Below are 288,358 nucleotides of genomic sequence, written 5' to 3'. Positions count from 1 at the left end.
CTGCAGGCAGTCATACTCGCTTAACCAAAACAAAACTGAGTAGAGAAAACACGGCTCTTTTGCAATTTTCTTGCTGTGTCTTCAAAAGTATCACGCAGCTAGGCTTTTGGAAAAATGCACCGCAAAGCACCGATTCTTGACTTAAAATCAAGAATTAAGCTCCTCTGTGAGGCCGTGCTCGGGCTAATTCAAAGTCTATCTGCTACTACTAGACTTGACCCCAATCAATATGCAGTATGGAAGAAACAAACATTTAACTATCTTGTTTACTCTTATATCCAAGATTAAGTCTCCATGTACGTGAGGCTGTAGGTAACTCGACCCCACACGCTTATGACAGCATGCTTATGATTGTTTAAATTTTCTGCATAAGGGAGTCAGAACCAAGCCTCGTACTATATGCAACGGCTTCACAAAAGCAAGGCTATTAGCTGAATAAGCCTACTGAGACAGGCAACAGCCTGTTAAGAGTCCAGTCCAGTGTGGTGGTGAACAGCCAGGAGGGAGGAAGCAAGGGGTCCCCTTCTTTGTCTCTACCACTTCCTACTGATGTGACCTTGAACATGAGGGTAAAACGAATGAATATACGTGAAGCCCTTAAGGATATCAGGATTACACAGGTGATTCACAAATCTCCCACCTTCAGCCACTTATTTTACCTATGATCTTTCCACCTGCCAGAGAAACAGCTGTCATTGCTGACTACAGATGCTGGTGGGCCCGGGGAGCCTGAAGGACCCTCCACCTTGAGGGCTGTGAGACGGAGACACACCTGACTCAGCAGCCCACATACACTATAAGACAGCTGTGCGGGATCATTTAATTTCAAAGTCACACCGAGTCAAGGCATGAAGACAGGAAGACTGCAATTCCAATAACTCCCATCTCTGATACAAAAGAGATTTAGGAGGCATCATGCCTAGCAGGCGGCATCCCTCATCCCTGTCCGCAATACAGATGTGGATGTCACATATGAGCCCCTGGCCAAAAAAAAAAAATGTGTCTGTGACAAAAGCCACACCACTGGTGAGCATTCATGGCAATGTTATTCTTTATATTAGGAAGTGTGAGGTGAAAAACTCTCATCGTGAACAGCCCACTAAGAGCAATTTAATTTTATTTATTTATTTTAATTTTTTTAAATATTTTTATTTATTTCTAGACGAGAGAGAGAGACAGTGTGAGCAGGGGAGGGTCAGAGAGAGAGGGAGTCACAGACTGAAACAGGCTCCAGGCTCTGAGCTGGCAGTCAGCACAGAGCCCGACGCGGGGCTCGAACCCATGAACCGCGAGATCATGACCTAAGTGAAAGTTGGACGCTTAACCGACTAAGCCACCCAGGCGCCCCAAGAGCAATTTAATTTTAAATCCCAGATAGATCTAAGAGCATTTAAGGCAGGATCCATGGATTGATTTCTAATTATATTCAACCTCAGCACTACAAAGAAATGAGCTATGGAGCCCCCAAAAGACATGGAGGAAACTTAAATGCATATTACTAAGGCAAAGAAGCTGATCTGAAAAGGCTGCATACTGAAATATTTCAACTACGTGACATTCTGGAAAAGGCAAAGCTATGGAGTCACTGAAAAGGTCTGTGGTTGCCATGGGTTGCTGGGGTCAGGGGAGAGGGGAAGAATAGAGCACAGGATTTCTAGGCAGCAACGTTATTCTGTATGATACAGTGATGGATATATGTCACTATACGTTAGTCCAAGTCCAGAGAATGCAACACCAAGAGTGAACCTTGCCTAATATTAACAGCAGACATTAGATGATTACGATGTGTCCGTGTAGATTCATCAGCTGTAACAAATGTACTACTCTGTTGCAGGATGTTGATAACTGGAGGAGAGGAGGCAAGAAGTATATAGGAAATCTCTACCTTGCTCTTAATTTTGCTGTGAAGAGCTCTTAAATTTTATATTTGAAAAAAATTTTTAGCTAAGCCAAAACAAACAAACACCTAACTACCGTGCATGTCTGTGCACCCTCCCTATAACGCCTGCCACCATCCTAGAGCAAAACTGGCTACAGGCAAGCCTGAGACTGATTCATGCTTGCAGATTGCTAAAATAAGGTTGTAATCCTGCTACAAAGTCCTTGAGGAGAGCTGCCACATCTGGATCATTTTTATTGCCCTCACACTACTTAACAGCATTCTCTTTGCATTTACTGGTTACACGGTTGAAAACAAGCAGATCTTGTCCCCATTAGGCTAACTCACATCGTGGACCTAATGAACACCACTGTGGTGGAATTATGGAGAATTAAATGCTCTCCTCGAAAGTATAAAGGACACTGATTATTTTTGGAAGATACTCAGAGATTCAAAACAACCAGAAAGTCCAAGTCAACTGACAGGTGAAGAAAATGTCTTTAGTCTAAATGAGAGTCCAAGATATGAACAAGAGGCATTAAGGTTAGCGGACCATCCTCCTAACATAATGCTGAGAATTGTAAAAGAGCAACAGTAGTACTGAATTAGCAACTGAGTTCTGCCCTTTAAAAGGCATGAAGAAAGAGGAGGAAATCTGTTCATCTGTTACGCATACTAAACTCATAATCTCAGTTACCAATCCAGTCTTTGAAGGGGCCAGACCAATCTCAAATAGAAAAACAAAATTTTCTACAGCTGCACTCTGTGCCCATCACCTCTTGAGGCCACCACTGGGTTTGTTGATGCTGTCCCCGAGGCCACCCACCAGAGACTGATTCCAGAACACTTTCCTTGTGTATTTTATGGGGAGAAGGGAGCTAAGGTTGCTGAGCATCTGTCCATTACACATGGTTCTCAACACTGTGTTTATTCACTCAGTCCTCACCGCAACGTGAGGTAGAACTGATCAGCCCCATTTCCAGATCAGTAACCTGCCCCAAGACTAAGGAAATGTAGAGCTAGGCTTAAGACCTAGCACTAGATCTTTTTTGGTATATTCCTTTAACCCCACATCTAACCCTACAACTAGGATGATCTTTAGAAAATAAATTTTCTGGGGGACCTGGTTGGCTAGGTCGGTTAAGCATCTGACTCCTGACTTCGATTCAGGTCATGATCTCATGGTTTGTGAGTTCGAGTCCTGCATCAGGCTCTGTGCTGATAGTGTGGAGCCTGCTTGGGCTTCTCTTTCCCTCTCTCTCTCTCTGCCCCTCCCCTGCTCATGTTCTCTGAAAGAAAGAAAGAAAGAGGAAAGAAAGAAGGGAAGAAAGAAAACAAATTTCCTACCATTCTCCTGGTTTAACATGCTATGATAACTCCCTATTGTACTTGGAAGAAATGACAAATTCCTTTATGTCATCTGTAGGACACAACCTTTATTCACCTCATGCAGCTTCCTCTTCCCTCTTCCTGCCCATTGAGAACTCAAAAAACCTCTCTCCTGCCTCAGGGCCATCACACAAGCCGCTCTCTGTGCAAGGAATGTTCTTTCTCACACATGGCACAAATGTCACCTCCTCAGGGATGCCTGGGTGACTCAGTGGGTTAAGCATCCAACTCTTGATTTCGGCTCAGGTCATGATCTCACAGTTCCTGGGTTTGAGCCCACGTTGGGCTCTGCACTGAGTGTGGAGGCTGCCTGGGATTCTCTCTCTGTGTGTGGAGGCTGCCTGGGATTCTCTCTCTGTCTCAAAATAAATAAACATTAAAAATTTTTTAAAAAGTCATCTCCCCAGAGAGGCTGTCCCTGACACCCCATCTCAAAGTCCCCTGCAGCTCGGTACCCATTCTCCTTAGGTACCTGTCGCACTGTATCCACGTCATGGACTATTGCCCATCTTTTCCACTACAGTGGGGCTGTACCCGGGTCTCACTACCATTTCCTCCATGCCTGCCCCATAGTGAGCTTCTGGTCTGGTCAGAGACACCCATTTCCTGCCCACCTGACGTGCCCCCAGGCAGAGGCTGGGTCACATTCTCCAGGCTCCTTCCTATCTGGTCTGCACAGTGCTTGATATGCAAGAAACAACATATGTTTACTGAAGAAACAAGCACATGCATAAAAAATAACCCCAGGACAATCTACCAAGAAAGAATGTAGATGCCCACAAGGCTACTTATGACGGCCATACTTGAAGCGAAGCCTATTTTTATATAAACAACTGGTATGTTTATTTTACTAGTGTGGAAAAGGGATTGTTTGTGTTGGCAAACCACTCATCTGAATGTCCTCTTAATAAGGGTGTGTTTACTGGCTTCATTATTGGGTTACTCAGTAGTTCTTCAAATAGCAGGTACTGAGTAGAAGAGCTAATTCCCCTTTCTGGGGCTCACGGGGCACATGCATCAGATGTGACCAGACTACATGTTCTCTGGAGTCGCTTTCCGAAAGGGGAGAGAAGAAAGCATTGGCAGCTCCCTGGCCTCACTCCCCTCTCAGGGAGCCGCCCTCCTCAATCCCTCACCACCTCCGCTGACCCTGTCACTCTGTCTACACTCTGCTGTACCTTCACAGCCCATCTTAAACCATCTCATTTATTTACTTTCTGACCTACCTGCAGATCTGCTCCCCTATCTACTAGTTACAAGATCCATGTCCATCTTCTTCCCGGTTAAGCTCCCAGCACCTAGAACACGCTCAGGCACAAAACCAATTAATACCAATCTGTTAAGAAAATAGGTGAGTGAATATGTGAGGTCCCTGCTCACGTCACCAGGTTACATGTGGGGCAGTGATGATGCTTCCCTAAATGACTCCACTCTTTGGCATTTAAATGCCGATGAGATATATACGCAGTGTTGTGTTTTCACAAATGCTCCATTGGGGAAATTTATAAACACACACAAAGGGAGAGTGAACAGAATCACACAGCATCACATAGCATCACACGTCATATAACAACATAACACAACGAGCCAGTCCAGAGTAACGGCTATTAGGGAAGAGTTATTTATGGCTACTTCAAAAGTTATATTAATGTCTGAGCCAAGGTGGATTCATATTCAGTCCGGGAAACACACAAACCAGTAGATTTTCAATTTCCAAAGGGCTTACTACGTTTTACACAATACTGAGAATTGGAAGCTCTCCCTTTCCCAAGGGCCTTGACCATCCTGTATCCAAAAGAAATTCAATGAGCACCAAAAACAGATGTTCAACACACCCAAGGGGCATCTCCACTCCCGGTCCTTTCATTCTGTGGCTGGGTTTACTCACTCTGATGTCACCTCCACTAGCTAGCATCCCAGCGCACAGCACACAGGACCGCCAGCACACGAGGCTATGAAGGGAGGCATCAGCAATACAGGGTCTCCTGACACCCTGACACCCTGACAAGAGACAGACAGGAAGCTGGGAGCAGCCCAAGTGCCTTTCATCACCTGGAAAATGATGGATGTTCCCGATCACACCCAGCAGCCTCTGGCCTCTGCTTAAGACAGACGGGAAGGGCTGCCTGGGGGGCTCAGTCAGTAAAGTGTCCAACCCTTGATTTCAGCTCCAGTCATGATCTCACAGTTTGTAAGTTCGAGCCCCACATCAAGCTCTGCACTGGCAGTGTGGAGCCTGCCTGGGATTCTCTCTTTCTCTCTCTCTCTGTCTCTCTCTCCGTCTGTCTCTCTGTCTCTGTCTCTCTCTCCCTTCCTCTCTCTACCTCTCTCTCCCTCTCTCTTCCCCTCCCCAGCTCTTCCTCTCTTTCAAATTAAATAAACTTAAAAGAATAAATAAATAAAACATTTTAAAAAAAGACAGAAGGGAAAATGGGGCAAAGCAGTTAAGCTCTGATGTTTGAAAGAAAAAGCTCCTGGTATCTGAAAAATTAACTTACATTAAAATTAAAACTCATGGATGGGAAAATACCACCAGCAGATAGAACTGGAAAAAGAAAATGTTTGTTGGGTTAAGATTCTAGCCAATTTTCAGTTGTTTGGGATTGAGTCTCTCCAGTTTTTTGTTTCAGTATTTTGGCAGCAAAGGTGTAATTACACGGAGTTGTCCTCTAGTCTCAATCTCTATTATATGTTCCAGGCCCAGAGAGCACAGCCCGGTGACCAACAGAAGACAACATACGCTCTACAAGGCACAGAATGAGATGTATCATCAGCAGGCCTCACATCTGTTCTAAAAGAGCTCTTAAAAAAAAAAAAAAAACCGAACCAGTGTTCTTCACACCTTCCTCTTTGCTTCTGTGCAGTTACCAGAAAGGAGGGGAGGGACAGAGAAGGAAGGAAGAATATTTGCTTGTTCTATGATCACTGAGAAGAACAATCATTTTCATTAGTATTTTTATACACACAATCTTTCTCAGCCTGAAAGTATTCACAAAAATATAACCTGGGTCTGCACCCTTTCTGTGCCCTTTTTGTTATTCCCCTTCTGTGGAATATTGTCCCATGGCCAGTGAATATTCTCTAAAACCTGAGACTTTATTCCCCCCGTCAATTTACAAAAACGACTTCACCCCACTCTCATTTGCACACACACTAAACTGTTTGGCCTAGATATTCTAAATCGAAAGGCACCCTTGGGGCACCTGGGTGGCTCAGTCAGTTAAGTGTCTAACTTTGGCGCAAGTCATGATCTCAAGGTTTGTGAGTTCAAGCTGCGCATCAGGCTCTCAGCTGTCAATGCAGAGCCTGCTTCAGATCCTCTGTTCCCCTCTCTCTGCCCCTCCCAACCCACCCCAAACAAACAAACGAACAAACTTAAAAAAATAAGTTTATCCTTAAAGGTTCACATCCTCGGGGTGCCTGGGTGGTTCAGTCAGTTAAGCTTCCAACTTCAGCTCAGGTCATGATCTCACGGTTCATGAGTTTGAGCCTCGCGTCGGGCTCTATGCTCATAGCTCAGAGCCTGGAGCCTGCTTCAGATTCTGTGTCTGCCTCTCCCCTGCTCTCTCCCTCCCTCTCTCTCTCTCAAAAATAAACATTATAGAATTTTAAAAAAGGTTCACATTGTCACTCAAGATTAACAGACATCTTCCACCAGGAGAAAATCCCACAGCAAAAGAGCCTAAGTGTCCATCAACTGACGAATGGATCAAGAAGATATGGTTTATCTATACGATGGAATACTCCATGGCAATGAGAAACAATGAAATCTGGCCACGTGTAGCAACGTGGATGGACCTTGAGGGTGTTATGCTGAGCGAAATAAGCCAGGCAGAGAAGGACAGATACCATATGTTTGCACATATAGGTGGATTATATAACTGAGGACCATGGGGGAGGAGAAGGGGAAAAATAGTTGGGGAGAGGGAGGGAGGCAAACCATGAGAGACTCTTGAATACTGAGAACAAACTGAGGACTGACGGGTGTGGGGGGGAGGAGGGAGACGGGCACGGAGGAGGGCACTTGTGGGGATGAGCACTGGGTGTTACATGCAAACCAACGTGACAATAAACTATTTAAGAAAAAAAAAATCCCACAGCAATGCTGAGATTCTAGGTAGATGGAGTCAGGGTAAACAGTAGAGAGTGTACTGCAGACGGCTTTCCCAAAGAGTTTTCAGAAAAAGATTATCACTGCAAGATCCACAAGGGAAAGGGAGGAATTCTACAATCGAACATGGTTTTGAACTCCGGCCTCTGCTAGCCCCCCATTTAAATATCCACAAAGCAGGACAGCGAATCAAAGGCTCTAAGAAGTCCTGCAGCAAAGAAACGGATGTCATGCTATTTTACTGCAGAATCACCTTTCCCCATGTGGCAACCCCGAACATCAGCTGAGGGGAACACACTTCAAGGAAAGCTGAAGCAGTCTCAGGGTGCAACAACCAGCTAACATAGAAAAATAGTCATGCTCCGTACTTTGTAGAGGAAAAATGTACTTGGAGACCTACTTTCCAAGTGTCACAGGACTACAACAATGACACCAGTAACCCCTCAGAGCGATCTTTCCAGAAAACTTTTCTAAACTTGAAAATAAATGCACCCGGCTGAGCTTTTTATTAGAGATTTGGTCATTTCCACGGGGGTGTTTTCAAACGAAACAATGGGAGTGCCCCTCGTGACTCCCTGGGTAGGAGGCACGATGGGGCAGGACATCTGCCAATAACGGATGAGAAACAAGGTAGGGAGGGAGAGGAAGGGAGAAGAATGCCCTTGGGACAGCCAAGTGCAGGAAGGGCAAAAATTCTCAGCGTCTTCCTGTGTTCTAAACACGAGCCTGGTTCTAGTGTAAGCATCTGGGTTCCTAACGAGTCCAGATCTACCTAAGAGCTCAAAAACAAAAACAAAACAAACAACAACAACAACCAGATTAGCCCTAAAAGGAATGTGGTAACCACAGAGAAGGCTCATACACAAGATCCTAGTCTTCAATTCCAGATCTGGGAGAAATGGGTCAAGAGTTAACACCCCCCAGAGAAGTCAGACAAAACAAGCCCATTCTCTAGAAGGACTCCAGAATGAGGACACCCAGTATTCCCACTCATGAAAGCAAACCACATACAAATTCCCAACCCTGACTCAGGAGATTTGCCCAGAAAGGGGTCAGTCCTTGAAACTCTAAATGGCAGGTTGATTTGTTGAATTTGGGGTTCATAATGTTCTCCAAACACCCGTGAAGAAACGACTTAGAGAAGAGAAAAAGATACCATGACAATCCACACAATACAGTCCCTCACGGCATGGCATAAACTACAGCTGTGCACACTACAGAATCTCAGAAACATGATGGTAAGAGAAAGAAGTCCTGGGGGAGGGGGGCGCGCCTGGGGGGCTCAGTAGATTGAGCGTCCAACTTCAGCTCAGGTCAATATCTCATGGTTCGTGGGTTCGAGCCCTGTGTCAGGCTCTGTGCTAATAGCTCGGAGCCTGGAGCTGCTTCAGATTCTGTGTCTCCCTCTCTCTCTGTCTCTGTCTCTCCCCTACTCATGCTCTGTCTCTCAAAAATAATAAATGTAAAAAAGGAGAAACAAAAGGAAGAAGTCCTGAATAATACATGCAGTAGGACTCCATTTATATAAAGTTCCCCAATAAGGGCAACACTAAACAACAGACTTTTGTGGGGGTACATCTAAATGTACAACTGTTAAAACCAAAAAAAAAAGCCAAGGAATGATGACCACAGAAGTCAGGAAAGTGAGATTATTTTTAAGGCAATGTCCTTTTTCTGTCTGTTGTTAAGTACAGGTAACCTCCTTCAGCTGCATGGAGGGCGTGCAAACATTCATTATTAGTAGTAGTCTTTAATTGTACAGGTTTTATGCACTTTTGTATATATGATATATTTCACAATTAAAAAAATAACCAGCGATTCTCCTCAAATCCTTAAAAAAACAAATTTTAAAAATAGAGCAAATGAGATGTGGAATATAAGATACAAAACAGATGAACATAAGGGAAGGGAGGCAAAAATAATATACAAACATAATAACATACAGAATACAAACAAAATAATATACAAAAATAATAAAAGAAGGGGACAAAATATAAAAGACTTTTTTAAATTTTTTTTTAATGTTTATTTCATTTTGAGAGAGAGAGAGACAGAATGTGAATGACGGAGGGGCAGAGAGAGAGGGAGACACAGAATCCAAAGTAGGCTCCAGGCTCTGAGCTGTCAGCACAGAGCCTGACGCGGGACTCAGACTCACAGACTGTGAGATCATGACCCGAGTCGAAGTCAGTTGCCTAATGGACTGAGCGCCCCAGGTGCTCCAAGAGACTCTTAAGTATAGAGAACAAACAGAGGGTTGCTGGAGGGGCTGTGGGTGGGGGGTGGGCTAGATGGGCAAGGGGCATTAAGGGGGACACTTGTTGGGACAGCACTGGGTATTATATATAGGGAATGAATCACTGGTTTGTACTCCTGAAATCAGTGTTGCACTATATGCTAACTAACTTGGATGTAAATTTAAAAGATAATAATAATAAAATTTAAAAAATAAATACAGCAGATGAGTCAGAAGACTTCAATTAGCAGAGATTCCTCAACCACGGTCAAGTCAAGAATGCCCCTGGATTTCAAATCTTTGCAATTAAAACAAGAAATTCCGTGACATCTTCCCTGTTCTGGAGACCTGGAGGCTGCCAGACATGAGTCCCTCCCTGGTGGGGTTTTTTTTGGTGGTTGGTAGTCTAGATTTTTTCATGTTTGTGAAGACAACCTAACAGTACTTAGGAGTGACCCTTCCTCACAATTGCTGAGTGAAGGAACACAAGTTTCAAATAAGCTACTCAGACAAATGACAAGGGACAGAGAGAAGGCAGCACACCAGACCTTTCTCCAGCTGCACCTGGAGAATCACATAGAAGGCCCTGAACCCTGTCCTACTCCCTACAAATTCTCCAGTCACCATTTTACCACTGTCTGAGCTGGGAATGTGTTAGCAGTCTTCAATTCTGATCTCAGATGTCAGGGTGGGCACAACTCTCAAAACTCTTTCTCCCAAGGGGCACCTGGGTGGCTCAGTCAGTTAAACATGAGACTTTTGATTGTGGCTCAGGTCATGATCTCATAGTTTATGGGACTGAGCCCAGCATCAGGCTCTGCACTGACAACATGGGAGCTCGCTAGGGAGTCTCTCTCTTCCTCTCTCTGTGCCCTCCCTAGCACACATGTGCGCTCTCTCTCTCTCTCTCTCAAAATAAATAAATAAGCTTAAAAACCAAACCTCTTTCTCTAAGATTCATCCACTTGGGAGTCTCAGGAAGGTAATGACAGTATACACATGGTAAGGTCTTTGGGGTTGGCCATGTCTCAATCCGGTAGTTATCTTTTGCACTGGGACTCAACAACTAAATATATGGAACTATTCAAAAATTTTTAAATTTTTGAATTTTAAAACATGATTCTAGAATTTTAAAATAATTTTTATTTAAAACCTTTGGAAAAAATCTCAGGATCACTGAATAAATGAAAGATACTATCATGAGCAAAGATTATATTTCTAATTACATATTTGAGATGCCATTTATCAACATGCTTAGAAAAGTCACACACACAGGTCCCAGCAAGAGCCATACTTGATTTGGAATGCTTTCCTGCCACTAATTACAGCACTCGTTACAGCTGCTTACAACGGACATTTTTGGGATTTTCTATCCAACTTCTAGTCTTGGACTGAAATAAGTTACACTGTGGGCCCATATGATGCTCTCAATGCTGTTAATTTAAAGCTCAGTGTATCGGTGTGCTTTGTTCTCTTTTTTCCTGATTTACAAGTTTAAGTTTCTTCTTGGATTAATCAATGAAGGTTCTTTTATAAACAAACTCTGCAGATTTTTCAGTGACTCAAGTAATAAGACTTGACAGGTAAAATGAAAAGTCTATAAGCAATAAGCAAAACTTCTACTAAGGACAGCCTCTCTTAAATAAAGCTCGTGCTTATGTTGGACTAAATATCTTTCTTTGCCCAAAGAAAAAACTGGTCTCTTACAAACACAAGAGAACCAGGGCAAGGAGTTATAGAAAGGACAGCAGGATGATCTGAGGAGAGGGGGATCTGAAGGTTCAAGATAAGACAAAAAGGAAACAAAAAAAAGGCTGATAAGAAGCACAGCTCCCATACGTAGATGGTAGTATATACAGCATAATTATTATTATATTCCACGCACAATTTTTTCTCTTATTGCTGGTTGTAATGAACACTTGGCTGGTTCAGAAGTGACAGCAACAAGTTCCTACAAGACTCAGTTACCTGATTTCCCCTATAGCTTCTGATGTACAATATCTGAGGAGACAGGAGATAGATGGATAGAATGTTAAATTCATTATCTTGACACATGATCTCCATATTTGAATCAAATTAAATCCACCCCTCCCTCTGAACATGCTTTCCAAAAGAAAAGAAATCAGCAAATGCTTCAAATCCATCCATCAGATACCTGAGAGAAGGATAATGAAGGCAGAGGGCCCGGCACACGGAGTCAAGTGCATGCTCAGGGCTGGAGAGGTGAACAAGCAGTCCTACGCAGGACGTAATGTGGAGTCAGCGCTGAGGGGTGAGCTCGTGAACTGATGTGAGGTGTCGGGGGAAGAGAACAATCAATGAAAAAACCAACATTTCACACCTGACCAAAAGGAAGACCAGGGCTGCCTTTTACCAAAATGGAAAGACTATATACGAAGAGCTAGCTTGGTGGGGGAAATCAGGAGTTTGTTTTACACACGCTAACTTGGAATACCAAATACCTAATTAGAGAAGGCAAGTGGGCAGTCTAAATATACAAGAGGCCAGAATAAAGACGACACTTAAAGGAACGGACCTGGATGAGATTATATTGTGTCTTGTGTAGAGCAGACCTGTCTACTAGTAGACAGCATGAAGTAAGTAATCAGTTTCTCCATCACTTTGAAGACATCGTCTCTCAGGAGTTTCACAAGAGAGAGTAGACTATTCCCTGTGCACTTAGGAGACAGCATAAACAACACATTCCTATGGGCGGGGGCAGCTGATTGACAGGGTGTGCCTGTGTATAGTGCATTTAAACAAAGGGCATCATCTCAATGCTTAATTAAGGAGTATGTTTGGTGGTGCCTGGGTGGCTCAGCTGGTTAAGTGTCTGACTCAATTTCAGGTCATGATCTCTTGGTTTGTAAGATTGAGCCCCATGTGGGGCTCCATGCTGACAGCACCTGCCTGCTTGGGATTCTCTCTCAGCCCCTCTCCTGCTCACACTCACACTCTCTTTCTCTGTCTCTCACTCTCTCAAAAATAGGTACAAAATTTATTTACTTTTATTTATTCTTTATGAAACTAAGGAATATGTTTAACTGCAGTCACTGAGAACAGGCCACCAGAAGAATGACAAAGGCAAACACTGTTATCTCTTTGAAGAGTTTATCAAAGGAGTAAAGACACTCATGTGATTTTGCTCTGGAAATTACTAATGAAGAGGACACATGGTGAGGAGAGAGGAGAGAGGCAAATCAGAAGGAAAATCTATTTCTGGTAGTACAAATAGTGACATTTATTAAAGATGTCAGTTATTTCTACCTTCCCTGAACCAAACTCTCAGGCTCTGCTGTGCCCAGGGCACTGGAAAAGGCAGCCAGCCACCTTTATGGCATCCTTATGTAAACTGTTCATCTTATGATGAAGATGTCAGAATTAAATGTGTAACTGAAGTGGTCATTATGTCCAAGTTCCTATTAATTCTGAGAAGAAATGCAATCTTTATCTTTTGATAAAATATAAGATTGCCAAGAAATTCAGTTCTATAAAGTTCTATGAGTTCCTAAGTTTATCTATTTCCTGGTGCATTTCTTAGAATACATGTACATGGTTTTTCTGGTATTCAAAACAAAGTTTCACTAGCTGCTTCTTGGCTAGAAGGCATCACTACCATTACAGACTCACTGGGAAAGCAGACGATCAATAACAGGACAAACTTTCTTTGGGGCACCTCGGTGGCTCAGTCGGTTAAGCATCCAACTCTTGATTTCAGCTCAAGTCATGATCTCTCGGCTTGTGGGTTCAAGCCCGGTATCAGGCTCTGCACTGAGAGTATAGAGTCTGCCTAGGATTCTCTCTCTCCCTCTCTCTCAAAATAAACTTAAAAAAAAAAAAAAAAGACAAACTTTCTTAGATGCAAAAATTACTTATAATTTAAGTGTAATAATTGGGAGAATCCATAAGTAAACTAGGATATGTCCAGATAGAGAACACCTTACAGTCAGATCTGAAAGTGGTGCTTTAAAACGTAATCCAAATCCTGGGGTGTCTGGGTGGCTCAGTCAGTTGAACGTCCAACTTCAGCTCAGGTCATGATCTCACAGTTCGTGGCTTCAAGCCCCATGTTGGGCTCTGTGCTGACAGCTCAGAGCCTGGAGCCTGCTTCGGATTCTGTGTCTCCCTCTCTCTTTGCCCCTCCCTCGCTCTCACTCTTGCTCTCTCTCTCTCAAAAGTAAATAAAACATTAAAAAAAAATGTAATCCAAACCCAGCAATCCCACTTCTAGGTATACCAAAAAGAACCGAAAGCAGGGACTCAGATATTTGTACATTCATGTGCATTATTGACAACAGCCAAAACATGAAAGTAATCACCCAAATGTCCATGGACAGATTAGGCGATAAACAAAATGTGTTATATCCACACAACAAAATATGACTTAGCCTTAAAGAGAAAATTCTGGCACGTGCTATAATACCTTGAACCTTGAAGACACCATGCTATGTGAAAGAAGCCAGACACAAAAGGACAAATACTGTGTGATTCCACATATAAGAGGCACTAAGAGTCATCAAATTTAGAGACAGAAGGTAGAAGTTCGAATAGAATACAGGGTCCAGGAGAGGGGGTGAGGGAAGTTACTATTAATGACTATGGAGTGGAGCTTCTGCTTGGGATGATGAAAATGGTCTGAGAATGGAGAAGTGATGACGGCCCAGCAGTGGGGACGCAACACCACAGAACTGGACACTTAAAAATGCTTAATATGGTCGATTTAACATGACGTTATGTTTCGCACAATAAACAATCCAATCAGCACACAGGCAGGTCCCTATTTCCATAATCGCTGGGTATGGAGACAGAGCAAGGGAGCAAGATTTCTCCTTTCTCTGAGGGCACAGGGGAGGCTGGCCCAGGCAAGAAGAGTCTTGGTAGAAACAAGCAGCAGAAGCCCCTGCAGCTCGAAAGCCCCAGCCCCAAACACCCCAGAGGCAGACGCTGGCAAGCAGTGACAACATTTCGACTACCCGTGATCATCAGCCAGGAGCTAAGGCAAAGACAGACTCAGGAGGAAGGCAGCTGGGAACCTACCAAGGCTAATGTGCAAAAGTACAGACTGCGAGTTAATGCAGTATAAAAAAGCTGTAAACTGCCTGCAGAAGTTCAGGTTTGTACCTCCCAGGCTGGTTTAAACCAAGGTCAGGGAGCTAATAAGCTGGCCAGCTCATCTCATCTCCATCAGGCTTTGTATAGTAGGGTTTGATGGACCAAAATGAACAACACTCGTGTATGCATGTGCTTCTCGATAGTTTTTTGTGTGAACATGCTCTTGGAGTTTCTTATTCCCCCAAATGTTTGAAGTACCCCAAAGCAGTCTTGGATGAAGTTCAAAGAAACCTTTTCACACCGATCAGAGTAGATAACAGGAGAAAATCAGAATACTCCTATGAGGGCTGAGGTGGGGGTGAGGGCAAGTCCAGGCAGCTAAAAACCTGGGGATTTGGTAAAATAACTAGTACTTGGCAATACCAGTTTGCTCGCTACATCAGAGCACCCCACCGAAGGGCACTTGGGACACAGAAGCCACAAATTAGCTCTACTTCACTAACCAAACTGGTCCTTAGGGAGCAAGAGAAAAGAAAATTCAGGGTTCCTTTTATTCTGTTATATATATTATGCTACAAAGAGACTGTAAAACAGTGAAAGGCCTCACTATAAATACCTTCTCTTTGCTGCTCTGTATCATGCTGTCCAAGATGTCTTAACATTAGGACAGTACACAGTGAGAAATTATACTTCCCCGCTGGGCGCAAGGTCATGAGCGTTCATGGGTAGCAGTTCATACCACCTCTTTGGCATGAGGATTACTATGAGAAACAGCAAGTGCAGGAGAAACTTAAAAACAGAGATGTTACCCCTTTTTAAGGGACATTTACATTTATAAAGGAAATACCATTTGTAGGAGTCTCCTCTCTATGTACCAGGAAGGGAAGGATGACTCTAAATCACAAGACACTCTCAATTGGGATGGCAGGGTCTTAAAGCTGCTTAACAAACCTACTCTTGTCTATACCTGTGCTTTTCCTGATGACCTCCCATAACCGCCCAGCCCCCCCCAACACACATGTGTGTGTGTGCGCGCACACACACACATCTGGTAACCTCCCATAACCACCCAGCCCCCCCCGCCCCCAAACACAGGCTTGCACACATATGCACCCCCTCCTTTTGTTTTTAGCTGGAGACAGCATTTAAGGTGGTGGCTTAGGCCACCTCTGGGGACTATTCATTATTCTCCCTGGGTATTATCCATCTACACATGTTAACAAACTTGTTGGCTTTTCTCTTGTTAATTTCTCTTTTCTCATAGCAGTCTCAGCAAAGAACTCAAAAAAAAAATAGAGAGAAAATTATTTCCCCCCCCACACACACACAATGTTATATGTTATCCTAAGATACCCACCCAAAATTTATAATGTTAAAGGAGACAGTCACAAAAACACATTAATAGAGGTCACATCAAATCTTAAACTTCAACTTCAGAATAATCTGGGTCATACGAATATTTTAATGGTGAACTCAGAAAGACCAGATTACAATGGAAATGTTGAGGATGGATGTAGTATAAAATCACAGATACTATAAATAACATAAACCCCAACTACAAGATTACAAACAATTTGATGGGGTGAGCATTCCAGAACGAGCTCGTGACACAAACAGTAACTCAAAAGAAAAGAATTTCTCCAACAACCAAAGCTGCCCTTCAAGGAAAAGGCACAAGACTCTGATAATTAATTTTCTGAATCATTAACTGCTTTGCAAAGATTAGAATGAAGTACAGCTTGGGCTAAAAACTGTATCCTGGTCAGCGGGTGTTACCTTTCTGAGCTCCATCTCCAGCAGAAAGGATGCACTGCATCCTCAAAGTTCCTTAGACAAAGTTCAGGACAGCACTAACCCCACAGCCATGGACAGACAGGCACAGGCACTAACAAGTAGGGGCACTGTTATATGAGACTCAGTAAACCTTAAGTCAAAGAAAAGGAGCTAAAAATGGGTTAGTCTCCCTGCAATACTTAAAAAGATGATACCATTCACAAAACGTCTTACTCCTTTGCTCTTTGAAAGAAAGAAGGAATTAGCAGGTGGCCAAATCTTGGACAGGTGCTACAGGAACTAGAAAGCAGAGCAACCTTATCCCTTTCCTGGAAAAAGTCACACTTTACTTGGAAACTCTCATCAATATACATCAAAACATTATGGAGCATGTACTTAGTATGTTGATGAATTAAGTGTTGGCTGAGCTAGAATTGTGAAGTTTTTTTTTTTTTTTAATGTTTTGTTTATTTTTGAGAGAGAGAGACAGAGAGAGGGAGGGAGGGAGAGGGAGAGAAAGACAAAGCAAGAGCGGGGGAGAAGCAGAGAGAGAGGAAGACAGAGCAGGTTCCAGGCTCTGAGCTGTCAGCACAGATCCTGATGCAGGGCTTGAACCCATGAACCGTGAGATCATGACCTGAGCTGAAGTTAGATGCTTAACCGACGGCACCACCCAGGCACCTGGGAACCATGAAGTTCTTAAGAACCACCGAGGGAGAACTCACAAAGACCTAATTCCTGAGCTTCCTAACAGAGGCAGTAAAAACAATGAAGTGACAAATTCTTCAGGTGAGAGATCATTTTTTTATCTAACACATTCATGGATTTCCATAGAGTCTGTAACTACTTTAATTTCCTGGAGACACCACACTTTGAAAGGAATGAGTGGTGTTACCAGGAGAAACACTGTCTAGAAACTATCGTGCTTTTCCTAAAGTTGTCTGACCTCAGAGTTCCTATAGCGGCGTTACTGCCGACTGGGTGTGCTGATGGAAGGCGGACAAGAACCCGGATCAGCCAAACTCTGCCATAACCTCTAATGCGGAAGGGCCAGTAGTTGTGTAAACATCCACAGAAGCACAAGGAGTTATGTAAATGTCCACAGTGGACCACAGGGCGGGGCAAAAGAAAGGGATGGCAACGATTCCACTGTTCAGATCATAACACTGCCTTAGAGTCTTAATAGGGTTTATTTTAATAGGAGTCCAACTTGCTTTCTGGTGACTTGGCTCACTTGATCCCTATAACACTCAAGGCCTTACAGGGATGATGCTCCTTTTTACACCCCAGAGCTTACTCCAAGGGGCTAAGTAACTTGCCTGAAGAATCAGAGCTAGAAACTAGTTCTTTAGATTCTAAGTCCTGTATTTTCTCCACTAGCCAACATCTGAAGTCATTATTTTGTTAAGGTTTTATTTTTGAAGAATCTCTACATGCAACATGCAGCTCGAATTTACAATCTTGAGATCGACAGTCGCATGTTCTGCCGACTGACCCAGTCAGGCACTGCTGAAATTTTTCACTTTTTAATATATATATTTAAATAATACATATTATTCATTTATATATTATTTATTTATTTGGGAGAGAGACAGAGACAGAGAGAATCCCAAGCAGGCTGTATGGAGCCTGACACAGGGCTCTATCCTATGACCCTGGGACCATGACCTGAGCTGAAATCAAGACTTGGATGCAGAACCCACTGAGCCACCCAGGCACCCCCTGAATTTATTTTCAATGAAGAGAGGTCCTTCTTTTTTTTTATGTGAAAAAAAAATTTTTAATTTTTCTTTTACAGTTTATTGTCAAGTTGGTTTCCATATAACACCCAGTGCTCATCCCCACAAGTGCCCTCCTCCATGCCCATCTCTCCCCTTCCCCTCTCCCCCACCCCCATCAGCCTTCAGTTTGTTCTCGGTATTCAAGAGTCTCTCATGGTTTGCCTCCCTCCCTCTCCCCAACTATTTTTCCCCCTTCTGCTCCCCCAATGGTCTTCTGTTAAGAGAGGTCCTTCTTAAAATATCAATGCAACTCACACACATGCATGATACTCTCACTATTCTTTCATGGGAAAAGCACTGCATTCTTGAGGCTTTGTTATTCATGTCTGGTGTTATACACATATTATTCCTAAAACTAGAAGGGCCAAACTATGTAGAGCTTATTACATGATAAAGTGCCAAGTGGTTTTTTTTGTTTCTTTGTTTGTTTGTTTATTTTGGTTGGTGGGTGGTTGATTTATTCTGAGATCACGTGAGCTTTAGACTCTCATTTGGCCCTGATGTATTTTGTTGCCATAGACAAATTCTTTACTCTTCTTTCAGATTCTGAGGAGACCCTTCTCTTCCAAAAGGATACCAATTACAACTAGTACTAACGAAGTAGGCTCTCCTGGGGTCTTACGTGATATCCCATGAAAGACTCGGATATTATAGCTAACTGCGCTGTTGAGGACCCACTGAACACCTACCAGGTGTTCAGGATGGAAATAACTCCGCAGAAAGCTTGCCTTATGGAAAGACAAAATAAAAACAACACAAAGCACTGAATTTGTGACGCTTTGTTTTTATTTATTTATTTATTTAAATATTGTATTTTTTTAAATGTTTATCTACTTTTGAGAGACAGCATGAGCGGGGTAGGGGCAGAGAAAGAGGCAGACAGGATCCAAAGCAGTTTTTTTTTGTTTTAGGGGTTTTTTGTTTTTTTAGTTTTTTTGTTTTTATAATGGTAGTTGTATAATACTAGGCAATCAAGGACAATAGAAGCTGTAAGTGGGGGGCACCTGGCTGGCTTGGTCAAGAGAGCATGTAGCTCTTGATGCTGGGGTCATGAGTTCAAGTCTCATGTTGGGAATGGAGTCTACTTAAAAAAAAAAAAAAAAAAAAAGAGGAGCACCTGGTTGGCTGAGGTGGTTGGGCATCTGATTTTGGCTCAGGTCATGATCTCACGGTTTGCCTCATGGGTTCGGGCCCCACATTGGGCTCTGTGCTGACAGCTCAGAGCCTGGAGCCTGCCTCAGATTCTGTATCTCCCTCTCCCTCTGCCCCTCCCCCACTCACATACTGTCTCTATACAAATACATTTTTTAAAATTTTTTAAAGGAAAAAAAACCTACATGTGTTCATGAGAACTACTGGAAACTAAAAAGCAACTTTAAATGCTGTTTCTTCTGATAATAGTAATACTCATTGGTTTTGAAAAAAACAAACCCTGGGCCACCTGGGTGGCTCAGTCAGTTAAGCCTCCGACTTCAGCTCAGGTCATGACGTCTTGCCTCATGGGTTCGGGCCCCACATTGGGCTCTGTGCTGACAGCTCAGAGCCTGGAGCCTGCCTCAGATTCTGTATCTCCCTCTCTCTCTGACCCTCCCCTGCTCATGCTGTCTCTCTCTCGCTCTCTTTCTCAGAAATAAATAAAACATTTAAAAATAAATAAATAAATAAATAAATAAATAAATAAAATGAAGAGCCCCTGTAATCCCATTAACCAGGGGTGAGATAACTGCTATTAACATTACTGAATTATCCCCAAAGATGTTTTACTATGCTTCCCTTCCCCAGAACATGGTTCTCAAAATGTGGCCCCCAGACTAATATCATCAGTATCTGATAACCTGTTAAAAAGGCAAATTCTCAGACCCCAACCCAGACCTACTGAATAAGAAATTCTACGGGGGGAACCAGCATTCTATATTTTAACAAGTCTTCAAGATGATTCACATATGTGCCAAAGTCTGAGAACCACTAACATATGCTATATATACACACACACACACATACCTTCCCTCTTTCCAAAAATGGGGTCATGGTGTACATATTGTATAGAATTTTAAATTCATATTTGGCACCATGTTACATTTTGGAAATTACCCAAATATTGCATAAATACTCTACAGTGTGCCTGAATGTCCTCAGCATGGTGAAGAATATCACAAAATGGTTAGTATAACAAGTGCAATTAAACACCACAGCCAGCCAGACTAAAAACATTGATGGCTGGATAAACAAGTCATTTAGCAATGTGGGGACCTAACAAAATCCGTTTCTAGAAATCTCTGAGTGGTTATATAAGGTTTTTAGATCGCTAAAAAAGCAAGGAACGTCTGTACTAGCTTCTCTCTCTTGTCTATGAATCTATTTTGGGGGCGTTACTTAGACACCTGCTTTTGCTCTCCAACAAACTAGTGAGCCAGCAAACCATTTCCTGACCCGCCGAGCCGCACATGCTGGACAGTCACCCAAATACTCTGGCATGTGTCACCCTCACCCCACCTCAACGGACCACTTCTGCACAACTTTGAGAAAAACAATGCAAGGTCTCGAAGCCTGCATACAGGCCAGGGGCCTTGACTCAGATAAAGGAGGGGGGTGGAAGCGAGGAGGAGGTTTGTGAGGACAGAAAAAGAAAACTGGAGTGAGTAGCATCAACATCCCATGAAGAGTTTGCTTAACTTTGACAAACGATTTCTCCAGCTCTGCAATACATACCTTTTGAAAATCACTGTCAGCCCCAGGGAAACCACAATAGAGTAAAGCAGAGGGAAAACTCAAGCTTTTATTCTGCTCAAGGTTATCCAAAAACTTAACTGGGGGAAAAAAAAATCCATGGTAAAATAACAATATCTGAAATTTAGCATCGTTCCTTTATACAACAGAAAAGCTCTGTGACCTTCGGCATACTGTTGAACTTTTCTGGGTCTTGGTTTCCTCTTCTGTGAGTGACACAATTGGAAATGATGGCTTTAAAGTTGTCGCATGATGACAGCCAAGGAAACCCCAGCAAGTATACATATAATAAGACGTTACAGCATCTGTAAAGGATTTATTAAATAGCGATCTCTCCTCTCAACAACAAAGGAAAGAGTACACTCCAACTGCATTCTTCTTTGTTAGAAGCTTCATGAGTAGAGCTAGACACGACAGAGCAGGCACAGGATGAAAGGTGTGGGGGGCAGGGGTTGATGGGGAGGGAAGAGTTCACGTGCAGACGGGGGCCTGAGTGTCCGGCAGAGTGCCGTGGGTCTCACCACTCACCAGCTGGGTGACTTGGGCAAATTACCTAACTTCACGGAGCCTCAGCTGCCTCATTCAGAAAATGGAATGAATAGGGTTTTGTGATGATTATGCCAAGCTCATAAAACAATTTCTTTTTTGTTGTTGTTTCTTTTTGAAAGAGACAGAATGTACATGTGTGGGGAGGGCCAGACACAGAGGGAGAGGGAGAGAATCCCAAGTGGATCTGCACCATCAGTGGAGAGCCCAGTGTGGGGCTCAATCTCACAAACTGTGAGATCATGACCTGAACTGAAGTCAGACGCTTAACCAACTGAGCCACCCAGGCGCTGCAGAACAATTTCTATCTATGTGTTTTAGCTATTGATAATGATAGCAGTAGTAACAGTGGATGCTCTACTTAAAAGGTAGAGCATAAGAGGTGGCTATGGCCCAGACACATCATTAAAAGGTAACATATGTGCTAGAAAACATGAAATATGTACTTAGATAGCCTAGGGCCCTCAAAAGGCAGACGATGGCTTGAGTCAGCTAAGTGAGCAGGCTAGTCCTACATCTTAGCAGAAACTACCGAGCTCGCTGCTTATGACAGCAGTAGCTTTCAAGGGGTAACTTTTCAACCTACGACTAGAAATCAAAGGCAAAGTAGCTCCGAGGAAAGACTCAAGGCTACGGGTCAGAATAGGATCAAGTTGCAGCATTCTCCCTTCTGAGCTGTGTGGCTTCTAACAAATTACTCAGGCTGAGATTTATGGTCCTCATGTCATGAAATGATAGAGTTCACCTACCCTACAACCTGTTGTAAGCCCAGTAGAGGAAGTAGTCACATAACAAGTGGTCAGTAAAAGTCAGGAATAATGATTAGGTTTTAAAAAGGAGGAATGCTTCAAATAAAAGCTCCAGTTAAGGCACAATGTTGGCTGAAGGAAGACAATCTGAGCATCCAACATTTTTCGATTCTGATGCAAGAAGGGGAGTGTGTAGGTCAGTGGGCCCCAGGAGCAGGAAAGCAGCCTGAATTAGGGACAGATGACCCAGGGGATGGGCCAAGGTGCTCACCTGACTCAGGCCAAACCACAGAGTTCACTGCTTTGCTCAGAGACTGCCCTCCTTGAACAAAAGCCGTGCATTGAAGTAGTTTTTTTTTGTGTATGGGTATGAAAACTGCTTTGTTTTGTCTCAAGGTTTTTTGCTTTGCTTTGCTTTAATGGCAGACTTTATTTCCTTAGAAAGCATCCACTACAGGGGCGCCTGGATGGCCCAGTGGGTTAAGCATCTGACTTCGACTCAGGTCATAGTCTCATGGTTTGTGGGATCAAGCCCCGCATCGGGCTCTATGCTGACAACTCAGAGCCTGGAGCCTGCCTAGGATTCTGTGCCTCTTTCTCTCTCTGTCCCTCCCCAACCCATGTTCTGTCTTTCTCTCTCACTCAAAAAATAAACATTACAAATTTTTTTAAAAAAAGAGAGAGAAAGAAAGCAACCATTTCACCTGTATTAATTAATAGTAACAGCAATTTCATAATATCAGATCCACAGGCTGGGACCAAAACTAAGGACAGCATCACGTCCCCTAACAAGTAACTAGGGAAAGTACCACAGAACATATAGAAAGCACGTTTATGAATGTTTTCCCCATCCATAACTTGACTGCTCTTCCTGCCGTGAGGTGGAGCGACATCATTAAGAGTTTCACTCACAGAAAGCTATTTTATGTGATTCGTCAATAAGATCTTACTTTTGTGTTGTTTTTCCTGCTGTAGACTAATGTTACAGACAACTCAAGGAAGTGGGGATCCTGAAAACAGCCTCCGGAGCAACCCTTGATGACACAAGCCCGACGCGAGGGGGAGACATAATGAGGTTGCCCCACAGGGAGAACGGCTTTAAAAGAATGACAGAAAGCTGAAGGAAGGAAAGGACCAATTATTACTAGGCTGTTGCTCTGAAAATAAAACCATGTTTATAATACATTTTTTGTGAAAAAGATGAAGTGTTCTACTTTTGACTCAGAGCAGATACTTCCTGGAACTAATCATGGGGTGGGGGGGAAGGAAGAAGAGAAATTGTATACTTTTCTTAAGACTGTAATTCACTCAGGTTTTCCAACCTGATGCTTCAACCTTAGACATTTTATTTTATTAATGTGCCCTTTTAACATGATGATATGGATAATAAATGGCATCCTCCACCAGGTTAGGAGGAAATGGGTGGGCTTTTTTGAACCAGAACAGAAAATACCTTCAGGTTTCTTGTGATTTAGATTGCTATTTTCCTACAAAGCAGATTTGTAAAGGAAATGACAGTGAGATCAACAGCTTCCCAAACGGTAAAATCCCACCAAAGCAGACTCAAATTCTGCTTCAAGTCCAAAGCCATATTCAGTGGTGCTTACATTCTCAGATATCACTCAGAAGAACGCAGCAGGATAAACCATGATACAGCCAAACAGGTGAGAGTCTTTTTGAGGGGGAGGGGCAGAGAGAGGGAGAGAGAGAATCCCAAGCGGGCACTGCGCTGTCGGTGCAGAGCCCGATGTGGGGCTCAATCCCATGAACCCTGAGATCATGACCTGAGCCTAAATCAAGAGCCAGACACTTAACCGACTGAGCCACCCAGGAGCCCCAAACAGGAGAGATCCTACTGCAGCTTTAGGTCCATCCCCAGAAAGAAGCCTAAGCTAATCTATAAGCTTTATTAAGAGCCATGCAAACACTCCTCTGTGACCAACTCAAAGAGCCGCATATGCTCTGATCCGCTGAGAAGGAATTAAAGATAATATAGAAGAGGTTGATATCCAGCCTGTAACGACTCAACACAGAGACTGTTAATCACTACTTGAAAATTTTCTACCAAATCTTCATTCTACCCTTTTTCCAGTTCATACTAAATTAAGAAAACAAAATATGAAATTACCTGGACAGCTTCATGCTGCCTAGATTCACCATTAAAACAACAATAACTTTTCAAACAAAAAGTGTTATTGCTGGATTTTTTGTTACCATGTACCAGTTCCTCACTGTAGTTCACTGCAAGTAATCCAACCACAAAAGCACGTTAAATAAGTGATGTTCATTTTTTTCAAAAATTAGCGTAGTATAAATAAGTAGAGTAAAAGAAAAAGAAAATTTGGGCCAAGTGAAATACACACTTAACCTGAACTCTCCAGGATTCTTAGAAAATAATGAAATGAATGGAAGCAAAAAAAGGAGTAGAAATCAGAATGGTGAATCTAGGGGGCGCCTGGGTGGCTTAGTCGGTTAAGCATCTGACTTTCGCTTAGGTCATGATCTCGTGGTTCGTGGGTTCGAGCCCCGCGTCGGGCTCTGTGCTGACTGCCAGCTCGGAGCCTGGAGCTTGTTTCAGTCTGTGACTCCCTCTCTCTCTGACCCTCCCCTGCTCACGCTGTCTCTCTCTCCTAGAAATAAATAAAACATTAAAAAAAAAAAAAAAAAAGAATGGTGAATCTAGCAATTTAGGTTTTAACGTTTCCTGATTTCCCGCATGGGGGCGGGGTGTGGAATACTGTGCACATTTCCAAAGGGAATGACTTTCGCAAATTATGTTTTTTAGGTACTGGTGAAATATAAATTCTCAACACAGAAAAGCAACAGTTTCCTTGATCCAATTTTACCTTCAACACAAAGCATTAAAAATGCCTTTCTTCATCCAATAGGAATTTTCAGCCAGCTCAACCTGCCTGCCCAGCTCCTGACTGAGAAGACCTGGCACAGTATCTTTATAACCGCATTTCTCAGTCAGCGCCTGGAAAGCTTTCAGATCTATCCTTTCCTTGGACTTTTATCTTATTACAATGCAATGTAACTATGGAAACATAGGATTTAGAGTTATACTTTCCCTTATAAACAAAGAGAAGGGCTTTTTATAACTCAAGTCCATGTAAATTGTGTCACTGAGGGTCGATTTTATTTTTTTGTTCAGCATTTAAGTGGAAAAGAATAAAAAGAGGAAAAACATTTCTATAAAATCTGGGGCAGTTTTTCTTTGTAACTACAAAGGAGGCCGTATTTTGGTCACCACTGCCTGATAGCCAGTGGAAGCTGCGTTTAAGCATTTATCCGAATCCTGAAGCGACCCTGGTGGGGTCAGAGCAGACAACCCAGGCTTGCAGGCCTCACTCTCTTGGTCACGGGAGAAATCTCAGCCAGCTGCTTTCCAGAGATGAGAGAGGCCAATACTGCCTCATTCCCAAGTTGGGAATCTGAAACACTCTCTACACCACACGCTTCCACAGCTAGAAAGTCAAATGAAATATTCCAGCAGGTATATTCTAATATCATAAACAAAGACTCTCCAGTAATGTCATAATAAAAAGACAACATCTAAAAATAATACTTTTTTTTTTTAAGTTAACTCTGTCCCCAACTTGAGGTTCAAACTCATGACCCTGAGATCAAGAGCCACATGCTCTACTGACTGAGCCAGCCAGGTGCCCCTAAAAATAATACTCTTGGGGCACCTGGGTGGCTCAGGCGATTAAGCGTTCAACTCCTGATTTCAGCTCAGGTCATGATCTCATGGTTCATGAGTTGGAGCCCTATATCGGGCTCTGCGGAACCTGCTTCAGAATCTCTTTCTCTCTCTGCCTCTCTCTCTCACTCTCTCAAAAATAAACAAACGTTAAAATAATAATAATAATACTCTTGTGCTAACTGCATGTCAGAAATATGGCCACTGTCCAGTGTAGAATGTGACCCAATTTTGTTTTAAGCAATACACAAAGATAAACACACTGGTCTCAAAGGGATGAGCATCCCTCACCTTGCAATCAGGTAGATGCTAAACTGGTTTATTAGCCACAGCACCTGAAGCACCATGAACTTCAGGCTTCTTATTACTCTAAGGGCAACAGTAACTTGACTGTTTTGTTATTTTCATCACATACCTGACCGGAGATAGGCAGGCATGACAAGGCCCACATGGTGGCTCTCTCTCTTGGAAATGAGACTGTAGATATTTTTCCTTTTCTACATATTATTGAAATATATATGTATTTTTTCTTGTCTGTGCTTTTCTATAGTTCTCAAATTTTCTACAATGAACCTTTTAATGCCTCAGTAATCCTGTCTTTTAAGCTGGTCACTCTCCTGAATAAACATCGCAGATACGAAAGAACCATTTATTCTCTTGAGAAAATCGTGGTTTCTGCATAACCTCCTCTCGTACTTGGCAAATAAACCCCTGGAAGGGCAGCCAGTTTGAGGCCTGAGGCAGTAGGAGGCAGAGAAGCCTTGAGCCCCCAGGGGCTCAGTGAGGAAAATTCAGTGCCCCCTACACCTGGCTCAGCTCCAGCTCTGCTGGGGGCATGGAGGGGCCAGAGAAACCTGGGCAGCCCATCCTTCAGGCGGCTGGGTCCTCACTGCAGCCCCACGGAAAGAAACACCCCTAGTGTTCTGTCTGCACCAAGCGATCAGAAGCTCCGAACTGTGGGGTTGGGCCTGTACAGAGTTGTTGTTTTTTAAGTGCCCATGTGATTTTAACACATAGCTGGTGTTAAGAATTACTACTCTAGCAAGTTAATGAACTTCTACATAGCAATCCCCAAAGGGAGAGAGAATTTCAATTCTCTCAAAATCTGAGGCTCTTCCCCTCATCTGTAAATGACGGGGAAGGGAAGGGAGAAGAGGCAGAAGACCACCCTTGACAGTTTTGGGTGGTTTGTTTGTTTGTTTTTAATTTATTTATTTTGAGACAGACAGACAGAGAAAGGGAGAGGGAATGAGTGAGTAGGGGAGGGGCGGAGAGAGAGAGAGAATCCCAAACAGGCTCCACACTGTCAATGCAGAGCCCGATGTAGGGCTTGAACTCATGAACCGCGAGACCACGACCTGAGCCAAAACAAAGAGTCAGAAGCTCAACCGACTGAGCCACCCAGGCGCCCCTTACCCCTGACAGTTTTAGAAGACTGAACCTTGTAAACGAAAATTTGTATCTTCTTAGATTTATACAGGTGTGTAACTTCAAAATTCAAAAGCCGATTTACACTACAACGATTAGTATACGTGAGGTTTTAAAAAAAGCTGTATTACTCATTTCAAACATGACCCTGAACTTTCAGTAAAGTACTAAGTCCTCTCTCTCTCTCTCTCTCTCTCTCCCCTCCCTCAATTCCCCCATGCCCCAGGCGCCTCATACGTCTGCAAGGCATGCATGTGTGCACCGGCCCAGGCAGAGCTGTAAGAAGGAAAAGGAAGGAGAAGGAGTTGGAAGTACCATGTGCCATGCCGGTGCTGAGTATTCTACACATACTGTCTCACAGTAGTCCTGTCTTGTGGCTACTACTACCCTCATTCAGAGTTAAGGCTCAGGGAAGTGAAGAAACACACCTCCAAAGTCAGCAATGCAACAATCCCAACTGTCTGCATCACAAGTAAAATTAATAGTATTAACACATTATTTTAAAAAGTGTAGGGGCTCCTGGGTGGCTCAGTCAGTTAAGCATCCAACTTCAGCTCAGGTCATGATCTCGCGGTTCATTAGTTCGAGCCCTGCGTCGGGCTCTGTGCTGACAGCATGGAGCCTGGAGCCTGCTTCTGATTCTGTGTCTCCCTCTCTCTCTGCCCCTCCCCTGCTCATACTTTGTCTCTCTCTCTCTTTCAAAGATAAATAAACATCAAAAAAAAATTTTAATAAAAAAATCTTTTTAAAAACATAGCATTTATTTTGACAAAAGCATAATGGGATTTCTAGAAAGCAGATTTATTCATGTGTTTATGTGTTTGCATCCCCCCTAAAAACAAATGGGTAGCAGCAACTAAAAAGTTCTAAGCTTCTAGAGGAAAAGGGAGTCTGAATTCAGAATTGGCCACCAACAGCTCACAGTGGAGAAGAGCCACTGGGAGTCTCTGGGAATTCCAAGAGCTACTATTACCAGCTGGTCCTACATCCAAGATAAAGCATACCCTCCATATGGATTGCATTGTGACCGTAGGGGTGTTAGCAGCTATTTCCCTCCTTCATCCCTGTAGATGTTTCTTCTTGTAACTGCTGAGCATAACTCGCAGGAGCACGTGCCACAGCCCTGAAGACACACTTCGGTCAACTGTGCTCTCTGGAAAAAGTGACAGAAGATCTCTTCTTAAGTTGCGGGAAGCAAAGATGCCTTTTAAATGGGCAGCAGGGGTGACTTGGTCAGGCTTCTGATAAGTGAAATTACAAAATTCTAGAGATGGGCACCAGCACCTCAAGCATTGATATTCATTGGACTATTGGCCGTCCGGGGTATGAATGGACAATCTGCTTTTAAACAGATTACAATCCAATTAGAGATTAAAGCACAGTACCTGACACATAGTAGGTGTTCAATAAAGGCATGTTGAATGGAAGGAAGGGAGGGAGGGAGGGTAGTGAAACCAGCTTACAAAAATGGAAAAATAATATAAAATGTGATCAGTGCAGTCAGAAAGGTCCGAAGCGCTCCTGGAGTTTGGAGGGTGAAGGCATTGCTCCCAGAAGAAGAAATCACAAAGGTCTTTATGAAGATGGAATATATACAATGGTCCTGAAAGATGAGGAAATTTGTCCATCTACCCTTTCAGCTAATGAAAAAAAGCACTTCTACTATGGCAGCCTTAAAACATATGCTTGTGACTTGATCTAAAACAAACTTCACGCAAAGCATAAAGAATCATTAGCTTTTAAATATCCTTTTCCCCTGGAAATCTGGCAATGAAATCTCACTGAAATGTCAGAAACTAGTATCTCAGTTTTCTGAGCTATAATGGATTCAATATGGTACTTTAAGGAAAAAAAAATCCCCTTTACTCCATCCTTTTCCATATGTAGATTTTCCTTGAATCATCATCATGAAAGTTAAAGTCCTTAGAACTAAATCCTTTGGAGGCTACGGCTTACCCAGCAAAGAAAGGGTAGTGTTTTTATACATGGGGGTACTCAGCTAATTTTTATTTACCCGTCCTGTAAAACCAGTTCAATTTAGTTGATAACTCTCATGAAATTTTCATAGCCTAACAAGTCAAAACCCCCATGATGATAAAGACAAGGGCCATTTAACTCTATTATACATGCATTTGTTAGCAAGCAGGCTGGCACAAATTCCTTCTTCTTAAAGATCTCCATTATTTGTGCCAACAGAATAAATATTCAAAGAGAAGCCAATTTAAATCTTGGAAAAACTCTAAGGTGCTCCAGGATGCTTTCACCACCCTCTCCCTTGCACCCCTTTCCGGGCATCTGCTACGTATTAACAACACTAAAACAACAGAAGACATCTATAAACAATATTTCCTGCAAGGAAGACATAAGACATTCTGGTGCATATCTTAGCAACAGATGTTTTAGTATATATCTGAAATCCAATATCCAGCAAAGCAGTGATGATATACTTTAGTGTAACCTAACAAAGTAATGTTACATTATATCTGATTTGTTTTTATTTAGAATAGCTCCTCAAGGCCATTCCAGAGCAAGCTTATTTTTCAACCCTCTTGCCGTCACTGAATGCAATCTTCTTTAGATGCTGAGAGTTTAAGCATTTGAAATGGAAATGAAGTCTCACAGAGGCTATACTGGAATGCTACATGCACTCACAAGATCACAGATTACCAGCAATGATCCAGCCCAATCTTATTTCACATATATGTAATTTGTCAAGGTCAGCATGGAAAGCCAATGGCAGATAGTACCAGAGCCTGGGTCTCTGGATTTCTGGCTTTAACACACACACACACACACACACACACACACACACACACCCCAGCCAGAGCTTTCCTGCTGAGGACACAATGATTTCTGTTAAACAAAGACCTCCTGACTAAAATACGGGGAGCTTGAGTTTCTCCTTCAGTTTCTTTGTGGCAAGGGAAAAAATGGAAGCTCATGGGCACTTTTTCTCCTCTAAGCTTTTAAATATTTTGTTACAGTCCTGTGATTGTTTCAAAGAGGGACTTAAAAGCTCTGGTCAAATAAATAAATAAATAAAGTTCAGGTAAACTGGGGCACCTGGCTGGCTCAATCGATAAAGCGTGCGCCCCTGATCTCAGAGTCATGAGCTCAAGCCCCACGATGAGGGTGGAGACTACTTTTAAAAAATAAGTAGAAGTTCAAGTAAATTGTCTGGTGGGTTGGTATGACATCTGTACTTACGGTGAGAACTGTTCATCATATAGTAATGGCAACATTTAATACTAGTACTGCTTCCTCCGTAGGCGTTCCCCTACACTAAGTGACCGCAGTTTGGCTTGGCTGCGGTAGTAGCAGCAGTGACGGTGGTGGTGATAATTAGTAAGGACAGTAAGAACAGCAAAAGTCCACCTGACTGAGCTCAGTGTGCCCAGCACTGTTCTAAGAATACTACCTAGTTCACTCCTTCAATCTGTCTGCTCTAGGTCTTATATCCTCTTTGGAAAGGAGGAGATTGAAGAAGTTATGCAGCTGGTAAACGACGAGCTAGAGAGAGGTCTTCAGCGTGCTGCCTAGACCAACTAGGGTGAACACAGGAGCGAAACACAGACAGGAAGTGCACTGTTGCATGTTTCTTAATAAAAAGTTCAGTTAAAGTCCTGCCCCTACCAACATCTGCAGCAGTGCTTCTGACGCTTGAATGTGTATGGAGATTACGCGGGAACCTTGTTAAAATACAGATTCCAATCCACTAAATCTTGGCTGGGGACTGGGATTCTGCATTTCTAACAAGCTCCCAGAAAATGCTGATGCTGGTGGTCCACAAGCCACATGGAGTAACAGGAGATGAGCATGCAAATTATTCATTACGGATAAAGAGTTACTGTTTAAGTGACTTTACATATGAGAAGGCAAATACTGCTAGTGAACTTACAGATTCAGCCTAACTAGGCGTCAAAAATCAACCCTACAAAGTGCATGCACTGTTTCTCTCCTCTTTCAAGACGCACTAGCAGAATTAAGCATGCAATTCCATAGCCCCTTACCAGACACAACTAACTGATGGGTTTTCAGGAGCAGATCTCACAGGAGGGGCACATGGAAAATACAGCTGAAAGCAGGGAGTGATGGCTGCATAATTAACCGATGTAAAAACAGGATTATTTGCATTTCAAGTCCTACAAGTTTCTCTCCCTATCACAAGAATTCCTGAAGTTAGCAGTTTTTTATGACAAACTTTTTAATTGGCTAGGATTAACATATGTGATTCTAAATCATCAAAGAAGGTTTAATTGGTCTGTGAAGGATGGAATCTATTCTGCTACTCAAATATATTACTCTCTGAAAACCCATTAAGAAGCTGGTTTGCTCTCACTTGGATTTCAAACAGCCTCGGTTCCATGAACTTTGGTCTAATTATATTAAAGAAAGAGAAGTCAAGGACATTCAAATCTCAAATCAAACATCTTGACCTTCTGGAGGAACTAATTACCTAGAAACATCTTAGCTGTTTATTAAAGGCTAAACTGTGCCTCACCACCACCACTAAATTCACATATTAAAGTCCCCACCACCCTGTACCTCAGAACATGACCAGATTTGGAGATGTGGTCTTTAAAGAGGCTTTTTACATTTTCATTATACATTAAAAATGAAGCCATTAGCGTGGACCCTAATCCAATCTGGCCAGCGTCCTTCTAACAAAGAGAGATCAGAACACAGATACACACAGAAGGATGACCATCTACAGACATGGAGAGAAGACAGGCATCTCCGAGCTAGAGAGGGACCTCAGAGGAAACCACAGACTTCCAGCCTCTAGGATTGTAAGAAAATAAGTTCCGTTATTTAAACCACACAGTCTAGGTGCTTCATTATGGCACTCCTAGCAAACTAACACATTTGCTTTTTGCTTTGATTCTCAATACAAAGTGAAATACAGCAGAAACTTGCAATACATAGAATTCAGAAAAAGAGGGGTTGTACATACTATGATGGACATCGTTGCTGGCGCAACGCTGGGGCATAGGGAAGCCCACGGTCAGAACGAGGAAGACTCATCATAGATCCCAAATTACTTGTTCTCTTTATACTCAATGATGCAAAGTATTCTACAACAACATACATATTTCTGACCTGCAGCAAACCTAGGTTTAAATTCCGGTGCTGCCATTTAACTACCTCTACAATCTTCAAATTTGATGCCCATGCCATCTCTAAAATGGGTACCCATCTCCTAAAAGTTGTTGTAAGGACTAAATGAGATATTTCAGACCAGACACTGACTGACCAGCACATCCTGGATACCTGCCAGTCCCAGTTCTTAAGTCAGTCAAGCACAATCAAAGCCCTCCTCTGTTATGGATGGGCTTTGGCACCTGGACAGTAAGTGGAAGAAGCAGAGTAAAGCAGGGAACTGTAAATGGCCGACATTTGTATTTTTAAACATTTTAATGTTCACTTAAATCATACATAAGTTCACTCACTCAACCAATCCGTAGATCTGGAGGCAAAGGACATTTCTTTGAGAATGGTCTGCTGCATGGAGTTCTTCATAAGCCACACCATGATGCAGTGTTAACTTTTGGTTTCTGTTTCTTTAAAGAGCATCAGGAACTAAAAGATCTTTGACAAACTGAGTGCAGAGGCTTCCTGTACTTTTTTCATCCCCTCCTTCCTGTACTTCATTCAAACACAGTATTTGTTAGCACAGTGGTTCTCCATGTTAACACGATTCGGAAGCACCAGCAGGGCTTGGTAAAAACCACAGATTTGTAGAGCTTTCCTCTGAGGTTCCTGATTCATTAGGTGCTGCCCAGGAATCTGCATTTTTAACAAGTCCCTAGAGGGTACTGCTGTTGCTGGTCTGGAAGCCACATTTTAAGAACGCACCTTCACTGATTTCTTTCATAGAAAGTGCATCTTCCTGCATTCATATTTCATCAATTTACACAATACATAATTAAATTCCATAAATTAGAAACAAATACTGCTGATGCCTGGTGGCTTACAACTCCACTGAGCAGGATGGAAGTGTGTGGGCATCTTACAGGGATGTCCTGGACATTCACCCCACCACGGATGCCACGTTATAGAAGGCAGAGAACACCAGTTAACATGGGGAGTTTCGTCAAATGGACATGGGTTAAGAGATCATCAACTGTGTTCTGTTTATCACTTTCCCGCATCCATTCTCAACAGAGAGGAAAAAAGAATCATGAGCTGGACAGATATGCTTTTTGAATCATCACGTCCTTATTAAGGATTTTTCTCACTACCCGGTATCCCAGGCTATAATGACATTTGTACACAGGGTCATTGATCCAGCTTTAATTTGTAGGTTTAAAAAAAAAAAATCCCCTGACTTCACAGGTGAGACTTACTGCCTCTATCGCCGTCATCTTCTAAGAAATCGCCTGATCTGTGATTCAAGACTTTTTGTGACTTTTTCTCATAAAGCCTCAGCCTGTTTTCTAGGAAGTTTCAACTGATGCATCTATACTAGAGCCCTCCAGGTGTGGACCAAAAGAGCGGAAGAAACTTTTGCTTTCTTAGGTTCAGTATACCCCAACCTATTTTCACTCAATTAATTTTTTTAAATTTTCTTTTATGTTTATTTATTTTTGAGAGCAAGAGAGACAGAGCATGAGCAGGAAAGGGCGGAGAGAGAGGGAGACACAGAATCTGAAGCAGGCTCCAGGCTCTGAGCTGTCAGCACAGAGCCCGATGCAGGGCTCGAACCCACAGACCGCGAGATCATGACCCGAGCTGATGTCAGACACTTAACTGACTGAACCACCCAGATGCCCCTATATTCACTCAATTAAAAAACAAACATATATGCTAGAATAAATTACCACCCTCCTACATCACTTGGATATCCAAGTGAACTGATAAACCAAGAAGAGATTAAGCAATTGTGACAGCTCATCAAGACCACACAAAAAGAGATTCACACTCAAGAATTGGAGGTCAAGGACACAGAAGCTGGCATCCATGGTCTTACTCCTCCCAAACCTCACAGGCACTGGAAGGCAGCAAAACCCAGGAGCTATAAAAAGGACACCAGAAATTCCAGCTCAATTTCACTTCCAAAATCTAAACAAAACCTATCTAACTTATTCATAAAATATATATCCCAAGATTTTTACATCTGACTTGTTTCATGCTGGTTTCTTATCTCAACCCAAAGAAATGAAAGCTGTAAGAACCAGGAGGGGCACCTGGGTGGCTCTATCAGGTAAGCATCCGATTCAGCTCTGGTCACGATCTCACGGTTCATGGGTTCGAGCCCCGCATTGGGCTCTGTGCCGACAGCTCAGAGGCTGGAGTCTGCTTCAGATTCTGTGTCTCTCCCTCTCTCTGTCCCTCCCTTGCTTGTGGTCTGTCTCTCTCAAAAATAAACATTAAAAAAAATTTTTTTAAAGAATCAGGGAAAAATAAAACCAGAATATCAATATCAACAAACTATAAAGAAAGCCCAAAACAATCTGCAAAGAGATACTAGAATTAATGAGAAGCTAACTGCCAATAAAACTCAGTATATACTGGGACACCTGGGTGGCTTAGTCAGTTAAGGGTCCGACTTTCGCTTAGGTCATGACCTCGCCGTTCGTGGGTTCGAGCCCCGCGTCGGGCTCTGTGCTGACTGCCAGCTCAGAGCCTGGAGCCTATTTCAGAGTCTGTATCTCCCTCTCTCTCTGACCCCCCCCCCCACGCTGTCTCTCTCTCTCCTAGAAATAAATAAAAAATATTAAAAAAAAAAAAAAACCTCAGTATATACTAAAGCCAACAGAATTTCTAAGCTACCACAAAAAAGACTCAGAAAATGCATCTTGGAGGTGCCTGGGTGGCTCAGTCAATTAAGCTTCCGACTTCAGCTCATATCATGATTTCATGGTTCACGAGTTCAAGCCCTCCATCAGACTCCCTACGGTCAGCGCAGAGCCCGCTTCATATCCTCTGTACCCACCCACCCCCCTCAAAAATACATAAACATCATAAAAATTTTTAAAAAGTAAATGCAACTTAAAATGGCTCCCTGTGGTATATTCACAGAACTGGTTACTACACAGCAATGAGAATAAACACTCCACCACAACAAATCAGATTTCACAAAAGCATCACTGAGTCAACAAAGTCAGATACAAAAGAAAGCATATGCTGTAGTTCACTGTCCCCCTTAGGACAGTGCTGGACCCTGGAGAAAGGCAGTAATACAAAAGGAACCTAAGGAAGGCTTCTAGGAAGCAGCTAATGTTCGGGGTTTTTTTGTTTGTTTTGTTTTTTTATTTCTAGGAGAGAGAGAGAGAGAGACAGTGTGAGCAGGGGAGGGTCAGAGAGAGAGGGAGATACAGACTCTGAAATAGGCTCCAGGCTCTGAGCTGGCAGTCAGCACAGAGCCCGACGCGGGGCTCGAACCCACGAACCGCGAGATCATGACCTAAGCGAAAGTCGGACGCTTAACCAACTAAGCCACCCAGGCGCCCCGCTAATGTTCTGGTTTTTGATCTAGGTTCCCGTGTTTAGTTTTCAAATTCAGTAAACTGGGGGTGCCTCGGTGGCTCAGTTGGTTAAGCGTCCGACTTCGGCTCAGGTCAGGATGTCACAGTTTGTGAGTTCGAGCCCGGCGTCGGGCTCTGTGCTGACAGCTCAGAGCCTGGAGCCTGTTTCAGATTCTGGGTCTCCCTCTTTCTCTCTGCCCCTCTCCCGCTCCACTTTCTCTCTCTTTCAGAAATAAATGAAACATAAAAACAAAAACAAAACAAAATTCAGTAAACTGTACATTTATACAAACAGATACATGTATCATATTCCCTCTCTCCCCCCCATATATTACTTGAATATAAAGTTTGTTTTTTTTTTACAAGATAATTATAACAAAAAAAATTTTAAGGACCTAAGTACAAATCTAACAAAAGCTGTATAAAAACTTTATGAAGACTTTTTAAATTTAAAATTTCTATTATTAAAAAAAATTAATGAGGGAGATACCATAGTCTTGGGTTAGGAAATTCAGTACTGTGAAGACCATTCCTTCCACATTGAGTTATGTGCCCAATGCAATCATAAGATGGTTTCTAAATGGAAATCTATACTAAGGACCAAGCTGCCCGGGAAACAGAACAAGGTGGGGAAGCTGGTCCCACATGATCAGCAATGTAGAGAAAGAGGCACTGCCCCAGGGACAGACAACCCGAACACTGAAACAGAATCAAGAGCTCAGAAGGTGATCCTCAGTTATCTGGAAAACCGATACGACAGAGCTCCTATCACAGATCGGCAGAAAGGCTGTGCTATCAGTAAACAGTGCTGGGGCCACAGGTTATCTATATGGACGGAACATGAATCCCTACTTCATACCGTATTTTTAAAAATCCATTTCAAGGATTTAAAGGTGAACTGCAAAACTTTAAAATTTGTAGAAGAAAACACAAGAGAGTACTTTCAGAACTTTTGGATAGTAAAAAAAAACTTTTTAAAACAAGACACAAGACATTATTAACCTTAAATAAAGGTAAAGGGTAGGTTTGAGTATTTAAGTTTATATATATGTATATATTTTTTAGTAATCTCAACACCCAATGTCGGGCTCAAAGTCATGATCTCGAGAGATCATGAGTTACATATTTTTCTGACTGAACCAAACAGGCACCCTAGATTTGAAAAGTTTAAAAAATTTTTTTAACATTTATTTATTTTTGAGAGAGGGAGAGACAGACATACAGATATACAGCATCAGTGGGGTGGGTCAGAGAGAGACACACAGAATCCAAAGCAGGCTCCAGGTGCTTAGCTGTCAATGCAGAGCCTGACATGGGGCTCAAACTCACAAACTGTTAAGATCATGACCTGAGCTGAAGACAGACACTCAACCGACTGAGCCACCTAAGTGCCCCTAGATTTGAGTATTTTTTAAACTAGAACTTGTGATAACCAAAAGAAATGAAAACCAAGTGAAAAGAGAAACCACAGCTGGGAAAAGACATCTGCATATGACAAAAGAATGTCTACAGTACGTAAATAATTCCTACGAATCAATTAGAGAAAGGCAAAAAGTGAGAAAAACGGGCAGAAAATGATCAAGTACTTTTAAAAAGATGCAAAGTAATCGCCAGCCAATAAATACATAAAAATATGTTCAATTCTTGTTAGTTATAAAAGAAATGCAAATTAAAATCACAACTTGAGATAGAGTCTTATACGCTCCAAATTGATAAAAATTTTAAAGTCTGGTAATATTAAGTAGTATCACTACCCTAAGTAGCACCATTACCATATTACCTCTGGTAGGGAAGTAACCATCTTGGAAAATAATGTTACATATATATAGTAACGTTTACCATGCACCTATCCTATCCTCCAGCAACCCAATGTTAACAGTAGCATTGCTCATAAAAGCCCAAACCTGGAAACTGCCTAAACAATGAAAGGATAAACTGTAGTGGAGTCATACAATGGAATGCCATACAGCAGCAAAAGTGAATGAACTACAGCTACATGAATCAACACAGACGAATGACTCTCAAAAACAAAATTAACTGTGGAGTTGGTTGCGCAATGGCATACATTTACCAAATCCCACCCAACTGTACACTTAAATTGTAAATTGTGTTTTATGTAAATTGTACCTTAATAAAGCTGTCTGCCCAAAAGTTGAGCAAATAAAGTGGGGGGAAAGTGCAAAGGGTACTATTCCACTTACAAAAAAAAAAAAAAAAAAAAAGATTAAAACCAGGCAAACATAAAATTAAATGCAGTGAAATTACAAAGGAAACTAAAGGAAAGAAATGTACAAAATTCAGAATCATAATTTCCTTCAGAGGCAATGAAAGGAATGGTGTTGAGAACGTCAGAGGAGACCCTTCAAAAGTACAAACTGGGTGCTGATACAAGGTGCCTAAGTTGTTTCATAACTGCTGAAACCAAACAGAAATGATACAATCCTTTATTACATAAACAATGTTTCAAAAAAAGTTAAAGGGGATTTAAAAAGTTCTATTTAGAGAGATCAAATGAAAGAGAACAAATTTATCTTAGTAAAATGTTAAATAATAATCAGGGCTGGCTTCTTTGTTTTGCTTTCAGGCTCTTCCTTTAACCTCAAAATTTCAAAATTTTGTTAAGTCTTCTAAAGTTTGTTATATGCGTAGAAAATACGCCCTTCAGTATTAAAGGCTAAAGGGCTATGATGTATGCAACCTACTCTCAAGGTGTTCAAAAATAAATTATGTGTGTGTATATATATGTTCTGAATAATAAAGCAAATCAGCGAAAAAAGATTTAAAATGTGGAATTCTGCTATTCTTGCAACTTCACATTTTTCAAAAGTAAAAAAAAAAATTTAAACGGTTGACTACAGAAAGATTAAAAACAACACAGAAAACACCATTTGATACTTAGAATATACTTTTTATGGCTTTATCCTAGTCTCTTTAAGATTTGGGGCTTTTTTTTGTTTTTTGTTTTTTGTTTTTGTGTTTTAGTGTTTATTTTTGAAAGAGAGAGAGACAGACAGAGCATGAGCAGGGAAGAGGCAGAGAGAAATGAAGACAGAATCCAAAGCAGGCTCCAGGCTCTGAGCTGTCAGCACAGAACCCGACGCCAGGGCTCAAACTCACGGACGGTGCGGTCATGACCTGAGCCAAAGCTGGATGCTCAACCAATGGAGCCACCGAGAGGCCCCTGCCCTTACCCTATTCTAATCATTTTTTAACATTATAAAGAATCACATAACTGAATTACCTGCTCCCTACCAGTCTCAGACCAAGAGGTGTTGGAATGACCACACCGAGGATCCAGAGCAGGCTTGACTTCATTATTTAAGTGTCGTGGCTAAAATGAATTGTCATTGAGTAGTGAAGTGGTTTCCCATGATACCAGAAGTGGTGGCACTTTGAGAGAGGACGCAGTCGATGCACACATTTCTATCTAAAAAGAATATTGTTTTCATTGGGGGAAGAAATACAAAGAGCCAAATGTCACCCAGCATCAGTAAACAATGGCAGAAATTGATTCACTCCCGCAACATCGTAGATTTTCTAAAGCAAAAATAAGTTATGCTGAAGAAACATTCAAGGGAAAGGTTTTTGTTCCCAAACTTGACACCTATTGGATAATATCTTTTACAGTATAGAAGGGCTGTCCGAGAGAGGGCAAAGATCAGCTCTTTTAAAGCATAATCCACACTGATAGATCCTTTCAACTAATGATAAACAGCCTCTTGCTCTACAATAACACATTCGATATGAATACACAAGTCAAATGTAACAATATACAAAATGATCTAAGGAAAAACAAGAGCAGATGACATGAGAGTATGTGTCATCTCAAAGGAGATGCGGAAACTCACCTACCACCTTACATCACAGCTCATTAGAAATTTACATTAGCCTCCTCTGGGTCAAAATGGCACTTTGTATAGGAAAATTTATCGTGCCCTCGTTTGCCATTGTATAAATCTTTTACAAAAAAGTCACCACAGTGTACCATAGCTCATTGATAAGTTAATTACTAGTGAGACAAAGCATGTGACCAAAGCATGGCTTTGGGGAGGGTTCTGCTTAATATTTATTAAAGTAACCACAAAAGCCTTCTTGCTATGAATTAAAGCCACCCACAACATTTTAATTCTGGCTACTGAGTGATTAGAGAAATAATGGGCAGCTGCTAATACATTTCACCACTTTAGTATGAACAAGTGTGACAGTCTGGAGACCTCGGCCATATGCACATCCCTAAATACACCTTGTTGTGAATGCAGGTCTCCTAAGGAGGGGAAACCGGCGTGGGTACAAAAAGAAAAACATGCTTCTAAATACAACCGTAAAATATACCTAACACCAGCGTTCTTAATTTTCTAGGGTTGTGCAGATCTGTGAAATTTTGAACAAAGATACGAACTCTCGCCCTTGGAAACTGCACATGTGTCCACAATCACATCATTTTAGATTTAACTTCAGGGGGTTCAGTGACCCCAGTTTAAAATACTCTGCACTACAGACTGTTATTATGCTGCATATAAGATTTTCTCAAAAGTGCCAACTCAAGCTTTTATGCCTAAAGAATGACAAACTAAGAGTCCAAAACTAAACACAGTTAAGAGATGACAAATCTGGGGCGCCTGGGTGGCTCAGTCGGTTAAGTGTCCGACTTAGGATCAGGTCATGATTTCGCAGTTCGTGGGTTCGAGCTCCGTGCTGGGCTCTGTGCTGACTGCCAGCTCAGAGCCTGGAGCCTGCTTCTAATTCTGTGTCTCCCTCTCTCTCTGACCCTCCCCTGCTCACACTGTCTCTTTCTCTCTCTCTCTCAAAAACAAATAAAACATTTAAAAATTTTAAAAAAAGAGATGACGAATATACTAGTGGTGAACTTTAAAAGTAATAATTATAATGGGTTTTATATTGATAAAATTCACTGATTACCTAACATGATACATTTCTACAAAATGCAGTCACAAACTTAACATTAGTAGCTCCCTTCTTCCTAAACAAAGACTTGCACTCAGACAATTATTAATTACAACCAATTTACTGGACAGTCACAATACAAGAGTCTGTTGAAAACAAAAGCTATTGACCCAAATAGTTTTCCTAGGATATAGTCTGTAGCATACTGCTCTAATTGTTTAACTTAATCCTTGTTCTTTTGTAAATCCCTGTTCAAATGTAAATTGCATCTGGCAGAGTCTGAGTGTGGGGTATGTGATTTTTTTTCTGTTGATCTCTGTAAATACAAAATTACAAATCTCTGCTTCCTAACACAGAAGGATAAAAGAACTGAGAGCAATCTCTTTCTATTCTAAGAAACCAGAGGGGATTTGAACAAATCTGAGTGCAAATTTTATTTCTGATTAGGAAAACAAAGGATTAAAAATATAATTATCCAAATACATGTGTTGTTATAAAATGACTTGTTAATGGATTACCCAATGAAGCACTATAATTATGGATTTCACTGGTCAAATTTACCTTCTTACACTCTTCAGGACCAACAGATAATGGAACATGTGTCCACAAACACAAATTCCTTTCTTATACCCTATTTTCTGGATGAGTGCCCCATGGAATTTTAACAAAAGCATTATTTACTCATCAGTTGAGCATCTGAACAAATTACAAAGCAACAACTACCTCTCAATCTTAGAAATCTACCTTTGTTTGTCTAATAATCCTCAAATACACTTGTAATCATGCCTAAACAAATCTAAATGAAATATCTGAAAAATACTTAAAAGATTAGAAATATCCCTTAACCAACTTAAAAAAAACCCTCCAATGACTGAAGGACTTATAAAAGTTTCTTAATTTTAAATTTATTAAAAGAATTCCTTAAAAGAACACACTATTGGCTGCGAACAAAACATGTGGGAAATCACAAACCCACTCCTAAGGAAGTGGCAACCATCCCTTTCACATGTCTGCTCTGATGCAATTCACCCTGCTCCATTTTTTTTTAAATAATACTTTTATGGAAACAGAATCCATACACCAGATAATTCCTCCCATTCATAACATGTACAATTTGATGGTTTCTTAGTATATTCACAGAGTTGTGCAGTCATCAGCCCGATTAATTGTAAAACATTGTCAACACCCCCCAAAAAAGCCCCACACCCATCTGCAGTCAGTCTCCATTTTCCCACAAACCCCCCCAGACCCAGGCAAACACCTGCTTTCTTTCTCTGTGGATGTATCTGCTCTAACAGTTCTCATGAATGGAATCACACAATTTGCAATCTTTGATGACTGGCTTCTTCCACTTAGCAAAATGTTTTAAAGGTTCCTCCATGTGGTACCATGCTTTGGGACTTCACTCCTTTAATTGCCAAATAACGTTCCATCGGACAGATATGCCACACTTTATTTATGCCGTCGTTAGTTGTTGTTTAGACACTGGGGGTTTCATTTCCATCAAATCTTTTTTCTCTCAAAAAAAATTTTTAGACATTCAAAAATATGCTTCTGTACAACTTTTCTAGAAACAATTTGGCAATTTGTATCTAAAAGTTCTGGGGCACTGGGGCACCTGGGTGGCTCAGGCAGTTAAGCATCCAGCTCTTCATCTCAGCTCAGGATTGCTTGTTTTTAAAAATAATTTATATTTATTAAATCAAGGAAATTGTCTTTTTTAAATTTTTTTTTTATTTTAGAGAGAGAAAGAGCACAAGTAGGGGAGGTGGCAGCGGTAAAGAGAGAGAATCCCAAGCAGACTCTGCACTGAGTGGGCTGAATCCCATGACCATGGGATCATGACCTGAGCCAAAATCAATAGTCTGATGTTCGACCAACTGAGCCACCCAAGCGCCCCTCTGCTAAGGTCTTGATCTCAGGGTCATGAATTCAAGCCCCACATTGGGCTCCATGCTGGGCATGGAGCCTACTTTAAAAAATAAAAAAAAGTATGAGGCAAGCAGCCACATTCATAGGGAAAGGAAGGCATTACCGTAAATTAAAAAGCAGCCTAAAGAACAGTTCAGATAGATGATTTTATTTCTGTAAAATCACATGCATATACATATGCATGCAGGTCCCTGAATTATACCCATATTCTCTCTCTCTAAGGGTATACTCCAACTTTCAACTTTCAAATGTGATTGCCCTTAGGAAGTAAAAGAGAAGGAAGGAGCTCCTTGTTTCTTTATCACTTATTCTCTTAATAACCAAGATGAAAAATAACAACACTAAAAAAATCTTTAAAGCCACTGTGTGACAGCCATCACTTAACTGAATTTGCAAAAATTCCTGGAAAACTAAATGATTAATCATACCAGCATCTGTGAGCAGGTAATAAACTCTTATGGTCCAAGGACTACATCTCTGCTCTTCTTGGGGGAAAAGGTAGGTCCTAAGGTCTTCACAGATCCCTTTGTTCCTTAGACTTCAAAAAGTTGCTCAATAAATGCAGCTTACTAAGCTTGCTACCAGTATTCCATTTCTTTAATGTTTATTTGAAAGAGAGAGAAACAGAGAGTGTGCAAGTGGAGAGGGACAGAGAGAGAGAGAGAGAGAGAGAGAGGGAGGGAGAGAGGACCCCAGGCAGACTCCATGCTATCAGCAAAGAGCTCGACTGGGGACTCAATCTCATGAACCAAGATCAAGACTCAGATGCTTTACCGACTGAGCCACCCAGGCGCCCCATCAGTGTTCTATTTTAAGTACAACACACAGCATAATTTATAACATAGTATTATATATATGATATATTATAGTATTATATATATGTCCTCAGGAAAATTTATCTTAGCTTTCATGCTAATAACTTGATTTTGCATTCTTTTCAATATTATACTTTCCTTTATATTATACTTGACGACATTCTTACAACAGGTAGAATTATATTGGCTCTAGTAGCTAACTTCCCTCACTTACCTACTGCATATGTTTTTACAAGGACTTCTACATATTTCTCTAAATTCAGACTCACTGAATGTAAGAGCTACAAGAAGCTTTAGATAAGACCTGGTCCAATCTCCTCAATTTACAGACGGGGGCTGTTTCCGCAGATGTTATTTCCCAGGGTCCTTTCAATTAGTGGTAGTGGCAGGACTAGAACCCAGAACCTGGGCTTCCACCTGTTTTTATTTAAACACGACTACAAGGGTGCCTGGTGGCTCAGTCAGTTAAGCATCCGACTTCGGCTCAGGTTATGACCTCACAGTTTGTGGGTTTGAGCCTCGCATCAGGCTCTGTGCTGACAGCTCAGAGCCTGGGGCCTGCTTCGGATTCTGTGTCTCCCTCTTTTTCTGCCCCTCCTTCACTTGTGCTCACACTCTCAAAAATAAACATTAAAAATAAATAAATACGGGTGCCTGGGTGGCTCAGTCGGTTAAGCGTCCAACATTGGCTCAGGTCATGATCTCACAGTCCCTGGGTTCGAGCCCTGCGTCAGGCTCTGTGTTGACAGCTCAGAGACTGGAGCCTACTTCCAATTCTGTGTGTGTCTCTCTCTCTCTGACCCTCCCCTGTTCAAGCTGTGTCTCTCAGAAATAAAACATTTTTGAAAATTTTTAAAAATAAACAAACAAACAAACAAACATAACAACAAATCAATTCTACCAATTCATTGAACGGCCACTCTGCTTTCTTTCATTTCTGAAGCGCTCAGTTGAGTAATTGATAGGGCAAAGTTTCATGTGGATTTTCTCCCCTTCACACCAATCTGGGTATCTGGCTAAACAAATTACATACACAGCAAGTAAAATCTACCCTATAATTTCCACAAATATACTTGAACAAGTGCTTTTGTTGGGCACACTGCTTATAACACAAGAAGTAGCCATTTCTAGGTTGAAATTTATCTTATGTCAGGACACCAATGGAGTTAAATCTTACAGATTTATCTATTTGAATGTGAGAAGAGCTAAAAACAAGTCATGATGTATTAAATCAAAGAAGATGTGTGTTAGGTGTCTGGATTAGCAATTCCCTATTTATTTTGACTCATTGCATAGCCCCAAGACTGAGTTATACCAACTCAACACAGTTTGTTTCCATATAATAACCTGCATAGATAATTCATGCCAACTTGGTGTTCACATATCTACATCACTGCCTAAGCACATGCAAATTTATTCATCACACCAATCATTGTCTTTTATATTTAAGGATGATGCCATTGATAGTAACTGCTACCCTTGTCCACAAGTTTGCCTGAAAAGACTGCTATATTTTCTACATCATTAAAACAATTTTTAAAAGTAGGCACTGCTTTAAGTTTTATGAGCTAGCAGTTTGAGGGCAGATGGCAAACAAGGAAAGCTGACTTGGGTTCAGTGCCAGACGCTATTCTATGTGCTCTACCCATGTTAACTCCTACAGTCCTTACATGCACCTGAGATAGGAACTGTCATCCTCACTTACAAATGAGGAAACTGAGGCATGATGAGGATAGGTAATTCGTCCAGGTTCACATAGTAGTATGCGAAAAGGCTGGGATTTGAACTCAGAGTCTAGCTCTGGAGTCTGTGCCTTTAACCGCTGCTCTGCACTGCCCTTCAAAATGGGTCCACTGGGAATAAAGCCCAGGAAATCCAGCATGTGCTCACTCTTACAGACTATCACCCACACAGCCCTCAGTGGCACCTGTCTATGGTCCCCCCTTTCCAAATTAATTAGCAAAGTCATACCCATCATCTACTCTGTGCCTCAGACTATAAAAACAGCCAAGTTGGAAACATGAAATTTAAGACAGGATCTCATATTATACGCCAAAAAAATGACCATCTAGCTAGGGAGGCAAGGTATACCTAAATAAAACAGTGAAGGCAATGTCAGGGTTATCATAATATCTGAAGATGTGATGCATATGAAGTTTCTAATAGCTAAAGAGATTTCTTCTTCCTATTCACTCTGTCATGAAGCTCACCATCACAATGGCTTTGCATACTTTTTCAAAAAGCTTTCAAAGAACACTCTGAGGTCTTGGGCTGGTCCTCATCCAAGAAACATTCACAGGGAACATTTTCAATAGTGAACTGTCTCTAAAACTGTCATCAAGCCTATTATTGAAGTGGCCTAGCGTCCGATAACCTGACACGGGAACAGAAAGCCCTTCATATCAGACACTACAAACTGTTAATCTTATTGCATGATCACCAACTCAACTCAACTTGAATTCCTCAAAAGATACCAAAGTGGCTTGCAAAAACTCCTCCCTGAAAACTTTGGTCTCTGGCCCTCCATTCCTCTCAGCAGAAAGGTTTCCTTGCAATCGCTCTTTAAAGAATATCTATGTGTGTAAGGGGGTTCTGTATAGCACACACCTACCTACCTATTGAAAACCAGATCACAGGGACACCTGGGTGGCTTAGTCAGTTAAGTATCTGATGCTTGATTTCGGCTCAGGTCATGATGTCACAGTTCATGGGCTTGAGCCCTACATCGGGCTCTGTGGTGACACTGCAGAGCCTGCTTGGGATTCTCTCTCTCTGACCTTCCCCTGCTTGTGCTCTCTCTCTCTCGCAAAGTAAGTAAATAAACTAAAAAAAAAAAAAAAAAAAACTAAATACATCAGACTTCTGAGTATCTGAAACTGTGAAGTAAAATGTCTATAAATATCCAAATACATAGTTTGTTACTTATAACACTAGTTCTCAAGCTATAAATAGCAGAGACTATTCTCTATAAATGTAGAACAGCTGTTATTTGAATTTTAAGAGGAAAAGACTACAAGTGGGTAATTCTAACAGCAAGGTATTTTTTCCCACCGACTCTCTTTATATTTCAAATTGGAAAACTTGTTCAATTTCTTCTTCTTCACCTTCACTGGGTAATGTGACAGTCTCGATTAGGTCCTGGCATATAATTTACTCTTGTACTTTAATTTCATTTACTCCATCTAATCCTCTGTTTTTATTCATCTGAACACTAAACTGATTTTCATCCACTGTTTTCATGAATGTATAAGAACCAAATTATAAAACTTGGGCAATGCTCACCTTTTTGTGCCACTTATTTCTAAATAAAAAATTATCATATCGGTAAACTAGATACAAGTGACAGTTTAAGGAGCAAATACAGCTGATCAAAATTTTTCAGTGTTTACTGTAGAACTACATGCTAGGTATACAATAACAAGCAAAACTGACATCGTGCCTGAAGCTTTGTGAGGTCTTCTATGGCTTTCAGAGATATTCTAATTTGTGTTTACAGAGCCTGTGAGGAGAACTCAGTCATACCCAAACAAAACCCGTGTATTTTACACACATTTGCAAACGGTACCTCATTAATAGAGCTACATTATGTCTGGAGGCTGCAATGCAAAAAAAAGCTTCTAAAATATTCAGTTGCCACCAAAAATAAAAGTCTTGGGATACCAGATGTTTCTCTGAATGAACACATATGAGTTGAAAGTTGGAAAGCAGAGAAACAAATTCTTAAGAAAAATGAACTGGCTAGAAACAGGCAGTCACTGCAGAGAACTCTAAAATAGGATGGACCTCAATATGTTATATATCTATAGCTTTCTCCCCAGCAAGCAGAGATCTATCCTGCCTGAAACAGAGAGAACATAACACAGCAACTTTAGGGTAAATGAACCTCTACATTAACTCGAAAATGAACAGCCTTGACTACCACTGCCTTGGGTGCATTTTGCTGTAGGTAAATCATACCTCAATAAAGCTGATTTCAAAGAATAGCATCTAGAACCAATTACTCAGTTTAGAGTAAAATCAGTCCATTAACTCCCTTCCTGCTCTTTAGTTCTTCATATTACAGCCACTGAACTAATTCTCAAAAACCACACTTGAAGAACGATAGACAAAAATGCAAACGGTATTCATGTAAGTCAATTTGTCTACTTGTTAGAAGCTATGATCATTCTTGGCCCAAAAATGTGGGGGTTTTTTTAAACACTTTATTATTCATTTATTTTGAGAAAGAGGGAGAGAGAACATAGGGGGGGGGGGGGGGGGGGGGTGGAGAGAGATAGAAACGGAGAATCCCAAGCAGGCTCCATGTTGTCAGCACAGAGCCTGATGCAGGGCTCAAACTCACAAACCATGAGATCATGACCCAAGCCAAAACCAAGGGTCAGACACTTCACCTTAATTGACTGAGCCATCCAGGTACCCCTAAAAAGATGTTTTAATAAGTCTTGTCTTTGTTTTTTTTTTTCATTTTATTTATTTATTTTTGATGTTTACTTACATTTTAAGAGAGAGAGAGAGAGAGAGGGACAGAGCATGAACAGGGGAGGGGCAGAGAGAGAGAGGGAGGCACAGAATCCGCAGCAGGTTCCAGGCTCTGAGGTATCAGCACAGAGCCTGACGTGGAGCTTGAGCTCATGGGCCATGAGATTATGACCTGAGCCAAAATTGGACACTTAACCGCCTGAGCCACCCAGGAGCCCGGCCTTGTCCTTAGTTCTTAAAAGTTGACACCAGAATGTAGAAAAAGCAAAGCAAACAAAACGTACTGACTGCAATCATTTGATAAAAGACAAGCAAATCAAATTCATAACAACAGTGGAAAATTTCAGAGTTCTACCAAGGAGTAAAAATATAAGTGGAATGCTGTGCAATTACATACCGACACTGCTTTCTTGAAAAGAAACCCAGAAGTGTGGGGGTGGGAGTGGGGATGTGGAAAGGGGTTGGTAATAACATATAAAACTGGACAAAAATGATACTAGTCTGGCAAATTTTTCATGGGCTCAGGTTATGGCCATCTGTGAGGCTTCAAAGTTGGTTTGATTTTATTCCAGATAAATGTTGTTAGAATTCTGTAAGTTATGAAAAAAAATCAAAGGTAACTGCTGTCTCAGATGATTACTTTTCTCTAATAGTTCTTAGTCTCGGTCACGTTTAACCTCTAGAAATGGTATGTTTGCAAATTTAATTAGGTAATAAATGATTTTCCATGAAGGCTAGCCATCCAAACCATCCAAACCTTGACTCTCTGAGAAGAGTATTCAAATATCTAAAATCATAGTTGGGGAAGAATAAGACTTTTGTTGTATTTGATGCAAATCTCATTAAGACCCCATTTTGACCCCTGAGAGACAGAGTTCAAACACAGAAACTGGTTCTCTGGTCTGTAACAAAACTTCACATTGCTTTTACTGAGTCAAAAGTTCCATTCTCTTTTTAGAAGCAGGAACGGGGAAAAAATGATTACAAGTGACTCAAAGCAAAGTAATTTATCTGTGCTTCATTAGTAAGATGTTTTCAGAGCAGTGCAACTGAAGACATCTGTGATGTTAAATCTTGTGACTTATCGAGTGTCTTTAGTATCAGGCTTTATATTGACCTTGTTGTTTTACTTTAGATTTATCTTTGTGGGGACAGATAACACATTAGCTTTAGTCATAACTTAAGATTAAGGAATAACCACATGCTCATCAAATTTTTAAAAAATACAACACAAGGGCTAAATATTTTCAAATCTGTAGGTAGTAGGATACAGGCAAGATTTAAAAAGGGGGGGCCTGAGTGGCTCAGTGGGTTGAGAGTCTGACTCTTGATTTCAGCTCAGGTCATGATCCCAGGGTCGTGGGATCGAGCCCCATGTTGGGCTCCATCCTGAGCGTGGAGCCTGCTTAAGATTCTCTGTCTCTCTCCCCCTCTAAAGTATTTTTAAAAAAAAAATGAAAATGATTAATGTCAACTCATAAAAATTGTGTATGTATTTTTAATTCTATCTCCAAAGTGACTTAACATAGTAACGGTTGTACTCATCAGAAATGCCCTGTGTGCGCCCATTAGTATTTTATTTGTTTCTAAAGTTCTTTTTCACTAAACGGAGTTATATCTTGAAACAGTAAGTATTCATTACTGTGGAACATATTTTTGCCAGTGAGCAAGTCCACTTCAAAAGTTCTGAAAAGTAGCAGAAAGACCACAGTTAAGAAGATGCTCACTGGTCAAGAGGTAACAATTTGAGCATTTACAAAAAAAAAAAAAAAGAGTGTGAATAAAAAGTGTCTACTAGAGCTAATTGTTTCAACACAGATCAGGTGTGGATGCAATTTTTAGACGGTGGCACAGCCTGGAGGCAGCATGCAACCGCTGCGTTTTCGTAACTTTAAGAAATAAGTTCTTCATCTCAGTGGTATGAAGTATCATGCACAGAAAAAGTCAGAAATGCGGGGCACCTGCGTGGCTCAGTCAGTTAAGCGTCTGACTCTTGATTTCAGCTCAGGTTATGATCTCATGGTTGGTGGAATCAGGCCCCATGTCAGGCTCTGCACTGGGCGTAGTGCCTGCTTGAGGTCCTCTCTTTCCCTCCCTCTCTGTCTGCCCCTCCCTCACCTGTGTGCACTTGCACACTCTTGCTCTTTCTCAAACAAAATAAAAATAAAGTGGAAAAAAAGGAGAAATGCATCCTAATGTTCAAAAATGAGCAAAATGTACTTGATTTCTAATATCCTGTATTTTCTACATTGTTTAACAGTGAATGAGCACCACTTTTCTAGTTGGTAAAAAAAAATCTGTATTCAAAGGTTACTGAGACTTCCAAAGAAAAAGAAGGATATATGCCTCTCACTGGCCCCACAGGAAGAAACCCTGAGCCATGCCAAAGTCAGAGGTGGGTTCCTAAAAAGTCAGCCACACAGACACCTGGATTACAAATATAAAAGTAGGACCGTTTTGTTGGTTATTTTGTCATTTTACAAGTGCTGTGAAGAAGGAAAGCTAGCAGGAGCCCATCTCACACCAGTTGCTCAAAGATTGGGAAACCAGACTTGTCTAAGGCCAACTAAACTATCTGGAGCCTTTCTGGAACACTGCACGTTGCGGACGCTGAGATGCTTGGTGATCTCCAGTCAGGAACTACCCGACCAGACAGCTGTTGCTACTGGTAAGGACTTCCGGTGAGCTCCTCCTCCGTCACTCCCTGCAGGTAAGACATCTCCTGCGTTTTCTCCCGCAGATCTGCCATCCCGAACTGATTTCTGAACCGACAAGGCCCAGGCACGGAACTCTGACTCCGTGCCTCATAATCGTGGGGAGATGCATCCAAAGGAACATGCTAATGAGATGCTTATTTAACAAAATCTGTATAGTCTTTTTTTTTTAATGTTTATTTATTTTTGAGACTGAGCGAGAGACAGAGTGCAAGCGGGGGGTGGGGTGGGGCGAAGAGCAGACGGGGCGACACAGAATCGGAAGCAGGCTCCAGGCTCCGAGGCGTCAACACAGAGCCGGATACAGGGCTCGAACTCACGAACTGTGAGAGCATGACCTGAAGTTAGACACCCAACCAATGAGCCACTCAGGCGCCCCTGTATAGTCTTAATAAAGAGTTAATAAAGTCTGCAATGACTTACTTCAACGTAGAAATAAACAAAGATCCAACGCTATCCCTGCAAAATGGCATTCTCGCGTGACTTCCATTCAATGAGCGTTTTGGGACACTGTGCGTTCTACAGACAGCCCACAACCCTCAGAACCCAGGCGGTTCTGACTTACCTAGGAGCATTCATTTAACACGAGTTCTTTAAAAAGAAGAAAAAAGGAAGAAAGACAACTGCCATCGGGCAAGCAGAAGACGCAGCATCAACCAAAGTGCTACTTAGCAGCCGGAGAATGAGAGGCGCCCTCACCCACCAGGAGGAGGAAGAGCAAGCAAGTCAGCAGCCCCTGCCCCTCCCAGATCCGTCCCCAGTGATCTGGCCCCAGGCCCCAGGGGAGGCTGGAGGAAGGTGCTCAGGCAACCTCCCCATATCTCCCCCTTCTCTCTCCATGACAACCGCATGGAAAAACGTCTCCTCATCGGACTCACATCAATACCAACCGAGTCAGGCCGGTGTGGGAGTCCACCCGAATCTGGGACCACACGGCAGATGACACCTGGGGCACTACAGGAAATGAAACCATCACTTTGCCTAGGACAGGACCCCCTTCCACTAGGTCCCTGCGGGGAACTCGCCGCTGGGGGCTGCCACGCAGGTGGCGTGCAGAAAACACTACCCGTGTGAACTCGGTCAGAGTCTGCGTGACTCCTCGGCTGGATCGGCCTCCCTGTAAGCCGTGCTAACAGCTATGGCCTGTGCTCGTCAGCCGGAGGCAGTGGCAGTCGGAGCTGTCAGGGTCTGGAACCACATGGGTACCACCATTATCCAAAAGCCACATAACAGTGCAGACCCTATCATTATGTAATAATCTAATGCAGAAATTAAAGGTCTCGTGGGGCCCAGATGAGAAGCTGGAGAACCATAAGTGATGTGACAGACACAGCCTGAGGATGAAATAACAACATTCCGCCCACAAATCCATGTACAAAAGCTCCTCCTGTAAAATGCAGCCCCCCTCCAATCCCTCATGGTATTCAGTCATTAAACATCCAGAGGGCAACCCCTCTGTAGAAGGCGTGTGCTTGCCGCTGGGGGAAAGGAATAGGGAAGGAACACGCAATCAACACGACGAGGGGCTCTGCCCTCAAGTGTGCCGTCTAGAGGGGGGACAATAAGCCATTTGCACAAATTCTTCCCAAACGTGGAGCTGGTTACCGTCTCCCACTCAAGTGTTTGGAAACATTGGCTCAGCACTCCATGGATGAACTCACACAGCTCTCGTGAATCTCCAGTGAATGAACACAGGGCACTCTACGACGACCATTCTGCTTGCGGAGAAGGTAAATACGAAGTCAACACACCAACAAGCACGTGCGTGACACATTAACAGAACGTTCACAGTAAGCTGTGCCTCCGACCTGTAAAAATGCTCCAGAAACTAGTGGAAAAGGACCAGAAGGCTTGGAACAGCTCTCGCAGACACATGGTTCCTGGGCTGTGTGACCGGAATTCCCTGGGTACCCTCACCCCTGCCCAGCTGTGCCCACCGTCCTAAGAAGATCGGCTGGCCTCAGGGTGGAGGTGGCCAGTGGGAGGTGTCCTTGCACAGAGGTCCCCATCTGACTGCTATGCGAGCCCAGTCTCCTCCCCACCATCCACAGAGCTCCTCTATTGCCAATGGAGAAACAGAAGGCGGGACCGCATATTAAAAAAATAAAAGGCCAGGCTCCCTCCCAGAACTCCAGACCTGCGCTAGGGCTAAAGCCCGGCCAAAATGAAAGACAAGTCCTCGAAGTTGCAAAGAGGACACGGCCAATGATCATATGCTAAGATGGTGCAAAGCGGCCTGGAGCTCTGCTTCCATTTGTCGGTGAACCCAGCCAGAGCATATGAGATGTGAGGCCCGTGAGGACTGGCCTGCACTCAGCAGCCCACCACCCCCACCCCTCCCCACCCCCGCCTGGAGCAGCCAGTGCCAAGGGCTTCCGCCCCCGCTCACGGCGTTCACTCAAGGGACACTCGCGACTATGACTCTAGTGCCATGTGGCTGTGCGCACTGCAAAATTAGAAGTCTTTATTAAAGGGCCGCCTTCTGCAGGCGAGAAGTCGCAAGCAACTAAATAACTTTCTTGAAAAACAGCTTCTTAAAGAACTAGAAATGTATTATTCTTTTTCCCCAAATTGCAGGCTGTGAAACGTACATCCATTCTTAAACAACAGCCTCTCTCAACTGTACACTTCACTCTCGCAAGGGCAGCCTGAGCCATCCTAATGTGGGACGAGCAGGGAGGGGCTTCATGCTCAGGACCCCACGGCTCCAGCCAGCACTACAAACACCGCGAGAAACAAAAGTACCCTCAAACAGGCTCATTGTACCTGGGGGCTCGCTGTAATAAAGGAGAGGCCAGGAGGAGGCAGCTTTGGTCTGATGAAGTTTCTACGTGTTCAGATTCTAACAATAGTTTTCAGTACCGGCGCCCCCTCCCCACCCAGCACCCGCTGCTCCTCCTCCAGCTGTTACACACATAGGCTTGCGTGTCTTCAGCACACACATGTGAACAAGCTGGCCTCTGCAACATTTATTCTTCCCTTTATTCAGGGCCACACGTCTTGGCCACATGGATGGAGGAAGGGCAGGGGCATGATCAGAAGAAGGATCCACTGCTTCCAAATGGGTATAACCTATCTCTGCTCAGCAATCACACCAGGATCACCAAGATCCCTAGAAAGAATTCACCAAATAGAAGGCTTAGGGAGGAGAGCCCTGTCACTAACACCCACCGCCAGGGCAGGGCTATCAAGGATCCAGACATTTAAGTCATAGACTGCCTTCAAGTTAATTCAAATAAACAAACCTGGTAACAGAAGCAGGCAAAGGTCTGCAAGCATGTAACTGATCTGAAATCTTTTTACCTCCACACAGTCATTAGATCTCCTCTCTCAAGATCCCGATATAAAAACGTTCCTCTGCGCTTAGTCTCACACCAACAAAGATACTTCCTGACAGGATCTGATACATGCTGCTTAACGGCTGTTTAATCACCAAGGCTGACTAATCAAGTAAAAGGCTTTGTCTTTTCAATCGAAAAATGGAAGCTTAGCTAATACATACTTCAGATATTTTAAAACATTCCAGCTACAGGGGCGCCTGGGTGACTCAGTCGGTTAAGTGTCCGACCTCGGCTCAGGTCACGATCTCACAGTCCGTGAGTTCAAGCCCCGCGTCGGGCTCTGGGCTGACAGTGAGGAGCCTCCTTCAGATTCTCTCTCTCCACCTCTCTTTCTGCCCCTTCCCTGTGCACACTCTCTCCCTCCCTCTCAAAAATAAATAAACTTTTTAAAAATAAATAAATAAAAGGGGCACCTGGGTGGCTCAGCTGGTAAGTATCTGACTTCAGCTCAGGTCATGATCTTGCAGTTCGTGAGTTCGAGCCCCACGTCAGGCTCTGTGCTGACAGCTCAGAGCCTGGAGCCTGCTTTGGATTCTGTGTCTCTCTCACTCTCTCTCTCTGCCCCTCCTCCACTGTCTCTCTCAAAAATACACATAAAAAATAAAAGTAAAAAAAGAAAACACTCCAGCTACAGAATGAAACACACGTAGCCTGGCCTGGTGCCCCCCACTTGGCATATTTTGGTCTCTAGATCACAGAGGTGGCTTTGGGAAAGGCTGAAGTGTCAAGGCCATCAGGAAGCTGGCACTCGGGGCCCATGGCTGGTCCCTTCCTCCTTCCTCCAGCTTTCCCTGCCTCATCCTATTCTTTGCTTTCAGGAGTGGAACAATGGGGTTGCAGGGGTGACCTCTGAGGGCAAGGAGCAGCATGGCAGAAGCACTCCCCCGTGCCCCTCCCCACTTCCCAAGCCATGAATGGCTCAGATGTTTTAAGTGCACAGGGAACACAGAGAAAAGCCAGCACACATTTCATATCCATTCGTGTAAATGTACAAAGTATGTAGCACATCGAAACTTTGCTGTTATGCTCCTCTTTAGTTCTGTATTTCTGCACACCAGAGGATAACCTGATGGAGATTTCTTGACAACAGCATGCATCGTTCCCTTATGAAAAGAAACTGACCACAACTGCACATGCATATATGTTTGAAGGATACATTTTTTTTTTAAGTATTTTAAGAAAATGATCAGGAAACTCAAAGGAAAACGACTGTAGTATATTTCTAGGAAACAGCTGAAAGAGTTTCCAAATTTCAGTGTGGTAGCAAGAAAAAGAGCCAAAATCAAAAAGATTATGGCAAATAAATAAATCAGTAGCTCCAAGGATAAAATATATTCATTTAACAGGTGCCAGAGAACCAAATAAATAAGTAAAATCACTTCTTTATTTTGAATGTTTGATAGAGACGCCGTGAGTCTATGTCTCCTGTACAACCCACTGGAATAAGAGTCATCAGCCTGAGGACTGAAATAATAAAGTCAGTTGCCTGAGGAAGAAAAATAGAGGCACAGAAACCCAATATTACAGAACACAACATTTTAGTACGTTCAGACAGTCACAGCCTCTGAAGTCAGTTGATGTCTAGCTAGTAGTAACCATCCATGAATCCCCTACGCTAAATAAAGCCTACTAACCAGTAATCATATCCGAGTAATAGAAATACAAACCCACACTTTCTGAGAATGTACTACGTCTAAGGTAACAAAGACCAGCACCAGTAACTAGAACACAGGGCTATAGGTCCACTGTCATTGCAAAGACAGAAAGTGTTTCCAACGTACACATTTCAATCAAACGTAATCAAAAATTTCATAATACTTCAAAGAACTGTGAGGTTTCCTACTTTAACTGCTCTTTTTAAACCTCATATATTAAACTCGGAATGAGTAAGAAACGGTATTAGGAAGAAAGCCCAGAACAATGAACTTGAAGTGTTCCACGGTAATAAAAATGATAAATTATCAGCACTTAATGTGTGCCATGTGGCAGGCACCATGCTTATCCCCACGACCGCTCCCAAGTCTGCACTTTCATTGTTTCCATTTTATAAATGAGGAAACTGAGGCACTGAGGCTTAAGGGACTTGTCCAACATTTCACAGCCAGTAACTGACTCACACATAAGCAGATGGCCCCCAAAGTTCACAGTGGCTCTTGTCCACTACAGCATTCTGTCACAATGCTTTGTTCTTTATACCCAACTGATGGCCACAGAATCTCTGCAGAAGAAAAATAAAGATTTCCCTTCACTGAGCGTAAAAGCTCCCACTTGGACACAAGGTAACTTACTATACTTAAGAAATGTTAAACTCCATTTAGGTTTTTTGCTAGATTGGTCAGCTGATTTCCATGTCAAACTACAAAAGCAAAGATGTACCCTGTACCATTGGAAATATTCAATTATATACACAAGTAAATACTTCGTAGAGTTTTTAGAAGTAAAAAAAAAAAAATCCTTTAACATTGATTGTATGTGCTTTATTTTTTTAATGGTTTTATTTATTTTTGAGAGGCAGAGTGAGAGCACATGAGTGAGCATGAGGGAGGAAGGGGCGGAGAGAGAGGGAGACACAGGATCTGAAGCCAGGCTCCAGGCTCCGAGCTGTCAGCACAGAACCCGATGCAGGGCTCAAACTGGTAAACCAAGAGATCATGACCTGAGCCAAAGTCGGATGCTTAACCAACTGAGCCACCCAGGAGCCCCATGACAGTATGTGCTTTAGCCTGAAGGATCAAAGGAGTCAAAGATGCTCACAACTGTAATAGGTGATATACTACCAGATATCACAGACACCAGGGACGTTCAACTACACATCAGTCTATGGGTGATGCTTCCATCAATTCCCAGGAAAGGAGAGAACTAACCATGTGGTGGGTATTTTACAAAGCTAAATTCATCCAATGCTTAAATTCTCATTATGTACTTCCTTCTGTTGTTAAGCAGTTTATTTTATTAAATGAAGTATCAAGATACAGTTGGTGTTTTGCTTTTGATGTGCTCACCTGACACATTTAAAAGAAGCTGGAAACTGTTTATCCAAATTCTTATTTCTATCATTGTTGTTTTTTTTTTTTAATCTATGCCCAACATGGGGCTTGAACTCACAACCCTGAGATCGAGAGTCCCATACTTTACCTACTGAGCCAACCAGGTGCCCCTATTTCTTTTTTTTTTTTTTTTTTTTTTTTAAAAAAAACTAGTTCTCAAGTCTGGGAACCAATGAGCAAGGAAAACTAGAAGTCACTCTTGGAAAAAACTAGTTAAATAATAACCTGGCTAGAGAACTTAAAAAAAAAAAAAAGTCCCTTAGGAGTACAGCAGACCAGCAATTTTGGAAAATAATTTCCACTGCGTAATTCATCATAAAAGCACAGACTAAGCTACGAAGCTGTCATCCTCAAGAGGGGAATATTATTCTATCAAAGCCAGCAATACTTCAAGCCTTCAAAAATACTTAGCTATGTTGCCATGCTAATGCTACCTATTTGTACTGTAACTCCAGATCAAAAAAGCAGATGTTTAAAACTGCATAGCTTTGCTCAAATTTAACACCATTATCTTGATAAGCTTTCCCAACCACACTCCTCCCTACTTACTCAAAACATTACTCTTGAAACAAGTAATTTTAAGGACCTTTCTCAATGTAATAATGTAATTGTTACAATTTGTACGGTGAATTCTAAACTTTAATTAACTATATAAATAGAAGTAAAGACAGAGAACAACAAAACAAAACACCCTAAGAGATTGTTACCCATTGTTGAAAAGGGTAATTGTAACTGCAGTTTCAGCCATAAATCATTAAACATTCTCTGTTTAGCTGAGATAATAGATAAGTGGGCACAGGAAGCATCAGTTCTGAAAACTTGTCTTATAAAACCACTGAATCTAAGTCTATCAAAAGGTTTGTTAGGAGCACCTGGGTGGCTCAGTCAGTTAAGCATCTAACTCTTGATTTCAGCTCAGGTCTTGACCTCATTAGTTTAGAGAGTTCAAACCCACACTGGGCTCTGCACTGACACATGCAGGCTGCTTGGGATTCTCTCTCTCTCAAAACAAAGAAACTTTAAACAAATAAATAAATAAAAGGTTTGTTAATCTGTTCAACAAACTACATATGGGTTTACTGTTTGTGGCCTTCCAAAATGTGGGATAAATCTACTTGGTATTCATAATACAACGTCTGTACATTTCCCCATTGTCTGCCCCTTGTGGTTTTCCTCTGAGGCCCTCAGCTTGAGATACAGGATATTCGTGGTCCTCGGTGGTGGATATACAATCCAGGGAGTGTCTCCTCAAGACGACACAAAGAGCCAACAGCAAAAAGTAAAGCTTCCCTTTCCTCCAAGGCTTCCTTCCTGTTCCCTGTCTTAAAAAAAAAAAGACTCCAAACTTCTTTCCCCAAGGGAATGGCAAACAGATGTTTTCCTCAAACTGCTCCTAGCAGCATCAAAGCTCATCATACCTACAGGGCAGACACTGAAGAGCCGCCCAGAATCAGTAACTCCATTCTGCTTTCAAAAGAAAGAGGAAGAGAGCACAAACCAGAGGGGACGTACATGTATACACACAGACACACACACACACACACTCCAACCAGAGCTGGTCCCACAATGGAAGATGGGAAATACGGAGCATCAGCCACCGTTTGGAAGGGCTATAACAGAACCCTCAGAAACAAAACAAGCTAGCCAAGGACACTTCAAGCAAACAGCTCTGGAAATGTCATCCCTCCACCCCCACACATACATGCTTATTGCATAAAACGGCTGCATGCCTGCGGGTACAGTTTAAAAATCACTGGTTCCCAAAAAAGCACAACTGTACTAGAAGAAAACTCATCAAAAGGTCCAAATCAGATGATTCGCAATCCTGTGGGCATAGACAGGCGCTGGTGTCCCGGCCGAGGTAGGAGGCTCGGAGAATGTCTGTAAGGGACCCAGGCTGCTCAGCCAGCTGATAACGACTGCAGAGAGCGAGAGCTAGTGGCTGTCTTATTTCACTGGACACCTCCCTCTTGCATCAGCTACTGCAGGCAAACGGGCCGCCGAGAACAGTGACCCTGTCCTCCCCAGTTTTCCTAACACTCTGAGAAGCAAGTTACGACAGAACTGACTTCAGTTCCTATAAGCCTAGAAGTTACCTACTTACTCTGTCGGACGCAACGGTATAAGTAAGTACAGGTCGAATTTTAGGGCTGAAAACGCTTTACAGATGCAGAAAGCCAGATGGAAACGGATCGATGGCCAGCTCACGGGTCCACATCACAGAAGCGGCAGAACCAAGCAGCATCCCAGCTTCCCGTCGTCCCTCTGTGTGGACCCCTCCACATATGAGGGGTCCCCAGGCTCTGGGACAGAAGAGGAGGGGAGGCCTGGACGGCCCCGTCGTTACAGGGGTCCGCGGCAGGGAACGGCGGCCCACAGGCTGCTGGAAAAGCTGTAGAATCAACGCTTCCCAGCAAGCCGGTATCCAGGGATGGGCCAGGCAAGAGGCAGGGGCTCTACATCTAGGTAACTGAGCTACTTCCTTCCCTACTGCTGCAATCCAGGTCAAACCAAGTAAGCAGAGAAATCTTTATGAAACACTCTGGGCTGGAGAGTAGGAGGCTTTTTTCCTTTCCTTTTCTTAATGGGAGAGAATTTATTTAGCTTTGTGAGGCTTTACTTTCACAGCCCTATGAGAGTTCCATAATTATGGGAATAAGGTCAATATTTAGGCTGGTTTTATGAGGCTTTCCTACATTAATTTTCAGAAAGTTAACAGTTATGAGTACATGATCACAATCAAAATGGTAAAATAAACCCAAGGACAAGGTGTGACACTGACCTTTAAAACCTGGTTTATTGAACTGGACCAGTGATTTTCAACCTTGGCCACACGAAAACCAACTAGCAACCATGCTACTTAACCACCCTGGACATTTAGCCCAGTCAAGCCTTCTGAGTCTACACCCTCCGACTAGTCTTCAAGGATGAGGCCCTAGACTTTGTGGAACAGACAAGTCATACCTACTTTGCTCTATCTGAATTCCTGACCCACAGAATCCACGGGCATAAGAATATGGTTGTTTTAGACCACTAACTTTTGAGGCAACTTGTTAAACAACTCTAACTGGGACATCTGAAAAGCATTTAAAAATCACAATGTCAGGGCGCCTGGGTGGCTCAGTCAGTTAAGCGTCCAACTATGGTTCAGGTCATGATCTCACAGTTTGTGGGTTCGAGCCCCACATTGGGTTCTGTGCTGACAGCTCAGAGCCTGGAGCCTGTTTCAGATTCTGTGTCTCCCTCTCTCTCTGCCCCTCCCCAACTCGTGCTCTGTCTCTCTCTCTATGTCTCAAAAATAAACTATAAAATTTTTTTTAAAAACAACAATGCCTACAGTGTACTACAGCCCAATTCAGCCAGAAGCTCTGGGGTTAGGACCCAGGCATCTATTTTTAAATCACTTCAGGGGCACCGGGGTGGCTCATTTGGCTAAGTGTCCGACTCTTGGTTTCAGCTCAGGTCATGATCTCATAGTTCTTGAGTTCAAGCCCTGTGTTGGGCTCTGTACTGACAGCTCAGAGCCTGGAGCCTCGTCAGATTCTGTGTCTCCCTGTCTCTCTGTCCCTATCTCACTCACGCTCTGTCTCTCTCTGTCTCTCAAAAGTAAGTAAACATTAAAAACAATTTTTTAAAAATAAATGAAGCACTTCAGGTGATTCTAATGTGCAATCATGTCTAGACCCGGGCCGTCCAATACAGTAGCCACCTGTCACATGTAGCCAGTTAAATTTAAATTAATGAAAATTAAGTAAAATTTAAAATACTTGTTCTCTGGTTGCACTAGACACATGTCCAGAGCTCAGTAACCATATACAGCTAATGATTACCTTACTGGATGCAGATATATAAAACACTTCCACCATCACAGAAAATTCTATTGAACAGTGCTAATCTAGACCAGTTCTCAAAGCTTAGTCTTGAGCTAACAGATCGACATCACCTAGAAATTTGTTAGAAATGCAAATTCTTAAGCCACATCCCAGACCGACTGAATCAGAACTTTTTGGGGTGGGGGCTCTCCAAATGACTCTCACACACACTCAAGGGTGAGAATGGCTGGTTCTGCTACTGCCCCTACAAAATCATGTTCCCATGGGCTACCTCATCCTTAAATCTGAAAATCATCAGCTTTTAATTCCATTAAATGTAAGAGAATAGTTCACGTAGTCATACAATTCCAAAGGTGTATTTTTAACTTAGCAAACCTGAAGAAATGCCTTTCAGTTAGCAAAGAATTCTAAAAAGCCTCATAAAGGTGCTCTCGGTAATTTATAATCATTAAGAGAAACAATCTTCAGGCCCAAAATTATTTAAATGATTAAAAATTATATGAAACTCAACAGACTATTCAATTATTAAAATTATAATTGTGAAGCTTACATTGCACCACAAAAATATAAATGAGGGAAAAGCAAAACACAAAGCTATAACTGCAAATCTGTGTTTTACATGGACAAGGACAAAATGAAGGTAGAAGAAAAATAAGAATAACCGGTCAGTCTTGGCCAGACAATGAATCCCATCCCTTTTTCTTTCTGTCATAATTCTTTTCTAATTTTTTTTAATGTTTGTTTATTTTTGAGAGAGAGAGAGAGAGACAGAGTGGGAGCAACTGAGAGGCAGACAGAGAGGGAAACACAGAACCCAAAGCAGGCTCCATCCAGGCTCAGAGTTGTCAGCACAGAGCCTGGTGTGGGGTTCGAACTCACGAACTGCAAGATCATGACCTGAGCCGAAGTCGGACGCTCAACCGACTGAGCTATTCAGGCACCCCTCTGTTATAATTCTTACAAAATTAATTATGAAAAAACATTTTAGAGTATCTAAGAAAGCAACTTTTTAAAAACGATATAATTGTGCTTTGATGAGAAAAGTCCATCGTAAGAACAATTTGGTAAAATAGTTCTACTACTTTATCAGTGTATCACTGAATTGTTCATCTCACAGAAACATGCAATCAAAACAGGACTCAAGCAAATGATTAGACTTAGACAGCTTATCCTATCACAGACTCTATAAGAATTTCTTCTTTCTACTCTTCCTTTTAACCTTAGATTCTACATTCAAGTATAGGGATTATGCATTTTTACAAATAAAATTTTAGAGATGTGAAAGCCTGACATTTTTTCTTTTAGTTTCCACATATTTGTTGGGTGATAAAATGTCAAATAAACTAATTTCCAAGGAGGATTTTCTCACATTTTCTTCTTACATTTACATAAAGTCCCAGAAATGTTTTGTAGAGGGACCTTCTTTGAAAGGATAGCTCCTGAACCCCACAAAAATCAACTCTCGATTGTTTTAATACATGTTTTTGTATAAATTTTAGCATTACTTCCTCTATTGACAGTCCTGTCGTTAGTAAACTGAATTTCTTACGTTGCCGGGTACAGTGTAATCTTTCTGGGTGTTTCTGTGTTGGTTTCTCTGCCATTTTGTTTCCTATGCTGGTAATGTTCTCCGAACTCCTTTAAATTCTCAATGCATAAACACCTTCTCTACTCTAGCTCCAGGGAAGATCGGAGAAAGGGTAACTGTAGTTGAATAACTCTGAGAAACCTTGATGTTTTCAGGAAACCTGTTCCTGTAAATTTCTTAAAATTATGAGTGAGAAGCATATGTAATTTGGTTAAAAATTGGAAACAATCCAAGTTATCCACTTATCTTTAACTAGCTTTAATCAGAAGAAGCCAAGGTAACTGGTGGGCTGATAAACTGGCCAGTTTGGTATCATTTAGAAAAATTTTCTCAGCCCTATAAGCATACATATTTTTAAATGAAAACTGACTCCAAAAAAAAGAATCTCTCAACTAAAATTTTTGCAATAGTGATGCAAAACAAGATTTTTCTACTTTTTACAGCTTTTTGTACTGGCTACAACTAATTATTTTCATGAATGCTGGTAATTAAGCATCTTCTAAGGCAACTACTACCTTCAATTACAGGGTTTACATATGTTGTTAAGAAAAAGGAAATCATTATTTTTATTTCCGTTATTGGAAGTTAAACAGAACAGGGTTTGGACAGAAAGTTTTAACAATCCTTTTTTTTTTTTTTTTTTTTTTTTTTTGAAGCAGTGAAGAGAACTTACAAAATCCTGTGTGTTGGTATGCTGGGCATTCTTGAATCTAGGCACTGAGAATATAAAGATGAATCATATATAGTCCTTGCCCTGGAGAAACCAGAGTCTAGCTGCATTCAGCTCCATCTGAGCAAAGGTCCTTAGCAAAGAAGACGGAGATCAACAAACAAAACAACACACTTAAACGAAAAAAAGTAGACTATATATATAGAAAACTATCATTAATGTCCTCTGAAAGGAAGAGAATATACCAAGAAACAAAAACAGGATGCTACCAAAAAAAAAAAAAGCAGAGGCCAAAAAATGAGCTCTTGGAAATTAAAAATATGATAGCATAAAAGAAAAATTAAACATAAGAGTTCAAAGTAAAGTGGAGGAAATCTCTTAGAAGGTAGGACAAGAAGGAACAAGTTCCCAGGTCAAAAAGGCCTATTGTGATTTCTCAAAAACAGGGAAGAAAAGAATATTCTACAAGATTCTAGAGAGTGAAAATCTATGTAAAATCTAAAGGATTAGAAACCTAAATAGCTTTGGACTTTTCAAAAGAAATATGGAAAGATAAAAGACAATAGAGCCACCAACATCTTTAAAATTGAATTTGTTTTTAATGTTTTAAATGTTTATTTTTGAGAGAGAGACAGAGTGAGAGCAGCAGAGGGACAGAAAGAGAAAGGGAGACACAGAATCTGAAGCAGGCTCCAGATGCCCCTAAAATGGAATCTGATACCCACCTAAACTATCAATGAGATGCATGGGTAGATTAGATATTTTCATGGTTTCAAAAAATCTCTACCTTCCAAACACCCTTTCTAAGGAAGCTACTAAAGAATATGCTGGGGCTCCTGGATGGGTCAGTCACTTACGTGCCAACTTTGGCTCAGGTCATGATCTCTTGGTTCTTGAGTTCAAGCCCCACATCAGACTCTGTGCTGACAGCTCAGAGCCCGGAGCCTGGTTTGGATTCTGTGTCTCCCTCTCTCGCTGTCTCTCACTTGTTCTTGCTCTGTCTCTCTCTCAAAAATAAACATTAAAAAAATTTTTTTTTTAAAAATATGCTCTACAAAATTAAGGCAGTAAACCAAGAAAGGAAAAGGAAACAGAAAAACGAGATTCCACACAGAAAAGAGATAAAGGGAATCCTCAGGATGATCTGACAGGCAACCCCAGATGATAGCTAAGTCAGGCACGGATGACTACCTGTTCATAAAGGAGCATGTTGGAAGGCTTGAGGAAAATGTCTCTAGGAAGATGAAATCAAGAGAGTATGTAATGTGTTTGAATGTCCTGAAAGGAGATTTAGGCAAGGGGCAGATCATTTAAATGTTGAATTAAAGATAAGTACATAGAAAAAGAAGCAAATTAAAGAAAAAGGAAAAAATAAAAGCAATTGTTAACTCCAGGGAAAACAAAAAATTTTGTATGACAGGAAAAGAAACCACAGAAGAGCACATGGCTCAACTGTAAACAGCTGGCTATATTATATGATCATATAAATAATGTAAATGCTAAATATTGATATAATCAAAATTACCATATAACTATACTGGGAAAATGGAGATGGGAAGAATTTGGGGGTGAAGTGTAGATAGGGAAAAAGAAAACACAGCACATGTAAAAAACTAGCACAGCATGTTACTCAGAAATATGGAGGGAAATTCCAAAAACATGAGCTAAAATTGCTATTACGTAGTTGCCTCTGGGGAAAGATATGAAGAAGAGGATTCCTTCTTTTTTATCATAGCCCATATAAATTATAGAACTACTTTACACTTTAAATTATGTATACTAGGGGCACCCAGCTGTCTCAGTCAGAAGAGCATGTAAATTTTGATCTCAGGGTTGAGTTTGAGCCCCATGTTGGGTGTAGAGATTATTTAAATAAAGTGCACTGATTTTATATATATATATATATATATAAAATACATGTATACATACATGTATTCAGAACCAAGTCTCTTAACCACTAAACTTGTGTTTTTCAAAGTATAAATTTGTAACCCATTTGTGGGTTATGAAATCTATTCACCAAGTCCACCATCATTTCTAAAATGAATTAGAACAGAGAGGGATAGAAAATAACAGATACCCTGCACACAGTAAATTTTTTGTGAACCTTCATACATGTGCATGCACACACACAGTCCATGATGTTAAATGTATGTTTCACTGTGGACTGTGAAGAAAAGAATTTTAAAAACACTACTTTAATCCATATTGCATTATAATTACATTTAGTCTTATTTCTTAGAAGTAAGAAATTCCAATCTACCTTTATTTTAAGACAAAGACATGGAAAGCACTGACAGATAATGAAAATATTCCATTATAAAGCTCTTTAAAATACCACAAATGTCGTGCATGAAGAATGATCACTCTTAAATTAATGAAATCTAAATGCTCTGCCTTCTCACAACCGACTATAATGTTTGAGCTAAGGAGAAATATAACAACACAGAAAACAGAACGGAATTCAGTCGCCTAAATAATTTTCTAATGTGGGATTTTACTGATTCTTAGGTGATCTATTTTTCAAATTTCATATGACTTTCACTGATTTCTAAATTTCTGATCTACAAAGATACTTGAGCAGGAGCCATCCTAGAAGCTTTTGGGATAGTAGAGAAAGCCAGCTTAGGGGGAAAAAAAAAAAGACTACAACATATAATACATAAACCAGAAAATATATACACAGTTGACCAAGACATAGCTTTCTTCCACAGACCAAGCATACCCTTTATGAGCTGCACCACACATCCTGCAGTATGGAAAAACTGGGCAAGAATCTAAAACTTTGATGCTCTTTTAGTAACAACCTAAATTTAGCCCATTTTTCTTTCAGCCCAGCTAGGTTATACATGCGCATTGCTCTGAATGTTTACCCAACAATTCACTTATATAAAATAAGAATAAAAAATTCTACAGAAACAAGTTCCATTATACTCTTCATGATAAAGCTTTATCTCCTAAAAGTTACAAAGATCAGATTCATAAGTCACCCATCTATACTTTTACCACCACTCCATCCAAACTGGATGCAAAAAAAGAATGAATGAGTATTAACATATGTGTATTAAAAGATATTTGTTTAAATACACATAAAAAGTAGATTTGTTGTGTGCATCTGAAAATATACATTGTTTTGTAGAGATGAGGGGATGGCGGAATCTCAGCAGCGTGAAAGGAAGACTTTGTACTATATATCTGTTGATGCTCCAATTTTTAAACTATTGCCCCTTTTGGCAAAATAGAGGCTCCCATTCTTTCCCCCCCTGAACTGCCTTCCTCTGCGCCCTAGTCCATGTGCTGCACGCACAGATGCACAGTCAGCCAGAAGTAATCTGCGGCAGGTGTGTTTTCAGGCTTCCTTTGACAAAGGACTTTGTCCTCATTTTGAAGATGTGAACCTACACTCTTAGCTACTGCAAGACCAACACAAATGCTACCCATCCTTGCAGGTTGCCAGGACCCTGGGTCACTTCCACAGTCCCTCCTCAGTACCAGCATCACACTGGAGAACCTAACTCAGGGCAGACATTTGCTGAGTGCCTGCTCTGTGCCAGGCGCTATTTGCAGGTATGGGCCACAGAGGGAAGTAAGATAAGGTACCTGCCTTCGAGGAACCTGCAACCTCGAGGAGGAGACAGAAGAGGAAACAGGTAATTTCCAAATGATATGGGACATATCAAAAATATTGTGGGCCCATAGTAACCTTTGGATCCCCTGTGCTGAGAAAGGTTACAATTTCAAAACAAATCTCTTTAACCTCAGAAGCCTTTCGTCCTTAACATGTAGTTTTGGCTTTGATTCCATAAAGGAGGAAAATTGTGAAAGCTAAGCCTATCTGTTTCTTTCCCTGGAAATCAAAGCACCCTTGCTTGTCTTTACTTGTAAGACTGAAAACTTTCACCCACTAACTTAAATTTTCTACTCATGGCTAATACATTGTAACTTCTTGCAATTTTCAGGAAAGTAATAATTCTCACTTTGACACAGGTCTGCCAACATTATTTGAAGACTTGAACTTCTAGCTAAGAAAAATAATATTGCCACCTTGCCCTGAGCTCTAACCCAAAACAAACGATAGAAATGAGCTGCAAACAGAACATGAAGCATTGCTGTAATTAATCAACCCAGAGCCCAAGGGAGGAATCATTTCCATTTTTAAATGCACTGCTGCTTTAAGGGAAAACCTGGCGGAGAAATATGAAACCAAGCCGCATAATGAAAATCAAAATGCATTCGGCGGCGTCTCCATCCTTGAAAAGACAATAGTCCTAACCTACAAGCAGCTCTGTCGAGTTGACTCCACGCAAGTTTTCTGTGAACTGAGTGGCCAGCCCCCAGGCAGAATCCTGGGGAAGGGTCCATCCACCAAAGAATCCTATCTGTCAGGGGGACAAAACAAGAGAACTCCTATGTTTCAATGCTATCCTTACGGCTTCAGAGAAGGGGCTATTCCAATAAGGAAGCAGATGGCTAAATCCCCAAGTCATCCTAGAAACTTTTACTTAAAAGATGCTGATTAGTACCTGCAGTGGTGGCCCTAACAATGATCAGCTAGTTATAGAGCATTTCTATCCGACTGTCTACAGTTATCATTTCTATCCAAGTTCCACAGAATTCAGTGTTCCTCTCCAGGAATCACAAAGCTTCGTTTCATTAAACAGTAGCTAACAGTAGCACTCCCTATGGTTAAGAGTGACAAGGAGCAGGTGCCAAATAGCAAGGGAAACAGAAGCTACAGCTACATAACAGGAGCTAATATCAATGTTCTACCTGTTTCCCCGGCTGCTTTGAAGAATCCAACCCAGCAGAATTTGGGGGGGAAGCAATATAAAAATACCCAGTTTTAGAAAAAAATGTTGATGCTATGGGCACCTAGTTTAATCTGCAAATATTTAAACTTACTCAGTTGGCTCCCTAGAACCATGAAATACACAACTACACTACTACCAATGTATCTAAAATAATATAAATATTTACAATGTATCCAAAAATATTATCCAAGGATACATCCATTACGGAAAAGCATTTAACAAACATTTTAAGTATACTTAGCCATTTACTATCACCATAAGAAACTGCTATAGGGAGTCGGAAAACTGAATAGAAATTTCTAGCCTCAGCACAAAAAGCAAAGAACTCCCAATCTTACCCCCTGACACCTTCTTCTCCCAAATTAGGAAAATTGTGCCTGAACACCACATGATTGTATATTTCATTAAACAGTAGCTAACAGGAGAGCCCTCCCTATGGTTAAGAGTTGCTTCCTTTAGCTATAAAATAAAAAACCTTACTTCAGCCTTTATTCAGTGGGAAACCTCCCAAGAGCACCGATCACTAAACTGTAACCCATTGATCAACAGGTGACTTTTAGAAACACACTTATACTCATGTCCCAGAGGAATTAATTCTGTCAAACCTACAGTTTTCATCTTTTCTATTTTTACAAGCTACTGCAGTGCTTTAAGAATGAATTCCAACCGTTTTCTTCTCAGGGGCTTACCAGAAAAATGCCAAATATTCAAATTATTTTAAGGCATTTTCCCATACTGCTGCGTGGAATAGAGCAGAATTAATAAGGATCCAAGAGTTACCACTTTTCAAATGCAAATATGTTGCCATCTAGTAAATGCAGCCCCTTTTTAAACATCCCCCCAGAGTCTCTGCAGCTCAGGGCACTACTTTTGTTTCCTTGAAAATCAAAATTCGCGCATTACATTTAGGCATTATCTCGACCCAGCACCAACAAAATAATAGATTTTAAATGGTCCACGCCTGAGCCTGCATCATACAATACTGTTCAGCTTTATTATGGGGGTTCCCCCCACCCCCCATTTTACACACAAACTCCCTAAGCAATTCTGCCAAATAAAGCACACTGTGAAGTGGTAGGGGAAAAAAACCGAGGGGCACTGCGTTTCACGAAAACGAGGCCTTGGGATGGTCGCTCGCTCCCTCAGGCCTCAGTTTTCTTATCTGTAAAATGTGGGACTGGCCGTCCGTAGGGTTCCCTCCAGCGCCTCTCTCCAGGTGCCGCGAAGCCGGGACGCAGCGGACTGGTGCTGGCGGCCCGGGGTGCCCTGCCTGATGCCGCTCTAGATGGGAGGGGGCGGGGGGGGGGCCGCGGGAGGAGAGGAACTTGGACTTGCAACCGCTTCAGACGCGAGCGTGCGACAAACTTGAAGCCGGGCCCCTAACAATAGGGACGAGCACTCCCATTTTCCGGGCTCCCACTTGTAGGAGGCTGCGGGGTGGGACCCCCTGCCCGCCCGCTGGGCGCCCGCGTTACCTTTCTCCCTGTTTGGTGTTAGAAGGAGGAGGGTGCAGGACCGTTTGGTTGCCTTCCATCTCCACCACGCACTTGGTGTTCAGTTCCAGTTCTGAAAGCAAGAGGGGAAGGGGCTGCTGCCGAGCCGAGCGTCCGCGCCTGCAGCCCCGGGGCGCGCGGCTCTCCCGGGGGGGCGGCCGGGCCGGGAGCCGGGAGCCCGGAGCCGCGCGCCCGGGGGGCTCCGCGGCCGGTGCGGCGCCGCCCGCGCCCCGGCCCCGCCGCGCCCTCGCCGCCCGCCGGCCCCGCGGCCCGTACTTTGCAAAGTTGCCCCCGCCCTCGGCCCGACCCCAGAGAGAAAACGAGCGGAAAGCTCCTCACCTCGCCGGTTCATGGGCCGGACCCGGACGGCAACTTTTACCTTGGTATCCGACATGTTGGCGGCGCCCGCCGGGCCCCAGGCGGCCCCTCACGCGCCGCGCCGCCGCCGCCGCAGCCGCGCGCCCCCCGAGCGCGGCCGCCGCCGCTCCGCCGTGTGCTCCGCGAGGCAGCGCCGAGGCGCGCGGGCCATCCCGGGGGAGCGCGACGCGGGGCACGGCCGGGCCCGGGGAGGGGCGGGCGGGCGCGCGGGGCGGGGCGCGCGGCGGCGGCGCGGGCGGGAGGAGGCCGCGCGGCCGGGCCCAGGCGCCGCTCTAGCCGCGCCGGCCCAGCCGAGCGCGCCGCGCCGCCGCCCCTCGCGCCCGCCCGGGGCCCGGCCGCGCCGCCATCTTCCGCGCCCCGCCCCGCCCCGCCCCGCCGGCGCCCGGGGCGCTGGGGAGGCCGGGCCGGGGAGGCGCGGCGGGGCCCGGGGTCCTGGGGAGGCCGGGCCGGGGAGGCGCGCGGCGGGGCCCGGGGCGCTGGGGAGGCCGGGCCGGGGAGGTGCCTGGGGCTCTGGGGAGGCTGGACCCGGGGAGGCGCGCGGGGGCGCTGGGGAGGCCGGGCCCCGGAGGCGCGGCGGGGCCGGGGGTCCTGGGGAGGCCGGGCCGGGGAGGCGCGCGGGGTCGCTGGGGAGGCCGGGCCGGGAAGGCGCGGCGGGGCCCGGGGTCCCGGGGAGGCCGGGCCGGGGAGGCGCACGGCGGGGCCCGGGGTGCTGGGGAGGCCGGGCCGGGGAGGCGCGCGGGGGCGCTGGGGAGGCCGGGCCGGGGAGGCGCGGCGGGGCCCGGGGTCCCGGGGAGGCCGGGCCGGGGAGGCGCACGGCGGGGCCCGGGGTGCTGGGGAGGCCGGGCCGGGGAGGCGCGGCGGGGCCCGGGGTCCCGGGGAGGCCGGGCCGGGGAGGCGGCGGGGGCGCTGGGGAAGCCGGGGAGGCGCGCGGGGGCGCTGGGGAGGCTGGACCCGGGGAGGCGCGCGGGGGCGCTGGGGAGGCTGGACCCGGGGAGGCGCGCGGGGGCGCTGGGGAGGCTGGACCCGGGGAGGAGCGCAGGGGCGCGGGGGAGGTCGGACCTGGGGAGACGCGCGGCGGGGCCCGGGGCGCCGGGGGAGCCCAGGGCCAAGTCTGCGGCCGGCCCCCGCGGCGGCGGGGACCCCCAGGGGCGCCGCGTGTAACTCGAGCCCCCCAGGGGGGCCGCTGTCACCCGCAGACCCGGAGCCCCAGGGCACCCCGGGTGGGCAGGCCTTGCCCACGGAATGAAATACGGCGCCACCGGAGGGCCAGCACGCCGCCCCCTACCCCCGCCCCACACCCGGTGCAGCGATCTTTTCGGGTCCAAGTGGGGGCCCGAGGCTAGAAATGAATCCGTGCACCTATCACCGACAGAGTGTGTGCTTCTCAACACTGCCGTCGCTTCCCTCCCCTCCCTTCCCCTCCACTTCCCCAGGACCGAGAGACGTCAAGCAGGCTGGGAGGGTCATTCGCTCTTACATAAGAATTTAATAGCAATGGATTCTGACGTTCTGCCAAATGCAGACCTCGCCGCCAGGGCGGAACTGGGTGAATCTGACTTATTCTGTTTGGTTCAACAAGTGCTTATAGGGAGCTTACTGTGTGCCAGGCATTTCTGAAGCGTGCAAAATTTAAAGTTCAGACTTTAAATCTGGGGAAAATATTTCGATTTTGCTTAAATGTGGAAATACAGTCATTCACAAGTGCTGGAGAGGATGCACACAGACATGAATAAAACGATGTATGTCTGCGTCCTGTTTTCCAGACACAGCGCGGAGTCGGGTAGAATGCCAGACTCTGGGATCAGGTGGTGGGAGAGGTTCCGTTCTGTCTCCAACAGGTGCCACGTTGTGGCCTTGACTCTAAGTAATGCTCCTCCTTATTTCCATCTTTTTAAAAAAATTTCTTATGTTTATTTTTGAGAGAGAGAGAGAGGGAGAGAGACTGTGAATGGGAGAGGAGCAGAGAGAGAGTGGGAGACAGAATCTGAAGCAGGCTCCAGGCTCTGAGCTGTCAGCACAGAGCCCAACACGGGGCTCAAACTCATGAACTGTGAGATCATGACCTGAGCCGAAGTCTGATGCTCAACCGACAGAGCCACCCAGGCGCCCCCCTCCTTATTTCAGTCCTGTTCCAGGGTCCACTAATTCAGTCTACCTCTGAAAGGCCTGTGACATCTTCTTTCCCATTCCCACTAGCAAAAGCCTACCTTGTCCACTCATTCACCGATCCAACAAATGTGTACTGAGGACCTACTATGTGACCGACACTGTTGTAGGCTTTTGGAATATAATGCTGAACAAAAGAGACCGGATAGGGGTGGATGCCCCAGTAGCCTAATTGGCTAAGCATCCAACTCTTGATTTTCGGCTCAGGTCATGATCTCATATTTCATGAGTTCAAGGGCACTGTAGGCGGAGTCTGCCTGGGATTCTTTACCTCTCTCTCTGCCCCTCTCTCCACAAATTCTCTCTCTCTCTCTCTCTCTCTCAATACATAAATAAACTTTAAAAAAAAAAAAAAAAGGCAAGATTAACAACTTCCTGGGGCTAACCATCTAGTTCTGTGCCTTTCTCCTCACCTTCTGGCTACTCAGTCATTCTCTTAACCTGAGCTTCCTAGGGGTACCTGGGTAGCTCAGTCGGTCAAGCCTCCAACTTCAGCTTAGGTCATGATCTCCCAGTTTGTGGGCTCGAGCCCCACATCAGGCTCTGCATTGACAGCTCAGAGCCTGGAGCCCACTACCTCCCCTGTTTGTGTTCTCTCTCAAAAATAGATAAATAAACATTAAAAAAAAAAAAACAACAACCCTGAACTTCCTAGTTTTACCTTCTATAATCACTCCTATACCCAGCTTCCAGACTGATTGTTTTCCTTATTAAACTTTTATCCTTTGATCATGCATGCTATTCCATTGCTCAAAAAAATTACCTCCTGATAATCTAGTGCCCCATTTAATATTATCTCCCCTGTTCCCGAAATCCTTCACTTCACCCAGAACCTTTTCACAAGTAGGATTTCATCCCCATGCTAAGCCATTGTTCTGTAGTGTTTGTCAGAGTGAACTAGAGAAAATTGAATAGTGCCTCCCAATGATATGTTCAAGTCCTAGACCCCTAGCACCTGTGACCGTGACCGTGACCTTATTTGGACACAGGGTTTTTGTAGGCATAATCAAGTTTAAATGAGGTCATCCTGGGATGAGTCTTAAATCCAATGGCTGGTATCTTTAGAAAAACTGGGAGATTTGGACCTCCACATACAGAGAAGATGCCCATGTGAAGATGAGGGCAGAGATAGGGATGGGAGCCACAAGCCAAGGAATGCCAAGAATTTCCAGAAGCTCTGAGAAGCTAGAAAGAGGCAAGGAAAGATTCTTTCCTAGAACCTTCAAAGGGAGCATAACCCTTTCAACACCTTGATCTTGGACTTGTAGCCTCCAAAACTGAAAGAATAAATTTCAGTTGTATTAAGCCACACAGTTTGTGGTAATTTGTAACAGCAGCTGTAGGAAAGTAATACAGGAATTAGTGTCTCTCTTCCTCTCCCCCGAACCCTTCTTGTTTTATGTCCCTCCTTCCTTGATCTTAAGTCATTGTCATGTCATGAAAGCCTTGAATGCCTGACTAAGAAGTTTCAACTCTAGAGGTGCCTGAGTGCCTCAGTTGGTTAAGCCTCTGATTCTTGGCTTTTGGAATTTATGGTTTGTGAGTTCGAGCCCCCCATCAGGCTCTGTGCTGATGGTGCAGAGCCATCTTGGGATTCTCTCTCTCTCTCTCTCCCTCTCTCTATCCCTTCCTCACTCTCTCTCTCTCTCTCGAAATAAATAAATAAACTTAAAAAACATTTGAGGTGGGGCTCAGTCAGTTAAGCCTCCAACTTCGGCTCAGATCATGATTTCACGGTTGGTGGATTCCAGCCCCACGTCGGGCTCTGTGCCGACAGCTCAGAGCCTGGAGTCTGCTTCAGATTCTGTGTCTCCCTCTCTCTCTGACCCTCCCCCACTCACACTCATTCTCTCTCTCAAAAATGCATAAACATGAAATAATTTTAATAATAAAAATAAATAATAACTGAACATTTTTAATAAAAAATTTTAAAAGCAATTTCAGCTCTATTCTAAAGGCTGTGGGAATTAAGCGAAGGTTTTGGTTTGGAAGCCAGGGACTGACCAGTTCAGAGCATCCTTAGGAATGATTCAGAGGGCGGTTGTAGTCATCTTGATGACAGGTGGCGGCAGCCAGAACAAAGACAACGACAGTGCAGGGGAACAGGCAGAACAGGTGCAGGGTGTATTGTAGAGAGCGGAATGAATGACTTAGCATCCAATGGGACGTGACGCCTGGGGGAGGCAAATGGGTGCTGGTGACTGGAGAGAGGTCTAGAAAAATGATGCCTATAACCCACCACAAATGGATGAGAAGTCTTAAGGTGACGGGAATGATTAACATGGTGCTGCTAGTTCAGTAGCCCCCAGGGGCTTTTTACTGAGTCACCCCTCTTCCACTTTCCTTTCCCACCACTCTCCAACTTAAAAGGTCCAGATTAGTCCTCACCTCCTTTAAGAAGGGTTTACTAAACATTTATTCTTCAAAACAGTCTAGCCTGAACTCACTTGGAATCGTATCTACTTAGAGTGAGAAAGTACCTTTTTGGGGTCTTCTAGGCCCTTCTAGAACAGCCCCCAAAGTGGTCATCCCTCTGCTTGAGTATGTTTGGTGGCAGAGTGCTCACTGCTGGGTCACTCGGTTCTAATGCTATATAGGTAGAGAAGATCTCCATGAAGAATCAGATCTGCTTCTCTGCAAATCCCGACTGTTGACATGAGTGCTATTTTCTAGAGCTTCATGCTCCTAGTCAAACTCCTCATATACGTGACAGCCCTTCAGACACTTGAAGGTGGCTCTTACATCCATGTGAAGACTTCTGTTCCTCAGAATATGCTATTCTGGCTATTGCTGTTGTATATCACATAGCAGCTTAAAACTAGCAGCTTAAAACAATTGAGAAGGGCTCACCTGGGCAGTTGGGGCTCTGGTTTTATCACAAGATTGCAGTCAGATGGTAGCCAGAGCTGGAACCGTGAGGGGGTTGGAAGAGCTGGTGCAGGCCAGGCTTTTCTCTGTGTCTAAGGAGTCTCCATGTGGTCTTTCTGCATGGGTAGACTTGAGCTTGCTCCCAGCATGGTGGCTAGGTTCCAGGAATGAGCATCTCGAGGGTACCAGCCCGCGCTATATCAGCTTCTATGACCTTACCTTACAAGTCCCATGGCATTACTTCTGCCATAGTCACATAGCCCTTCCAAATCCAAGGCGAGGACCGTCATTCCCTTATTGCAATGGGGTAAATAGCAAAGTTGGTATTTTCAGAAGATCATGCGGGGTGGGTGACACTTGCAGCCCTTTTTGGAAAATACAATCTGCCTTATCACCCCTTCTCTCAACTCCTTGGCCATCCTCCTCTAAAAGTGTGTCGTAATAAGGTCAAGCTGAAGAATAAGACGGGCTGTGTTCGAACCTTGTCTCACATGCAGCTTGGAACAAGCTGTTTAATCCCCATCCATCTTCAACAGGTTCATTGCAAGAATGGGGAATCTGAACTTCTACCAAACAGGACATAGTAGACACCTTTAAAGTAAATGCCTGACATGCAACATTCCAAATTTCTCCTTCCCTCTCCCCCTACACCTCACTCCTTGGCTCCCGGGCTTCAGCTGCCATTTTTGTACTCTAGATCCACACCTGCCTGGTACAGCTCATCAGAGCCTGAGTATTCCGGGCTATTCTCGCCACAGGCTGAGTCCATCAGGCTCTGCCACCCTTGAATTCCAAGGGCTGTGACTGAAGATGTGACCCTTGAACCTGGCTGTCTGGTTTGAATTCTGAACTTCTCTTTCTGAGCAAGAAAATCTGTACTAACTCTTTGGGGCCTCCGTTTCCTTATTTGTAAAATAGGATCATGGCAATTGGTGGTAAGAAAAGTATGTATCCATAAGGTTGTTATTAGGATAAAATGAGTTAATACCTGTGACATTCGCAGGGCACCTGGGGGTCTCAGTAGGTTAAGGGTCTGACTCTTGGTTTCAGCTCTGGTCATGATCTCGTGGTTTGTGGGTTTGAGCCTCTCCCCTCCCCCACATTAGGTTCCAAGCTGATAGTGCCATGGACCCTGAGATCTTCTCTCTCTGCCTTTCTCTCTGCCCCTCCCCCTGCTCACTTTCTCTTGAAAATGAGCTGTGACGTTCTCAATCCAGCATTGTGAATTGGGGCTTCCCCCCACCCCGTAATCAACCTGAGGGCTGTGGAATGGCTATATTTTTCATGGCTATAGGAGGCCCAGAACACTACGCTGAAGAAGGATGATCATGAAGCTGTTGTGCAGGACATTTAGGGAACAGAGGACTGTCAGGGTTTCTAAAATCTTCCACGTTCCACTTCCAGGCTGTGTAAGGCTGAGCTACTTTCTGCTCCTAGATTCTTAAAGCAAGGATAGAATTCACCTGGGAAAAGTACAATGTGAGTGAGAAGACAAGAAGATGCTCAGTGAACAGTAGCTAATCTATTCTGTCAGCATAGAGAAAGTCAATAACTCACACGAAATGTTGCTGACATCGCCCTCCTTCCATTAAGTCCCTTCAGATGCAGGGAATATTTACAGTTGGATCCACAGATGATAAACACGTGGAAGAAAGAAAGGTAAAGCTTGCACTCTGGAGTCATGCAGTCTGGGTTCAAATTCCATCTCTGCCGCTTGCAAGCTATGTGACCTTGTTCCAGTCACGTATCCTCTCTCTGCTTCCGTTTCCTGATCTCTAAATGGTGATGATGATGGTACTTACCTTGCTGTGCCAGGATCTGACCAGGTAAGGGTGAAACAAACATCAGTGTTGTTTGTGTTGTTACCATTATCATCACTATCACTATTATTTATTGATCAGGACTCCCTTCCACGAGTCTAAAACTTTTAACTGGATGGACTTCTTTTTTTTTTTTTTAATATTTTTATTTATTTCTAGGAGAGAGAGAGAGAGACAGCGTGAGCAGGGGAGGGTCAGAGAGAGAGGGAGACACAGACTCTGAAACAGGCTCCAGGCTCTGAGCTGGCAGTCAGCACAGAGCCCGACGCAGGGCTCGAACCCACGAACCGCGAGATCATGACCCAAGCGAAAGTCGGATGCTTAACCGACTAAGCCACCCAGGCGCCCCATGGATGGACTTCTTAAGAAGAATCTGGAAGTTTCTAATGCGTCTATGCTTGATTTTTCTTATACCTGCCTATTTAATTGAAGAAAGCAGGGGAAAAAAACGGATAACAAAAGCACGCAAGTGCTTTTCTCCAGCAACATCAGGGAAAGTTCTGAGAGCCAGCCAGACAATGTCCCATGTGGAAGTCAGAAGAAAAAGAAGCTTAGGGATCAGAAGGTAGCTCATTGAGGTCGTGAGCCTGCTGCATAGAAGTAAAGGCTCATGTGAGAGCTCATGTGAGAAGAACCCTGGAATGGGGCCGAGCTATGGAAAGGCTGGTGGCGCTTCCCTGACAGCACAGCCTGGTCCAGATGTTCCTTTCAACCATCTCTACACCTCCCCCCCCCCCAAAGACTAGCTTCATTAACTAATAAAGCTGCTGTGTGCACCAGTATATGCACTTTATGCATATAGTCTTTGTTAGGAGGAGCTCTGTAATAGTGCTTTACCTTAGAAACTGGAAATGCCATGTGTTCTGAAGAACTGGCAGACACCTGATGGCAAATATCCCAGGGATTCTGGAAACATCTGTCGTGGTTCCAAAGCTACCCCAGTTGGAAGTGGGTGCAAAAACTGCTAATGGCTTTGGTCTACAAAGGGCCAAAGAGTAATGAAGAAGCAGACAGATACTTAAATAAGAGCCTTTCTATAAATCTTGTTTAACAACTGTATCTGTCAACCAAGGCTGTGACATCATGGTGACTAGCAATGTTCAAATCTTAGTGGTTTATGAAGACAGGGCTTTATGTCTCACTCACATGACTTGTCCATCACAGCCTGGTGGTGACTCGGGGGACATCATTTGCATTCTGCCCTCTAGGCTGACGAAACAGCCCCTTGCTGGGACAATGCCAGATTTGTGGCAGAAGGAAAAAAAAAAGTGTCAGAGCACACAATGGCTCTTCAAGTTTTTGGCTCAGAAATGGCACATATCACTTCTCAGTTTTCATTGGACAAAACAAGCCTCACACCAGTGCAGCAGGAAAGAATAAGTCTCCTGTAGGAAAGGTGTTGCGTTGTCATATGATAAATATATATTTTGGTGCCCATCCATTGTTCCTGACTCACAGCTCCTAAAACTTGTAATTACCTAAGTGATCAGAGCCTGAGAGCATCTTTCCTTAAAATGTTGAGGGTTTTGTCCGTCAATCCTGAAGTAGCTCCAGAGCATTAACAGTGAGTCGAGGTGATATTTGAAAAGCCACAGGAGGGGACTGGTTACCAGGGGAACCAACCGTGTGATTGGATTGGAACTTTCAGCTCTATTTCACCTCTAACTCAGGAGAGGGGAGTGGGGCTGGAGGGTTGAATCAATCACCAACAGCCAATGATTTAATCAGCTGTGCCTACACAATGAAGTCTCCGTTTAAAAAAAAAAATGGGGCACCTGGGTGGCTTGGTTGGTTAAATGTCTGACCCTTGATTTTGGCTCAAGTCATGATCTCATGGTTTGTGGGATCAAGCCCCCACACTGGGCTCTGCGCTGACAGTGGGGAGTCTTCTTGAGAGTTTCTCTCTCCTTCTCTCTCTGCTCCTCTCCTGCTCGTGCATGCATGCTCTCTCTCTCTCTCTCAAAATAAATAATAATTAAAAAAGAATGGAATTTGGGAAGTTCCCAAAATGGTGAGCACACAGAGGTGCTAGGAGGGTGGTATAACCCTGATAGAGCATCAAAGATCCACAAGACTTCCCACATACCTTGCCCCATGCATCTCTTCCATCTGCCCATTCCTGAGCTGTGTCCTTTTATAATCAACCAGTAACCTAATAAGTACCGTTGATCTTTGAGCAATGGATCCTTGAACAATGGAATGACCCTCTGCTCAGCCAAAAATTCACATATAACTTTTGATTCCCCAAAAACCATAACTACTAATACCCACTGCTGACCAGAAGCCCTACTGATAACACATAGAGTCGATTAGTACATATTTTGCATGTCATATGTATTATATACTATATTCTTACAATAAAGTAAGTTAGAGAAAAGAAAATGTTATTAAAATTATAAGGAAGAGAAAATACATTTATAGTACTGTACTGTATTTATTGAAAAATTCCACATACAAGTGGACTCATGCATGTCAAACCTGTGTTGTCCAAGGGTCAACTATAAACTGTTTCTCTGAGTTCTGTGAATGGCTGGGTCAAGTTATCAAATAGAGGATGGGGTCATGGGAACACAGTCATTGTAATTGGTGTCTGAGGTGGTAGAAGGCAGTCTTGTAGGATTCAGCCCTTCACCTGTGGGATCTGACACTAAATCCAGATGGATAGTGTCAGTATAGAGTTCAGTTATAGGACATCCAATGTGGGACATTCAAGGTATCCCTTGAAACCTGAAGAATTGCTTAGTGAGGGGAAAACCCTCCCCATGTTTGTAATACAAAATATTCAGTGGATAGTGAGTAGACAGAAAACACAGTGAGTTGTTTCCTCAACAGAAGGGCTCTAAGCCATATGCTACAATAACATTTATATTTTGCAATAGTTAACAGTAGCAAACCTTTATTAAACATTGACTACCTACCAAGCACAATTCTATTATTTAACACTCACAATAACCCTATTACATTATTAAAAATAATAGTTTTTACATTATTACCATTATCCTTCATTATACTGATCCGTAAAAAATAAGGAGCAAATTTAGGTAACTTGTTCAAGGTCACACGCCTGGGGTGTGGTGGCCTTGGGATCTGAATGCACATACCCATTGAAACATGCATGTGAATGACTTTCCTAAGAGTGATCATGGATTTGCTCTGACTCATCTGTATTTTTCTGGCACAAAATATAAGCATTATAAAAAGTCTATTAGCTCCCACAAAAGAGTCACAGAATTGTGTAGGAGATAAAAGGGAAAATAGTCTTCTTCATGGCAGTGACCTAGGATGTAGGGGGTAGAATTCGCAGAGAGTATTCGGCTCATTGTGGCACAGTAGGAAAAAGCAGACTTTGGTGTCCTACCGAGTGTGGTCTGTTTTCCACTTCCATAACTTTCTTGCAGTGTTTACTGTGTTATATTCAAGCCAGGAGCCCTTGCATGTAAACTGGCTACAATAATATCTGTTTCACAGAGTTGTTGTGAGGAGGAAATGAGATAATGTGTGTAGAATGCCTGGCTTGGTGACTGGCACATACACAAGAAATATCCAGCCAGTGGTAACTGTTATTGTTACTCTTGCGGCTGCTGTTATTGAGGGAAGGATAGATGTTTGATACGCCTATCTGTGCAGTGCAGTCTATGTGGAGCTTTAGGACAGCAGGAACACGGAGACAGGAAAACAATGGAAGCTACTGAGGCAATGCTGGAGGGTCGGTCTGGTCTGGAGAGAAATCAGATGGTGGAAATGATCTGGGAGTGAACTGTACCAGCTACAGTGAGGAGAGCCTGAAGTAGAAGATGAGATCAACAGTGAGGAAGAGAGGCTTGGGAGACAATACTGGATGAAAGTCTTTATCTCTCCTTCAGGTTGGATCAGGGGACCCCTCTTCCCCTGCCCTCTTCTGAGCAGGGCCAGTGGCCAAGCAGAACAGAATCTGAGATCTCTCTTGGTGTACAAACCCATAACTCACCCTCATCAGCACAGTGACCTAGCCAAGGGTCCCAAGCCTGGATGACTGTTCTTTGGAGCCTGTTGAAACAAGGATTCCTGAGTCTTCTCTCACAGAGATTCAGGAGATCAGAGCTGGGCTGATTCTGGAACAGCACTTGCCTGGACTGGCATTTAGGAATGGGTTGGCAATAGCTTGGCTAGTCACATTGGCTACAGCCCACAGTGTGAGGGCAGAGGGATTATTCCTGGCTGCTGTATGTTTCATTCCCAAACATGGGCTCAGGAATGATTTGGAACTAGACAAAACCAAAACAAAACAAGGTGAGAAACCCAAAACAAAACATAGGTCTTTCCCAAGGAATGTAACCCTCTGCAAAGACCAGGTTGGAAGCTGTGTGGGTAAGTATAGGGGAACCATAGTGCTTTGGTTTTAATTCTAGAGAGATCATTGATAGAAAATGGAACCCCCTCCTCATTTAAATCCATTTATTTATCAAATGTTTACTGAGCAGCTGACACATGAAGTACTGGTGGGAATTGCTGGAGATTCAGAAACAGACATTATCTCTGCTAGGGACTCAGAAACAAACACTGTTGGAGCGCCTGGGTGGATCAGTTGGTTAAGTGTCCAATTCTTGATTTCAGCTCAGGTCATCATCCCAGGGTTGTGAGATTAAGCCATGCATCAGGCTCTGTGCTGAGTGGAGCCTGCTTGAGAGTCTCTCCTTCTCTCTCCCTCTTCCCCTCCTCCGCTTACGCTCTCTAAGTAAATAAAAAATTTTTAAAAACTAAATTAAATTAAAAAAAAAGAAATAGACATTGTCTCTTCTGGGGACTCAGAAACCGATATCATCTCCGATGGGATCTCAGAAACAAGGGGTTCCAGGGTGAGGGAAGAATAGCCAGATGTCATCTAAAGTGGGCCATGCTTTTCTGGTTGTGTGAACCAGTTTGGTGGGAAGCAGTAACTTCCATCCTGAGGGAGGCTTCACACTAGAACAGACATTTGAGCTGGATCCTAATGGCTCAGGGGTAGTTTGCCAACCAGGGAAGGAGAATATCTTAATCAGGAGTCATTGGGCTGCAAGAAACTCCAACCGGCTGAAGCAAAAAGAGAAGTGTGTTGGAAGAACACATCTCGTTGGGGAGACAAATACCACAGGTCTCATGAAGGGCTGTGGCCAGAGTCTGGAAAGTCAAGAATTCAAATTACTGCCTTGTTTCCTTTTAGCCCTGTGGTCCTTCGTCTCTCTCTGCATGTCTAATTTAGTCTTCTCTCTCTCTGGATGAGCTTTGTACACATCATGAAAAATGGCCACCTTTGACATCTTTTTGTATGGCTTCCCAGGAACAGCTAGCCACACAGAGCAGCAAGCAATGGCTGGTCTTCTAAGTAAATTCGGGTCCAGTTAAAGTCGAAATGTGTGTGTGTGTGCTTGTGTGTGCTTGTGTGTGTGTGTTGGAGGGGAGGGACCGCTGATAAAGATAAGGGATCACAAGTGTTCACAGACTGAAGAAACGTCTGGGTCAACCAGGCAGAAGAAATGGATGTGTAAGAGAATATGGGTGGCCCACAGAATGGAGGGGGGAGAGGAAGACTGGGACCATGAAGTAGGGGGTCAGTGTGTCAAGGGCACTGAGGAGGGAGGGAGGCTGTGGATGGAACCTAAAATTTTCTGGCCCTGGGTGTTGTAGGATTGGTAGTGAACTTCCCCATTGTCATCATGCTTATTCTGCTGTTGCAGTTTCCCCAAGAGGAGGGGTTTTTTTTCATTTGGCAGAAAAATAGTCTCTGATTTTCCCCCTACATCACTTTTTTAGAGTTTATTTACTTAAGTACCTGCTATACCCGATGTGGGGCTTGAACTCATGACCCCAAGATCAAGAGCCACACACTCTTCTGAGTGAGCTAGCCAGGTGCCCCCTCTACATCACTTTTGAGTGTGAAATCACTCAGTCAGATTTCTGTCCCTATGATCCTGCCTGACATGTCTCTTCTAGATGTGACCCACATCTAAGCAACCACAGGAAGCAGCCTAAGTAGACAGGAGGAGCTCCCAGAACAAGCGTGGAGGTGACCAAGTCGGGGCTGTCCCATACCTTCTGCACATTCTGCAAGTTTGGTTTTCAGGGGAAGGGGGATGCCGGGGAGGGTGTATGTGAAGGAAGCATAGTCTATGGCACATAAAGAAATAGTCTGGAAAACATGGAGTAGTGGGTGGAGGTTTTTTTGACCTATCTTGTCACCTATGGGTCATATATAAAATTCTTGTCCCAGAAGTAGAAGGTCCCAGAACATTCATTCAGTGAGATGGGAGGAGGGGATGATTGTCTCAAGGAGAAAGAGGTTTGGAGCTGGAATGCCTGTCTTCGGTGCTGTGTTCAGTCCTACTTTCCCCAGGCCTCTTTGGTTAGCCCATTGCCCTAGTCTTCTTCCTTCTGCAGGGACACTTGTCTGCTTCCTGGCTTGTGACCTGCATATACTATGATACCCTCACACGGTTCAAATATTAGATCGTGTCAAGGATTTATAATATCATCAGCCCTTGCCCATCTTTTTCTCCCTTCTACCCTACTTCTCAGGATCAACCATGTTTAACCTTATACACCTACAATCTGTGACCTTGGGCAAATCACATAGCTTCCCTATGTCTCAAATACCTCATTTAAAATTTTTTGAGGTCTATTTATTTTTGAGAGAGAGAGAGACAGAGTGTGAGCAGAAAATGTCACCAGTAATAGAACTACCTCATAGGGTTATTGTCAGCATTAAATGAATGAATTCATGTAAAGTGATTGACATTATGCCTTCACGTAGTAAGAATTCAGTAAATGTTAGCTACCATTATCATGCCGCATCATAATGCATTGGTTTGATGGTCTCCCTCCTGGATTGTGAGATCCTTAAGGGATAGAGTCTGTAAAGTCATGGGTACAGCAAAGGAACTCCATTAAAGGAAGTTATTTTTATTATTCCTATTGTTGAAGATGGTAGAAAACTTGCCTTGCTCATCTGAATATCGTGAACCCACAGCACAGAACTCAACACCTGCCATCTTCTCAGTTGGACATCCATTGGATGAATGAATTGAGTAGCTAGGTCTCTGCTCTTTTCAAAATAATCAGCATAGAAGGAAATGCACTGATTATTGTGATGTTTCTAAACTTTTTCCCCTTAGGGCCTGTGGCATGCTCTGTGAGCATTTTCAACATTGACCATTCATTCATTCACTCATTCATCCATCCATCCATCACCTAGTCTTGGGATTTCAAACTGAAAGGAATCTTAGGGATCTTTTAACCCAATCACTTTGCCTTAGACAGATAAATTGGCACCTGAGACATCAGGTGGCATGACTAATGTCACACAGCTGGGCAGTAACAAATCCAACAATATGGGCTTGATTTTCACAAATAGCTTAAAGTCACTTGTAGTTAAGTCTGGAGGTAAAATGGGTGAATCAGCTGGGAAATATTGGTTGGTTCAAAATCGAGGTCTGAGTGAAAATAAAGTAGGGCTGGCTGCGTTGCTGTCATGAGAGGGGATATGACTCCAAGAGAAGAGTCCCCAGAGTGCCAAGATATCATCATCAGCATGTGTGAGCTGGCTTTGAAGGGAGTGTCTGAACCAGCTCCGACACACTCCTGGGCAGCTCTGCGGATGTTAGCCCCTGACCAGGTCACAGGTTTTTCACGAAATACTCCCTTCCTGTGAAGTTGCAGGCCTGGAGAGCTTAAACGTCTTACCTGACCTCAACTCCAGACATTGTTCAGGGCACTCTGCCCGGTGCCCTGCCCACTGCTTCCAACTTGATGCTTTAGAGATTTTCATCAACCCAGGTTCCTCCTCTGAACCACAGACCATAGAAAAGAATTTAATTCTTTTCTCATTTCTCTCAAGGTTGGGATATAACTAGCCCCTCTATTAGATGCCCTGGAAAGAAGGTAATTCAATGCACACAATGGATGCCTTGCATTAGGGCTTAATTCTTTTTCAGAAATGGGTGAAGAAAGGCTCTGGTTGACTATCCTTGTAATTCTCTTTCCATTTTTGCTTCATGCCTCAAGTCTACCCTCCAACCTCACTCCCCACACCCCAGCCTTATTGGGATGTTCAGTCAAAACAATGCTCTTGTCAATGAACAAGTAGTGTTATATATATTTAAGTTTTCTTTTAGTCAAGTTAATATCAAGACAGACAACTGGTGAAAATTCCATTGGAAAATCACAAATTAACTTTGTTTGGAGTCCATTAAAGGCAGCTATAACTTAAAGAATATTTCCCTCTTCGTGGAAGTGAAATGACCTTTTTTGCTTCGCTAGAAGATTCAGGATACCCATCCACTCTCCCTTGAACTATGACTCTGAACTTCCTGAGGCCTCATTAAACATGTAACATAGATCTTTGCCTGCATTGCCTGTAGTTATCTCCTGGAAAGTGTGTAAGACAGAAGGAAAACAATACTGTGCAAAGTCTTTCTCCAGGAAAAGTGTGTTGAGGGGAGCTATGGGGAGTTTGGGTTCCAGATGAAGCACTCACTATTGAGGGATGGTTTATTTCCCACTCGCTGGCTTGCTTTCTAGGTATCGCTGTAGGTACAGCTTGGTAACTTCAGAAAGCGTGTCCTAAAGACGTTGCCCAAATCCTGAGACAAATGGAAGAATAAGGCTGGGGAAATGAGTGTCCCTTTTTAAACAAGAAAGTCCCACATTTTTTTGGAGGAAGTCAATTACTGTAGTGGCAGCAGACAGATGTGTTTCCAAAAATAGGCTTGTGAGGCAGCATTTGTAAGGCCATAGAGAACCCCTCTGGCCATGTGAATGCTTTCTCCAAACAAGATAAACCAAGTTCAAGCATCCATTGACCTTAAAAAGGCTTTAGCTGGATCTGTATGAATTGCCTCCACAGTCTATGAAATCATTATTATAAAAGGTCAAATTTCCTCGCCTACTTGACAGGATAACATTGCATTTTCCTGTAAGAGCTTTCAATTCAAACCTTAACCAAATGCAGCATGTCGAGTGCCAGGTCCCGCAATTCAAACAAACTGACTAGGGACAGCTATTTTGGGGCACATCAGAAAAATTTCAGTATGGATTGGGTATTTGATGATAACTACAGAATTATTCTTACTTTTGTGAAGCAATAATAGGATTCTGGTTATGTAATTAAATGTCATTTTTTAAAAGATGTTTTCCTTATTTTTGAGAGAGAGACAGAGGATCTGAAGCAGGCTCTGCATTAACAGCACAGAGCCTAACTTGGGGCTTGAACTTATGAACCACAATATCATGACCTGAACTAAAGTCGGATGCTCAACTGACTGAGCCACCCAGGTGCCCCTTGAATGTCATTTTTTAAAATTTTTATTTATTTATTTTGAGAGAAAGAGAGAGAGGGAGGAACAGAGAAAGAAGAAGAGAGAAAATCCCAAATGGGATCTACACTGACAGTGCAGGGCTCAATCTCATGACCCTGGGATCCTCACCTGAGCTGAAATTAAGAGTCAGAGGCTTAACCAACTGAGCCACCCATGCACCCCAAAATATCATTTTTAAGATGATGTATACTGAAAGAGCACCTGGGTAACTCAGTTGGTTAAGTGTCTAACAGTGGCTCAGGTCATAATCTCACAGTTTGTGGGTTTGAGCCCCACATCAGGCTCTGTGCTGTCAGCACAGAACCCACTGCAGATCTTCTGTCTCCCTCTCTCTCTACTCCTTTCTCTCTCTCTCTCAAAATTAAATAAATAAACATAAAAAAAAAGATGTATACTGAAGTAGTTGAGTACAAATATCATGATGTCTGGGATTTGTTTTAAATATTTTATCAAATATGTATAACAGATGGTGGAAATGTGACTAAATGTCAATTATTAAACAGGTGACATTACATTACATCAATATTCTCTTGATTTAGAATGTTTAAAAATAAAAATAGATACAAATAAAAGCTTTAAAGAAAGGCTCTAACACTATGAATAGTTGATTTTTCACAAAAGAAGTAGAAGCATTTTGTAAATGGAAGTAATAGTGAACCTGAAATAGGTCATTTGTCATTGTGCAAAGCAAATTTAGTTTTTCAATGAACTGTGTCAGTAATTCATAATCAGACACAATGATGGTATTGAATACAGGAGCCTGAGCAGAATAAAGAAATCAGAAGGTTAAAATAATATAAAATATGGGGGGCCTGGGTGGCTGAGTCAGTTGAGCATCCCACTTCAGCTCAGGTCATGATCTCACCACTCTTGGGTTCAAGCCCCACATCGGGTTCTGTGCTGACAGCTCAGAGTCTGGAGCCTGCTTCAGATTCTGTGTCTCTGTCTCTCTCTGCCCATCCCCTGGTCATGCTCTGTCTCTATTTCTCAATAATAAATACATAAAAATTTAAAAAATCATATAAAAGATGCTTTATTTTCATTAATCTCAAAATGCACTTTTAGATTAAAAAAAGAAAAATCAGAGTTTTTTAAAGTATATCTTTGATAATTTCTAACAAAAATTGTTCTTGTCCATGTAAATGAAAGATAGTGCTAATATCTTTAGTGTTGATTGAATTTTTAAAGCATGCGAGTTAAATTTACAGATTTGTTTACATTAGTGGAAAAGTAAAACCCCGCCAATGAGAAACAAGGCTATTCCATTAGTGTCTGATGTGATAACAGGAGAATTTCATGTGACACTGTGTGTTACTATGTGGACCACGCTGATTCATTTGTGTCTGACATGGTAACAGGAGGGTCTCATACAGTCCTGTGTCTTACCATGTGGATCCCATGTGTCTTACCGCATGGATCCCCATGTGTCTTACCGCGTGGATCCCATGTGTCTTACCGTGTGGATCCCATGTGTCTTACCGCGTGGATTCCCATGTGTCTTACCGCGTGGACCCCATGTGTCTTACCAAAGGGATTCCCATGTGTATTACCACGTGGATCCCATGTGTCTTATGCATGGATTCTCATGTATATTACTGCGTAGATTCCCATGTGTCTTACCGCGTGGATCCCATGTGTCTTACTGAATGGATTCCCATGTGTCTTACCACATGGATCCCATGTGTCTTACCTCATGGATTCTCATGTGGATTACCACGTGGATTCCCATGTGTCTTACCGCATGGATTCCCATGTGTCTTACCGCATGGATTCCCACGTGTATTACTGTGTGGATTCCATGTGTCTTAGGACACATCGTCCTACACATTGTGCTACTGGTGGAAAATGCTTCCCTATGACCAATTTATCCTCAGCAGAACTTCACATAGACTTAACAGTGGAATTTCAGCTTAAGTCACAGCCTTATTCTGCCCACTACGGGGGTACAGGCACATCTACACTGTTTTCTGAAAGCCTATGAGGACCAGCCCAAAGGATGTGGATTTGAAGAGCCTCCTTAGACCAGAGCCCACTCTAAGGAGAAAAGAAGAAATGAGGCATAAAGCCTTAGTCATTAAATGATGGGGAGGGTTCTGAATAAAATAAAGGGGGCTGTGCTGTAATTCTGGATCAGTCAGAATACAAAGATGAAACAGAGGGTCCCTTTAAATTAGGATAAGTTGGGGAGCATTTGGAGGCCTTTAACAGAGTGAGGGGGACCTAGGGATAGTATAGTAACCTGGGTTAGTGCCCGTGAACCAGTCAGAATGCCTAAAATTAACAACTCAGACAATGACAGATGTTGGCAAGGATGGGAAGAAAGAGGAACCCTTTTGCACTGCTTGGGGGAATGCAAACTGGTGCAGCCACTCTGGAAAACATATGGAGGTTCCTCAAAAAATTAAAAATAGAACTACCCTATGACCCAGCAATTGTACTACTAGGTAGTTATCCAAGGGATACAGGTGCAATGTTTTGAAGGGGCACATGCACCCCAATGTTTATAAGCAGCACTATCAACAATAGCCAAAGTATGGAAAGAGCCCAAATCCATCAACAGATGAATGGATAAAGAAGATGCGGCATATATATACAATGGAGCATTATTCAGCCATCAAAAAGAATGAAATCTTGCCATTTGCAACAACGTGGATGGAACTAGAGGGTATTATCCTAAGCAAAATTAGTCAGGGAAAGACAAATATCATATGACTTTACTCATATGTGGAATTTAAGATATAAAACAGATGAACAGAAGGGAAGGGAAGCAAAAATAATATAAAAACAGGAAGGGAAACAAACCATAAAAGACTCTAAATATAAAGAACAGAGGGTTGCTGGAGGGGTTGTGGGAGGGGGGATGGGCTAGACGGGCACGGGGCATTAAGGAGGACACTTGTTGGGATGAGCACTGGGTGTTGTCTGTTGGGGATGAATCACTGGAATCTACTCCTGAAATCATTGTTACACCAGATGCTAACTAACTTGGATGTAATTTAAAAAAAAAAAAAAGAACCAGCGGAAATGTTGCTACACAGGAGCGTACAGCCCACGGTGACCCCCTCCCCCACCCAGGGAAGGAGACAGGAGAAATACTCCCTCCCAGAGGGTCAGCCGGTTCCCCATGGGTTGACCCAACTGGAGTGAGAAGGGAAGAGAGTCCGGCTGAGGCAAAGCAGGAGGGGGCTCCTGGAGGCTGGGTGTGGGGCGCCCATGCAAGAGGCCTGGCATACGCTTCACTCTTCTATCCAATATCCGCAGAGCAGTTAGAGCAGTATTTTTAGAATCTTTCTTTGATTGTGCCATTCCTATATTCAAGACCTCCCAGCAGCTTCCCCTCACACTTGGAATTAGACTAAACTCCCATGGGGCCATCGCGGTCTGGACGCCACCTGCCTCCAGCCTCACCTCTAAGCACCTCAGCTCAGCCCACTGGCTTTTCTGCTGTTCCAAGACATACCAGGCTTTCCCTATAAAGAGCTTTTCTCCTAGCCTCCTTCTGGAAGATTCTTTGTATTGTTCATGTCACAGCTCAAAGGCCTTCCCTCACCACCCTTCGTCCAGGTACCTTCTCTCCTCTTGCCCTGGGCTCAGTGCTCCCCTAACTCCTAGACACCTGAGGCCCCCACCTGGGCGCCATGAGTTCAAGGATTGCCCTGCTCCATCCAGCCACGCCCTTCCCATAGGGCAAGGGGTCCCCAAGGCCAAGACGATGTACCTGCCAAGAGCCCACACCTTTGAGCCAGGGTTCAGTCTGGGAAGCAGAATCACTAGGGAGGCACGTGCCTACACACACGCACACACACGCGCGTACACGTATGGGGGTGGGGAGCGGTGGAGGGAGGGATCTGATGCTGCACCCTTGTGGGAGTGACTAAGCACCTCTCTCTGGTGTTGCAGCTTAGCGTCCACAGGACAGTCAGTCTGGAAGGGAGGATGCACGTAAAGTAGGATCGCAGCCAGAGCCTGCAGCATGAGCTGGAACCCACGAGAACACACCGAAACCCGTGTCAGCTCCGACCTCATGCGCACGGGTGTCCTGCGGAGCCAGGGTCCTTGGTCACAGAGCTGAAACACACTCACCTGGCCTAAAATTCAGAGTTTGAAGGAGGAGCGGCGGGGGGGTGGGGGGGGCAGGGGGAGCAGTCTCAGGCTGCTGCCTCATGGGCATGAGGTGAACTAGAAGACGAGCAACCACGAGAGGGACTTAAAACGCAGCTGCTGCATCCTTCCCCGCACCAAATCTCCCTCAAAAGCCACAGGAAAGGGATTCTGGGAAATGGAATTCAGCCTGGTCAAGCTGACATATTGAAAATTTTATCATCCCTGAGGTGCCTGGCTGGCTCAGTCGATTAAGTGTTGGACTCTCCGTTTCAGCTCAGGTCATGATCCCAGGACTTGTGAGTTCTAGCCCCGCATCAGACTCTGTGCTGACAGCATGGGATTCTGTCTCCCTCTCTTTTTGTCTCTCTCCTCTTGCTCGCTTGCTCGCTCGCTCTCTCTCTCTCTCTCTCTCAAAAATAAATAAATAAGCATTAAAAAAAATTCCATCATCCCTTTTTTGACTACTCTAGGACATCTTATGCACAAATGCCAAAATTCCCAAATGGCCTCAATGCTACCTCATATCTACAGGGACCTCTTTCCTAGTTCCATCCTTCTTTGGGCCCTCCATGCTGCCCTAAGGCATGACCAAGGGCATTCTTAGAAGTATAAATTGCGTTTGAATATGCAGACTGGTGTGCATATGTGCGTGGAGGCCACTCATGATTCAGGACAGGATGGGTGGTGGCAAGAGATAAAGGAAGGCCACAGGCCAACCTTCCGCCATTATTACATTCCTGACTGAAATCCTAAAGAGACCAAGAATTCCAAATGTGAACATGGCAGACCTTAGTGAAGGCATATTTGTCAAGGTTGATGGATCATACATGCTTTTGTTAGATTTTTACATTGACTGATACATTTTAAGTATTTAAACTTTTTGTGAGGGGGGTGTATTTGTGTCAGTAGCTGGGAGGCTAACCCAAGGTAATTAATGTTGAGTGAATATCCCTTACAAGCACAGTATTCAATTTTCACTTCTTTAGGAGAGCAATAAATAGCATGCATCAAGTCAGAAAGATTTGAATTTTTTTGAAATTTTATTTATTTATTTATTAAGAATAAACACTTTTCTTAATGTTTATTTTTGAAAGAGAGAGAGAGAGACTGAGTGTGAGTAGGGGACGGACAGAGAAACAGAGAGACACAGAATCTGAAGCAGGCTCCGGGCTCCAGGCTCCAAGCTCCAAGCTGTCAACACAGATCCCAATGCGGGGCTAGAACTCACAAGCCTTGAGATCATGACCTGAGCTGAGGTAGGACGCTCAACTGATTGAGCCACCCAGGTGCCCCAATTCTATTTGTTTTTTGAGGGGTGCCTGGGTGGCTTAGTCAATTGAGTGTCTGACTTCAGCTCAGGTCCTGATCTAAGGTTCATAAGTTCAAGCCCCTTATTGGGCTCACTGCTGTCAGCACAGACCCTGCTTCAGATCCTCTGTCCCCTTGTCTCTTTCTCTGCTCTTTCGCTCCCAAAAATAAAAAAATAAAACATTAAAAAATTTTTAATTGAAATTGCATTTATTTTTTGAATTCACATGACTCAAAACTCAAAAGAGAAAAAAGTATATTCAGCAAAATGTCCCCTCCCCCCCACCTTTTTTGTGTCCCAAGATCCAATTTCCCATCTTCAGGATAATAAATGTACCGTTTCTTATACTCTCTTCTGGAGACACACTCTGCATATACAAATAAATTTGTACATGTGTAATCCCTCCTTTAAAATTTTTAACCTCAGGGCACCTGGGTGGCTCAGTTGGTTAGGCATCCAACTCTTGATTTCAGCTCAGGTCTAGATCTCAAGGTCCTGAGTCCAAGCCCAACGTTGGGCAGAGCATGGAGCCTACTAAAAAGCTAATCTCAGTTGTAGTGCATCACTTGCTCTGCCCTTCACCTTGCCTTTGTCTCTTCATAAGGCATCTTAAAGATCGTTCTGTGTCAGTACACAAAGGCCTTCTTCCTTCTTTGACGCTGTAAAATATCTTAGAACTTATTTAACTAGCGCCTTACCAAGTATGTATTTAGGTTGTCACCAATCTTTGGCTATGACAAATAATGTTGCAGTGACTGCTCTTGAATATACATATGTCTCTAGGAAAAATTTCATTTTTTCCACCCAGGGGCCCCAGCATATTCTTTAGTGGCTTCAGTTGAAAGGGTGTTTGGAAGGTAAAGTTTTTTGAAACCATGAAAATATCTAACCTACCCACTCATCTCATTGATAGTTTTCATTCATGAGATTTGGAAGGGTTTTTCCCCCCCACATTTTGAAAGCCCTTGGTTACTGAGAGAGGATTTAAAAATTCTCTTACCAGTACTTTTATTTTATTTTCTTAAGATCTCATTTTTAAGTAATCTCTATGCTCAACATGGGGCTTGAACTCACAACCCAAGAGTTGCATGCTCCACTTCTGAGCCAGCCAGGCACACCTACATTTATTTTATTTTTTAACATTTAACACATTAAAGCTTCCTAAATAAACAAACCAACCAACAAACAAAAACCACATTAATCCTTCCTGAATTTGTTATGGGATAACATATGAGGTAAGAATTCAAATTTATTTTTTTCCAGATGGCTTCCAGTCGCTTCAACTCAATTTATCAAGCAATATTTTTCTGCTAATTAGAAATGCCACCTTTATCAAATAGTAAGCCTCTATTTGCACTTGGCTCTTTTCCTGTGTTTCATCTGATTCTACTAACCTGTCTTAGATAGATGTGTTGGTCCGTATTATATTAGTCTGGTATTATAAAAAATAAATAGGCAGATATCCAAGACTCTAGCATAAATTGATTCAAACTGCATCCAGAGCATATATTCAACAGATGAAGTGCTCTTTGGAGAATATATTCTACAACTCTACATTGGCTAAAGTCCAAACCATAGCGATCGTCAGTATTAGTTAATGAATCTTGATTTTTCTATAGCAAAAGAGTATCCGTTTTGTCTGTTTTTGTGGGTCCAGTTAGCATGTTAGTGGATTGTGTTCATAGTTAGGTAAGAAATTGGTCCTACCATTTCTCTGCTCATCATCTGTCTCCCAAAGCATGGGTCTGGTTTTTATTTTGTTTTGTTTCCTCAGTGGCCTATATACCCTTAATTGATATCCCTACCACAGATCATGCTTTTTTTCTCAGTACTAGTGGGGTTTGTAGGCAGCTTTGAGACAGCCCTGATTCTGTGCATTATAGACCTCCAACTTTGGGGGGTGTAACTGACCAAGGACCCCCACTACGTGCTCTGAAATCTATTGAAGTTTGTGTGCTGAGATGATGACCCCCAAGCACTGCTCCCAGCCGGAGCCTGAGGGAAGGCAGGCTGTTCTGGCACACAGGGAAGACTCTCTAGAGCTGGACTGCAACTTCCAGACCCCCCAGTGGCCTTGTTGAGTCTTTGACTTCACGGCAGTGAAGGACACCTCTACTCACCTTCCATGTGCTTGGTGGTCTGATGGTTCTCCCAGCCTTACTCAGACTCCTCCCAATTTCCTCTCACACAGGCATTGTCCCTACTAAAACCCTTGCACCTTGAACCCAAATTCGACATCTTACTGTTGGAAGAAGCCGTGTGGATACAAGCTTCTTGTCCTCACACCCATGAAATGTATGTATTGGTGCTTTCCCTACACACACAATGTAACTGCATTTGTATGTTGGGTCCTTGGCTCTTGGCCACCTGCTTCATTCTCCATGCATTAGGAACAGCTCTTTCAGTTGAGCACAGCATCCTGCCTCTTAACCACCGAAATGCAATTCAAGTTCATTAATCTGTATATAAGTATATTGGGACTTTCAGCCTTTAGAGCTCACGTGGCAAAGATGAACAGATATTCATCTTAAGAATAGTTGGTTCCTAATTAATATAAGAAAGACATATTTTCAACCTGAGCTTCATGAGGGGTGTACCCAAGCTACAGAGCTGCTCCTGGGGGCTGATGTCACCCTTTTGTTTGTAGGTAAAGTAGTACTAATGCATCACCTTGATCCACCCAATGACAAATAGACACACCCTTCAAGTTAGTCAAATATCCATCCCTCCTGCCTTTTCTAAAATCCAGGATTTCTAAGGCTACGATGTAACTGCAAACTTTCTTCCTCTTTCCATCTTTAGAGATTCTGATATTCTGGACAAACCAAGCGTTATCTGAAGGTTAAAGCTCAATGATTAACGTTTCAGAATTCCAGGATAACATTATTCCTTTCCAAGTGTGAAATGCTTCACAAGACAGCTGTGGACTTCCAGCCTGACCAACTCTTTTCACGTCATGGCGTGTAGGATGTATAATCCTTGTAGAATGTCTCTGAGATGACTTCTGCAGGTGAGTGTCCCTTGGAGTGTCCCTGGGGCTAGATCAGTCATGTCCATTTCCTTGCTGACGAGGTGTTTGTGTGAAAAAGAGTTTTCAATTGGTCTCCTTAACAGCTCTGATTAACATTTAATATTTGGATCCCAATGTGTCAGTTATAAACATTAAATCTCTCATCATTAAAAGTTCCTACCTCATTCACTGTGCAAAAGAGGGTGTATATGAGCAACACATGGGTGGAGTTGATCTTAGAAAGAATGTAGGGAGGAGAAAATGATACAATCCCCAATTTGTTTAGGGAAAGACTGATTTTTTACCAGGCTGCCTCACTTATTTTTACCAGGCGTGGCTCAAAGACTCCTGTCTGTTTCAAGAGACCATCCCAGCTTGGTGCTCCAGCTGAAATGGTGTACATCTCAACCCCATTTCATTTTTCCCTTGGCCCCTCATGCTCCAGTATCAATGGAGTGTACTTATCCCAACCTAAATTGTCTAACAAGTTACTCTAGATATAAGGTTTATTGAGTAAGCCAATGCTTGAGGCTCAATGCCCAAAGCGCCTCACTTGGAGTGGACGGTGAAGAGCCATTGCCACCTGTAGATGAACTTGAGTATTAATGAAAAGACCAGTCCTCTTAGAATGCCCTCAGAACTTCAGCAATTCACCATTTCATCATTTTTTAAATGTCGCAAAGAAATTCTAATTAAAAAAATAGGGAATCTCCACCCATCCCCTCATTGCAAAATCCATTCCATTCTGTATTGATATGTGCATGTAGCTTTCACATGTTGGATATAGAATTGTGTTCTACTTTTTTCACATTTCAGTGGTATGACATATTTATTCCTATGTATTCCTTTTCTTAATTAGTGACTTTTATTTATTTTGAGAGAGAGAGAGAATCCCAAGCAGGCTCTGCACTGTCAGCACAGAGCCTGATGTGGGGCCCAATCTCACAAATCATAAGATTATAACCTGAGCTGAAATCAAGAGGCAAACCCTTGATTTGCCACCGAGCCAGCCAGGTGCCCTTCATATTTATTATTTTTAATAGCTACATAATCTCCCATCATCCATATGTCATTTACATGTCCTTCCCCAATTGTTAACACCTAAGTTTCTTTGGGTCTTTAGCTTTTAAATGTGCTGTTCATGCCAATATAAACATCGTGATATGTTGTTTTTTCCCTTGTGATCAATTCCCAGGGATGGTACAAGTGAAAAAAGGAAGACAAATACTTTCATGACTTTTGCTAGGTAGCCAAATAATCCACCCTAAAATACAATTCAGATTTACAAGAGCACTAATGTAAATAACACAGAAGACATACATTTAGAAAGTAATTCGTTATGTGCTGCTATCACATATAAGTAAGATTATGATAAAGTGCTGTTAAGCAAATTAGCAAGACTTCAGTTCATGCTAGCAAGACTTAAGAAGCAGCAACACAGCGGAGAGGCAATGTGTTCTGTCTTACCTCAGGAGACTCTGAGGGTGAGAATGTCATGTGGGAAGTATTTGTCTTGGCAGGTTCTCTTTGAGACAAATTGGCTTTATTTTGGGCCTGGGGGAAAGTTCTGGTTTTAATAGTAAAAGAACCCCTATGGGGGAATCAGGGCAGTTGAGTGTAACAAGGATAGATTTTGGATCTAGACAGACATGGGTCAAAATCCCAGATCCACTGTCTTAACCACATGGCCTTTGGCAAATTACATGTCTTTTCTCAGCCTCACAGAGGGATTAGCGATGGTACATGCAAGGAGGAAATGGACAATCACTCTCATCATCATCAAGGCTTGATCTGATTAGTGGCAGAAGACGACACAATCCAGAGAGTGTTACAACGCTAGTAACAAGAGTATAGAGTATGCAAAGGTTGTGGAGAGTGAGGAGGCGAAGAGGGAGAAGAGAGGGAAGAGATGGAGAAAGAGGCAGAGCAGGTAGAAGAGAAGGCACAAGAGAAGGAAGGAGGAAGGATGATGACATGGGATGGGACGGAAGACAAGGCAGCTAAGTAGTTTCTGAGGTTTGCTGCCTGGGAAAAGGGACCCTGTGCTAGTGGCCCTGCAGGAGATAGTCTCAGAGTTCTGGATGTTTCAGTTCAGTGCAGCGGGATGTCTAGATCTGATGAGGGGAGAATAAGGTTGAGCCCGTGCGACCACTGTGATGGGGGTTTTATTATAAGGGACAGGTCCGCTTGCCTGGTGGCCCAGGTGGTTTGGTTTAGGACCCCAGACAGTGACTGGAAGTGTGCAAGTTGGGCTCACTCTCCGGAGTGGATGGTAATGGTTGCACAACGTTGTGAAGGCATTAAATGCCACCAAATTGTATAATTTTATACAGTTAATCCTAAATTGCGTGAAGTTTTACATTTATTTATTTATGTATGTATTTATTTATTTATTTTGAGAGTGAGAGAGATTGTGTGCGTGTGATCAGGGAAGAGGCAGAGGGGAGGAGACAGAGAATCCCAAGCAGGCCCCACACTGTCAGCACACAGCTCAATGTGGGGCTCAATCCCACAAACCGTGAGACGATGACCTGAGCCGAAATGAAGAGTTGGACATCCAAACAACTGAGCCACCCAGGCGCCCCTTATATTATGTGAATTTTACTTCCATAGAAAATGAATAGAGAGTCACGGTGCACAAGGTGAAGGAGGACATATTACAGAGTTTGCGTCATACTCCAAGGCCCAGGCGCACAAGCATGGGCCATCTGAAAGCATGCGGTACTTTAGCGTGGCTGGAACACACCAGGGCACAGCAGGGTGTGGGTCTGGGAATGTGCATGGAAGCCAAAAATTAGCAGTATACGGGGACTTTATTTTGTAGAAATAGGCACCTCGTACGATGAAGGCTCAAGAATTGGGCAGGACTGAGACTGTAAGAGAAGACACTATCCAAGCTTAGGATGACCAAAATGGCTGCGTGTGCTGTTCTCAGAACGTGAGAAATGGAAGGGACTTGAAAATATTCAGCCAGGTCTGTCCCATGGTTGAGTCGTGAAACACTGGGCAAGTTATTCATTCACTGCTGTGTTCCCAAGCATCTAGAACAGTGCCTGGTTCATAGTAGGCACTCAAGGAATAATTATTAAATACATGGACAAAGTTGCATCATATATTTCCTTCTTGGAGGGCAATTAGGCAACTTTTTGCAATTTCTATATTCATTTAAAATAAATATTTGGGAGCCCCTGAGTGGCCTAGTTGGTTTCAGCTTAGGTCCTAATCTCATGGTTTGGGATGAGACTACATCTGCACTGTCAATGCAGAGCCTGCTTGGGATTTCTCTCTCTCTCTCTCTCTCTCTGTAAAATAAATAAACTTTAAAAAATTAAAAAATAATAAAATAAAATAAAAAATTATCATAGTAAATATATATGTATGTATTTGAAAGAGCCCTACCTCACTAATTGAATGCACTTCACACCCCATGCAATTCAGATCCCACAGTCAAGAAGCCTGTTATGTGACTAGATGGAAAGTCCCCAGAAGGCAAGTGTCTCCTGCACCCAGCACTCAAAGCCTATCTGATAGTTAGTAGAGGCTGAAAGATTTCTTAAGGATTGACCTTGTAGACATCATGTATATATTTTTTTGAATTTTTTAAGGCTTTTAAATTTTAGTTTTGAGAGAGAGAGGGAGACCACAAGTGGGGAGGGACAGAGAGAGAGAGGGAGACACTGAATCTGAAACAGGCTCCAGGTGCCACACTGTCTGCTCAGAGCCTGACACGGGTCTCAAACCCACGAGCTGCAAGATCATGACCTGAGCCGAAGTCAGATGCTTAACCAACTGAGCCACCCCAGGCTCCCCAGATCATGTAAATTAAGGACTTTGAAACTAGTTGTCATTACACGGAGTGTTTAATGAATGCGTAGTCAGAAGCGGGAAGGGAAAGTGCACCCAAAGGTGTTTCAATGCAGAAGCATGCAAGTGTCATTGATTTTGCACCAACCCATAATACCCTTGAAGAATAGTCAATATCACAGGAACAAATTGCAGATTTAGGAATGTAAACTCGTCCCTTTGCTCCAAAATGAATGTGCTCTTTCCAAACATTTGCTGTCACATAATCTATCCCTCCTCGTCTGGAAGGCAGCTGTGGCAGTCCGCCCTTATCTGCGGAAGCATGACAAAGGGGACTTTGATACAAAGTTAATCATATTCTAAGCTCCATACAGTGCAGATGAAGTCATTAGAACAGCAAACACTGTGTCTGATGTTCCTTAAGAGATGGGTGATTTTCTCATTCAGTGATGATTGACATTCTTTATAGTAATGATGAGGAGGGAGAGGAGTTCCAAGGAAGCCAATCACAAAGCAGCTGGGGGAGTAGGAATGGTCGTGTGTGTGTGTGTGTGTGTGTCTGTGTGTGTGTGTGTGTGCGTGCACTTTTGTTATAGCTGTCTCTGTAAATGGAAACCCAGCTGAATCCTCTGGGAATAGTAATTAACCGGAGCAGTCAGTGCCTGCGCTATTAATATAGAGAGCACTAGGCAGGAGGGGATTTCTCTCCCTTTCTCCTCCAGCCCTCCCACTTTCTCCAGAATCTTTCCCAGAAGGTGTTCCCCCTTCTCACCGTTATGAAGAATGGCTGGAACATGAGGATGACTGGAACTAACCCCCGCCATTTCTTTGTCCGAGTCTTAAACACTGCTCCAGTCTAGTCAAAGGAAATGAAAGCGGAGGGACAGCCCAGCTTATAAACACTGGGGACAAGATGTCAGTGCCATCCCCTGCTGGACTGAAACACTGGGCTATTTATCACACACAGCCCCATCTGTTCGAGGCAAAGAGGAATGCTATTTGCTTGGGGAGGAAAGGGAGAATTGATAGCAATATTCCCTCTCCTTTTCATTAGAGGGTTTGAAAAAATAGCCTTTCAAAAAAAAAACACCTTCATGTTCTAAGTGAGTTCTGCATTTAAAAGCATAGCTGAGCTGAGGTTCATTTCTGCCTTAGTCGACCCTAAAATGTAGCAGGGCTCCAAAGCTTTGCTTTGAGAATTCTGCTCTGCAAATGAATCCTTTGACTCTTTGGCAATTTCTTGCCACAAAAAAAATTGGCTTCTTGTTTTATGGGGAGCAGAATTCAAAGGTCAAAAGGAAAGAAAATAACGGCTTTAGATAAGAGAAGGGAACATTTGCATAAAACATGCACACCAACATCTCAATCCTCAGCAAGGAACATCTTTGAAGATGATTGTCTAAAATTAACTCAACCCTCCCTTAATTGATAGTTTTGAGAATATTTATGGTGATGTGCCTTAGTACTTCTTCTTTATCAGCACCATCTTAATCATCTTCATTATTCTGTTGGGTTTTTTTAGTCCCTTTAAGTCTGGAAATCTCTATCTTGCAGTTCGGATACACTTCTTTATTATTTCATTGATAATTTTCTCCATTCTCTCTTTCTGGGTTTAGCTGGGTTTGGGGTTCTTGGAATGATTTCCAAATTTTCTTATTTTTTTTTTCTTTCTTCTATTTTCCATCTTGTTCTACAACTTGAGAGATTTCTGTCAACATCACTGTCCATCATTTCTACAGATTTTTCCCCCTTTTGTTAGCCTATTTATTTTTTATTTTCAAAAGCTCTTTCTTGAATTTTGTTCTTTTTTATAGAATCCTGTTCTTGTTACTGTTATTATTCTCTTATGTTTTATTATTTTTTTAAAAAAATTTTAATGTTTTATTTATTTCTGAGAGAGAGAGAGCATGAGCAGGGGAGGGTCAGAGAGAGAGGGAGACACAGAATCCAAAGCAGACTCCAAGCTCTGCACCTGTCAGCACAGAGCCTGACACGAGGCTCGAACCCACAAGCTGTGAGATCATGACCTGAGCCAAAAGTGGATGCCCAACTGACTGAGCCTCCCAGGCACCTGTATCTTTAAGTAATCTCTACACTCAATGTGGAGCTTGAACTCACAATGCAGAGATCAGTCATCGCATCCTCTACCAATTGAGCTAGTCAGGTACCCATAGGACTGTTTTCTATAGAGAAGATTCCTCCTCCTCTCTTCTTCCTAAGGAAGATGAGCCTGAATGCAAGCTTTCTAGAAACAAGGCAAACAAAGAGATATGCATAGAGCTGCACAACGCAACAGTAAGATATTCATTTACTGTTCCTCTGACTCCTCCTTTGTGCCTGAGAGTTTTGTCTGGAGACATTCTCGTTCAGTCTGTCCAGAGAATAAGTTTCTAGGGTCAGTGGGGAAAGTGTAACTTGCCCATCTGCCGGAAATTGGTGGGGGGAGGGGATCTGGGTGTCTCACTGCTTCTCATAAAGATTTTCAACAAGTACACAGATTCTTAGCCCTTATATCCATCCTGCTTTCTACAATATCTTGCACTTGTGAAACCTGACGGTTTCTTTTTCTTTTGTAATCCCTCCCTACGTTTTTTGAGATATAAGTGACACGCAACATTGTGTAAGTTTAAGGTGTACAATGTGATGATTTGATACACGTATATATATTGCAAAATGATGGCCACAGTAAACGTCGTTAACATATCCATCACCTCACATAATTACCTTTTGTGTCATGAGAACATTTAAAATCCACTCAGGTGTATGACACAGTACTGTTGTAGCCATCATGCTGAATATTAGGTCCCTGAATTTATTTATCTTATAACTGGAACTTTGTACCCTTTGACCATCTCCCCATAACCCCCAAACCCCAGGGCCTGGCAGCCATGGTTCAGGACTCCGTTTCTATGACTTTGGCTTTTTTAGATTTCATATGTAAGTGAGGTGATATAGTATTTGTCCTTCTTTGTTTGACAGACCCAGAGTCAAATGGAGCTCTTGCTGGATTCCTTAGGATTATAGAGCTGTTTCTGAGTCTGTAGCCAGGACTACGGTCGGTGAGTCCACTGCCTTGGTGTGAGCCTGGTTTCTCGAAATAGCTCTCTTTGATCTTGGACTGCACTGTAGTTTCACAGTCTCCCACCTGGATCCCAAAGCTCCCAGAAAAGCACTTTTGTCGATGGATGGATGCCAGGTTACTGTTGTTGAGAGAGGAATACTAGTGAGGAATATTCTATTTGGTCATTTGCTGACATCACATCTAAACCCTGAGATTTCTGGGGTTCTATAGAGCACGTGACCTTAATGCTCATCCTTTGCACACATGCACATTTATTGAAATAACTCATCCACAATTGTCTCTATTGCTTTCTGTTTGAAGATCTGTTTGGTTTTTTTTTTTTTGTAGTTTTCATTGAGTGGTTGTAGATGACAGAATTCTAAGATGACACTCAAGATTCTCACCCTCTTATGTATATACTTTGTAGTTCCCTTCACCTGAATGTGAGTGGGGCCAGTGAAAATGCTTGGATATCACTGCCATGATTAGGCTACTAACTAGTTGACTTTTAGTTAAACAAAAGGAAGATTATCTTGAGAGAGCCTGACCTAATCAGGTGAACCTTTTAACAAAAGGTGAGGCATCAGAGAGACAGTCCTGTTGGTCTGGAAGAAAAAGCAAACTAGCATGTTGTGAACTGCATATGGAAGCGTCCACATGGTTAGGATCTATAGGTGACTCTAATGCTGAGAGTGGTTCCCAGTTAGTGACCAACAAGAAAACAAGGACCTCAACCTTACGACTGCAAGGAACTGAATTCTGCCAATGACTCACATGAGTTTAGAAGAGAACCCTAAGCCTCAGGTAATATCACAGTCCCCACTAACATTTTTATTTTAGCCTGATAACATTCTGAGCAGAGAACTTGGCCTAGACCTGGACACACAGAAATTGCGAAGTAATAAATTTGTCTTTGTTAGGCCATTAAGTTTGTGGCAATTTGTTATGTAGAAGTAGAAGTAGACAATATGTTATATAGAAGTAGACAGTTAATACAGTGGGGCTTCAGAGATACAGGAAATAGATTATCCTTATACAGTAAACCTGTTTTTATTTACCAATATCTTTCCTGAAGAAAACCACTCTTCTATTCTATGTAGTGCCAATGGGCTGTCCCCCCATCCTTGACTCTCAGGGTAGATGGACTCCAACCAGCCACAGTGATCATCTTAGGGATGGGTATGTGATCTCAGCTTCACTACTCAAAGACTCCCCCAGAGACTGAAGCTTGGTTCCCTCTGGGGTAGTTAGACTAGAAAATCATGAGCCTGGGGTGGCTGTATAAGGTATTTTGGTTGTGTTTCTGACACCACAACCGAAGAATCTGACAAATACATTCCATTGGATAGATTCAGAAACAATATTCAGGCATACTGAAGGATTTGACCAAAATTGTATCACGAGATCAGTAGTTAGGTTCCTGTTGTCTAACCAAGAGCCAGAAATGTTTGGCACAGGAAAACTGTGAGACAGCTTGCCTGTCCTGCCCACTATCTCTGCATCTGTCACTGCTATAATTGTGTCACCATCTTCCCTCCATTTTCCCTTCTCATCTTCTCTCTGATATGTTTTTTTGGTTGTTTGCTTTTGGTTTTTGTTTTGGTGGTGGTGGTGGTGGTACTGCATCTTATTAGATCACAGAGACAAGACCAACTGTCTCTATATTATACCAATGTCACTGCCATAAATAGCAAATCTGTTTGCACTCAGAATGATTCCTATGCACAGAATCACATATGAGTCCAAGAGTGAGTCTTACATATATTGTTTTTAATTTGTCCTTTATTTTAAATGTTTATGAGACAGAGAGAGAGCAAGCAGGAGAGGTGCAGGTTGGGGGGAGACAGAGAATCCCAAGCAGACCCCGTGCTGACAGCAGAGAGCCTGATGTAGGGCTCAAGCTCACACACTGCAAGATCATGACCTGAGCCGAAGTTGGACGCTTAACCTACTGAGCCACCCAGGCGCCCCTGAGTCTTAGAAATCTTATGAGTACCTTTTCTTCATTTTAGAAATGAGCAAGCTAGTACCTGGTGCCTTATGCAAAAGATAGGCAGCATTTCATGGAAGAGTGAATAGATTACAGATCGCCAGAATTTTCTGTCCACATTGGCCTCAAGGGAAAGTTGGAGGATCTTTATATGAATGGTCAAGGCTAAGGACATTTTGTGATGTTGGTGTGAGGGAGTGGAAATGGGTGTGACAATCAGATAGTAAAGCTGTTGAGAATAAATGGTGGGTCCTCTTCTTGGATTGACCCTTTTGGATTGGTTTCTCCTACACAGCTGACCGTACCAGGGCTGTATCCCACCGAAGGGACCTCTGGGATAGCTGGGGAAACCATTGTAGATTGGTTTTGCTCAAGGCTTTAGATTCTGGAAGCTCTCCTTTCCTTGGTGCACTTCCTTCAGGCATGTCTTTTCTTGTCTCTTCTTGACACCAGAACACTGTGATCCAGGGGACTGATAAACAAAATGAGGGCTTGGAGCAGGGATGATAAATGGATTTCAGCTTGTTCGTCACTCCAGTCAATTTCTTGCAAATACTTAGAGGGCTGTTTTGAGAATGACCCTTAAGATTTATGCAGGCTCAGGGCACCTGGGTGGCTCAGTCAGTTAAGCATCCAACTTTGCCTCAGGACATGATCTCCAGGTTTGTGAGTTCCAGCCCCTCTTCAGGCTCTGTGCTGACAGCTCAGAGCCTGGAGCCTGCTTTGGATTCTGTCTCCCTCTCTCTGCCCCTCCCCCACTCATGCTGTCTCTCTCTCTCTCTCCTTCTCTCAAAAATAAATAAACACTAAAAATTTTTTTTTTAATTTATCCAGGCTCAGCAAGAAAAAACAAGTGATACAATTAATTAGTCATGTATTCTGACATTGACACTATTTTGGATTCCTCAGAAACATACTCTGAGACTCAGAGAATTGCTTGCAGGGGTTTATTAGGGAGTATACTCAAGAACCACACTTGTAAGGAAATGAGGGAAGCAATACAAGACATCGCCATTACAGTGAAGGCCTTAGCCAATCTCATGGGCGATCTCTGGAGCTGGGTTGTCCCAAATAAGACAAAGTGCCAAACCTTAGCATTAATCTTCAACCCCGGAGGGCTGTGTGTGACCTTGGAGAAGGCAGCTCCCTTTGACCAAAGCCGTTCTCAGAGAATAGGGAATTATGAGCCACCAGTGGCCAACACTCAAGGCAGCAGAGGGAATGTGTACATGGGTCCTGAAAGGGGGGATTTAAGTGGCATACCACGATATTCACTATAGCCACATAGATGGGAGTGACCATGCATATGTGAGAGATTTGTCATTCTGGCCTAGGGAAGAAGGCCAAAGAAGTTACCCTGGTGCTCAAAATGTACACTCCAGACCAGAGAAGCAAGATAAGATCATGCAACCCGTTAAGGTCCAGTGTTTGAGGTTTGGGACCCAGAGTCATCGACCCATAAAATGTCCCTGTACCTGGTCTTGTCTGCTGTGCATGTACTTCCCTTGGGAAACTCACATGGGGTGGCAGCTGTTTTATTAGCAACAGGAGAGGATTTAGGAATTTGAGGCCCTGAATTCAGGTTGCTTTCCTCAGTATCTTTCCACACTGGGGCATGACTAATGTCTATTTCATGCCAGCTCATCATAACTAATGATATGATTCTCTTTTGCTTACCCCACCCTGACTCTCCTCCATGACTCCCGGCTCTAGAAGTGTCCAGGTCAGAGAATGCCAGGGCCCCAGCTGGGTTTTCGCCAGAGTCTATGCTGACTACAAAAGAAGCCCAGAGATGAGATGGGTCTGAGCCTTGGAGAGGGAGTAATTTCAAGCCTTAAATTTCTTAAAATTCTATTTATTCCAAATCCCCCCAAATTCTGTAAATCTTCTCCTGAACCTTAAATATAAGAAACTCCAGGTATATCTTGTTTATGGGGCCAAAGTTAGAATCAGATTGTTCTATAAACTCTTGGTGCTTTTTCTTCCACTCACGTGGAGTCAGACTGTGTTACTGCCGGAATTTCGACATTCCCCAATCTAAATAATGGATAAACTCACTAACAGCCTACCATTTATACTTCTTTAATAAAGCATAAGTTCTTTTCTCCCTTATGTTAAAAAAAATAAATAACCATAGACCTAAACATGACAGCTAAAACTCTAAAGCTTCTAGGAGAAACCATCAAGAAGTGTCTTCATACTTTTGGGTGGGAAAAGATTTTTTAGGCAAGGCACAAACAGCAGAGAAGATAAAACTGATAATTAGACTTTATCAGTGTTCAACACCTCTGTCTATCAGAGGTGTCTATCCCTCAGAAAGGGAAAAGATGTAGGCTTGGAGAAAATATTTGTGGCATATGTATTTGACAAAGGACTTGTATTCAAAATACAATTATTTTTTTAAAATGTTTATTTATTTTGAGAGAGAAAGAGCAGGGAAGGGGCAGAGAAAGGGGGAGGAGAGAATCCCAAACAGGCTCAACACTGTCAGCACAGAAGTCAATGTGGGGCTCCATCTCATGAACCATGAGACCATGACCTGAGCCAAAATCAAGAGTCAGACGTTCAACCGACTGAGCCACTCAAGCGAATATATTTTATATTAATATAAATATTTCATATTATTATAATATTTTTTAAAAACCCTATACCCCATTAATAAAAAACAATTCCATTACAAAGTAGGGAGGCCACTTGAACTGGTTCTTCACCAAAGAAAATAACCAAAAGCCACAATGACACATCACTACAGACCTGAGCAAATGAATAAAAGTAGCAAGTCAGACAATAACATGGATGGCAAGGATGTACTGTCATACATTACTGGGGTGAGTAGAAAATGGTGCAGCCATAATGGAAAGCTGTTGCACAGTTTCCAACAACATTCAACATACATCTACCTTACAACTCAGCAATTCCACTTCTAGATAAACACCCATAAGTGAGGGCAAAAAGATTTACATGTGTATGTTCATAGCAGTCTTATTTGTGATAGCCCCAAATTGGAAATAATGAAAATGTCCATTGGTAGAAGAATGGATAAACAAATTGTGGTATAAGAATACAATGGAGGGGCACCCAAGTGACTCGGTTAGGTGAGCGTCCAACTCTTGACTTCAGCTCAGGTCATACTCTCATGGTTCGTGGGTTCAAGCCCCATGTTAGACTTCTCTCTCCCCCTCTCTCTACCCCTCTCCCACTCATTCTCTGTCTCTCTGTTTCTCTCTCTCTCTCTCAAAATAAATTAATTTAAAAATAAAGACCACAATGGAATACTACTCAGCAATGAAAAATAACAAGCCACTGATTCAGGCAACAAAATGCATGATGTTCAAGAACGAAGCTATGGTGATAAAAGTCAGCATGTAGATAGGTGTGTGTTAACTGGAAACAGGAGGGAGCTTTCTGGGGTGATGGATAAATGCTTGATCTTGATAGAGAAGGTATTCACACAGGAGTGCAGATATATAAATATATATATTTTTTAAATTCATCTTAGGGGCTTCTGGCTGGCTTGGTTGGTAGAGCATGAGACTCTTGATCTCAGGGTTGTGAGTTTGAGCCCCATGTTGGTTATAGAGATTACTTAAAGATAAAATACTTTAAAAAAAAGAAAAGAAAAACTCATCTTAAAAATTAATACATTTTACTGTATGTAAGTTATCTCTCAATAAAGTCCTAGTAAAAGAACCCATGATCTTAACATAAAAATTGAAAGTATAAAAAGAACAGAAAACAATTGTCCAGAATCCAGTCACCCAAAGGAAATCACTGCTAACACTTTCCCCTGGTACTGTTTCAATGTGTATTTTCTGTGGATGAAATATTATGGCAGATATATATTTTATTTTGCTTTCTCCCCTTATTATCACATTTTAAGTACTTCCTCATGATATTAAAAACTTCTCACGAATATGATTTTTTTTACAAATAGTTTATTGTCAAATTGGTTTCCATATACCACCCAGTGCTCATCCCCACAAGTGCCCTCCTCCATGCCCATCTCCCCCCTCCCCCCACATCCATCAGTCCTCAGTTTGTTTCTCAGCATTCAAGAGTCTCTCATGGTTTGCCTCTCTCCCTCTCCCCCACCACTTCCCCCTTCTTCTTCCCCATGGTCCTCAGTTAAGTTCCTCCTAATCCCCCATACATGCAAACATATGATATCTGTCCTTCTCTGCCTGACTTACTTCGCTCAGCATAACACCCTCAAGGTCCATCCATGTTGCTACACATGGCCAGATTTCATTGTTTCTCATTGCCATGTAGTATTCCATGGTATAGATAAACTACATCTTCTTGATCCATTCATCTGTTGATGGACACTTAGGCTCTTTCCATGTTTTAGCTATTGTGGAGAGTGCTGCTATGAACATTGGGGTACATGTGCTCCTATGCCTCAGCATTTCTGTATCCCTTGGGTAAATTCCTAGCAGTGCTATTGCTGGGTCATAGGGGAGTTCTATTGTTAGTTTCCTGAGGAACCTCCACACTGTTTTCCAGAGGGGCTGCACCCGTTTACATTCCCACCAACAGTGTAGGAGGGTGCCTGTTTCTCCACATCCTCGCCAGCATCTAGAGTTCTCTGATTTGCTCGTTTTAGCCACTCTGACTGGCGTGAGGTGGTATCTCAGTGTGGTTTTGATTTGCATTTCCCTGATGAGGAGGGATGCTGAGCATCGTTTCATGTGTCTGTTGGCCATCTGGATGTCCTCTTTGGAGAAGTGTCTGTTCATATCTTCTGCCCATTTCTTCACTGGGTTGTTTGTTTTTTGGGTGTGGAGTTTGGTGAGTTCCTTATAGATTCTGGATATTAACCCTTTATCTGATATGTCATTTGCAACTATCTTTTCCCATTCTGTTGGTTGCCTATTAGTTTTCTGGGTTGCTTCCTTTGCTGTGCAGAAGCTGTTAATCTTGATGAGGTCCCAATCATTTATTTTTGCTCTTGATTCCCTTGCTTTGGGGGATGTGTCAAGTAAGAAGTTGCTGCGGTGGAGGTCAAGGAGGTTATTTCCTGCTTTCTCCTCTAGGGTGTTGATAGTTTCCTGTCTCACGTTCAGGTCCTTTATCCATTTTGAGTTTATTTTTGTGCATGGTGTGAGAAAATGATCTAGTTTCATTCTTCTGCATGTTGCTGTCCAGTTCTCCCAACACCATCTGTTAAAAAGGCTGTCTTTTTTCCATTGGATACTCTTTCCTGCTTTGTCAAAGATTAGTTGGCTGTATACTTTTGGGTCCACTTCTGAGTTCTCAATTCTGTTCCATTGGTCTATGTGTCTGTTTTTGTGCCATCATGAATATGATTTTAAATGGCTGTACCATATTTCATCATCTATAGTGAATTTCTTATCCATCCCTTAATTGGTTAGATTTTTTGGTTTTGTTTTTTGCTGCTGTTTTATGCTGTAAGCGTTATTTATGCTTAGATTTTTTAAAAACTGTGTGCCTCAGGGCACCTGGGTGGCTCAGTTGATTAAACATCCAACTTCGGCTCAAGTCATGATCTCACTCAACTTCAGCTCAAGTTCGTGGGTTCGAGCCCCACGTCAAGCTCTGTGCTGACAGTTAGCTCAGAGCCTGGAGCCTGCTTCAGATCCTGTATCTAACTCTCTCTCTGACCCTCCCCTGCTCACACTGTCTCTCTCTCTCTCTCTCTCTATCTCTCAAAAATAAATAAAACATTTAAAAATTTTTTTAAAAAACTCTGTGTGCCTCAAGTTTTATTTCCTGCATTTCAGTTTATTTACTTAGGTAACATTCTCAAACATGTATCAATTGTAATTTTTTAAAAGAGTAGAAGGCATAGGGTGCCTGGGTGGCTCAGTCAGTTAAGTGTCCGATTCTTGGTTTCAGCTCAGGTCATCATCTCATGGTTTGTGACTCCAAGCAACTCATCAGGCTCTGTGCTGACAATGTGGAGCCTGCTTAGAATTCTATCTCTCCCTCTCTCTCTGACCCTCCCTTGTTCATGTGCTCTCTCTCTCAAAATAAATAAACTTAAAAAATAAAATAAAAAATAAAAGAGAAGAGGTGATAGTAAAAACCTATGTCTTGAACATCTGCCCAGCAGTGTGGCACCCTGGCGTCCTGCCGCAGAGGTGAGTGTAGCTCCAGGCTGCAATTAGTGCATCACTAGATGTTACTGATATTCACAGGAGATTCTCCTCTGTGCCAAAATTGGGAAACATGGAAGACAGACTGAAAGAAGATGACATGGTCTCTGCCCTTGTGAACTGATGGCTCAGGGAATAGGGAAGACTTCAAGAAAGCCTCCCAGAAGAAGTCATGGGAAGTCATTTAAGTGGCCGGCAGAGTAAGTAGAACTTTGCTGAGCAGGAAGTGCACTACAATTAATGAGCAAAGACATAAAGGTACAATATCCTTATGTGCTGGGATCATGGAGGTGTTTAAGCATCAAAGTGAAGCCATCATATTTGTGTTTTAGAATTCTTCTCTGGCAATGTTCTAGGGCTAGGAGGCTGAATTTGACGTGGAAATGGAGACAGATATTAGGAGTAGTAGACAAATTAAGGGACTCTTGACAAATAGACGGGATTAGTAGAGTGGGGGTGGAGGAAATGTTTTGGGGAGGTATTTGAGGACAATGCTGTAGACCAACTGGGTGCTGGGGGTGAAGGGGAGAACTTTATTTAAGAACAGCTTCCTACTGGATTTACTATGCTCCTAGTAACCCCACCTATGCCACTGACTCATTGTGTGACTTACGCAAGTCTCTTAATCTTTCAGGGCTTCCATTTCTAACCTGTAAAATGAAGAAACTGGACCAGATCAGGACTCGATTGAACTCATGATGTCCCTTTTCCCTGCTGTATACAAAGGGACTGGACTGAGTCCTTTTCCCTGTTGAGCAGGGCAGGACTCCAGGCCACCACCATAAACAAGGGGATTCCAAAGGGTTGAAATCTACACGCTTTCCCTAGACACAATAATCTCCACAATTAGCCCTTGCTCCAAAGTATGATTATAAATTTACATCGAATGCAAAATGGAATTTGAAAAACTACTACTAAATAAGCAAATCTAAATAAGCAAATCTAATACCACAGTTGAAATAAAGTGAGCTCATTCCCACATTTGGTGAATTTGATTTTAACAAGAGAACTTTCTCACAGTCAGGCTGCCAATAACAATCAACACCAGACCATGGAAATGACACATGACTTCCTATAATAAAAGAAGATACTTAGTTTCTCAATTCCTATCATTTTTCACCACCATGTTATCAAAGGACTTTATTATCTAAAAATATATGTCAAAAAAACTTACAACCTTTCTCTTGAACTTTCATTTATTTGCTTACTTACTTACTTTTTGAAAATCAGGTGTGTTTTACTATTTTTAATCCTGAATACAAGTAAAACAAAATAAAGAGCACTGTGCTTATAATTTAATATTTTTATTTTTAAATGTTTATTTATTTTTAAGAGAGGGGTAAGGGCAGAGAGAGAGAAAGGGGGATGGATAGAGAATCTGAAGCAAGTTCCATGCTGATGGCAGCAAGCCCAATGCAGGGCTCAAACTCACAACCCGTGAGGTCATAAGCCAAGCCACAGTTGGATGCTCAACTGTCTGAGCCACCCACGCACCCCTTAATTTAATATTTTTAAAGGAGAAAGTGAGCAGTTTCTGAAACTAATGTGAAAATATTTTTCTTCAAATAGAAGTACATCTTTTGGCTTTTGCTTTTTTGTTTTTAACGTTTAAGTAATTGTTTTCAGTGTTGGCTACTAATAGCCTAATAAAAGTAAAGGAATGGCAGCTAATCCCATTCTTATATATACATCTAAGCCTGAGGGATGTTAACAGCAGTAAGAGTAACTGTGACAAGTCAAAATTATATAGACTCCTGAGAATGAGCCTTGACACATCTCCCACTTGTTCCAAAGCGGGTTGGGAGAGAGCCCCGATCCATAGTGTTTGCCAATTTCTGTAGTGTAAACACTCCCCACCGTCATGGCTGATTTCAAGCCACCAGCTTCATGTAACATAACAGAGTTGTAAATGTAATTAAGTTAAGGATCTTGAGATAAAATCATCCTGGGTTATCTAGTGAGCTCCCAATCAAATGACAAATGTCCTTATAAGAGACAGAAGAAGAGAAGACACAGAAATGTTTGCTTGTCTTGCAGAACACATGCAGAACCAGTTACTCACGACCCATGGCAGCTACAGGAAATGAATATCCTCCATAATGCCCATCTAACAACTTCAAAATTTTGTCTTCTTTGCTTCATCTCTTTCTCTCTCTCTTCCAAAGTCCTATAAAGCAAATTCCTCATATCCTATCATTTCAACCGTATATACTTCAGTATCCATCTCAGAATGTGTGGACATTTAAAAATTTAACCACAATACCATTATAACCACATACATCTGGGCAATGCAACTAAATAACTAAAATAAGTCCTTGGTATCCAAAATGTCTTTTAGTATTTTCCTTTTTGCTCTATCTCGAAAACCTTATTGGATTGATCATTCTTCTTTGAATTACCCTTTGTTTTCTAGCTATCTGTCTAGGGGGGAAAAAGGCCTGAGATTGAATACAGCATTATAGGTTTTGGCTCCTAGGTATATGGGTGACAGGCATCTCAATGTCTTCCCCACTCAACACTGAAGAATTCTTGGAATTCATTCTCTAGTGAAAAATAAAGATTTCTTTTTCTCCTTTACAATATGAGCTTTTGTCTAGCATTGACATTCAGAAGCTCCACTTCAAAGTCATGTTGGAAGTGAATAAGAATAAAGTCATGATAGAAAAAAGTAAGCTGGATTCTAATTTTTCACCCAAAATATAGAAGAACATTGCTTTGAAAACTGAAATAGGAAGGAAAAGAAGGCAAAAACCAAAAAATTAGTCTGCATTGGCTTTTAAATAGTTCTCTTACAAGTTTCCCTTTTCTCTGAGAAATTTCTCCACCAGTTTAAAAATGAAAAATTTTATGCTCTGAGTGATTATATCTGGCAGTCTTTTCAGGAAGTATGGTAGCCATGGACTGTGTTCCAATGTTTTCTCCTCTGGCACTCTACCTGTGTTCCCCAAATTGCTTTTCTCTTCTAAGGAGATTAATATTGATCATTCTCCCTGCCCTCTAATAAAAGGGGTTAAAGGTAAATCATTCTTATGAAAGAGAATTGGCAACCACTTAGGCGTACAGGGACCCCTAAGGTAGGATGGGAACATACTCTCTATATCCTAGGTTACTCTCTGGGAAGTTTCTCCATTCTAAAGTAAGCACCCCTTGTCAAAATTTAAATACTCCTTGGAAAGGTCATATCACTGTGTGTTCTGAGATATCTCGGGGATGAAAATCAAGAAAGTCAAGATCATTGTGGCTGATCACCAGCTGAGAGCTAGTCTTCCTGAAATTGGGTACTGAATATTTTGGGGAGACAGAAGACAGGATCATGCCATAAGGAGCCCAGGAAGGCAGCCTGAATAACAGAAGAGTGCAAGGGTCCCAAAGATAAACCCCTCCAGCCTCTCCCATTTGGCCTCCTTCAAACCCTGTGCCCCTGGGCTCTGGGCTGACTTGGCCACAAGGACAGTTGAGTTGAGTGCAACCTTTTCTGTCTGAAAACACAGGCACCTCGCCAGCTGAAGTAGGCTTAGTCAGATCTTGAGATCTAGCCAAGTGACCACTCCTCCTTTGTCTTCACTCACGTATATTCCATGAATGGCTCTCTTTCAACAAGGTAACTACACCTCCCTCCCATAGACTTTGAAGCCCTTAATTTATGTGACATGTTTGTTCATGCTTAAACAAAACCTTTGGCAGAGCAGAAAAGCTTGCTCAAATCTCTTTTCTGGTAATATTTTCTTCTATCTTCACCCAGGCATGAGCAGGGAGGAATGTTTCTGACATACACACAGTTTACAGCATCAAGAGTTAGGAACTAAGAACAATGCAGCTTGGATTCCTTCCCTTGCCTACCTTCCTCAGTAGCTTTCTTTCTTGATGGCCTCAGCAGTGTACCAGCAGCACGAGAGAATAGCTCAGTCAAGGTCCTTCAGAACATAGAGAGTTTGGTTTTAGCTCTGACATGTAAAATGTCTGGAAGTCATCACTCCTGTCTTTACAAAGGAAAAAGCTGGATATATTGAAAATCAATGACTTTGGTTAGACCTATCAGAGAAACGAGGTCACAGAGCAAACCACATCCTGAAACTGAGGGAAGCAGGTGCTTACGGAGAATTAAGGATCAGTGCACCTGCTGCAGCAGGTTTTAGAAACATAAACTGGCAGGAATATTTAAACATTTTAAAAAATGATTTATTTATTTACTTGGGGGTGGAGTGAGGCATAGAGAGGGAGGGAGAAAGAATCCCAAGCAGGCTCCACCCTGTTAGCGTGGAGCCTCATGTGGGGCTTGAACCCACAAACCATGAGGTCAGATCTGAACCAAAATCTAGGGTTGGATGCTTAACCAACTGAGCCACCCAGGTGCCACTAAAGTGGCAGGAATATTTAAATAATAGTTGTAATGAATTGCTAATGCTGAGTGTGGATTCATTTAAGAGTAAGAAACTCAAGGGGACCCTGTCTAGGGGGACCCCTCACTCTTTCATAGGTTTTTCCTCCAGGAACCCTAACAAGTTCTCAAGATGAAGATCTGAGAAAAATGCCCTCATATTCCTGGCAGGGGAAGGAAAAGTGGCCATTTTGAAAATCACCTCGAGTGCTGTCTATGGGTAACAACTTTATTAACTTTATTAGAAGCTTATCTACGTGAGGGAAGGGCAATTAGCCAACTTCAGCCCCTGTAGCTCCCTGTTTTCCCTAAGGGGAAGAAAAAAAAGGATAAGAAACACTTCTGAAGGTCACAGCTCAGGAACACAAGTCTAGTAAAAGACTGAGATTTAATTATAAGATTATAGAGCAGTTCCCCTCCCCCACCTCTTGTCATCAAGCCAGAAGGGTTCCAGCAAAATACCAACAGGTTAGAACTAAAGGAAAGGCAAGACAGACTCTGTTTAGGTTCTTAGGGGAGCCCAAAGAACACAGAAAGAAAAAACCACAAGAACACCAGAGGAAACAGAAAACTCTGGTACCTAGAGCTACAGAACATAGTCCAGTTCCTAGCCAGATTAATATAAAGACTCATCACAAGGCTTGTTTACTGCAGTTTCTATTGTCCAAATATCATGACTCACTTTCAGCCAAAAAAAAAAAAAAGAATCCATGCAAAAGGCAAAAAACAAAACAAAACAAAAAACCCACAGTCTAAGGAAACAAACTAAGTATCAGAATTAGACTCAGATGTGACACAGATGTTGGAATTATCATTGCAGAAACAACTCCAATTAATGTCTTAATGGCTTTAATGACAAGATTAGACAGCATGCAAGAGTAGATGGGTAATGGAAACACAGAGGTGGAAACCCTTAGAAAGAATAGGAAGGAAATGCTAGAAATCAAAATCACTAATGAAATAAAGTTTGATGGGCTCATTAGTAAACTGGACATGGCAGCCAAGGATAGAATCAAAGAACTTGAAGACATGTCAATAAAACTTCCCAAACTGAAATGTAAAGAAAAAAAAGAACAACAAAAACAGAACAGATTATGCAATAATTGCACAAAAATTGCAAAAAGGTATACCATGGATGTAATTGGAATACCAGAAGGAGAGAGAGAAGAAGGGGCGGACGTATTTGAAGTAACGGTGGCTGAGAATTCTCCCAAATTAATGACAAACATAAAACCACAGACTCAGTAAGCTTTGGTTGAATAGGGAAAATCTATTCCTACATGTATGATACTCAGACTGTGGAAAACCAAAGACAAAGAAAATCTTGAGAAAAGCCAGAGAAGGGAAAACACCTTACCTATAGCAGAGAAAAAATAGGAATAATATCTTACTTTTCCTCAGAAACCATGCAAGCAGGAAGAGAGTGGAATGATATGTTTAAAATGTTGAAAGAAAAACCCTACAAACCTATAATTCCGTATCTGGTGGAATTATCCTTCGAAAGTGAAGGAGAAAGAGTTATGCAGGCAAACAAAAAATGAAGGAATCCTTCACTAGGAGACCTGCCTGTAAGAGATGATAAAGGTAGTACTTCAGAGAGAAGGAAGATGATATAGGACAGAAACTCAGAAGAAGGAAAAAAGAATGTTGAAGAGGAATAAATGAAGTTAAAATAAGATCTTTATTTTCTGATTCTTAATTTATCCAATAGATAACTATTTGTTCAAAGTAATAATAGTAATAATGTATTAGATGAATATAGCATATAGATAAGTGAAATCAATGACAGCAATGTTATAAAGGATGAGAGGAAGGAATTAGGAATACTCTGTGAAAAGCAGTATAGTATTATTTGAAAGTGGATTTAGGTTAGGTGAAAATATGTATTACAAATATTAGGGTATCCACTAAAGAACGTTTTTTGGTAAGAAGTATAAATATAAGCATTACATAATGATAAGGGTATCACTTTTTTAATGAAGGCTTGGAACTTGTATGTGCTTAACAACAAGAGTCAAAATTCATAAGGCAAAACCAGAGAACTGCATGAGAAATAGATGAACCCATTAGTATAGTTGGAGGCTTCAACAGATCTCTATCAGTAACAAACCGACCCCACAGGCAGAAAATTAGTAACAACATAGTTGAACCAACTGTCACTAACGACACTGGAAATGTGAAAAATATATACTTAGGAAACCAATACATTTGTATGTGATTATTCAATATATCAAAGAATTCTTTAATTTACTAAAATATATCTATTCTTTATTCTAGATGGTAATTTTTACAGATTTCCTTTAAGCATTTAAATGATGAATTCAATTGGATGTTTCCAGTTTACCTTATCGAAGTCGAATTGGGAACTAAATCATCATAAACCCCTATACATATTTGGAAAAGTGAACTCTAGAAGCATCTGTGAGTATCACTGGGGATGTGATGAGCATACAACACTTACATAGCAGAAGCTGCCACCAACAGGCTTATCTTGTAATTTGTGGGGGTTTTCCTTCCTAAATCTGAAAAAGAGAATGACAGAGAAGTATTGCTTCTCCAAACCAAAGGTCCCACTTTTTCGTGCCACTTAGGGGAGAGAGCATGTAGGAAGGAGGCGGGCCCCTTCTCAGGGCCTCCCCGGTTTGCCAGACTGCTTTTGTCTGTTTCTCCTTAACTGCAGACATTCGACCATTTTTCAGTAGCATTTACTGTGCACCTGCTGTGGTCCTGGCACTGACCCCAGTGACTATCGACAGATAATTCAGATCAGTTGGTGGGTCATCAACACCACTGTATACATCAAAACAAGGATGGCAGATTAGAAAAAAAAAAAAAGTGAACATTCATGGGGTGCCCGGGTCAACTCTCGATTTTGGCTCAGGTCATAATCTCACAGTTCGTGAGTTTGAGCCCTGCATCAGGCTCCACACTGACGGTGTGGACGTTTCTTGAGTTTCTCTCTCTCTTCACTCTCTCTCTGCCTCTCCCCGACCATGCACTCTCTCTCTCAATATAAATAACTAAACTTTTTTTTTTAAATGGAAAAAAATGAGCATTCTTAACACAAGCTTTTTGCCCAAACTTATATCTGTTATCAACCGTATGATTCTCAGGTGGGTGACATGAGAGTCACAGCGAATCCAGGCTAGGGCTCTACCTCTTTCGTCCTGCCTTCCTGTTCTCTGGCCACACAGCAGCAGAGGCCCTGGCTAGCCAGTTCAGACTTTTTCCTGGGAGAATGTCATGAAAGTCTCATTAAACTTTTTATTAAACTCTTTCTTTTTAATATAATGTTTGCTAAGTTCCCCCAGCCACATCAAACCCTTGGCGAGCTTCCTCTACGACTTTGGGAAATTGTATTCACTCATTCCTTCATCCGTTTTGTGTTTGCTGTGTGAGAGAGGCTGTGTTGAGGATTATCCAAAAGGCAAAAATAAGTAGACCTGAGACAGTACCCTCTAGTACTTTAACAATCTATCATCTTCTCTCAAATAGTTCCTCAATAGTTCTTCCCTCTGTCCTGTGTCTCCCAAATTTGATTACTTTTACTTAATTATGGTCTCCGCACTTTTCATATCTTTTGGAAGCACCGCACGTGGTATGGTAATAATACAATAATCTATCTTGAATGTGTAATTCCATAATCATCAACAAAGCAAAATAAAACCCTCCTTCGCACAGATTTGAGAACTGGAAAATCTGGAGGGCGCCTGGGTGGCTCAGTTGGGTAAGCTTCCGACTCTTGATTTTGGCTCAGGTCACGATCTCCCAGTTCGTGGGATCCAGAGGTCTGAGTGAGGGTCTGTCAGCGCGGGGCTTGCTTAGGATTCTCTCTCTCTCTCCCCTGCTCATACTCTCTCTCTCAGAATTAAATAAATAAACTTAAGAAAAAATGAGAAAATCTGAATTTGAATTCCATCCATATCTGTGTGGCCTTGGACCAGCCACCTAACCTCTCTGAGTCTGAGTTATTTTGCTTGTAAAAATAGGAATAGAAATATAGAAATATTTCTGACTTATCTATTGCACAGTTTGTGTGTGTTTGTGTATCAAATAAGCAAATGAATGTGTGACAATTTTTATAATATAAAATGATATACAGATATAAATTGTTATTAAAAGTTTGTAATGGAATCAACCCCTGGGTTTGCTTATGTGTACAATACAAATGCCATAGAAATAGTAACTAAGGGCAGAATTTGGCCCAGGGCACTTAAGTACAGCAATTTTTTTTTTTAAGGGCAGAAGGAAAAAAAATCAAGGACTTTTTATTCAAAGCAGAGAACTTTCAAAACAAGAGTCAATCCTTGCCAAGGACATGGTTACTAAGAGGATCTCCTTGTGGGAAGTTCTGAGGATGAAGGCAGGAGGCTCAGAAGCAGGAACTGAAAGAGAAAAATCGTTAATAATTATCATCTTCCTCCTCCACCCTTGCTTAGAATTCTTATCTAATCAACTGGAGACACACATCTTAACAGTATAACAATAAAAATGGGATGCAGTTTAAGTGTAGATCATTACAGAGGCCCCAAAAAAACATCCTGGCCAGGCTGCTGACAGCGTGCCCAGAGGGCACTAGGCTCTGCTTTCGCTTTTAAGGGAACTACAGATAAAATGCCTTTTTTCTCTTGAATTTCTGATTTTGTGTTTCAGCCTGGTAAAAAGACAGTGCTGAAAATTTTGTTACATTCACAACACTAGCAAAGAAGCAAAGTTTATGCTTCATTCCCCTGTAAATGGCAAGTAAAAGGGATATGGTGAAGGGGGGGGTGGGGAAGAGGGGGAGGTGGGGGGTGTGGGCAGAGAGTAGATGGGGAATAATGACCTCTGCCACTCCTAACCTTTCCAGTTTGGTCTCCTGAGTGCTCTAGAAAAGTGGAGGGGCACCTGGGTGGCTCAATTGGTTAAGCAACTGACTTCGGCTCAGGTCATGATCTTGCAGTTTGTGAGTTCAAGCCCCACATCTGAGCTGTCAGCTCAGAGCCTGAAGCCTGCTTCATTTTCTGTGTCTCCCTCTCTCTCTGCCCCTCCCCTACTCAAGCTCTGTCTCTCTCTGTCTCTCAAAAGTAATAAATTTAAAAAAAATTTAAGAAAAGTGGAAACAGGAGGTGTTAGCAGAAGTTGGTTTGGCGTGAGAGACTGGGACATTTGAAATGAGAAGGGGTGAAAGGAATTAGGGAATAGTAACTACTTCAGTTAAAAATGAAGAAGGGTCAACTGATGAATGGATCAAGAAGATGTGGTTTATCTATACAATGGAATACTACATGGCAATGAGAAAGAAGGAAATCTGGCCACGTGTAGCAACATGGATGGAACTTGAGGGTGTTATGCTGAGTGAAATAAGTCAGGCAGAGAAGGACAGATACCATATGTTTGCATGTATAGGAGGATTAGGAGGAACTTAACGGAGGACCATGGGGGAGAAGAAGGGGAAAAATAGTTGGGGAGAGGGAGGGAGGCAAACCATGAGAGACTCTTGAATGCTGAGAACAAACTGAGGGCAGATGGGGGTGGGGAAAGGGAAGGGGGTGATGGGCATGAAGGAGGGCACTTGTTGGTATGAGCACTGGGTGTTATATGGAAACCAGCTTGACAATAAACTATTTAAAAAAACGAAGAAGGGGCACGTGGGTGGGTCAATCGGTTAGGCGTCAGACGTCAGACATTGACTCAGGTCATGATCTCATGGTTCGTGGGTTTAAGCCTCACCTCAGGCTCTGTGCTGACAGCTTGGAGCCTGGAGCCTGCTTTGGATTCTGTCTCCCTCTCTCTCTGTCCCTCCTTGTGCTCACACACACTCTCTCTCTCTCTCTCAAAAACAAATTAACATTAAAACAATGAAGAAAATCTCACATCGGTTAGAATGGCTACTATCAAAAAGCCAGAAAGTGGAAATTCCAAACTGGAAGCCATGTGCATTTTTGGTGAGAATGTATAATATGCGGCTGTGGGGAGAGCAGTGTGGTGGTTCCTGAAATAATTAGAGAATTTCTGTAGGGTCCAGCACTGCTGCTTCTGGGCATAGATCCCAAAGAACTGAAAATAGGATCTTTAGGAGCCATTTGCCCAGCCATGTTCACAACAACAGCCCAGAGCCAGAAGCAGCACAACTGTCCATCTGTGGGTGACTGGATATAAACAAAATATATGATATATGCATACAATGGAATAGCAGTCAGCCCTAAAAAAGGAGGGGGATTCTGATATGTGCTACCTCATGAGTGAACCGTGAGGGCATGCTAAGTGAACTAAGCATGGAAAAGACAAATACTGTATGATTCCATTTTGTAAGAGATACTCATGGTATTCAAATTCACTGAGTCTGAAAGTAAAAAAGTGGTTGCCAAGAGCTGGTAGGAAGATGTCACAGGGAGCTGTTGCTTAGTGGGGACCGAGTTCTGATTTTGCAAGATGGAAAAGCTTTAGAAATTGGTTGTATAACGGTGTGAGTACACTTAACACTAATGAGTTGACCATTTTAAAAAAATGGTTTAGGGGCGCCTGGGTAGCTCAGTCGGTTAAGCGTCCGACTTCGGCTCAGGTCATGATCTCATGGTTCATGGGTTCGAGCACCGCATCATGCTCTGTGCTGACAGCTAGCTCGGAGCCTGGAGCCTGCTTCAGATTCTGAGTCTCCCTCTCTCTCTGACTCTCCCCTGCTCACGCTCTCTCTCTCTCTCTCTCTCAAAAAATAAATAAAACATTAAAAGTTTTAAAAAATGGTTTAGGGGAGCTGACAGCTCAGAGCCTGGAGCCTGCTTGGGATTCTGAGTCTCTCTTTCTCTCTGCCCCTCCCCCACTCACACTCATTCTCTCTCAAAAATAAATATTTTTAAAACTTACAAAAAAATGACTGAATGACCACAGATCGTTATTGATCATTTTCTAATTGTCTGCAGTCTGAATCTTTTTGTCCCTGAGTACTCATCCTCGGCTGGGGGTGGGGTGCAAAATGTACAATACTATCCCTTTTTTGTCTTTACTACATAGGATTTAACCTCTACTAAGTAGCAATTGATTGGTGTTTTTCTGTTGGCAGACTCTTTAATCATTTCCTGTCAAAAATTAACAGGCTCCGGGGGAGCCTGGGTGGCTCAGTTGGTTGAGCATCCAACTTCGGCTCAGGTCATGATCTCACGGTTCATGGGTTCGAGCCCAGAGTCGGGCTCTGTGCTGACAGCTAGCTCAGAGCCTGGATCCTGCTTTGGATTCTGTGTCTCCCTTTCTCTCTGACCCTCCCCTGTTCATGATGTCTCTCTCTCTCTCTCTCTCTCAGAAATAAATAAAACATTAAAAATTAAAAAAAAAAGAATTAATAGGTTCCTGATCACAGGATTCTTGACAACTTGCTATCTGTATTCCATTATGAGCCCCAACCTTTTAATAAGCCTTCCCTCCCAACATTTTGTTGTGAAAAATTTCAGATGTATAGGCAAACTGAAAGATTTTACAGTGAATCTCTATATATCTGTCCCCTAGATTCCATGATTAACATCTTAGCATATTTGCTTCAACATTTAATTATCCATTTATCCCTAATTACATCTTTCTTTGGGGGGGGGTGCTGGGTACGGTGTCCTGTATTGGTGGTATATGATGACAAGGCAAGGCTCCCTAAGCCCTTCCCCTTCTTCAAGGGGTCTAGGATAAGAGCTGTGTTGAGGACAGGAGATTCTCTGTGTTGGGGGGTTGAGTTGGGGCAAGGACTCCCCAGCAGCTGAGGGCCTCTCTTGTCCACTCTTGCTGGGGCTGGTGGTCCAAGGGGCTCTTACTTCTGGGAGGCCGTGTGGACCATCAGGTTCACTACTCTGCTGTAGACAATTCATTGGCATGCCAGGAAATGAGCTTAACGAAGCTGTGGTTGAGGACAATGTCAACCCCAGCTTTGCAGGTAAAAGAGCAGATGCCCTTTAGGGGGCCCTCTGTCACCTTCTTGATATCATCCAGAGTCATGGAAAGCCATAACAGTGAGCTTCCCATTCAGCTCAGGGATGCTGTTGCCCACAGCCTTGGGAGTACCAATAGAAGCAGGGATCATGTTCTAGGTACCCTCTCAGCCATCACTCCTCAGCTTCCCAGAGGGGCCGTCCTCAGGACTCCAGGTGTCAGTGATGGCATGGACTGTGGTCATGATTCTCTCCATGATGTCCAAGTTGTAGCAGATGACCTTGGCCACTCTTCTTTTTTTTTTTTTTTAATGTTTTATTTATTTCTAGGAGAGAGAGAGACAGCGTGAGCAGGGGAGGGTCAGAGAGAGAGGGAGTCACAGACTGAAACAGGCTCCAGGCTCTGAGCTGGCAGTCAGCACAGAGCCCAATGCGGGGCTCGAACCCACGAACCGTGAGATCATGACCTAAGCGAAAGTCGGTCACTTAACCGACTAAGCCACCTAGGCGCCCTGGCCACTCTTCTTTTCAACTATCTATCCATCCCTAATTAAGTCCTTTTTTTCCTCAAAGCATGGCTCTGAGTTAGAAATACAAATTACTGAATATTACCCTAGATCCAAAATTGGGAGGGGGCCTGAAAGATGGGGGGGATCATAACCTCCCTAGCATATTTGCATCAACTAATATGGTTTTTTAGCAAATCTTCCAGATGATTCAATCTCACCCAAATTTGAGGAGCACTATTTTAGATAAACCAATATGATTTCACCTATTTCCAAAGAACTCTACTGATGCTGTTGAAGTAGGAAGTCTCCTCAGGTGCTTTACCAAAGAAACACACACAAGGATACAGCTGCCTGCAGGAGCCTTCCCCTACCACACACACTCCAGTTTGTGTCCGCATAAACCGGTGCCATGGAGTTTTAGCATAGTGGTTAAGAAGTTCAGGCTGGGGAACCACACAGATTGGGGTAGAACACCAGTTCCCCCAAATGCAAATTATATGACCTCAGCCAAGTTACTTTTCCTCCGTGAGCCTTGTTTTCAGATCTATAAAATGGATAGATCAGAATACACCCCTCACAACACATTGCCATTGAGGCTCTCCTGGGTCCCCAGGCACCATAGACCCTGTTCCAGGTGCTGGGGACATGGGGAGGGGGGTGTAGGGGGGAGACAAGACACAGCCCCAGTTCTTCTGAAGCCTCCATGCCACTGGGAGAGACTGACCACAGACACACACAGAAAATAAAGAATTTCAGGGAGTGATAAATGCTGAAGAGAATATACAATAGAGTATTAAGACAGTATGACTGGGATGGAGGAGGATTTTTTTTTAAGTTTTTGTAGAAATGCCAATAAGTTAACACAGTGTGATACTGGTTTCAGGAGTACCACAGAGTGATCAACACTTCCATACAACACCTGGCGCTCATCACAAGGACACGCCTTAATCCCCATCACCTATTTAACCCGTTCCCTCCACCCCCTCTGAGAACCATTGGTCAGTGTGTTTGTTCTCTAGAATTAAGAGTCTGCTTCTCGGATTGGAAAGATCTCTCTGGGAAGGTAAGGAAAAACGCAGGGCCAGACGTGTGGGTGCAGGACAGCGGGAGGAAGTGGCCAGGAGCCAATGCAGAACGAGCTTGCAGGGTGGGGAGTGTGGATTTAATTCCCCCTGCAGTGGGGAGCCTCTCCTGCTTCCTATCTACCCCCCACGCCACCCCTGAAAGAACTATTTCGGGTGCTTCTGAATGTGGTTGCAGTCAAGTTATTCATACCTCTTTCCGCCTTCCCTTCTCTCCTTTCTCTCTGCTCCCCACCTCTCTCACTATCAACATCACGTTATCTATGAAATTTGTTTGCTAGGTTGTAGGAATACAAAGTGGATGTTTTAAGGACTAAAATCTGGTTGGACGCGTCGAACATAAACTTAAAGAGAATATTGCTGGGGCGCCTGGCTGGCTCGGTCAGAAGAACACGTGACTCTTGGTGTCAGCGTTGTGAGTTTGAGCCTCACAATGAGTGCAGAGATTACACTTAAAAAAAAAAAAGAGGAGCACCTGGGTGGCCCAGTCAGTTGAGTGTCTGACTCTCTCTCTCTCTCTCTCTGCCCCTCCCTGCCTCTCTCTCTCTATCAAAATAAATAAATTTAAAAATTAAAAACAAGTAAATAAAGGGGCGCCTGGGTGGCTCAGTCGTTTAGGCGTCTGACTTCGGCTCAGGTCATGATCTCACGGTTGTTGGGTTCGAGCCCTGCATCGGGCTCTGTGCTGACTGCCAGCTCAGAGCCTGGCCTGTTTTGGGTTCTGTGTCTCCCTCTCTCTCTGACCCTCCCCTACTCACGCTGTCTTTCTCTCTCTCAGAAATAAATAAAACATAAAAAAAACACAAGTAAATAAGAAAGAGAGAATATTGCAGGCTCTCTCTGGCAAATGGAAGAGCGTGTCAGTAACATGTGCTCTGAGAGCTCACACATCTGGGTTCTTAGGCTACAGGGGCCCATGTGCCTTTGAAGTTACAGTGGTGTTGAGGAAGCCTTTGTCTAGGTAAATGGGTTTTTTAATCATTGTGTCAGAAAGAACCAAACTGAGGTTCAACTTGCACACAGTCCGAGTCTGGCTGATGTGGTTAGTGTCTCAGCTCCAGGCAATGACTCCAGAACAGACGTTGCATTCTTTGCTGCTCTGCCAACGGGGGAGTCGTGGAAGTCCATAAGTGGTCAGGTGTCCCACAAAGAATCTTTTCCGGTTTTAAATGAACACGTAAGCCCTACTTTACCAGTCTTGATTGCCTAGGCATTTGCAGAGCCAAGACCCAGAACTGCTGAAAATGAAAACATGAGTGAGTGATTAGAAGCACAGGAGGTGAGGGGCGCCTGGGGGGCTCAGTCGGTTAAGCGTCTGACTTCGGCTCAGGTCGCGATCTCACAGTTTGTGAGTTCCAGCCCTGTGTTGGGCCCTGGGCTGACAGAAGCCTGCTTCCAATCCTGTGTCTCCCTCTCTCTGCCCCTCCCCTACTCTCACTCTGTCTCTCCCTCTCAAAAATAAAATAAAAACATTTTAAAAAATTAAAGAAGTACAGTGGGTGAGCAAAGACAGGTAAGAGGAGACGTTATATTTGCTTGATTTTTAACCACCTGTGCTAGCTGTTTTCGGTAAACTTTTAACAGAAGTAGAATTTACATATAGAAAAATACACAATTGTAAGTGTACACAAATTATAGGTGTGCATTTTGGGGAAATTTTCAGCATCCCAAAGCTTCCTTTGTACCGCTTCCCAGATGTGATAACTCCCTGCAAACATAAGGGTTGTACTGACTTGTACGCCATGTTAGCTGTTTCTGAATTTTTTGTGTATTGATTTATTTTTCCTTTGCAATATTAGTGTGTGTGGAGCATTGAGTGGCTGTCAAGCAGCATGGTGGGCGTGAAAATGTATGTAGTTTAGGTCATTCTGCTGCATTCATGGGTCAGTGAGTCTGTAAAGACACCACCACGCTGGGCTGAGGTACACTTTCTAGTTCTGCCACTATCCACGTGGAAAGCCATTTCTCCTGATACGAAAGTGTTCACATCGACATCATGGAGTCCACTTCTCCTTCGACTGGCATTCGATCCACTGCTTCCATGAGTTGGAGAGCCCGGGGTTCTTGAACACACTTATAAGTAGCCTTTGCACCACTAAGCCCATGCAGAGCTACGGCTTCCCAGAAGGGTCACAAATCATGCTCTGCAAAACACTACTTTTTCCTCTGAATGTTTCTGACTGTTTTTTTTTTTTTTTTTTTTTTTTTAAGGCATCCTATAGTATGCACTTTTTTGTGTCTGGCTGCTTTTGCCTAACTTTATGTTTGTGAGATCCATTTGCATTGCTGTTTGTAGCAGTAGGTAGATAGAAACCGTAGATGTATTGAATTCCATTGATACACAAAATGAAATTTGTTTCCATAATTTAGCTAAGCATCTGCAATTAATGGATATTTGGGTTATTTTTAGTTTTTTGGATATTATACAGAATGCTGCTGTGAATATATGCATGCACTCGTCTTGGCTATATGCCTACAAGCAGAATTACAAGGTAACTCTAAATTATATATATGTTCAGTTTTAGTAGATGCTACCCAATGTTTTCCAAAGTGCCTATGTTAGTTTACACTCCTTTTTTTTTTTTTTTACAAATAGTTTATTGTCAAATTAGTTTCCACATAACACTCAGTGCTCATCCCCACAAGTGCCCGCCTCCATGCCCATCCCCCCCTCCCCCCCACATCCATCAGTCCTCAGTTTTTGTCAGCTTTCAAGAGTCTCTCATGGTTTGCCTCTCTCCCTTTCCCCCACCACTTCCGCCCTTCTTCTCCCCCTTGTTCCTCCGTCAAGTTCCTCCTAATCCTCCTATACGTGCAGACATATGATATTTGTCCTTCTCTGCCTGACTTATTTCGCTCAGCATAACACCCTCAAGGTCCATCCATGTTGCTACACGTGGCCAGATTTCATTGTTTCTCATTGCCATGTAGTATTCCATGGTATAGATAAACCACATCTTTTTGATCCATTCGTCCGTTGATGGACACTTAGGCTCTTTCCACGTTTTAGCTATTGTGGAGAGTGCTGCTATGAACGCTAGTTTATACTCCTACTAGCAACATCTGGGTGTTCAGCTGCTACATTCTCTTTCTAAACTTAGTTTTGTCAAAGTTTAAATGTTAGCCATTCTGGTGAGAATGTAATAATATCTTACTGTGGTTTAAATTTCCGTAACTAATGAGATTATGTACCTTTTCGTATGCTGATAGTTCATTTGGATACTCTTTTGTTGTAAGTATACGCAACGCTTCCATGTATATTTTTGAATGGGATTCTTGTTTTCCTGTTGATTTATAGAAGCTCTTTATATATTCTGGATATGAATCATTTTCTGAAGTATATATTATACATATTATGCTTATATTTATATATGCATATAGATGGCATATATCTTTTCTCTTTGGCCTGCCATTATGCTCTATAATTGAAATATTTTCATGAAAAAAGGCATTAAAATTTTAATGAAGTGCAATCTTTTATCTTATGGTTAATGTTTTCATGTCTGGTGTCAGATATCATTGCCTACTTTAAAGTCATGAAGATCTGCTCTTTTGTTATTTTCCTGAGGCTTCAGTGTATTACGTTTCAATGTTGCATTCCCTATCAAAGACCTAAAATTCCTCTGGAATTAATTTTTGGACATGGCATGAGGTAGTGTCATGGTTTAGTTTCTTTTTATATGGATATTCAATTCTACAGCACCACTTAGTTGAAAACATCTTTTTCCCCATTAAATGTGGGGATGATATATGTGGGAGTCTGTTCTTGAACTTTCTATTCTATTCTACTAGTCTCTTTGTCTATCAATGATTCATTAACACCCCGTCTGAATATAACTTTATAATCATCTTTATATCAGGGAACATTCATTAGTCTTGCAACTTGTTCTTCAACATCATTTTAACAATTCTTGGCTTTTGTATTTTCATATAAATTTTAGAATCAGCTTGTCCATTTCTATGAAAAATCTTAAGGAAATTTTTATTGAGGTTAGGTAAAATCCACAGATTAATTTAGGGGAAAAGCTTTAAGATATTAAGTCTTCCGATCTATAAACATGGTTTCTCCCATTAATTGAGATTTTCTTTCATTTCCCTTGGTAATGTTTTGTGATTTTCTGTGTAGAGTTCTTAAACGTCTTTCATTATATTTCTCTTAGCTATCCAATATTTCCATGCTACTTTATATTGTTTAAAAGCATTTTCTAATTGTTAGTTTCTAGTACATAGAAATATACTAATTTTTAAAGTTTATTTAAAAAAATGGTTAAGGTTTTATTTATTTTTGAGAGAGAGAGACAGAGCACATGTGGGGGAGGGGAAGAGAGAGAGGGAGACACAGAATCTGAAGCAGCTCCAGGCTCTGAGCTGTCAGCACAGAGCATGACGCGGGGCTTAAACTCATGAACCGTGAGATCACGTCCTGAGTTGAAGTTGGATGCTTAACCAACTGAGCCACCCAGAAGCCCCAGTTTATTTATTTTTGAGAGAGCAAGAGATAGAACATGATCAGGGAGGGGCAAAGAGATGGGGAGAGAATCCGAGCAGGCTCCTGTCAGCACAGACCCTGATGTGGGCTGATGTAATGAACCATGAAGTCATACCTGTACCGAAATCAAGAGTCAGATGCTGAACCAACTGAGCCACCCAGGCGCCCCACTAATTTTGTTTTTTATTTATATGTAAGCTCTGTATCAAGCAATTTTGCTAAGCTCACTTATTAATTCTAATGGATTATCTGCAGATTCTTTTGAAATGTTATGTATGCAATTAATCTTCTGTGGTTATGACATATTTACTTCTTCCCTTCCAATTTTTATGCCTTTTATATCTTGTCTCACCTTTTTTGCACTGACAAGGGTTTCCAATAAACTGTTGAATAGGAGTGGTGATAGGGGACATCCCTGTCCTGTTCCCAAACTTAGCCGGGAAGTTTTCAATATTTCACATTAAGTATGATACTTGCTACAGCCCTTTTATAGACACTGTAAGATGAAGGAATTCCCTTTTATTTCTATTTTGGGAAAAATTTTTATCATAAATGAGTGAATTCCATCAAAAGGTCTTTGGGATCATCAGTTTTCTCCTTTGTTCTGTTGTTGCAGTGAATTGCAATGATTAATTTTTAATTGCTATACCAACTTACATCCTCAAAATAACGTACCTTGGTCATGATGCATTTTCCTGTGTGTGTGAGTGTTTACATTTTTTGCACCTATGCTCATGAAAGGGGATTGACCTGTAACTTTCTTTTCTTGTAATGTCCTTGTCAACTATTGTTATAAAAAGTTATTCTGGCCTAAGGTCATGTCACCTGGGTAAATCTATGGTAGATTAGTATTATTTCTTTATTAAATATTTGAAAAAAGCCCTCTTAAAGCCCTCTGGTACTAGAGTTTACTTTATAAAGAAGTTTTTATTTATCAAAGCTTTCAAGGGACACCTGGGTGGCTCAATTGGTTAAGCACCTAACTCTTGATTTGGGCTCATGTCATGATCTCATGGGTTTGTGAGTTTGAGACCCACATCGGGCTCTGAGCTGACATTGTGGAGCCTACTTAGGATTCTCTCTCCCTCACTCTCTACTCCTCCCCGCTATCTCTTTCTCTCAGAATAAATAAAGTTTAAAAAAAAAAGCTTTCAATTTCTTATTTCCCTCTTGATAAGTTATGGTATTCAACGAAAGTGACTATTTTATCAAGATGTTCCGTTTATTAGCATGAAATTATTATCTTATTATGCTTAGAATTTGCAGTGACACTGTTTTTATTCCTGGTGTTGATAACCTGTGCTCTTTGTTCTTGATCAGTTCTGCTAGGAGTTACTAATTTTTCAAAGGACCACATTTTAACTCTCATGCCCTCCCCCTGCCCCTGGTGTATTTGTATTCCATTTCCTTAACTTCTGCTTTCATTCATGTTATTTTTTTCCGTCTACTCTCTTTGAATTTAATTTGCTCTCCATTTCTCTAGAGTTTCTTTTGTTTGATTATTTGCCTTTAGGCTTTCATCTTCTTCTAAAACATATATTTAAGACTATAAACTTTCCTCTAATCATGGTCTTAGCTGTACATCAGAAGTTTTGGCATATTTATGAAACAAGTCCTGGCAATTAGAACTTTAATATATGAATGGAAAGACATAGTTCAGCTCAAAGTAGTCATTCAATTCTGTCTTCACATTGGTTTCTCAGTTGCCAGGTTACTCTAATAGAAGTATAACCACTTGAGGTGCTCAGAATGACCAGCGATACTAATTACAAAAGAATAATAAATATACAAAAACATGAAAAATATGTTTTAATTATGAAATATATCTCCAGTTTCATGGGACATCCCTAATCCTTTAGAAATCTACCAAAGGGATATTATAACATAGAAAGGAGTAAGCACCAAGAAAGAAGGAAGATTCTTCTTATCAGTGGCCCATCTAAGAGCAGATGACCCTCAGATCAGTAGTACGTCAAGTGTGGCTGACAAAATGAAAGCCACAGGCTCGTCTTCTGGGTCTCACCCTGAAATCCATCACCAGCAGGGAAAGAGTCTGCTCCAGCCATCATGGCAGACACAAAGTCTAAAAACTTGAGTTGGCAAGAATGTGAGTGAAAAATAAACTCTAACAGAAATTTGGTGACTATGTCATTTGTTGGCTGTCAGCACAGGGCCCGACGTGGGCCTGAATCCAGGAACTGTGAGATCATGACCTGAGCTGAAGTCGGACACTCAACTGACTGAGCCACCCAGGTGCCTCAAAATCAAAATTTCTTAACTGCACCACGGTGACCTCGTTATTTTTACTTTTTTTTCATAGTAAAATATATATAACACAAAATTTGCCATTTTAACCATTAAGTGTACAATTCTGTAGCATTAATTACATTCACAATGTTGTATAACCCTCACTACCATCTATTCCAAAACACTTTCATTACAGAAACTCTGTACCCATTCAACATTGATTTCCCTTTCCCCCTCTCCCCCAGTCCTGGACAACTACCATTTATTCTCTGCCTCCATGAATTTTTCTAATCGAAATCTTTCAGGTAAATGGAATCTTACAATATTTGTCTGTTTGTGTCCACCTTACTTCACTTAGCATGATGTTTTCAAGGTTCATTCATTTTATATCATATAGCAGAAATTCAATTCTTTTATGGCTAAGTAATGTTTCCTTGTAAGTATATACCATGTTTTGTTTATCTGTTTATCTGTTGGACATTGGATTGTTTACATCTTTTGGCTATTGTGAATAATGCTGCAACAAACATTGGCATAGAAGTATGTTTGAGACCCTGCTTTCAATTCTTTTGGGTACATACCTAGAAGAAAATTGCTGAGTCTTATAGTAATTATGGGTTTAGCTTTTTGAAGAACTGCCAAACTGTTTTCCATAGCAGCTGCACCATTCTCACCAGCAATGTATGGGAGACCCAATTCCTCCACATCCTCACCAATGCTTATTATTTTCTCAATATCATCATCATCATCCTCACCACCACCACCACCATCCTAGTGGGTATGAAGTAGTATCTCATTGTAACTTTGACTTGCATTTCCTTAATGACTAGTAATGTTGAATCTATATTTTCATGTGTTTATTAGCCACTTTACATAACTTTTTTTTGGAGAAATGCCTATCCAAGTCTCTTGCCCATTTTTAATGGGGTGTTTTGTTGTTAATGCCCCTTCTTGCAAAAAAGTTTTTAATTTTGGTGAAGTCTGATTTATCTATCTTTCTTTTGTTCTCTTTGCTTAAGTTTTTGGTGTCTTATCTAAGAATCCACTGCCAAATCTGAGGTCCAGGAGATTTATGCTGTATTTCACTTGATGAGTTTTCTAGTTTTAACTCTTATATATTAGGTCATTCATACATTTTGAATTAATGTTTTGTAGATAGTAATAGGTAGGAGGAATCCAGCTCTGGTTTTTGTACATGGATATCTAGTTGTTTCAGTCCCATTTCTTAAAGAGACTATTTTATTGAATGGTCTTGGCATCCTTGTCAAAAATCAATTGGCCGTAGATGCATGGATTTATTTCTAGACTCTCAGTTTTATTCCATTGGTCTATGTGCCTATCCCTATGCTACTACCACACTGCTTTAACTACTATAGTTTTGTAGTGAGTTTTGAAATCAAGAAGTGTGAGTCCTTTAACTTTGTTCTTTTACAAGGTTTCAGTTGAGACCCTTGCACTTCTGTATGAATTTAAGGACCGACCTTTCAATTTCTTCAAGTTGACCTCTTAACAGTATTAAGATCCATGAACATAGGATGTCTTCCATTTTTTATGCATTTTTTCATTTCTTTGAGTAATGTTTTCTAGTGTTCAGGGTACAAGTCTTACACACATCCTTGGTTAAATTTATTCCCAAGCATTTCATCCTTTGTGATGCTATCATAAATGGAATTTTAAAAAATTTACCTTTGTGTGTACAGCAGGATGTGTTTTAGCAAATTCATACTGTTGTGCAACCCTCACCACAATCCAGTCTTAGAACTCTTGCATCACCCCAAAAATTCCCTTGTGCCTATTTGCAGCCAATCCCTGCCCACACCTCCCAAACCCAGGCAGCCTCTGATCTGTTCTCTCTGTAGTTTTCCTTATCATATAAGTGGGTGCTTACATGTGTATAAAATGAATTTATAAACAACACACTCCTGTCTGTTTTTCCTTCCACACCCCCTCTCTTTTTTACTTAAGACACAAACATAAACATCTCAGTTTGTCTAAATCCTGGCCTGCCCAGATGACCTCACCTCTTACATCATTGACTAGTTACCAAGTGCAAAAATTTTGGCTCATCCTTATGTCAGAAGAAGACCTCTAGAGCCAGGTCTCGAGCAGGCTCACAGTGGGCTAGTTCTTGAGAAAACACCGACATCTCTGTCTAGTCCTCCAGATGTTTGAGGCTTCTGAGTGTGTACTGAGTCTTTGTTGGACAGACCCATTGCAGAGTGAGACCTAGTAGGACTGAGGGCTGTTATGGGCTCTTTTTATGTTGTTGAATATCCAAAATCAGAGGCATTGTTCAGCCTTTGTTTAGAATCCATTTGAAACTGTTATATGTGGTTAGCTCATAAGTCATGCCATGACTAAGGTTCAAAAACAAAGTGTGTGAAATGTGAGGTTGAACTATTGCAAGATGAATGAAATAAAAATAGGGGCTGGGTGGATGGTGGGAACCAATGACCCATTGCCAATATTGGATTCAAATACAGCTCCGCAGTGTAAACCAAAACTTTCTGGACGATGGTCCAGACACCAGCATAGCCACATAGCTTCCCACACTGCACTTTCCACCGGTAGCCTGTGTCGACCTCCCCTTTGAATGTCCAAGATGCCTTATTCATGTTTTTGTTCAATAATTCTCCTAAGGAGGGTCAATCCCTAGCTAATAATGACTCAAAGTGCTTGCATGAGCTCAGATAAAAAACTCAGTCACGTTAACCTACTTCTCCCTGTCAACCACAGAGGCAACCCAAGGCTCAGATGTTACTAGGAGTCCCTGAACACTTTGCTCTTCAAAAGAATAATAAGATTAGGTTTCTGAGAATACACCAAAACCTCTAATCCTGAGATTTAGAAACCGTTCAAAGGGTGGGAGGTGGGGTAGTATTTTTGTTTGGGATGAAGGGTAGAGTGCCTAGGAGTTTGATAGCGATGAAATTAATTGGGGAGCTATGGAGCCAGAATTCTTTTGAGTTACTATTGTATCCTTGTCAGCTCTCTAGAAACTTAAAATCAAGAACAAAAACCCCAGCTCTGTAAGTGATGAGGTGGTTCTGCGTGGGGACAAACAGAAACTAATTTAAGATGACTGCATTTGATATCTCTACTGACAGCTCACCTAGGTTGTCATTGCTTCGCCTGGCACTCTGCAGGGGGTGCCCATTGACTATGGAAAGACTACACCTCAGAACTGGATGTTCACTCCAGCTCTCCTGCCAGCTCTGTCAACTACCATCCCAGCTTTTCTCTTTTTAATATTTTTAATATTTATTTATTTTTGATAGAGAGATGAGCAGGGAATGGGCAGAGAGAGACGGAATCCAAAAAAGGCTCCAGGCTCTGAGCTGTCAGCACTGAACCCAACACGGGGCTTGAACTCATAAGCCATGAGATCATGACCTGAGTTGAAGTCGAACGCTTAAACGACTGAGCCACCCAGGTGCCCCTCCAGCTCTTTTCTTGTTGTCTTCCGGACTCTCGACTCTGATTTAATGTTGCATTTAGCAACCCACTGTCCTCTGGATGGTCCTAAATGCCTTCCCCTCCATCATTTCACACTGCTCTTTCAGCCCAGAAGGAAGCAGAATCATTACAGGCAAGAGGAACCACGTGAAGACAAACATTCTAACTCTGGCGTGTACCCACAGAACCCAGAGATAATGAAGATTTCACATGTTTGACGGGGCCACAATCCTAGCATATTTCTCCTTGCCAAAAGTATTCAGTGACTTCCTATTTCCTGTGGAATATGATATCAGATCATCAGACTGGTAATTAAAATATTCCAAGACACAACCCCAACATACCTTTGTAAAACCATCTCCAGTTACATTGCCCTCCAGCCCACATATTTTTACCTACATCATCCTGGCACTTGGCCTTGCCATCTATGTTCTTGCTAAAGCTGGTTCTTGTCCTTGTCCTCTTTAGCCATTTATCAAATTCCTGAGTTTAAAGACGTTCAGAAAATTGCTCAAAGTCACAGAGTTTGGATAAGTCTCACTTTTTCCAGGAAAACTTTTTAGGTCAAGTTCAATCTTTTCCTCGCAATACTTACTTTTTTTTTTTTTTTTTAATGTTTATTGATGTTGAGAGAGAGAAAGATACAGCATGAGTGGAGGAGGGGCAGAGAAAGGGAGAGAGAGAGAATCCCAAGCAGGCTCTGTGATGTTAGCACAGAGCCAGACCTGGGGTTGGATCCCACAAACCATGAAATCATGACCTGAGCCAAAATAAAGAGTCAGAGGCTCAACCAACTGAGCCACCCAGGTGCGCCTGCTCCCAATAATTTTGTAATAGTATGACCCTAGTACTTATCAAAACTTAGTTGTCTTTTGGTTATTTATATATATAAGAGAGATGCAGGTAAGCAAATGGCTCCAGAATTACACAGCCTTCTTATGTTCTATTCATCAAAGTGAAAAGAAATATGTTTAAAATTTCTTTAACATTTATTTATTTTTGAGAGACAGAGACAGAGACAGAGTGTGAACTGAGGAAGGGGTAGAGACAGAGGGAGACACCGAATCCAAAGCAGGTTCCAGGTTCTGAGCTGTCAGTACAGAGCCCAATGTGGGGCTCAAACTCCCAGGCTGAGAGATTATGACCTGAGCGAAGTCAGACGTTCAACTGACTGAGCCACCCAGGCACACCTAAAAGAAATATGTTTAAAAACAAGTAATATGGGGCATTTGGATGGCTTAGTTGGTGGAGCATGCAACTCTTGATGTTAAGGTTGTAAGTCTGAGCCCCATGTTGTGTGCAGAGATTACATTAAAAAAATTTTAGGGGCGCCTGGGTGGCTCAGTCGATAAGGCATCCGACTTCGGCTCAGGTCATGATCTCATGGTTCATGGGTTTGAGCCCCAGATTGAGCTCTGTGCTGACAGCTCAGAGCCTGGAGCCTGCTTCGGATTCTGTCTCTTCTCTCTCTGCCCTTTCCCCCCTCACGCTCTCTCTCTCTCTCAGAAATAAGACATTTTTTTAAAAACTTTAAAAAATAAAAATAAATGAAATCTTTAAAAAAATCTCAAATCATATCATCATCAATAAGGAATAGGGAGAAATTAACGTTTTAAATTAGAAGATAGGAGTCCTCTAAAGGTTAAACCTTAGGATTTTCCATTACAGCTAGGGGTGCTATTTTATACACAGCATCCTGCATATCGTCAACGCACCATGTTAGTGCAAACTTTCAACCTTTAGACGAAAACTTCCAGAGGAAGAAAATTGTAAACAACAGGATGTTAAACTGAGACGCCCGCTGGCTTGGTTTCAGCTGAGCTCCCCAAAGCAGAGGGCCATTCAATAGTGCCAAGTGTTCCCCCCGATGACAAAGGGGCGGAGGTCTTCCCTTGCAGAGCATGGCGCTCCCGTGCGTGGTCTGTGAAGAGAATCAGAAACCAGTTTTGCCAGCATTAGCCAATTACCTGCACTTACTTTTTCAAGACTGAATTTGAATGATCTATAGTAGAAGGAGAAGTTTTGTCGTGAGAATTTTCGATATGCTGAGCACCTTAACCCCACAGATGGGGAAAAAATGGACTTAGAGTCAAAGAAGGAGAGTTTGAAGAGATCCACGTGCAAAGCTTGCGGTTTGGGGTCCCTGGGGCTAGTGTCTGGCTCTTGCCAAGGGACGTGTAGAGGTGAGGGAACACGGCTGGAATTGTTCCCGCCTTGCAGTGGAGTGAAGGCAGGGAGCCTTGTGGGTCAATTGTATTTCCACCGCCTTCCTGTAGAAACTGGATTTGAAGGTAGCTGGCCTGGGGTTTGCTAACATCATTCTTCCCAAGAGGCCTGCCTAGAGGGGCGATGTGGCCCAGGCTGAGGGGCCGGAAACTGGGGGCCCAGGGGGTCACGAGCAACCAGGGGGAGGCACATTGTCTCCATCAAGGAGTCGCTAAGCACATCTGTAGTCTGCAAAAGCTCACTGTGAGAGAAAGCATCTGCCATCCAGAGGGACCGGCAGCGGCTCTCAGCAGGCCAACTGAGCATCACTGTGTCCTTGTCCCAAAGCCTCTCCCCAGGCCGCAGCCTGGCGGGGTTACAAATGGCATCTCGTAATCGGGGAAGCGGGGGAGGGGGAAAGATTGAAAATTTGATTCTACCCTCTATCCTGCCTCCTGGCTTAGGCCAGGCCCAGACTAGAGAAAGAAAGAAGTCCTAACTGGGTAAAATACGGAGTTCTGATTTTTATCCTGGACTCGAGGAGAATTATGTGATTATTAAACAGATTTGCTTTCTATGCCAAAAACAAGGGGCTTTTCATTGATTTGACTGGGAAAGCCATGGCGGTTGCTCCTGATTCCGTCCTCGGGCAAGGAAGAATTAGACCACGGAGTGGTCTGAAAGGACAGTGGAAGAAAGAATAAAGTTATTTTCTGCTTTTGCTCGGCCAAGTCCAGCTCTTTCAGCAAAATGATCACAAGTATTTATGAAAAGAAGGAAAGACTCCTGCTGTCAGGAACCTGCCTCTGGCCGCAGAGGGTATACAGATCACCAAAGGTAAAAGTTTCCCAGTGAAGGTCCTAGATAATCTTCCCCTTGAGTAGAAACGACTCCTACTTCTACTGTTCATGTCCTCCAGAGGACATACGGAACACCACTTCCAACAGCTGCGAAGGGAATTTATCTCGCTGAGTAATGAGAAGAATTCCAATTTCCAGGAGGGCTAGGCCTCTCCTCCCCTAGCACAAAGCCTGCATCTGTGTTTTCCACAAAGCACGATATCCACAGGATATGAATAGGCATTATGAAGGAAAAGAGGGTTGCATGGTCCAAAAGCTTGAAAAACGCTGAGTTAAAGCTAAACAGGACTTCTCAGAGCCTTTACTATGCTAAGGTATGCTGGTCACGTCTTTCTAAAAAGAGACCCCATTGTGCAACATTGCCTGCTGCCTCTTTTTCTGCAGAACACTTTTCTTCATGCCGAGGGGCACACCTTGGGAAACACTGATCTAGAGAGTTGTACCCAGGAAGGGCAGTGACGAGAAGATGTGCCCACAGCTGCTGGAGAGTGTAGATTACAGTCCTGGGGGAGCTGGCAACTTCCTTCGTTCTTGTCCACCCCCCTTGACGTATCTGCTTTTCCCACCCGGCCTTTGACGCAGTCCTGCCCACCTCCCTCTGGCTCCATGAATTACCTCTGATTCTGTCCCTTACGCTTACAGCTACCCAAGCTTGATGGATTGTTCTCTGATAAAAGAAAGCCCTGTGTCATTATGTCCTGGATGTCTACTCCCGCTTGCTGGGGCTTGTAAAGCTTTGAATTAAAGAGAAACTTCATCTCCCCAAACATCCTATGTTTACACAAGATATATTGCTGGAAATTCAAGCTCTAGGGGATAATCTAAGATTGCACGTTAAATCCCTGCTTAAACGTTGCCATACGCCCCCATCGCCTACCGCATGCCTGGCCCTGATGACCTCGTTAGCCTCATTTTTGGTCCCCTCCAACACTGTTCCCTGAGCTCTAGCCACATTTCTGTATTTTAACCCTTTGCAAGCACTTGCCGTTCCTTTTCCTTTCCCTCCTGTTTCTCCATCTCAGTCTCACACAGGCATCTGGGGCATTGGTCCCCCAGCTTAGGGACAGGCCCCCCCCCTCCTCCACTTTATTTGGAGATGCCTATCTGTTCTTCCTGTCTCACCCTGTTCCACCCTAACCAAGTTAGAGACCGCTCCATGGTTGCCCCGGTAACTCTTATCCCTGTGAACGATGATCACCTGCTTTCTGGTCTGTATTTTTCTCGACTATAAACCGCTTGAAGGCAGGAATTATGTCTTAATCACTGCCACATTGGGTCTGGCCTGTCGTAGGCGTACAGTAAATAAGTAAATGGGTAGCCATTTTATTGGATGGATGTAAGCAGAAAGCAACTTTATTCTTTATTTTATTTTTATTTTACTTATTTTTTTATTTAAATATTTTTATTTATTTCTAGGAGAGAGAGAGAGAGAGAGAGAGAGACAGCGTGAGCAGGGGAGGGTCAGAGAGAGAGGGAGATACAGACCCTGAAACAGGCTCCAGGCTCCGAGCTGGCAGTCAGCACAGAGCCCGACGCGGGGCTCAAACCCATGAACCGCGAGATCATGACCTAGGCGAAAGTCAGACGCTTAAAGGACTAAGCCACCCAGGCGCCCTAATTTTACTCATTTTTTTTAAGAGAGAGAATGTTGGGGCGGCTGGTGGCTCAGTTGGTTAAGCGTCCGACTTCAATTGAGGTTATGATCTCGTGGTCCGTGAGTTTGAACCTTGGGCTCTGTGCTGACAGCTCAGAGTCTGGAGCTTGCTTGGGATTCTGTGTCTCCCTCTCTCTGTGCTCCTCCCCCACTAATGCTCTGTCCTTCTCTGTCTCTCAAAAACGAATAAACATTTTTAAAAAATATTAAAAGAGAGTGTGAGTGGGGGAGATGTGTAGAGGGAGAGAGAGAGAAAATCTCAAGCTGGCCCCATGCTTAGTGCAGAGCCCCATGCGGCCCTCAATACCACGATCCTAGGATCATGACCTGAGCTGAAATTAAGAGTCAGACACTCAACCAACTGAGCCACCAGGCTCCCCCTTTACTGTTTTTTCTAAATTCCACTCCATTAAAAGTTGCCTGAAGGACCAATCTTTCCCATCCCTAAATGAAATATTTAGCAAACGATAGAACTTTTACACTTGTTGGAATAAAAAAAAAAAAGTCCTCAGGTTACTGGCCTAGAATCCAACCCAGTCTAATCATACAAGTCTGGTGTAGTCTCATATCAAAACTGTAAATTATGTCATCCCCCACTGAGGCCTCCTCAACCTTGGCAATCCAGGGTGGGAAATGTAGGTCCTCCTCATGGACCTTCTCCCTTACTAAAGAGATGATGTTTCTGCACCAGCTCCCACCTTTGTCTCTGCCTTTCTCCTGCCCCCCCCCCCCCCCCCCCGCAAGAGCAGGCCCAGAGCCGGGAGAGGGGAGATAGTGGAAAAAGCCACAGTCTTCAGTGTCTGGGTAAGTTGTGCCTGGTATGGGTGTCCTTCTGGACATGTATATGCCTGTGGCTGCAGTTGTGGGTCACTTCTCCAGTCTCCTTTGAGATTTCCCTACTGGTGACCTCTATCATTGTGTAGGGGTGATCCATCGCTACATAATGAATTCCTCCAAACCTTATTCGCTTAAAACCATACCTGTTTAGGGGTGCCTGGGTGGCTCGGTCAGTTGAGTGTCTGACTCTTCTTTTTTTTTAAGTTTATTAATTTATTTGAGAGAAACAGAGATAGCGTGAGCTGAGGAGGAGTGGAGACAGGGAGAGAATTCCCAAGCAGGCTCCACACTGTCAGCACAGAGCCTGATGTAGGACTCGAACTCACAAACTGTGAGATCATGACCTGAGCCAAAATCAAGAGTCAGATGCTTAACTGACTTAGCCACCCAGGTGCCCCAAGTGTCTGACTTTTGATTTCGGCTCAGGTCATGATCCCAGGGTCATGGGATCAAGCACTGTGTCGGGCTCTGCCCTGAATGGGGAGCCTGCTTGAGATTCTCTTTCTCTCTCTCTCTCTGCTCTTCTCCCTTTCTCATGCTCACTCTTTCTCTCCAAAAAATAAAAATTAAAAAGATAAACCATTTGGGGTGCCTGGGTGGCTCAGTCGGTTAAGCGTCTGACTTCGGCTCAGGTCATGATCTCACAGTTAGTGGGTTCAAGCCCTGCGTCGGGCTCTGTGCTGACGGCTCAGAGCCTGGAGCCTGCTTCGGATTCTGTGTCTCCCTCTCTCTTTATTCCTCCACTGCTCACACTCTGTCTCCCTCTCTCTCAAAAATAAATAAAACATTTTTTAAAATTCAAGGAAAAAAAATAGAAATGCAACTCACTTCCAGTGTACCTGCTCCTGGTTCTGTCGGCATCAGCCAGACTCTTGCCTTTAGTCTTCTCAGGTGTGTTTAGAGACCAGGTCCTGAATCTCCAGTTCCAGGTAAAGATATTAAGTTCTTGGAATGTTCTTCTTGAGCTCCTACTCTCTTAGTTTAAGGTACAGAAGAGAACCCATTGATCTTCTCCCTTGGAGGGGGTATTGGACATTTATTGTAAACAAAATTTCTCCCCATTCTCCCACTTTCTTCCACTGTCTTCTGCCATGACTCTTGTATTATCCCGGGGGGACTAATTCCAGTTTCTGAGTCTCTCCACCTAACCCGCAGGTGTGGACACTTTCAGTGTCCTGCCCTTGGCCCTCAGGTTGCCCACCCATGGTCCTATCATCAGTGTCTGTGACTCTCCGCCCAGGGAACATGATCAGCCTGGCCATGGACGAAGCCAGCATGCCTGAAAGTTAGAACTCTCTAGAGCAGCCATCTGCTAATGACAAATCGGAGTTGGTGATTATATTATCCCTTCCTTGAATAGGACATCACTGAGTCATATTCTACTCTGTCTCTCAGATGTCTCCAGTAGTTGAGCACACCGGTAGCCTGCTTATTAGTACACCCTAAAGTGACTTCCCACCCTTCTCTATGTCACTTCCTCAGTCCTATTGAAACTTCCTGGAATTAACCCCCAAATAAACTATAGCCTCAGGATGTACAATAGGAAGAGCCCAACTAGGGCCAGCTGTCAAGGACCTTGTATATGGTTTAATCTTCTGCTGTTGCCATCTTGAAATTATTAATAATTTTTCAACAGAGGGTTCCACATTTTCATTTTTGACTGGGCCCCACAAATTTTGTAGTCATTCCTGAACCCAACGTAAGACAGTGGTCCAGTACTTACACTTAGGATTGGAGTACTTAATACTTATTGTATTATGGGTGGTCTTTGAGATTATAGTTCATCATTCTCTTATAAAAGCACAGTTGAGAATTTGGAGAGCAATTGAGTTTTACCGTTTGATAAAATGTTACACTGGATTTTGTGTTTGGTGTTTTCCATTTGTTATCACATAGCTTGTATTGTGATTATTCCTTAAAGTTCAAAAAAAAGCTTATAATATTGCACTGCTTTATCATTAGTGTTTCACTAGGCCCACGTTCGTTAATGTAATTCCACAGACTTTTGTTTCCCTGCAGAAAATTTTCCATGGCTTCTTCTCCCTTTTCTCAGCTTTTTCAATCAAATCCTAAACGTGTGGAAGCCTTTCATGTGGGAATAGTCAGTTGGTTCAGATGCTTCTGTTTCCCATCCTATTTGTGTTAATATAGACTCTCAATCCATAAACATCTGTTCTCATGCGGAAGCGATCAAAAGAAATGTGGGATGGTTCGTCTGTGGATCTGGGCCCACTCGGAAAGACAAAATGTGTAGCTGAAAATTCAGACTTAAGGAAAAAGAATCTTCTCATGTGTTGGTGGTTGTCGAAGCCAAAGAGAATTTCACCCCTGCAAGGGGATGTGGGGGTGTGGTGCAGGGGTGCAAGGGCACCTGTCTCCTTGGGTCCTAAACAGACTGGGTTCAGCCACTCACCATTGACAAGACCTAAAAGCAGAGACCTAAAAGACCTAAAAGAGAGTGGTGGTGGAACAAGAAAAGAATTTACATCTCAAAGACTGTCTCCCAAGTTCTGACAATACTCTAGGTTTAAATAAAGGAAAAGATGGGGCAAAGGTAGGTAGGTACATGCAGGTGGGCAGGAAAGGTCAGGTCAGCCATTGTCATGGGTAGGGTCTTGCTGACCTCAGGGCAGTCTTTATTGCCTGAGAGGGTAGAATCAGTTCCCATCACTGCATGCTTTGCTGCAGGTCCTTTGCCTGAGTGAAGGGAGAATGGATGAGAAACTACAGGCTGTGTTTTGAACTGACAGGGAATCTCGGTCCTCAGAGATTCAAAACACCTGTTCAAGAAAGCTTTCCAGATAGAACATCAGCATATAGATTTACTCCTTTCCTCTCACCTCGCATTAATCAAATAAGATAGTTTCAGCCATTTCAACCGAAAATATCCCCCCAGCAGAATGTCTAAATATTAAGACATTATCAAATGCAGAGGGAACGTGGGCTTTGAACTCTTTAAACTTGAACTGGAAAAAAAAAACACAAGGCAATTTCTGCGTAGGAGGGAAAGGTGGACTTTTCATAAATTTAGAGTTAATACGGGAGTCAGGAAAAGCACCAAGAGAAACAGCCAAGAGACCTTTCGGGAAGTAATGTCTGGAAAAAAATCTGCTGAAAAACGGCGTGCTGATACAGCCATATGGAAGTGGTTGGTGGAGTGTTCGTGGTAGGTGCAGCTTTATTCGGTTGGTCTGAGCGCTATTTTGTTTCTGCTCATGCTGTCTGCTCTACCAGCCTCCTGCATCTGGTCACTCCTACTCAGTCCCCTGTAAGCCTCTGTGGCTTCCTCCAGGAAAGCCTTCCCCCCCCCCCCCCCCCCCCGCCGCTATGATTCATCATCGCTCTGCAGTGTTCCCCAGACTCCCTGTCCGTGTATCTATGACTACGAACACGGACTGTCTACTAGCTAGTCATCTGCTTCCCCCACTGGACTGTAAACTCCTTGCGGGCACGTGTGATGCCTTATGCATCTTTAACTTCTGCACATAGTCGTGGCTTCTTTCTAAACCCTTCTGACTGGCTCACTGCCTGATCAAACACAAGCTCTCCTTCCCGGGAACCATGCCCACCTGAGCCTCTCCGAGGTAGAGAATGTGAAGGAGGACGCATGGGCTGCACCGAGCTCAGAAAGTAGAACCCTGCCTGGTGAATAAAAACAACAGCTGGTCAAAGCCCAAGTGTGATCTGAAAGAGAACATTTGCTATCAGGCCACACCCTTGGACTTGGCTCCATTCTTTCTTATTTGAGGATGTGCCACTCCCTTTTGTCACGTGTCACACCCCATAAGAAGGAGTCATTTGCTTTTTTTTCCTTTTAAGTAGGCTCCACACCCAGCATAGAGCTCAACATGCAGCTTGAACTCACAACCCTGAGATCAAGACCTGAGCTGAGATTAAGAGTTGGATGTTTAACCAACTGAGCCATCCAAGCGCCCCAATTTGCTTCTATTTTAAGTGTGGGAAGATACAGGTGTCCCTGAGGGTCTTTGAGCTCATATGAGTGAAGGACTTTGATGACAGATATACTGGTATCTTGGTATAATGGACTCAAATGACTACAAGGCCTGGAAGTAAATATGAGACAGCTACCTGACTTCCATCATTTTATCATCCTCTAAGCTCCACTGATATGAAAAAGTGAACAGATTCTGGGATCGAACACATTGATTGGTTTGTTCAGAACTGGATTGAAGTTTACAGATTCTTGGAATTCTTGCCTAGTCACCTAGCCTCCTTCAGTCTCCCACTGATCGGCTTCAAAGTTGAGATTATAATATACTTAATTTTATAATATTGTTGTGAAGTTTAAATGACATACAAGTTACCGAAAAGGAGATCGTTAATGAATATGTTTGCTCCTTTGACTCCAGAAGATCTTGTTTAGCTTCAGATCCTTCACTCCGCAGCTTCTCTTTGGCAACCTTCCTTCAAAGATTATTTTTCAGTCCTTGGCGGTTGAAGAATCGCTCAAGACCCTTGTTCAAAGGCAGCGTCCCGGCCCCTCCCCAAAGGTCCCGATGCAGTGGGTCTGGGTTCCAATAAGTTTCATTTCTCTCCAGATAAGTTTGAATCAACTGGACTGTCACCCACACCTCTAGAAACATGATTTGAAAATGGCAGTCTTTTTTTTTTTTTAAATCTTCGCACTGAGACTTTCCTTCCGTTAGTAACAGTCTGAAGAAAAGCCCCTGTAAGCCAAATATTTCTTTATGTATTTATTTATTTAATCTTTAAGTTTATTTATTTTTGAGAGAGAGAACCAGCAGGGGAGAGGCAGAGAGAGAGGCGGGGTGTTGGGGTGGGGGGCAGAGGACCTGAAGCAAGCTCACTGACAGCAGAGAACCTGATGCAGGGCTCGAACTTCTGAACCCGCAAGATCAGAACCCGAGCGAAGTCAGACACTTAGCCTGAGCCACCTAGGCGCCCGAGCCAAATATTTAATTATATACTCTGTCCTGGGAAGTCGTGAGAAAGACACACAGTAAGCTGGGGAGTTGGTAGCGGTGAGGGTGGATGATGGGGAACATTTCATCAGCCTCCTGAGCGCGCTGTCCAGCCTCTGGGGGAGGGGAAAAACAGAGCAGGTGGTCTATACTGGAAGTGGGGATACAGTGCAGGGAATCAGTGGGGTTGGCTATGTGTAGTTTATAAGAAGTCAGTGCTTGGAAGTTACCTTCCGTTAAGGGCTATAAATTCCCTCTACATCAGACCCATTCACCTGTAAGCGTCAATATTCATGCGTATTCCCAAACCAGATGGAGACTTTGCTATAGCCAGTGGCTTGGGGTTGCCTGTCCCTGTGGCTTCGATAAAATGGAATGAGAGAGAGAGAGAGAGGAGTAGACATCTGCCCCAGCCTGCCTCTTGCAAAATCCCCACTGTTGCCAGCAGCACCGGATTAAGAGCTGCCTCTGCTTCCCAAGCTCTCCGCAGTGAATTTTGCCAAAGAACACCTGCTGGGGGCTCCCAAAAGGCCTGATCGCCCACCGGGTGCTGGCTGTTCCTGGAATTCTCTCCCAATTCTTGTTTTCTTCAGCCCTTCCCCTTCTTTTTGAACACCACCGGAATTTGGGATTTGGGCTAGCCCTGAAAGAAATGCAGTCTGTTAGCTTCAAGGTGCCCCCACCCCATGTAGCTTGCCTACCTCTGTCCCTCCACCGCCCAGTCACTGCTCTAGCAAGCAAGTGGCTTTCTCAGGTCTGCATCCATTCAAGGAACATTTTTTTTTTTTAGCTGTAGTAAAATTTACATAATATGACATTTACCATCTCAGCCATTTTTACGTGTACAGTTTGGAAGCGTTAAGTGTATTCCTTGTGCAACCACAAGGACTCTTTTTGTCCTGCACAACGAAAACTGTGCTCATTAGAAGACTCTCCAATCCCCCTTCCTCCAGCCCGTGCTCCAACCCCCCCTCCCCCTCCCCCTGCTTTCTGTCTCTGTGCATTTGCTGCGGGGACCTGATGCTCACGCGATATCATAACAGTATTTGCTTTTTGTGGCTGGCCTAGTGCCCTAGTGTGATGTCCTCGGGTTTCATCCAGGCTGTGGCAGGTGACAGAGTTTCCTTCCATGTTAAGGCGGAGTCCTATGTCAAGGCCTGTGTAGAGCACGTTTTGTTTATCCATTCGTCTGTCAGTGGACCCTTGAGTCGCTTCCACCTTTGGGCCATTGTGAATAATAACGGGTGGACAGTTACCTCTACGAGACCTTGTTTTCGGTTCTTTAGGGCATCTACCCAGGAGTGGCTCTGCTGGGTCATAAGGTAATTTTATTTTAATTTTTTTGAGGAACTGCCCGACTGTTTTCAGGAGGCAGCTGCACCATTTTGCATTCCCACCAGCAAGGCCCGTGGGTTCCAATTTCTCCCTATTCTGACAACATGTGATTTTCTGGTTTTTGTTTGTTTGTTTGGTTGGTTGGTTTTATTTTTTTTTATTTTTTTTTTTTATAGTAGCCATCCTAAGGGGTATGAGGTAGTATCTCACTGTGGTTTTGATCTGCGTTTTCCTAACGGTCAGTGATGTTGAACGTCTTTTCATGTACTTTTTGGCTATTTGTATATTTTTTTGGAGAAATTCGAGAAACATTTTTGGTCATCTATAGGTTGGCTATCCAGTCAATAGTCATTTCCTCTCATCCTTCTGGTTGACCCTTGATTTCATTTCCCCCTGATGTGGTTCAGGGATGAGTCCTAATTAATCTAAGCTAGTGGTTCTCAATCCTGGCTGCATATTACAGTTAGTGGGTATAGGGGGTAGCTTTAAAAAATTCCCATGCCCGGGCTTCCTCCCCAGACCATTTAAATCAGAATATCTTGAGGTAGCCCTGGGTATTGTTATTTTTAGAAGTTTCCTGTTTAGCCTCAGGTATCCAAATAAGCTGCCAGGAGTATGGGGCACAGTTCTAAACCAGCCAAGGTGTTCCCATTTCTCTTGTCAGTGATTGGGTTAGTATTGGTCGTATGTCTTGGTTATAGTCAATGTGATATGATGGCTTCTAGGAAAGTTACTTCTAAAAGGAGACATGAGACATAGTAGAAGGTGGGATGGAATGGCTTCTCTTCTTCCCTTGAATTCTCTTCCTCCCTGTTACAGTTAGGGTGGTCTGACCACAATTGTAGCAGACACTGGCCTGAGGGTGTCTGAGCAGGAAGGTAGAACTCAAATAGGTAGCAGATGATATTGAGCTGCTGACCTGACTCACCTTGGAGCTAGCCTACTTCTGGGATTCTGATGTAAGATAATGTCCTTCTTACTTAAGCTGTATTGCATTGGGTTTTCTATTGCTTGCAGCAGAAAGTATCCTAACAGTAAACTTACTATGGTCTGGGAATTTCTGGAAGACATAGGGTCATCTTTATGGGGTGGCCCTTATCATAGAAAAAAGGAACAGAAACATTGTCTTGAACACTCTTATACCCTGGACTTTCATGCTGAGAGTCTGAAGCTGTCCTGCGCAAGGTTTTAGATTTCATTCAGATCCCTGATGTGTTGGGTAAGCTGTATAATCAATACCCAGACTAAAACTGGAGGCACTCAGCTTAAATCCTGTCTCTGCCTCAACTTGCCTTGTTGTCCAGACTGTCCTTATATCTGGGTCAGTTAACATGAGAAGGGAAAGAAGTTGTATTCATGAGAACTTTCTGAGTCCAAACCACATAAGGCTTTAGAGATTAAATTTAACACCTTGGTGTGATACCTGAGTCCAAACAAGTCACTTATTTAAATTAATGGCTAGCCAGGTAGTACTTATCAGGTTGCAAGATTCTCAGGTTCAGAACAGGAGTAATCTTTTTTAGACTCTTCTTTCCTGGTTCTAGGTGTTACCAGGTCAGGCATCATTTCCACTACAGTATCCAGCAATTATGCCTGTGGGAGTGGTTAATGAATATGCAATGGATGCCACCATTCAGTGAGTCTAAGAGGCAAGGCTGAGTAAGGGGGTCCACGGGGTATGTGTTGGCTGGTCACTGTTCTCTGCCTATGTGCCAACTAGAGCTTAATTCATGACTGACAAACCCTAAGACACACTAAAATGTTTGAAAATGACAAATGATCAGCTTCTACCTAACAGCATTGTGTGACAAGAGCGAGCCACAGGAAGGTCTCATTCAACATGAACTAGGGAAAAGGGTAAGCAATGAAGTAGAGAAAAGGGTAAGCATGTCTCTAGGAAAGTCATCGAAGGGAGAAATAACTCAAAGCTTACTTGCCTTCAGCTTTTCAGAATCTACTTTCTGATCGATTCTTGTAGATAGCATCAAAATTTGAAATGAACACTGGTGATCATAATGTGCGTCCAGGTTGCCAACAGTTAAGAATTCACACCTGGCCTTTGAAATTGCTTCTTTGTCTTCCCTCAGCTTTCCAGTGAAGCCAAAGGCCTGCATTAGTATTCCTGAAAATGCCTCAAAAAGAGATTTGCATAAAATGCATTTCAGTTTCAGAAAGAATGTGAAAAATGTTGGGGGAAAATGTGAGGAGAAAAGTCATGGGGAGTTCATTTAATTGAATCAGCCTTAATGTTGCTTCAAACACGGCTCTGCCTACAGAGGTCATTAGGGCCGTGAACAACCTTGAAAATAAAGGGATTTTGAATGTGAAAACTAGAAATGAAGCTAAATCTTTCTCATTTGCCAAATGTATTCCAAAATACTGCTACAGTCTTGAGGACACAACAGGGCAAATGTAGAAAACACAGAACATTCTGGAAAGATGAAAGAATCCTACTCAGTGACAGTAGCTGCCCATCTTAATAAGGGAGGTGGGTTCTTTTCTGTCCAAATATAAATGCCATCTTGGACAGACTGTCAGCTTGTCAGGAGAGGAAAGTTAAACACTGAGCATGAAGGACTTGACTGTGAGGTTCTGGAAGTTGGGAGAGAAGCTTCTGATGGCTGGTGAATGTGCAGAGATGTTTCACTGCCATCCTTGTGCCTGGGAAGATGAGTAGGCTCAATAAGTGGGGCAGAAGCTGTTGTGGTACTTCTGGGCAAGCCCTTGAAGGCATCTGCATGGGTGACTCTTTCCCACAAGTCCACCTTGAAGTGAGGGAATATTGAGCTAAAACTAAGTCAGGGGAGTGAGTCCACGTTGGTCAGTCTTCCTTAAATCTGTCAGAGACATGGCCCCACCATATATCTCTTTATCCCCCAAATAGGGCCACACACAAAGAGACTGAGAAAGAGAACTAGCCACAGAGAAGCAACCAAACATAGAAATTTACAGAAAAGGCAGGACACCTAGCTGGCTCAGTTGGGGGAGCTTGTGACTCTTAATCTCAGGGTCATGAGTTTGAGCTCCATGTTGAGTGTAGAGGTTACTTCAATAAATACATATTTTTTAAACTTGCAGAAATGGAAGGATCAGAGGAAAGATGAGAATTAAAAACCGGGGACTAGAAAGAACACCAAAGTAAAGGGCAGAAGTGAATCACTCAGAAGGGTGGCTGTTCAGCCTTGGGAGGAAAAATGTGAAAATTCATGTCTCTAATACAGCATTTCCCAAAATACTTAAACCTGTGAGCGGATGAGTTTGGACAACACTGTATCTTAGCTAACCACCCCCTAGATTTTGCAATTTATAATGCAAGATAGCTTATTAATGGTTTTGAGAAGGGCTCCAAAAGATACCTGCTTAACTCATACATTTTTATTTAAACACAGATCCTCTTTTTCCACCTTACGCCATGCTGGTAACATCCTCTAGGGCTAGAATCCTATTATGCCTTTGTTATATGCTGCTATAGTAGATTCAGTAAATGTAGCAGCCACATGTAAAGCATTTATTTTTCAGGAAGGAGCACGCTACATTGGGAAAACCAAATTAGGTTAGGAGTCAGGAGAGCTGACATCAGCTGACGGCTGTCTCCAGTTTCTGCACATCTATGGAGAAAAAAAATATGCTGTGTGCAGCTTATATTGCTAAAAATCCAGACTCAGGGAGAACTCAGGTGGCAGCAAAATTCGGAATTCTGGCTTTTCTCCTAAGAAGATCAATCACTTGTCCACATTACTTGACCTCTCCAGGTGTCAATTTACTCATTTAGAAAGTAAAAGAGCTGGACATCAAGACCTCTGTGATACCACCAGACTTTAAAACCTTCTGCATCAAAGGAGCACTGATAATCCAAAAAAAAAAAATCCTTCCAGCTGGTACCAAAGGACTCTCCTCCCTGTCGTCAAAAGTCAAAAAACTTATTAGTGGTTGGGTGTCTCATCCAAGACTCAAGGGGAACAAATTATTTCCTTCTATTATGGAACTCTGAGCACAGACTGAAAACCAGCTTCATGCTGCCTTGACATAAGTGTGATGTTTTCTAGAAACATCTGCCTTAGATTCCCTTAAGGCTTCTTTAGGCGAAAGTCACAGACACCCAGCTCAAGCTTATTTAAAGAGAATGAGGAATTTATCAGCTTAGATAACTAGGACATCCAGGGTCGTGTCTAGCTGTGGGAACAGAAAATTGTGGGAGCCATCAAAGTTACACAGATGTTGTGTTCCTCCATCTCTCAAGTCCGCCTTCTTTTCTGTGGGCTTTGTTGTCAAACACTCTCTTTCCCCATGGGAACAAAGATGGCTTCCTGCAGGTCTAAGCTCCCTGATCATTAACTTCTTTGCTTAAAAAAAAAAAAAAGAGGTATTGCCTTACCCCAAATAGTTCAAACGAAATAATAACTACTGTGGAAAACAGTATGGAGGTTCCTCAAAAAATTAGAACTAGATGGGCACCTGGGTGGCTCAGTCAGTTAAGCCTCCGACTTTGGCTCAGATCACTGTCTCATGGTTTGTGAGTTCGAGCGTCACGTCAGACTGTGCTGACAGCTCAGAGCCTGAAACCTGCTTTGGTTTCTGTGTTTCCCTCTCTCTCTGTCCCTTGCCCACTCACACACAGTCTCTCTCTCTGAAAAATAAATATTTAAAAAATTTTTAGGGGCACCTGGGTGGCTTAGTTGGTTAAGCGTCCGACTTTCGCTTAGGTCATGATCTCGCGGTTCGTGGGTTCGAGCCCCGCGTCGGGCTCTGTGCTGCCAGCTCAGAGCCTGGAGCCTATTTCAGAGTCTGTATCTCCTTCTCTCTCTGACCCTCCCCTGCTCATGCTGTCTCTCTCTCTCTCCTAGAAATAAATAAAAAATATTTAAAAAAATTTTTTTTAATATTTTAAAAAATTAGAAATAGAAATGCCATATGATCCAATAATTCTACTACTGGGTATTTACCCAAGAAAATGAAAACACTAATTTGAAAAGATATATGCACACCTATGTTTATTGCAGCTTTATTTACAATAGCCAAGATATGAAAGCAATCTAAGTATTCATCAATGGACTGATGGATAAGGAAGATCGTGTGTGTGTGTGTGTGTGTGTGTGTGTATGTGTATGAATATTATGTGGCCATAGAAAAGGATTTGGGATCTTGTCATTTGCAACCATGTGGATGGTCCTAGAGGGTATTATGCTAAGTGAAATAAGAGAAAGACAAATACCATATGATTTTACTCATATGTGGAATCTAAAAAACAAAAGAAATGAATAAACAAACAAAAAACAGAATCAGACCTATAAATACCAAGAACAAAGCTGATGGTTGCCGGAAGAAAGGGGGATGGGCAAAATGGATGAAGGGGAGTGGGAGATACAGGCTTCCAGTTATGAAGTAAATAAGTCACAGGAATGACAGTCACAGCATAGGGAATATAGTCAATGGTATTATACTAGCATTGTATCGTGACAGAAGGTAGTTACTCTTGTGGTGGGCACAACATAATGTATAGAGAAGTCAAATCACTATGTTGTAAACCTGAAATTAATGTTACAATGTGTGTCAACTATGCTCAAATTTAAAAATAAGACTATCTCAACAAAAAGGGGCACCTGGGTGGCTCAGTTGGTTAAGTGTCTGACTTTGGCTCTGGTCATGATCTCACAGTTCACGAGTTCAAGTCCTGTATCAGGCTCTGCACTATCAGTGGGAGCCGGGCAATCTTTCTCTCTCTCTCTCTCTCTCTCTCTCTAAAAATAAGAAAGGGGAGACTGGCTGGCTCAGTCTGTACAGCATGCAATTCTTGATTTTGGGATTGTAAATTTGAGTCCCACATGGGCTGCAGAGATTACTTCAAAATAAAATCTTTAAAAAAACAAGACAGAACATAATCTATAAGGGTGATTTTTAAAATATCAACCACTTTATGCTGCTTAAAACCATTTAAGATGAAATATATTAAAACTTAAATTTTCAGAATATTAAAAAAGTAACAATTGCTGAGAATTATTGAGCACTTACCATGTGTCAGGTCCTATTCTAATGCACATGTATAAACTTATTTAGGCCTCACAACAACTCTAGAAAGTGGCTACTGTGAAATCTCCATTCCACAGACAAGGAAATGAAAGCTCAGAAAGATTAGTTTGCCTACTTTCTGTATGTGTGGTCTTGGGCAAATTATTTGACCTCTCTGTGCCTCAGTTTCCTCACCTGTAAAAATGCCAACAGGAAGTATTTCATAGGCTGTAGTCGTTGTAGGGTGAGATAAGGGTGCAGAAGAACTGAAGGATAGTACCCAATATGGAGTCACTGTAGTCAAAAGGAAGTCAGTCAGTTTTGGCACCATTTCCACTTGCCATTCTCTTAGCCTATGCCTCTTCCCCCGTAATGGTGCAAAAAAATCAAACTTCATGTATTCCAAGATCTCTAACAGCATTAGATATGGTAGAAAGAGTCATGACGGACCACACCTATGGATATAGGGAAGGAAACCCATAATTGCAGGGCTAGGCAAAGCTGGAGCCAGGATGTAGTAGCCATGTTGGGACGATGGAGCTGGGGGAAGGAAGAAAGTCAAGGCTGCCAGTCTAGCCTAGGAGGGAACCAATAGAGAGGTCTATGCCCTGGATGGCAGACCCCAAGGGCACCAGATAGGAAAACCTTGAACTGGAAGCTTCTTATAGCACTCCTGTTGGGGCAGAAGCCAGCTTCAGAGTATGTCAGGGGGAGAGCTGCAGGTGGGAGCCCCTCCTCCCCATGAGCGAGATGGTAATGAGTTAACTTGGCTCTAAGAGAGAGTATGGAACCCGAGAGAAGGTCATGTCCTGACGGGAAGTCTTTCATTGATGGTGATTACATGAAGAGATGGGGCTAAATATTATTCATAAATTATTTGGCAAGTTTCACAACAAAGTTAGGATCTTATAGACACTTTCACATACAGCCTGGCAAAGGATACTTCTTAACTCAGTTGTGAAATATCCCCTCAACACATTATTGAGGGTGGTTTCCATTGGAGTAGAAAAAGCTGGTCTGGATTTCCTCACCAACTGATGGGTGCCTGGAGTCAAAACTATTGTATGGCTCCATCTTTCTCTGATGTTCTTCAAAACGAATGTTTCTGACCTCTTTTTTTTTTAAGTTTATTTTTCAGAGGAGGGGGGAGGGGCAGCGAGCAAGGGAGAGAGTATTCCAAGCAGATTCTGCGCTATCAGTGCAGAGCCCGATGTGGGCTTGATCTCAGGAACCATGAGATTATGACCTGAGTCAAGATCAAGAGTCCGACACTAAACCAGCTGAGCCACCCAGGCGCCCCCTGACCTCTTCCAACCTACAATTTGCAATCTGATAAGCAGAGGCACCGGGTGAAACCTTGAGATCTCTTTGTCGTGAATATTTTGCCTCTAGTTGGTCCCTCAGTCAGTGTGTGGGAAATATTCCACCCGAGATGCTGATGCTCCGTTAGGCACGGATTCAAGTAATGCCCTTGGCGCCAAGCTCTCAAGCAAAGTCCCAATTCCTCAGTGCCCGTTGGGAGGTGCCAGGCACCAAGAGACATCCAGAGCACAGGAGGGGTAGCAAGACACCTCCAACACCCATCTCCGAACTGGGGAAATCTTTATGTCATTTTGATTCCTCCTCCCACAAAATCTGTGGTTGCCATGGTGATGGGAAAGGACTAACCGGTGGGAGAGGGTTATAAAACATTTTACCGTGGGAAGGACTGTCTAAGAATTTAAATAAGCTTTGTTCAAAAGGGCACTTTTTCTTTTTTTACCCCCTCCCCTCACCCAGTGGTAACCATCTGTTTGTTAGATAGTTTGTTCTCTGTAGTTAAGAGTTAAGGGGACTTTTCACCTAGATTGGTATTAATAAATTTGCTACTGTTGGTGTTTAGCTAAAGGGGAAAATATCAGTAAATACCCCCAGAGGCTCTGAAATACTGTCAGTTTGTCTTTTTTATAAAGTCCCAGAGACCAGACTGGCTACAGATAGCAGGCCCCGATGTTGGTAACACAGGGAATCAGTGCAGGCTTAAACACAACTGTTTACTTGTGTATTTTTTTAAGTTTATTTATTTATTTTGGTGGAGGGAAGAGGCAGAGAGAGAGGAGAGAGAGAGAGAATTCCAGGCAGGTTCCCCAACATCACTGCAGAGCTTCAGCTCACTTGAACTCACTAATCATGAGATCATGACCTAAGCTGAATCTGGAAGCTTAACCAAGTAAGTCACCCAGGCACCCCTACTTTTAATTTGTTTTGGATAAAGCAACCAACATTTAGGACATCGGTCAGTCTGGAATTCTTTAAAAAAATTTTTTTTTAATTTACTTTTGAGAGAGAGAGAGAGAGAGAGAGATAGAGACAGAGCGTGAGCGAGGGGAGGGGCAGAGAGAGAAGGGGACACAGAATCCGAAGCAGGCTCCAGGCTCTGAGCTGTCAGCATGGAGTCTGACGCGGGGCTCGAACTCACAATCATGGTATGAGCTGAAGTCAGATGCTCAACTGACTGAGCCACCCAGGCGCCCCAATCAGTTTGGAATTCTAGGGTGACATCATGTCTTCCAACATGTCTTATCTGTGGCAGCCATTCAGGGGTCGCCCTCCCCGAACTTCATAGTGCCTAGAGAATATCTTCATATAGTGCTAACCATTCTGTACTGAATTCTGATTATCTTGCCTATCTCGACACCAGATGATTAGTGCCTGATTATATCCCCACTGCTTAGCACATTGCTTCACACAGAGTGAACACATAGGAAGTATTTATTGAGTAAATCCCTGCCAAAAAGGAAAACTCAAAGAAATTTAAAAGTTTTTTTTCCTTCCCCTCCAATTGATAGACTTCCTCCTCCATATGGTTGAGTGAGCTCCAACCGGCCAATCTTTCTAGAGAAAACAACTCTAATCTGGTCACATATACACAAACACCAAGAAACATTGCTGGCCACAAGATTTCACTGGTGAATTCTACCGAACATTTAAGAAAAAATAACATCAATATTATATCAAGTCTTTCAGAAAATAAAAGCAGAAGGAACATATCCCAACTTGTTTTCTCTGGCCAGCCCAACCTCAGGACCAGAAACTGCCAAAGACATGACCAAAAAAAAAAAAAAGATAAATTCATAAACTTCATACCTAATCAAAATGCATTTAAAGATTTATTTTTGTGAGAGAGAGCACGCAAGTGGGGATGAGGCAGTGGGGGTGGGTGGAACAGAAGATCCGAAGCAGGCTCTGCACTGACAGGCTTGACAGCAGTGAGCCCGATGTGGGGCTCGAACTCATGAGCTGTGAGATCATGATCTGAGCTGATATCGGATGCTCAACTGACTGAGCCACCCAGGTGCACCCAAAATGCATTTAGATAACCTCACATGTACTTGTCAGACAGTGCTTCTAGCAAATTTAATAAATTCATAGTATTTCTTGAATATTTATTTATTTTGAGAGAGAGAGCAGGTGAGAGAGAATCTCAAGCAGGCTTTATACTGTCAGCTCAGAGCCCAACCCAAGGCTCAAACTCATGAGTAGTAAGACTATGACCTGAGCTGAAATCAAGAGTCAGATGCTTAACCAATTGAGCTACCCAGGCACCCCCATATAAAATATTTCTTACTGATGTATCAGAAAAGTTGCTGACCTTAAGATTTATATTTTAGTGTCCTCCAGGGGTGATACAACCTTGTGGAAATTAACTCCAAAATGTAATGGAGTCGGCCCCTTGTATCGTCACTTTCACGGTTAGTCCAGATGCATCAATGAGTGGTTTGAAAATGGAAATGAACTGCAGGGAGCTCTATATCTGGGGAGAAAAGTCATTTGGCTGAAGCCTATTTTAGAACGCTTTGCTCATCAGAGTGCAGAAATGGCTAAAGAAATTGGAGTCCCTCTGATTCTACCCCGTGTCACCACCCAGCTCACAGCCCTGCTGACGTTGATTTCACATATTTACAGCAGCTCTTCTCGCTTATTTAACAGGGGGACCAAACTGCCCTCGTGATTGGCAGAAAAACATATCCTGAAAACATAGGCTAACCTGAACTTTCCTGGTGCAAATGCAAACTTTGACATGACTGAAAACACTAGGTGCTGAGGCAGAGCCCGCCTCAATTTTACTCTGTAAAATCTAAGTGCAGTCTTTTACCTCCGTAAATGATCATACTTTTGTTATGAAACTTGAGACCTCTGCTTTACCTCAACATGTTCCTGTATCATTATTTTTCCTTTGTTCTCAGCTCACAGAGAGTGTACTGCTTCCTCCTGGGTTCTGCTCACAGCGAGAGCTAGTCGGTCCCGTGGTCATACTGAACTGCTCAGGCTGGGAAACGTGGAGTCTTGATGGAGTATCTGGTGAGTACCCTTCTTTCTCCCTCTACCATGCAGTTTTGCTTCTCATGTTTTAGGATCTCCAAAAAGGAACTTCACTTGAATGCTGCTAAAATATACTTTGCAGAAGGGCTTGCAATTTATGTGACACATTCCCTCTTTTATAAAACCGGGATCTCTGAAGTGATTTCCGGAATACCAACTCCATAGTGATGAGTCAACTCAATTCAAACATGGTAGTAGGAGTTTTCTCTGATTAAAAGTGATTGAATATCTTTTTAAAAAATGTTTATTGTTTTAGAAACTGAGAGAGAGAGCACAAGCAGGGGAGGGTCAGAAAGAGAGGGAGACAGAGGATCCAAAGCAGGCTCTGTGCTCACAGCAGAGAGCCCCATGCAGGACTCGAACTCGTGAACCATGAGACCATGACCTGAGCTGAAGTCAGATGCTTAACTGTCTGAGCCCCCCAGGTGCCCCAAAAGTGATGAAATATCTGTGCATATTTATGTTTCCCAATTCTACTATGAACACATGTTACTTCAATAACCGGTGGGCATAGTGAGGAGTGACAACAGCCATGAAAAAGGCAGCTGTCAGGAGGGAGAAACGAAAGAGAACATTGGGCCTTTGGAAGGTGTGGTCTTTGATAGGCCACTCGGCACGTGTCTTTGGAAATTCCTCCCCCACTTAAGAGTGAAGGTCTACGCGACACTCCGTGTCAGAGCAGAGAGCTCCGGGCCAGGCAGCTAAAGAATTACATCCTCTGACTTCTAAAACTAATGATCACATTTCATTTTTCTTTAACAAATAAGCCTGGGGGAAACCCCAGAACTTGACTTCCTTCACTCAAATCCCTCCTAGGACTCAGTCAGAGCCTTGCTCTGACTGTGTAGACAGGCCTCTCTCCACAGCACTTCAAAGAAGTCACCAGGATGTGGACTGTGGGCCCCTCAGGCATCGACAGGCCCCTTTCACATTAGAGGCTGGAGGTCTGAGACTCAGGAGGGTGGCAACTTTTCCTCCCAATGAATATGACCTAGTGCTGGTACAAGTTGACGTGAATGGGAGATGTGAGCCCACCAAGGGACGGCTGGAGTGGCCACTGGAGCAGTGCGACCCAACCCTGGCTGCACAGAGACTCACCTGAGGGAGATTTAGAGAAAACGCCTGTTCTTGCCCAACCCCAAACACGACAGGCTTTGGTGATGTAATCATGGTGTGACTTCATCTGTTGGTCTTTACTAGTAAAGTCTCCCTAACAATACCTGCCCTGTCTACCTCAGAGATTTGGGGAGGGTCATATAAATGAACAGCTTTGTGAAGCAATTTTTCATGTATGAGGAAGATGTCAGTTATGTTTTGGTTTTTTTAATCATGCTCCCTCGCAACCAAAGATTGCTTTTTAATAACAAAGACCATTTGGTGACCATGAAATACAGTGAAGCTATTTGGCCCTTTGAGGCAGAGTCTCAGGACTGTGGACTTATTAGGGACTAGTTAGGCAATGATACAGAGACTGGCCTCATGGTTATGGTCTCATCGGCAATTTAGAATTACGATGGTATTTTCTTGCGCCAGCATGACCACAAACTTGGGTGCTCTTTGAGAAAGGAACAGTTCGAAATCCCGGTAGATACAGAGAAACAATAAAATACAAGCTGACTTAAAAAAAAAATACAATCTGGGGCACCTGGGTAGGTCATTTGGTTGACCGTCTGACTTCGGCTCAGGTCATGATCTCACAGTTCTTGGGTTCGATCCCTGCCTCGGGCTCTGTGCTAACAGCTCAGAGCATGGAGCCTGCTTTGGATTCTGTGTCTCCCTCTCTCTGACCCTCCCCAGCTCACACTCTCTCCCTTTCTCTCTCTCTCAAAAACAAACATTAAAAAATAAAATAAAATACAATCTGACTTAAGGGAAGTTGGGGTCAAAAGGTCTATTTGTAAAGAACATAAGAACTTTACCAGTCAAAGATCTAGTGCCAGCGCATATATGCGTGTATGTACACATGTATGCAGCCTCAGCCTTTAGACTTTCCCATCTTTTCCTACAATAAGGGTGGATATGAAATATGGCAAGATCCGGTTTCTAGTCCCAGATCTACCATGAATCACCTGTGTGACCTAAAGCAGCCCATTTACATCTCCACAGGCCTCTGGTGCTATTTGAATCATTTTGAACTTTTTTCCCAGTCCTAAAATTCTATGGCTCAAAGCACAATTTCCTAGGGTAATTCTGTAAGTGATTTTAGATTTTTATTGTGGCTACTTTTAAGGCGTTGCTAGGCAAGTCATTGACTTCTTTGATCAGAGTCCTTTCTTTGGAAATCAGTCCTCTCTTATGTCATTATTTCTGCGGGAAAATATGAGCCGTTCTTCAAAGACTGTAATGGAGACACTGTATATTATAATTTGTAGCCAATCAGTCAACAAGTCAGTGGTTGGGCTGCCTGTGCTGTGTGAGTGGTTCTTGGAAGCTCGAATCCTCTTTATGGATTTATTATTAGCCACATCAATCCCGAGATGACTTCACCCGTATCCCAAGCCCACTGCCAGGTGAGGCGAAGAGGAACACTTTTAGTTCCTTCACTGCGAGGGCTGATCCCACTGCCGGGTATCAGAGAACCTGCACCCTGAGGTTGTCTCTGCTCAAGATCTGACAAGAGATGGGACTCAGGCAACCCCATACCTCAAAGTCCCGTGTACTTGCTGAAATTGGCAATGTGGTGACTGAGAACACAGAGTTCTTGACCCAGTCGTAACCGAGGCTACCGCAATGTCACCAGAAGTCTTTGAGACTCTCTACAAGTTACTCAGCAAACTTACCGCAAATTGTTGTAATTCTAGACCAACTTCCCCAAACTACCCAGGTACCGACAGAACTTCCCTTTTATCAGTGAAAGGAACACAGGGTCTAGAAAAATCCCTTGGTGAAAAACATACGTTAATTCGGCAAATATTGGTGAGTGCTTACAAGGTGTCAGGCAGCCTTCTGGGCATGAGGGATGCAGCTGTGAACAACACAAACCTCTTTGCTTCCTGGAGTTTATATTCTAGCTGTTAGAGGCTGACAAAAACCATGCTGTTTAGATTCTTCTTCAGAACCTTAATTTCTTCTTTTAGGTTTATTTATCTTTTGTAATCTCTACACCTAATGTGAGGCTTAAACTCATGACCTCAAGATCAAGAGTCACATGCTCAGAGCACCTGGGTGGCTCAGTTGGGTAAAGGTCCGGCTGTGACTCACGTCACAATATCGAGATTTGTGAGTTCGAGCTGCGCATCTGGCTCTGTGCTGTCAGCCCTCTGTCCCCTTCTCTCTGCCCCTCCTCTGCTTGTGGTCTTTCTCTCTCTCTCAAAAATAAGCATAAAAAGGGGTGCTCCGCATCGGGCTCTGAGCTGACAGCTCAGAGCCTGAAGCCTCCTTCAGATTCTGTGTCTCCCTTACTCTCTGCCCCTCCTCCACTCACACTCTCAAAAACGAATGTGTTAAAAAAATTTTTTTAAAGAAACATAATAGGGGCGCCTGGGTGGCTTAGTCGGTTAAGCGTCCGACTTTCGCTTAGGTCATGATCTCGCGGTTATGGGTTCGAGCCCCGCGTCAGGCTCTGTGCTGACTGCCAGCTCAGAGCCTGGAGCCTCTTTCGGTCTGTGACTCCCTCTCTCTCTGACCCTCCCCTGCTCACACTGTCTCTCTCTCTCCTAGAAATAAATAAAACATTAAAAAAAAATTAAATTTAAAAAAAAAAAAAAAGAAACATAATAAAAAAGAAGAGTCACATGTTTTTCCGACAGATCCAGGTGCCCCTTAAGATCTTTTAAACATACTCCTGCTTGTCATAATCTTTCTTTAAAACTGACACCCTAAAATTAATTGAGCATAGACTTCAAGTATTCTAAAACAGAACCTGGCTTTCTAGATTGTAATAAAAGTGCATTTAATTTTTTTTAATGTTTATTCATTTTTGAGAAAGAGTGAGAGAGACAGTATGAGCAGGGGAAGGGCAGAGAGAGAGGGAGACACAGAATCCGAAGCAGCTCCAGGCTCTGAGCTGTCAGCACAGAGCCCAATGTGCGGCTCAAACTCACAAACTGTGAGATCGTGACCTGAGCTGAAGTTGGATGCTTAACTGACTGAGCCACTGAGGCGCTCCTGAAAGTGTATTTTAAGCATTTATATTTACCTTTGTTAAAGGAGGAGGATCCGATGTATTTCATTTAACAGTTTTTGGGCTCGATTTGTAACCCAAATATTTAGACCTGAGGCATGTGGGGCTCCACGTGAACTGTGGTCTCAGGACCCACCAGTGTCAGATGTGGGGATGCTGATGAGAGTGTGGCCCCCTCAGAAATCATTCCCTGCTCTTGGCATTAAAATCAGTAGGTTCAAGCTCAATTTTCTCCAAACAAAGCAACCACACAGCATAATTTTTGTTAGGGGTTTTCTGTTGCAGAAAACGAACCTGCGCATGCTTGCTTCTCCGGGTGCCTCTTCTCCCTCCACTCCTACCTGGAGTCCTTACACGTGTGTCTTTCCTCTGCACCCCCAGCTTCTTCTCCCTCGGGATTCTGGCTTGCTCACCGCCGCTCTGTGCGCCTCTGAAGGAGCATGAGCTTTGCATCCCCTAGGCTGCCACCTGCCTGATTTGGTCCCTAGTTCTTTTTTTTTTTTAATAATTAAAAATTTTTTGGGGGGCGCCTGGGTGGCTTAGTCGGTTGAGCGTCCGACTTTCGCTCGGGTCATGATCTCGCGGTTCGTGGGTTCGAGCCCCGCGTCGGGCTCTGTGCTGACTGCCAGCTCAGAGCCTGGAGCCTGTTTCAGTCTGTGACTCCCTCTCACTCTGACCCTCCCCTGCTCACGCTGTCTCTCTCTCACTCAGAAATAAATAAAACATTAAAAAAAAATTTTGTAAAAAAAAAAAATTTTTTTTTTTAATGTTTTATTTATTTCTGAGTGAGAGAGAGACAGCGTGAGCAGGGGAGGGTCAGAGAGAAAGGGAGACACAGAATCTGAAGCAGGCTCCAGGCTCTGGGCTAGCTGTCAGCACAGAGCCCGACACAGGGCTTGAACCCACGAACTGTGAGATCATGACCTGAGCCTAAGTTGGACGCTTAACCGACTGAGCCACCCAGGCACGCCCCCCCCTTCCCGTTATTTTACAACTTCTAATCAGGTCTCCTTGTACCATTTTGGGAAAACGTATACATCCCAGGCCAGTTCACAGGCCAGTTTCCTCGTCCAGTTAGTACATTTGGTGGGACATTGATAGATAGGCTGTGCTTTGTTTAGATGTGCAGCCTATGCAACCAGCTATTGCGGGAGACGGTCATGCGGTGCAAACAGTGGCCGAGGGCTGGTTCATCAGCAGGGCAGTGGGAGGGGCTGCAGCAGACACCAAGACAGTTGGATATGGGCCTTGTGGCAAGTCTGGGCAGCCTCCCTATCGTATTTTCTTCTTTCATTATTTAAAAAAAATTTTAATGTTTTATTAATTTTTGGCAGAGAGAGAGAGTGTGTGTGTGCGTGTGTGCACGCAGATGGGGGAGGGTCAGAGAGGGAGACACAGAATCCGAAGCAGGCTCCAGGCTCTGAGCTGTCAGCACAGAGCCCGACACAGGGCTCGAAATCTCGAACCGCAAGATCATGACCTGAGTGGAAATCAGACTCTTAACCAACTGAGCCACCCAGGTGCCCCCTCCCTATCATAGTTTCTACATATTCTTTATTTTTTAAGTTTATTTATTTGAGAGAGACAGACACAGCACAAGATGGGGAGGGGCAGAGAGAGAGGGAGAGAATCCCAAGCAAGTTCTGCACTGTCAGCATAGAGCCCAACATGGGGCTAGAACCCACAAACCGTGAGATGATGACCTGAGCCAAAACCAAGAGTCGACGCTTAACTGACTGAGCCACCCAGATGCCCCCGTTTTTCCCCCTATATATTCTTCAAGAAAAGAGTTCATGTCCCTATTAACCATGGCACACCACCAGTGCCTCACTCGTAGTGGAGCCCTGACTGCCAGGATGCATTTCTTCTTCCTGGCAGGTGTGAGGATGATTAAATCTGCATTCACCAGTGGTTCACCTCACTTTTCTGAGATATAGGGAGTACTGCTTATTCCACAAAAGATGCGTCATTCACTAAGCGGGGTGCAGACCCCAACTTGGTGAGGTACCAGAAGGGTCTAAGTAAGGCACTAGCAAATGGTGATGGCTTGGGTTCTGGGATCCAGAGTGAGACCTGCAAGGGGGGAGGTTTATGCACCTGGACTAAAATCCTTAGAAAATGCCAAGGAAAAAGACTGAGAAAGCAAGTCCGGGTGGCAAGTCTAGAAGGCAGAGCAAGGTCAACAACAGGAGACAATTCAAGGATCAGGAATTGGGCAAAACTAGAACAGATGGAAGATGATGTCACAACCGTTGAGACCAGAGCCAAAGTGCCTCTGCTTGCTTTTGGGGACTCACCAGGTGGCACAGAGGGGGTGGTGCTGGCCTAAAGGCATGCGGTGGAGGGGGACATTCAGGAAGAGACCGTTATCTCCTACATTTACCCTGGTCACATTCTCTTGTCTCCAGTCTCTGGAGGGTCATTCCAGTTCTCCTCCAGCACGTCTGAACCTTTTACTTTTTGCTGCAATCACTTCTCCCTGCCGGTCTCAGATGCTCCAATCTCTTTAACAGCCTGGAATTGGGTGGGGCTTATTACAAGCCTTTTCACCAGCTGGCTTCGAAGAATGCAGTGCAGAAGATGAATATAGCTTCTGCCTTGCAGGTCACAGAGCCTGCCCCCTTCGCTGGTGCAGTCTGGAGACCCAAGAACAGCCAGCTTTGTGCCCTCCCCAGGGAAACCCTGCTCCCTCGTCACGCCATTCCTGAGAAGCTCCTTTGTCTCTATGTCGCACATCCTGTCCCACCCACCCACTCCCAGGCCTGGTAACCTTTTTTTTTTTTTTAATGTTTTTTATTTATTTCTGAGAGAGAGAGAGGCAGCATGAGTAGGGGAGGGTCGGAGAGAGAGGGAGACACAGAATCTGAAACAGGCTCCAGGCTCTGAGCTGTCAGCACAGAGCATGACACGGGGCTCGAACCCACGAACTGTGAGATCATGACCTGAGCCGAAGTCAGACACTTAACCGACTGAGCCACCCAGGCACCCCCCAGGCCTGTTAATCTACCAAGTAGACATAGTTAACCGGTCATTCACTATCACCTTGTGGTGTGATTCGCTCCCACACCACCTCAAGCACTCACACCCCCTATTTCCGGTTGGGTAATCACAAGGTAACAACACCTTGACCATATACCTCCACACCTGCTGCATATCCTACATCTGTCCGACCAGTGCTGTCTAAACCAGACACACATACAGCTCTCTAGTCAAAGATGATGCCACTGATAATCCCAAAGAGGAGAAAGTCTCTTGAATTGGCTCCACTGACCCTGAGGTCATTAAAACATCATTGTTTCTGGGGCACCTAGTTGGCTCAGTTGGTTGAGTGTCCAACTCTTTGATTTTAGCTCAGGTCGGGTTTGTGGGTTCAAGCCTCACATCAGGCTCTGTGCTGACAGCGCAGAGCCTGCTTGGAATTCTCTGTCTCCCTCTCTCTCTGCTCCTTTCCTTCTTTCTCTCTCTCTCTTTCAAACATAAATAAATAAACATTAACAAAAAGTCATTATTCCTGAGGAAAACTTTTTAAAGATCAATTCAGTTATCCCACTTGCAAATGACCAAGGCTGAACGTTTATCTCTGCCTGAGACAGCTTTTCTTGCTGCACAACTGAGGATAACAGTGAGGTCACTGACCTGAGGATGACTTCCAAGGATGGGGGAAAGGGGCTGTCCCGAGAATCCCTATTTGGAATGCATTTCTGAACAGTGGTCCAGCGTTCCTGAAATCTTAGTGTGATGCGACAGAAGCAGTGAAAACACAATGGGCTTTTGTGGCCTGGCACAGACCATGCTCTCTCTTTTAGCTCCAAAGGACAAACTTAACCTTCTAGAACAGCTTACTTAATTTGGGGGCTATCTCCAGTATCTCCGTTATATCTATTAAAACTGTATATAATAAGGGCACCTGGGTGGCTCAGTCGTCCAAGCGTCCGATTCTTGATTTTGGGTCAGGTCATGATCTCCGTGTCCTGAGATGGAGCCCTGCATTGGGCTCTGTGCTGAGCCTGCTTAGGATTCTCCCTCCCTCCCTCTTCCCCACCCCTTTCTCTTTCCCTGTTCCTCCCCTGAGCTCACTCTCTCTCTCAAAAATAAAACAAAACCAAAACTGTTGTATAATAGAAACCTATTGTTGGGCAACAATTGCCCAACAATATTGTTGATAAAAACATCATCTATTGTTGATAAAACATCATCTATTACCTAAAGCAAACCCTCACCTTTCAGAACCAATATTTTCTCCCTGTGAATGTATTTTGCTGCTGCTTCTCAGATGCCACTGATTTGGTACTATTCCAGCAGCCCTACCCCGAGATGTTTACACTAGCTTAAAACACTTAGTTTATAATGAACCGGCCACTTCACCTCAAATTTCCCCCTTTGCTCAGTTGACTGCATTATTAAAGCAGGCGTTATCTTGGTCAAAGCTTTACTGCAATAAGTATTTAAGGGTTGACCAGTGGCTCGGTCAGCGTTTAGCTGACAGAATCTCAAGGGAGCTGGTGACTCCCTTGTACAGTGTGTGCAATGGGACAAATTTAAGTGGCACAGAGAAAAATCTCCATCACAAAAGCAACCAGGTTACCACTGGTTAGGAAAAAGAAGGCAAATTCATTTCTGCCATGATCAGGCTGTGGCGACTTACCTCTTTACCAATACAAACAGGTAACAGGAGTGCCCTCCAGCCTTCCACCACTAGTCTGAATGTAGAGTGTTCTGTGGTCCCTTAGAACGTATGCCCAGGGGCACCTGGGTGGCTCAGTCCATTGAGCATCTGACTTCGCCTCTGGGTATGAACTTTGGGTTCGAGAGTTCAAGCCCCGCATCAGATCCTCTGTCCCCCTCTCTCTCTCCCCTTCCCCCACTTAAACTCCCTCTCTCTCAAAAATAGTTAAAAAAAAAAAAATCTTAGGCCCACATAGGCTTTTCTCCTCCAACCAACTGGCATTTCCTGAGTGCCTGTGGTGGAGGAGACACAGATACCAACAAACACGTTTGACTTTTGAACGGACAGTTCAACTGTTTTTCATACCCAAGTAACTCAGGCCGTACAGTTACCCCATCTAACGTGCCATGTTGAATGACACTCACATGCATCACACCATCCTTTTTCTCTTGAACTCTCTACAAAAGGTCTCCTTTCTCTGCACATCCAACCAAAAGAAACAGCTACCTGTAAATAGGGTATACATAGTAACAGTACGCATTCACATGTTGCCCCCCCCCCATCTGTTATCTTATTTAGGAGCAAGGGATTTGGGGGTCAGAACTGAGTTCCCATTGTGACTATCACAGTAAATATGACCTTGGGAAAGTCATTAAACTCTCTGGGCCTCAGTTTTCTCATCTCTAAAATGGGATTAATAATAGACATTACCTCCCAGGGTAGAGCTGTAAGGATAAAATGACCTAATATTTGCAAATTTCTTAGCACAGGGAGTACACACTCAATAAATAGATTTAATTTTTATTCTTTAATAATTACCTCAACCTTTATAAGTTTGCCAGGCAGTTATAATGATCCCTGCTGGATAGATGAGATTGATGTATCCAGGGTTCAACAATTCATTAGTGGAAGTTCCAGGGCTTCAGATTCCAGACCCTCCCCCCACACACACACCCACACCCCATTACCCCCAGTCAGCCTTGTAGACTTTTATAGAATGGGCCGCACTGTCCAGCACAAGAAGAGAGTTCTCCTTGGTGAAGGTCAGTGCCACAGGATGGGAAAGACCATGGGTGATCATGGGCTTCAGGACTGGAAACTCCTCAGGTTTTCCTAAGCACAGGACAGCCTGACTAGAAGTATCGGCAACGATCACATTCCCCTGGTGATCAAAGGTCACCGCGGAGGCAGTTATTCTGGAAGGGAAAAAGAGGCTCAGCCCAAAGGTATCCACCTGGCCGACGAGCTGCATGCTTGGGCTGAACACCTTCACCGTGGTGCCTCCAGGCCCCGGCCCCAGAGGGTAGTCCAGGACGGCAATGGCCCCAGTGAGCCACGACACGGCCACCCCTCTGGGATTGCTCAGATGAACTTGCAACTTCTGGGTCCTCCGGAGGATCCCTTCTGGAAAGTCGACCTCCAGCAGATGCAGGGACCCTGCCTCTGCGTCAGTTACCACGACCCCATTCTGAGGGGTGGTCTCCACACCCCAAGGTAAGGAGAACTGGCCTTCGATGACAAGCTTGACCTGGCCAAAAAAATCAAACACTTTGATGGAGCGATCGCCGGCGTCGGTGACAACCACATGGCAGTCGTTGGTGACGGTGACATCCAGGGGGTACCTGATGTCCTGAGCCGCCTCCCCCTTCTCTCCAAACTGATGAGCACATCCTCCCCCGGAATCGAATATCTTGACCCGCCTCCTGCCGTCGTGGGCCACCACGACCCGCCCGGTCTTGGGACACAGCGCCAGGCCGGTGGGGTTGACCAGGGTCCCCCAGCCTCCGAAGGCGTGGTGGCAGGTGAAGGCCCCGGGGGCGGAGGGGGCGGCGCGGTGGGCGGCGAGGGCGGGGCGGAGCGCCGAGCCCAGGAGCTCCAGCAGGTGCAGCACCGGCAGGCAGTCGCTGGTGTCGCAGCCCCGGCAGGCGCGGCGGCAGAAGGGGCACTCGAGGGCCAGCGTCCGCGGGTGCGCCAGCGCGGCCACGCAGGCCAGGCACACCACGTGGCCGCAGGGCAGGTTGCGCGGGCGCCGCTGCTGGCGGTGGCCGAACCGCTCAAAGCACACCTTGCACTCGAGCAGGCTGATCTCGGCCTCGCGCACGAGCTCCTGCAGCGCCGGCCCGGTCCCAGACGCCTCGGCCCCCATCGCGTTCCGGCTGCGGCTGCACCGCCGGCCGGCGGGGGCGACGCTGCCCCGGCGCCGCGCTCGGTCACGGTCACGGGGCGGGGCGCCCGTCCTGACGTCGCGGGTGCGGCGCGCAGCCGCTCGGCGGCCGCCTGCTGCTCCCCCTGCTGGGCGCGCGCGGCACTGACGCGGGGTGGGCGCGATCACGGACGCTTAACCAGCTGTACGTCCGCCGCGCGTGAGCCCACCTGTCGCCTCCACGGACAGTCGTCACGTCCGCTTAACGCACGAGGAAGCACACCTATGGAAGAAGCCCGAGCGGGCTGCTCCCCATCAGCCAGGGTGTAGGTGGCGAAGCAAGAGCTGCAACACAGTCTTCCATCCGGGTCCCCTGCAGTTTCCAATCCGGGGCGTCTTAGGACTTGCCGGGCACCGAGCGTGGCCTCCCAGCTCAGGGGCCCTAAGATCTGCCTGGGAAACGCAGACCCGTGAGGGCAATTAAATGTCAACGGGGTGAGGCAGGTGTGCCTGTTTCTTCCATCACACCTGTAGTGAAGTAGATGCCTAGTGAATTCTTGTAAAAATGCATTCGTGTATGAACAAAGGAATGCTAGCGGACAATACGAGAAACCCAGTCTGTGAGTGTCAGATCAGGGAACAATGGCCGGGAGTGTCTTCCAGGGGAGTATGAAATAAGAAAGCTGCTAATCAGGGGCGCCTGGGAGGCTCATTGGGTTAAGCATGGGACTTCGATTTTAGCTCAGGTCATGATCTCTAGGGTGGGTGACTTCGAGCCCCGGGGTAGGGTCTGTAGGGGCAGCGCACCCTGCTGGGCATTCACTCTCTGCCCCTCCTCTGCTTGCCTGTGCACGGGCTCTCTTGCTTTGAGAATAAATACGTAAACTTAAAAAAAAGAAAGAAAGAAAGAAAAAGAAAAAAGCTGTTAATCATAATCTCTAGAGAATCTGATCCAAGCCGACCTTCTTTTGAGTGGTTTAGGTAGATTACCTTATTTAAGCCACATGACAATCCTATAAGGGCGTGTTGTTTTCATCACCCCCCTTCTGCAATAGAGTTCCTAAAGGCTGTTATCTTGCCCCGGGTCACACGGCTAGCTAAGGTCTGGGCTGGGATTTTAAGCCAGTGTGCACAGCCCACACTCTTAACTATCCCAGATAATCTCAAACTTGATGAATTTGGCACATGGTAAATACCTGAGTCTCATATGGAGGTTTATTTGGTTCAGAGTGTGGTCTGAGCAGCTTGATTTTTTTTTTTTAAAGTGCTCCCCAGGTAATTATAATGTGCAGTCAAGTTTGGAAACGACTGCTGTACAATCCCTTCAAATCATCACCAGGTTCAGTTCTTCCACCTTCAGTCAAAACTGAAAACAAAGACCATGTACCATATGTTTGAAATTCTTCAGACAGGGGATAACACGATCTCTCTCAGGAATCCATTGTGATACTACAATTTTTTCATTTTGAGGAGCCCTCCTCATCCCTCCCCACAATGTCCTAGACCATATATCAGATCACTTCCCTTCATTTAAATCATTTTTTTCATTTAGATCATTATCGTGTTCATTCATCCTCTTATTTGCATCTGCAAAAATGGGATTTTTATCCCCTGTTAAAACCCCTGAAGGGAGCTTTAATGTAACTGAAATCATATCAAATAGAAGTTTCTTCCTGAAGCAATCTCTGAGTCAAGAATTACATTCAGGGGGTTCCTGGCTGGCTCCGTAGAGCATGTGACTTAGATTTCAGGATGGTGAGTTTGAGCCCCATGTTGGGCATGGAGCCTACTAAAATGGGCAGAAAGAAACAAACAAAAGAGGAAGAAATACATTCAGGATACCAAAAATGGAATATTTTTAGAGTGAGTGTTGTCTAATAGAAATACAAGGGCCAAATATATAATAAAAATGAATTAAATGAATTATTAAAATTTCTAGGAACCACATTTTAAAAAGTAAAAAAGAAACAAGTGAAATTAATTTAATGCATATTTTATTTAACCTCAAATACCGTTTTGACATGAAATCACTATAGAAATTAGTGAAATATTTTATAGCCATTTTTTTTTAGTACTGCATAAAATCTAGTGTATATTTTATACTCACAGTACATCCTAATTCAGACTAACCCCATGCTGGAGCACCTGGGTGGCTGGGTCAGTTAAGTCTCTGACTTTGGCTCAGGTCATGATCTCCTAGTTCCTGAGTTCAAGCCCCACATTGGGCTCTCTGCTGTTGGAGCCTGCTTTGGATCCTCTGTCTCCCTCTTTCTCTGCCCCTCCCCTGCTCTCTCTCACTCTCTCTCTCTCTCTCAAAACAGAACAAAAACCACAAAAAAGAGCAAACACAAAAACAGGCAAAGCCCATGTCAAATGCTCAGTATCTACATGTGGCTGGTGGCCACTTCATGGAACAGTATAGATGTAGGTGCAGTCTATGCTCTAATATATTGCCTTCTCAAGATGCTTGTCAGACTGATTCCATTGATCCGTGACTTTCTTCTAACTTGACTCTGCTCCAACATTGTTTTAAGATGGACCCAAAGACCCCCACTCATTTCAAAACTTCCACCGACCCTTCAATGACATTCTGGCAGCCTGTTTGGGACCCTCGGGCTGCCTGAAAATCCTTTCTTATCTTTTTATCCTCTGCTGCCCCTGCAGGGCAACCGGTTGAACTGCACCAAGAGGCAGACGTGTTCAGTGAGGTAAACCAGAGAAAGCTTCAATTTGAGAATGTGAACAATAATCGCTCTTCCACTTGGTGGTTAGACCGCACAGCGGTTCTGGAAAACATCGTGGCACACACACAGACTGTCCATCCCAGTGACTTATACTGTCAAGTCTTTCTTAAAATTTTTTTTAAAAAATGCTTTATTTATTTTTGAGAGAGACAGACAGCGTGAGCAGGGGAGGGTCAGAGAGGGAGACACAGAATCCGAAGCAGGCTCCAGGCTCTGAGCTAGCTGTCAGCACAGAGCCCGATGCGGGGCTAGAACCCACGAACCGTGAGATCATGACCTGAGCTGAAGTTGGTCGCTCAACCGACTGAGCCACCCAGGCACCCCTATATTGTCAAGTCTTTAATGGTAAATTTAAAGTATGGAAACCTACATTTGTGGCACTTAATCGGTAGTTGGGGTTTTCTCAATGATACAAGGCTTCTGAACTAAGAACATGTTTGTTTCACAGTTGAGGATCTCCTCATCTTAGCTGGGTGTCCCTAAATAGCGTTTCCTTCATTTGCTTGCTGCGTCTCCATGGAGAGAGTCACAAAGGATTCCAGCATATTCCTATCAGCCTAACCCAGGAACCCCTCCCTCCCCACCTGTCCCTTTCCTGCTTCCCCAAATATATGAGGAATATATTGCTTTTTGAACAATCTCAAAATTACTCTTTATCTTCATCCCCTCTTTCTTTTGCTTTTATCTCTGGAAAAGATAAAATGTACATTCCAGGAGGCCAGGAAACACATCGTTTTTTATTTTTATTTTTATTTTTATTTATGGCAAGACACCATTTCCCCAGCGCCCAGCACACACCTGATGCACAGGAGGAGACCAACAAATGTTTTTCAGATGAATGATTGGATGAATACTTAAAAGGATACAATTTACAGGGATTCAACCCAGATGTTATGTTTCTTCATAATTCTCTAGTATTATAGGAAGCGTTGTTTAAAAGGTGGCATTTATCCGGGTCCTGTGCTGGATGGGTCTTATCTCTCGATTTTGCCCCTCTCTCGAGGCAGTGCTAATAAGTTTCTCAAATGCCTTATTGACAGTAATCTTCACACACACGCACACACACACACACGTTGATTAATAAGAGAAGAGCCCTGAGTCTGGCTCTAACATTTTGAGCTTGCTAGGATGGATCCATCCTCCCCTGTGGCTGAGTCTCCGTGGATTTCCTCTGTGCTTCCCTCCAATGCTCCTCACTTAGAGGGTCCTGGAATAGCCTGCCGGTGCCTTCTGCCTCCGCCTGGAACAAGCCCTGAGGGTTGTAGGGGCAAACGGTTTGAAGAACAGAATTTGTGGTCAGTGGCTGACCTGCGTGCAAAGTGCTACATGGCAGAGGAGGGGAAATGGGGACCCAGCTCAGGGTGGGTCCAGCAGAGGCTGAGGGATCTGAGGGGGGGGGAGTTTAGTGCACAGGCATGTAGGCTCTTGGACACTTCCATGTAGTTTCGAGAGGATCCCAGAATGATTTCAATGACACTGCCACACCCCTGACCATACTGACAGTGATTCGAGAGACAGGAAGAGAGGGAAGCCCATAGAAAAGAAGCATCTCTGGGCACCTGAATGGCTGTCGGTTGAATGTCTGACTTCAGCTCATGATCTTGCGGTTCACGAGTTCAAGCCCCACATTGGGTTAGCTACTGTCAGCCTGTCAGAGCTGCGTAAATGCTCTACAGACAGTGGGCAGAGCCCACTTCGGATCCTCTGTCCCCCTCTCTCTGCCCCTCCCCTGCTCGCACTCTCCCCAAAATAAATATAAAAAAAGAAAGAAAGAAGCATCTCAATCAGGGAGGAGATGCACAGCCTCTTAAAAGACGAGCAAGGACAGTGGGAGCTTTTAGCAAGGGCTTGTGAGCCCACAAGAGCAAAAACACGCTCCCTTTGCCACCCTGAACCTCTCCTGCGCTGGTCAGGTCGGAGTTTCAGGCCAGCCTATGGTCCTCGGACTCCGCCCTGGGCTGTGGTGAGGTCTCTGGCTTTGCCCTCCCCCAGGGCATTTGTCTTCCAGCACCCACCCTGACCACCTATCTGATTTTGCAACTCGTGTCCATGTGCATAGCTTCCCAGGGATGAGGGATTTGGTGAAGAGGGGAAAAGGGATTCAGGCTTAGATATCTTGAGCGGCTGCAGAAAAATGAGCTGGGGGGGGGGGGGTGTATGGTTGCACATGCAAACCTGGAGATTTTAATTCTCAATTTGAAAATGTGTTTCTCTTCTCTTCCCACCCGCTCTCCCTGAGGAACGTCATCCTCACATTTGGTGTGAGTGGCCATTGAGCGACAGCTACCTGCTCGCAGCCCTAATGCAGGCTTAGCAGACTCTATAGTAACATTCAAGGTGCATCTCTTCAACTGGAGTCGATGACTCCTCAGAACAGAACCACCTTCAATCGTCAGTGGATTTCGTCTCCTAGCACTTTCAAGAGTTTTCAAGGGCACTTACATTTGTTGAATAAATCTAATAATGGAAAAGATTACATAATCATGGTACCACCATATGGTAGAACATTTATGCAGCTATTAAAAAATCTTGTTTTTAAAGAATAGTGACATGAGGAATGGCTTATGAAATACCAGAGAAGATAGTAAAGATAAAAGACTGCCTCCTTAATTGATCTCAGTGTTGCAGAAACATACACGTATATGTTTACATACGTGAATAGGATCAGACAAAAGAGAAAACACATTACTATTGCAGAGGTAATTCTCTCTAGAGATAGGATTTGGCTGTTCTTGTTTTTCTCTTTAGACTTTATGTTTCCTGAGTTTGCAGTGAGAAAGTATTATTTTATTATTATTTCAATATAAATAAGTGTTAATGTTTTTTGGTGTATTTTATTTCTAAGTACTTCCCTTGATTATTTTTCTTAATTATTATTTCTTAATAATTATATTTCTTAATTCTCCTAGAATTAACATGAATATTGAAACAAATTTGTTTATACTCAGTGGTTAGGGATCGTGGGTTTTAAGATGTATATTTTCAGTTCACGCATTAAAGCCGCAACAATAAACAAACCTGGGATGTGATTATTTGCTGCAAACCAGCAGAGTGACTGTGTTGAGGCACATTTGGCATTCTATCCTGTCCCCACCAACTTAGCCACTCTGGGGAATTTGTAATGTAATGTTTGATAAGAAATAAGTCACATTGGCTAAGAAGTGAGAGGAAGTCTGAGGTGTAAGGATGAAAGACAATTAAAAAAAATTTTTAAGAGGTTAGAAGTCTTTTTTTTTTTTAAAGACCTTTAAAGAGTGCATGCTGTACACATAATACGTCTTTGCATAAACATACTTTTAAATTCTCCTCTTTATTAAAATAAACGACAGGTTTGCACTACTGTGGAGGAGGGGGAAAATTATTTGGATTACTTTTTCTGTGGGTCGCTTTTTTTATTTGTCCTTTCGTTCTCTCACTCAGAAATCCCCTTTATGTGATAGTATCTCTCACAACATACATGTCTCAGGCAACCTTCTGTGGTCTCCGTACCATTAACCCTTTAGAGGACCCGATCTCAGCTGGCCACAGGGGTGTGAAAGCTATGGTTATATCCCTTTATATTCTTCTTTCCACACCCACCCAAAGAGACTACACACTTTTCTTGTTTCAGCCTGTCTGCACTGAGAACACTCATGCATTCATGCCTGCTAGTTAGGCAGGGCTGGGCATTTCATAAATCACTGTTTTATAGAGGCTCAGGAAATCTATTATTCAAAATACAAAATTATGGGGTGCCTGGTGGCTCAGTCAGTTAAGTGTCCAATTTTGGCTTAGGTCATGATCTTGCGGTTGGTGAGTTCAATCCCTGCATTGAAGCCTGGAGCCTGCTTTGGATTCTGTGTCTCCCTTTCAGGATTCTGTGTCTCCCTTTCTCTCTGCCCTTCCTTCCCCTGCGCACTCTGTCTTTCTCTCAAAAATAAATAAACATTTAAAAAATCTTTGAGGGGCGCCTGGGTGGCTCAGTCGGTTGAGCATCTGACTTTGGCTCAGGTCATGAGCTCATGGTTCATGAGTTCAAGCCCCATGTCGGGCTCTGTGCCGACAGCTCAGAGCCTGGAGCCTGCTTCAGATTCTGTGTCTCCCTCTCTCTCTGCCCCTCCCCTGCTCTCTCATGCTTACTCGTGCTCTCTCTCTCTCAAAAATAAACATTTAAAAATTAAATAAAAATTGAAAAAAATAAAAAATTTTTGAAAAATACAAAATTAAAGTCATTTTTAGAAAACTCTGAAAACAATTCAATTACTCTAAAATCTATATGTAGTTTATTCTCCCATCTTGAGACTTTTTATTTATTTTTAAAAATATTGAGAGAGCGAGCGAGCGAGCAGGGGAGGGGCAGAGAGAGGAGACTCAGAATCTGAAGCAGGCTCCAGGCTTCAAGCTGTCAGCACAGAGCCCGACCCAGAACTTGCACCCATGAACCATGAGATCATGACCTGAGCCGAAGTCAGATGCTCAACTGACTGAGCCACTCAGGCGCCCCTTGAGATTTTTTAAAAGGTCAGTACATAATATGTACAGAACCAACTACGTAAAGATATCTCAATTTTACTCTTTAAGATTCTTTGCGTGCAAATTACAGAAACCAACTGTAGCCAGAGAACAGAGGTGTGTATCCCAGGGACATAGGTGTTCTCTGCCCCCATGCAGCTGGGCTTCAGGAAACCCAGACCCCCTGGGGCCCCTCTCTAGCTCCCATCTCTGCTTCGCTCTCTGCAGATCAGCGTTCTCTAGTTCTCATACTGCGTGGTGGCATGTGGCTGCTCCACAGTTCCTGGGGTCACAGTTCAGTTGTGTCTGCTTTAAGTATGTAACTTGCTTTTCTTGCCGCAATCCTAAAAATCCCTGAAGACAACCGGATTGGCCCGGCTCAGGTCGGTTGTCCATCCTTGGTTCATTCAACCGGCTACTGAGGTAGAGTCAGGTACTCATGGCTTCAAGAAGCCCACAGCCTGGACAGGTCTCAGAGAAGCAAGGACCACTGTGAGTCAGGAGACTCCAAATCAATAGCCTGGAAGTTCTAGAACAAGACCAGGGCCTGAGAGCTTCTAGGGTAGCAGTTTCTACACAGAGCAAATGAGGTGGGGAGGTCAATTCTGAAGTCCAGGCAAGTTTTCACAGTGTTCTGCTTATGACATATTTCAGGCGAGAGTATCTATAGATTTCATCAATACTGAAGGGGTTTATAAACCGCCTCATTAACAACCTTTAATCCTGTACACACACACACACACACACACACACACACACACACACACACAGTCACACACAGAATCACCCCGTTTGTTTTTTATAATATACACTATCCTATTAGCACGAGCTTCACACTGCAAATCATTTAGGTATTAGGGCGTATGGTCAGGGAGGAATGCCTGACTTAACAAAGTGTGGTTGCAAATGAAAAACTGAGCAGCTTTGAATCATAATGAAGAGCCATGAATCCAGCCCTAAATACACTGTACTTCATGTTATCATTTAAATAAGATTAATGGTTTTTTGTTTAAAAAAATTTTTTTTAACATTTCTTCATTTTTGAGAGACAGAGACACAGTATGAGTAGGGGAGGAGCAGAGAGAGAGAGAGAGAGAGAGAGAGACAGAGTCCGAAGCAGGCTCCAGGTTCTGAGCTGTCAGCACAGAGCCCGATGCCCAGCTTGAACTCACTGCGAGATCATGGCCTGAGCCGAAGTCAGATGCCCAACTGACTGAGCCACCCAGGTGCCCCTAAATAAGATTAAATTAAGAAAAACAAAAATCTGCCAAACTCAGAGAAAAATCTTCTTAAATTTATTTTCACAGTTCGGGAAAAATGTTTTTTTCCATGTAAGTTCATTTACTTAATACATTTTAAAATATGCTTCTTGATTCTGTTATATATAAAATTATAGAAGGAGAAAAATTGTGAAAAGGGCTGCTAGGATTGAGAATATGAGGGCTTGCAGTGAAGCTAGTATTTTATATAATTTTTGGACCACTATCTTTTACCTTGAACCCTATTAAAGTGTTACATGGCCTTGATAGCTCTAAATTTAATAGAGTGTCAATTTTTAGAAAACTCTGGAAACAACTCAACTACTCTAAAATAATCTGTTTACCCCTATTCTATTTAAGTTAACATGCATTGCATTTCTTTTACTTTAAAAATTACTATTTTTAATTTTACTTTTATAATTTTTTTTTAAAATTTTAATTAATTTATTTTTTAAAGATTTTATTTTTAAGTAATCTCTACACCCAACACGGGGTGTTTACAACCCCAAGGTCAAGAGTCGTGTGCTCCACCGACTGAACAAGCAGATGTCCCTTTAAAATTTTTAATTTTTAAAACTATACAAGACATGCTGATTGTAAAAAATTCTTGCAATCTCTAAGGAAAACAGGTATATTCTTTGACCACCCCCATTACACTCTCCTTTACCAACTTATTTGTATTTTTTTTTTATAAAGTTACGCATATTTCTGTGCAAAGATCTGCTATGTGACTTGTGAACAACTTTTTTCCGAGTCATGTAGTATGTTTTCATGCCTTAGCATAACTGTCAATTGCTCAAAAACATGTTGATACTACTTGTTTTTCCTGGTCTCATTTACTTTTCCGTTAATAGATACAGTTTTTCAACAATGGAGTCAATCCCCCAACTTTTATGTCTTTCTTCAAAAACGTCAACCATCTCAAGGCAATGAATGTTGCATGTTGAACCTGAAACAAGAAAAGGGAACAAGTTTTGAAGTTGATGAAGAACCCACTAGGGATTCTTCTAAAGACACAATGAATGATTTAAAAGCAGTACTGAAGATTTTTCTTTGCCTTTGAATGAAAATGGGGAAATGCTAAGGGCAAACTTTCTGAACTCTGAATCCTTATCATCACTTATAACTCCTAAAACCTAAATTAAACATACCATCTCTCTGAAGGAATTCAAATGCCTTTAACATAAGCACACCACTTAGCTAAAAAAAAAAAAAAAAAAAAAAAAAAAAAGGCATATTACAGAGATCTGTCCATTTTCTAGAATAAAACAGTCTTCAATAAAATGGCTTCTGACTTTTAGATTTTATATACTTCTAGGCACTAATACGGGGCGCCTGGGTGGCTCAGTGGGTTAAGCATCTGACTCTTAATTTCGGCTCAGGTCATCAGCTCATAATCATGAGACTGAGTCCTGTGTTGGGTTCCATGCTGACAACCCAGAGCCTGTCTGGGATTCTCTCTCTGTTCCTCTTCCTGCTTGCACTCCCTCACAAAATAAAAAATAAATATAAAAACATTAAGAAAAATGCTAGACACTAATAGTTGGTAACAGCTCAAAACAGTTCATTGATTTTATTTGAAATATAAATAACTTACCAAACAATTTTTTAATTTCAGCATCTGGAACATAAAATGGTGGGCCTAGGTAAAAGAGAAACATGGTAAAGAATACTTTCTATAGATCTAATTCTGAAGAGAAATTCTCAGGACCCACTTTTCAGCCTATTTCCAGTGACCTAGTTAGAGTTATCCTATACACAACATAATTTCACTTACATATTAACACCCAGAGCTCATCACCACAAGTGCACTCCTTAATCGCTATCACCTATTTAACTCATTCCCCATCTACCTCCCGTCCAGCAACCCTAAGTTTGTTCTTTATAGTTAAGAGTCTGTTTTCTGGCTCACTGCTATTTTTCCCCCATATGTTTATCTGTTTTGTTTCTTAAATTCCAGATATAAAAGAAATCATATGGTATCTATCTTTTTCTTACTGACTTATTTCACTTAGCATAATACTCTCTAGCTCTATCCATGTCTTTGCAACAGGCAAGATTTCAGTCTTTTTCATGGGTTAGTAATATTCCTGTGTGTGTCTGTGTGTGTGTGTGTGTGTGTGTGTATACACATACACATATACACACACCACATCTTCTTTATCCATCCATTAGTCAATGGACATCTGCACTATTTCCATAATTTGGCCATTGTGGATAATGCTGCTATAAACAACACTGTGTATGTATCTCTTTGAATCTGTGTTTTTGTATCCTTTGGGTAAAAATCTAGTAGAGCAATTGCTGGAGTGCAGGGTAATTCTATTTTTAGTTTTTTGAGGAACTTCCATACTGTTTTCCAGAGTGGCCGCACCAGTTTACATTCCCATCAACAGTGCGAGAGGGTTCCCCTTTCTCTGTATCCTTGCCAACATCTGTTGTTTCTTGTGTTTTTAATTTTGGCCATTTCTGATGGGTGTTAGGTGATACTGCATCATGGTTTTGATGTGTATTTCTCTGATGGTGGGCGATGTTGAGCATCTTTTTATGTGTCTTTTAGCTATCTGGATGCCTTCTTTGGAAAAGTGTCTATTCATGTCTTCTGCCCATTTCTTAATTGGATTATCTGTTTTTTGGGTGTTGTATCAGTTCTTCATGTATTTTGTATATGAACCCTTTACCCAGTCAATCATTTGCAAATATCTTCTCCCATTCTGTAAGCTGCCTTTTAGTTTTGTTGATTGTTTCCTTCTCTGTGGTCCAGTTTCATTCTTTTGCATGTTGGTGTCCAGTTTTCGGGATTTGGGAACTTTCAAATCAGAATGAAGTTCATGAAGAGATTCCTTGGCGTTTCCTTCATCTTCTGGAGTATTGATTTTCCATGACTCCAGCACTCACTCCCACTCCATACATCCCTCCCACTTTGCTGCAGGCCATTTACCTTTTAGGAAATTGAGCTGCTGCCCCTTTCATGAGGTACTGTGAGTCCCACCCCCAGATAGAGCCTGTGCTGTTCTCTGCCCACAAGTCCTTCCTGCCTTAAGCCTCCTATTTAGGAATGGAATTTAAATCAGGTTAGCAGAGCTGAGGGCAATTTCTATCTGATTGGTCTAGACTTAATTATGGACACTAGGTCTCATTTTTTTAATGAGGTTTTAAGATCTGATTTACTCAAGCAGGAAAAAATACTAGCATATGTAAATATTTATAAAACACCGCACTTAACAAAAACCCTCTGTTAAAAATCAAAAAGGGGATTTTTTACAATAAAAGTCTATATATTTGATTTTCACTTCCTCCTGAAAATAAAAGTTCGGTCCTGACAAAGACTGAGCTTCCAATGTTCAAGCACATCAAAAAGAGTCCAGAAGAATATTATCACTTTTCTAAGTTTAAAACAAAGATCCTTATGAAAGAGTGCAATAAATTTAAAAATTTTCTAAATTAGAAAAATGCAGTTTAGAGATTCTTCTGCATACCTCTGACCCCCCCATATCCACATCTTGCCATCTTCCTGTGAGGGCGTGTCTGGGTACCTAACCCATCCCCACCACCAGCGATGACCCACATATGCTCTCTCCAAACCAGGGCAACCGATCTCTCTCCCTCCTACTCCTGAGCTCATGAGATTCCTTTCATATTAGGGACATCCATTCCTTCCTCTCCTCTACAGTCTGAGCTGTGAATGGCAAACAAAATAGAATATGAGCGAGAAAAACATGGACTGAGTGGGAAGTGGAAAAAAACATTTACAGTTTCCATTAGCCCAAAGCAGACTTTTCTTCATGGATAAAAGGCAGTGTTCTTCCTGTGAACTAAATCAGGAGCAAATAATGCTATCCCGGGTCATAGACTTAAATCAGGAAAAGACGCAACCTCTTTGAAAAAAGGAAAAACAACAAAAAACTTTACCTGGATGTTTAGTGGGATCATAAGAAAGAACAGCCAAGAGGTAGTGAAACCCTTTTCTCGTTAGGGACAGCATTGTATCTGCGTAGCTAAAAAGAGCACAACAGAGTTAAGGTATTACGTTTCTCTTGATTTTTTTCAAGTTTCTTTATTTATTTTGAGAGAGAGAAAACCAGCAGGGGAGGGGCAGAGAGAGAGTCCCAAGCAGGCTCTGCACTGTCAGCACAGAGCCCAACATGGGGCTCAATCCCATGAGCCGTGAGATCATGACCTGAGCCAAAATCAAGAGTCAGACACTCAACTGACTGAGACACATTTCTCTATAAAGTCTGCATGGGGGTGAGAGGCAGGGAGGGAAACCAGGTTCCCTTTGACCTACGTTACTAAGGTTAATTCTTCTAAGGACTATCTGCAGTCGATTTGTATTCTAAATGTCAGAAATCGGGTCTGCAAATTACATCACCTGCCTAAGCTGGGAAACAGTAAAGTTAGGAATCAAAAGGCGGCCTGCTTCCAGAGCTCATCCGACCGGAAGCTGTCACATAGAGCCAAGCAGAGGCTCTTTCCAGCCTGACGGGGTACTCGGAGGCCTGTGGGCTTTGAACACACACTTTGGAAGCGCTGTCAGCTCTGGGGCAGGGCCGCCCGGGCCAGCGGGGTATCAGTCACCTGAGCATCTGCTGAAATAAAAAGATGCTCGCACTCCATCCTCAGAGCCTGATTCAGTAGGTGTGTTGTGGGGCCTGGGCTGCTGTGGTTTAACAGTATCTCAGGCGACTGGGTCCTCTCCAGAGGCACATGGGTAAGACTGCGTACGAGACGCAATCCCTTTCCTCTGTTGAGCTGGAGAGGGATAGGACTCCCAAACGGGCAACAATTCAAGGGGCTGTGAAATCAAAGCCCTTGCGGGGACAGAGTGAGCGACGGGTGCCCTGGGCACAGTCCTTGCTGCAGGTGTCCCGCCCGGAAAGCAGGGGAGGCTGCTTCCCAGCCATGTCCGGTTGGTTCAGAATGGGGGTCTGACTCGGACGGGGCCCATGGGCAGAGTGACCCCTGTACAGAATGCTGAGTTGGGCCAATCAGATGACTGCACTGGGAACCGGAATTGAGAGACCCAAAAAGGAGGTGCTGGTTAGCTGTCGCCGCTGTATGGAAAGCTGGAGCTTTTGCGGGGTGCGCTGGCTGCCGCTGGGGGTTGTGAGAAGTCAGACATGTGGGAGCAGCAATGGGGGAAGCCAAGGTCAGGGTAGGAGCACAGCGGAGGGGTACAGGGAGGCAGAGAGGCTGTGAAGGACAGGCAGACCGAGACAGACAGACTGCTCAGCTCTGAGGGAGGCCCCCGGACTCTGGTACAGCGGTTTCTAGTGGGCATGGATGTCCTGTGATCCCTGTGCAGAGCTCTGGGAGGAACTGGGGAGGGGATCAGCATGGGGACTAGGAGCACGGACCTTGCCAGATGCAGGAGCATGAAGCCCAGTTCCTCTGCTTAGTGGCTATGTAAGCTTGACAAGCTCTTAATCTCTCCATGCCTCAGTTTTCTTGTCAATAAAATGGGGATACGACTAGTAACTGACTTGGGTTTTTCTGAGTAGTAGTCAATGGGTTTGCATACATGAAATGTTTAGAACGTTGTCTGGGATGTGGTAAGCACCTACGTTAGCTCCTGTTATTCTCTTTAGCAGACTCCCCCAGTTAGGCTGGCTTGAGTGGATCGCATGTCCTTGTAAGAGAAAACACGGGACCAAAGCAAACGTTTTAAAAAATTTTTTTAATGTCTTTTATTTATTTTTGAGAGAGAGATAGGGACAAGGTGAGCAGGGGAGGGTCAGAGAGAGGGAGACACAGAATCCAAAGCAGGCTCCTGGCTCTGAGCTGTTAGCACAAAGCCCAACATGGGGCTCAAACCCACAAACGGTGAGATCATGACCTAAGCCGAAGTTGGACGCTTAACCGACCGAGCCACCCAGGCGCCCTGCTAACAGAGATCAGTACTTAGCTTTCTGATTCTTGGTCTTAAGAACAAGGAAGAAGAATCTTGCCATCCCCAGGAAGGGGATGAGTCAGACTGGTTTGGCAGGGTTTCTTAGCACCGACACACTCCATTCCTTCCGGAATGTGGACTTTCGCATCCACTTTCAAGAAATTCACAAAAAGGAGAGGTAGGCCCCACTGACTCATGTTAGGCTGGAGACCTGGAGCCCCAGCAGCCAAGCATCTCAGGACTTGCCTGTATGCGGTCGAAGCAGAGAGAGGCCCGGTATTAATGACAAGAATGAGATAAGGCAGTAACATGCTATGTACCAGAACTAAGATAAAGATCTTTTTACTGGCTTGAAGTAAGTTGTTATTCTGGTAAGAAAGGCCAACATGTTCTCAGGTGTGCTTAGGGCTGTGATCACACACACACACGCGCCCGCGCGCTCACATGGCTGGGCTCGGAGGAAAGAGAGTGGATGAATCAGGGAGTCCAAGCCAGGACTGGATTCCCTAACCCAGACTTCTAGACGGGAGTCTCACTACTCTTTGTTAACCATGAAATAACAGTCCAGAGGCCACTCTGATGGTCTTTATATCTAGCACAGATGAGGTAGTAGTGGCTGATAGGAAACAGTGTACTTTTCTTTGCTCTGGATCTCATTGGCTTTCATTTGTTTAACTGACAAGTATTAAGCTCTGACTGTGTGCTAAATATATACTATGCCATGGGCGCCTGGGTGGCTCAGTCGGTTAAGCGTCTTACTTCAGCTCAGGTCATGATCTAGCAACTCATGGGTTCGAGCCCCACATCAGGCTCTGTGCTGCCACCTTAGAGCCTGGAGCCTGCTTCTGATTCTGTGTCTTCCTCTTTGCCCCTTCCCCACACATTCTCTGTCTCTCTTGTCTCGAAAATGAATAAACATTTAAAAATATATATACTATGCCAGCCAGCGGGGAAATCACACACTGTGCGTCGTCTGTGCCCTCAAAGTGAGCTCTGGGACTCCCCATTCGCTCCCCACCACCCTGGGGATCTTAACCACACACACCAAAGCCCAGAGAAGGACTAACCACAGAGAGGATAGACATCCTCGGAGCGCAGGAAACACTTACAAAGGCAGACAACTAGCAGAATCGGGGTCAATATACACGCGTGGTGTATTATAGCCAAAGAGGCCGCATGTGGTACTTTAAGTTGATAAAGCACATTGATGTCCCACAAGAAATGCACAGCACCTCACACTGCAATGTGATGTGGATGTTTGAGAGAAAGAACAGAGCTGGAAATATAAAAATGGTGAGGGCAAATGCCACGTGTTAGTTTTTTTCTGTTATTTCCCCGTGTATATTTAGAACACAGTAGGAACTCAGTGCGCATTTGCTAAATAACTGAATGACAGTAACAGAACTGATGTCCTCAGCAAAGAGCAAGGGTGAGAGACAGGGAGCCACAAGCAAACGCTAACGATGGTCCCTTAGGGAATGACAACTTGCAGGCACATGAGGAAGGGGAGGGTTTGAGAAAACCAGTGAAGGAGGAGGAATGGCAACAGAAAGGGAGAGGAGAACAGGAGCGAGAATATTCACTCAATGGGGCGCCTGGGTGGCTCAGTCAGTTGAGCGTCCGAGTTTGGCTCCGATCATGATCTCGCAGTTTGTGAGTTCGAGCCCCGCGTCAGGCTCTGTGCTGACAGCTCAGAGCAGGCAGCCTGCTTCAGATTGTGTCTCCCTCTCTCTCTGCCCCCACTCCACTCAATTCTGTCTCTGTCTCTCAAAAATAAACATGAATTATCACTGAAGGAAAATATATATTAATAATATGAGGCATAGGGCGGGGGGGGGGGGGGGTCCTGGCTGGCTCAGTCAGTGGAGCGTGTGACTCTTGATCTTGGGATTGTGAGTTTGAACCCCATGTTGGGTGTAGAGATTACTTGAAAATAAAATCTTTAAAAAAAAGGAAAAGAAAATGTGGCACAGTGTATTTAAAGAAGATTAGGTTTGGCAATAAGCCCTACTCCTGAAACAATTTCTTTAAAATAAACATTTTATTTCACCGAGGTGCATGCAATCCTAGTCTGCCTCTTCGGGCACCTGGTGGCTCAGTCGTTTGATGTTCGACTCCTGATTTTGGCTAGGGTTATGATCTTGTGGTTCCTGGGATCAAGCCCTAGTGCGGGGCTTCCCCTTGACAGTGCAGAGCCTGCTTGGGACTCTCTCTCTCTGTCCCTCCTCTGCTCATACTCTCTCTCTCAAAATAGATAAATAAACTTAAAAAAAAAAAGTCTGCCTCTATACGACTAAATAATTCAGCTTTCATATGCTATCTCCAAGTAAGTGTGTGAACAATATTTGAATTGGAAAGTACATAGCAGTGGCCACATTTTAGACTGCTGTCTCACATTTCACTTTCTAACAAGGTGAGGTTCGATAAGAATGGTAACAAAAGCTCTGACGTAGCGGCAGGTAACATTCAGTAATTGTGGAGAACAAATAGCACTTGTCATATGTGTCTGTCCTTTACTCCCCATGAGCCCTCTTGCAGGTAGAATAATGTAGGGATCATGAGCATGGGCTTTGACCAAACTCCCTCTGTCTGAATCTCAATTCTGTTGTGTTCTAGCTGCCTAACTTTGCTCAAGCAACTTAATCTCCTTGATTTAAAAAAAATATTTTTTAATGTTTATTGTTTTCATTTTTGAGAGAGAGAGAGAAAGAGAGAGACAGAGTGTGAGCAGAGGAGGGCCAAAAAAGAGAGGGAGACATGGAATCCGAAGCAGGCTCCAGGCTCTGAGCTGTCAGCATAGCGCCCGACATGGGCTCGAACCCACGAACCAGGAGATCACAACCTGAGCCGAAATCGGTCCCTCAACCAGACATCCCAAGCAAGTTAATCTCTTTGACCACAATCTTCTCATCTGTAAAATGGGAATAATGGTAGCATACGCACCACAGGGTTTTTTGGTGGGTGCTGATAGAATGTTTCGAGTAATGCCCGGTGCGGTTAGTCAGCTAGCGGGTAACATTAGCAGAGGCAGATGGGGTGGTGTGCGAGTTAACTGCACACCTTTGATCAAGGCAACACAGCTCAGAAGGGATAAGTGCCATAGCCTTGTCCCCAGGTCTGCATGGCCAAATCCTACCCTTTTCACACAATGAGGGTTTTGGATGTAGATGTTCTAATTCCGGACACAGTAAGCTATTTCAAAATAGTAAAAGTCTAATTTTCTGGAGCTCAGAAAAAGTACGGCATATTAAATTAAGTAGGCCAAAAAAGGAAAAGCCAACATAATTAAAGAAAGCAAATCACTAACCGTTTACGATCGCCTGGGTTAACAGCAACTAGCGCTCCTCTATCCCAGATCCTGTCGAATTTGCCGATGTTCACTCTGTCCGGAAGAAAGAAAAACAATACAACGTAAGAAAAATCAATTCCTGAACAAGACGAACAGCGCCCCTTGTGGCGCGTGCTGGTATTTCACCGGCTATTAAGGAATTGGGTCTCCAGTCTGCTTTCTTGGGGAGTCTCCAGGGGCAACTTCCAGTCTTGGGGGCTGGTGGCTGAGCTAGCTTCCCCTTTCCTCTCTGACCTGGGAGTACGTAGGAGGCCCCGAGGACTATGTGACGATCTGCTCCCAGTTCCGGGAACAAGTATCTGGGACTTTCCAGAGATGAGATGTCACCACCTTCTGCACTTCGAAACTCCTTTCTGTTACAGACCAGGTGTGAAGTGGAGACACTGTCTTGCTCCCCCTACCTGCCTAGAGTCATAAGAATGTTTTCCGTGTCCTGGAAGCTATCCAGGGACAAAGATATCAAATGTGCAGACATGTAGGCTGTACTAAAAAGAACTGCAAGGCAGAGATTCAAATTAATGCTATTGCAAGCAAACGACGGGAATGAAAAGACCCTTCCCCACCCAGCACTGCCTGGCAAGCCCTCAAGTTACTAAAAGTGCAGAGGTGCTGGGGGCCTGGGTGGATCAGTCGGTTGAGCATCCAACTTTGGCTCAGGTCATGATCTCACAGTTTGTGGGTTCGAGCCCTGCGTCGGGCTCTGTGCTGACAGCTCAGAGCCTGGAGCCTGCTTCCAATTCTGTATCTCCCTCTCTCTGTCCATCCCCTGCTCACTCTGTTTCTGTCTCTCTCAAAAAATAAATAAAACATTAAAAAAAAAAAGAAATTTAGAAAAAAAAAGTGCAGAGATGGTATTCAGTCCTACCTGGGAAGATCAAAAAGGTTGCAACAGTACAATGAAATGTTCCCTGAAGAACTCTGTAAGGAAAGGCAAGGAAAAAAAAATTCTGTTTAATTAGGAGATATGTGAATGGTGAAGGAAAAGACAAGAGAGGCAAAGCAAAAGGGGTAGAGAGAGAATATGTAATTAAACATGAAGAATGTGGGGTGCCTGGGGGGCTCAGTCGGTTGGGCGTCTGACTTTGGCTCGGGTCATGATCTCAGGGTGTGTGAGTGCAAGCCCCACATCAGGGTCACTGTTGTCGGCACAGAGCCTGCTTTAGATCGTCTGTCCCCACTCCCCCTGTTCTCACAGTTCATGAGTTCCAGCCCCGCATCGGGCTCTGTGCTGACAGCTCAGAGCCTGGAGGCTGCTTCTGATTCTGTGTCTCCCTCTCTCTCTGACCCTCCCCCATGCGCTCTCTCTCAAAAATAAATAAACATTAAAAAAATAAACACAAAGAATGGAATTGTACTGCAAATAATTTTTTTTAATGGCGCTTTTGTTTAGACCCATATGGGGTTCTTTTGGATCAACTTGAAGAGAAAACTCAGAGAGAAGTTAACCCTGAAGATTAGATAGCTATTGTACGTTCCAGAGCTTGTTCAATTTAAACAATATTTACTTTAGCAGACTCCTGATATTTTGACGCTGTTAAAGATAGGTAAACAGGCCAAACAGGCAGGTAGACAAAGGTCAGATATTTTTAACGTCATTCATGCAAAGTATGGTTGTGTGGACGGACCTCTCTTTCCTTGCCCTTCACCCTCAGCCCCACCCCCAGGTTTCTCACATCCCTGGACACAGCAGAGTCCAGGTCATCCCTGGACCGCACAGCCCCAGCCCACCCCGTGTGATGTGGGCAGATACATCCAGATACGGCCTTTCCCTGGTGCTCTCGGGCAGGCTGTGCTCTGTCTTCCGGGTTCTCACGTTCTCAGGCACAACCAGAACGCTACAGACCATCCTGTTTGTAATGTTACTCTGTGCCCACGCCGCTCTGCTCTACTGGCCTGTCCTCACCGCGGTCAGAGGCTGTGCCAACTTCACACCCACTCTCTAGAACCTGGGATAGTTCTGCCCACAAGGTGCTCAGGCCAATGAGCTGATGAATGCAAGAGAGAAAAACAGGAGTCCACATGCACCTGTTGGATTTTATTCTGAAATGATGCACCAACAGGGACTTACAAATAGAGGAAGGGTCTCTAAAAAAATTTTTTTAATGTTTTATTTATTTCTGAAAGAGGCAATGCCTCCTCCCCACCAAGGATAAAAGCAGGTGTGGCTGCCTTTTAAGAGATATTAAATGCTTTTATTTTCAATATTAAAAAAAAAAAAAAGAGGCAGCATGAGCAGGGGAGGGTCAGAGAGAGAGGGAGACACAAAATCCAAAGGAGGCTCCAGGCTCTGAGCTGGCAGTCAGCACAGAGCCCGACGGGGGGCTTGAACCCACGAACCGTGAGATCATGACCTGAGCTGAAGTTGGACGCTTAACCAACTGAGCCACCCAGCCGCACCCCCCCAAAATTTTTTCTTAAATTCTTTTTAATGTTTTATTTATTTCTGAGAGAGAGAGAGAGAGACAGCGTGAGCAGGGGAGGGTCAGAGAGAGAAGGAGATAGAGAATCTGAAGCAGGATCCAGGCTCTGAGCTGCCAGCACAGAGCCTGATGTGGGGCTCAAACCACGAACCGGGAGATCATGACCTGAGCCGAAGTCAGACACTCAACCCGACTGAGCCACCCAGGCGTCCCAGAGGAAGGGTCTCTAAAAACCAGTCTGGATGCACCGTGGGGGGCAACGCAGAGGGGTGGGTGTGTGGGCAGGGGGGACAGCCAGGGAGTCTCAACTTTGGGGAGCTCTGAATAGTGTTGATGCCTGGCCCCACCCTTCGAGATTCTGATGTAACAGGCTGGGGGGAACCCTCAGATCTGGAATTCTGAAAGACCCACAGCCCTCTGCAAATGTGCCCCGGAGGCTGAGAGCCATTGACTGCTCCAGGACTAGCCTCTTTGTACTGAGTAAACCCTGGGATTCTTAGACGATTTCAGAACGGGAGTGGAGAGGAAGCCGTAAAATAAAGTACTATCTGAGCCTCCTACTGACCCACAGTTAGTGTCAATGTTTAGAAAGGAGAGTACTTTGTAAGAGACTGAATGTACTGGTGGACAATGGCCAGACCATGTAGGACTAGAGAATTTGGACCCGTGACTTCTGTGGCTGATGATGTGTCAGCAGGTTCTAGGGGCGCCTGGGTGACTTGATTTTGGCTCAGGTCGTGATCTCAGTGTGGTGGGATCGAGCCCTGTGTCAGGCTCTGTGCTGAAAGTGCGGAGCCTGCTTGGGGCTCTCTGCGTGTGTGTCTCTCTCTCCCCCTCGGCCCCTCCCTTGTTCATGTGCTTTCTCTTTCTCTAAAAAAAACAAAGAACAGCCTTTCTTGTTCCCATTTGGGTGGTCTTTTGTCCCCACATTATTCCCCCACGGAGGCGAAGCCGTGTCCCTGGCTAGCTGTGGTCACAGGGTGAAGACCACTCCCAGATCTATCACTTGCGGCCCAGACGCCACCCTGAGACAGAAAGCCATTTGCCCGCTATGCCTTCACCATTCCACAGGTCCCTTAAACTCCAAACTCATCATCCCGAGACGAAAACTTATTTTCTCCGCCCCTTGAGCTTGTTTCTCGTTTATTCTCTGCCATCCATTCCAGTCATCTTGGCTGAAAGAGCAAACTCAGCTCCGCCTCGATCCACACTCAGCGCATCTTACATCCTGCCAGTCTGACATCCTAAACACTGCTCAGAGCTGCCCGCTCCCCTCTCGGTCTTCTCGCTCTCCCCAGTGCCAGCCTTCAGGAGCTCTTCTCTGGACCTTTGTGCACAGCTGGGAGGCCACTTCCTTTCAAATTTACTTCCCTTGACGCCACAAGGGTGGTTTGTCTCAAAAGAAAATCTGGCTCCATCGGGCCCCTACTTAAAACCCTTCCTGCGCAGGATGAAGGATCAGCTTTGCAGGGCATCCGAGACCGGGCACTAGACGGCCTGCCCGTCCCAGCGCTATGTGTCACCGCACTTCAGTGAGCACTGAGAAGCTGGGTTAGGGGACTCTCCTGTCTGTACCCTTTATACCCTGTGTCATTACACTTAGCTCCGTGTGTGACAAACAGCTTTCTCTTTGTTTCTCTTCTCTCCGAAGCTAAGAGATTCTTTAGGGCAGGGACTATGTTTTGGTCTCTTCAATGTCCTTTGCAGGGAGCGGCGCAAGAAATTCCCAGAAATGCCTGTTTATAAATAAAACTAACAAACCCAAATCAAAACCATGAGTATGTATAGGCTTTGACATCAGCCATTAAAAAAATTTATTTTAATAAATTTGTTTTTTGAGAGAGAGAGAGAAAGAGAGAGAAACAGAGCATGAGTAGGGAAGGGGCAGAGAGAGGGAGACACAGAATCCGAAGCAGGCTCCAGGTCCTGAGCTGTCAGCACAGAGCCTGATGTGTGGCTCAAACTCACGAACGGCAAGGTCAAAACCTGAGCCAAAGTCGGTCACTTAACTAACTGAGCCACCCAGGTGCCCCAACATCAGCTCTTTACTACATTTGTACATATCTAGCTATCATCTTTTTAAGCCCTAGTTCTTTAAACTCTATAGTGTCCAGGTAAATCTGATAAAGTGAAGTCATGTGACATCTGACATATGTAGAGTAATTTACACTAAGAAAAACCTTTTTCATGGTGGGGGCGGTGGGGTATGGAAATACTTATTTACCAAAAACAAAACATACCTTGAATACTTTGGCTCCAGGAATTTCTATGATGGGCTCTTCTGAGTAAGAAAGATTCTGTTCTGTAAAAAATTCCCGAATCCCAAGCTCACTGATTTCCACACCTACTACACGGTGTCCTCGGTCTGCAAACCTGCATGAAATCGTATTAGTCACACTTAAAAATTTTCTTTTGGATATATTACTAAATTAAAGGGCATACCCCAATAAACATTCAGTTCCCTTAATTTTAGGGGATTAGCATACACTCGGGTTCAAGGGTTTCACAGAACTTGTAGGGAAGTGGATCTGTATATTTTTAAGCTTAGTGGTACCTGGAATTCTAAAAAATTGATTTATATGACCTTAGAAAAAAAATAAAAAATTTGAAAAACCATACCTTAAAACACTGATCTACTACAAATGGATCTGACTTGAAGAGTTTCTAATTTAAAAGCATCCTGCAGGTTGGAAATGCTTTATAATTTCTCTAAACCAGCCCTGTCCATTAAAACTTTCTGTGATGATGGAGGGGTCTGTACCTATACTGTCCAATCCACTGGCCGCTAAGCACACTGGGTACTGAGCCCAGGAGATGTGGCCAGTGTGATTTAGTTTAAATTAAATAACACATACGGCCAGTTCTGCTATAATGCAACATAGGCAGCCCTCAAAATCACTGTGCTCTGCGAAACCATGCAATAAAAACCAAAAGGCTTATGGGGAAAATGGGAGTGGGACACAAATAAAAAAAACTTTGTCACAATGGAACATCATTCAGCCATTCAGCACGGAGCCTACTTAGGATTCTCTCTTCCTCTCTCAGCCTTTTCCCCCGGTCACACTGTCTCTGCCTCTCTTGAAAATAAATAAACTTAAAAAAAAAAAAAGAGAGAATGAAATCTTGCCATTTGTGACTACATGAATGGACCTTGAGGGCATTATGCTAAATGACAGAAGTTAAACAGAGAAAGACAAATACAGTATGGCCTCACTTACACATGGAATCTAGGAGCGCCTGGGTGGCTCAGTGGGTTAAATATCTGCTTTCAGCTCAGGTCATGATCTTGTGGTTTGTGAGTTCGAGCCCCGCATCGGGCTCTGTGCTGACAGCTCAGAGCCTGGAGCCTGCTTCAGATTCTGTGTCTCCCTCTCTCTCTCTGCCCCTCCCCTGCTCATGCTTTGTCTCCCTCTGTCTCAAAAATAAATAAACTATTAAAACAAATTTACACGTGGAGTCTAAAAAAAGAAAGAAAGAATAAAAAGGCTCATAGATTCAGAGAGCAGGCAGGTGGTTGCAGGGGTGGAATGTGGTCAAAATGAGTGAAAGGGGGTCAAAATCCTGAGTTGGAAAATAAGTAAGGCATGGGGATGTAATGCACAGGATGTTATACAGTATTATAGTTAATAATACCATATTACATATTTGAAAGTTGCTCAGAGAATAGATCTTAAAAGTCCTCATCACAAGAAAAAAAAATTCTCCATGTATGGTGAGGGATGTCAAATAGACTTACTGTGGAGATTCGCAATATATACAAATATTAAATCATTATACACCTAAAACTAACATGATATTATATGTCAATTATACTTTAATTTTTTTTGAAAAGCTCTTACACATTGGTCATAACTTCTCTCTGTGACTCTGGATTTTCTCAAAAATATACAGTGAAAATTTAGAAGCAAATTGCATAAATAATACATTAGGATAAAAAAAACTTGTCAGTGCCACATTAAAAAGAAGAAAGGCAGAGGGTGCCTGGGTGGCTCAGTCAGTACAGCATGTGACCCTTGACCTCAGGGTTTTGAGTTTGAGCCCATGTTGGGTGTAGAGATTTCTTAAGGAAAAAAAAACCCATGAAAGGAAAAAAAAAAGAAGACAGGAACCAAATAGCAATGATGGTACAGTTTTACACATTATATGGTTACAAAATATATAAATATTACTGTGGCATTGTGACATTGAGTGTGACATTGAGGAAGACCTTACTCACAGAAGTGAACGCTGGCAGGAAGGCGGCTTCTAAGTTACTCTGCACTGAGAGAAGGGGATGACTTTAGAGTTCTCACAGCGACAGTGGATGGGAGTGGCTCAGGGCACACTGGTGAACTGAGTGGGGTGTGTGCATGGGTGTGTTTTGTCCCTTCACACACAGCTTCACTCAGCTGCTCTTCCCTCATGTTTCTTGTAGATGAAATTACACATAAATGGGGCGCCTGAGTGACTCAGTTGGTTAAGCGTCCAGCTTCAGCTCAGGTCATGATCTTGCAGTGAGTTCAAGCCCCACGTCAGGCTCTGTGCTGACAGCTCAGAGCCTAGAGCCTGTTTCAGATTCTGTGTCTCCCTCTCTCTCTAACCCTCCCCTACGTGTGCTCTGTCTCTCTTGTTCTCAAAAAAAAAAAAAAAGAAATCACACCTAAGTGAATGTGAAATTCACGTCACGCTCAAATTGTCCCCTGATTTATTGGTGGAGTTACAGTAAAAGCAGCATTTTCAAAAAGAGGTATAGCAGAACAGACTGTATCTATCGTCTATCGTCTGCACAAGACTACCACATTCAATGAGGTCAGAGCATGAACTGTTTTACAGCTCTAAAATAAACATATTAACAACTTTCATATTTCCCACTGAATTCGTAAGTTAATATACGAAGAATATTTTTATTGTATTATTTGTTTATATACTAAAAGATTGAAAAAAAAGTTTTTAAAAATTTTTATTAAATAGGCTCCATGCCCAGTGTGGGGCTTGAACTCACAATCCTGAGATCAAGAGGTGCATGTTCTACTGACTGAGCCAGCCAGGTGCCTCCAGGGAGTGATTTTGGGTTTTTTTTTTTTAATTCTTCATACAAAGTTATCCACACTGGCTGTGAAGATTTTTATTTATATTTGACATACGGAAAAACAGACTATAGCCTATTATAGACTGGCATAGGCTGGATTATATTGGAATATACCATCCTTAAAAAAAAACCTAAGCAAATGTCTTAAACATTTTAACACTTTTGGGTCTTGCCTCATAGTTATCTATTCACATCTGATGTCCGTATAGACCCTAACACACAAATTAGACACATAAATGAAAACTCTTCTAATATAATAAACTTGCAATTCTAACAGCTTAGTTGTGGTATTTTTACATTTTTTAAATTTATTTTGAGAGAAAGAGCGAGAGCGAGCACGAGTGGGGGAGGGGCAGAGAGAGAAAAAGAGAGAATCCCAAGCAGGCTCCAAGCTGTCAGTGCAGAGCCCGACACGGGGGTAGAACTCATGGACTGTGAGATCATGACCTGAGCCAAGATCAAGAGTCAGACGCTTCAACAACTGAGCCACCCGGGTGCCCAGCTCTGATATCTTTATTACACATGACTTTGGACCCAAATATGTGACAATCACATTTAATTGTCTGTTTCCTCATTCCATTTACTAATCTTGTCGCAAAACCTCTGCTAGCACTAGATTGTGAACACTTAACCACAGGGCAATAAGACCGTCTGTTTCTAGAGTTCATGCTTTTCTTGTAAGGAGTTTCCAAAGCAACTCTTCTGGTTCCATGAGTTGGTTAGGGAGAAGTCTAGTAATATAGTTTAAATATTCTCAATGTCATGGCCACAGTGGAATCTTAAGCCATAGCACCCATGTCACAGATGCCCAGCAACAAGTTGAGCCTGTGGGTGTGCTGGCTGCAAGAACGCCACATCTGTACTTGAAAATCAGCTCCAAACACATTCACGTTCTGTGGGTCAGCCACCTACGTTTTTATAGGAAACGGAGCATTTTCAAGTTATTCAAGTTTTCATTTACTAATCTTTTTAATACTTTAAAATTTTCTTTCCTGCCTAATCATCAAAATTCTCAACATTCAAGATTATAAGTTAAAAAAAATGTTTTTAGTGTTTATTTTTGAGACACAGAGAGAGCGAGCGAGCGAGTACAAGAAGGGGAGGGGTAGAGAGAGGGAGACAGAATCTGAAGCAGGCTCCAGGCTCTGAGCTCTTAGCATAGAGCCTGACATGGGGCTTGAACACACAAACCGTGAGATCATGACCTGAGCCGAAGTTGGACATTTAACCAACTGAGCCACCCAGTCGCCCCTCAAGGTAATAAATTAATGGTACTTCTTGGCATGTCCGGGCATGATTACCACAACTGAGTCACGTATAGAAGACGACTGCCAGGTTTGTGACTTTAGGATAATCTATAGTAATAGTGGCTTGCGCGAATTAAAGTGAGTTCTTCGATTACTCACAAGAAATACTTTCCTCATCAATGGTTTTGTAACAATGATTCTTGAAAACAACTGCCTATGTGCTCATGGTTGGAGGGGAGAGTAGAATTGAACCGTGGGCTACATGTTGTCTTGCCAAAGAGTTGTAATTCATTTTGAATTTGTCTGTCCACCTCTAATCAAACTATCTTAAAATTAACTCAGCCAAATTCCTAAGCCACCTATAAAAAGGAAACTGTGCACAAAGATATCGCAGACCTAAGGGAGAAGGCTAGTTGCCTGTGCCCCCTGGGCCCCCACCACTGGTTCCAAATCATAATTATATTTATATAATTATAAATAAATTATACTTTTTCTTAGAAGCTCAATACAGAATGGCCACACCTCTGTTACTGCTGTGTCCTACTGTCTGAGAATATTATCTCTATGAACCCAGCAGTAATAGCCTACCATAAATGAAGAATCCCTGTGTATTTTCTGGGAGTGGAATTTTTAAACCTCTATCCTTTTAAATATTCGCCAAAAGTACTTGTCATCAAGACAAGAAAGTGTGTTAATTCTCATCTGCTCTTACCATTTCATCTCAACTGCTTTTCCACAAAGAGGAAAAAATACTCTCAGATCATTCTCGTCTTTGAGGAAAGTATCCAAATGCTTCTTTAATAACCTGGGAAGAAAAAAATACATATTTCTGCTTTCTTTAGCCCAACGCACAGAGGAAAGGACTACAAGCGTATGATGCTAAATACTTTTCATGCATTATCTCACTTAATATCCCCTACAATTTTACAAAATAGGTAACATTCATTATTACACTCTCCAGTTTATATAATGAAGAAAAAGAAGGTTAAATAACTTGCTTAGTTTCATAGCTAGTAAGTAATCTGATTTCATTAACCCTGGAACTTTCCTCATTTGTAATTAAAAGTTATTTTTCTTGGTTGATAGGTTTTGAAAATTCTTTACTAATTCCTGAATGTATGCGTGTGTGTGTGTGTGTGTGTGTGTGTGTGTGAGAGAGAGAGAGAGAGAGAAAGAGACTGGGAGCCACTGGGCCCACTGAACTTTTCAACATTCATTTTATGGGAAGCTCTCTAAATGTGTGTTCATGTCTCAGACTCTGAAAAGTTTAACTCTGCAGTTAATTCCCTCTGTAGAGATGTGGCTTTCTGAGGCCACCCACATGACAAAATAACCCATATAATGGTTCTGGGAAGGTGCACCAACTACCACTCAGTGTGAAAATATGGTAATAGTAACGACGATGATGATGTAATCCCCTGGGAAGTCAGAGTAGCTGCCTGAACAAGTCTGACCACTTTACTGAGCACTGGCCCACTGCTCAACATCCTAGTTCACATATTAATTTTTCCTCAGCTTCTTTTCCCCCATATAGGAGGAAAAAGTGTTTTATAGATAACACTTTACATTTGAACACATGCTATTGGAAAGCAAAGTCGGAACACCGCCACCTTTCAGTATAAAGAGATACACGTTAAGGCGGGCATCTGCCATATATGTAAATATGCATGATCAATACACAGGTGCTACAGGGGCTTAAAAAAAGATGTATTTCATAAATCTCAGATGCCTTCAACTGTAAGACACCATGATCTATATACACCCTGGAAAGAGCTAACATTGCTGATTAACCTAAGACATGCCAGAGAGGCGCTGTGTTTCAGAGATGCTAAAAGGTGAAAAACTAAAAAAGTGCACCTTATAATCAGTCAGATATTGTGTACCTATATTACACAGAGTCAGTCTCAGATGTCAGTCTATTTCCAGAGTCAGTTTCAGATGGAGCGTGTCGCTGTTATATAGACCAAACATTTCTTACTGATGTCCTTGTTCTTGATGAAATCCAATTTTATGGTCCACCCACTTCTCTTGCCATTCTTCCAGAGTCAGTACTCGGCTTTTCTGTACCTCGGTATCGGGGTACTCTTTAACATCGAGTAAAGTGCTTTTATCATCCATAGTTTTGTGGACACTTTGCCTTACAAACAGATGCCTCCGATACCTGCACGGAAAATATTACAACATTACAAGTGTTGTCATTTAAGGGCATCGCAATTCTATTGATGAATGAAATAAAAACCTATTATCCTTTATTCTCTCTCTCTCTCTCTCTCTGCCCCGCCCCCACTCCCAAGTACATGGCCCCACTCTCTCTCAACATAAACCTAAAAAAGAGAACCTATTATCCTTAGCAGTGTGGCTTTTAAAAATATTTCAACATCCAAGGAAAAGCCATCCAAAAGATTACTTCTCAGCGAGTCTGATTACCTCATATTACATATCAGGAAGGATCTTTAAATAAACTGAATTAGATCTTTAAAAAAATGCTTATTCACTTTTGAGAGAAAGAGAGGGCGTGCATGCACCTGCATGCATGCAGGGAAGGGACAGAGGTAGAGAGAGAACTCCAAGCGGACTCTGCATTGTTGGCGCAGAGCCAGATGAGGGGCTCAAACTCACGAACCATGAGATCATGACCTAAGCTGAAACTAAGAGTTGATGCCTAACTGATTAAGCTACTCAGGCACTCCAACATAGACGTGGCCGATTTTTAATTAAACATTTGGAGTAAACATTATTACGACCAGTTAAATACTAGTCACAGCTAAACCACATAGTATTCTATGATTACTTTTCCTTTTCTGCACAACTTTTTATTCTCTAGTTAATAACTGTCTTACTTTTTCATTTATATAAAATCCCTATGTACCTCTGACTAGTTCAGCTATAAGGTCTACCAGTTGTCCCAATCTCCTGTAGGTACTTTCTCAGTCTCTTATCAGATATTCTACCAATAGCAGCATCTTGGAGAAGACTCTCTGGGAGCTTTCTGACCTAGACGTTCCCTGTTCCTACTGCAGAGCTAGCATTCTGGCATTGCTCTTGATTATTACCCTGAAGATCTTCTTCTCTTAATGAATCTTTCTTTTATCCTTTCTTTTCTTTTTTTAATTTTTTAATTTTTGTTTTCTGAGAGAGAGAGAGAGAGACAGCATGAGCAGGGGAGGGTCAGAGAGAGAGGGAGACACAGAATCCGAAGCAGCTCCAGGCTCTGAGCTAGCCGTTAGCACAGAGCCCGACGTGGGGCTTGAACCCACGAACTGTGAAATCATGACCTGAGCCGAAGCCGGATGCTTAACCGACCGAGCCACCCAGGCGCCCCTGCAGCTTTCTAAGAAAGGGTGCCCAGGAGGAAAGGTTTTCGTGATTTTTCTTGTACAACATGACTTCAAACTATTCCAGATCTTTCTATACCTAGTTTTGCTAGGTATAGAATTCTTGGTTGGAAATCTTTTCCTCTCACAATTTAAAAAAAAGTCTTTCCATTGTCCTCTCGCTTCCAGGGGTACTGCTTAAGTTCAAAGACATTCTGATCCTGATATTTTCCAGGTCAATGTTTTTCTCTCGCTTAAAGCTCTTCTTTGCCCCTAGTTTTTCCAATTTCATAATTCTATGCCTTCTTTTGAATCTGTTTTCAACCATTTGGCTGAGTTTTTTTTTTTAATCTGTGTCATAATCCTCAACGCTGGAAATATTCTTGAATTATTCAGATAATAATTTATGTCCACCTTTTGTTTCTATTTCTCTTTCTCAGACCCCTTTTATTTGGCTGTAGACTATCCTGACCTAGTATTGTAAATTTCTCGTATTTTGCCCCCCATTTTCCAGCTGTTCATCTTTTGTTCTATTTTCTGAGAGACTGCCTTCATGTGTATCTTTCTCTATTTAGTTTTTAAATAAAACTTTTTATTTGGTTTTTCTTTCCTGCTATCAGTCTTATTTATCTGCATAGTCTGCTGCTTATGAGTCACTTTTTCTGTTTTTTGTCTTCTGTCTTTCCAACTGGTGACTTTCCTCAAATGCCTAGCAGTTCTTATATCTGCTCATATTTAAGAATAGTACAGAAAGCTGATTAGATGTTTAAATATGTGGGTGGGCTCACTGACTGTAAGCTTCACCTTAAGGATGATGTGAGTGGATTTCATGTGGAAATCTAGATGTCATTATCTTTGTCTTCTTTTGACTGGTTAGACTTTCCATAGATGGATCTCTCAGTCCCTGTGACAAGGATCAAGTCCTTGGAAGCCATGGTTCTATACTCACAAAAGAGAAGGACACAACTGAGAAGGTTGCAGCATTCAGTTTGCCTGTGTTCAATTAATCTCCATTTTCAGTATGGCACTCAAATCCCTAACTGTGTATTTGTATCTCCCCAGTCCAGAGGTTCCTTACCTTCTGCAGGGAATAAACCCCCAAAGTCTGCTGGTGTGGCAAGAGATAGATATTGTGTTGCAGGGACTTGGGAAAGGGGTCTGGGGATTTAGCCTTTTCTGAACCAGAATTTCAAAGGATGCTCCTACATTCAACCACACCCTTTCACCTCCCAGAGGAACTTAGTGCTGTAATTCCTGAGCATGTGGGGATTCTATAATGCAAATGGGGTTGCTTACTGGCCTTATCCATGACTGGTTAAAGCTTAGCTTTCTTCAGGGGCACCTGGCTGGTTCAGCTGGTATAGCATGTGACTCTTGATCTCAGGTTCAAGAGATCAAGGGTCATGTGTTCAAGTCCCATATTGGGCATGGAGCCTACTTTAAAAAAAAAAAAAGAATTTAGCTTTCTTCACTCTGCAAAATCCTTTACCAACTTGCCCATCTGCAATTTTATTGCTTTTGTCTCCCTACCCTACTGCTGTTTTTTTAAAAAAAATTTTTAATGCTTATTTTTGAGAGAGAGAAAGAGACAGAGGGAGACAGAGGGGTGGGGCAAAGGGCTCAGGAGACAGAATCCAAAGCAGGCTCCAGGCTCTGAGCGGTCAGCACAGAGCCCGGCACGGCTAAGGAACCACCAGATGGTGACCTGAGCTAAAGTTGGACACTTAACCGACTGAGTCCCCCAGGCGCCCCTACCCTATTGCTGTTTTGGTGGGCTTTCAGGAAGGAGCAAAGTTAGATATATGGGTTTGATGTCCTGTCTCTATTCCATAAGTTTGTGTTTTCAAATAAATTTTCTTGCAATTTATTTTTGCATGAGAAAAGGCACACAAGACAACTGGGGAAAAAAGACACTTAAGCATAACTCCAAGTCCATCTGAACATAGGAGGAAAATGCCTGTCCTTTCCATGTGACCCCTGTTACACTAAGGACAATACAACACCATACTAACATACCCTTTGAGTCATTAGTGAAACTAGTTTGGAGTATGCTCGCATGCTATTATTGGTGGGTCTAATTTAACGATTTATCCGTAAGAATAGTAAACATCACATAAAAGCAGGTATTTCTGGAAAAGTTCCCTTTACTGCAAAATTTGGTTTTCGTGTGCTTGGGATTTAAGAAGGGACTTCCCTTGGAGCGGAGAACATAAATTCACTTCTCAGCCAACATTCATGAACAAAGGCTTTTGTAAGGTCCTGTTGATATCAGGAGGTGATTCTCAGTTTTCTGAGAGGTCAAGGGCAACTGTCTGATTACACTGGGTACAGAAAAGCAAAAAAGAGTTGCAGTTTTGGCATCTACATTTTCAGCCAGAAACTTTGGAACCTCAGCTTGAGCTCTCATAAAACATAATTTTATCATAGAACCAGGGCAACTTGGAATGGTACACTTCCATTCCTTTCACACAAACTTGAAACAGAAGTTAACATCCTGTATATAACTTAACCAAACTCTTAGCTGTTCTAAGTTTCTCAGTGTACACTTGTCCACATGCCTTTTTAGAGAATAAGAAGTTTCTTTCTATTACAAGTGTGAATTATAGGGGTGCCTGGGTGACGCATTCAGGTAAGCATTCAGGATTTTGATTTTGGCTCAGGTCATGATCTCTCTGTGTTGAGATGGAGCTCCTGGGGGGTGGGGGGTGGGGAGCGGGTTCTGTGTACTGAGCGTGGGACCTGCTTAAGGGTGTCTCCCTCTGCCCCTCCCCCACGTGCCTGTGCATGTTCTCAAAAAAAATTTTAAGAAAAGTACAAATTATAACAATCAGGAAAGGCAAAATCCACAATTATTCCTACCTACACACGGAAACAGATGTGCTAGTTTGGCCCCCAAATCCTCCCTGGGCTGACTCTCAAGTACGGTTTTCTCTCTCAACTTTTCAAAAAAACCATGTTTCTATTTTCGATTTTTATTTTTTATTATTTTTACAGAGAGAGCTCGTCCACGAGCAAGGGAGAGGGGCAGGGACGAAGAGAATCGTAAGCAGGCTCCATCTCACAACCCTGGGATCACGACTTGAGCTGAAATTAAGAGTGGCGGACTGAAAATAAAAATATTAAAAAAAAAAAAAAAGGGGGGGGTGCGCCTGGGTGGCTCAGTCGGTTGAGCGTCCGACTTTCGCTTAGGTCATGATCTCGCGGTTCGTGGGTTCGAGCCCCCCGTCGGGCTCTGTGCTGACTGCCGGCTCAGAGCCTGGAGCCTGTTTCAGAGTCTGTGACTCCCTCTCTCTCTGACCCTCCCCTGCTCACGCTGTCTCTCTCTCTCTCTCTCTCCTAGAAATAAATAAAAATATTTTTTAAAAAAAGAGTGGCGGACTGAACCACACGGGTGCCCCCTAGATTTATTTTTAAACGTTGCTAAATTGAAAAATAACTTCTCTAAAGTGCACAAATTTGAACAGTATGGCTCAATCAGTATTTAGACATGCATACAACTGTGTAACAACCTTGAAGCAAGACAAAATCTTTCCAGCACCCCAGTTCCCACCCCCCAATCCCTACCCTCACCCCCGCCGTCGCCCCTAGAGCATCGCTGACCATTTAACACGTTATTTCCCTTTTCTTAAAAACCACTAACAGAGGACGATGCTTTGGGGGCACTTTAAAATCCTGGACTCAGAAAGGTCGTTCACGACGCGACCTCGTTATTCCCAGATCCCATTGTGCTTCCTGGATTCCATTTCGGGGCGTACGTTGCCGGGCTGCCCACGCTGATCAGGGTGCCCCATTCCGGAATCCGATCACAAGCTCCCCCAGCAAGTCCAGCCATCTCCCCCGCCCCTCTCAGCGTGCAGGTGAGCCTACCTCGCGCGCAGCTCGCAGCCAGCACTCTGCAGCCGGCTCCCGCGCCGCCTCGGGCCCCGAGGGCCCGGACTGCGCGCCCCGCCCCCGGGCCCGCCCCTCCCCGGCGCCCAGACCCCGCCCCCTCCCCGGCGCCCAGACCCCGCCCCCCGCCCCAGGCGCCCCGGCTTGCGCCGCGGCGGAAATGGCCGGGGCGGGGCCAGCGCCGCGGCGAAGGGGAAGGCGGGGACCCTACTCCTCCCTCGTCCCGCCGGCTCCTCCCACCCCGGGTCACGCCGTGACAGGGGCGGAAGCGGCGGCGGCGGCGGCGGCCGAGCGGGGGCTGCGGCTCGCGGCGCGGATCGTGCTGTCTTGTGCGCGCGGCGCGCGGCGCGCGGCTCCGGAGAGGCGCCGGCAGCTGCGGCCGGCGCGCGGCGTCCCGCCCGCGCTCCCAGGTGCGGGGCACGCGGCTCCGGGGGCGGGCGCGGGGGCGGCGGCGGATTTCGGGTGACAGCTCGGCACAAAGCGGCTGGGCTCGGGTGCAAGCTGCCTCTCTCCGCGTGTGCAGCGCCCCTCGCCCGGGTGGGAGGTGGACGGGTGCGCCGGGGGCTGCCCGCGCCCTCACGGGATTGGAAAGGGCGTGCGGGCTCCACAGGGGGAGGGGGGGGGGCAGGGATTCCCGGGCTGGCGTGTTGCGGCGACGGGGTTCCCGGATCCGTCGCGGGGCTGAGGGTCTCTCCGAATCCCCCCACACGCCTCGCTTGCTTTCTGTGCGGCGGTGCCTTCTCGCCCCGACTCCCTGCACCTCTCCGGCGCCAAGGTGAGCCCGGGAGGCTGTTGCTTCTCCGACTTCGGAGAGCGAGGCGCCGGGAACGCCGGGGGTCTCTCCTGGGGACTGTCAGAGCTCTGTCACCCGCGGAGCGCCGGCCGCCGGCGTCGAGCCCGCAGGCCGGGGGCGGGAACCCCCTCGGTGTGGCGGCGGGGCGCCCGCCCGCACAGCCGCGCAGGTGTCGCGGGAGCCCTCCCGGCGCAGCCACCACGCGTTCAGACTCGAGCGGCATTGCCACCTCGCTGGGGTAACTCCCCCGGGCGCGGGGACCCGGCGGGGGCGGCCGGGGTTTGGGGGAGCGGTTAGTCCCCAGCCCGGCAGCTGGCAGGTGAAAGAGGAAGGAAGCGAGGCAGGCCCAGCTGTAGAAAGTTAGGGTTCCGTACTAGGGAATGTAGCCGGCTAGAGGCCCAGCCGTCCCCGGGGTGGGGCGCCGGAGTCCCCAAACCACTCCACTGGGGGAGCGCCGTCACTCCACAGGTATGCACACGACCCAGGGCTTCTGCGTTTTGTTGCTTGCTTTTAAAAAAAAAAAAAACAAAAAAAAAACCTATTGTAGTGGAAGAAAGTGGGCGGGAAGCAGGTTTCTTCAGAAGGTACAGGAAAAAGTGACCATGAATAATTAAATTGTCCTTCAGGCAGTGAAGAGAGTCACTGAAGCATTCAGGCAACTGCACACGTTCCATATTTCGGGAAATTTGATGAGCGTGGGTGCAGTAAGGTGCTAGGCCCATCGAATTTTAAAGTGGCCCTGAGGGAAGTTCTTGTTTCTGGTGCCTCTGAAGAAGTTTCTAGTGGTTTATCTTAGTTTTTAGAAATTATGCCGATGCCGTTGTAAATGTTTATTTCATCCAGAAGTCTTTTGGATTCATATTTTTGTCAATTTTATGGTTTTTTAAAAATTATTCAATAGGCTACTTCAGAAAAGCCTTGGGAATTATTAAAGTAGAAATCTAGATACTGAAAATCCATGTATATATTTAACCCCCCCAAAAAGCCCCTCGCTTTTTTTCTCCCTTTTGTCACCTTAAAAGAAAACCAAACCCATACCTTTAAATTTAGAAAGGAACATGCTTATATAACTGAACATGAAACGAATTGATTATATTTAAAGTTAGATATGTTTATCCATTTGAATAGCCAGGTGAGAGCACTCTCAGCATACTAATTAGCATTTGTGATCAGTATTTCTGAGATTATATTTAAAGCACAAAAGCGGTGGCCCTTCCAACTTAAAACATTTTCCCTTCACCTTAAGCCCCAAGAATCCAGCAGCAGTGAAGACACAGAATGGACAGTCGGAAAAGGGCGAGCATGTATCACTGTTAATTATGTAATTAAGGTTGAAAACGTAGCAACACTTAAACATCTTCACTTATATTTTTCCTCGAAAACAGATTTAACGACGGCTTTTATAGCTAATGTTTTCATTTCCTCTTAACCATTTCTTGAATTGTATAATTCTTCATTACAACTATATGCCTATTTTCCAGGATACAGTTGGATTAAGATGTTTGTTGAAATTTCCAGAAACTATGCTTTTTGGGAGAATGCTGGTATTTCTAGGTGATAGAGCCAAGTGTGGCATGCAACTAGGCTGATGATATTGATGTTCCTAAACCTGACATTAGACTCAGCTATTTTTGCTTTAATCTTCACATATACCATACGTTTACATATTCTATATGAATGTTTATGTGTGCCCTATTTGTGGCTCATTTTATGGATAATATAGGATGCACGTATTCTATAAGGAGATTTGTTAGATTGGACAGCCTTTTGAAAATAGAAATGTGATCCAGAGAGCCTTTGGGTAGAAGCATTATAGGTAGACAGTAGTTCATTTAACATGATTGGTGCTTTATCCAGCAGTGTAACGAGTGGTGCAGAACCAAAAGTCAACTTATTTAATGCTTAACTGTAATGCATTTCACAATATGCATAGGGATTATGTATTCATAACTAACATAATGGTTTTAAGAAAGTGAAGACTGAGTCAGAGGAAAGTCATCTGTAACACTGATGTCAAGATTCCTGAGAGTTGGTGTAGATGGCAGACGAAGTTTTCACACATGATGGTAGTGATCAGTGGAAAATGCTCTTATGAATGTTAGTGTAACTCATGGGTACGAACAGAAGGATGAGAGGGCCCTCAAAGCTTTTCTCCAAGGTGTAGACTTTATATCTGTGGAACTTGTATCTTATGATAACACTTTTCCACTTTCAAATTTCTTACCCATAGGTATGTCCTGTTTATTTTTTATACTATTATAGTGTGTGTGTGTGTGTGTGTAGTAGATACGATGGATCAGGGAAGGAATTGTGTGATAATTGTAGAATATGTTATTGAGTACTTACTGTAAGCATTTTTCATTCCTTATTTAATTTAATTAAAAATAGTAATTTGATAACTCTTTACCTTTCATGATGACTGTATTATTTTTCTTAGAGACTTTAGTTTGTAAGGCTTGTTTAACTGTGCTGTTATTAGACTAGTTTGAGCGCTCATACATTTTTCTAGTAGAAGATACCAGTGATCCAACCTAGATTCCTAAATGTAGTAGTGATTGGACAGTGTGCCTGACATTTTAGTAAAAGGGAACAAATTAGTTTTCTTCGTAAAGTCTAATAAGATCAAAATTCAGGAACTACTAAAAAGACAGTTGGGGGGGGGAGAGGAACATAACAGACAAAAATCAGGTGTTCTTACTGAATTTTACAAACAGTGTAATTGGTTTATTGGTCATTTGTGTGGTGTTTCTTATTTTTATACTTTGAAACATACATGTTAGTAATGGACAACATTTATTGAGTACAGTACTTACAATATGCCAGGTCTGGTGCTTTAATAGATTATCTTACTGTTCACACCACTGCTGTGGGTTACACACTTGCTGTGCCCATTTTATATATGGGAACACTGAGGCTAAGCCTTAGATTAAGTAGCTTGAAAGCAGTGGCTTCACACCAGTGCAATCTAAGTGCAGAGCATACGCTCTTACCTATTAAACTACATAATAAATTTCCTCCAGAGTGTCAAAAGCATTACTATTTACTTAATTTTTTTTTTTTGGAAGGTTTTCTGAAACTATGGCAACCCCTCGGAGGAGGACAAAGAAGAAAGCATCTTTTGATCATTCTCCAGATAGCCTGCCTTTGAGGAGCTCCGGTAGGCAGGTATTGCTCATCTGTTCACTCAGTGTACCTGTTTTGTTGTAAGTGATCTCCACATCCAACGCGGGGCTTGAAGTCACAAGCCCGAGATCAAGAGTCGCATGCTCCACTGAGAGAGCCCTCCCGGCACCCCCATGATATGCACCTGTTTTGAGCACACGAGATGGTGATGGTTTGGGCTGAAGTATTAGAGATGAAAATATGTCTTTTCAGTCTTCAAGGAACTCGCAGCCTGGTGGAGAAATTCCCCTTGGAACGACCCCAGCACAGTGTGATCAAGGGCTGTTGCCCTTTCTGCACTCTGGTGTAGAAAAAGTACATCTGGCAGAGGGGACTGTAGAGACAAAGGCTTAGAGTGTGAATCAGCATGGGCTGGTCAGGGAATCACAGCTGTGCTTTGCTCCCAGGATATGAGCTGCGGCCAGATCATGCTTGGCGTGGCGTCGTTCACAGGAACTTGGACTTCAGCTTGTAGCTGGTTGGGTGCCGTTGGCAGGTTCCTTGCAGCCATCTCTTTTCTAGGGTTTTGTTTTCTTTCTTTTTTTTTTAAAGAAAAATATTGAATGATGAAATTTTTTTTGTAAAATTATTCAGTTTTGGGGAGCTGGCTCTGTTGTAAGAGCATGTGACTTTTTTTTTCCTTTATTTTTAACGTTTATTTATTGAGAGACAGAGAGAGACAGAGCTTGAGCAGAGAGAGAGGAGGAGACACAGAATCCGAAGCAGCCTTCAGGCTCTGAGCTGTCAACACAGAGCCAGTCGCGGGGCTCAAACTCATAAACCATGAGATCATGACCCGAGCCGAAGTCAGTCAGATGCTTAGCCAACTGAGCCACCCAGGCGCCCCGCATGTGACTCTTGATCTGAGGTTGTGAGTTCGAGCCCCCTGTTGGGTGTGGAGATTATTTAAATACACAAACTTAAAAAAGGTAATACAATTCAATTTTTTTTTTTTTATTGGCAGTGCCGAGAGTAACTGCTCTAATTAAAGAATTCTTTGAGTGTGGCTTTTATTTTGACTGGTACAGCTTTTCCTGAGAAAGGCTCACGTGTGTTTTGTTGATTTTCTTAAAATATTTATTTTGAGAGGGAAAGAAGGAAAGCAGGGGAGGGGCAGATAGAGGGAGAGAGAGAATCCCAAGTAGGCTCTGCTCAGCGTGGGGCTTGATCTCAGGAACCTTGAGATCATGACCTAAGCCCAAATCAAGAGTCGGCCGCTTAACCACCCGAGCCACCCAGGCGCCCCGGCTGGCATGTGTTCTTGTTCTTTCCTCAGAGACCTGTCGTTCAGGCACTCCTGTGTATTTCTAGCACGTCCGTGAGTCACTCGCACACTGCTGTCTCCGGAAAGTTGCTCTCTCGTCAGCCCCTCACCTGCTGCCCGGGTGTTGCTGATTCTCACCACATAGAAGTTATTTCAGTGATAAAAACCTTCCACCTGCTTCACTCCCCCCCCTTCTGGGGGGAAATTGTAACCTCACAGCTGGGTTCTTCCTCAGGCCAAGAAGAAAGCAACGGAGACCACAGACGAAGATGAGGACGGCAGTTCAGAGAAGAAATACAGGAGATGCGAAAAGTCGGGCTGCACAGTAGCATGTCCCGTGTGCTTTGCAAGTGCTTCTGAAAGGTCTGTGTGGGTGGCATGTGCCAGCCTCCCCTTCCTGCCCAGGAGAGCATTCTTGGTGGGGACATCATCTTCCAAGATTGTTTCCCTAAAGATAGAGCTAGATAGTGTAAGTCCTCTAAGAATAGAGACACTGCCTGTACAGTGTGTGCACCGCCCCGCCCCCGTACGCTTCCTCTCCCCACCTAGATGGAGCAGCTCTGTGCAGCGGCCAGTCGGTGTCCTCAGGTCCCATGCACCAGGGCTTTGTTGCTCCTGGGAGTTGAGGGTGGGGTGGGGGACACAGGAGAGCCGATCACGGGCTCCCCGCGGAGCCCCGCACATGGTTACTTTCTCTGTGCTTCCCGTCCCCCTCAGATAACCTCTCCTCTTCCAGTAGACATGCACAGGCCTCACTGACACTGTGAAGCCACCCATACTCTTGTCATTTTTTGGGGATGACCCAAGCCTGACCTTTTACTGCCAGAGAAATACCTTCAGATGAGGCTTCAGATTCCACGAAACCTGGAAAACAAATCCCCATTTTTATTTTCTAGTCACACAGAGGTGCTGGTGTTAGCGTTCACCGCGGCATTGTATTTCATTCTTCAGCGACATGCTGGATGTTGGACAGGTTACATTTGCCAGATAGCCTGCCTGATGGTGGGGGTCCAGCTGGCTGGACTCGTTCACCACTCAGTACTGGGGCCCGAGGTTCTTGCTGGAGACTGCGCTGTCTCCTTCGCACACATGAAGTGTGCAGCAAGCGCAGTGACACATTTTGTGTCCTGTCATCAAACCCGACCATTGCTCCGGGGTGGGGGTTGGGGGGGGTCTTGATAAAACCTCTAAGTCCCAGGCCCTTCTGGGGTCTGAGTCCCTGTGTCCTCCTGTGTATTATTATGGATCAAACATCCTTTTACTTTCCCCTTTTCACCAGCTCTTGGTTGTCAGGATTCTAAGCGGAGATCATACAAAATGGGCTGTAAAATGTGCTTAATACATGTGTTTAAAAAGAGACCAGAAATGCTTACTCATCACCAAAGCTGCATGTCTTTGCTATTTTCAGATGTGCCAAAAATGGCTACACATCTCGATGGTATCACCTCTCCTGTGGGGAGCATTTCTGTAATGAATGCTTTGACCATTACTACAGAAGGTTTGTTTGCTGATTCTTGGAGGTTTCCCCTGGTGGAGGGCACGGTGGTGGGCATGGCTGGGGGGAGTGGAAGGGTCAGGCAGTTGAGACGGAGCCCGTAGGCTTGCTGAGTTACTCCCGTGTTCCAGCCATGCCAACTACAGCCGGGCCAGAACTTCGATGCAGTAGTTTGGTGTATGCACACTTGGGTCAGAGAGTATCTGCTGTGAGATAGTCATTCTTTTTACTCTGTGAGTGGGCACTGCTTTGCTATTCTGTGACCAGGTATGCTGCATGGGGACAGAGATTTGGGGGAGGATGCTGATGACTACGAGGTGCTGGACAGACAGGTGGTCAGCCCTTAATAGTTTTCGATACTAAACTGGAAGGAACGCACCCTTCCCGACGGCCTGTTTGAAGGGCACCAACATAACTTTTAACCTTCCTAAGATGGTTACGTAATGGCTAATCAAATCCGTTACGTAAGACTTCCTAACCTGCTGCCTGTTTCTGAAAACCTGGTGAACTTCGGGCTTGATATATTGTTTTTATTCTTTTTTTCAGTCATAAGGATGGATATGACAAATATACTACCTGGAAAAAAATATGGACTAGCAACGGGAAAACCGAACCTAGCCCCAAAGCTTTCATGGCGGACCAGCAGCTCCCGTACTGGGTAAAAAATTACAATGCTTTATTGTCCTGGGAAATGTTTGTGGAACCAATGGCAAGAATGGATGAAAGTACTGATTTTTTTAGGAAATCTTTCTATTATTACACTTATTCTACTCTCTATGTCAGTTAAAGCACATCACGTTTTTTCTTGTAGAAGACTTGGATGACTCACATGGTATAAAGAAGAAACTGAAACTACCATTAGCTGATTCATATCTATCAAAACTTTTTTTCTGTTCGTATTTTTATGTGTATGTTGAAGCACAATTTCATGCTTTTATATATAAATCCTAATTAGTACTTTGTGTATAATTTTGTATAGCTTTTAGTTTATTTAACTTTTTATTACTTTTCCATGTAGCCATGCTTGAAAATATATTTTAGTGATTGTATGTATTAGATAAGTATACCATCATTTAATAAATGATTAGCTAAATTTTAAAATATTATAGGTAACTCTGAGCTTCTCTTGTGCACTTAAAATTTATTAATTTTTTAAGTTTATTTATTTATTTTGAGAGAAAGGGGGGCGGTGGGGGGAGAGAGAATCCCAAGCAGGCTCTGTCAGGACATAGCCTGACGTGGGGCTCAAACCCAGGAACCATAAGATCATTACCTGAACTGAGATCAAAAGCTGGATGCTCAACTGACTCAGCCATCCAGGCGCCCCTGAAATTTTTTTTACTGATGCAAAATTCACATAACAAAATTAACTATTTTTAAATTTTTTAAAGTTTTAAGTAATCTCTGTACTCAACATGTGGCTCAACTCACAACCCTGAGATTGAGTCGCACACTCTTCCACTGAGTCTTCCACTTTTAAATTAATTATTTTAAAGTGCACAGTGTAGTGGCATCTAGTACGTTGACCGTGCTGTGCAGCCAGGTACTTATTGCCAAGCATCTTCATCATTCAGAGTCCCCTTCCCTCTCCACTCCCCTAGCTCCTGACAGCCCCTCATCTGCTTTCTGTCCTTAAGGATCACCTCTTGTGGAGGTTTTATATAAAGGAATCCTGTAGCATGTGACCTTTCATGACTGGCTTCTTTCTCATAGCATAATGTTTTTGAGGTTTATCAGTGTTGCACTTCACTCCTTTTCACGGGTAATATTCCATAGTGTGGGTTGGTCAGATCCTGTTTATCTGTTCATCTGATGACGTTTGGGTGTTTTTCACCTTTTCCTTATTGCAGGTAGTTGCTGCTGTGGACATTTGTGTGTGAATGCTTGAATGTCTGTTTTCAGTTCTGTTTGGTATATATATACCCTGGAATAAAATTGCTGGGTCTTATGATAATTCTATGTTTAACTCTTTGAGGGACTTCTAGACTCGTCTCCATAGCAGATGGTTGTACCGTCGTCATTCCCAGCACCAGTGTGTGAGGCTTCAAATCTCTCCACGGCCTCACCAACTCTGGTTTTCCATTATTTTGATTTTAGCTATCGTCGTGGGCGTGAGTGATAGATACCCCTCCCAGAGTGTCTCTCTGTGGTTTTGATTTGCATTTCTGTAACGACTAATGCATGTTTGTGTGTGCTTGTTGGTCATTTGTTTGTCATCTTTGGAGAAGTGTCTGTGTAAGTCTTTTGTCCATTTTGAAAAATTACTGGTTCCCTATGCTGTACATTTCACTTCTGTGACTTATAACTGGAAGTTGTAGCTCTTAGTTGCCTTCACCCGTTTCACCCATCTTTCTACCCACCTCCTCTCTGGCGACCAGCAGTTCTCTATATTTGAATCTCTTTTTTGTCCATTTATTTTTTAGGTTTCACATATAAGCAAAATCATACAGTATGTGTCTTTCACTGACTTAGTTCACTTAGCACGATGCTAAGTTCATCCATATTGTTACATGGCAAAGACTCACTGTTTTCTGTAGCTCAGTTATATTCCATTGTATATACATACCCCACATCATCATCTTTTTTATTTTGAAAGAGAGTGCGCAGGCATGTGTGAGTGGGGGAGAGGCAGAGAGAGAGAGAATCCCACGCAGGCTCCACACTGCCACTGCAAAGCCTGATGTGGGGCTTGGTCTCACGAACCATAAGATCATGACCTAAACAGAAATCAAGAGTCAGATGCTTAACCAACTGAGCCACCCAGGGACCACTATGCCACGTCTTTATCCATTTATCTTCTGATGGATACTTGGGTTGTTGTCATAATTTGGCTCTTGTAAACAAGGCTGCAGTAAGTACAGGGGTGCATATATCTTTTCAAATTAATGTTTTCATTTTCTTTGAGGAAATACTTAGTAGTGGAATTAGTGGATCATATTGTGTTTCTATTTTTTGTGGTTTTTTTTGAGGAAACTCCATATATTTTCCATAGTGGTTGCCTCAGTTCACATTCCTACCAACAGTGCACGAGTGTTCCCTTTCCTCCACATCCTCACCAACACTCATTATTTAAATTGGTTTTGATGTTTTTGTAATTTATTTTGAGAGAGAGAGAGTGGGAGGGGTGGGAGAGAAAGGCCATGCCCACAGGGGAGTGGAAGAGGCAGAGAGAGAAAGGTGAGAGAGAGAATCCCAGGCAGGCCTACGCTGTCAGCATAGAACCCAATGTGGGACTCAAACTCAAGAACCATGAGATCTTGACCTGATCTTATTTCAAGAGTCAGATGCTTAATCAACTGAACCACCCAGGTGGTTATTTGTTGACTTTTTAATACTAGCCATCCTTATAGGCTTAAGGTGATATCATTGTAGTTTTGATTTGTATTTCCCTGATGATGAATGATGTTGAGCATCTTTTCATGTGTCTTTGGGTCAACTGTATGTCTTCTTCAGAAAAATGTCTCCTCAGGTCCCATTTTCAGTCAGATTGTTTTTTTGGCATTGAGTTGTAAAGGTTCTTTATATATTTGGATATAGTTTGGATATTAACTCTTTATTGGCTAAATCATTTACACATGTCTTCTCTTAGTCACTGGATTGCCTTTGGGTTTTGTTGATGGTTTCTTCACTGTTCAAAGCTTTTTATTTGATGTAGTCCCAGTAGTTTATTTTTGCTTTTGTTTCCCTTGCCTGAGGAGACATAGCCATAAATATGTTGCTAAAGCCAATGTCCGTGAAATTACTGCCTGTGTTTTCTTTTATGGTTTCAAATCTCACATTTAGATCTTTAACCCATTTTGAGTTTATTTTTGTGTATGGTGAGAGACAGTGGTCTGGTTTCATTCTTTTGTATGTAGATGTCCAGTTTTCCCAGCACCATTTATTGAAGAGACTGTTTCCCCCATTGTAGAGAATTTTTCTCTTTTGTAGGTTAATTGATCACATAAACGTGGGTTTATTTCAATCCTGTTTCATTGACTTGTGTGTCTGTTGTTGTGCAAGTACCATAGTGTTTTGATTACTATAGCTTTGTAGTATATCTTGAAGTCTGGGATTATGATCCCTCCAGTTTTGTTCTTTCTCAAGATTGCTTTGGATTCAAGGTCTTTTGGGGCTTCATACAAATTTTAGGATTATTCTAGTTCTGTGAAAAATGCTGTTAGTATTTTGGTAGGGATTCTGCTAAATCTGCAGATGGCTTTGGGTAGTATGGACATTTTCACAATATTCTTTCAGTCCGTGAGCATGGTATATCTTTCCATTTTGTCATCTTCAGTTTTTTTCATTAATATTTTAATTTTCAGAATACAGGTCTTTCACTTCCTTGATTAACTTCATTCCTAGGTATTTTTATTCTTTTTGGTAGAATTGTAAATGGGATTGTTAAAAATTTTTCTTTCTGCTACTTCATTATTAGTGTATAGAAAGGCAACAGATTTCTGTATGTTAACCTTGTATTCAACTTTACTGAATTCGAATAGTTTTTTGGTGGAGTCCTTAGAGTTTTCTATATATGGTATCATGTCATCTGCCAGTAGTAACTGACAGTTTTACTTCTCCCTTACCAATTTGGATGCCCTTTATTTCTTTTTTTAAATGCTTTTTTTCTCTTTGAGAGAGCGAGCGAGCACGCATGGACGTGCACAAGTGGGGGAGGGGCAGAGAGAGAGAGGGAGACACAGAATCCGAAGCAGGCCCCAGGCTCTGTGCTGTCAGTGCAGAACCCAGCAGGGGGCTTGACCTCTTGAATTGCAACATGATGACCTGAGCTGAAGATCCTCCTTAACCGACTGAGCCACTCAGGCTCCCCAATGCCTTTTATTTCTTTATGCAGCAATCAGACACGAAAAAAATAAGGGGCATCTTTTGCCCATTTTTAAAATGGGTTGTTAATCTTTTGTTGTTGAGTTGTAAGAGTTCTTTATGTTTTGGATCCTAAATCCTCATGATTCATCACTTGCAAATATTTTCTCCTGTAGGTTGCTTTTTCACTTCTTGATAGTGTCCTTTGATGCATAAAAATTTTTAGTTTTGAAGTTCAGTTTATCCATTTTTTCTTTTGTTGCTTGTGCTTCGGGTGTCATATCCAAGAATCCATTGCCAGCAATAGCCCTGCTAGGAATTTACCCAAGGGACACAGGAGTGCTGAGGCATAGAGGCACACGGACCCCAATGTTCATAGCAGCACTCTCAACAATAGCTAAAACATGGAAAGAGCCTAAGTGTCCATCCACTGATGAATGGATCAAGAAGATGTAGTTTGTCTATACGATGGAATACTACATGGCAATGAGAAAGAAGGAAATCTGGCCATGTGTAGCAATATGGATGGACCTTGAGGGTGTTATGCTGAGTGAAATAAGTCAGGCAGAGAAGGACAGATACCATATGTTTGCACCTATAGGAGGATTAGGAGGAACTTAATGGAGGGCCATGGGGGAGAAGAAGGGGAAATAGTGGGGGAGGGGGAGGGAGGCAAACCATGAGAGACTCTTGAATGCTGAGAACAAACAGGGCTGATGGGGGTGGGGGAGAGGAAGGGGGGCGATGGGCATGGAGGAGGGCACTTGTGGGGATGAGCACTGGGTGTTACATGGAAGCCAACTTGACAGTAAACCAAATATATAAAAAAATCCATTGCCAAATCTGAGGTCATGAAAGATGGACTCCTGTGTTTTCTTCGAAGAGTTTTATCACTTTAACTCTTCATTTTTTAGGTATTTGATCCATTTTGAGTTAATTTTTGTATGTATGTGATAGAGACGTTTGACTTTATTCTGTCTGTATGGATATCTGCACACTGAAAAAATAAACCTTTTAATTTGGAATAATTTTAAGTTTATGGAAAAGTTGCAAGGATAGTAACGGGGAATTCCAATGTATCTTTCATGCGGTTTCTCCTAATGTTATCACTCACCAACCATGATACAGAGCTCAGAAATTAACATTGGTGCAGTACTAATACCTACATTACAGAATTTATTTGGATTTCATCGTTTTTTCCCCCACTAGTGTCCTTTTTTTTACCGTTACAGTTTCCAGTTCTGTTCAATGTCCATCCTTTTTGACTAGCTAAATTTAGCTCTGATTATTCCTTTGAGTTAGAGCTGGAAAGCCTTTATTACAGCAGTACCTAGGTCCCCTTTGCACTTTCTTCGTCCCTGAGCTGGTATTGAATCAGTATCTACCTGATGAGGTAAAAGCGGATTATATGGTTGCTGGTCATGCAAGGGGGAGGAAAAGTACTTAGTGTGAACAGGTTGGTCAGATCGTGTGGAAAAGATGGCTGAGCGAGTGGTCGAGGATGGAAATGCTAGCACAAGATTAGCCAACTCACTGACCGTGGCGTGTTACTTTCCATCTAGGTTCAGTGTACAAAACCTGAATGTAGAAAATGGAGACAACTTACCAAGGAAATCCATCTTACTCCACAGATAGCAAGGACCTATCGGTGTGGTATGAAATTGAATTCTACTACTGTTAAGGTATGATCTCTATTGCTTTTCCTTTTAAATTAATGGATGGGTTAAGTTAGCTGTAAGTAGTGATGGTGTATATTTTTCATTTATTGTATTTTTTCCTTCATCTTTTTTTGAAAGTCTATTTTTTTTTTTTTTTTGAGAGAGAGGAGAGTGAGTGCGGGAGAAGCAGAGAGAGAGGGAGAGAGAGAGAATCCCAAGCAGGGCTCGGTCCCATGACCTGATCATGACCTGAGCCGAAGTCGACCCTTAACTGACTGAGCCACCCAGGCACCCTAGTTTTTCATTTATTGTATTGATGATTGTAGTGATCCACGGATAACAGAACCTCAACTACAGTGGCTTGACTAATTGAGGATTTTATTTTTTTCTCATTATAAGAAGTTCAGAAATGGCCTGTCCAGGCTTGGTGTGGCTGTCCAGGGAGGTCTCCCTTCTAGTTTCTGTTCCCACCAGGAAATGGTTGCTGTACCATCAGCCATTGTGTCCAGATTCTAAGCAGAGATGAGAAAGGCAAAGGGCAATAGGGGTGTGCCAGCCAAGCTTTACCCTCTTTTACTGATGAAATACTAGCCTTCCAGAAAGTTCCAAAAGTAGATTTCTCTTTACATTTCCTTGGCTAGAACAGGATCATGCAGCTACTCTGAACAACAGTAGAGCTGAAAGAAGAAAATATTTTAAAACTGAGCACATTGCAATATCAAACAAAAGCAGGATCCTTTTAGCAAGGAAGAAGGGATGGATAGGGCTGGGGGATTAGGAATCTGGCATAGTTGGTATAGTACCTTTTTTTTTTTTTTTTTTTGACAAGTGGCAATTAATGTTTAAAAGGTGTAACTTTTATTTTCCATATTGGTTTCAGGTATATGATATAGTGATTCAGCAATTCTATACATTACTCAATGTTCATCATGATAAGTGTACTCTTAATCCCCATCCCCCATTTCCCCCATCCCCCCACTCACCTCCCCTCTGACAGTCATCTGTTCTTTACATTTAAGAGTCTATTTCTTGGTGTGCAGCTCTCTCTTTTTTTCCTTTTCCTTGATTGTTTTGTTTCTTAAATTTCACATATGTGTGACATGGTATCTGTCTTTCTCTGACTTACTTTGCTTAGCATTATACTCTAAAGCTCCATCTAGTTGTTGCACATGGCAAAGTTCATTCTTTTTTTATGGCTGATACTAATCCATTGTATGTATATACACCACCTCATCTTTATCTGTTCATCTATCGATGGACCCTGGGCTGCTTCCGTTCTTTGCTATTGTAAATAATACTGCGGTAAACATATGGGTAAATGTATCCCTTTGAGTTAGTGTTCTGGCATTTTTTGGATGAATACCCAGTAGTGCAATTACTGGATAATACGGTAGTTCTGTTTTTAACTTTTTGAGGAACTCCATACCGTTTTCCACAGTGGCCACACCAGTTTACAGTAACACCATGTTACTGGTATCTGTTTTGCTTAGATGTCTGGCTGTGGCATTGTCCTTTTCTTTCCTTTGGGGCAAATTCCTCTGTCTTCTCACCTTATGTAAGTCTGTATTCCTGTTTCTGTGTGTTAGGAAAGCCAGCTGCATCTGTTCTTGAGGGTAATGGTCTTGTGAAGAAGAGGTCCCTTAGGGCCCTGCGCGTAGTGTCCCCTGTAGCCCGGGGCCCGGAACCTGTGGGAGCGTCTCCCGTGTGTGCTGTGAGTGCTCTGCGCTTGTGTCCTGGCCGCTTTATCCTTGAGGCTAGTCATCTGCAGAGGCCCTCTTTGCCTGTTCCGAGCAGTGTTCGGTCCCTTGGCCTGACTGGTGTGCTCTAGTTTGCTTGTGAAATGGGACCTGTCACCACTGCCACAGGAACTGAGGCCTTGCAAAACTCTCGCGGTACGGACAGGGCTTTGGCCCAGCCTTCTGGGAGAAAGGGCCCGCTGTGCTGACTGCAGAGGGCAGTTCCTCTGAACCCGGGTGGGGGAGGCTTGGCGCACGCAAGTGTGGTAGCTGGTGTTGGCGCTGGGCTGGCTCCTGCAGCTGGCTCTGTGTTTATGCTGAGGGGTAGGAGAGAAATGATGCCTGACAGTTCCTTTGTTCCCAGAGGGGTCTCTCTGTGACCGCTGCCTCTCTGGGTCATGCTCTGAGATGCGCAGCTAACCTCCCCACTGTGTGTCCCGGGTGCCCTGCAGATCACCGGGTTCATGCTGTGTGTCTGAGGGCTGTTTGCCCTGCCTCCTCTCCAGCCCCAATGCCCTCTGGGCTCTATCCCAGACAAGCCCACCGACCTTAAGAATTCTAGGCTTTAACTCTTGCTGGTTGCAAGAACTCTCAGAATTTGGCCCTTCTTACTTTCCAAGCCAGTTGCTACGGGGATGTGTTTTCCCCGTGCACTCCCTGTGTGCCAGTCTGTCTTTTGCCCTTCCCCACTACAGCGGCTCCCTCCCTACCACAGCGGCCACCATCCATTTCTCTCCCAAGCTGCATCTCAGCACTTCTGTCTTCTTTAATGTGGCCTTTGCTCTATGTTTAGTTGTGGAGTTTGTTCTGCCAGTCTTCAGATCAATTTTGAGAGTATTTAGGTTGATGTGATATTACCTAGTTTTACTTGTGGGATGAGGCAAGCCTAGGATCTTCCCGTCTGAAAAATAAACTGGATTTAAAATATTTACTGTCTGGGGATGCCTGGGTGGCTCAGTCGGTTAAGCGTCCGACTTCAGCTCAGGTCATGATTTCACGGTTTGTGGGTTCAAGCCCCACGTCGGGCTCTGTGCTGACAGCTCAGAGCCTGAAGCCTGCTTCAGATTCTGTGTCTCCCTCTCTCTGACTCTCCCCTGGTCACACACTCTCTCTCTCTCAGAAATAAAAAACATTTTAAAAATTTAAAAAAATAAAATATTTACTATCTGGCCCTATACAGAAAATGTTTCCTGATCTCTGTTCTGACCCATGAGCATGGCATATCTTTCCATCATCTCAGGATCTTTAATTTCTCTTGTTTCCATTGAGGGCATGTTTTGTTTAATTTGTTTCTAGGTATTCTGCTTTTTCTAATTATAAGTAGAATTTATTTTTAACTTCATTTTCAAGTTTGTTAAAAGTATATAGAAATGCTATTTACTTGTATATATTGATTTTATACCCAGAGACTTTCTTGAATTCATTCATTGAATTTCCAGGATCATTTGTAGATTCCTTTGGGTTTTCTACAATCCTATCAACTGTGAATAAAGACTGTTTTACTCTTTTTTAAAAACACAGTGTTTGGGGCACCTGTGTGGCTTAGTCAGTTGGATTAAGCATCCAACTCATGGTTTCAACTCAGGTCATGATCTCACACATGGGATGGAACCCCACATGGGGTCTGCGCCACTGGCAGTGCAGAGCCTGCTTGGGAATTTGGCTCTCCCTCCCGCTCTGCCCCCCTCCTTCATTCATGCTCTCTCTCTCTCTCTCAAAATAAATAAACTTAAAAAAATTAAAACAATGTTTTAGGGCATCTGGGTGCCTTTGTCAATTAAGTGTCTGACTCTTGATTTTGGCCCAGGTCATGATCTCACCATTGTGAGCTCAAGCCCCTCCTTGCACTCCAAGCTGGGTGTGGAGCCTGCTTGAGTGTGTCTCTCTCCCTCCCTCTCCCTCCCTCTGACCCTTCTTTGCTTGTGCACTCACTCCGTCTCTCAAAAATATATAATACATATATTATATATTATATAATACATATATAATATACGTATATCTTGTATACATATTTTATGTAATGTGTATATATATTATGTATATACATATGTATGTAACATATGTTATGAATTTAACCTATTATATAGGTATTACATCTAGTCACATAATACATGTATATAATGTATATACATAGTACATACGTAATATATATACATAGTACAAATATAATATATATAGCACATATGAAATATATATACATAATATATATACATACATACACAGATAAATAAACTCTATGTCTTGCTCTTTCTTCTTCTTGCCTTATTACATTGGTCATGACCACCAGTACAGGGTTGAGTAGAAGCTAGAAAACAGACATCTTTGCCTTGTTCCTGACCTTAGGAGGAATGTGTTCATTATTTTATCATTATGTATAGTATTGAGTATAGTTTTTCTTGAACGTCTTTTATCCAACTGAGGAAGCTCCTTTCTGTTCCTAGTTTGCTGAGAACTTTTTAATTATGAACAGATGTTGGATTCATTTTTAATTTTTTTAATGTTTATTAATTTTTGAGAGAGAGACACACACAGAATCTGAAACAGGCTGCAGGCTCTGAGCTGTCCACACAGAGCCTGACGTGGGGCTCAAACCCTCGAGATCGTGGCCTGAGCCAAAGTTGGACGCTTAACTGACTGAGCCAGCCGGGCGCCCACAGTTGTTGGATTTTGTCAGAAACTTTGTCTGCATTTTTTATGATGATCATGTTAGTTTTTCACCTTTAATCTGTTAATGTGGTGAGTCACAGACTGTGGCGTGTTGAAACAGCCTTGCGTTCCTAGGGAGGATCCCAATTATTCTTAATATGTCATCCTTTTATTGGAGTGTTGGATTCGGTTTGCTGATGCTCCGTTGTGGAATTCTGCACCTGTGTTCATGATGAATACTGCCTGTCATTTTCTTTTCTTATAATATCCTCGTCACGTTAGTTCTGGTATCCAAGTTATGCTGGCGCTGTAAGATGAATAGAGAAGTACATCCTCTTCCTCTAAAGAGTGTGTGTAAGGTTGATATGATTTCTTTTTTACTGTTTAGTGTGATTCAGTTGTGAGGACATTAGGCCAGTTTTCTTTGTGAGAAGTTTTAAAATTACAAATTCAGTGCTCTTTAATGGATACATGGTTTATTCTACATGTTTTAGACAGTTGTATTTATTTATTTTTAAGTAATCTCTATACCTAGTGTAGGGCTCAATCTCACAACCCTGAGATCCAGAGTCACACGCCCCACTGCCTGAGCCAGCCAGGCACCCTCTAGGCAGTTGTGGTTTTGAAAAATTTGTTAATTTCATCTACATTGTCAAATTTGTTAGAGTGGTTTTACTTTTCCCTTATTCTCCTTATAATGTCAGTGGGATCTTTGGTGGGATCCCTGTTTTATTTTTGATGTTGGTTCTGCGGGAGTGAAGGGTGGAAAGTACAGATGTAAGCCTGGGACCGGGGTCCTGGAATTAGCCAGTCTTGCTCTGAAACCTTTCAGTTTAGCCCTAAATGGGTGTTCAAGCTGAGTCTTCAGATGAGAAGGCCTCTTTGTGGGGTGGGAGAGAAAGACGTGGGAGGGGCTGACGTTCATTTTTGAGGCTGAGGGAGGACGCGGACGGAATTGGGGCTTGAGTGGCAAAGGCGTGAGGAGCTTGGGTGGTGAAGGCGAGTGTGTCGGGTAAGCAGAGCAGGAACATGGCTGCTCTGAACTTAGCGAGCACCTGTGCCCCAGGTGACCGTTCAAGTGAAGTGTCGCCCCAGTTGTGTTTCATTATAACGTTTAAAGGAGAGCTCAAGCGAGAGATCCGTTCAAAATAGTGCACTATTTTTTCTTTAAGTAGGCTCCACGCCCAGTGCAGAGACCAGTATGGGGCTCGAACTCACAACCCTGAGATCAAGACCTGAGGTGAAATCAAGAGTCAGATGCTTAACCGACTGAGCCACCCAGGTGCCCCCTGCTGACTGGTTTTCATAGACACTAGCCATTTTCACCCAACCTGTTTTTGTGAAGTTTCTAAACAGTTGTTGTAAACGATTAAAAAAATACTTTGGATAACTTGCATAATAACGTTATATTACTAAATGCTAGGTGTGTTTTTCACACAGTTTATATGATAGTCACTTTGTCCTCTGCTTCAATTGGCTGTGGTTTAACTGTGGTTTGGAGTTATCCATAATCCCTCTTCTCTTTCATGTGTGATGATGGAAAATATAATTTCCACTTTATTTCTACTGATGGTTCAGGTCACCCGTGTACCTTTTCTCATTGAACTCGATTTTTCTTTGGGTGGTCTATGTGATTTTCAGTTTCTGAAATTTAAGCTGCTCTTGAAAAGCCTAAGGTTTTCTTTAGAATGAGCTTGTTTTTAGAAAAATAGTATGTGTTTGTCTGAAAAATTGAAGCAATATAGAAAAGAACAAAGATGATAGCAACACATTTATGGAGTCACCCTCATGAAATAACCATTGTTAAATGAGGTTTATTCGAGAGTATTCCCACATCTGTGCAAGGAGAAGGCCTGGCTGGCAGATAACTTCATACTGAGGAAAAGTACACTTGCTGGTTTTATGTTAAATAATTGCATTTATTTATTCCTTATTGTTTATTTTTTTAGATTAAAAAAAGTTTTTAAGTAATCTCTACACCCAATGTGGGGCTCAGACTCAACACCCCAAGATCAAGAGTTGGACATTCCACTAACTGAGCCAGCCAGGTGCCCCTAAGTGATTGCGTTTAATGCAACAAAACTTAAAATTTAAGGAAAAGCCAAAGTGAAATAAGAAATTGCTGAACAGGGAATAATTATTTCTTCATCACAAGGAATAGTAGTTTCTAGAAACTCCCTAAAAGGTTAAGACAGTATATGATGAGAATGTTAGGAGGTTGGACTCACCCTTCTTTTTTAAATGGCATGTTTTTATCTTCGATGTAAGGCATTGACACCTGGCCACCTGGCCATGAAGGAGAGAAAAGCAAGTTAGGTCACCCTTCAGTCCACCTCTCCTTTTCCTCACTCCTGATTCTTGTTATTGTTTTCTTGTTTGGTTTTATTTTCTAGTTTGCCTTGTTGGAGTAGCTGCTGTGTTATTTATTTTCTGTAACGTAATCCCTCCGTTGTTTATTCTTGGTTCTGTGTTTCTATGGCTTTACTGCTCTCCCATGATTTCTCTTAGTATGATTGCTTCTCTCCCCACGTCTTTATTTTGATTCATCACGTGGTTGGAAATGTTTTAACATCAAGTCCTTCTTCCCAGTGGGGCTCAGAGGTGTCAGATTCCTTACATTTTTGAAAATGTAACTGTCTTTCTCTCCTCCTGCTTCCCACCGTCGTAAAGATGAAGGCTTTGGGGCGCCAGGGTGGCTCAGTCAGTTAAGCGTCCGACTTCGGCTCAGGTCATGATCTCGCGGTTCGTGGGTTCGAGCCCCGCGTTGGGCTCTGCTGACTGCCAGCTCAGAGCCTGGAGCCTGTCTTCGGATTCTGTGTCTCCCTCTCTCTCTGACCCTCCCCTACTCACGCTGTCTCTTTCTCTCAGCAATAAATTTTTAAAAAAACATTAAAAAAATTTAAAGATGACGGCTTTATGGTCTTCTTGAATTCCAGCTTCTTTAACTGTGGTATCGCATGTTCCCCATCTCCGTTTTCCCTCCAGAGAGCTTCCTCTGAGACCTGTTGCTCCGGTCTCAATTGATTGCCATCCGTAGCCTGATCTTTTGAAATATTTATTTAAATGGTGTTCATTGATCCAGAGTCACTTTGGTCTTCAGCTTGGTATTCTGTCAAGGACAAAGTCTGAAGGGTTATTTGTAAAACAACATTAAACAGAGTGATAGCGAGGGCCACACGCTGTTTTGGAGCTTGCTTTTGTGGGTTTCTGTCTCTTAAAGATGCTCTGTATCAGTACATAAAGACCTCTTTTTTTCTGAAAGGCAACATAGTACATAGTCCACTGAATGGATGCATCCTGATGAATGTAGCCTGATTAAAGGGTATGTGGGTAACTTTTAAATGTTTACTGTTAGTGACAATGCTATAGTGAAAAGCTTTGCTTCTATGCTGTTTTCAGTATATTTGTAGGATCAGTTCCCAGAAATGAAGTTGTTTTTTTTTTAATGTTTATTTTTGAGAGAGACAGACTGTGAGTAGGGGCGAGGGGGAGAGGGAGAGGGAGACACAGAATCTGAAGCAGGCTCCAGGCTCTGAGCTGTCAGCACAGAACCCGGCTCAGGGCTCGAACTCATGAACTGTGAGATCATGACCTGAGCCGAAGTCAGACACTTAACCAACTGAACCAAGTGTCCCTAGAAATGAAATTTCTGTGTCAGAGTATATACGGTCATTTTAATATGAGCTAATATGTAGATACAAGAGAGGGTTTATAATGATATGTGAGAAATGAAGAAGTAAAGGCAGCACTCAGGTCCCCAGCGGACCCCGCCTCCAGTGTTAGAGCGTCACCAAGTCCTGGTTAACTCCCCGGATGCCCCGCTGTAGTTCCCTTTCTCTTCCCCCAGTGCAGGTACCCAGCAGTGTTCTGAATCCTGCATTCGTCATTCCTCTGCTTTCTGTTACAGAGTTAATGCATATTTATGAAACCCAAAACACCACGTAGAGTGTTCTGTATTTCTGTGCTGGCTATAAATTATGTCATATGGTTTGTATTCCTCTGCAACTTGCTCTTTTTTGACTCAATGTTGAGGTTTTTCACATGCCTCCGTATTGATGCTTAAGCTCTGGTCCATTAGTTTTTGCTGCTGCGCCGTCTGGCCTTGCGTAAATCTACCTACCACAGCGTATCTGTTCTCCTGCTGGTGGATGCAAGGGTTGTTTCTCATTTGGGTTGGGTTTAGATACAGTGAGCACTCTTGCACATGTGCAGGAGTTTCTCTGCACTGTGTTCCAGGGGCCAGACTTTCCAGGCCAGATGGGATGCCAGTCTTCTCTTTATTTGGGTAACTTTTTTCCTGAAATACACCATACAAACAGTGCCCAAATCAAAATGCACAGCTCAGTGAAGTTTCCCAGAGTCCCCCTTTAGCCAGCTCCCAGTAAAGAAATCCACTTCCCAGCCCCTCAGGAGCCCCCCTGCACCCCCTTTCGCTCATACCCTCCATCCCTTGCTCCCCGTCTCACAGCCCTGGCTTACAGCACTCGGCATGTTCTGCTGGCTTCTGAACCTTATGTAGATGGGCTCCCACGGTGTGTGTGCTTCTGGGCCTGGCTGCTGGGCTCCCCGCTATGTTTGGGAGGGCATCCACGTTGTGGCATGTGCCTTGTGGCTCATTCCGTCTCATTGTCGTGTGGTGGGCTATTGTTTGAATGTGGCACACTTTATTTAACCCTTGATGGACTTCTGGGTTGTGTTCAGCTTTTTGCTATTAGGAACATTGCTCCTTTGAACGTTTCTGCTACGTCCATTGGTGCACACATGTGCGGTGCCTCTCGAAAATCGGGCAAAGTTTGAGTCACTGGGCATACAGTGTGTGTGTCTTACACTGTGTGAGACAGTGCCAAATTATCATGCGTGTAAGTATTGCGTATTTTGTCAGATGGCTCTCTAGAGTTACTCTATTCCTTTACCTTTCCACCTGCGGCATCTTTATGGGAGTAGCCGTGTCCTCCACACCCTCACCCCTGCGGTCTTTTATCACGCTTTTTGTTTTTGCTAATGGAATAGGTAAAAAGCAGTGTCTTACGAAGGCAGATTGACACACCTGTATTTTATAAGCAAATCTAGTTAACGCTTGGTTTTCTCTTTTGCAGCTGGAGACCGCAGATCATTGTTGCCTTCCAGAGGATCTAGTGAGTATTTGTGGGCATCCTAGACTGTAGTTCAGTATGCCTTCGATGATAAATACGGTATAAGTCAATGACCATAATGGTTTTAGGAGTTTCTGTTTGGGTGCTGATCAGAGGCTTTTGATCTAACCTGACGCCTCTATGACGGACATGGTAGCAGTAGTGGTTTCATGGGCAATCCTCTCCCCGCCCCCACCTTAAAGAAAAAGAAGTTAAGTTCTGTTGCTCTGTGTTAAAAGGGAAGGAAAAGCAGCGGATGGTTGGCCTTAATACAAGGGTCAGCCTTGTTATACTTGTTTCTAGTGTGTGACTTTGTGACCTTATCTCCGTGTGAATCCTTCTGAGAAAAGAACAAGAGGCCTGTAATTGGATGGTCTTGGCCCTCATTCAGCTGTGAGAGTGTTCTTGTGTGTTCTGACCTCTGTGTACCTGCTCTGTCGTGTCCCTGCCCACATGGGGGAGGGAAGAGGCATTTCCTGCAGGTGAAGCCTCCTCACTTTTCCTCTGTGGATCATGATGACCTGAGCTGGCAGGCTCCGTGGCCCATACCACCGGGTCCTATGGTTGTTGCAGAAAATGACCTCTTACATTGCTAAGTTTCTAAAATTCTGAGATTCTGAGTCATTCTGCATTTCAGAAGTACAGGGGTGTTACTTTGCGATTTTTCTACATGTCTGAAACTGAGGGACTGTGACTGATTTTTAGACCAAGGGAGGATTGACACTTACTAAATCTACTTGAAATCCATTCTGTTATGCAAAGGGGTGTATGAAACACACACACACGTGCACACATGTATTTTCAATAATTAATTTTACCTGCAAGTATTTCCATAGGAAAGCAATGGCTCAAATACTGTCTGGATTCAGGGCAGACAGGATGAAATTATAGATAGAAAGGAAAAATAACTGTAAATACAGTTGCAGTACTTTATGAATCTGTCTCCTGACATTCAGACCCTTTTGTGTGCAGAGCAATCTGAACTTCAGGACAGAGGCCATATTCCTGGGATATAAGAACTTTAAAAAGTTTGGAAGAGTTCCTAGCTTTCACCTCCCAGTTACTTATTTTTGTGTTTGGCCAAGAAAGAGTTGGGAGCAGCTGCTTGCCCCCTGGTCTATTCCTGTGGCTTCTAGAGCCACTTTTAAAGCAGGTTCTGAATTTCAAGCACTTGTAAGAGCTTCTGGGAGCCGTTATAACAAATGATCATAACATGAGTGACTGACGGCCGCAAAAGCTTGTTGTCTCATAGTTTCGGAGGCTGTGAGTCTGAGGTGAAGGGCCACTGTCCCCTGAAGGCTCCAGGGTGGCCTTCGTCTACGCCTTCCCAGCCTCCCACGTTGGAGCCATCCTGGCCGTTCCTCGTCTTGTCTGTGTGACCCTCTTCCTGTGTGTCTCCCCATCTCTGTGGCTCTTCTCCTCTTTTTTTTTTAAACTCTTTTTTTTTTAGTTTATTTATTTTGAGAGAGAGAGAATTGAACAGGCAGAGAGAGAGAGGGAGAGAGAATTCCAAGTAGGCTCTGCGCTTCAGCACAGAGCTCTAGTGCGGGGCTCAAACTCACGAACCATGAGATCATGACCTGAGCCGAAATCGAGTCAGAGGCCTAACTGACTGAGCCACCTAGGCGCCCCTCTTCTCGTAATATGGACATTAGCTGCAGTGAGTTTAGGGCTCACTCTCATCTAATGTGACTGATACACATGTGAAGACCTTGCTTCCAAATAAGGTCCCATCCTGAGGCTCTGGGTGGACACGGACTTTGGGGCGGCACTGTTTAACCCATAGTGGCTGTTTCATTAACTGTGCTCATCGATTGACTTTATCAAGTAGGGTTTCTTCCATGGCATGTGTAGTGAAGGTCAGAGCAGGGTTCTTGATGTTGCATCAGCCGAGTTCTCGCCGGGGGTCCGGGAGTGGCCAGTGTGTTGAGTGGATATGCTTGGAACGGTAGGGTGGGATGCTGGTGCGTGCGTTGCTGTTGGAGCTGCTCACACCCCAGGCTGAGGCTGGTTGGCACACCTTCAAGTCAGCTTCTAGGGGGGAGGTATCAGGATGGCAGGGCCTCTCTTGGGTCTTGACTCAGTTCACCAACAGCTGCAAGATCCAGGAAGCAAAAGAGATTGGGAAGAGCTTGGGTTCATGTCTGATGGGGCACCTGCATCCTGACCTCTGCATGGTCCGTGTGGACAGAACGTCAGGGTCTGAGCACTCTGTGTCCTCTCCCCTTGGGGTCACGCTGGGAAGGAGCCTTCAAAGGCCTCCCTGGTGTGTCGGAGAAGGACCTGAAGTTTCTGTGCTTTTTCGGTGCAGCAAAGCTGGCTGCGAAGGTAGCCTTGGGAACAGATTGCAAACTGAAATGTCCTGCAGGGGCTGAGCTGGTACAGCGAATGTGTGAAGCAGCTGGGAGTAATTTATAGGGGGTGTTGGGGCCCGTGGCAAACTGCAGAATGCTTGCCCCACACGTGGGCCCTGTGACAGCGGAGGGGCAAGCTAAAGGCATCTGCAGCCCGGATCCGCCCTCTGGACCTCTAGTTCATAAAGCCCTGCTTGATGGCAGGGGGTGTCTGCTCAGAGCCTGAGGGCTGACATCAGAGCGTCCTGGAGCTCAAGGTTCTCCTGTATCAGATTCTTAGAATTCTTGGAACACACATTCAAGATCATGTTTGGAAAAGGCTGTCTGACACAAGATTGGAGGCAGTGTGGCTTTAGAAGCCAAGTAAATGTGATTTTTATTGCCATAGTCACCCTGCGGATGCTTCAGTCCGACGACTCCATATGTTAGATCAGCTCTGGAATGCAATCCCATATTTTAAGACCAAAATTCGCTTCTGTTTTTGTTCATTTCTACATTTAGCATCTTATTTTGATAGTTGTAGTGTACCCCTTCCTCTGAAAGTTTTTAGTATCTGCTAGCATAAAGGAGTAATGCTTGGCTACTTCTCAGGAGAGCTATTTTTTTTTGTCCAGTTTCATAATTTCATTGATCTTTCGATCCTAAGTAAAAGGAGTGGGGGATGGATCACGAATGAGGACTGACCAGAGAGAAGTTTCTCATGTCAGATGGAAACCTGGGCTTGCCATGTAGTGGGCTGGACTGGCTCTTACGTTACGTTACGTGTAATTAGGCTGCACGGATGTAATGCTGTACTGGATAAAGCTTTATTTACTTGGTGTTGGTGATTGGTGGTGGTGGGGGGTGTTTGAGGGGCACAGGAGAAGGCTCTTGGTATGCTTCTGGAAGAATTCTGTTTAGTGACATTTTCTCTGGGGGCCCTTGGCTATTTTATTTTTGAGAGACAGCAAGACCCGGGGAGGGGTAGATAGGGGGGCGGGGACATAGGATCCAAAGCAAACTCCACACTGACAGCAGCGAGCCCGATGAGGGGCTCAAATCCATGAACCACAGGATGGTGACCTGAGCCGAAATCCGACGCTCAACCAACTAAGCCACCCAGGTGCCCCTGCCCTCGGCTGTTTTGGTTGCTAAATCTGAGCATGCAGAGTTCTGGTATAGTGTTGTCGAGTGTGAAAGGGCCGAGGAGAGGGGTGCGGTTGAATGACACAGAGGTTCCTCTGTCCTTGGGTGAATCTGCACGTACAGTTCACATCTGCCATCGTGCTTGTTTGCTCTGCCCCGTTTCAGAGAGTGTCGGAAGTTTCCAACCATTGGTGGTACTCCATGCTCATCCTCCCTCCTCTGCTGAAAGACAGCGTGGCAGCGCCCCTGCTCTCTGCCTACTACCCCGACTGCGTGGGCATGAGCCCCTCCTGCGCCAGCACGCACCGCGCGGCCGGCAGCACCAGCCCCGGGAAGCTGGAGCCCTCCAAGGCGGCCCCCTCCGCGCTGGGTGAGAGCTGGTCCTGGCCCTCCCTGCTTTCCCTGGACACGTGTGGGTGAGCAGAATGCAGTGTGTGCGACCTGATAGAGGGCACCTCGTCACTTCATGCGTTTAGTTACGCTGTGGTCAGTTGCATCGTTTGTATAGATCCTGCGGTCAGTCGTGTGAAGTCCATAACACTGAGCTTAAGGAGTTATTTTTTTAACAACGTGTTTTCTTTTTTAATGTTTGTTTATTTTTGAGAGAGAGAGAACGAGTGGGAGAGGGGCAGAGAGGGAGACAGAGAATCCCAAGCAGGCTCTGAGCTCTCGGCACAGAGCCCAATATGGGGCTTACAAACTGTGAGACCATGACCTGAGCCAAAGTCAGTTGCTTAACTGATAGAGCCACCCAGTCGCCCCAAGGAGTTGCTTATTTGAAATTTGGGTGGCTGCACAATTTGAAAATAATACAAAGTTGAACATACTGGAAGACAGTTTTGACCGTAGGAACCACTCTTCTTTTTTTCTCTCCGAGTCTCTCTGCTTCCAATGAAGCTGTTGAGAAACTCATCAAAGGGATCCACTCTCGAAAACAATCCAGAAGGTCAGGTCAGGCCAGGCCAGACCTGCATTGACCATTTACTTTAAATGGATCTTTAAAATTCTCTACTGGAATTCTTGGTGTACAAGGAGCAGTTCTAGACCTTCCTCTGCACACTAACAAACCTCATGTTTGATGGTGCAAATAAGGTTTTGACCCGGAAGCATATTTTTAAGGTTTTTAAAAAGCAAATAACACTGGGCTTTCTAAAAATGTGGATGTGGTCAGAATCAAAGCTGAAGTGATAAATCCCAGGGTTAATGAACGTACAATGAAATAGGCTTGCAAATGCTATTTGTGGGTGTGGACATTTGTGAGGGACAGCTTGACCGTGAATCAAAAACCTTAAAGTAGACCCCCTTTATTCTAGTAATTTATCCTAAATTAATTGTCAAAGTAAATGATCAAGTGTGAGTCCAAAGATTTATATGGCATTGTTGATAATAGTAAAATAATTAGATGAAATGTAAATGCCCAGCAGTGGGGAGTCGTTAAATCATAGGAAAATACTCTCTGTCCATTGAAGTCATGTTTAATGACATAGGGGCAACGTCCTTGAAAGGCAGGTTAGGAAAAAGCATTTTTTTCTGGCTTTAAAAAAACTAAGTGTCTGTTATATTAATAATCTCTATTCGTAGAAATAGCACTAAGTTAGGGATTAATACATACCTCTGTGAATATTCATTTTTTTAAAAACTTTTAATGTTTTATTTTTCAGAGAGAGACAGAGTATGAGCGGGGAGAGAGGGAGACAGAAGCCAAAGCAGCTCCAGGCTCTGAGCTGTCAGCACAGAGCCCGACACGGGGCTCAAACTCCTAAGCTGTGATTTCATTACCTGAGTTAAAGTCGGACGCTTAACCGACTGAGTCACCCAGGCGCCCCATATTTTAATCAGAAAAATTCCAATAAGTTGCTTTTTAAAATCTATTTCCATGGGGATTGGTGTTCACAGAATTTCAGTCTTACAAGATACAGAATTTCTGGAGATTTGTTGCACAACCATGTGACTGTGCTCAGCCTGGCTGCATGTGACACCTGAACACGGTTAAGGCGGCCCATTTTATTGCAGGTGCTTTTACCCCAGTTAAAACTTCACAAAAAATTTTTTTCTATGCCATGGAAATTAAATTTGTGAAGAAAGAATGGGAAAAAGGGGTAGTTCGTGTGTGTGTGTTTCGACGGACTGGAGGAAGCAGGAGTGTCCCGTGTAGGGCAGACCGTGGCACCTGCGGTTGCCTGGGTTTGGGAGTCACAGCCGGGGGTTTGCCCGTCTGTGTCTTCTGTCAGCTCCAGGAATGAACCGGTACTTCCAGCCTTTCTACCAGCCCAACGAGTGCGGCAAAGCCCTGTGCGTGAGGCCGGACGTGATGGAGCTAGACGAGCTCTACGAGTTTCCGGAGTACTCCCGGGACCCCACCATGTACCTGGCGCTGAGGAACCTCATCCTCGCGCTGTGGTACACCAACTGCAAGGTACCCCAGGGGACGGGAGCTAACGCGTGCGCACGGAGAGGGTCTGCGGTAGGCGGGGGCCTCCGCACTGCTGACATTTGGGTGGATAGCCTTTGGCGGCGGCTGGGGGCGGGGGAAGGCTGTCCTGGGCCCCGTAGGATGTTCCGAGGCCTCCCTGGCCTCCACCGCCTGGATGCTGCTAGCTCACCCTGGTCATGACCGCCAGAGAGATCTCCAGGTATTACCTATGGGGTACAAAGTCTCTGTACCCTGAGAGCCCCCACTTCAGATTACATCAGGGTTTTTGACTCTCTAGTGAGTGGGTGTAAGGTGCAGAGTCAGGTCAGAGAGCTTTCTGCTGTGAATGCCAAGAGGAAAAGAAGTAAAACATTAAAGATTGTGTTATAAACCCCCGAGGACGGACGTTCTTCCACTGTTGTATCCTTCAGCCCTGAAGTGCTTTGCTGTTTGCTGGGACTGAAGAAATGTTAGGGCCTCACGGAGCCCCTGCCTGGAAAGGGGCGAGGCTAAATGAGAAGCAAGCATGAGCTTCAAAACAAGAGCAACAAAGGCTTTCCTAAGCCTAGTATCTTTCTGATTCATTAATTTCTAATGTAATTATTTGAGTGACTGCTGAATGCAGAACATTTGGCAAGACTGCAAAATTAATCTTGATTAAAGGAAAACATTCCAGGGGCACCTGGGTGGCTCAGTCAGTTAAGCATCCAACTTCCACTCAGGTCACGATCTTGCAGTTTGTGGGTTCGAGCCCCACGGTGGGCTCTGTGCTGACAGCTCAGAGCTTGCTTTGGATCCTCTGTCTCCCTCTCTCTCTGCCCCTCCCCTGCTCGTCCTCCCTCCCCCCTTCTCTTTTACAAATAAACATTTAAAAGAATAGATATTCTGATTCCACCCTGCTGTTTCACTGGGTTAGAATCCAGCATGAGATGGCCTGATTAGGCTATGGCTGTTAATACAATGTACATGAATTATGTAAGTGGGTTGGATAAGGCAGACTTGTTCACTTCCTCCCCAGCAGGCCTCAGGTAGATGCTCAATAAACATTCTCTGAACTGAACAAAATTGTGGTCAGAATTTCCTGTAAATAAGTTGCAAAGATACACTTTTCAGAAAAACAGCCTTGGATTCATTTTTCTTCACGTTTCTTTTTGTTTGACTTTGAAAATCGATTGATACGGATGAAGAAGCTTACAGAAAAAAATCCTGAACTTATCAGTCTGGATCTATTTTAATATTTAATAAAATAGTACATATTACATATGTTTAATATTCTACTGGAAAAAACACACATCTAGAGGCTGTGAATCAAAGATTTTGAAGTTCTTGTTATTGTCATGAAAAACAAGTTTCTTTACCTTCTGCAGCGTCCCAAGCCAGTTGTTCTCTCTTGAGTACTTTGAGCATGCATTTGACCCTTGAGTAGTCTGGGGGTTAGAGGCATTGACCTCATTCCCCTCTCAGTTACAAATCCACATACAACTTTTGGCTCCTCTAAAACGTAACTACTAATAGCCTCCTATTGACTGGAAGCCTTACTAGTAACGTAAACAAGCAGTTGATTAACACATGTTTTGTATGTTGTGTGTTTTATATAGTGTATTCTTAAAGTAATCTATAGAAAATGTTATTAAAATCCAAAGGGGATGCCTGGGTGGCTCAGTCCGTTAAGTGTCCAACTCTTGATTTCGGCTCAAGTCACGATCTCGTGGTTCGTGAGTTTGAGCCCTGAATCTGGCTCTGTGCTGACAGTGTGGAGCCTGCTTGGGATTCTCTGTCTCCACCCCTTCTCTGACTTGCTCTCTCTGTGTTTCAGGACACTGGGTCAAGGCTCTGTTAATCTTGAGTCTTTGAAATGTTCCAAGACCTTACCAAAGTTGGGATAAGTAAGGAAAAGGCAGTGTCTTTTGTTCTTGTTGTTTACTTATTTATTTTGAGGTAGAGAAAGAGGGACCATGAGCGGGAGAAGGGCAGAGAGGGAGAGAGAATCCCAGGCAGGCTCTGGGCTGGATGCAAGGCTCCATCTCATGAACTGTGAGATCATGACCTGAGCTAAGATCAAGAGTCAGAGACTCAACCAACTGAGCCATCCAGGCGCCCCTCCCCCCTTTTAAACAAGTTCCTAAACCTGTCTCCTTGCATCTTATCTGTGATGGGAATCCAGCTTTCCTGCTGCCAGTTCTAGTGGCAGTGTGGGCTTCGGCATGGCCCTTGCCATGTGGTTTATTGAGTCAGGAATGTATTTACGAAGTGCTCAGCCCATGTTCCCTGTAGCTGTCCTTCTCTGGGAGGGGAGAGAATTAGGTGAGAAAGTACAGAATGTTGTATCTTCCTTCTGTCCCTTCTTTTTGTCCTTCACCAGGCGGACCCCCCCTGATCTTACTATGTCTTAGTGGTACTTGATGGACTTGAATACCCTAAAAGGTAGTTCGGTGTGTGTGTGGTAAAATACAATGTAAAAGTTACCGTTTTTACCACCGTAAAACGTACAGTTCAGTGGCATTAAGTAAATAGTGTTGTATGATTGTCCCCGTATCTAGTTCTAGAACTTTTTTGTTACCCCAAGAGGAAATTCCACACCCTACACCCATTAAGCAGTGACTCTCCTTCCCCCAGCCTCTGGCAGCCACTCGGCCACTTCCTGTCTCTGTAGACTTGCCCAGTGTGGTAATTTATATAAATGGAATCATCCAATATGCAGCCTTCTGTAAGTTGCTTTTTCATTTAACATAATGTTTTCAGGATTCATCCTTGTGGTAGCAGTCATCAGAACTTCTTATCTTTTTTTTTTTTTTTAATGTTTTATTTATTTTTGAGAGAGAGTGCACTAGCGGGTAAGGGGCTGAAAGCGAGGAAGAAGACAGAGGATCTGAAGCAGGCTCTTTGCTGACAGCAGCAAGCCCGACATGGGGCTCGAGCTCACGAACTGAGATGATGACCTGAGCCCAAACCAAAGGTTTAACTGATTGAGCCACCCGGGTGCCCCAGAACTTCATTTCTTTTTATGGCCAGATAATATTCTGTATATGCATATACCCCATTTTGCTTATCCATTCATCCATTAGTGGACACTTGGATAGTTTCCACCATGTTGGCAGTTTGAATAGTTCTGTTATAAATTTTGTTGGAACCTATGTTTTCAGCTCTTTTCAGTGTGTATGAGTGGAATTTCTGGGTCATATAGTCATTCTGTTTAACCTTTTTAAAAAAATTTTTTTTAACATTTATTTTTAAGAGAGAGAGAGGAGAGAGCATGAACAGGGAAGAGGCAGAGAGAGAGGGAGGGAGACACAGAATCTGAAGCAGGCTCCAGGCTCTGAGCTGTCAGCACAGAGCTCAATGCAGGGCTTGAACTCATGAACTACGAGGTCATGACCTGAGCTGAAGTTGGATGCTTAACCGACTGAGCCACCCACCCGCCCCCTGTTTAAGTTTTGGAGGAACCAAGAGTTATGTGGTGTATCTGTTTGTTTTAACAGTTTCGTTTTGTTTCCAAATACAGGAAGCTCTTACACCTCAGAAATGTATTCCTCACATCATTGTCCGGGGTCTTGTGCGCATCCGATGCGTTCAGGAAGTGGAGAGGATACTTTATTTTATGACGAGAAAAGGTCTCATCAACACAGGGGTTCTCAACGTTGGCACCGATCAGCATCTTCTTCCTAAAGATTACCACAATGTAGGTGACTGCTGATTTAGCGGGAACACCACCGCCACCATCATCAGTGCTCGTACGCGGATACAGGATACTAGTGAATACTCGTTAATAATACTAGAAACAGTCACATCATCACCACAGAAATGATAAAGGAGGATGTTTGTAGACTGTGCATTACCCTGGGGAAGATAGTATCAGGAACTGTTTTCCTAGACTGTAGAGGGGGCTCCTTAAGGCAAGAACTTCCGTGTTCTTTAGGAAAATGACTTTCTATGAACATCAAAGAAATACAGATGAGCTAACAGGGCTTGGCGGTTAGTACCTTCTAGAACAACTAACACAGTACATTGTTTTCATTTCTCTAATTGGACCTTTTTTTTTTTCCTTATAGAAATCAGTCATCATTATCGGGGCTGGTCCGGCAGGATTAGCAGCTGCTAGGCAACTGCATAACTTTGGAATTAAGGTAAGATTTTGAGACGTGAAGTTGATAACAGATACTTAAGCACTCCTTTGGTCCAAATTTTCTAAGATTTAGAAACCAGTTTCTGATTTTAGTGGGCAGTGCTAAATGCACTGTATCTTTGTATCTTTAAAATCTTTGCAATTGGTCCTAGAAAAGATTTAAAAAAAAAAAATGAAATTGGTTTAATAAAAGAAAATTAGAGAGAATAGCAGTTCTCAACAGCTTTAGACAGGGTTTTAGGGGCGCCTAGGTGGCTCAGTTGGTTAAGCATCCGACTTCGGCTCAGGTCATGATCTCGTGGTTTATCCGACTTCAGCTCAGGTCATGATCTCGTGGTTCATCTGACTTCGGCTCAGGTCATGATCTCGTGGTTCATGGGTTTGAGCCCCATGTTGTGCTCTGTGCTGACAGCTCAGAGCCTGGAGCCTTTCTTCAGATTCTGTGTCTCCCTCTCTCTCTGAACCTCCCCTGCTTATGCTATCTCTATATCTCTCTCAGAAATAAATAAAACATTGAAAAAAATTAGACAGAGTTTTAGACTCCTAATGAGCAAGTCAGAAGAGATTCTGCAGGTATTACAGCAGAAATTTTTCCCAGGGTGTTGTTGACACTAGAAAGAGGACTTTGGGAAAAAGTCTTTGTTTTTGCAGGAGCTTGAGACAGCTAATAGCAGCTTGGAAGTTCACCATTTCTTGTATAAAAGTTTCTGAAACACAGTGAAACTTTCATATGTAAATCAAAACTACACTTTTTTTTTTTTTTTTTTTTTGAGTAACCTCTGTCCTCTGTGCCCAACGTGGGGCTTGAACCCACAACCCTGAGAATGGGAATTGCATACTCTACTGACAGACAGCCAGGTGCCCCTCAAGGGCACACTTTGAATCCCACTCTGAGAATCAAAAATCTTTGGTTTTGGAAGCAAGACGGAATTAGTGAATCCGTTGTTGAGACAATTGCAGGACTTTTAAAGTGTGCTATACCTGTCTGAGGCAGTTTGCTTCTCCGAGGTAGGGTAGTTTTACCTCGTACGTGGCCTTATTCCAGTTCAACATTAGCCGATATAGAGACTGTTAGAAAAAGAAATTGTGCAATTTAGAATCTAATTTCTATTAGGTTCATTCAAATTAACCGTCCCCTTGGTTTCTGTGACTTTTTAGGTCTGACACATTTTTCCTTTTTAAAAACTTATTTTTCAAGGGCTTTGGTTTTCAGTTAAACCAGATGTGAAAATCAGCTTGGAAGAACTGAATTAGTCCTCACTCTTCTCTGTCCGGCTGGAAGAAAGGACAGCTGCTTTTCTGCAGTGTGTTCTCTGCTGGAGGAGTTTCTGAGAAAAGATTTCAGCAGCCACGTCTAGGAGCAGTTTCCCTCGGGTGAATGGAGACGTTAAGTCTTGGATATGTTGCTAACAAAACAGAAGAGCCTGAGTTGCATTTATAGGAAGTGTGTTTGCATTTCAAAATCTTTTCTTCTTCTTCTTTTTTTTAAATGTTTTATTTTTGAGAGAGAGGGAATGTGAACTGGGGAGGTGCAGGGAGTGGGGGCGACAGAGGATCCAAGCAGGCTCTGAGCTGAGAGCAGACACAGCCTGATGCGGGGCTCGAACTCACAAACAGTGAGATCGTTATCTGAGCCGAAATCAGACACTCAACAGACTGAGCCTCCCAGACGCTGCACAAAGTATTTTCTTAATGATGTTAAGCTAGGAAGTGTTTTAATTGGTCATTTATTTATTCCAGCATCAGATATTAAGGCCAAGATTTCTTGTTGGTGTTTACTTAGGAAACTCACAGATTATGTTACAGGGAAGATTATTAACACCCAGAGTCTAGGGTGTTGTCTTTAATATCCTGCCTTCCTCTTACACTAAAAAGAAACCAGAAATGGGTGGGTCTGTGTTAATAGGAATGAAGTCCGAGAAAGAGAGTGGGGAGGGTAGACACTTGGCTAGAGTCGTGCTTGTTGAAGAAATGAGGAATAAATATTCAGAGGACCCCCACCTGTTCTCCCCTTTCTTTCGCCGGGTGAGGAGACAGACCCGAGAAATCTCCCTTCCTTGTCATGGGCAGGAAATAGTCTCCTGCAGAACGGAGGAGATGATTAACTTGGGGAACCTCCTTGAGCAATTAGAAAGAGTGCTTTTCAGGATCCAGAAGTGGGATGGGTGGCCTCACGCTGCATAGGATTCCTATTTTCTCCGGGTCACTGCAGCCCAGAGAGGTGTGGTTGCTTATAGCCACAGGGCTGTCTGTCACACGCAGCCCCTCCTCCCCTCATAAATTTGGGGGAAGTAGGGGTCCCTGGCCAGCTCAGTGAGGAGAGCATGCAACTCTTAATTTCAGGGTTGTAAGTTCAAGCCCCACGTTGGGTGTGAAGATTACTTAAAAATCTTTTTTAAAAAATGGAGAATCATTCAAACCCTTAAAAAGAAAAAAAAGAGAAATTTGGGGGGAGGTAAAATCGTCTGGGTAATGGGGCCAGCCTGCTTAGGTCAAGCCCATGGGGTCATCCTTGGATAGAATGACCTATGATTTTTAAAACATTTTTTTTAATGTTTATATTTTGAAAGAGAGAGACAATAGTGTGAGCAGGGAAGGGACAGAGAGAGAGAGACACAGAATCCAAAGCAGGCTCCAGGCTCAAGCTGTCAGCACAGAGCCTGATGCAAGGCTCGAACTCATGAGCTGTGAAATCATGACCTGAGCCAAAGTCGGACGCTTAACTGACTGAGCCACCCAGGCGCCCCTGTTTGTTTGTTTGTTTGTTTTAAATAACAGCCACATCTTAGGGACATTGAGGCCTATTTGCAATGCTAAAGGAATTTTGCCACATACATAGATGTCTCATAGAACAAAATCACCACTTTAACCTAGTTTCTTACAGTGCTTTTTGATTTGTGGAATAGTATTTCATAAAAGCTTTCAGAGTGCATCTCATGTGCCGGCTCATGAAATCTTAACATTGTGGGATCGGAGAAGAGGCAGGCCACTCACTCACTCCTTGCTAAAAGCTGGATTGTGTATTTTAACATCTACTTGGCTTCTGTTCATCCCGCCCTCATTTAAGGTTTTTTCTCAAGCAATATAATAATTAACCAAATACGGAACTTCGTTAACTGTGTCATTTTGCATTTATAGTACTGCATTTAAAATGGCTACCCAATTCCTATTTAGCTTCCCTGATTGCCTGTGTTTTTAGGTGACTGTCCTCGAAGCCAAAGACAGAATCGGAGGCCGAGTATGGGATGATAAGTCTTTCAAAGGCGTCACGGTGGGAAGAGGGGCGCAGATTGTCAATGGCTGTATCAACAACCCGGTAGCACTCATGTGTGAGCAAGTGGGTTTCTTTACGGTTCGTCTTGTAGATAAGCAGAAGAAAACATGGTCTCATGTTGCTTGTGTATAGTATTAATATGCTTCTAGATGATAAATAACCCCCAAATGATTTCTTGCCCCCTCCTCCCCAGTGAAAACAGTTACAGTTCTTCCTTTCTGAGAAAGTGGAGCTTGAGCACAGAGATTTTTTTCCTGAGATCTATAATTCTATTTGTGCGTTATTTGCAGGCCACTTGATAAGCTTGTCATTTTAAGGTTGCCGGGTGAAGCAAATAAAAATACAGCAGGCCCAGCTAAATTTGACTTTTTGGATAAACAACAAGTAATTTTTTTTTTAGGATAAGTGTATCCCAGATGTCACATGAGCTATTTTGCATGCACTATTTGGGACATACTTATACTAAAAAACAAAAACAAAAAAAACCCCCCAAAACCCAAACCACTCGTTGTTTATCTGAGAATCCGATTTGAAGAGGGCGTCCTATCTTTTATCGGGGACCCTTACATAGGTTTTGTGAAGACCTGGTGTAGGCCCAAGGGTTTTTTCTGAACTGTTTATTGCCAGAAAATTTGGCATCAGCTTCTGTGAGTGTTGGTGTGGTTGCGTGCTCATTCCTGTGAGGGTCCACGCAGGGGACAGAACGTCAGAGCGAGGGGAGGCCGTGCGCAGCTGTAGCACCTGATGCGTTGACAAACCCTGGCCCAGAAGCTGGAGGGTACATGGCATGGAAGCTGCCTGCTGTCACCCTCACCTGCTCCTGCGAGAAGCACTCCTGGATTTCACGCTCTTTCCTCACTGCCTGACTTGGCTGCCATTTCCCAGCAGGCCTGCTTAGCTTTCCTTTTGGGATCTGCTAGACCCTTTTCTCCATGAGAGCTCTGTCTGATTTCAGCTTAGAACCTGTAAGTGTTTTTTCCAGGGAAAATTTTCACCTTCTTATTCTTATTATTTTGAAGCTTGGCATCAGCATGCATAAATTTGGAGAGAGATGTGACTTAATTCAGGAAGGTGGAAGAATAACTGACCCCACTATTGACAAGCGCATGGATTTTCATTTTAATGCTCTCTTGGATGTTGTCTCTGAGTGGAGAAAGGATAAGACTCAGCTCCAAGATGTGCCCTTAGGAGGTATGGGAGAATGGTGTTCTGAATGTTCCGTGGGAGTCTTTCTGTAACCCAAAGCTGGATTAGCAGGAATAGAGTAGTCCTCTGAAGGGGCACCCGGCCGGCTTGGTCAGTGCAGCATGTGACTCTTGATCTCAGGGTCGTGAGTTCAGGCCCCCACATGGGGCGTAGAGCCTACTTTAAAAAAAAAAAAAAAAATGGAGTCCTATGAACATTCCTTTTGGACTGATGAATTCCCCAAACTGTCCCACCCTGGGGAGCAAATCTTCCTCAGGGACCTTTAGATGGCTGTGTGCACGGGCACACAGATCTTACATTGCGTAAAATAGCTGGTGTTTAAAATGATCATTTAAATGTTTAATTTTCAGTTTCCCAGAGGAGCTTACTTTTAAGGAAACCATGGTAAGCCCCATGTGAATAGTCAGTGACCTGATGCCCTCTCTAGATAAGAGAGTTTCTGTATGCCAGGATTTCCTTTCCCTCTTGCATGCAGTAGGTTGAGATTTTTTTTTTTCAGTATGCTTTAAGAATTCAAGAATGTGTATTATAGTTTAAAATTTTAAATTCGGAATCGCTAGGCTTTCTTTGGTACTAAATGGACCAAAACGTACTAAATGTACTCTTTTCGAAAACTTGACTGTTGGTAACAACTCATTTCCATGAGGGTGCCAGCTGAGATTTTATCATATTGCTTCTTAAATTGATATTTATTTACCCTACAATTTTTATGTCCTGAATGTATCAACTTGTAGTTCTCGGTGAAGGTCCGGGTTTCTTAAAGTGTGACTTTGTTCGCAAGGTGTTAATTTGCTTCAACTGTGTGCTTCCTTAAAGGGTTTTTAGTTCTTCATCCCATTAGATGCTTCATCATGGGTGAATGTCACAGTCACAAGGACCGGCCCTGCTCTTTACCCTCCCTTTCCTCTCCTGAGACCCACCACGTTGCGCTGCCCTTCCTAGTTAGGTGTTCACCAGCAGGTTCTAACAGACATTTTCAGAAATTTCCTGGGATGCACAGGGATCATTGAATCAAATGTAGGTAGTGTCCAGACCCAGTTGGTGGGTTGTTGAATTTTCTGGAATTGGAGACGGTTCCTGGGCCGACTTGCGGAATGTTCTCAGAGTTTGGTTAGCGTTCTGCAGGTGTGTGGTGGTCACTGGGTGGGGTTTTCTTTGCCCTTCTCTCGGGGCTACCAGATAAAAACGTTAATAACACTGCTCTGTCCTGGCCTTGCTTAAGAAAAGTCCTCAGGGCAGGCTCAGCAGCACGGACTGTGTAAGTTGGTGTTTCGTCCTACGAATATTTTTTTGAAAAGCTTGAATAATGGTGCGCACATCTCCACGTGAGGAAGGTTCTGGGTACAGCCTGCCTGCTAATGTCTGAGCTGAGATTCTACCTAATTAGCACTTGGCCCAAAACACCCAAGTATAAATAGTGAGAAGCTAGAGTTAATTTCACAGAGCATATGTGCTAAAGCTTTTAAATGTAGTTTACATAAAAATCACATGAAGGCTTTCCCCAATCTGTTCATACTTAATCTCACACACTGCTCCAGCAGCCCTGGCTCTCCCCGAATCCCTACAGCAGCTAAAGGAAAATAGGAGGTACCCGGCAGGATGCAGGAATGGGACAGCAGGACCCGGCACAAATCCAGAGGTGCCGCGGGCTTCCCTGGATGAACCATATAGCATGAGAATGGAACATTTTCATGAGAACCTGGAGTTGCCAAAACAAACTTTTTTTAAACTTACTTTCAGTCCCGTGACTAGCTAAGCAAGTGCACAGGACTTGATAGAAGCTTGGAGTCTGCAGTGTGCATGTAGGGTGGTGGTCCTCCCTGGGAAGGGGATGAAGAAGGGCCCGTGCTAAGGTTCCTACCATTTGTCAGACCTGAGCTGCCCTCCCCCCCAACATCCCTGCAGTAAAGGGAATCTAAGACCAGAATCGGAATGACCCCACAGGACTGTTACGTGTAGCTGAAAGCCCAGTTGTGTGACATGTGTGAGTGTTGGGGTTGCTAGCAAGCAGGATCCCCAAAGGGCATAGCGGGGACAGTGGGCCGTGCTGGGGGGCCGGCGGGGAAGGCAGTGGGGGCAGCCGCCTCCCGCAGTTGGAAATACCAGTAAGAGGGGGCTGTGGCTCAGCAGGGCATGTGAGCAGGCAGCAGTAGCTGCTGTCTTTGGAGAGGCTGAAAATGTGCTAGCCGTGTCTGGCTGCGGGTTTTGGAATTTATTACCTAGGCAGTAAAAAACCAGTAATTAAAAGATATCGAGGCAGAAGGCTGAGGTGATAAAAGGCCATAATGGAGTATTCTTGTTTTGGAGAGAATGTGGCCAACAGTCTATGGTAGGTCTCTTCGTTGAGGTGAGAGGTCCTCAGAGCTTGACTTCAGGTGACTTGCACTAGGACCAGAAAGAGAAGAGGACTTTTCTCTGGGTGTGTGTCTTTATATCTGTGTGTGTGTGGGGGGGGTCTTTTTTCTCCTTCTTGAGCCAGAAAAGTCTCAGCTGGGCAGAACTGGCATATGGTTGAAGATAGAGAGCCTACTGACTTTGTTTGCAGTTGAGATAAGCTTTTCCTTTGTGAGCAAAACGAGCCTTCTCAAGATACCATCCCCCACACCCCGAGTTTGCTTGGGAAGGGACCTGGGGTTTGCGGTTTTGGGTTTTGCAGGTGGCTGGAAGCCTAAGGTAAAGGATTATAGAATAGCGTGACAGCTGTGTTTTTCCTGCTTTGCCCCATTCCCGCTACAGAAAAGATCGAGGAGATCTACAAGGCCTTCATTCAGGAGTCCGGCATCCAGTTCAGTGAACTTGAACAGCAGGTGCTGCACTTCCACCTGAGTAACCTGGAGTACGCCTGCGGGAGCAGCCTCCACCAGGTGCGACTGGCTGCTCTGAAGCCGCACCTGTGCGTGCGTGCATGTGCACACCACGGATCTAAGTACCGCACCCCCCGCCGGCTTGGGTAAACAGGAAGCCATGGTTCTGCTGTTGAAAAGCTCAAAAACCATGACTTCAGAGCATATTAACCCCACAGCGGTTTAGACTCTTTTTTCTTTAAAGCGAGAGGAACCTTCCCGATGATGTGTAAGAAGACTCGGTGTGCGAGCCGAGCGCAGGACGGCCGTTGGGCTGGACCCGGGAGGGGCCCGAGCCTTGTCTGTGCACCGCCGGCCTCCATCGTGCTCCACGGATGCCCTGCAGACATTTCTGTGGGACCGTGCGTGGTCTGGGAACACCGCTCTCAGGAGACCAAAATAAAGGAGGCTCGCAGTTACGGTCTGTTTGTCCTGCTGAAGCAAATTTAAACTTGCCTCAGCCCCTTGACCCCTGTGGTCTTGATACTCAGACACTCTGCATTTTAAATGCCCAACCTCTTGCCCAACCCCGCACCTCTCTGCATTCAACTTCATTGCGATCAGAGTAACCCTGTTTTCCAGAATCATGCCGGTTTCAGCCTCTGCACACGTGCCACGTTGAAGACGCGTGGCTGGCGTATTTCTAGATGGAGTTGCTCAGATGCAGTTTTGCTGGTAGAGTCCTTCTCTTCCAGAATTACTGATCTGTAATACACGGAGTGTGTTTATCAAGGAGTGGTCCCCATGCCCAAATCATGTCTGCCTTTTGTTCTAAGATCCGCTTTTCTGGGGCACGTGGCCGGCTCAGGCAGTGGAACATGCCACTTTTGATCTTGGGGTCATGAGTTCAAGCCCCGTATTGGGAGTAAAGTTTACTTAAAAAAAGAAAAGAAAATGAATAACGCAAGCTTTCCCGCACATTATCGTTCCCCAGGTGTCTGCTCGCTCCTGGGACCACAACGAGTTCTTTGCTCAGTTTGCTGGTGACCACACTCTGCTAACACCTGGCTACTCCGTAATCATTGAAAAACTGGCAGAAGGACTAGACATTCGGCTCGAGTCTCCAGTGAGTCTGGAGGGGCGGCTCCGGTTTGGCCTTGGGTTTGGAGGAGGTCAGGTTCGGGCACGTGGATTACACGGGAGGCAGGTGCCTGCCATGAGCCTGTCTGTTAGGCAGCGCCGCTGTCTGGGAGCAGCAGTGGCTCAGGCGCATTTTCATTGCTGATAAAGTGTGCAAGGGTCTCCTGACCTCCCTGACACAGTGCAGCCATTTTCACTCTAGACTGTTGCCCTCGGTCTTTGTCCCTGCACGTCTGTATTGTGCATTACTCTAAGCCTAGAGGCCGCCATTTACCTATTTCGTTTTAGACTGTGTTGTAAAGATTTTCCATATGCCGACAAAGCGTTTGTAATTGTAATGATAGTCCCTGAAGTCAGCTGTGAATGAGACTGAGATCTCCGAATGCCAGGAAGTGACTCTCCGGAGTCTTGGAGATCTAAACTCACGTGACTGACCTGGAGAGGACCCTGGGCCCTGTGGCCCGTCCCTCGAGGTTTTCACGATTGTTTATCTTGTGCAGGTGCAGAGCATTGATTATTCAGGAGATGAAGTGCAGGTGACCATTGCGGATGGGACGGGGTGTACAGCACAGAAGGTAGGTGCTGGCATTTCACGGGGGGGCAACCAGGGATGCGGGAAAACTGTTTTCTACCCGGAAGTTGACCTTTGGCAGTCTGCCTGGGGCCGTGTTTGATTCCTGAAGAGCTTGCTATCTCCATTCAGTTCTGTGAGGGTCCACAAATCTGATTGAACTGATCTAACACTGCATGGATTCATGACAGAATTCCAAATAGTGCTTATTTACTTTTTACTTTTTCTTTAAATTTTAGTTGACACGAATAGTGGTTTTTTTTTTTAATGTTTATATTTGACAGGGACAGCACCCAACTGAGAGAGGGGCAGAGAGAGAGAGGCAGATGCAGAATCCAAAGCAGGCTCCAGGCTCTGAGCTGTGAGCACAGAGCCCAACACGAGCCTTGAACCTACGAACTGTGAGATCATGACCTGAGCCAAAGTCCCTTAACCAACAGAGCCCCGCAGGCGGCCTGAGTAGTGTTTCTTAAAGTGAGTTCTGTGGTACATCAGTCCTGAGAGTTGAATAAGAAAAGAAATTCTTTCGGCAAATAAGTTTGAAAGTGTTGTATACTGCAGTCTACTTTTTGGGTACTGAGAAGTCGTGCATTCCCAAAAAACTTAGTTTATTTTGTTTAATTCAGTACATACAGAGGTCGTGGGTTTGTTTATTTTGCCATGGAATCATTTTTCAAGTCAAGACAGCTCTGTGTTTTCATTTTGAAACTGGCAGAAGTCCTTTTGTGTTACTGGTAATTTTTGTAAACCACTTGAGTAGGTGGACACTGGAAGGGGACTGTAATATGCAGAGATTTCCAAGGTGTTGGAGAGCAGAGGTGCTTACTTGGGGTGGAGGGGGATTAATAAGCCCTGTAAGTTTATTTCAGTTTAGTGAAGTCTGAAATGACCAAAATGTATATATGACAGACTGTCACTAGATTCCTAGATGAGCTGTGCTCTCTCTGCCCTTTTCGGTTATCTGAAAGTATTTCAGATGCATGATATTCTTAGCAAAGTAAAGGAGGGCATGTCAAGTGAAGAGACAGGGTCTGGTCTGTGAGCTCAGGGGGCGGCTCCTTATTACTCCGACCATCAACTTGCAGGGCAGTTAGGAGGGGCCATGTGGCCTCTGGACTCGCGCTGGTTCTCAGTCCCGGCTCATGTGAGAACCACCTGGAAGGGGCTGAAACAGAAAGGCTGCAGAACCCCACCCCCAGAGACTCTCCGGGGGTCAGGCTGGTCATGTTGGGAAAGCTGCTCAGGGGAGTCCAGCGTGTCACTGTCGGGCAGCATGTGCTTGTGTGTGAGCCCCCAGCTGAGAATCAGCCTAAGTCTAAAGCTCCTCCTGGTGGTAAAAACTTTTTTAAATGCCACTCTTTAAAATTGCAAGTCAGCAGCGGGGCGCCTGGGTGGCTCAGTCGGTTGGGTGGCCGACTTGGGCTCGGGTCACGATCGCCCATGGTTTGTGGGTCGGGCTCTGTGCTGACAGCTTGGAGCCTGGAGCCTGCTTCAGATTCTGTCTCTGTCTTTCTCTGCTCCTCCTCTGCCCACGCATGGTCTCTCTGTCTCTCTCTTCCTCTCCCTCCCTCCCCTCTCTCTCTAATACACATAAACACTAAAAGAAATTAAACTTGCAAGTTAGCTGATGGCTCAGCCTCTGATAGTTTGTGTCTCTGCCTCCTGATGGCCCTCGCTGGTTCTCCCTCTGCCTGACCGTAACCAGGTGCCTTTGCTCGTCTCTCTCTGTATCCAGCTCCCCAGGGTTATGAAGGCATAGCCACAGGCTGTGTTTTCAAGTCTGTTCTGGAATGTTTAAAGGAAGTATTTTTATAGTAGTCTGCACAGATCGCATGGTCTGAGTTGGAAGTTGCCCTGACTTACAAGCGAAAGATTTCCGCCCCAACGTGATATGCTGATAAACAACTGACACGCTGTCATGCGGTCTAGGCTGCTTCCACCAGGGTCTGGTCTTGGTCTCTGACCAGAGCATGTTGATCTTTCCCCTGTTTACCTAAGTTCGTGTGCTTTTTTTTTTTTTTTTTAATGTTTATTTTTGAGAGAGGGTGTGAGTCAGGGAGGGGCAGAGAGAGAGAGAGGGTCAGAGGATCTGAAGCAGGCTCCGTGCTGACAGCACAGAGCCCGATGCAGGGCTTGAACCCAGGGGCCTCAAGATCACGATCTGAGCTGAAGTCGGACGCTTAACCGACTGAGCCACCCAGGCGCCCCACTTCATGTGCTTTTGGAAGCAATTTTGTTGTTAAGAAAATATCCAGATCTTACTCCCTTGAAGTTGTTCTGCTTCCAAGAGAATAATTGTTCTTTTTTATGTTTTCCTTGTGATAGAGGAAATGTTTTATACTTTATAAAAAGTTCCATGTGGCAGAAAATAGCGACAAAGTAACAGGAAGAATTCTGGCCTTTCTTTGATCCTAAAGTTGGGGTTCAAGCCACATACGCCAAGTATGTGCTGAGGGCCATGGCAGACGTGGTGCTTGGCAGTCAGTTCTACCGCCCCCGCCCCCGGGTGTCCTGTGCTGTCCTACAGCGTAGACAGAAGTGGACACATACACACGAATCCACACACTTCCCAGACTCCCTTGCAGCTGCAGTTCTAAATGTGAAATGGTCCAGCCACTGCGGTGTGCTGACATGAGATTTGGAAGGTGCGGCGTGGCTTTTCCTTCCTTCTGACCAACGTTGTGGTCAGGGTGTTGGGTTTTTCCGCAGTGGGGCCAGTAGAGGATCCAGGGTCTGTTCATGAAGTACAGGGAGTCGTGAGGCAAGGTGTGAGGAGCCTGTTTTACAGCTTGCTCTACAAGCATTGTGGTTCAGGAGCTGGTGGTACCAGTAACGGCTCCTCGGTGTGACTGTGTGGTCACATGGTGCCAGGGCCGGAAATTTCCTGACTGGATGGAGACACCGCAGCTCTCTTTAGCTGGATTTTGTGATGGGACTCAGTCATTCTTTCATTCTTTTTTTTTTTTTTTTTTACAACTAGTTTATTGTCAAATTAGTTTCCACATAACACTCAGTGCTCATCCCCACAAGTGCCCGCCTCCATGCCCATCCCCCCCCCACATCCATCAGTCCTCAGTTTTTGTCAGCATTCAAGAGTCTCTCATGGTTTGCCTCTCTCCCTTTCCCCCACCATTTCCTCCCTTCTTCTCCCCCTTGGTCCTCTGTTAAGTTCCTCCTAATCCTCCTATACGTGCAAACATATGATGCGACTCAGTCATTCTTGAAGGCTCTGTTAGCATCTGTACCTTCAGCTCTCCTAAAAGATTTTGTAAGCCGTTGGGAGACCCTGCAATAAATTTTTTCCTCTGTAATAGTCCATAATGGTTTTTTTTAATGTTTTTTAATTTATTTATTTATTTTGAGGGAGAGGGAGTGTGAGTGGGGGAGGGTCAGAGAGAGGGAGAGAGAGAATCAGAAGCAGGTCCCAGACTGTCAGCATGGAGCCTGACATGGGGCTTGATCTCGTGAACCGTAAGATCATGATCTGAACCAAAAATCAAGAGTGGGACGCTTAACTGACCGAGCCACCCAAGCGCCCCAGTAATCCATAATGTTTCTGATGTGCTTTACCATTTATGAAGCATATTGACATATATTGTATGAGTTTTCGGCATTACTCCAATTCTTTGAGATTCATTGGGCAGGTATTGGCCGCGTGTTAGAAAGTGTCAGGGACGCTTGGGTGGCTCACTGGGTTAAGCAGCTGACTGAGGCTCAGGCCATGATCTTCCGATCTGTGAGTTCAGGCCCCACGTCAGGCTCTGTGCTGACAGTCTGGAGCCTGCTTAGGATTCTGTATCTCCCTCTCTCTCTGTTCCTCCCCTGCTTGCTCTTGCTCTCTCAAAAATAAATAAAGATTTAAAAAATTAAAAAAAAAAGTGTCAGTCATGATACACAAATGTAGTTCTTCTGATTCCATATTTAGGGCTGTTTCCTCTTATAATAGGCCTTTTCAGTTGGCATCTACTGACTCTTGTCACCCAGGGTTGCAGTAAACCATTAACGCCTTTCTGCAGGTTCCTCCGCGTGAATGCCACGTCTCAGCCGGGCGCCCCTGTGCGCGGAACCACCGCGGGGGGCGGCTCTTGCTCTTCCCACTAGAAAAGGGGATGTTGACAGTCTCGTGATTGGTGACAGAGAGGAATGTCCTTTGGGTTTTGAGACTTTCCTGGTCCTAACCCACTGGGTAGTTGTGCTTTTGAGAGTGAACTGTTGGTTTTCCCCGCAGGTACTGGTCACTGTCCCCCTGGCCTTACTGCAGAAAGGTGCCATTCACTTCAACCCGCCGCTGTCGGACAAGAAGATGAAGGCCATCAACAGCTTAGGCGCGGGCATCATCGAAAAGGTGACTGAATTACTCCAGCCTCGACACCCAGGAGATGACTTTGGGGTGACAGGGGTCCCTTACCTTCTGGTCCTGGGGGAAGAGTGGATCATTTTTTCATCCAAATAAAATTCGAAGATTTTGTTTTCATGTTGAGTAACTGTTGGTGAAGAATACAAAGGCCATTGCCGAAACAGGAGGAGCAGAGCTGGCCGAGGTCAGCATTGTGCCTGATGTCAGGAAAGTGGACGTTGTTATTCAAAATTTGAACTTGGCATATAAATATATGAAGTGATTTTTTTTTTTTTTTGGCTGATTTCCAAGTCTCCCCTCCATTAATTGGTCCCAGTGAGGAGAATGTTTCACTTCCTCTGCCTTTAAATAACATCTTCTCTTAAGCAGAACGTGCCAGTGCTGGGAGCCCTAGGGGGAGGGGAGACTTCATCTTCGGGACGTCAGCTTCAGGACCAGGTCTCAGGGCTGCCTTGGCATCCTTGGATTGGCCCCGTGGTGGCCAGTGCGTCCCACCGTTACCGGTGGGGGGACAGGACTGAAAGGCCCCGAAAGCCAGATGCTCCTGACAGAACAGAGGAGACAGGAAGGAGCATGGAAAGGGAGCATTTTAGATTTCTTTTGTTGTGTATCGCAGTAGCTACGAGCTGTGCGTTGTTTCTTAGAGATTACTGTGCTTCTGATTCCAGAAACTCTTAGCCGTCTTTTCTCTTCTTGCTCACTTTCCAGATCGCCCTGGAGTTTCCATATAGATTTTGGGACAGTAAAGTTCAAGGGGCTGACTTTTTTGGCCACGTCCCGCCTAGTGCCAGCAGGCGGGGGCTTTTTGCCGTGTTCTACGACATGGATCCCCAGGTAAAATCGTTGGTGGCATGTGGTTTTAGAATTTGGATTGGTAATGACGCCCGTGTCAGGCGCAGGAACTGATGGACTCGGTGGATGCTGTAGATGCGCACTTACGTGCCGGCCGGGTACTTGGACCTGGACCTTTTCCTTCAGGGAAGCCCCAGCACCTGCCACAGTCTCTGCAAGTACTAGTGTTGCTCCCTGGGAAGCGATTTGTTTTTTGGAAACAGATATTTTGGGCTGCTGGGGAGTCCCCTTAGGGGCAGGCCTGAGCACTACTCTCCGGTCCGTGAGCTCAGGCGGAGGACATGGGATTGGTTGGCCAGAGGGGAGGGGAGGGGGGCTCCCTGTCGGCACATGTGATTGGTGGGGCAGCAGGGGGAGGGAGGGGCATCCCTGGGACTCGGTAATGCTCACGTCATGCACAGGTGTCACCTTCGGTGTTCTGTTGTTCCCCTTTCTTCTTCCTTCCGAGAAACTTTAATTTTTTTGTAATGTTTGAGAGAGAGAGAGACAGACGGCAGGGCAGGGCCAGTGAGAGACAGAGAAAGAATCCCAAGCAGGCTCCACGCTGTCAGCTCAGAGCCCGATATGGAGCTTATTAGTCTCATGAACCATGAGATCATGACCTGCGCCGAAATCAGGAGTCGGATACTTAACCGACTGAGCCCCCCAGCTGCCCCTTAAATTTTTTTAATGTTTATTTTTGAGAGAGACAGAGAGAACAAGTGGGGGAGGGGCAGAGAGAGGTGGGACAGAGGATCTGAAGCAGGCTCCATGTTGTCAGCACAGAGCCCAGTGTGGGGCCTGAACTCACGAACTGCGATTATGACCTGAGTCAAAGTCAGAGGCTTAACAGACTGAGCCAGCCGGCACCCCATCCCAAGAAACTTTATGTTAAAAGGTTGCACTTGGGCAAAATTTCTTTACCCTTTGAGAAAGATTGTTTTCCCCTTATTTTATCTGCCCATCTGCCTTCTCCACCTTCTTCTGTTTCTTCTAGAACAAGTTCTCATAAGGGGAAAAGCCAGGAGAACCCTGAATTTGATATTTACCCTTCTTCCGAAGTTGTTCAGCCGCGAACAACAAAACGTAGAGATGAATAACGAGCTTTGTGAGGGAAGCGGACTGGGGGTTGCAGTGGAGATAAGGGGTGGGGGAGGTCAGGAGGTGCGTGAGGCCGAGGGCTTTCCCTGGTTGGAGCCACGCATTTAGGGACGTCTGGACCGAAGCCGGAAGTGTGAACCGCTGTCCCCTCCGCGTCTGCAGAAGCAGCAGAGCGTGCTGATGTCGGTGGTGGCCGGGGAGGCCGTGGCGTCCATCCAGAGCCTGGACGACAAGCAGGTGCTCCAGCAGTGCCTGGCCGCCCTCCGAGAGCTGTTCAAGGAGCAGGTGAGAGCCGCCTGCGGGGCGGGGCGGAGGTGGAGGGCACGTGGGTCCCTGTCCCAGTGTCTGGCTGGCCTGCCCGGCTGCCGGCACAAATGACCCCCGTCTGGGTGGTTTACAGCAGTGCAGGTTATGTTCTCGAAGTTCTGGGGCTGGAAAGTCCAGGATCAGGGTGTAGGCAGGCTTGGTCTCTTCCGAGGCCTCTCTCCGCCTGCAGGTGACGTGTGTCCCCCCCAGCCGCCCCCCCCGCCTGTGGCCTCACATGGTCTTCATGTTGTGCTCGCCTGTGTCCTAAGCGCCTCTTCTTAGAAGGACACCGGTCAGACTGGATTAAAGCCCACCCTTGGGACCCCACTGGACCTGAATTACCTCGTGAAAGGCCCTTTCTCAAAGAGGGTCACAGTATGAGGTTCTGGGGGGTTAGGGTTCTGACATCCAAATTTTAGGGAGACACAAATGAGTCTATAGCAATATTCCATACCGCCTTTCACACCAGGGTCTTCCTCCCCACTCACATCATGCACACACCCCTTCCCTTCCCCTTCCCTTTCTCTTCCTTCCTCCCCTCGCTTCTCCCCTCCCATCTCCTCTTCCCCTCCCCCTTCCTTCCTCTCTTTCCCCTCCCTTCCCTCTTCCCCTCCCTTCCCTCTTCCCCTCCCTTCCCTCTTCCCCTCCCTTCCCTCTTCCCCTCCCTTCCCTCTTCCCCTCCCTTCCCTCTTCCTCTCCCTTCCCTCTTCCCCTAGCGTCCCTCTCCCCTTCCCCTTTCTATCTTCCTTCCTTTCTCCCTCCCTCTTTCTCTCCCTTCCTTCCTCTCTCCCCCTCCCCCCTCCTCCCCTCCCCTCCTCCCTTCATGCTCCTCTGCGAAGGGCGGCAGTGTGGTGGGGAAGGGCATAGACCAGGCTCCTGGAGCCTCTATGTCGTACTTGCAGGGGCGACGCCCATCCCCTCTGTACCGCTATTTCAGTATGCGTGCCGCTGCAGCGAGCACCACCCTCTCTTTCGTGAGGGTGTCACGGGCTCAGCATTTTCCCCACGCCGTGTATTAACCCAGACCTTAGCAAGCTTTGAGGACAGCTTTCCTTTCAAAGGGTTATTGTCCAGAATATTCTCATACCCTTCAGATGTAGCTAGTCTCTTTTCTGTCTTTTCCCAGAGGAGCTCAAGGTACCTACTTTATATTTGCCAGTTGAGGACATCTTACAATCTCTGCAGATTGGGAAACCGTGTATTTTTTTCTTTATCAAATAAAGGAGTGGAAGTAGAAAGAAATGAAATGACTGAGAAGAGAAGGCACCCGGGGTGTTATTTTACGTGATGTGTTTACATCTCATAGTAGTCCCTAGCTTGTGAGGTTTTTTTCCAAAAATTCATTTTCACATTAGTTATTGGGACTTTAGCAAATAGGTCCCATAGAACTATTTTTATTTATTTAAGTGTTTATTTTTAAGAGAGAAGGAGCAAGCACGAGCAGGAAGGGGCAGAGAGTTGGGGTGGGGGGGACACAGGATCCAAAGCAGGCTCTGCACTGACAGCAGAGAACCTGTCATGAGGCTCGAACTCACAAACTGTGAGACCATAACCTGAGCCAAAGTCAGACATTTAACCACTGAGCCCCCCAGGAGTGCCCCCCCTCCAGCCCCCCGTAGAACTATTTTCCATGGTGGTGCTTGTCAGGGGCACAAAATTACTTAAAACTTAGTGAACGTGAAACTTGGCCCCGTCTGGCCCGCCCATTGGAGTTGCCTGCTGAGAATCGCAAGTTAAGGTCCCCTGGGCACATGCCAGGTGTCTGAAAGGGAATGCCCAGCGCGTTAGCTGCTGGCGACCGCCCGTAAAGTCTCCGCGGGAGGAAGGGTGAAGGGTGGAAGTGAGCCGTTGGGGAGGCTGCGGGATTGGGCCAGAGATGGAGGAAGCCACACAAATCGGGGCCTGGGGGGAGCTGCAGGGGCAGAGTCAAGGAGGATTAGCTCGTTTCCAGAGGAGGGGGAGCGTCGATTTGTGCTGGGGCCGTGGCATGTCCAGGCGCCCCTCTTTGACCCCGGCTTCTGGTTCCTTCCGCCCCATGCAGGAGGTCCCCGAGCCCACGAAGTATTTCGTCACTCGGTGGAGCACGGACCCCTGGATCCAGATGGCCTATAGCTTCGTGAAGACGGGCGGGAGCGGCGAAGCCTACGACATCCTTGCCGAGGAAGTACAGGGGACGGTCTTCTTTGCCGGCGAGGTGCGTGCCGTCGTCCTGGACCCGCTCACTGTCTTGGTGACTTTCTTTTAACTCAAGTGATGTACGTCCAGAAATTACAGGCAGAGTCAGATACGGTCAATGGTGTTAGGACCCAGAACAGCAGACAGATGCCCCCTCGGCGTCCTCCTCCGGCCCTGGGGTGGCCATGTCTAACCCTTTCTCTTGTTTCTTCAGGAATTTACTTCATGGTTTCAAATATTTGTATCGTTGACTTGATTTAACAAAGTAGACATTGGGCGCCTGGGTGGGACAGTCGGTTAACTTGGCTTCAGCTCAGGTCATGGTCTCACAGTTTGTGGGTTTGAGCCCTGCATCAGGCTCTGTGCTGTGGGTGCTGGGACTGCCTAGGATTCTCTCTCTGCCCTTCCCTCCCTCCCTCCCTCTCTCTCTCTCAAAATAAATTAAAAAAAATTTTTTTAATAATAGAAAAAAGAAAGTAGACATTGCTGACTACTTATCGGGTTAAAGATTTAGCCTGTTTAGTGTGGTTACTTCACACTTGAAATGGGCTCCGGGCCCCTGTGATGTGGCTTCCTGCCGAGTCACCAAGCTCTTCATTGACTCCTTTCTCACATAGCTTTCTGTTTTCTTGACAGGCTCACTGGCCCCTTTTTTCATTAGCTTAATTCTCTCTGTGCCTCTCGGGCCCCTCCACCCTTCGGGCTTCCCTCAGTCACAGCAGAGTCCCTGTGAGCTGGTGTGTTAGCTCCGCTTTTGAAACCCTCTTCCTGGGGTCCCCTGGCCTGGGCTCTGGTCTACACTGGCTGATCTCTGGGCCTCCTCTTTACCACTTTCCAGGTTTTTATTTTTAAAATTATTTTTTAAATGTTTATTTTGAGAGAGAGAGTGTGTGTGAGAGGGAGAGAGAGAGGGTGAAAGAGAATCCCAAGTGGGCTCTGCATGCTTAACGTAGAGCCTGACTCGGGGCTTGAACTCACAAACCTGTGAGATCATGACCTGAGCTGAAATCAAGAGTCAGATGCTCAACCGAGCCGCCCAGGCACCCCACAGTGGTTCCCATTTCTGCACAGTCTTACCACCAATGTGCTGTTTTCTGGGTTTCGCTAATAGCCGCCCTAGAGGTGGGAAGTGGCCTGGCTCCTTTCTTGGTTTACTTCTGTTGAGAAATGTTTTGCTGTTTTGATTACTTCATGTTTTTCTGCGCCAGTTTTTTGCTTGCTTATAATCTATGAGCTCGTACCCTTCCGTCCTTGATTTCTTACTTCTGATCGTTTTCTCCTCACATTTTTTATTTCTCTTATTTCTAGATCCTCTGTTACATATGTTGGAACTCCTGAATTGATTTTCTGATCACCTTTGCTATTACCCATATCTGTCTTCTCATCCTGTTTTTGTGGTGGGGAGATCTGTCTTCCTTGAATTGACTTTTGAAATTTAGGCTCTTTTATGAGCAGTTTCTCATCATCAGATGATTCCTTTGGTAGCACTCTCTTCTTGCTTAACAGCTCCTCAGAGTTCCTAGTTTGCTACCTCCCACTTAGCCAAATATCCCATCGTTGACTGTCTGCTCAGATTGGAATGAGGGCATTTTTACAAAAACAGCCTATTGAGAGCGCCCATGAGCTTGCCAAGGGGTGGTTGGATCCCCAACATCTATCTGTAGCTCTTTGGGAACATTCTGGAGCCTTGCTCTTAGTTTTCAAGACCTGACTGAATCCCCATTTTCCTTAGTGCCTCACCCCCACCTCCGCCTCTGACCCCCGGGGAATTTGGGTGTGGGGGAGGGGAAGTTGGCGAGGAACCAGATTGCTCTTCCCATTCCGTTTTCACTGGTGCCCAGCCCCTGCATCTGTCCTTCTGGACACTTCCAGTGGCTGAGATGTTTAAAAGGTTCTTTTGGGATGAATTGGCTTGCTTTGGGTCACCTCCCCCCACTTACCTGCTCCAGACTTAGCCCTGTTAAGAAGACCGTCGGTGTTCTTCCATCTGCTCTCATCCTCTGTGGGCTACAGTTTGGGACCACCCAGGTCTTCTAGCACCATCCAAAATAGAGTTATCTTTCCTCTTCCTGATTTGTGGGAGATTACAAAAGAATGTCATTTAAAAACTGACTGTGTGGTTTGTCCTTGGCCTGCAAAGCTTTGTGGGAACATGGCGTGACTGCATGCCAGACAGCAACTGTCCACTGCTCCCAGAGAGGCTCTGTTAGGCTTGTGTAATACAGTTGTTACTTCACATTGAAAATATTAAAACTTTTATTTAAAAATTTTTTAATGTTTCGTTTTGAGAGACAGTGTGAGCTGAGGAGGGGCAGAGAGCAAGGGAATCTCATATAATCTCATAATCTGAAGCAGGCTCCAGGCTCTGAGCTGTCAGCACAAAGCCCAGTGCAGGGCTCGAACCCATGAATTGTGAGATCATGACCTCAGCTGAAGTCCAGCACTTGACTGAGCCACCCAGGTGCCCCTGAAACATTTTTTAAAGCCTTTCTCTGAGGTTTCTGCCTTTCTGTATCCCTTGCTAGTAATTGAATTTTTCCTAGTGTTATTTATTTTTTAGTTTATTTATTTTGAGAGAAAGAGAGCAGGGGGAGGGAGACAGAATCCCAAGCAGGCTTCGCACCGTCAGCGCAGGGCCCACCTCAGGGCCTGAAAAACTGAGATCGTGACCAAGAGTCAGACGCTTAACAGACTGGAACCACTCCAGCGCCCCAGTAACTGTTCTTCCCTCCTGCTCATTCCCCCCGTTACTGAAGTGTTTGGCACTGGCTGCTGTTCCTTCCATCCAGCCATCAATCTGGGTGACGTGGGACGCACTTTAGTTCACACGGAACTTCCTCCACTCTGTACCCTTGTCCATCTTCTGAGATCGGCTCTCCTCACGTCAGTGACAGTCTCCCTTCGCTACACCCCAGACCTTGTTGCCTTCCCCACCAGCGCCCAAGCCACAGATCAGTCTGCTGCTTGTCCCAGTTTGCGGATTCTGTTCCCACTCCAGCCTCTGGGACAGCCCTCCCCTTCCGTCCCCTCCCTGCTGACACACTCACTGTCTCGGTGGCAGCGCTCTAGCAAAACTCCAGCCACGGATGGGTCGGTTTGCTTTCTGTGCCTCACTCGTCACGGATTCCAATGGCGAGACTGCTTCCGGGGGAGGGGGGGGGGAGGTGGCACAGGGATTGTGTCTTCATTACTCTTCATTCCAGGAGGTGGTGTGTATGTGGGCAATATGCTAAGGGGTGCCGCCCAGTCCTCCACGGGAGGGGTGAAGCAGGGTGGCAGGGGGGGGGGGGGGGGGGGGGGGGGTCGAGTGTTGACATGAGCACTGAGGAGGGCCCGCTGTCGGTCTGTATTCGAGAATCAGAGTGTCTGCACACTTGTATTCTGTCTCGCTTATCGTCTGAGTTCCTTACATGTGATCTCAAGTTACTCAATTTTTTTCTTACAGGCAACAAACAGGCATTTCCCACAAACTGTTACAGGGGCATACTTGAGTGGTGTTCGAGAAGCAAGCAAGATTGCAGCATTTTGAATAGAAATTTGTCTGGACCCAGCTTTCTTCTGTGCCCCGAATGGTAGTTTGGAACACATGTTAAACCTCACTTTCATAAAGTCAGGACACAACAGCCTCCCCTGAGAGCATTAGCCCCCAGAACCCTTCTGCGAGCACTTCCAGGCCATTTTCCACAGGTATGACGACGGCTAATTCTTCTGTGTTTCAGAACAAGGCAGAAAATAACCGTAAATTAAGATACGATTTCTTCCACGGTTGGAGATTCCCTTTAAATTTTGACATTTTGTTTGGCTCATCAGTTTTCAAACATTGAGAAACCAACCAGCAATCATTAAAAAATCAGATAAACCATGTATTTTTCTCCTGTCACAGTTCATCATTTATCTTTGCCAATGAGCCTTAAGATTTTTATATAGCTCCAAAATTGAGCTTTTACTTAAAATTCAGATAGAAACCTTTCCCTTTCAGATACAGCACAAACTCTTCAGTTAAAAGTAAATGAAGCTTCTAGACTATTTTGTACGTATTTCTTTCCATTGGGTATTCAAAAGAAATTAAAATTCAGGTATCCTTTGTGACAACACATTTCAGATTTGTGCACTCATTGGCAAACAGCAGACTTTTCAGTTCCCTCAACAGCATAGGCGCCCTGTGGTTTAGCCTGGGCTAGAGATCGTATAGTCTTCATACCTGTGACCATCTGGAACGTGGCTGCTGTTCTTAGAGCCAAGTTTGGTCAGATGGCATACTCTGAATCGCCTTAATTTTGGCAACCACCTGCAAAACGATCCTGTCTGAATACTTCAATAAAAAACTCCCTCTACTGCCTCTTTTTAAATTAACTGATTCAGTCACTAGGAATATTTTTTACAGCATTATGTTTTCAGTATTCCATAGGCAGGTCCACTGGAAAACTGCAGAAAATGTGAGACTTCTGGTAAATATTACATATTTAAAGCCATATCTTAAAAGCCGGAGAACATGGCACATACTTACTTTTTCCTGGTTTCCCCTCTTGACAAAAGAATTCAGTTAGCCTGCTTTCAGAGACTTCGGGATGCTTGTCTTGCCAAGAAGTTAGAAAAGCAGATGGTAACTTAAATGCTTTTGTTTTAAAAAGTCTGAATGGTTCTTTCAATTATATTGGTGTTAAAAAAAAAAAGGGACTCAAAAGTACTTTAAAGACCGTTTTCAAAATTATAGGTATTTTTAAAACTTAAAGTCAGCTCGTAAGTAGAGTTTTATGCAAACTTTAGACCTCCCTCATCAAACACAAGAAAGCAAACAGCAGTGAATTGGTTTCAAAGTTGGGTTAACACAGGAAATTGTTGATAGACTATTTGAGACTCACTGGTACTGACTGGGAGGTATTCTGCTTTAAAAATGTGTCCACCTGTTTAAGACTAGCATGTGTTTAGTGATAAATGCAAAATATTTTAAGTTTGAAATGGTTCAGCTACTTAGTCTCTGGGCACTAAAACTTGTACTGTGCTACAAGCAAACGAAGGAGAATCCCAGTTAGCTCAAGTGCAGTAAATGTGTATTTAAGTTTCCCGTCCCAAGTGACATCATTTGACATTTTGTTAAGGAGCCACGGTACTTTTTTCTTTGAATGTTTTTCACGGTTTGAAGATTTTGTAATGAGCAGTGACTACACGATGTTTTAACTGAAGATTGTGAACAGCTGGTTGTGTAAAACTGTAATAAAACCTAGACTTGTTTTTCAAATACACTGTGCCCTGTAGTGCTGAACACGGTGTACTGTAACTGGGTACCCCTTCCCCACAACCTTTCACACACACCACCTGTCTGCTTGCTCCCAAGCCTTCTTTAGACTTTAGCTCATAGGTCTTACTGCTCCCCGCCTTTCCAGTAAATGCTCGTAAGATAGATAGTTGTTGACCGTGATCACCTTAGTTTTGTGAGAACACTTTCAAGTTTTCCTTTGGGATTTCTTCATAGTATAGGTTCAGCATAAAAGTGGTCAGGGGTAACTGACCACGACTCCAAATTAAATGGGTAAATGGGGCTGAATCCATCCATCCAGGAGCGCCAGGGCGGCTCAGTTGCTTGCGTCTGACTCAAGTTCTGGCTCAGGTCATGTTCTCACGGTTCCTGAGTTTGAGCCCTGCGTCAGGCTCTGTGCTGACCGTGTGGAGCCACGTTGGGATTCTCTCTTCCTCCCCCTCCACTGTGTGCTTTCTCTCAAAATAACTCAACAAAAATCCCTGTTCTGAAATCCTCAGTAGGGAGGAAATGCTACAGAAACCATAAGACATTAAGTAAGAGACAAGAGCATGGATTTATGGTTTTTATTAACAAGGTTTATAAGAACAAATTAAATATTTAAAATCAATGGCCAATTCTTAGGTCTCCTTTAGTTGTTTATTCATTTGTATTTATCGAGAAACAAGTCAAACCTGTGAAAATACAGCCAACATTTATCATTTTTATGTATTTCATGTTCTCTGGGTGGATGTTCATTTTAAACACTCAACTGGTTTATCAAAGGCCTAAGTCTCTCATAAGCAGTAAAGTATTTAGTAAACTGAATAAGACAATGTAAAAGATGAAACAGTCTAATTCACGAGCAGTCTGTGTGTTGATCACCTAGAATCCTGATTGGCCAAAATTTAAAACCCAAAAGCCCTGATTCCACAAATACATTAAACTTGTTTAATGTTAAAAATAAGTCTTTTATCACTTTTGAGAAATACTTTGTCAGAGATTCCCACTATTGCCTACACATTACCTTCTAGCATTGTACTCGGTGCATTTATCATAATTATAAAGGTGGCCAGGTTTCCTGTAAATATCAGCATTTTACATGGGCAAAAGCAGTTAATAAAAATCAGTTCATGTATTATAAGCCAAATGTGCTTGTACTTAATCCCACCCTCACCCCAATTTTGAAGTTCTGATGTGTTGGTTTGGTGTATCCTTAATATAAAATGTATCTACAGACACTTGCAGAGTTTACACTCAGACTACAAACTGATGACACTTCCGAGGCAGACAGAGAACGACCCGTTCCTTCAGTGTTTCCTCCACTGAGTTCGCTGCTCTGTCATATACCATCCGGCCCAACACTGACGGTTCAGTTTATAACTGCAAAGACACCTACCTATAGGAGTTTAAAAATTGATCTGCACAAAAGAAATAAAAAAACTTTATATACAACAAATTTGTTTTTAAAAATACAAAAATAACATCTGTCACTTTTGTCATGCTGACAATCTGACATATATACATCTGCAGCAGACACTTCCAATTTAATCATCTGGATAGCTGAAGCCTGTGCATTTTTAATATGATGAACACACTGCCACTGTCAGGTGTGTATTCAAAACATTTCATCTAAATACTGCCGTGGTCTCTGCATGTATAAATGTCAGGAATCGTTTCTTCTACTTGGTTAAAAGTATGTTGGAAACAAGCGAATACTAAGCGCACTAAAAACTACAACGGTTCAAGACTCTACGATCTCATATAAAGAAATCCAAAATGTACAAAATACAGCTATAAAAGCAAGTAACAGTTACTGCCATGCAAAATTTTAAACTAAAAACTGCATAGAAATGCAATTTAAAACCACAAACTCAAATTTACTTAACACTCCAGATAAAAAGATCAGCGATAGGTTCTACCAACACAACGCCCGCGAGGGTTAGAAAAGGAAGTACATTCTCTTTGCTGGTATTAACGGTATAAATCAGATCCTGACGTCTATGGGACAAGTCCTCTGTCTCCTCTGCCTCAAGAAATCAGCTGCAACGAGAGAGAAGCATCATTTTCCTCTATCCAAAATACAGTATTAGGAACACAAAAATCAATGCCCCCCGCTGCTTCCAACTTCTGTTTTACTACTGTCGCCTTGGGAAATCTGTGGGGTTGATCTTCTGCCTTTGGTGGACAGGAATTCTGCTCAAGTAGTTGTGTGAGCACCTGTGCTGCGCCTGGCTGCCCGTATACGCCGTGAGCCAGAGGTCAAGTTTTGTCACTATTATTCAGACTTTACTTTTAAACTCTAGAATGGGAATGAAAAATATCTTGCCCATCTATTTTGAGAAAATTTGAGGATCAAGTGTGATCTAGTGACATGAGTATTTTGAAAAATACACAGTATTTCATATAAATTCGTCTTCTACATACAAAATGATCAAAATCAGAAAAGGTGGATGTATTTACCTCTTTAACAGTTGTTTTTATGAAATCTTTTCTCTCAGTTAGGTCATAAGCAGGATAATTTTCATATACCTAGAGAGAAAAATGAAGAGATTTAAAAATCCAGTAATACGGTTTATATTTGGATACAGAAAACTGTAGGCCGTGTACAAATAGCTGCATGTACATTCTAAGTTCTGGCTCACCATATACAACTACTGCAAATGAGCAGAAACTAAACCAGGACACAGACTTGCTCAGCGTCCTCTGTGCTACTGGGAGTGTCCGCTGACTTCACACACACAGGCGACGAAAAGCCCCGCACACAGACGGTAGGTAAGCGGACTGGGCCCCTCACATCATCCAACACTGGCGGTCTGATGAACTTCAGCCTCCAGTGCGCCGCTCCACCCCGTCCCCCAAGTTCAGTCCCGGGGATCCAGGTCGCAGGGGTCCTCTACTGCTACAACTTCACTCTCTAAACGTCCCTCTCTTTGGTCAACGGCCACCGGCCTGCCCTCACGAGCACTCCCGGGCCCGACTCCACACAGGCCTGCCTGCTTCGCTCCTGGGGACGAGTTCAGGTAAGCAAGCGTTTTCAGTTAAGGGCCAGGCAGTAAGTGGTTTCAGCTTTTCCAGGAACAGTTTCTGTGACAACTACTCAACTGGGCGACTGTAGCGTGAAAGCTGCCACAGACAACACCTGAATGGATGTGGCCGCTGTCACGTTAAACTGTTTACAAAAACAGATGGTGAGAGGGATCTGGCCCACAGGCTAGTCTGCCACGTCCTGCAAACATAGTTGATCATTTACATCGCTCCCGCCATTCACCCCTTACTCTTTCTCTGCAAAACCATGCCCCTAAACTGGTCTAACTACCACTTTTTCTGTGGCTGACCCAGAGGAAGCACTGCTGTGGGAAAACAGAACTTCTAAAAGACTGGCCCCACGCCAGTTCATGGTGTCCAATGTCCAAACCTCCCCGGGAACCCGACTTCTCTCAGCAGGTCCTCCTGTCATGTCAATGGCATTTTCATCCCTTCCTCCCTCTTGCTCTTGGCCAAGAAGCCACTATCATGAATTCCTTCAACGCTGACCTATGTCTTTCCCTCCAGTCTATCTGTATCGGATCCATCAATATCCCCCTTTTCGTTCACCGCTGCAGGGACCTTTTCTGGTCATCTCCTTCCCCAGCACTAGTCCCTCAGCCTAACGTAAGCATGTGCTTTCTCTCCCTCACCTCCTTAAGAAGTATTTTATCAACTTGTGACTTCACCCCCCAGTTAACTACGATTTCCCTTCTACAGCAAGATGTTTAAAACGGCAGCTTTATTCACTTTCCTCACTACTCATTAAATCTCATCCAACGGTACTTAATCCTCACATTTACCATCCTTGAAACAGCTCTTACTATGTGAACAATTATCTTCTAATTGCAGCGTCCCAAAGAACCCCTCAAGTCTTTCTCACCGGACCTCTCCCTGTTGTTAATCCCCTTAAAAAATTACATTAAGGGTATTCACGAAAATCAAATGCACAGGATTCATCTCCCTTTACTCTTTCCTCAACTTTCCTCTCAGAGGAAACTAGTTACCAGTTTGCTGTGTATTCTTCCAGACCTTTATAAGCGAGTTTCTACACAAACTCATAAATATATATATCAATGGCGATACAGTTTTTTTGTATTTACACAGATGGGATAATATTCTAGATGTTTTAAAAAGTTTACCATACCTGGAAGGTTTTTCCATGTTCTTTTGAACTGCTACATAGCATTCCAAAAATAAATTTAAACTACTACTTAAATTTAAACTACTTAAATTTAAACTACTACTTAATTATTCTCCAAAGTTGTTACAACTTCATGCATGAGTATGTCTCCCTATACCCTTTGCCAAGCACGAAAACTTGCTTAATCTTTATAAACACTCTGTCAAGTTAATAAGCAAAGATATTCCCTTTCAATTTCTATCTTCCTCATTAGTAGGGAAAGTGTGTCTTTATGTTTACAGGGCATTTTATATTACTCCCCCTGTGAGCTGCTTTCCATAACCACTGCCCATTGTCCCATGTAAGGTCATGAACTTTTCTTAACTGGCACTACCCCCTCCCGATTCTTCTGGAAACGGTCTCCTCTCTCTTGGCTTCGACAGCACCTCTCTCTCTACAATCTATATTTTGGAGAAATTACTTCTCAACTCGATGAGTCTCCAGGACTCTATGTCCTTTGCTTTTCTCACCCTTTATCTTCTCCCTTGGGCCACCTTATCAAGACATCTGGTTTTAACACCCCACAGTAGCCCACTCTGACTCTCTCCCCGAACGTGGGAGAATTACAGTGATCAGTTTCTCCCACTTGGATGTTCCAAGCACCTCACTCTCAATGTCCAGAACGAAACTCCTCTTTCCCTCAGGGCGTACCCTCCGTTCTTTTCCCATAGATTGTTAACGCAGCTGCGCCCTAACCTTTGACCAAGCTCTCCTGATTTCTGACTTGCATTATGGCCACCCTGTGACTCTGATGATGACACACTTGGCTGTCTTGCCTCGCATCCTACTCTTCAATCTGTCTTCTCAGTGTGTCCAAGAGGACTCTTGAAAATTGGACTGTGTACGCCCCTGTCAATCAGCTCCCAATATCCTACCGAGCCTCCTAATTCTCCCTTTAGTTTCAGGGAAAAACTAAATTCTCCAACAAGACAATGTTAGATCTGCAAAACTTCTCCTCTTCTTACCTAACTTCTATGAAGACTTCCTTCCAACTCTAGTTTTCACCCAAATTAAACTAATTACTATTCCTCACAGTCACTGTCCATTTTATGCGCTTGGGTCCATACCGCTCCCCTGTATGAAGTGGCTGATGCCCAGGCATGTTCCCTCCTCCCAGGCCCAGGCAGGTGCAGCTCCTTCCGTGGTGGTGTGGCACCCTCCGCACGCTTCCAGCCCAACCCCCACCGACTGTCCCCAGCTTACTACCACAGCCACCTCCTCCCATCTCACGGTAGGCCCCTAAGAGCCAAGTAACAGACTCCCCAGCTCTACCCTCAAATCTATCCCGGTGTCGGGTCCATAGCAGAGGCTCAGTGAATACTGGAATAAACAAAACAATAATCAAGGTCTTAACAAAAGTATAGAATATTTCACTTTTGGTACATTTGAAATGTTAATTTGGTTTTTACCATCAGAAACTAAATTGTAAAATCTCCCAGTTTTGATGTGGGGTCTAGAATCTAAGGAATCATCTTCAAGACTAGGTCATTTTATTTTCTGAGTATCAGAAAAACTTCACAGAAGTCTGAACTAAGAGCCTGATACAGCATCTTAGTACAACAGTAATGCTGAAAATATGGTGGTCCATGAGATTCTCCTTTTTAAAACTAACACAACCTAAGGATACGTCAATAAAAACAGTTTCCAGATTAAGAAGAGAACGTTCTCCCCGCAGTCTGGAATCTATCACTTTAAGTGTATTCACTGGATACACCCCACTGCTGTTTACGAAGACAAGTCCAGGAGGGCAGAGACTCGGGCTCATTTATCTAAGGCAGCATCCCAGCACCTGTGGGAGTGCCTGGCGCAGAGCAGCCCAGACGTCTGCTCAGTAATGAACGCACAAACAAATCTCACTTTGAACTGAGGGAAGAGTGAAAGAATTTTTCAAATAAAAGCAGAACAATCCAAGTATTTGTCCGATTACCTCCTTGCAAATCTGCTTCATTGTGACTTCCTCCAAGTTGGCACTGGCCAGTAATTTCTTCACGGTTTCTTTTAACTCTTCATCTGTAGGAGGCTTCTTCAACTTTTTAATTAAAGGTTCATCATCTGAACTATCCTCAGATTCACTTTCTAAAAGACAAGCATTCATTAGATTTTCAAAGGGGTATGAGGTAAAATTATAAATTACCACCTATAAATGATGTGTAAAACGTGCATTGAAATTTCTGTCAATTTTGAAAAATTATAACCATAAAAAATTGGTATACCTTTTTCCCCAATTTTCTTTGCAGTTTATCTACTTTCCAAACATACACTTCAAAACTCTAATAGCATATGAATTAGACCTTTAGAGCTGCTGCAACTGTGTCATTACTAACCTTTTTTGGAACTGTTTTGATTCTTCTTGGTGGTGCTGCTATCTGCCTTCTTAACGTTAGCACTTTTTACAGTTTTCTTACTTTTGGGAGTGGCTTTCTGTTTAGGTTTTTCTTTTTTAGAGGTCTTTTTTGGTGGCTGTTGGAAAGGAAAGCAAAGAACACATACTGATGAGACTAACTGCCATCCCTCTACTCCTCTGCACCCAATAATATTAGAGAAAATTAATGTATTCAACCTTACCAATAAAAAATTATTACTAATTATCAGGTTTTTAGATAACCAGTATGCTTAAAAACTTCACTTTATCCCTTCACAAAACTTGTCATGAGAAGAATCAAACACCAAAAATAAGATGCCCTGATTATCACATGGTACAAATAGAAAACTATATGCAATGCCTTCATCTTTAAAAAAAAAAAAAAAAAAACCTCTAGAATATAAATGCTGTTAATATTATTTTATTATCTCTCCCAGCTTGAATGGAAGTTCCATGAGGATAGGATTTTTTTTTTTTTTACATTTTTAAGTCCACTGTTAATATCCCTAACCCCTAAAATATTGTGCATAGCTGTTAACTATTACATGAATACATGAGGAAACTAAGGCTCAAGAAGTATTTTGTTTACAGCCACATAACGAAATACTGAGATTCAAATAGATCTGACTCCAGAACCTCTTTTCTTAAACACTAACTCATAGCTGATATAACAAAAGCAAAGTATATATATATGGATAGATTAAAATGACAAAATTATAATTCATACTTTGTCTCAACCAGGGTCTTTGAAATTAGGGAACATTAATTTATTTAACTTTCCCAAAGTAAAAGCAACTTCTATAAAGCAAATGCCTCAAGATAACCTAAAATCTCATCTTTACATACCAAAAATACTGCAGATCGCTTTTGACAGAAGGTCTCTCCAAATGTCTTACAAAGTCTGATGATCATAATTCCTTTTTTTAAAAAAAGACAGATACTCTTTTGAACTTACCTTTAAAGCAAACTAAAGTGTATAGAGCAATATAAGACTTAAGTGGGCTCAGGCTACTTCTAAGTGCAGTTTGGATGTGAGTATTTGTCTTTCCTCTGGCCACACTGCCACAACTACAAATTCCTACCAGACCATCAGCACCCTGTCCCACCTCAATAACTTACTGCTGGCCGGGAGCTGGCTAACCTATCGGGTTTAAGTGCTACTAACAATGCATTTAAGAGGTGGCAAGGGGCTAAAATGCTTTTTTTTTTTTTTTTAAGATCATTATTTTGAGAGAGGACAAAAGAGAGAACAAGTAGAGGAGGGGCAGAGAGAGGGAGAGAGAATCCCAAGAAGGCTTTGTGCAGTCAGCAGAGCTTGACATGGGGTTCTATGTCATAAAGTAGGAGAACATGACCTAAGCCAAAATCAAGAGTCTGATGCTTAACTGACTGAGCCACCCAGGTGCCCCTGTAATGCTTTATGTAAGTAAAGTGTATGAGCTCTACCTGTGGACACTTGCTATTTAAAGGCCATTTTTGCTTACTTATTGTAGAGGAATTAGGAATTAGTGGAGGTTGCTGGAAAGGCATCACTTTCTCTAGTCAATCAATTCTCTAACTTGAACTAAGTTTTATTAAGTGTCCACCAAATTCATAAGAACCATACTAGGCTCTGAAAGGGAATACAAAGATTTTATAATGTCTGTTGATGCACCACTCTTCAATCTGTAGGTGACTAAAATATAAGAAAATGTTATTACAGAAAGGCATGGGGAGGGTGAGCAAGGAGTAACAATGTTAGAAGCACTATTACTCCATCCCCATCCAAATTATAAAATTAGCAGCAGACACTTAAAATACTTCCAGAGTCTTTTCAGACCAGATTTACAGCTATCATTAATATTCTCGAAGGCACATAATATGGCACCATTTTAAAACCTGCAACCTTAGAGTTCAGTGGTAGTTTAAAAAGTATAACAATTTAGAGTGACGGGGTGCCTGGGTGGCTCAGTTGGTTAAGCGCCCAACTTCGGCTCAGGTCATGATCTCACTGTTTGTGGGTTCGAGTCCCCGCATCAGGCTCTGTGCTGATGGCTACCTCAGAGCCTGGAGCCTGCTTCAGATTTGTATCTCCCTCTCTCTGACCTTTCCCTGCTCACACTGTCTCTCTCTCAGAAATAAATAAAACATTAAAAAAAAAAGTGATAAATAAAAGGTAATCAAGCCATCTCCACAAGATGTTACCACTGGACAAACACAATTAAAATGATGCTTCTTTCTGTATTTAACATCATCTTCTAGCAGGGACAGCATCCACAGCTTTTTAAGGGGACAACTAGCCTATTAAGACTGCAAACATATAGTCACAAGCACTACAGCAACCTAACAGAAGAGTGTGGGCTCTGGAGGCGAGCTTCCTGGTTTCAAATTTTGGCCTACTAGATCGTTGGGCCCTAGTTTCCTCATACGCAAACTGAAGGGAATATGATAGCACTTCATGGTTTTTTGGGGGAGTAAATGCATTATTACATGGAAAATACTTTCAATGGTGCCAGGTTTACAGGAAATGGTTAATAAATATTAGCTATTATTACTATTAGGAGTGCTTCCTTTTGTAAAGAAATTCTTTCATTAAATGCAGTAACTTGGAGGTTTTAAAGTTTTCTTTAAAAGCAGGGTCGATACAAAGAATAAATAGAACAAAAGCAGTATGACAGGCTCGATGACACCTGTGTTAACTAACCATGATGCATCATGCTTATTTTATTACATTCTGGTAGACAAGCCTGGCCCCCACAAACATCCATCCCTGTAATAACAAACTATGTTGTTTACACCCGATTTCACATATCTTTAGTAACTAATTACAAGTTTTTCTGTGAAGAACTTTAAGGCAGGAATTCAATAAAGGATGTTTTTCAGACAAGTAAATGCTGACATGGGGAAATAGCAGAGGCAGAATAACTCGTGTGTGTATGTTAACCTTGCAGATGTTAAGAATCAACCACCTCAGCCGCTGGTAAGTTTTCAGTGTGAATAGGAGGAGAAAGTTAACTTTTAAAAAGGGAGCCTCTCAAAGGACCTTGGTAGCAGGACACAATGGACAATTTTTGACAGGTAAGTGTGGATAATCTGGTATTCTGGAGGTACAGAGGCCTGGGGGAGCTGAGAGGAAAGGAGAGAGCATGCCCACTTACACTTTACAGGAAACTTCAAGTCCTCATTCCTTTCACGCCCCTCCTTCATAAGGAAACTCTCACCTGTGAGTCTAAGTCCAGCTTAACAGTCCCCTCTGAACTTCTCACTGCACCACCGCTGATTTGTCAGTGGCCCCACTCTATTCGGCCCATAGTTCATGTATCCCTACTGCATGTGAAGCAGTACACGGGTTTGAGAGCCACACTTCCTGGTTCAAATCCTGACTCCACTACTGACCAATTTGGTATTCTAAAGCAAATCACTTACCTTCCTCCCCTGTGCCTGCTTCCTCATCTGTAAAATGGAGGTAATAATACCAGACTGCTGAATTTACCATTTTTTCACATTTTCTCATCTCAGATACTGGGGTGCATTTTACAATTTACATTAAAATGATGCCTTATAGGCATCGGAGATTTGATGAACTGTGGCCATATCTGTAGAATTGTTCTAAAGATCAAATGAATAAATAAATATAAGGTAGCAGAGAAAACACACATTTAATACACAGCTTTATTAAACTAGTTACATATAGTCTTTTCCCATCACAGTATAAGTTTCTTAAAGTTATATTTGACAATTTCCATGAGAAAAGACACCTGGCTACCTTATTTAGCTCTATCTGTACCCAGCAACCTTAAAAATGTTTGATGTAGGGGCGCCCGGGTGGCTCAGTTGGTTAAGCATCCAACTTTTTTTGGCTCAGGTCACTATCTCACTGTTCACAGGATTGAGCCCTGCATGGGGTTCTGTGCTATTAGCTTGGGATTCTCTTTCTCCCTCTCTCTCTCAAAATAAACAAACTAAAAAAAAAATTGTTTGACATAAAGCAGCCAATGAAGTATTTGTCACATTCATCTCTGTATTACTTGCAAGGGATCTGGTTTACCTATACTCTGAACCCAAGATATGGTTAAAATATAATTAAAAGGAAAAAGAAAAAGGCATTTGTATAGTATTGGTTCCACATACACTATCTTATATGAGCTTTAAAAAAAAAAAGCAAAAAAAAAAAAAATCCAAGAAAACAGTTGATTTCATTACAAATGAGGAAAGTGTATCTGAGCAGTCAAGACGGCCTATACCTTACAACAGGTAAGGAGCTGGAGGCATGGTAAGCCCAGAGTTCCTCCTACTACAGATTACTTGCTTAGAGAAATGGAAAACGTACCTATGCATCTAAACCAGAGCTGAAATGACAAAAATAAGCCAGGGAGATCCTAACCTATTTATACTGTTAAATTTAACTTTTTCCATTTCACACAAATGTTACCAATGAGAAAAAAGAGTAAAAATTGTTAGCAGAAAATGCAAAATGGCAACAAAGGATCACCAAATCCGTACTAGGGCTATCTCTGGCCTTTACCCTCCAAACTTTGTAAGGGCTCCAGGAGCATTTCTTTAGATTTTTTTCTTAAAAGCTAAGACAGGCCTTGGTGTAATCCAGTTTTGTATAAAATTTTTTTTTTCCACCAAATTTTTAACTCTGCCAACCTCTCTTGTTCATCCTTTAAAGGCTCAGATCAAATTGTTACCTCCTATGAAGGTTCCCTGTCTGGATCTTCACTCCCCACAAGTCTGTAGAGAGAGGTAAATACTCTTATCTTCTGAGCTTCCAATGATCCTGTCCACCCTTCTTAGCTCTCAAGTTATACTCTGCTGTACTTTTTTCCTCCTCATCTTTGACCTCTCCCTTTCTACCAGCTGATGAACAGAGTCCTTGTCTTACTTGTTTCTTGATCTCCAGTGCAGGGCTTAGAACTGGCACTCTGTAGGTGCTACATAATTAACTTGGAAGATTAAGATGGGAAAAGGTCTCTGGAAATTAGGTAACTGTTAAGGATCTATTCCAGCCCCGAGGTTCTGTTTCACTAGCATTGCTCTGCCTGCTAAGACCACATGCTTGCTACTAACAGCAGTTAGCCAAGCTTCTTGATTTTTTTTAATAAAACGGTCTTCTGGCACAACTTACGTATATAGGTTGTATATGAGAGAGATAGAGAGAGCATTAGATAAACTCAAGGGTGACGCCTGTGCACCTATGTTTTCTTATTAAAGTCTCAGCAGACTCGCCTAGTTATAAATTTCTTTTTTATTATTTTTTAAACGTTTATTTTTGAGAAAGAGATAGAATGTGAGCACGGGAGGGGCAGAGAGAGGGAAACAAAGAATCTGAAACAGGCTCCAAGATGTCAGCACAGAGCCCAACACAGGGCTTGGACTCACCGCAAGATCTGACCTGAGCCAAAGTTGGATACTTAACTGACTAAGCCACCCAGGCACCCCTAGTTATAAATTTCTAAGATAAAAGATAAATTTACAGTCTGACTCTGTCACCAAGCTTTCTCTATAAAGTGCCAGAGAATAAGTAATTTGGGTTTTGCTTGGCTATATGTGCTTACAGTTACAATTTTCATTTTTTAACAAATTTCAAAAATGGAAAAAAACCATCCTCAGTTTCTAGGCTGTACAAAAACGGGCCAGAGGCTGGATCTGGTGTTATAGGCCATACACAGTTTGCCATTTCTAGTCTAGATTATATGTGACTGGAGGAGATACGTAGGGAAAAGGCAGGAACTGTATATAAATTAATCAGAGGATAATTTCTCAAGTTCTATATTTATGTCAATAGCTTTTAGTTAAGTTTTTAGAAGCAGAAGTGGATATATACTTATCTAAGGCTATTGCTTAAATTCAAATTTGAATCTAAATCAGTTCGTTATAGACAGATCTGATGATAGAAGCATATGAACTAGCAGCTCTGGGAACAGTAATATGGACAATACATTAAAAAAACTTAAAGAGCACACCTGAAACAAATGTAATACTGTGTCAGCTGTACTTCAACACTAACAAAATGCACACAGACGTGTGAGGTACACAACGAGGAGGATACATCATCCTGGCTCTGGGAGTCAAGACTCACACCGATGTGAAGTACACAGCACACAACTAACTTTCAGCGAGTCTCCTAGTATTTACCAATAAACACTTACTGAATGAGTGGTACCTCTCCCCAGGCAGACTGTTTCTAGAAGACAGAGACCAGGTCTCTCTTTTTTCCCCCTACTAGCCAAACACTTGTCAAAATTCAGGTAGAATAAGGCAATCATTTTGAATAAGCGAGAATGATGCCTCAACTACTCCTATGAAAACGCCCAACCTCGTGGACTCTCTAGTCTGGCTTCTGCCCTCACTGCTCTACTTTTGGACACATCACCCGACCACAAGCACACAAACAAGTGTGTATGTCAGAGGTACCCTGGACTTTCGTGCTCCCCATCTTTGTTCACAACTTTCCTTTCAAGTCCCAAAGTCAAATTCAATGGGTATTTCTGCCATTTTTCTCCAAAGCTTTCTCTCAGCAATAGATAAGGACACTTTCTTTTGGAATCCTACATCAAGTACCATTCAAATGGCATTTGGGTAAAAAATTTTTCTGGAAGCTCAACAGCACTTAGCACATACCCAATTTATTAAACTGAATAATGTGATAACATGAGAAACCTCTACTTTAAAATCTCTCCTAAAATATTTTGAAAATCTTAGTAATTATAGCAAACACATTATGTGTCACTACAAAGGAAAAATGTTGGAGGTAGCCAGAGTTAACTTAGCTATTTAATCAAAGAGGAGCTAAAACTTGAGTCTTATTCAAAATATATGGGGAGAAATAAGGTGGTTAAGTTTTTTAAAAAATTAAGGCCAGTGTCCAAGTTGTCTTGGAACTTATTAAGATTCTGGCTCGCTATTCTGAATCTGCTGTGAGTAGTTCAATCAGAGCCATCTAGCATCGTAGGAAGTTTTGATGTGCTAATGGGAAACACATAAAAATCAACAGCTGCCATTAATTTCAGATAGTACCATTTACTGTAATCTAAATTTGTAAGAGTAATAATGCAAATTTTTAAAAATTTGAAGAGGGTTTTCCATGATCTCTGATAACCGTGAAGGCACAGAATCAGAGGAATGACGCAGCACTTTTGAAGGCAGGCAAAAAAAACCCTTGGGAGAAAAGGCTTACCTATCTCTTATAGGCAGCAGGGCTCTTGAAGGAGGGTCTCCAAAAAAGACGCCTGTCACAGAGCCAGAATCCTGTCCTCACAGCAGAAAGGTTGTACTGGGTGAACAGATGAACAAAATAAAAATTAGCTTAAAATACACTATTCTTTTAACAACTTGGCTGAGAAACCTCAAGAGTGCCAAGAGTAAAGAATGTGCAAGCCTCAGTATAGTTCACAAAAGATTATGAAAGCAGGTTTAAGATTTTATTATGGTGACTATTAGCTTTGCCTTCCAATGAAAGATTTCAATAGTTTATATGGATCTGTAATTCCTCTGATCAAATTATGATGGGGGGAGTCTTATTTTTTAGAACACAATTAAGGACTAACAGAACTTTCACATTCACCCTCCTACTACTACCAAATAATTCCCTGAATGGTCCAAATATAGGAGTTTACCAAAAACTAGAACTGAAAGTTTTTCTGATCTGGCTGACCCTGTAGGATGGCTCCTTCCCCCACAGACACAGGAAAGCTAACACGTGCATCTCACAGCTTCCCTTGCCCTTAGAGGTAGAGAAGTAACAAAGTTCTGGCCAAGGCAATGAACACAGAGATCTTTGGTAAAAAGCATCCTTTCAGGGGAAAAAAAAGAAAAAATCAAAGTGAAACATTACTAGAAGAAAAGCTCTCTGCTCTTCTGTATCTGCAACAGGAATTCAATGACTTAAGGTAAAGCTACCATCTTGTGATCAGGAGGTTAAGGGCCACTTATGAAGATGGTGGCTGAGGAAGAGGACACTCAAATTCTTGATAACCTTTCTTGGCTGCTGTACTGGCCCCAAATTGCCTGTCTGTGGATTTCTTGTCACGAAAGAAAAAGGAGTTCCTCTTTTGGACATCACTAGTAAGGTTTTTAAGCATTCACAATTGAAGACATTCCTGATATGTATGGGAAGATTCAGATTAATTCTAAATACCAATAATTCAGTTTGCTGTAGACATTTCTAGCGATAAGAAGGTGTTATAGAAACACTAAGAAACAAAAACTGAAGATGTATTAGAATAAAATTTAAAAACATCAAGTATGCTTTTAAGGGTCTAAGAGATCATGAGAACGGTTTTTTCCAGTGTGGGCAGCAGGGCCTCTGCAACAACTGCTCTGTGCCAAAGGTCTAACACTCGTGGTAAATGGCATACCTAAGCATGGTTTAATCTCACTGGCTCATTTTAGCAGTCTTCCCCAAAAGATGCTAATCCAATATGGGAACCACATGATTTTCAGAGTAAGTTTATAGAAAAGAATTAACCCTGTCATTTTCTTATTCCCTCATTTTTAAGAAACTTTATCTACAAATTTCCTAATTCTAAACTGCTCTCCTTCTACTGCCTTAATTAAGCAAATGTTCATGAACCAAGATGATAAAGGTTTCAAATGGCTCTTTTATAAAGGAATTATTACCCAAGTCACTCTTGGAAAGAAAGAGCAACTTGCTTGAGTTAAGGATTAAAAACCATTGTGAACCATGCACTCACTGCCTATCACAAAAATAGAGCTACAGGTACAGAGAACCTCTAACAAAATGTTTTAGCAATTATTGGCTAACATGATTAAGTATGACACATTTTCTTATAAAAAACTAAAAAAAAAAAAAAAAACAAAACCCTAAAAAAAACAAAAACAAAAAAAACCCTGCCACTTCTGTTTCAACCATGTGGTTTTCAGTGACTTCAATCCTACATTTAAGAAATAATAAACTTACTTTTAAATATCCTAGTCTTCCACACAGCTAAATATGAAAACGAGCAGATGACTACCACTCAACCTCACATAGTCAACGGACAACTGTAACTGGATTTCTGTCTACGTAAGAGTTCTAACTTTAGCAACATGATGTAAATTATACAGTCCAAAGCCCTCAATTTACAGAGGAAACAAAAGGTAAGATTAATCTACCCACGTTCATAGTTATTTATTCCAAGAATCTAATGTAAACAGGGGATAAGACTTTTATTTAACAAAGAAAAATCTGTCTCAAGAAACAAACAATAAATAATATTAACTTAGTAATCTTCTATGAAAAGAATCTGCAAAATAATTCTATCTACAGGCAGTACACAACTTTTCTAAATAACCTGTAAATCTTCTTTATGGCCTCTTAAAAAAGAGATTCTTTCATAGTAATAATCAAAAATACTTCCTCTTATGAAGTCCCTAACAAAGTTGCTACTTAACTTAGTCCTCAAAAAAATTAAAGAGTAAGGGAAAACACAGTTACCATAGAAATACTATTCCTCTTGTTAGTACTTACCTTTCAAAGGCAAGAAGAGCCTTTCATAGGAACATAATCAGTAATAAAGTTTTTAAGGAGTATAGTCCTAAATCTGAAATATCTTTTAAAGCAATGAATAATTACTCTGGTTGTTGGAGGGAGACTTATCAGAAAAAGAAAAAAAAATTAAAAAAAAAAAAAAAAGCAATTCTCAGTCCAGATTCTATTGGACTGTACTTTATGAAGTTTGTTACTTTTTTCTTCTACATGAGTTTTCACCATTTAGCCTGGGTTTCTAGCACAAAGGCCTTTTTTAATGGCACTGTAGAAAAACTCTGATTTATAATAAGGACAGTTCCACTTGTGATCATTATCCAGGAACCAGTATCATTACAAATCAATCAGGGGTCATTTATATTCACAAGATTCAAGGAATTCTATTTGGATAAATGAGACAGTAATCCGGAAAACAAGTAAAAATGAGTATAAAATATCTTTTTTTTAATAAATTTTTTTTAATGTTTATTTATTTTTGAGACAGAGACAGAACTTGAGCGGGGCCGGGGCAGAGAGGGAGACACAGAATCCGAAGCAGGCTCCAGGCTCTGAGCTGTCAGCACAGAGCCCAACATGGGGCTCGAATTCATGGACCGTGAGATCATGACCTGAGCCGAAGTCAATGCTTAACCGACTGAGCCACCCAGGCATCCCTAAAATACCTTCACTTTTTAACCCACACCTTAGTCATTAAATGACAGGATCACTGGATTTAGAAATTTTACGACAAAAGGTCATCTCAATACTAATAGTAACAGTACCACCTAATACTTACACATAGTACCCATGCCAAGCACTGCTCTTACGTACTTTAAATAAAATCATTGAATACAACCCTTTAAGACTGGTACTGTCATCACACCTGTATTACAGATGAGAAGCTGAGGTATAGAGTTTATAAGTAATCTGCCCAAAATCATTCTCGAAGGTAGAGCTGGGATTTGTACCCAGATAGTTTCCAGAGCTCACACTCATAATCCTATGCCTCTATGGAAAAATTCAATGTTTATATTCTATAACAAATTTTCTTCCTTCAACTCTGCCCTTAAAAAGGTTTTAGAGGGGTGCCTGGGTGGCTCCGTCGGTTGAGTGTCTGACTTTGGCTCAGGTCATGATCTTACGGCCCATGAGTTCGAGCCCTGCATCAGGCTCTGTGCTGACAGCTCAGAGCCTGGAGCCTGCTTCCAATGGTGTCTCCCTCTCTCTCTGCCCCTCCGCCACTCATGTTCTGTTTCTCTCTCAAAAACTAAATAACATAACTTTTTTTTATTTTTTAAAGATTTTAGGAAGCATAGCGAATACATGTAGGCATAACCCCAAAATTTGTTGAAGAATACTATTAACGCAAAAGTGCTATTATTCTAGAGTCACACATAAACAAATGCATTTCCCTCCTAATGTCCTTAAAAATCTATTCCATAAAACCCTTAGGGCTAAGATTACTCATCTTCCTTCACACCAAAAATATATTATGAAACACCTGCTAGATTTGTAATATTCTCTTTTAACTTATGAAGCATTTGATACTTAGCTTTATAGAAGTCTTTACAAAATTTAACACTGAAACAATCGTGGATTTTAAGTACCTAAAACCAAATACACATTCAGAGTTCATCTTATCTTTAGTCCTTCTAATCCAGTAGTTATCAACTAGAGGTGGTCCCCTGCCCCCGCCCCTCTCCCCCATCTGTAGGGACACTTGGCAATGTCTGTAGACAATTTTGTTTTTCACAACTAGAAGTTGGGGGGGAGGGGAGAGGTGTGCTCCTGTCCTCTAGTGGGTAAACATACTATAAAGCACAAGACTGCCCTCCACAACAAAGAATCATCTTGGCCCAAAAAGTCAAGCCAATTAATCCAGTCCCTAAGACAAGGTAGTTGACCCAACTTACAGAGCAAATTCTGACCACCGAAGGGGACACCAAAACAAAGTTAAAAAAGGGTCTCTACCAAAACTTTAGCAGTAATAAGAAGTCACTTTCTTGACTGAAGTTACATATCAAGGAAAGGGTATAAAGCTAACTTTTTAAACGGTTCAGAGCTCTCCTCTTCCTCAAGTTTCACTTAGGAAACTCAGTATTCTCAAAATTTTATTGATATTCCCAAGTAAAAGAAAATGGCAGCCATTCCTAGGTGATACTAAACTGGCCCACCTACCAAATAAACCTCAAATGCTGTTATTCTCATTAAATTATCCCTACTGGGTTGAGAAAAACTGGTGGTCCTTAAACCCCTTGCTTTCTATGTAAAACAGAATAAAATGGCTCAGTGCACACACTTCCACTTCCCAATGAACTACTCTAATCTTCAAGGTCCAGCTCAACTCTTCCAACCCCCGAGTTCTCACATGGCCATAAAGCCAAAAGCTCCATAAGGGAAAGAAAGAATTTGTACTGAACGATTTCTGTGTCTTTGGAATTAAAAACAACCAACATGGTAGACAGTTTCTAGAATCTGTTTTGTGGCTGTATCATAACAGGAATATTTAACTCTCCCATGAAAAGAAATGAGAAAACACCCACAAACACCCAACATTTTACCTCCTCTTCACTTTCTTTATCTTCCTCATCGGAGGACTCTTCCTTGTTTTTCTTTTCATCTTCATCACTGCTGGATTCATCTGACAGAATTTCAGGACATTTGGTTCGCTTAGCTTTCCTGGCCATTCCAGAACTGTTCCGTTCCTTTTTGTTGCCTTTGCTAGAAGTTTTTTTAGATTTTGGCAATGGCTATATACAATAAAGATAACAACGATGGGCAATTATATTTCCAAGTGAATCACTTTTGATAACTACTTCTCAACCCAATTCTTCTTCTTGATCCTATCTCAAGAAGTATTGCCAAACTTAGCTTTATGGAGAACAATTCATCTTTAATGAATCATGTAAATCTTTCTGTCTGAATGGTATACCAATAGCCCTTCATTTGTGTTCTCACACCTAGGCAAGACTTTCACTAATGCTAAAATATATACTCTGTATTCGGACTTGAGATTAGAAGCCCAAATACACACTGGATTAAGCTCCAAGTTATGTACATGTTGTCAAGGGCAATATTTTGAGTTACACTTATAGTTTAGTTCACTCCTATAAGCATTAATGTCAATGCCAGAGGAGCCTCTTGCTTCAGGGGATCTTACAAAGGACTGGAACCATCTGTAAAGGAAATAAAACCTCACCTTACACATCTTGAGTTTATGAACTATATAGTTTATATTCATATTACCTCTGGGCTCTACTTTCACTAATGTCAGGATAATATTCTCATTGACTCTAAATATGCAATTAGTGTTGGGTATGTTAATTATGAAACTAATTAAGAATCACAAAATACGTGTATCACTATTATTTTGATATTCAATTAAACCACTCATATTTAAAAAGCAGAGACCATGTGAAGAAACAGTTTGATCATATTAATCAGCAAATTTAATTCTTAAATGCTTTCTTAGGGGAGTATTTGCTAACTTCTAAAATTGAAAACCATAAAATCTTGCATAAAAGATCTGAAAAGATATACACTGAAGAATTAAAATTATTTCCAAAATTACAGGTATCTTGTTTTTATTTTTGCCTGTTACTTTCTGCAATAAGCAGAAATCATGAGAAAAATACCAGAACATAGCCTTATGATACACAGCTGTATAAATGTTAGTGGTAACTGTGGACACAGTCTTTCATGAAGCTGGCAGAACCACAGCTTTTTCTCTCCTAGAAACTTCCGGTCTTAGGGGTCACCATTGCCTGCACAAAAATTAAGAATAAGGTGGCTGTTTTATGTACGTTCTGTTCTCAGGCTATGTACAGCCCAGAAGATACCCTCTAGCTGCCCAAACAACCTACTCTTCCTAAAGACAGACAGGGCTACAGCCAAGTCTGTTCAGAAATTGTAAGCTCAGAAATTTTTAGTTAGTACACCAACGATATTTCTCAGAGGGGGTTCTCTGTAAGCTTCTATAAAAAAGCTTTCTTGAATGTATATAGATATCCTTGTTATGTGACCTGTTACTATTGCCAATTAGTACCAGGAACCAAATCCATTTGGCTAAATTCTTCAAGCTCACTGGAGAAAACGTGACTCTCAATGTTTAAACTCTCCCTATTAATGAAATCCAGGACTTAACTACATTAGAAAAGTGTGGTACCCCTTTCTATCTCAGTGCAGGAACCAGATACAAGCATTAAGAATATAATCTATATAAGGAATTAGTAATGAGAGGACTTGATAGGTACAGGATAATCTACACAGGAAAGTGAAAGAATGTTGTATCGTTCAAGTAACCAATCAAGAAACTGCAACTTCCAAAAATAAAGCAGCAGCAATATATGTTTTAGAGCTTTCCTATTATTGGTCCTAAAAATAGGTAAACCTTAACCAGAATCCAGTGTCAATAGCATCATCCCTTTTTGGAAACAAAATCCGAAAAATAATCAAAGTACAAAAAAAAAAAAGGTAGTAAAACAATGTTAATTCAATAATTTTATTACTATGGGAGGAAAAATTAATACTAATGAGTTTGCAGTGTTTTTCTTAAATGACAAAAATGTAGGGTAGTACAGAAAGTAACCTGAGATTGTTATCAATAGATTAAGGAGTAATCATCACAGAAGCAGATATAAAAAGTGGGTATGAGTTAGATTCCATAAGAACTTAGCTCTCAAAATACCGTTCATGGATCATAAGGTTTCCTGAGACCTTTTTCGAAACTCACAGGGTCAAAACTATTTTCATAATAATACCAAGACATTATTTATTTTCTCTCTTCACAGTGTTCACATGTGTCCTGACTGCAAAAACAAAGGTGGCTGTACAATTGCTGGCACTTTAGTACTAATCAAGGCAGAGGAGGCAAACTGTGCTAGGAGTCATTATCTTCCTCATAAGCACGCACTAGAAGTGAAAAGAAAAGGCGTTCCTTTAAGAATGTCTTTGATGAAGCAATAAATACTAATGATGTTAACTCTTAACCTCTAAGGACATGTCCTTATGATCTCTGTGTAACAAAATGGGAGGTACACCTCAAACACTTTTGCCACATACTGAACTTCACTGATTTTCTCAAGAAAAAGCACTTGCACAATTGAGCTGGGAGCTGAGCCAGCTACCTTTTTCATGAAACACCATTTGTAAAAGAACCGTCAAAGTAGGCCTTTTCAGACTTAGGTATTGAAAAGACATGTTCTCAAAATGAACGTGAGCCTGTCACTGCAAGGAAAATAACTGATGGTATTTATTGCCAATAATAAATTTGAAAACTTCACATGGAAAATTCACATCCATCACCATGAGCTTAACAGCCTCCTAACACTTAAAGGGTTTTCTGACGAGACAGTGATTTTATTAATTAATGACTTTTTGACAGTGTTTAATGGAAACGTGCCAACATTTGGAAGATCTGCACAATTTAAAAGCCAGTAATTTCCAAACGGTGAATGTTGGTTTCAGAGACCACATTACAGCTAACCGTTAACAAACTACAACTGTGGAGTTCTGGTGGTCCATCAGAGGTGAATATCAAATAATTACCTCAAGGTTTTTAAAGATATTCTTTTCTTGGGGCGACTAGGTGGCTCAGTCTGTTAAGCCTCCGACTTGGGCTCAGGTCATGATCTCACAGCCCGTGGGTTTGAGCCCCGTGTTGGGCTCTGTGCTGATAGCTCAGAGCCCAGAGCCTGCTTCAGATTCTGTGTCTCCCTCTCTCTCTCTCTGCCCCTGCCCCACTCCCATTCTGTCTCTCTGTCTCTCGAAAATAAACAAACATTAAAAAAATGTTTACAAAAAAAAAAGATATTCTTTTCTCTAACTACATACGGGTGAGGCTGGATCTTCTTTACATACTTCAAAACGATGTGCGATTGATTGAAATGCAGAGCTAAATGACAGTACAGCAGTCTTTTATGCCAGACATGAATAGACTTGCAGAAATATAAAACAATACCATTCTCTAATTTTGTTGAAAGTATATTTTTCATATAATACATCACTTTTGTTAACCTGTATTAGGCTGTTATTTACAAATTTTTCAGTTTTATCCTACAATACAGTAAATATCAAAATAACCTACATAAAACTTCTGGAGTCCTCATTAATTTTTAAGAGGGTAAATGGATTTTAAAACCAACACATTTAAAAATCATTGAGTAAAAGAATATAAACATATCCCTCATAACTTAAACAACAACTTAATGGCGTCTGCGAAAACGGTATTCAATTTGTCACATGAAATTCTTAAGTAGAGGTCTGTCCACAGTAAAATTTAAAAAAATAGGGCATCTCTCGTCTTTAATCAAACTCAACACACACACACACCTGAAAACAAAATCCACCATAGCCCTAGGATATATAGCTGTATGACAATTGACAAAAATATCCTTTATCTGCCTTTCTCCAGCTAATGGTAAATTATACCAAGAAAAAATAAAACCAGAATCATCTTCTGGTTCCTAATCTTTATGCCCTCTCCCTTCACCGATGGTGTTCCCTTGAACTCCTAGGTCCTCTAGAATTTTTCCCAGTTTCTTTGCTATCAAAATAAGAATATTTACTGACTGACTTACACTAAAAGTGGAAGGTAAGGTAAGTAATACTTTAATAGACACTGGAAGTTGGTAATAAGTCATGTTAAACAATTAGGGCAAACTTAATCTGAATTTTAGGAAGAGTGGGGCAAAGTATAAGGCCATTTTACTTCCATATTCAGCTCTGACTCTGGAAACCCAATCCAAGAAACTTGCAAGAGGTTTTTTTAATGTTCTATTTTCATAGCCTTATTCCAATTATCTAGAAAATACCCAGCTCTACTATCCACCCATCTTATCTTTCCTGACCTCGATGAAGGTTGCATACCTTCCCTACCAGCCTAACCGCCTCACCCTCGACTCAACCTGTTTCTGTTCTTCCAGTGCCTTCTAGATATAAAACCCTGGATACTTAGTTTGTATTTCTGTCCATTTGATATTAACTTAGTTAATAATTATTTCTCTTAATCTTCTATCTTTTGTATCTGATAAGATAGGTCTGTATGTCTATGTTATTTCTATCATGAAACTGTTGCAGGTATGTCAACAGAGGCATGTTCTTTGAATGCAGAAAATACTACCGAATGCTGACAAGCAATGCTACTAACAAACTAAATTATTCCATAAAAAGAGAAAGGAAAGAGAGGCTATAATTGATTATTAAAATAGTAAAAATTGGTCCTCACTTTGCCAGAAGGCTTTGGATGCATTAAGAAATTCAAGATCCTCTTCACCAGTTCACTATTTACACCTGATCTCTCCAAATCAAGAACCTCGCAGATGCTCTTTAACATGGCATTTCTAAATCTAAAACAGAAAATGAAAGAAACCAAATTTGTTACGTAGCAAAGTTCATAAACATTCTCTACAAGATAAAGGCAATAGCTAACCAAACTGGCTCAGGTACAAACATTAAAAAAAAAAAAAAAGTGGCCGGGGGGCACCTGGGTGGCTCAGTCAGTTAAGTGTCTGACTTGCACTCAGGTCATGATCTCAGAGTTTGTGGGTTCAAGCTCCACTGTCCTGCTCTGTGCCGACAGCTCAGAACCTGTCTTCAGAATCTGTCTCTCCCAGTCTCGGCCTCTCACCTGCTCATGCTCTGTTTCTCTCAAAGATTTAAAAAAATAAAAAATAAAAAAAGGGCATCCAATGGCACCTGAGTGGCTCAGTCCGTTAAGTGTCTGACTCTTGATTTCAGCTCAGGTCATGATCTCAGAGTGCTGAGATCTGCGCTAACAGCACGGAGCCTGCTTGGGATTCACTCTCATTCTTTCTGCCCCTCCCCTACTCTTTCTCAAAGAAATTTTTTTTAAAAAAAGTAGCATATCCAATGTTTCTCTGAATATAAAAAGTACTTGCCTGAAAAGAATAATAAAAAATACTTTCCTAATAATCTTGACTAATGTACAAAATACAACCAGATGAGATTATTAATAAACTGAAAACACCATTTACCAGTTAAGCTTTAAAACATTTTTTTTACAGTTTATTTATTGAGGGGGGGAAGGGGAGGAGAGAGAGAGAGAGAGAGAGAGAGAAAAGAGAGGGCATGCAGGAAAGCAGGAAAGGGCAGAGAAGGAGAAAGGAGAACCTCAAGCAGGCTCTGAGGGATCAGTGCAAAGCCCAACTCAGGGCTGGAGATGGGCTGAACCCCTGAACCAGGAGATCATGACCTGGGCTGAAATCAACAGTTGGACACAACCGACTGAGCCACCCAGGCACCTCTGTCAATTAAGTTTTAAAGGTAGTAAACGAATAAACTAAGTCAATTCACTAGAAAATAATGTAAGAAGTTGCCATAAAATTCATGGACTCAACTTCTCTGGTGGTGATTATAAGACCAGTGCTCTCACCCCTGAGCTATGGGGCCAAACATGGTTGGTGATTAAATACTACATTTTCCACACTCCTACTGTGATGAAGGAACAGTCATCTCTATTATTTACAACTTTAAACTGTAAAGGATTTAATAAACAAAAGCTCTTAAGAATGTATCATCTTGGGGCGCCTGGGTGGCTGAGTCGGTTAAGCGTCCGACTTTCGCTTAGGTCATGATCTCTCGGTTCGTGGGTTCGAGCCCCGCGTTGGGCTCTGTGCTGACTGCCAGCTCAGAGCCTGCAGCCTGTTTCAGTCTGTGACTCCCTCTCTCTCTGATCCTCCCCTGCTCACACTGTCTCTCTCTCTCTCTCCTAGAAATAAATAAAAATATTTAAAAAAAAAGAATGTATCATCTTGCTTGCATTATGGGGAAGAACACGGTTTCACCAAATTCATTATTTTCAAAATAGTTTAAATGGTACCTGGAAGCTGGGAGATCAAAACAGCTGGCAAGGGATAAGAGTGGGGGAGGGTGGTGGACTTCTCACTATATCCCCCTGAACTTGCATTTTGAACTGTCTGAATGACTTACTTGCGGATGCTGTTCTTCTAAGAAATAGAAGCATTTTTTTATTTTGAGTTTTCAATAATCTTAACAGTAACCACTTACTGGAAAGTAATGAACATCTCACCTTAATAGGTATGAAGAAAAGTCAGATCTTGGCATTAAGAGAAAAGCATTAGCAGTCTACTAAAAATGTTTGGATGGTCATATTTAAATGTTTAAAAATTAACTTAAGGGGTGCCTGGGTGGCTTAGTCGGTTAAGCGTCCGACTTTCGCTTAGGTCATGATCTCGCGGTTCGTGGGTTCGAGCCCCGCGTCGGGCTCTGTGCTGACTGCCAGCTCAGAGCCTGGAGCCTATTTCGGAGTCTGTGACTCCCTCTCTCTCTGACCCTCCCCTGCTCACGCTGTCTCTCTCTCTCCTAGAAATAAATAAAACATTAAAAAAAAATTTTTTTTAAATAACTTAAAACATATTGATCAAAACACAATACTTATTAAAATAACTTACTTTTTCAACATTTCCTCCTTCTTTTTATATTGGACACTTCCTTTTTCAAATGGAAAACCACTGAACTGACCCACATTCTTCTTTAATGAGGACACCTGAAAATGTTTCCTTTATTATTAATGCTATTTATTACCCAATAATGTACATAAGAAAAAATTCAAAGCCAACATCTGTATTTTCAAATCTGTCTTCCAGTTACAATACTGGTTTATTCAACATTTCTTACTCACAACTGAAAATAGTATTTTGTCACTCAAATATTAGCATTATAAAAGGCTTACAAATTTAATTATTTAAAAATAACAATTTGAATTGAATAAATTTCCATCTGGGAATTTTTCCTGGCAATTACGGAACCACAACTGTTATCTGACAGTATTATGGGGGGATGTGGAAAGTCACTTCTTAAAAAAAGATCCTTTCCTCAAGTAATATAAATTACTAGTAATATTTCCCGTATCAGAGTCATGGATTTTATTCTTTGAAAAGAACAGAAGACTTCCAAAATCCAAAAGTTAATACAGTTTAGCAATAAGTCTTGTGTAAATGAGATTGTAGTGAGGATCAAATGAGATAACACACAAGATTCTAAGATCAAACTTCACTTTGTCAATGGAAAACCCAAAGCAAAGTTTCCTCAATTATATGAAATACTGACTTGTTCTAACAAGTCCCCAAAGAACTACCACCTAATTTATCAGATATTTGCTCCAAATGAGATACAATTAAACTGTATCATTTTTTTCTGAATAGCTAGAAACATCTGACAAACAAATTTCTTCTAATACACTTAAAGATCGCTAAAATTACCACAATTTAAAATTTTAGTACGGCATAAAACCTACAGTACAAAGCCTGGATATTACAATCCTAACTGCTAATGTCTACCTTCGTATTCTGTGATAAATCACTGAACAAGTGTGTTTCAGTCTATTCATTTGTATGGTACAGAAACTGAACTAGCTGACTGCCGAAATCCTTTGAGAACTAAAATTATATGTTTCTTTTGTGAAGTATTTTAATACGTAAATATGTTACTAGATTAAAGACAAAAAATACGAAAGGTCTTAACTGTGCCTGGTCTGTTGTAAAGTAGTTTATGTAGATTTCGAAGTTCATCCGTTTTCTTTTTACTCAGGAAGAAATGTATCCTTTCAATTTCACAAAGTTTCTGTCCCTTTCCTAGGTAAAAAAAAAAAAACACCGCAATCATTAAAGTTAAGTAGTGTTATATGTTAACAGATTTAAAAAATTATTTTAATGATGGTTATTTTTACAGCGTAATTTATATATAGTGTTCACTGAAAAAGGCAAACTAAATGAAATTATACCAATAATATATACTTAGTAAACACTAAAAACTGAGCACTCCTGACCATCATTTTGATGTTTAAACATTTTTACTGTTGAGTGAACAGAATAAACTTACCTTGTGCAATTGTAAATGGCTCTCTCTGTAAGGAAGAGACTTGCATGGTCAACCTCTCCACTTTTTTCTTTTCCCTCTTGCCTTCCACGATCAGACTCTTTTCTAGAAATTAATTTAACACTTCTTAAATAACTAGAAGCTTAAACAACACATTGACTTTATTGGATAAACATATACGGAAAAAAACTGCAGAAATCTCTAATACTTTATTCTTCTCCTGAGCATGATTTTGAGAGGCAAAGGAGAGATGAAAAATAGTAAGTTAACAACATCACTTAAGTCTTTTTTGAGGGTGACATTTTGTTTTCCTGGCAACATCACAAGGGATCCAGTTTAAAAAAAAAATAAATCAGGGGGCGCCTGGGTGTCTTATTTAAGCATCCGACATCAGCTCAGGTCATGATCTCATGGTTTGTGGGTCCAAGCCCTGCATCAGGCTCTGTGCTGACAGCTCAGAGCCTGGAGCCTGTTTCAGATACTGTGTCTCCCTCTCTCTCTGACCCTCACCTGCTCACGCTGCCTCTCTCTCTCAGAAATAAATAAAACATTTAAAATTTTTTTAAAAAAATCAGAAAGAAAAAAGCTTTTACTCAACTACAATTATTACTAATGAAAGTCCAGTCACTGGGAACAATCACCAAGGCCCTCCTCACTAAGACTTCTCTGATTAGACCTAATTCTGTTGACTGCAATTTAGTTTATGGTACATCATCTAATAGCTACCTTAGACTAAGATTATAAGAACTTTCAAAAACACACAAAGAAAAGCAATAATTCAGTAAGCTGATGATAGAAAAACAAGGACCTTAGCTAAGGCAGAGCAGCCTAATTTTGCTATAAATAGGGTAAAATTATACAAGTTCACATTTATTGCAACTGACTGAAAATTCAGTAAATGGTCATAAATCATTCTAAAAAAAAGTTAAACTTTGTGGTGTGGTCTGCTTAAAAAAAAGAAAGAAAGAAAGAAAAAAAGGCCAGAGGGGCTCCTGGGTGCTTGATTAAAGCGTCTGACTCTTGATTTTGGCTTGGGTCATAATTTCATGGTTCCTGAGATTGGGCCCCAAGTAGGGCTCCTCAGCCCTACGATTCTCTACTAGTCTTTCTCCTTGCCCCTCCCCCATGTTCTTGCATTCTCTCTCTCAAAATAAACACTTAAAAAAATGGATTAAAAACTTAAACCAGTAAACTTAAATTTCTAAAATGATTTACACCCACTGAGACAAATTCAGATAAAAAAGAGGACACTGAACGTTCTTTCACGCATTCAGCTGAACACACCTGTTTTGTGCAAAGCCGCACTAGATACTAAGGGGAGAATGAAGAGATGATTAAGACACTAAATATCCTGTTAACAAATGTATGGCTTGTTTCCATTGATAGACTTTTAAAAATAACTTCCAGCTAAGCGTTTCCAGGTTTGATCTACTTATTTTGTATCTATATTTATAATGTACACTTTATTGTTTTTAGGTATTGATAGACTTTAATAAAAATAATACATTTACTCTTCCCCTATTAATACCTTCATTTGAGGCTATTTGTTTTAAAGGATTTATGACTTATTGTTAAATTCTGGGTTAAACATTCTGTTGGCAAGACACAAAATTATACGTTTTGGAATATAAAAAAAAAAAGACACTAAATATCCTGAAAGACATCATGTCTACTGGTGTTTGGTCACAAATATACTCCATGGAGAAGATGATGAACACCTTAGGAAAGGTACAAATAAAAGCCAAACATTGGAAGTGGCTTTGAAAGATCTGGAGATTTAAGGTTTTGCGCAGAAAAAATTAGTAAGGATAAAGGGACTCCAGCAGGTATATTCTGGCAATGGTGTGTAGAGTGAAGGAAACGCACACTAAAGCAATCCCTGTCAACCTGATGCTTAAACCCTGATGTGAACATCTGCTTGCCTCTGATTACCACCTATAAGCTAATGACTCTCCTGATCTCCAGTCCAGAGCTTTCTCCTGAGCTTCAAATCCACTGAGAGCCGCCAAGTGGACAGCGCTACTTCAGGTCCTACGCGTACCCAAGCCTGTGCATTCAAGACAGAAGTCCTAATCCTCTCCACACTCACTCACTTTTGTGAATTCTGTTTTTCAGTAAAGGTAATATTGTCAGCTCCGCTGCCAAAGACAGAAACCTAAGAGTCATCTTTTATACCAGCCCCTTCCCCACCCCAGTCAAGTCCACCTTCCTCTGGCACCAAGGACTCCACCACCTTGTTTCTGAGATGCCTCAGTAGTAGAATTACATTTTCAGGGCTAACTGGGATAAAAACCTTCACAATTTTAGTTGCTCCAAAAAAACTGAAAGGAAGGAAACAGAACAATAAACAATTAGAACGACAGAATTGCTTGGGGGTAATTCTGGGGGGAAAAAAATGACATTTTGAATGATCATCTGTCCCCTAAGCATTACTGTATCAGCCACCTGTAGTATTTTTACATGATTTCTATAATTTTTTTCCTGACACAAAGGAATCCATCATCCTCGTGGTATAAAAACTTGGTCTTTAAAAAGAAAGTAAACAACAAACAAAAAAATCGGAGACCACTGAGAAAATTTTGGACTAGTAGTTGAGACACTGCAGCCAATCTCTATAGTTACTGTACTGTGAATGATTTAAAAATAATGTCTATCTTTTCTCACCGCTTCTGTACTTAAATGTGGAAATGCTCTGATCTCAGAGCACCTCCCACTTCAAACAAACAAAAAGGCAATACCGTGTAATCTCAACCCAGATTGTGAGTATAAAATGCTGACCAGGGGCTGGTGGAGGCTTAAAAGAAATAGACAGTGAAAGCCGGGTTTGGAAAGAACCCTTCAAACGTCTTCCCAAGTTTGGCTGGAGCCGCCTATGAAAGAAACCTGGACGGGGCTCTTGTCATCAAAGCACGTTCAAAACTGTGATCTAGGTTTCTAGGGGGCTGGAGAACACGTTCGGAGGCTGGCACACCCGGAAGTGGCCCTGCCCCGTGCGCGCTGGAGAAAGTGATGCGCTCTTGCTTCGGACCCCAGGCAAATCAGGGCTAACCGCACTCTCCTGCAACTCCAAAACCCACGCCAGTTTCGGAGCGCTTTCAGAGCTCACCGCTTTCGTATTCAACTACTTTCTCAAGTCGCAACAGCTTCCGCTGGTGCTTCCCCGTGAAAGTGACCTCCCCCGAGCCTTCAGAGGGCCCGTGCTGAAGTTCGGCCGAGGCACTAAAAGTTGCCAGGCCACTTCCAAGACTGGCGTCTGTGAACAACTTCTCGTCTTCATGTGCGGTTTCACGGAAGCCCTCGCAAGGGCTTCCAAAGGCAAAACACCTGTACTTAAATGCGATGAAAAATAAAAGCAGCTACCCTGGCGACTTGAGAAGCTGCCAAAACAGAGGCTTAAAAAGCAGATCTGAAACTTAGAAACGTCCTGTCAAATGACGAAAACGTGAAGAACGCAGACTGACGGCCGCCAAGTCAACCGCACCTCCAAACACGTAAATAAAACCCGAACGGCGGTTTCCTACCAACTGGAATTCGCTAAGTTAATTCTCTGCTAATGCTCAGCGCCAGGAAGGGATAAATCTCGCCGACCTTCTCGCTAGAGATCCTCCGATTCGGGGACTCCAGGAGCCAAAAAAAAAAGGGGGGGGGGCAAGAAAACGGTTTCCTGCGAAACCCATCACCAGGGACGCGACTTTCTCCCACCTTTTTCTTCCTCCTCTTCCTCCTCCTCCTCTTCCTCGTCGTCTTCGTCTTCCTCTTCACTTTCGTCTCTCCGGCCGGGCATTTCGGGTTCCTTCTCGGACGCGGGCTGGGCGGGGGTTCCGTCTCCCTCAGCAGCTGGGCCCGAGGAGGACATGCTGCCGACCTGCGGGCGGGCCAGAAGCCACACTCGGTCCCCTCGACCCCGGCGGCAGGGACAGGGCGGCCCCCGCGACGGGGCCGCCCCTTCACGGCCCCAGGAAGCCGGGGGCCGCGGGAAACCCGGCCTCCAAGTTGCCTCCCCCCCGCGGCCGGGACTGCCGCGCTCACTCCCCGGGGGCGCCTTCCCTCCCGCTGCGGGCATCCCCGAGGCGGGAAGCCGCGGGCGCCGAGCCGCCCCTCCCTCCGCCGGGCCCGCGCCGCCGCCGCCGCCGCCGCCGCCGGCCGCCCGCCCCGCGTCCCCTCCCCCGCCCCAGGCCGCCGTCCAAATGGCCGCGGCGGTGCGGGCGGGCCCGCGGCGCCCTCGCGGCCTCCCCCTCCCCGACGCGGCCCTCACCGCGGGTGCCGGCCGCCGCGGGCCTGGCGCGCGAAGGCACGAAGACGCTCCGGGAGGCGGCGGCGAGCGCCGAGGAGGAGGCGCGCGGGCCGCTCTCTGGCGTGACGCTCGCGCCGCGCTCTCGGCTCCCCCGAGTCAACAAGATTTTCAAAATGGCGGTTCGGGAAGGAAAGCGGGAATGCGGCGGCCAATCAGGGCCGCGAGCTGGGAGTTGGCGCGCGCGCGGGTGGGGGGGCGGGGCGGCCGGGCGCCTCCGCGGGGAGCCCGGGCCGGGGCGGGGCGGGGCCGCGAGGGGTCGCCCGGGCGGCGGGGGGCTCCCGGCGGAGGAGGCGTGCGGGCCGCGTCCCGGGCTGCCGGCGGGCCTGCGGGGCTGGCCGCGAGAACGCTAGGGGGCCTGCCTGGGCATTGTCTCCTCGGTTCCGGCCCGGAAAGGGGGGGCAGCCCGCGCCCGGGAGGGGCGGGCGGCGGGCGGTAGAGAAGTTTCCGTCCCAGGAAGTCGCTACCTGCTGTATTTCACAGAGGTCGAGGGGAGTTACTAGATGAGTGATCTCCCGTCAGGTTCCGGAGATCGTGCTGGGGGGCGGGGGGAGTGAGTCCTGAAACGGCTGTATTTCGGAGGACCCCCTGCCTCGTCAGGTGCGCCGTAAGGAAAAAGACCCTACCACGTTCAAAGTTCACGTCACCAGAGACGAATCGATTTCCAGATCTGTCAACGCAGCGTGTGTGAGCCCGATTTGCAGATCTGTAAATGTAGGAGTGCGCGTGTGAGACAGATGGAGGGAGGAGAGACAGTAGAGGAAGTACGGCACTGCCCAGTAGTACCCATGAAGGCAGGGGTTGTGTGTGAGAGAGAGAACAGAGGATGTCCAGGGTTGCCCAGTCCAGACCCGTCAGTGTGGGGGCGATAGTAGAGGGAGTACGGTACTGCCCAGTCCACGCTCGTAAATGTCCGGGAATAGTGTGTGAGATAATACAGGAAGTACGGTATTGCCCATTCTAGGCCCGTAAAAGTAGGGGTGTGTGTGTGTGTGTGTAAGAGAGAGAGATCATAGGAAATACGGTAGGGAGGTGTGTGTTGTGTGTGTGAGAGAGAGATCATAGGAAATACGGTAGGGGTGTGTGTGTGAGAGAGAGAGAGAGATCATAGGAAATACGGTAGGTGTGTGTGTGTGTGTGTGTGTGTGTGTGTGTGAGAGAGAGAGAGATCATAGGAAATACGGTAGGGGGGTGTGTGTTGTGTGTGTGAGAGAGAGATCATAG

At 43.4% G+C, this 288,358-nt stretch overlaps 5 protein-coding genes across 9 annotated transcripts in view; 1 reads left to right on the top strand and 4 right to left on the bottom strand.

Annotated features, from left to right (window-relative positions):
* Positions 1–70,051, bottom strand: part of KIF13A (kinesin family member 13A) — a 216,955-nt gene extending 146,904 nt beyond the window's left edge. For all 4 annotated transcript variants that reach the window (XM_039248577.1, XM_039248579.1, XM_039248578.1 and 1 more), the window contains exons 1-2: positions 69,810–70,051; positions 69,453–69,543 (exon numbers count right to left, since the gene is read on the bottom strand). In XM_039248577.1, the coding sequence (XP_039104508.1) occupies positions 69,453–69,543; positions 69,810–69,864 (146 nt within the window). In that variant the 5' untranslated portion in view covers positions 69,865–70,051. The remainder of the gene's footprint in view (positions 1–69,452; positions 69,544–69,809) is intronic.
* A 95,199-nt stretch (positions 70,052–165,250) lies between these two features.
* Positions 165,251–166,660, bottom strand: NHLRC1 (NHL repeat containing E3 ubiquitin protein ligase 1). The gene has a single exon (XM_039248586.1). The coding sequence runs from the start codon at positions 166,610–166,612 to the stop codon at positions 165,431–165,433; it is 1,182 nt and encodes a 393-aa protein (XP_039104517.1). The 5' UTR covers positions 166,613–166,660; the 3' UTR covers positions 165,251–165,430.
* Positions 166,661–175,552: 8,892 nt separating this feature from the next.
* On the bottom strand, positions 175,553–200,339 carry TPMT (thiopurine S-methyltransferase). Its single transcript, XM_039248573.1, has 9 exons — positions 200,259–200,339; positions 195,056–195,238; positions 193,790–193,882; positions 189,003–189,135; positions 185,208–185,260; positions 184,301–184,375; positions 179,016–179,101; positions 176,701–176,745; positions 175,553–176,052 (listed from the first exon to the last, which is right to left on the bottom strand). The coding sequence occupies exons 2-9, from the start codon at positions 195,193–195,195 to the stop codon at positions 175,940–175,942; spliced, it is 738 nt and encodes a 245-aa protein (XP_039104504.1). The 5' UTR covers positions 195,196–195,238; positions 200,259–200,339; the 3' UTR covers positions 175,553–175,939.
* Positions 200,340–200,610: 271 nt separating this feature from the next.
* On the top strand, positions 200,611–255,966 carry KDM1B (lysine demethylase 1B). Its single transcript, XM_039248587.1, has 21 exons — positions 200,611–200,689; positions 204,138–204,237; positions 205,734–205,861; positions 206,907–206,996; positions 207,540–207,651; positions 213,359–213,478; positions 222,933–222,971; positions 226,613–226,817; positions 228,679–228,863; positions 232,363–232,539; positions 232,910–232,984; positions 236,183–236,320; positions 237,277–237,448; positions 240,200–240,327; positions 241,241–241,372; positions 241,887–241,961; positions 246,186–246,302; positions 247,023–247,148; positions 248,409–248,531; positions 250,594–250,746; positions 254,173–255,966. The coding sequence occupies exons 2-21, from the start codon at positions 204,151–204,153 to the stop codon at positions 254,254–254,256; spliced, it is 2,466 nt and encodes an 821-aa protein (XP_039104518.1). The 5' UTR covers positions 200,611–200,689; positions 204,138–204,150; the 3' UTR covers positions 254,257–255,966.
* Positions 255,967–256,536: 570 nt separating this feature from the next.
* Positions 256,537–287,275, bottom strand: DEK (DEK proto-oncogene). 2 transcript variants are annotated; one of them, XM_039248584.1, is made up of 11 exons: positions 287,099–287,275; positions 286,546–286,708; positions 282,847–282,948; positions 282,490–282,599; positions 281,418–281,512; positions 279,212–279,332; positions 274,548–274,736; positions 262,498–262,633; positions 262,101–262,249; positions 258,427–258,495; positions 256,537–258,006 (listed from the first exon to the last, which is right to left on the bottom strand). In XM_039248584.1, exons 2-11 carry the CDS (start codon positions 286,697–286,699, stop codon positions 257,995–257,997), a joined length of 1,137 nt encoding a protein of 378 aa, XP_039104515.1. In that variant the 5' UTR covers positions 286,700–286,708; positions 287,099–287,275; the 3' UTR covers positions 256,537–257,994. The 2 variants fall into 2 exon arrangements, with proteins under 2 accessions (XP_039104515.1, XP_039104514.1); XM_039248583.1 differs by lacking the exon at positions 287,099–287,275 and having other exon boundaries at positions 286,546–286,956.
* Positions 287,276–288,358: the final 1,083 nt, after the last annotated feature.

This window comes from Hyaena hyaena, unplaced genomic scaffold (genome assembly GCF_003009895.1).
Source record: "Hyaena hyaena isolate Hyena2069 unplaced genomic scaffold, ASM300989v1 scaffold_313, whole genome shotgun sequence".
Lineage (NCBI taxonomy): Eukaryota > Metazoa > Chordata > Mammalia > Carnivora > Hyaenidae > Hyaena > Hyaena hyaena.
Note: the sequence above shows the minus strand (reverse complement) of the source record. Positions and strands in the feature narration are given on the sequence as shown.

What these genes read in the sequence shown, in the direction of transcription:
- NHLRC1 (XM_039248586.1), bottom strand. Translation starts at nt 166,612, where the DNA reads ATGGGGGCCGAGGCGTCTGGGACCGGGCCGGCGCTGCAGGAGCTCGTG.
- DEK (XM_039248583.1), bottom strand. Translation starts at nt 286,906, where the DNA reads ATGCCCGCAGCGGGAGGGAAGGCGCCCCCGGGGAGTGAGCGCGGCAGT. An exon ending in GGAAGAGGAGGAAGAAAAAG is followed by an intron (nt 282,949 to 286,545) that starts GTGGGAGAAAGT and finishes ATTAATTTCTAG; the next exon opens with AAAAGAGTCTGATCGTGGAA. An exon ending in GCCATTTACAATTGCACAAG is followed by an intron (nt 282,600 to 282,846) that starts GTAAGTTTATTC and finishes TTTTTTACCTAG; the next exon opens with GAAAGGGACAGAAACTTTGT.
- TPMT (XM_039248573.1), bottom strand. Translation starts at nt 195,195, where the DNA reads ATGGATGATAAAAGCACTTTACTCGATGTTAAAGAGTACCCCGATACC. An exon ending in AACCCAGGCGATCGTAAACG is followed by an intron (nt 179,102 to 184,300) that starts GTTAGTGATTTG and finishes TGCTCTTTTTAG; the next exon opens with CTACGCAGATACAATGCTGT. An exon ending in TGAAATTAAAAAATTGTTTG is followed by an intron (nt 176,053 to 176,700) that starts GTAAGTTATTTA and finishes TTCTTGTTTCAG; the next exon opens with GTTCAACATGCAACATTCAT.
- KDM1B (XM_039248587.1), top strand. Translation starts at nt 204,151, where the DNA reads ATGGCAACCCCTCGGAGGAGGACAAAGAAGAAAGCATCTTTTGATCAT. An exon ending in GGCGGCCCCCTCCGCGCTGG is followed by an intron (nt 226,818 to 228,678) that starts GTGAGAGCTGGT and finishes GTCTTCTGTCAG; the next exon opens with CTCCAGGAATGAACCGGTAC. An exon ending in GCGCGGGCATCATCGAAAAG is followed by an intron (nt 246,303 to 247,022) that starts GTGACTGAATTA and finishes CTCACTTTCCAG; the next exon opens with ATCGCCCTGGAGTTTCCATA.